The sequence below is a fragment of the Mus caroli genome, unplaced genomic scaffold (assembly GCF_978045245.1).
Source record: "Mus caroli unplaced genomic scaffold, Mus_caroli_1 scaffold_5, whole genome shotgun sequence".
Taxonomy (NCBI): Eukaryota; Metazoa; Chordata; class Mammalia; order Rodentia; family Muridae; genus Mus; species Mus caroli.
In genome coordinates this window covers 121308982-121580155 of record NW_028227260.1, presented here as the reverse complement: position 1 = coordinate 121580155, position 271174 = coordinate 121308982, and the positions used below count along the sequence as shown (strand labels likewise).

Sequence of the window (271174 nt, the reverse complement as noted above, 5' to 3'; positions counted from 1 at the left end):
GGGAAATTTAATATAACATGAATGCAGTAGGGGAACTATTTTGAGGGAGGAAAAGAGGCTTAGGAGTAGGAAGGGGACCAGTGGGGACAGATATTTGAGGGTAATGAGCAAATATGAGCAAAGTATGATGAGACATATATATGAAAATATCACAAAGAAACTCATTTTGTATGCTTATGAAAATTAATTTTTTAAAAATAAAATGGATAAAAAGGAAAACAAAATTGAAAACTGTACCTTGAACCCTATGGAATGCAAAGACTAGGATCTCTCAATCATTGCTCCCTAGCTGACCTGGGCTTCTATATTACTCCACAGTGACTTCAGTGGGAATCTTGTAGCTTGCCAGAAAGGCTTTTAATAAATAGTGAGTAACAGGCCCTTGAACAAGTGCATTCAAAGTAAAATCAGCTCAGAGTTTTTTCAACATACATGGTTTCAGTGTGTTGATTAGATAGTTCCTGGCCAGTGTGCACTATATTCAAGCCACAGAAAAGCATGGTTTCCTCTCTCTAAACCAAGATGGCTACACTTCAAATTACATCCTTAGATTTTTTGGATCTTTTGTGTAGCACGAGTAGATGTGTAGGAATGTGTGCAAGCAAGTGTGCTTGTGTATAAGCCTAGGGGCCAGAGACTGATAATCAGAAAGTTTCCTCGATTACTCTCTACATATTATTTGAGAGTGTCTCTCTTACTGATTCTAGAGTCCACCAAATAGGCTCTCTGGCCAGCAAGTCCCAAGGATCCATTTGTCTCTACCTTCATGGTGCTGGCAAGTATTGCCATACCTAGCTTTTTATGTGGGTATCTGAATCCAAATTTAGGTTCTCAGGCTTGCATAGCAAGGTCTTTACTATGAATATGCATTTTAGGGCCTCAGTAAATGCTGAAGTTGTAGCTGCCTGTGGCCACATGAACTGGGTTCCCACCGGAGTTGTAAAGGAGGGAACAGCAAAAAAAAAAAAAAGGAGACCAAGACAAACTGCTGATCAAGGCCCAATGTTTACTAGCAGTCTGTGCTTATAAAGGGCGAAAGTCCATCTCCTGCCGATCCACTCTTTTTTTTTTTTTTTTTTTTTTTGGTTTTTCGAGACAGGGTTTCTCTGTGTAGTCCTGGCTGACCTGGAACTCACTTTGTAGACCAGGCTGGCCTCGAACTCAGAAATCTGCCTGCCTCTGCCTCCCGAGTGCTGGGATTAAAGGCATGTGCCACCACTCCCGGCTCCACCTATCCATTCTTGATGCCTGTCTGCCAGCCTGTAAGCAATTAGGCTGACAGCACTAGTTTGGCAGTAAGGTGTCAGTCGCCAGTTTCTGGCTGTCTCAGGAATTTCACAGGAAGGCAGGTTCAGCCTCTCAGCAGGTAACAGCAGTCTTGGAGAAAAGCAGCAGCAGGTGACAGAACAATAGAACCATCTAGGTCAGAAGGCTCCACCCCAGATGGTCTCATTCACAGTGGCAGCAAGGTCTGAATCAGCCTGCTCAAGGCTGTCGGAGGCTACACTGAAGTTTTGGATTTTTCTTTAAAAAAAAAAAACTTCTAAAAATGTATACCTTTATTGTATGTATATTGTTGTATGCCTGGGTGAGACTGTCAGATCTTGCAGTTAGAGACAGTTGTGAACTGCCATGTAGGTGCTGGGATTTGAACTCAGGTCTTCTGAAAGAACAGTCAGTGCCTTTAACCAGCGAGCAATCTCTCCAGCTCCTCCCTTCTTTTAAGTAGTTTATTTATTTATTTATTTATTTATTTTATGTGCATTGGTGTTTTGGCTGCATGTATGTGTGAAGGTGTCAAATCTTGGAGTTACATGTAGGCATGTATGTATGTTGCCACATGGCAGTTGGGAGCTGCCATGTGGGTATTGAGATTTAAACTTTTTTATTAGATATTTTCTTTATTTACATTTCAAATGTTATCCTCTTTCCTAGTTTCCCCTCTGAAAATCCCCCAATCCCCTCCTACCTCCCCCTGCTCCCCAACCCACCCACTCCCATTCATGTTCCTGCCATTCCCCTATACTTAGGCATGGAACCTTAGCAGGACCTAGGGCCTCTCCTCCCATTGATGACCAACTAGGCCATCCTCTGCTACATATATAGCTAGAGCCACAAGTTCCACCATGTGTTTCTTTGGTTGGTGGTTTCGTCCTAGGGAGCTCTGGGGGTACTGGTTAGTTCATATTGTTGTTCCTCCTATAGGGTTGTAGACCACTTCAGTTCTTTGGGTGCTTTCTCTAGCTCCGCCATTGGGGACCCTGTGTTCCATCCAATAGATGACTGTGAACATCCACTTCTGTATTTGTCAGGCACTGGCAGAGTCTCTCTGGAGACAGTTAAATCAGGCTCTGGTCAGCAGGCTCTTGTTGGCATCTGCCATAGTGTCTGGATTTGGTGGTTGTTTATGTGATGGATCCCCAAGTGGGGCAGTCTCTGGGTGATTATTCCTTCAGTCTCAGCTTCAAACTTTGTCTCTGTAACTCTTTCCATGGATACTTTGTTTCCCCTTCGAGTCAGTGCTCTTAACTACTGAGCCATCTCTTCCAGTCTAGGATTTTCTTTTTTTTAAAAGGCTGTTGACAATCCCTAAATGTCAGATGTTTTGTTTGTGTACATGATGTTCAATTCAAAATGCCACTGTTATTTTCTTTTTGACCCTATTTTACATTTGAAGTCAGCATACAAAATAATGAGTTTCAACATCCATTGTGGTATGTGTGTGTGTGCGTGCGTGCGTGTGTGTATATGATTATACTTTATTTTCATTCATTTCTCTTCTCTCTTGTCCTTTCCAGCCATCCATCTCACTCCAGCTATTCCTCCACTGCTGTTTTCTTTTTTAAATTGTATATAATTTATTTTTTATTATTTTAAAAAATTTTTATTGGTTATTTTATTTATTTACATTTCAAATGTTATCTCCCTTCCCGGTTTCCCCTCTGCAATTCCCCTATACTATCCCCCCCCCTGCTTCTCTGAGGGTGCTTCCCCACCCACCCACCCACTCCTGCCTCACAGCCCTAGCATTCCCCTGTACTGGGGCATAGAACTTCCATAGGACCAAGGGCCTCTCCTCCCATTGATGACTGACAAGGCCATCCTCTGCTACATATGCAACTAGAGCCAGTGTGTACTCTTCTGTTTGTGGTTTAGTCCCTGGGAGCTCTGGTGGGTCTTATCACATCGGTTCAGTTATAGTCTCTTATTTCCCAACTGTTGTGTGGCAAAACTTTTCCTAGGGAGACACAACACACATCTACTCACCCAAGTTAGAGAAAACATACCAGACCAAAGTATGCATACCACCACCAAAGTCTAATTTGGTGAACCAATAAGCTTTGAGGGGTTACGTGCTGGAGCAGAAATGACTCAAGACAGCTGCATTGCCAAAGTCCACCCCGCAGGCATGCATAACAACTCAAAGCTCAGAACCTGGAGCTCACTGCCTGCAGGCAGCCCAACAAGTTACAGAGTGTCCTGTCCAGGTGTCTCATTTGATCTGAATCTCTTCCAGGAAGTTCAACTGTTTTCTGCTTTTCCAGTCAGCTAGTCTGGTCTCAGAGATTTCTTTGCAATGCAGCTTGTCTTGAGTCTTTTTGGCAGTTTGGTTCTGAGGCATCTGAGGAGGGATCTCTCAGTTTTTATTGCTTCCTTTGTCACAGAGGGGCTTAGAGAAGAATCTGGTCAGTTTCAGGACTTCCTGAAGCTCTTTTTTTACATTGTTTACCTTGCTGCTTAAAAAGTTTCCCTATAGAGTGGAATGTTTCAATTTTGAGGAAATGCTGCTGTCCTGGAACCCACTCTGTAGACCAGGCTGGTCTTGTGAGACCCCCGACTTAGAGCGTTTCACCCTGGAAGGTAAAGCCCCTGGATGTTCCCCAAGCTTGTTTTCCCTGATCTCTAAAAATACAGCCAGAAAGAAGCTCTTTGTTTTCTATAGCCAGCAAAAAGCCTTTTTGTTTCTATACTTTACAACCAGAGATGCCTGCCTTCCTGTGCCAAGGACACAGAGATAAAAATTCAGAAAGAACTCATCTCCCCACTTCTGCCTTGTAAATTTCACCAAGGACACCCAGAAAAAGAACTCTCCTCCCAACTCCTCCCAACTCTCCTCCCAACTCCTCCCAACTCTCCTCCCAACTCCTCCCAATTCCTCAGCTAGCTGTTAAAAGCCCCCTGCTGTCACGGCTCAGGGTCGAACTCCCCTGCCCTGCACAGCGGAGGGACTTCGTCCTCAACTAGCTGATAATAAAACCTTTTGCTGTTTGCATCAGGTGTGGTTTTCTCTCAAGTCATTGGGGTGCTGGCCAGCTCATCCTGGGACTTGAGCGGAGGCCCAGCTTGGGGATCTTACAGTCTCAAACTCACAGAAATCCAGCAGCTTCTGCCTCCTGAGTGCTAGGATGAAAGGTGTGAGTCACCACCACACAGCCATCAGAACGAATAATTAAAAAAAAATTACAGCTGGTTATGGTGGCACATGCCTTTAAACAGAAGCAGGCAGATTTCTGTGAGTTCAGGGCTGGCCTGGTCTCCAGAGTGAATTGCAGTTCAACCCCGTCTGCAGAGTGAAATCTTGTATGTTTCTAGAAGCCATGTGTCTAAGTTAGGGTTTCATTGCTGTGAACAGACAACATGATCAAGGCAACTCTTATAAGGACATTTATTTAGGGGTAGCTTACATGTTCAGTCCATTATCATCAAGGCAGGAACATGGCAGTATCCAGGCAGGCATGGTTCAGGGGGAGCTGAGAGTTCTACATCTTTATCTGAAGGCTGCTAGGAGCAGACTAGCTTCCAGGCAGCTAGGACTTAAAGCCCATGTCCACGGTGATACACCTACTCCAACAAGGCCACACCTCCTAATAGTGCCACTGCCTGGACCTAGCATATAAAACCCATCACACCATGAAATATCATTTAGCTGAGTTATATTAGCTGGAAGCAGTTTTGAGCAATTTATTAACATGTGCTCCAGAGTTGTCCAAACTTAAAGGCAGGTCACGAATTCTGGTAGCCAGTGTTTAGATTTTCTGTCAGATGGATAGCAGCTTGGTTTGTATCAACTTCATTAAAGACCTGCGTCCTAGATAGTTTGGTATTAACTTGACTCAAGCTAGATTCATCTGGAAAGAGTGGCTTTAATTGTGAAACTGCCTCCATGAGATTTGCCCATAGATCTGAGTGTGGTGACACACATCCTGCTATCAGGTATGTGACTCTCAGGTGGCATAATTAGAGACACCTTTCTATTGATACACCCCAGCCTGCCACACGTTGGGTATTACTTTATTTTTTTTTTTAAGTTTTATTTAAGTACTCTATAGCTGTCTTCAGACACACCAGAGGAGGGTGTCAAATCTCATTACGGATGATTGTGAGCCACCATGTGGTTGCTGGGATTTGAACTCAGGACCTTCTCCAACCCCTGGGTCTTACTTTCTAATTTCAATTGGGCTTTGATTTCCAAAACCAATCGTAGATTCTGATCCTGGTTAGTGCTCATATACATTTTTTTGTTGTTGTTTAATTTTTTTTATTTTATTTTTATGTACATTGGTGTTTTGCCTACATGTCTCTATGAGGGAGTCAGATCCACTGGAACTGGAGTTACAGACAGCTATGAGCTGCCATGTGGGTGCTGGGACCTGAACTCAGGTCCTCTGGAAGAGCAGCCTATGCACTTAACTGCTGAGCCATCTCTGTAGCACCCCCCCCCCCCGGTGCCCACACACTTAATTTCCCTGCTAGGGATGCTAGCTTCTGTTACCTTTGAGAAGCTGTGGCATTGCCTGATTTTTGTGAACTGGTTTATCCAGTAGGGCCTCTAAGTTGTCATTTGCTTTGTCTGTCAGTAAGTCACGAATTTGTTTTTTTGACTTTAGTATCTTGTAAATTCACCAGGAATGACCTCAGGATAGTCTGACCTGTGTAGACTGTAACTCTTCAACCTGATTCCTCCATGTTTGAATTTCAAGTCCAAGTTGCCAAGAGATTCAAGCATCTTTCAGAAGGAGTTAAACATTTACCTTGGGGGGAGGGGGGCTCACCTCCTCTGGGACTCTCCCGGATCACCTTTAACACCACATCTCGTGAACTTTTTGAAGTGTTTTTCTCTGAGAACATCCTGAAAAGAGATTTTTGCCTCTAGAAGAACAGTGAAAAGGCTGACCAATTTTTTAAAACAAGGTTTCTGAGTTGTAGAATTCAGTTTTGGTGGCTCCCTGAACCCACCTCTACTGCTATGTGGAGTTTGAACTCTTCATCATCTAGCTGTACTTGCAATGTGAACTGACAATCCATAGAGGCTGCATTCATTCCATCCTAGACTCTGCGGCATGCAGCTCACCTCTTATTGGCAGAATCTTGCTAGATCACTGGGCTGACATAGAAGACACCTTCAGTTCTTTTTTGACTATTTGTGAAAAGCTGAAATAAGGGAAGTCCTCGCCTTTGGAGTTACGTAGTTAGTCTGGTTTGGGAGCTGAGTTTACTTTATGCAGTTCATGAAAATCTTCTTGCTCCAAGTCAAACCCACACTGAACCAAGAATCAGCATATTCTTGCTTACGATAAGAAACACTAGAGCTGGGCGTGGTGGCGCACGCCTTTAATCCCAGCACTTGGGAGGCAGAGGCAGAGGCAGGCAGATTTCTGAGTTTGAGGCCAGCCTGGTCTACAAAATGAGTTCCAGGACAGCCAGGGCTATACAGAGAAACCCTGTCTCGAAAAACCAAAACAAAAAAGCAACAAAACAAAACAAAACGAAAAGAAACACTATTTCTTCCTGAAACTGCCAAGTGTGTCTAATACCCATATTTCTGAGAGCCCTACCTCCTGAGACATTGGTGACTCCCTCCACTGCTACCAGAGCAATCACTACCATCCCAGATTTTCACAAACTTTATTTCACAAATCTTGTTTTGTAAAGATTTGATTAATTATTTTTATTTGTTTGTTTGTTTGTTTTTTGAGATAGAGTTTCTCGATATGGTCCTGGTAGTCTTCAGACTCACTATGTAGCTCAGGTTGGCTTGAAACTCACAGAAATCCGGAGTCCAGCAACGAGCCCAGCTTATTTACTTCTTTTAAAATTTTTATGATTTTTGGGTATGAGTGTTTTGCCTACATGGGTATGTGTGCAACAGGTGCATGCTTAGTGCTTACAGAAGCCAGAAGAAGGTGTCAGTCCTTGGTGTCACAGACAGTTGTAAACTACATCATATGGGTACTTGGATTCCCCAACTTGACTCCCCTGGAATAGCAGAGTTAGTTCTCCAGGTAATCTAAAAGTCCTGATAAACATTGGCCCAGTTTGGTATAGGTCATATCAAATACACCTGGCTTTGGAGTGACTAGAGAAATCATCTGGCCAAATGTCTTTCCCAAACACGACATATTCATTTAGGTAAATACATGTCTGTGACAGTTGTTAGATATGATGGGTGTGACCTTTGATAGCAGAGGAACTGAAAGTAGGCAAGTGGCTTAAATTTGGAAAAACAGGCTGGTATGTGTTAATGTTGCCACTCAAGGATCATCAAGATTCATCCCAAATGGAATTTGCGTCTAGGTGACAGTGAATATATCCTGTAAGCCATGGTGCGTATTTTAATGGATCACAGGGATTATCTCTATTCTTCATTATCTCCAAAATGGATGGGAGAAATGATTTCCTCCTGTAACACATAAGTCGAACAATCAATTCTCTGTCAATGATGGTACTTTTCTTCTCTGTTTGTTTATGTAGTATGCAGTTCTTAGGAATCCTTGGAGTTATTCCATTTATAAAGGCCACAGTGTCCTCTGACTGAATATAGATACATCATTTTTGTTTTATTTTATTTTATTTTTTTACATTTATTCATTTACTATTGTTGGTGTGGGTACATATGCCTTGGCAGGTGTGTGGATGTCATGGGTCAGAGGTCAGAGGACAGTTTGCAGGAGTTGATTCTCTGATTTCATCATGTGGGGTCCTGGGATGCAGCTATGCTTGTTAGGCCTGGAGGTAGGCACTTTACCCGCTGAGCCAAAAGGACAACTCCAGTTTTGTTTCAGAAAAAAAAAAAAAAAAGACTTTCTGGCAATTTTCCTTTCAATTGATTTGTTCCTGGTGGGCTGCTGAAAATATAGCCAGGTAAATCAAATCTCCCATTAGCACTAACCTGGGGACTTATTTCTTTGATATCAACTGAACTCCTCTGAACTGTCCGTCCTTACATTTCAACAGTCCAGTGTGGGCATCGCACCATCCTTGGTACTGCTGAAAAGAACAGAAACAATTCTACAAGCAACTTTTGGGATTGCCACGTTCAATACATGTCTGGCAGGATGCAAAGAAAAAAAATAGGTGTCAGGTCCTTCGGGCTGTTTTGGCCGGCAAGGGTGTGTCCAGGACAAGCACTGGCATCTTCATGTATTGCGTCAGCAGACATTCCAAGGGCTCCTTAACTCTTGGCTGGTTCTGTTATGTGTCTCACAAGCATTTCTCTCATTGCCTTCTGTTTCTCTGAACTGCTGAAGGAAAGTATATGAGCTGAGTTGTTCACCAAGGTTGAAAACTAGTCAATTGGCTTGGGCAGACTGAGCCAATCCTAAAAGGGATTCCCAGCACATTATCTTTATAGGAACTAAATAAAACCTTCCAGAGCTACCTCTTGGAACAGGAATGTGGAAACTATGGTTATAATGATGCCCATAAAACAGAGGTAGTGTCCATGCCTGTGAGACAGAAAGATATAGATCTATGTAGTAGCTTGAGCAGCAGTGTGGCCCAGTACCACTGCAGGAAGAATGAATGATGCAGGTGGGCTGTGTGTGGTTCTAGGGATTCCCAGGCCTGAGTGCACTGGAGGCTACAACACAGGCCAGCTCCAGGGCTGCTGGGCTCTCAGGTTGTTGGGGCAGAAGAGGGAAAAAAGGTGCTGCTTCAAGTTTCTCAGTCTTCTAGCTATTTTCTCTTCTGTGTGTATATGAGTGTGTGTGTGTGTGTATGTGTGTGTGAGTGTGTGTGTGTGTGTGTGGTGTTGTTCTAGGGATCTGGGCTTAACACTAGTTAGTTACCCTCCAGCCTCTAGTCTTTATTTTTTTTCTTTTTCCAATTTTTTATTAGGTATTTTCTTCATTTACATTTCAAATGCTATCCTGAAAGTCCCCTATACCCTCCCCCGACCCCTCTCCCCTATCCACCCACTCCCACTTCTTGGCCCTGGTGTTCCCCTGTACTGGGGTATATAAAGTTTGCAAGACCAAGGGGCCTCTCTTCTAAACGATGGCCAACTAGGCCATCTTCTGCTACATATGCAGCTAGAGACACGAGCTCTGGGGGTACTGGTTAGTTCATATTGTTCTGCCTATAGGGTTGCAGTCTTTAATTTAAAACCAATCTTTCGTTGGTCTTAGTATCTGACTGATGTATTATCTCATTATTGTATTTTCAAACTTTTTGTGTCCTTGTGCTATAAAGCTGTCTCCTGCTCTTTCTAAGCGGGCACTCCGTAAGGACGAAGCCATGTTTAGCTCGAGCGCCAAGATTGTGAAGCCCAATGGCGAGAAGCCAGAGGAGTTCGAGTGTGACATCTCTCAGGCACTGCTCAAGCTGGAGATGAACTCAGATCTCAAGGTGCAGCTGGCGGAACTCAGCATCACCGCAGCCAAAGAAATTGAAGTTGGTGGTGGTCGGAAAGCTATCATAATTTTTGTACCAGGTCCTCCTCTCCAAGTCCGGCTAGTTCTCGAATTGGAGAAAAAGTTCAGTGGGAAGCATGAAGTCTTCATTGCTCAGAGAAGGATTCTGTCCAAGCTAACCCGGAAAAGCCGAATGAAAAATAAGCAAAAGCACCCAGAAGCCGTATCCTGACAGTGCACGACGCCATCCTTGAAGACTTGGTTTTCTCAAGTGAACTTGTGGGTAAGAGGATCCGTGTGAAACTGGATGGCAGCCGGCTCACAGAAGCTCATTCAGACAAAGCACAGCAGATCAACGAGGAATACAACGTGGTCGGAACTTTTTCTGGTGTGTACAAGAAGCTCATAGGCAAGGATGTTAATTGGGAATTCCCAGAGTTTCATTTGTTAAGAAAATGACTGAATAAAGTGTCATTCATAGTAAATAAATAAATAAATAAATAAATAAATAAATAAATAAATAAATAAAGCTGTCTCTTAACATTTAGAAATTACTGGGGGCTAGAGATATGGCTCACTGACTGCTCTTCCAGAGGTCCTGAGTTCAATTCCTAGCAACCACATGGTGGCTCACAGCCATCTGTAATGGGATCTGATGCCTTCTTCTGGTGTGTCACTGTCATCAGATCCCTTTAGCTCCTTGGGTACTTTCTCTAGCTCCTCCATTGGGAGCCCTGTGTTCTATCCAATAGCTGACTGTGAGCATCCACTTCTGTGTTTGCTAGGCCCCGGCATAGTCTCACAAGAGACAGCTATATCCCACTATAGTTTGAATGTCACTGGGACAGGAGATTTCAAGATAGCCTAGTATTGACTAAGTTATGTGGTTGTTAGAAGGCACACTTCATGCAGAACAAAGAACATGAAAAGAAACAAGATGAAGAAAGAGAAACACTAAATATACATTTTGAGGAGAAATGGAACACCGGAAACTATAATGGAACTAAGTCCAGTGCTGAAGAAGATTTAAACAAACAAACAAAGAAACAAAAAAAAAAAAAAAAAAAAAAAAACCACGATGAAAAGCCTGATGCAAGATGGAATAAAGTGAGCGGTGACCTCAGGGCAAGACCCCACCCAGCTGAGCTTCCAGCTTGTGAAAAGGAATCAAAGAAAAGTTTAAGTAGCAAGGAAACAAACTATCAGCAACAGGAAGCAGATACAAATGTAACCCAATGGCAGGGCCAAGTTCCAGCCCTACCAAGCAGTAGAACTTGGCAGCTTCCCCCACGGGCTTCTGGCTTTGTAGAATCAAAGCTACATGGATGGGAGTTGTGAAATCTTCCTTCCAGGCTCAGAAAAACCTGCTGAAGCCAGGAGTGTGTAGGGGTGTCCCTGCATGAAGGCCCAGGGAGATCGTTGTCTGAAGCTGCGAAGGTGAAGCCTGAGCTGTTCTGGAGACCACAAGATTTCAGGGATGCCAGAGCCATGGGATGCCTACCAAGGAAAGCTGCAGACCTAGTGTGGAATCAACCAAAGAGAGAGAAGTGTGTTGCAGTTAACAAAGCTGAAAGGAGCTGAAGATTTGAAGAGCTCTTTGACATCAGACATTAATTTGGAGTTTGCCCTGCTTTAAAAAAAAACATTTTTTTTTTTTGTGGTCTTGCTTTGGTCTAGGCTTTCCTCACTGTGCCCCCTTTCTCCATTTTGGAATGGTAATGTGTAGTCTGTGCCATTCTGTATTGGGAGTATGTGATCTGCCTTTTTTACTTTTGCTTTTACTTGAAGTTACAGTTAAGCGATTGCCTTGAGTCTGAAAAGAAACTTTGGACTTGAACCAGTGTAGAGACCGAAAGACCATGGGGTCTTTAGAAGTTGGACTAAATGCATTTTGCATTATGACATGGCTACAAGCCCATGGGGGCCAGGGTGTGGAATTGGCTCTTCACAACAATAGAATAGTGCCTAAGACAAGGAGTGTGAGCCATTTGGCCCCTTCCAGTCCCAATAGATACTTTTAGTCTTAGTTGATAAAGCAAGATATAGAGTCAGAGAGAAAAAAGTATCTGGCCAAGTCTATGATGCCAAGTAGTGAAAAGTGAGTCCATATTCCAATGTTAAGGCTAGGGGATGGGGCTTAGCAAAGGAACACTCACTTGCCTAACATGTATGAGATTCCCTGGTTCCATGTGCACCATCACCAAAAAAACCAAACCCAAACAGAACAACAACAAACTGACAAACAACAACACCACCACCAAGAAAACTGAAACAAACGGTCTTTCCTCTGAGTAATTTATAGTGAAGAAGGTGGGCTCTGTTACCTGACTGAGTTGCAACAAAGTAGAGGAAAATTACATCGAAGGGAGACCAGCAATAAAATATTGACAGGAGATGATACTGTAGTCTGGGTTCTGATAATGCCTGTGAGATACTGAGAGACACGGTAAAGGCAGTTATCACACTGCTTGTTTGACACTGCTGGTGTTGAGAACTTTCTCTTTTAGGATTCTGGGCCAACCTTTGCCCTGCTGTTTCTTTCTTCTCTGTCTCACCTGTGGGACTCAAGTTTCAAACTGAAGTTTTGTTTTTGTTTTTCTAACAGACAATATAAAGATCTTTTTCACACCAAAGAAACAGCTTGGATAGGATGGAGCTAAGGAGACCAACCAGCCTGGCATAAACAGCTCCAACCTAAAATACGGAGGTTGTAAGGAACTTCATTTTGTTTGGTTTTAATGTGTTTTTTTTTTTAATTTATTTATTTTATTTGTATTAGTACACTGTAGCTGTCTTCAGAAACATCAGATCTCTTTACAGATGGTTATGAGTCACCATGTGGTTGCTGGGATTTGAACTCAGGACCTCTGGAAGAGCAGTCAGTGCTCTTAACCACTGAGCCATCTCTCCAGCACCTTAATGTGTTTTTTTTCTTTGATTCTTGCTCCTAAACTCTCATATGCTGTCAAGATTATTTGACCTTACAATTGCCTACAATCTACCTATCACTCCATGTATGAGGTTGTCCACATAGTAAGCACCCAGTTATAGTATTCTTCACAACTTTGTTGGTACCCATGAGTTGCTGAGATCACCAAGGAACAATACAATCCACTGGGACAACAGCCAGATGTTGGTGGCAAAGAGCAAGCCATGATAGCTTTGCAGTCTTGGAGGGCAAGAAGCCAATTAGCTCTGAGAAGTTCCTAAGGGAGTCATCGTATCATATAAAAATAGTTCTGCTGGCTCGATGAAAAGGGAAAAACCAAGGCCCCAAAGGACATCATTGCACTTTAGTCATACTGTACTTGTGACACCCTGAGTTTGAGAGGACACATCACCACAATGTGTGGCAAGGTAAGTAATAATGTAGCAGAAGGGAACAATTTTGCCCTCTAGATGACACTGGTGTGTATGTGTGTGTGTGTGTGTGTGTGTGTTTTACTGGTGTCTAGTAGACTGAGCCTACAGATGTTCAGCATCCTACAGTGCATAGGACCCACCTCCAAAACACACACATACACACAAACACACACACACACACACACACACACACAGAGAGAGAGAGAGAGAGAGAGAGAGAGAGAGAGAGAGAGAGAGAGAATGATAGCACTTAAAATGTAGATGAAGCCCAAAGTTGGAAAGATCTCTAAGTTGGAGAGGAGAACCCTATAACAGACTATACAGAGAAATAACCATAAAAAATTTTTAGCTCTTCCGGTCAGAAAAGCACCAGAGCAGCTAGGGCACAAGGTCGGCTGACACTCGCCAGCTACCCACAACACCCGCCACAGGATCTTAAGACTTCTGGTGAGTGGAACACAGCTTCTGCTCCAATCCAATTGCGCGGGACCTGAGACTGCATTAGTTAGGGAAGCAGAAACCGGCCTGAGTAGGGCCACAGGGTCGGCTGACACTTGCCAGCTACCCACAACACCCGCCACAGGATCTTAAGACTTCTGGAGAGTGGAACACAGCTTCTGCTCCAATCCAATTGCGCGCGGGACCAGAGACTGCATTAGTTAGGGAAGCAGAAAACCGGCCTGAGTAGGACCACAGGCCTCTTCCGGCTGGACCAGCACCGGGGTACCGCCAGCTACCCACAACCCCCGCCACAGGATTTTGAGACTGCTGGTGAGTGGAACACAGCTTCTGCTCCAATCTTTAAACAGTGACAACGACAACAACTAACCCCAGAGATTACCAGATGGCGAAAGGTAAACGTAATAATCTTACTAACAGAAACCAAGACCACTCACCATCATCAGAACCCAGCACTCCCACTTCGCCCAGTCCAGGGCACCCCAACACACCGGAAAAGCTAGACACGGATATAAAAGCATATCTCCTGATGATGGTAGAGGACTTCAAGAAGGACTTTAATAACACACTTAAAGAAATACAAAGGAACACTGGTAAACAGGTAGAAGACATTAAAGAGGAAGCACAAAAATCCCTTAAAGAATTGCAGGAGAACACTGCTAAAGAGTTACAAATCCTTAAAGAAAAACAGGATAACATAATCAAACAGGTAGAAGTCCTTAATGAAAAACAGGAAAACACATCCAAACAGATGATGGAAATGAACAAAACCATACGAGACCTAAAAAGGGAAGTAGACACAATAAAGAAAACCCAAAATGAGGCAACACTGGAGATAGAAACCCTAGGAAAGAAATCTGGAACCATAGATACGAGCATCAGCAACAGAATACAAGAGATGGAAGAGAGAATCTCAGGTGCAGAAGATTCCATAGAGAACATCGGCACAACAATCAAGGAAAATGTAAAATGCAAAAAGATCCTAACTCAAAACATCCAAGAAATACAGGACACAATGAGAAGACCAAACCTACGGATAATAGGAGTGGATGAGAATGAAGATTTTCAACTCAAAGGACCAGCAAACATCTTCAACAAAATTATAGAAGAAAACTTCCCAAATCTAAAGAAAGAGATGCCCATGAACATACAAGAAGCCTACAGAACTCCAAATAGACTGGACCAGAAAGGAAATACCTCCCGACACATAATAATCAGAACAACAAATGCTCTAAATAAAGATAGAATACTAAAAGCAGTAAGAGAAAAAGGCCAAGTAACATATAAAGGCAAGCCTATCAGAATTACACCAGATTTTTCACCAGAGACTATGAAAGCCAGAAGATCCTGGACGGATGTTATACAGACACTAAAAGAACACAAATTCCAGCCCAGGCTACTATACCCAGCCAAACTCTCAATTAACATAGATGGAGAAACCAAAGTATTCCACGACAAAACCAAATTCACACATTATCTCTCCACGAATCCAGCCCTTCAAAGGATAATAACAGAAAAAAACCAATACAAGGACAGGAACCACACCCTAGAAACAACAAGAAGGTAATCCCTCAACAAACCTAAAAGAAGACAGCCACAAGAACAGAATGCCAACTTTAACAACAAAAATAACAGGAAACAACAATTACTTTTCCTTAATATCTCTTAATATCAATGGACTCAACTCCCCGATAAAAAGACATAGACTAACAAACTGGCTACACAAACAAGACCCAAAATTTTGCTGCTTACAGGAAACTCATCTCAGAGAAAAAGATAGACACTACCTCAGAATGAAAGGCTGGAAAACAATTTTCCAAGCAAATGGTATGAAGAAACAAGCTGGAGTAGCCATTCTAATATCTGATAAGATTGTCTTCCAACCCAAAGTCATTAAAAAAGACAGGGAGGGACACTTCATACTCATCAAAGGTAAAATCCTCCAAGAGGAACTATCAATCCTGAATATCTATGCTCCAAATACAAAGGCAGCCACATTCATTAAAGAAACTTTAGTAAATCTCAAAGCACACATTGCACCTCATACAATTATAGTGGGAGACTTCAACACACCACTTTCACCAATGGACAGATCATGGAAACAGATACTAAACAGGGACACAGAGAAACTAAGAGAAATTATGAATCAAATGGATCTGGCAGATATCTACAGAACATTCTATCCTAAAACAAAAGGATATACCTTCTTCTCAGCACCTCATGGTACCTTCTCCAAAATTGACCACATAATTGGTCACAAAACAGGCCTCAACAGATACAAAAATATTGAAATTGTCCCATGCATCCTATCAGATCACCATGGACTAAGGCTGATCTTCAATAACAAAATAAATAATAGAAAGCCAACCTTCACGTGGAAATTGAACAACACTCTTCTCAATGATACCTTGGTCAAGGAAGGAATAAAGAAAGAAATTAAGGACTTTTTAGAGTTCAATGAAAATGAAGCCACAACATACCCAAACTTATGGGACGCAATGAAAGCATTTCTAAGAGGAAAACTCATAGCTCTGAGTGCCTCCAAAAGGAAACTAGAGAGAGCACACATTAGCAGCTTGACAACATACCTAAAAGCACTAGAACAAAAGGAAGCAAATTCACCCAAGAGGAGTAGACGGCAGGAAATAATCAAACTCAGGGGCGAAATCAACCAAGTGGAAACAAGAAAAACTATTCAAAGAATCAACCAATCAAGGAGCTGGTTCTTTGAGAAAATCAACAAGATAGATAAACCCTTAGCCAGACTCACTAGAGGGCACAGGGAAAGCATCCTAATTAACAAAATCAGAAATGAAAAAGGAGACATAACAACAGATCCTGAAGACATCCAAAACACCATCAGATCCTTCTACCAAAGGCTATACTCAACAAAACTGGAGAACCTGGAGGAAATGGAGAAGTTCCTAGACAGATACCAGGTACCAAAGTTGAATCAAGATCAGGTTAATGATCTAAACAGCCCTATATCCCCCAAAGAAATAGAAGCAGTCATTAATAGTCTCCCAACTAAAAAAAGCCCAGGACCAGATGGGTTTAGTGCAGAGTTCTATCAGACCTTCAAAGAAGATCTAATCCCAGTTCTTCACAAACTATTCCACAAAATAGAAACAGAAGGTACTCTACCCAACTCATTCTATGAAGCCACAATTACTCTGATACCTAAACCACAAAAAGACCCAACAAAGATAGAAAACTTCAGACCAATATCCCTTATGAATATTGATGCAAAAATCCTCAATAAAGTTCTTGCTAACCGAATCCAAGAACACATCAAAACAATCATCCATCCTGACCAAGTAGGTTTCATCCCAGGGATGCAGGGATGGTTCACTATACGGAAATCCATCAACGTAATCCAGTATATAAACAAACTCAAAGACAAAAACCACATGGTCATCTCGTTAGATGCGGAAAAAGCATTTGACAAGATCCAACACCCATTCATGATAAAAGTCTTGGAAAGATCAGGAATTCAAGGCCCATACCTAAACATGATAAAAGCAATCTACAGCAAACCAGTAGCCAACATCAAAGTAAATGGTGAGAAGCTTGAAGCAATCCCTCTAAAATCAGGGACTAGACAAGGCTGTCCACTTTCTCCATACCTATTCAACATTGTACTTGAAGTCCTAGCCAGAGCAATTCGACAACAAAAGGAGATCAAAGGGATACAAATTGGAAAAGATGAAGTCAAAATATCACTTTTTGCAGATGATATGATAGTATATATAAGTGACCCTAAAAATTCCACCAGAGAACTCCTAAGCCTGATAAACAGCTTCGGTGAAGTAGCTGGATATAAAATTAACTCAAACAAATCAATGGCCTTTCTCTACATAAAGAATAAACAGGCTGAGAAAGAAATTAGGGAAACAACACCCTTCTCAATAGTCACAAATAATATAAAATATCTTGGCGTGACTCTAACTAAGGAAGTGAAAGATCTGTATAATAAAAACTTCAAGTCTCTGAAGAAAGAAATTATAGAAGATCTCAGAAGATGGAAAGATCTCCCATGCTCATGGATTGGCAGGATCAACATTGTAAAAATGGCTATCTTGCCAAAAGCAATCTACAGATTCAATGCAATCCCCATCAAAATTCCAAATCAATTCTTCAACGAATTAGAAAGTGCAATCTGCAAATTCATCTGGAATAACAAAAAACCTAGGATAGCAAAAACTCTTCTCAAGGATAAAAGAACCTCTGGTGGAATCACCATGCCGGACCTAAAGCTCTACTACAGAGCAATTGTGATAAAAACTGCATGGTACTGGTATAGTGAAAGACAAATAGACCAATGGAATAGAATTGAAGACCCAGAAATGAACCCACACACCTACGGTCACTTGATCTTCAACAAGGGAGCTAAAAACATCCAGTGGAAGAAGGACAGCATTTTCAACAAATGGTGCTGGCACAACTGGTTGTTAACATGTAGAAGAATGCGAATCGATCCATTCCTATCTCCTTGTACTAAGGTCAAGTCTAAGTGGATCAAGGAACTTCACATAAAACCAGAGACACTGAAACTTATAGAGGAGAAAGTGGGGAAAAGCCTTGAAGATATGGGCACAGGGGAAAAATTCCTGAATAGAACAGTAATGGCTTGTGCTGTAAGATCGAGAATTGACAAGTGGGACCTCATGAAACTACAAAGCTTCTGCAAGGCTAAAGACACCATCAATAAGACAAAAAAACCACCAACAGATTGGGAAAGGATCTTCACCTATCCTAAATCAGATAAGGGACTAATATCCAATATATATAAAGAACTCAAGAAGGTGGACTCCAGAAAGTCAAATAACCCCATTAAAAAATGGGGCTCAGAACTGAACAAAGAATTCTCGCCTGAGGAATACCGAATGGCAGAGAAACACCTGAAAAAATGTTCAACATCCTTAATCATCAGGGAAATGCAAATCAAAACAACCCTGAGATTCCACCTCACACCAGTCAGAATGGCTAAGATCAAAAATTCAGGTGACAGCAGATGCTGGCGAGGATGTGGAGAAAGAGGAACACTCCTCCATTGTTGGTGGGATTGCAAGCTTGTACAACCACTCTGGAAATCAGTCTGGCGGTTCCTCAGAAAATTGGACATAGTACTACCGGAGGATCCAGCAATACCTCTCCTGGGCATATATCCAGAAGATGTCCCAACAGGTAAAAAGACACATGCTCCACTATGTTCATAGCAGCCCTATTTATAATAGCCAGAAGCTGGAAAGAACCCAGATGTCCCTCAACAGAGAATGGATACAGAAATTATGGTACATTTACACAATGGAGTACTACTCAGCTATTAAAAAGAATGAATTTATGAAATTCCTAGCCAAATGGATGGACCTGGAGGGCATCATCTTGAGTGAAGTAACACAATCACAAAAGAACTCACACAATATGTATTCACTGATAAGTGGATATTAGCCCAAAACTTAGGATACCCAAGATATAAGATACAATTTGCTAAACGCATGAAACTCAAGAAGAATGAAGACCAAAGTGTGGACACTGTGCAACTTCTTAGAATTGGGAACAAAACACCCAGGGAAGGAGTTACAGAGACAAAGTTCGTAGCTGTGATGAAAGGATGGACCATTTAGAGACTGCCGTATCCAGGGATCCATCCCATAATCAGCTTCTAAACGCTGACACCATTGCATACACTAGCAAGATTTTGCTTAAAGGACCCAAATTTAGCTGTCTCTTGTGAGACGATGCTGGGGCCTAGCAAACACAGGAGTGGATGTTCACAGTCAGCTATTGGATGTATCACAGGGCTCCCAATGGAGAAGCTAGAGTAAGTACCCAAGGAGCTAAAGGGATCTGCAACCCTATTGTTGGAACAACATGATGTACTAACCAGAACCCCGGAGCTCTTGTCTCTAGCTGCATATGTATCAAAAGATGGCCTAGTCGGCCATCAATGGAAAGAGAGGCCCATTGGACTTGCAAACTTTATATGCCCCAATATAGGGGAATGCCAGGGCCAAAAGAATGGGAATGGGTGGGTAGGGAAGTGGGGGGCGCTATGGGGGACTTTTGGGATAGCATTGGAAATGTAATTGAGGAAAATATGTAATAAAAATATTAAAAATCAAAAAAAATTTTAGTGCTTCCTGTTACATACAAACTACTCCATAATAATGGCTTCAAAAAATTTACAAGGAGAATAGTGATACACGAACATTCACAACCTCACAACCTTTTTAACTCTGTGTATATTTAGGGTTTTTTTTTTTCATGAAAATGAAATCTGAAGAGAGCCAAGGGTATTCATACTTGGCTCTCTTTGAAACGTAGAATTTTTTTCTTCTAATGAGCCCAAGTTATGAAATTCAATGCTATATAGCTTTCTATTGAGCAGCTTTCAAACGTTTGAGTCCGATAAGACAGTAAGAGATTAGTTGCAGGTATAATCTAAAACTAGATAATCGTCTGAAATCTTTCCTCTTCTATTAAAGTTCATTGCTCTCTAAAAAGATATAGCTAGTGGAAAAGAATAATACATATTTTGATTTTCTTCAGACACACTTTGAATGCAGTCTGTTCTTCAGCTTATTAGCACTAATAAATATGGATCATTGAATACAACTTGCTAAATTTAGAAGAAACTACTTGTTGTACATTTCCTATGTCAGAGGCTGGTGATATAGCACAGCAGCCATGTGGTGGTTGGAGGGAACTGAACACATTGTCCTCTGACTTCCACATATGCACCCATGTACACATAATAAAACTATGTATAAAATAAGTCCAGCTATTAATATATCTAGTAAAATTTATTTTCTTCTGTGTATTAATCTTTCTGTCAAATGTGTGCTTTTTTTAACATCTTTATTTATGAACAGGTTATCAGTCTACCTCCCTGACCCCAAATATGTGTTTTTAAAGCCCTCTATATTTTAAAAAGTTTCACAAACAGAAAGGTATCTCTGTATGTTTTTTATCCTAAATAAGATGACTATCTTGTTAGTGTTCCTAATTGAACTGATAAAATCAAATTCAATGATTCAACTAAGGATGATCTGGAACCTTATATGCCCTCTTTATAAATTATTATTACTATTCGAACTGGGGCTATGCCCTTCCCCTACACCCCGCAGCCATGTAAAAAGCCAGCTGTGGTAGTACACCTTTGTAACCTAATTGCTGATGAAGTGAAGACAGGTGGATTCAAGGGCTGCTGGTGAGCCAGTCTAGCAAATGGGTGAGCTCAAGGTTTGGTGAGAGACCAGTTTTTAAAAATGAAGTGAGGAGGGAATGGGATGAAGAAGTGTGGGAGGGAGGATGAGGGGAAAGAATGGCTAAAAGGTAAATAAATAAAATAATTAATAAAAGAGGAAGTAGAAGAGGATAGTGACACCTACTAAGTACCTACCTCTGATCTTTACCCCTAGGGCGCGAGCGCGCACATACACACTCACACACACACACACACACACACACCCTCATTGGATAGGCAAGATGGCTCAGTAGGTAAAGCCCTTGCCTTGCAAGTCTGAAAACCTAAAGGGGGTGGTGGAGAACAGACTCCCAGAAGTTGCCCTCTGACTTCTACATGCCTGAATTCACACCCACAGGTCAAACACAGGATAATGATTTTTTTTTTTTTTGAGACATGGTTCCTCCACATAGCCCTGGGGCTCCTGGAGCTCCCGATGTAGACCAGGCTGGCCTTGAAGTCACAGAGATTCACCTGCTCCTGTTTCCCAAATGCTAAAATTAATGGCATGTGCTACCACACCTGGGTAAATTTATAATTTTGATTAATGTTTTAGCATATAAAAGAATGTTTCCTTGTGGCATTTTCATAATATACACATTGTAGTTTGGTAATATTTACTCTCATTAGTGTCCCTGGTATACCCTATTCCTACAGTCTCCTTTCTGCTTTCATGCTAAATATACATATGTGTGTGCATATAGATTCTCAGTGAGAGAAAAAACATACAAGATCTGTCTTGTTTTTTTTTTACATCTTATGTTTATTCATGTATTTGTCAACTGAAATCACAATGCTATTCTTCTCAGATAACGCCTAATGAGTCTGATGACTAGAATGGAGAAGTCTGTGATTTGCTCCTGATTATCGAGAAGGTGAGCACCATTGGAGCCATTACTGTTTTAATTCTGAAATGTGCATTTGGTTGGACAGAAGGAGGCGTGAGAGCTTTGAGTGACGCAGCAGAGGCTAGGCTGCATTCTCAGGTAGAACATATGCTTTTAGACATGTTATTTTTGTCCGTCGCTTTGTTGATTATTTACATCCGTTTCTGCAAAAATCTGAGGCAGGTCATTCATTTTCTGTAATTTTCCTTGTCTGTGTCCCGTGTTCCTTCACACCATTACAGTGATTCACATCCTTTGCGTGGTTTACTTGAGCCTTTCTCTGACTGGTATTTCATCAGTACTTTGTGAGACTTTTCCCATATATTTGGTCCTTTTCCTACAGTGACATTTTCTAGGACCGATTTTCTTTGCTTCTTTGCCTTGAACAAGTTTTTTTTTTTTTTTTTTTTTTTCTACAAAGTGAGATCAGAAAATGAATACTTTCAGCCAGGACCAAAGTGTTTGATGCTATTATGAACCGGCTAATGGAGATAGCAGAGAGGGGGTAATATCTGTGTGCTATCTTCAGCAATGTGAAGGAAGTAGGCACTAACTTTGGTGTTGAGGTCGGATTCCTGCCTCTCACTTGTGTAGTGGCAATAGAGGAGCCCAATTAGGTCCTGCACCATGGCTGGCACTCATCATAGGAGTCTTTGGCAGTCTGTTCTGACTCAAATGTAGTGGGTAGATGTCTATTTTCTTGCTTGCAGGTGTTCTCAGTAACCCTTGCCATTAAATTTAGAATACCCATTAAACACATTGTTCAGCTACAGAGGGCACTGCTCCTGGCATACAGATAATATAGACTGCTTTTGAGAATTTTCTTGAAGGTTCCCCCTCCCCCTTTAAACATGCTTAATAAACTTAGTTTTTCTTATGTGAATAGCCTGTATGGTAACTCCAGATAAAGCCTGGATTCCCTGCACAGGGAATCTGATGGTTAAAGACTTCCTGATAGGGAGATTTGATGAATTTGGTCTCTTTCCTGAGGTCAAGGGTCAGATTGCTGTAGGTCTTGGAGATGGCCTTGGTGAAATTATCTAGGGTAGCAGTGAAGCCATGGTGACATGTGGAAGTCATAAATACTAGCCATGAGCAGTAGTTTCTTGGGCACTGGAGCAGAGACAATGCTAGTGTGTCTAGGGGTAGAGATGAGACTCACCAGCACAGAGCCATTACAGCCTGTCACCTTACATGGAATAGTGTGGGGCTTGCCAATCTTGTTTTGTCTCTAGCCTCTCTGCACAGGGACAATGATGAGCTTGGCTAATGATGATGGCCCCTGGAATGCCAGTGGCAACCTTCTTGGGGCTGTTAATACTCAGACAAACATGACATTGTAGTCCCCAGTGTTGAATCTGATTTGCTGGCTAGCCTGAGTCTGCTTCTGCACTGGCATGACCCGATCTTTTGACCCTCATCCTTAAGGGATTTGTCCAGAAAAAAAGTTAATAATCTCAACTCTTTGATGGGCAGGGGCAATAGGTAGATCTCATTCATGGACTTGATTCTTATGTTCTTGACTAGGCTGCCCAGCTTTAATGACAGAAATCCACTTCTCTCTGTCTTTGTCTCCATGAGCACTGTGGCCTTAGCCTGATCCTAGAAGAAAGTCCTTGGCTTCCCCAGCCTGGGTTACACAGGTCCTGAACTGGCATCACCCACTATTTGGTGTTTTCCTTGAGAAGCAAGGGAATTTAAACAAACACCCTCCCCCCAAACCAGGGTCTTGTTGTAGCTCTAGCTAGCTTCGAACCCTGTGTTTTGTGCTGAGAATTGCAGGTTATGTGACTCCACACTCATCACAACTGGTTCTATCCCTCATCCTCATAAATTGATTTGTTTTAAATTCCTGAGTTGATAACTTGTTATTCATTCCACTGAATACTTTCTGTTTTAAATCTGTCTTTGTCCGTTGGTTTTTTTTTGTTTTTGTTTTTTGTTTTTTTTTTTTTAGAGTTGTTGTCTACCAACTTCTCAAGTTGATGTGATAGCAACTGGGTGTATATATAGTCCTGAGTCTCACGACTGCATCCCTGAATTTCTAAACCACTGTCTTCAGGCCTGTGAGGAGGTTAGTCTTCTCTAGGTTAACATCATGATCATTGAGAACCATCTTGCACATTTTCCTATCAGTTTTGGTTACTTGGGACAGATCTTTTAAATAGTGGTATGGGCCGCTTCATACACCCAGATCCTTGCCTCTAACTACTCTCTTGGATTCTAAGGAACCAGTGTTCCTCTTGTCCAGATCCACTTAGTTTTCTTTTTCCAGACTCACCCTTGTACTCATTCCTGGCTGCTCTCTGCCTTTTGCTTTGTGATGTGACCTATAAGCAGATAAACCTGGTAAAGGCACCCAGGTGTACCGGAAGTCCCCTGCTGGGAAGGTGCCATTTTATCTACCTGCTGTATCGCCCTCATTCTTTTGTCTCCTCCTGTTCTATACCCCTAGAAACCCTCACACAGTTTCCCATCTATTTTCATGTTTTCTATCTATCTATCTATCTATCTATCTATCTATCTATCTATCTATCCCACTGTATTTACACATGTACATAAATGTTTGACTAAAGCTTCTTCTTCTATGCTAATAGAGGTATGTATTTTTGTTGTTGACTTACTTGGTTAATGAGTTTTCCATGGAGATGATCCTTGACAATTGAACAATTGACAGTTTTTTTTTTTTTCAGCCAGGGTTATTCAAAGAGGGCTCCTCTCTGTTATAATTTCTTAAGCAGGGATAGTCTTCAGGGCCTGTGAACCCAGTGCTCAGGAGACTGAGGCAGGCTACTCATTGATGGTCTAGCTATTATGAAGTAACCTGAATATTAAAAGTACATATCTTGCCGGGCAGTGGTGGTACACGCCTAAAGCACTTGGGAGGCAGAGGCAGGCTGATTTCTGAGTTCGAGGCCAGCCTGGTCTACAGAGTGAGTTCCAGGACAGCCAGGGCTACACAGAGAAACTCTGTCTCAAAAACAAACAAATAAATAAAAGTACATATCTTAGGGGTAATATTTTCTAAATGCCTTCAATTAACATTCCTAAAGTAATGACTTTACATTTGCTTAGTCAAATTGAAATCTCCTTTAACCCCCTTCCCTCCAAGAAACATGTTTGAGAATAAGTTGAAAAATGTGTTATTATTTCAGAGAGATTTTTTTTTTTGGGGGGGAGGTTGGTTGCAGTTTTCTAGTAACTGTGGTCAAAGAAGAAACTACAGGGAAGAAATTAGATTTCAGTAATGTCTTTCTCCTTTTTCTTCCTCCCCTATTGTCTTAGTTAGGGTTTTACTGCTGTGAACAGACACCATGACCAAGGCAAGTCTTATAAAAAAAAAACATTTAATTGGGGCTGGCTTACAGGTTCAGAGGTTCAGTCCACTATCATCAAAGAGGGAGCATGGCAGTATTCAGACAGGCATGGCACAGGAGGAGCTGAGAGTTCTATGTCTTCATCCAAAGGCTGCTAGTGGAAGACTGACTTCCAGGCAACTAGGGTGAGGATCTTATACCCATACCCACAGTGACACACCCATTCCAACCAGGTCACACCTATTCCAACAAGGCCACACCTTCAGATGGTGCCACTCCCTGGTCCAAGGATATACAAACCATCACACCTATTTACTGTTAGGGTGAAAGGGGGGTAAAGAATGGGAAAAAGGAGAACCCACAAAGTTGCAAAGACCAGCTATACATAGCCCTAAGATGGCTTCAGTTTGGGGAGCCTTCTGGCCCCGCCTCTGAGTACTGGAATTACCAGCTTCTGCCACCATGCTAGGCTGAGTCTTCTTTTTCATTTTTTTAAAATGTTTTTTAAATGTCTCCCTTCCATGAAGCCCCAACTCCATTCCCCTCTCCTTTGCTTCTAAAAGGGTGCTCCCCTACTCACCCACTCCCAACCTCACCCCTCTAGCATTAATAGATGGAAGTAGAAAATATCATCCTGAGTGAGGTCTTGCTTCTTTTTTTTTTTTTTTTTTTGGTTTTTTGGTTTTTGGTTTTTCGAGACAGGGTTTCCCTGTGTAGCCCTGGCTGTCCTGGAACTCACTTTGTAGACCAGGCTGGCCTCGAACTCAGAAATCCGCCTGCCTCTGCCTCCCGAGTGCTGGGATTAAAGGCGTGCGCCACCACGCCCGGCTGTCTTGCTTCTTTTAAAAGATTTCTTTTTTTAAAACATTTTTTTGTGTGTGTATGGATGCTTCATTCACATGTATGTCTTATACCATATATGTGCACTGTCATCAGGGGTCAGAAGAGGGTATCAGATCCTTTGGGGTTGGAGTTACATGTCGTTTCAAATCACCACTTGGGTGCTGGAATCCAACCTGTGTCCTCTGGAAGAGCAACCAATGCTTGTAACTGCTGAGTCATTGCTCCAGCCAAGTCTTGTTTCTTAAAACAGAATTGATCTGTAATACAGTATACATATTTCTGTAATAAGTAAGAACTCAGGAATATTGGAGGGGAGTGTGTTATGCACGTGAAGGTTTAGAAGTGACCCAATCATTGAGCTGTAAGGCCATATTAAAATAGGAGGCTTCACTTGTGTGTGAACAGAACATTGGGGGTTTGGGACGGGGCGGGTAGCAAGTGCTGCTGCTGCTACCACTGGGGCGATTTGAGTAGAGTTATTTGGATTCAGTAACATGATACAATATTATTATTTAATTACAGATACCCTAATGAAGTCAATTGTGCCAGTAATACTCTTTATAGCAAAATAAAAATATGCTTTTTGGAGGGGAGAAAATCCCTTGTATTTCTTGTTTCCATTAATCTTTTTTTAAAAGTCTGTATGTAATCTTTTGGCGGGCTTGGAGCTTGCTATGTAGATAATACTGGCCTCTGACTCACAGAGATCCTTCTGCCTCTGCTTCCAGTCTTCAAAAATCTGCAAGAATTACTATCTTCTAAGAGCTTGACAACTTTGAAAAGTACAGGGTAGTAATTTTGTAGATTCTCTCTCAATAATGGTTATGTCTGCTGCCCTACAATATTGAATTAATATATAAAATTTGGGTATTAACAATTTTTAAAAATTGAGTAGTGTTTCTTCTAGCACTTCACAGGCATTTCATGGGCAGTCCCATGGTGTCCGTTTCTTTTTACTTGCTTGTCTACATTGCATTAATTACTTTCAGGCCAATGGGAAGTTGCTATGCTCCTGCCTCAGGTTCCCAAGTGTTGGAATTATATCTGTGGAACCCTGTGCCTGGTTCACTTGTTCTGTTTCTGAGATAATTTAGCTCTCCCCCCCCCCCCCCCAGTAGTGAAGTACCAAACCAGAGCCTGGTTCAAGGTAAGCAAGTGCTCTAGACCAAAGCTACATTTTTTTTTTTTCGAGACAGGGTTTCTCTGTGTAGCCCTGGCTGTCCTGGAACTCACTCTGTAGACCAGGCTGGCCTCGAACTCAGAAATCAGCCTGCCTCTGCCTCCCAAGTGCTGGGATCAAAGGTGTGCGCCACCACTGAAGCTATAGTTCTAACCCTGGTGGAATTTATTTTCACCAACACAGGGTGATATCTTCCATATTTTCCTACAGTAACGTTTTCTCTTTGTAATAAGAAATATTTTTGTAGAGAGATTATAACACCTTAAACATCGTTTCTCGCCATAGTAATACTCCCTAGATAGACAGCTAAAGTAAGGAGTTAGGATTTGGGGGAGCATGCGGATCCCAGCTTTTATCCATTATGTGTGCCCTGTCCGTATTAATTTTCTATTTAGCCGTTAGTTGAGATATTTCTTATCTCATGTTCCTCTTTTCCCGAAGCTCATGTCATGGCTTACAGTTCCAGCATCCACCAATGCCTAACAGACCGAGTGCTTGAAAAATTACGAGTTGGAATTAGTGGCTTGGGGTAGAGATTACGGGAGATCATAAAGGCCACAGCGGCCTGGCGTTTTTGTTTTTTGTTTAATGTGTATATGTTCTAAAGGGAAGTAGGGGTGAGAGCTGTGGCACCCCCCCACCTCTTTGTTGGCCTGGCCCGGGACTTCCGTTTGGTGGGGAAGTAGGTGGGGCGGGAAATCTAAACCCGAGTTCGCAGCTTCCGTCACTCCCCGTGGGCGGCGCTCCCCTTTGACCCCGCGCTCGGGAGCTACACATCCGGGCCACTGTTACTAGCGAGGGGAAGATGGCGGCCGCGGCTGTGGTGGTTCCCGCAGAGTGGATAAAGAACTGGGAGAAATCAGGGAGAGGCGAATTGTGAGTGTTTCTGACCGAGGGAAGGCGCCGGGCCGCCCTGAGGTCGGGGCGCTGGGCTCAGTCGGAAGTGGGGTTCAGGGGCCGGGGGGCAGCGGCGCCCCCTCCCCCACCCGCACCCGGGCGGCGGTTGAGGATGGTTGGTTGGTCCGGAGTTTCCACTTGACTGAGGAGCGGAGCCGGGAGCCGCCACTATCGCCGCCGTGAGCGTCTGCCTTCCCCCCGACCTCCTCGAAAGCCCCGTGGTCCCCGGGAGCCCCGCTTCCTTTAGGTCTCTCCGCAGAACTTCCGTCTCGTCCCCCCAGGTCCCCCTGGGCTCCTGCCCTGTCGCTTTTTTGTCTGTCTCGCTTGTCGTCTTAACTCAGCTCGCTTGGCTCGGCTCCTTTTCTCCCCGTGGCTTCGCAGCCGGAGCTGTGTGGGTCCACCACTTGCCATGTCTCTCACTGTCCCGTTTTATTTTCTTATTTTTTATTTGCACCCCCCCCCACCCCGATCTAAGGCGACTCCCGCACTTTGGCTCCGGGCCTCTCCTGTGCCCGAAGTCTTAGGAGGGCGAACTGTCCTGAACTCTCTGCTCCTCGCCGCTGGTGGCAGAGGAGCCCGGGGCGTCGGGGACAGCCAGGCTTGGCACCTCTGCTTTCTCAGGGAGCGGCAGCTTGCGCTGCCCTGGCCCTGCGGTCCTCGGGAAAGTGTGGCAGGGATTGCCGCTTCTTTTTGCCAAGTCCCTGCCGTCGTGTCACCTCGCCGTGGTTTCGGGATGGGATTCAACTTTTCCTGGTAGAAGGTTTAGGGAACCCCATTTTGGCCTGGGACTGCAGCGAGTGCTCGCCCTCCTCGAGGCTTTTCTAGCACTTTAGGATGGTCTCTGTATCCTTTAAGTCGTAAACTTACTTTGTACCCCTCTCCGGTAATTTCCCATAGTAGCGGCTTTCGCGCCTCCCAATAGCCACCTCACCCCCCCCCCCCCGACTCCCCGTTTAAGTGGACAGAATTAACCACTGATTAAAAAAAAGAAGTTGTAATTTCTTCTTCTGAGTAGCTCTGGAAGCTTAGCAGTCAATCCTGTGTGAGATTAACTCTCTCTGGCTGCTTGAGTTGTCTCCCTCCACACTCCCACACTCATCCAGTATCAGATTCCCAGTTGCTCGCGGGAAGATAGGAATCTTTAAAACTTTGTTACTTCAAAGAAACCCGGTACACCAAGCTCTTGTGACTTGACTTACTCCCACATCCTTTTGCTGTTCTGTGAAACGTTAACTGCGTGAGTCCTAGAATTGGATTGTCTGAGTAAGTGGCTAGCTTAGCCCACTTAACCAGCTGAGTGACCTTGGATAAATTCGTAACCATTTGGGGCCATTTCCCCTTGAGTAAATTGGGAATAAGAAGCGTTCTACTCGAAGGATTGTTGTGAAGAGTTAATGTCTGTAAAGCCCTTGGGTTATAGTAAGTGCCCAAGTGATAGCTATTAAAATATTATTCCAGCTTTTAGAAATTTAAAGTTCTCGGGACAGCTCTTGTGCATGCAGGCTCCACCTCTTTGCTTGGCGATTAGTTGGCCTCAGACATCCTGCATATTTACTTTTGTATGCTAATGAGTTGAGAGGCCCGTGGAGAAAAGGGATGGCATCTCATTTCTTTTTGGTAGGACTTGTCCTCCAGTATATACTTCCAGTTCCTTCGAGTTTTGTTAACTCAGAGGTCTGTCTCACATCTAAGAGAAGCATTCGTGTTTACTTTCTATGTGCTGTTTAACCAGCTACCTGTCTGTCCGGTGCCCCGAGTGCTGAGAAGGCAGGATGGGAAGCAGCTCGAGGGAACCGGGCCAGATTGGAGGGAGAGCCTCCGCAGACAGTTCAGTGCGTCCTTATTTAGCATCTAAAGCGGATTCATTTGTGAACTGTCCTGTTTGTGGGTTTCTCAGCTCCCTACTTCTGGATGTATTTCACTGTGTGTGTGTGGAGGGGTAGCATGTGCTCCATCAGTGAGCTACATCCACAGGCCTAGCTGTTTTTGTTTTTTAACAGTTTAATGTTTTTACTTCCACTTTAGAATAGGAGGAGGAGCCCTGCCTAACTTCTGACTGGCAATAGGTGGAGAAAAACTAAGTGGTGTATGAAGCCAAGAATATAAAGTGGGATTTTGAGTTCATATGTGTTTACATGATCCATGCTACCTAGTGTTAAAAGAGCTACTTAAAAACTGTACTTAGGATTTTCATGTATTTATTGTATAGCTTGTGGATTGTGGGTTTGAAGTACAGTAGATTCAAATTAGTGTGACAGCTTAATGATTATATAAATATAATTTCTGTAAGAGAACTTATCTTAAAAAAAAAAAAGCCGGGCGAGGTGGTGCACACCTTTAATCCCAGCACTCGGGAGGCAGAGGCAGGCGGATTTCTGAGTTCGAGGCCAGCCTGGTCTACAGAGTGAGTTCCAGGACAGGCAGGGCTATACAGAGAAACACTGTTTCGAAAAAGAAAGAGAGAGAACTTATCTTTTTTTTTTTTTTTTTGAGACAATGACCTTGTAGCTCATACTGACCTTGAATTTATTATCATCTGGGTGCTAAGATTATACGCATGTCCCACTACATTAGCTGAGAATTTAAAGTTGGATGGCACAGCTTGGTGTGGTGGTTCACACCTGTAATCCTAGCACTTGGGAGGATAAGGAAGGAGTCCCAGGAGTTTGAGGTCAGCAGAGGCTACACAGTTAACTTTGTTGGAAACAAAACAATAAAAGGCAAAAGAAACAAGACTTGAGAGCTGTCTGGGGTAAGGAGTTAAGAGCCTTTACTTACTTCAGTTCTTAGGACCCACATCTGATGGCTTATGGTCTCCTGTAACTCTAGCTCCAAGGGATCTAAAACCTCTGGTCTCACAGGCACCTGTACACATACACACACACCAAACACATACATACACATAGCTATACAACTAAAACATATCTCAAAAATCCAAAAACTGAAGCTGTTTAATATAACGAAATATTCTAAGGCTTGCCTTACTGGTGAATGAATCTAGAGGCTTTGTACATACTAAGCAGCTACTACTACGAAACTATATCTTCAGCCCTTTACAAAATTATTATATTAGCATACAGAGTAATAACACTTTATTATGACATTTTCATACATGTGTCATAGTTTTAGTTTGCTGGTTTCCTCCCTACTGCTTTCCTCTACCCACTTCTTGATGGCCCTTTTTTTCCTAACTAGACCTGCCATTGTCTTTTTGTCTTTTCTCTTATTTGTCTTTTTTTCTTCTCTTGTCTCCTCTCTTCTCTGACTCTGTAGCCATGGCTGGCCTGGAACTCACTTTGTAGAGCAGGCTGGAAAATGCTGTGATTAAAGGCATACATACACACACACCACCATGGCTGACCTTCATTACCTACTCTTTGTTAATTAATTTATTTATTTTGTTTTTTGAGACAGGGTTTTTCTGTGTAGCCCTGGCTGCCCTGGAACTCACTCTAGACCAGGCTGGCCTCACACTCAGAAATCCGCCTGCCTCTGCCTCCCAAGTGCAGGGATTAAAGGCGTATGCCACCATTGCCACCTATTTTTAATCTACCCTTTTCTTTCACTTGAATTCTCTCCTCCTCTCTCATTGTACCTTTCTATTTTCATGGCTTACACATACGTATATGTACACTTAGAAATGTGGTTTTTGGCATGCTTAAAATAATAATTTCCTGTTTTATCTGTAAATATATTGATTTTGTTTTCCTTTATGCCCCGTCCATTTTGCTGTCACCTTCTCCTCTTTTTTTTTTTTTTTTGGTTTTTTCGAGACAGGGTTTCTCTGTGTAGCCTTGACTGTCCTGGAACTCACTTTGTAGACCAGGCTGGCCTCGAACTCAGAAATCCGCCTGCCTCTGCCTCCCGAGTGCTGGGCCTTCTCCTCTTCCTCGTCGTCGTCTTCTTCCTCCTCCTCCTCTTCTTCCTTCCCCTCCTTTTCCTCTTCTTTTATTCTTTTGGGTTTTCAAGTCAGGGTTTTCTCTGTGTAGCTCTAGCTGTCCTGGTCTGCCTCCCAAGTGCTGGGATTAAAGGTATGTCCCCACCACAGGCAGGCTTCCTTTTTTAAAGACAGTGTCTCATGTATCCTAAGCTGGCTTTGAACAGTTGTATAACTGAGAATGACCTTAAATTTGTGATCTTCCCTCTATTTCCCAAGTGCTGGAAAGTTCTAGAAAGGCGAACCACACCCGGTTTATTCAGTCAGGAGAATTGAACCCAGGGCATAAGATATGCTAAGACAAGCACTGTACCAACAGAATTACATCCTCAGACCTTTAATTTTCTGTTTTGAGACAGGGTCTTGTTCAGTTGTCCAGGCCAGCACTGAACATGAAATCATCCCATCCCATTCCATTCTCTCAAGTTGCTGGGATTGCAGGACTGCACTGTCAGGTCTTGCCATAATGAAATATTTTTAACAATCACTATTTAGATATTGTAAACACATCATCATCCTCTACTCTGTTTTTATTCATTTGTCTTCTTTTCCTTATGTATAAACTTTGTTTCATAGAGCTTAATTTTAGAGGTTTTAAAAATCATGTTACATACATTAGCATTTTCATCTTGTTAAAACAAATAATATTGTAAATATATTACAAAAATTCTTTGGAAAAATGTCTTAAATATGAAGTAGCAACTGGAAATGCTAAAAGTGAGGGTAGAGTGAATACATTTGATTTTTCGAGTATGCCATATGTAAAGTTATTTCTTAGGATTTTTCCTTTTCATTTAATAATTTTAAATGTTTTTGGTTTTTAGAGATAAGGTCTTATGTAGCCCACTCAGGCTGATCTGGAACTTGCTCTGTACTCCAGGGTGACCTTGAATTCATTATCTTCCTGCTTTAGCCTCCTCACTATTGGGATCTCAGTGGCTAGCTGATTATTCCTTGATAAAACAGCAACAAGTGCTTTCCAGCCCTGAATTTTTTTAAAGTATGTGTTGTGTTCCGTGAGATTCCCAAGTTTGTATTGTTTGTAGCATCGTAGCAGTATATAGCTATTGTGAGAGTTACAGGGTCTGTAGTGATAGAGAAGCAACATGATGGTGAGAATAAGCTCAGAGATAAAGCAATTTGCATAGTGTAGCTGGTCTTTGCTATTTTTTGGCTTCTTCTTTTTCTTACCCTTTAACCCCATGGTTTCACCCCCTAACACTAGTTAGTCGAGAATCAAGGAGAGATGGGAAGGGAGAGAGGAGGAGGAAGAGGAGGTGAAAAGAGGAGATGGAAGAGGAGGTGGAAGAGGAGGTGGAAGAGGAGGTGGAAGAGGAGATGGAAGAGGAGGTGGAAGAGGAGGAGGAGGAGAGAAGAGATCCCTGAATCCAGTTTCTTTGACCATAGAGCTACTAACAAACTGCAACAAACCCCCATCGAACTTCTGGGTGGGGGTGTCCCTTGAATTTATGTACCCTTTGTAAAGTTCCCAGAATTCCAAATGTCACACAATGGCAGAAATTATCTGCAGCTGCCAAAACTGTGTTTCTTCTAGAGCACAAGGCAAATCATGGTCACCTGCTGCAGACAGTCTGAAGCAGCCCCACATCCCTTCATGTGGGGTTAAGCTAAAAGCACATTCCTATAAAAGAAACCAAAAGTCCAGAATTCTCAAAAATGTCGCTATAGCATGCTCTGAGTTCCCTGTCTTCAGCACCATAAAAAAAAAAAAAAAAAAAAAGACAAAACCACAAACTGTATAGGGCATTTTCATAATTTTCAAGCAAGTAATTTTTTTTTAGTGAAATATTCCTTAATTTTTTTATTCCTGGTACTACTACCACAATTTTCAGGGCAGTATATCTGATGTAATGAAAAGATAGTGCTAAGGCAGAGACATTAGGAATAAACATCTAATTAACATTCTACTGCATTAATCAATATTAATTAACAGTTGCTTTTCCCCCTAAACTGTGCCTCTGGCAGTCTAAGCAAGAAAGGTTTCCTATTTAAGCTGCTACTAGGAACTTTTGGCTATAGATCATGATTGCTTCTGTCTCAGACTTTTACTTCCTGTCTCAAAGTAACCTGCAGTTCCCCTGACAACTCCTCATCAGCTAATAATTGTAGGCCTTTTCCTAGTGTCTTTAAAAAGAACAAAACAAAACAAAACAAAAATAACCCCCCAAAACCTTCTTTTACTGTGTCCACCACAACAAGGACTTTAAAAATATGTTTCCTTTATTTTTTGAAATTATAATATTACATCATTATCCCTTCCCTTTTTCCCTTCAAACCCTTCCATATATCCTCTTGCCTTCTTTTAAATTTATGACTAACAGAGCTTTTAACCACAACTATGTACTGTGCTCCATGAAAACCAGTTGTCTATTATCAGATCATCTTAACTTTGAGGAATAAGCTTTGTTAGGTAATATTTTACCTATCAAAACAGTCCATCCCTCATATACCTATACACTATTGGTTTCTAGAGTATATGTATAAATGTCACTTATGTTTTTAACATTTAAATGTGTGTGTGTACTTATGCATGCTAGGATGCTGGACAGAAGACAGTTCTTGGTAATTGTTTTTTTTTTTTTTTTCTCCTTCCACCATGTGAAACCAGGGGATTGAATTTAGGTCATCAGGCCCAATTGGCAGCAAGCATCTTTACCCACTAATACACTTCTCTGGCCCACCAAATATAGTTTTAGATGATAAATTATGGAAGTGGTAGGGCTGGAGAAATGGCTCAGGGTAAGAACATGTACTGCTTTTCCTTAGGAACAGAGTTTTATTCCCATTGTCTATGGTGGGGTGACTCCTAACCAGCTACAAAAAGTAACTCTTAACTGCACAGGAATCCATCCCCTCTGGCATCCCCAGACACCTATACATGACATGGACACACTCAAAGACAGACAAACACATAATTAAAGCTAATCAAAGTAAATCTTTACGTGCTGAAGAGCTAGCTTAGCAGTTAAGAACGCGTACTGCTCTTAGACCTGGGTTTAACTGCCCCAAACTAGTTCTAGGAGATAAGTCTCCCACCCTCTTTTTAATTTTGTGTTCACCTGGTGCATATACATACACTTTAAACACACATACATGTACCAAAAAATTGAACAAATCTTTAAAAGGTTGTAAAAATTGTATCATGAGTTTTTTCCACAAGAGGTATAAAAACAATAGAGGGCTCCTGAAGGTTTTAATTGTTTTATTGATTTATTCAATAATTTGTAAGTATTGTTCAACTTGGCCTAGAATGTCTGGTAATTCTCCTACTTCAGTGTGCTTGGTGTCCAGCCCTGAATCTTTTTTTTTTCTTTTCTTTTCTTTTCTTTTTTTTTTTTTTTTTGAGACAAGATGTCTGTCCAAGCTGGTCTTGAACTGGCTGTGTAGCTGAGGATGATCTTGAATTTCTAATCTCACGCCTCCACTTCGCAAGGACAAGGCTTCTATACAGACTGATGGTATCACACCTAGTTTATGTGCCACTGGGGATCAAACATAAGGCACAGAATACTCTACCCACTGAACTACATCTCTGGTCCTGAAGCCTTGCTTAATTTGATTTCATATTTTAACTTGTATTCATGAGTTAAGTGCAAATCTTGGTCTGTTTTTCTGTTAAGAGAAATTCATTCTTCAGATCATGTTGATGCAACGTTAGGAAGTTATTAAGTTACTACTTTGTTTGCTAAGTTATTTTATAATGCCGAAATAGAGACTTTGCCATTAATGAAACTGCTTTTTCCTACTTACAAGGGTAAAGCTTTTGTTATTTTGTTTTCTAGGACATTTCTTGTTTTCTTCATAAGTTCATGTTTCTACAAGATAAAATGGTTTTGTCCTCGTATTTATTTACTTATTCTTTTTGGTTTTCTGAGACAGGGTTTCTCTGTGTAGTCCTGGCTGTCCTGGAACTCACTCTGTAGACCAGGCTGGCCTCGAACTCAGAAATCTGCCTGCCTCTGCCTCCTGAGTGCTGGGATTAAAGGTGTGCGCCACCACACCCGGCTCCCTCGTATTTATTTTTAAGGGTAGTATTTTTGTTATAATATTGAGAAAAGAGACAAGTACTTTGCTTAAACTATTTAACCTTTCTTGCTGTTTTGTTTTTAAAGACTAGTTGAAGCACAGGTGAATATCAGTCTTTTACATGTGAAACAAGCTTGCAAGCTGTGAGCACAAGTACTTCGGTCTTGTTTGTGTTTCCTTTTTGCTGAAAATAGGGATAAGTAAGATGGAAAGCTAAATATTCATGTTAAAAATATTCATAACATCCTTCTGAAATCATTAAAAGAACATAACTCATTCATTCACATTTTCACAGATCTTTGATACTAGATTTCTGTGTTCTCAGGGAGTTGAGGCAGCATTTCCATAATAGCACAAAACTATTTGACAAGAGGAAAAACTGGTCAACTTTTTAAATATTGAGGGCATAAATTAATACTGATGTTTGGGCTGAGACAGAATATTTAAATATTTTTAAGGCCATATTATAATGGGCAAGTATTTTGTCTGTTATCTTTCTGTAATGTAGGTTAGTTTATCAGAAGTGTTTGACAGATTGGATAGTGACCAATTACTTTTAAGGATACTTGTGGGCCTACTATTTGTGGACATAGTTAAACTGATACTTTTTAAAAAAACAACTTTTTGAGACAGGGTACTCCTATATCCAGGTCTGCCTTAATATTTCCATCTTCCTGCCTCAGGTTGTAAGTGCTTGTTTTTGTTTTAAGTACACATATCTATTATGCAAGTGACTTGCCTGAATATGATAACCCATTAATGATTTTGTACACAATTTTAGCAAATCTTTGAGATGATGACAATATTATCTACAGGCTAATAAGTGTGCTTGTGGCTAAGTGACTGACAATATAAACTGACATTTCAGTTAATTCTTAGTTATGTAATGATGACTATACCATAGGTAGGAGTTCGGAACACTGACGCAGCCTCTCTTCAGTCATTGGAAGGCTTATTGAAAAAGACATGTGTTACCATTGCTGAAAGTAGTGGAAGATGAAGCTGGCGGAAATGCAAGGGAACAAAGGCATTTGTAATAATGAAGAATAAAAAAAAAAAAATTCTACACTCTCTCCCTTTGAGACAGGATTTTATTCTGTATTCCATGTTGGTTTAGAACTTGTGGTATCCCTGCCTCAGTATTTCAAGAGTTTGGGATTTCAATTGCATGAATTTCTACAGCTCCTTCCAATTTCATTCTTTTTCTCCCTCCTTGCTACCCTTCCTTCAAGGTATCATACATTCCAGGTACAAAGCTTGATATAGTTAAGGTTGATCTTGATTTCTGATCTTTCTGCTAACTATATCCCAAGCTTTGGAATTACAGTGTATGCCACCATACCAGGTTTGTGTGCTCCTAGGAATCAAATCCAAGGCTTATGTATGCTCGGTGATCACTGAGCCATATCCTGAACCCACAGTGAGTATTTAGTACATGTATGCAAAGCTAAGTACACCCAATATACGGAAGGTGGAGGCGGCAGGATCAGTTCAGTGCCAGCTTGAACTGCATAGTGAGTTTGAGGTCATCTTTGGTTATGTGAACAATAATACATGTATACAGTGTGTAATCACCAGACCAGGGTAATTGCCATATCTATTACCTCACATCAGCCATGCTCAACCTTTCTAATGCTGTGACCCTTTAATGCAGTTCCTCATGCTGTGACCCCTAGCCATAACATTGTTTCATTACTACTTCATAACTAATTTTCCTGTTGTTATGAATTATAATATAAATATCTGATATGCAGGATATCTAATATACTACCCCCAAAGGGGTTTCAGCCCACAGGTTAAGAATTGCTGCATCAAATATTTATCTTTTGTGCTGAGAATACTTAAATCCTCTCTATTGGCAACTTTTTTGAGACAGGTCTTTTTCTACTGAACCATCTTGCTCCCCCTGTCTAGTAGAATACATTTTTTAATAGGTGGTGGGTGGTTAATAGTTTATAATGGAGATTTTTCAATTTTTATATAGATTTAGTAACTGTTTTACATTGGCCTTTTATTCTTAATTTTGAACATAATTGTGTAACTTGGTTAGGTGTAACTTGAGATAGTTTGTGGTTTGCCTGGGCTACAGAGTGAGTTCAAGGCTAGATTGATGAACTTGTCTAGACTGTCCAAAGGAAAACAATAGAAGAGGGATAAGGGTCTATCTTATTGATAGAGTGTTTGCCTAGCATGTGCAAGGCTATGGGTTAAACTGCAGGAGCAAAACAGCAAAGAAAATAATTATAAATGAATTATGGACCAGAAGATGTTTATTGTTTTTTTTTTTTTTTTTTTTTTTGCGCCAACAAATGGAGTTTCAAAATATAATATACAGAGGCAAGGTGTAGGGATGTGGGTAACCTTTAGCATAGATACTCTGTAACTGGTGATATTGTGGCATCATATTAGCATAAGATAGAATAGATAAACAGAATCTATAAGCTTTTTTCCTCCAGTGCTGAGGATTGAACTCTAGGCTTTGTTCAACCCACTCAAAAGTTGGACAGGAGTGAAAGAGGTGCTGGCAGGAGTTGGAGGTGAGAAAGGGTAGAGTGGAATTGATGTAAATACAGTACTCATGAAATTGTCACCACGCCCAGCTTTTTTTTTAAATTGTTATTTTGGTTTTAAGATTTTTTTTGTTTGTTCTTTGTTTTTTTTTTTTTTTTGAGACAGGGTTTCTCTGTATAGCCCTGGCTGTCCTCCCAAGTGCTGGGATTAAAGGCGTGCACCACCACGCCCAGCTTCCACAGTTGTTTTACAACATATAGTGGCCATTTAGAAAAAGTCTTTCACTGAATTATACAACTCTTCCAAATATTGACAAACTTCATTGTATGGTATCAGATACACTTTCCTTAGTGTCACCACCAAAGATGATCAGGTAAACCTCTATGACAGTAGTCATCCCCATAGTGGCAGAAACGAATTTTTCAAAATTATTTTATCAAATATGTTCCTTCTATAAATTTCAAGGAACCGAACTGATCTTGTTGGCTGGGCAACAAAATACTGTTTTCCTTGAAGTGACAAACTTGGTTCATTGTAGTCATAACTTGTTAGTTGTTTCTCAAGTGGAAAAAATGATGTTCTATAAAAACAAGATAGTTCAGTCTACAGTTAAAAAACACTGTTATAGGCTTGTTGGTGACTACTTATAATCCCAGCACTTTGGATGGTTGAGGTAACAGAATTACATTGAATTAGAGGCTAGTCAAAGCTACAGAGTATATTCCAACCATAAATAAGAAGACCCTGTTTAAAAAATACAGATTTACAGGTAGTTTTCATGTAGGCAACTGTTAATAATTAAATATTGGGTAGGGATTGTTTATTCAAATTTCTCATTTTATGGGGCATTTAAATGACATTTTAAAAAAATGACAGCACTGGATATGGTGTTGCATGCTTCGAATCTCAGTGCTTGTGGCACCGAGGTAGGAGGATCAAGTGTGCCAGGCTAGCCTGGGCTGCACGGTAAGATTCTGTGTCTGCCAAACCAAAAAGCCAGGCCAGTACTCTAGAGGCAGAATCTCTGGGATGTATAGTAAGACTGTGTCTCAAAAAACCAAACCAAACCAAACCAAACCAAATGACAACAAAACCCCCAACCAGCTACCCCCCAAACCCCAAATATTTCAGAGCTCAGACATTTTTTTTTTTTTTTTGGTTCTGGAGATTGAACCCAGGGCCTTATGCATGCTAAGAAGTGGGTTACCACTGGACTATACCCCAGCCCTGTGTTCTGGATTTACATAAATTAATAATTAATACATTTTTTGGTGCTAGGGATTTTATTCATAAACAATATTTTTTAGACTCTGTTGCAAATGTGCTGAAAGATGATAACCTAGATATTAGGGTTGATTTTTTTTTTTTTTGTCTCGCATGACTACTAAGGATCTGAGTGAGAAAATACAGTAGCAGTTGTAAATACGTTTGGTGTACAGGTAAAATTGGAGGTAGATAGACTTAGAAGTGGGTAAGATCACCCAGTGTGTATGGGGAGAAAGTGGTGCTGCTAAGAGCAAAAGCAATCACATATAAGGACAAATGCACTTGCAAGCATAAGAGATGATTCCACTGAAAAGGAAAGGGAGGGAGAGAAGAGGATTTGGACATCCTTAAGCTGAAACTGGAAATGCTCCAATGTCTGAAACTTCTTGAGTACTGAGATACCACTAGTAGAGACTTCCATTACTGATATAGGCTGAAAGAACACAGCTTAGGAACATGGTTTATTTAGTTTTAGTGTGTCCAAGGAAAACAAGGTCCTGTTAGTCCCTTTCAGCTACAATAACACTTTTTCTGAGCATGTCCAGTTGCAAGTCCACTTGCAAGTCTGCTTACTAAGTAATAGAATGTATTGTCACTGTACAGTAAACTGTTGAGTGCATAAAGTTAAAAATATATAAGATTATAGGTAGGGGGTTGTAGAAATGGCTCAGCAGTTGATAGCACTTAACTGCTCTTTCAGAGGATCTGAGTTCAGGTCCTGGGACCTATGTTTGGCAGCTCACAGCTGCCTGCCTGTAAATCCAGCTCTAGGGAATCTGACACCTTGTGCCCTTCACAGACACCTGAACATGGTATACACTAATACAAATATACACATATACATGAAAACAAATCTTATTATGTGTAAGGTATATGTGAAACAAAATACATTTTGTGTTACATTTTAGTCCTCAGACATCTTAGGTACATACAAATATTTTGAACAGAAATACGAAAAAATTAAATTCTGGAGTAGTTTTCATTCTAAGCATTGTAGATAAGGGACACTCTTCCCTACCGTGTATTAATTTGCATCCTGTGGGCTGCCCCTTTTGGTATTTTGATTGTTTTGTTTTTATTTTGGGTTGCACAAACATTTTCTAGTTTGCAGTTTAGTAGTCACCAATTCTTTACCAATCTTGTTTCAACTATATTTCCCTTTAATTATTTCATTGTTTTGTATTACTTTGTAGCAGGTAGCATGTTATCTATAGTGTTATATTGAAGATGAGAATGTAGTATTTCTTTGACATTCTGATTTTTTCTCTGGGTGGTGTATTATTTCATCAGTAGCTGGGACATAATGCTTTTAGTCTATTTCCATGGTGTGAAAAGCCACTGACAGATGGTGGATTTTTTTTTTTTAATTAGGGATCTTAAAATGAAGATGTTCTAATTCTATCATTTTATTGGCATATATTATTGTACAAAATAATGGGTCTCATTATGATCTTTTCATTTCTGTGTACAATTTACTGTGGTCATATCCAACCCTATTCATTCCCTCTTCTCTTTGCCTGCCCTCGCAGTGCTCCATTTATATTTCAGCCATTGTCAAAAAAAAAAAAAAAAGGAGAAATCTTAGATTTTTCATCCACCATTCCCTCTGTTGGTTGAAATAGTTCAAAATGGAGACATTTTATTTTATACAGGGTATCAAATTTACTATGGTAGCAGAGGCTGCTGATTCTCCATTCTTTACCTCTTAAATCCTAGGATTACAATCATTCATCACTATGTCAAGTAGAGACATTTCTTCTTTACTATTGAGTTACTCAATGTTTATAATGAGAGGCAGAAAAATTTTATGTAAGAAATGAATTGCCAATATTTAGAAAGATGGGTTGATTGATCTCGTTCTTATGTGTTAGAAGGTTTTGTGTCATGATCATAGGTATTTAAATACATCTGGGGCATTTCTATATACTTTTTAGGAGATAAAACTTGTTCCTTAGGAATCAACTGTTTTTAGGATTGAGAATTGATAGTGTTTTTGTTTTTGTTTTAAATTCTAGTTTGCATTTATGCCGGATTCTCAGTGAAAATAAAAGCCATGACAGTTCGACCTACAGAGGTATGATTTTTTTTTTAAGTATCATTGCTAACATTTTTGGTTTGTTTATAAGTTTTATAAATCTTTATTTGATTTTATATAAGAGTGCATGTAATTAAGACCTTATAGTCAGTAGTAAAATTGTAGTTACTTACAGTAAGACATCTAGGATACACACATTATTTTGTCTGTTTGACTTTTATAATTGTTGTATATTTGTTTAAATTTCTATAGTTAGCTGTACCAATCATAAATGAGAGAGAAAGCTATCCTGGAGAAAAACTATTTTGGTCATAGTTGCACTAGAAAATTTCTACCAACCAAGTTCAGTGTTTTTGCTCAAGCTGGTTGTGTTCAGGTGGTATCTGGGGAACTTGTTAAAGGCAGTTGTCATGGAAAATATAAGCAAAGGAGTGTTTGCTGAATACACAGATAGGATATATTAAGTAAAAATGCTCCACAATTAAGCAGGATATAGATTTTACTTCTTTAGGATTTTACCGTTTAACTTTCATTAATTTAAAACTAGGAACATGGATTTGGTAAAAGACAAGCCAGAAAGCAATTGTGTCTTGATTTATAGTGTTTTTAACTTATAGCTTTCATTGGAGATAATCCTGTACGTTTTGGCATGAAATAAGTATTTTTATAATTAATAGTTTATTTTAACAAAATAAATATATAACAATTATTGTAGTGACATGGCATTGTGAATAGATGATTAAGAACAGTGTTTTTCCAGCCAGGTGTGGTGGCGCAGGCCTTTAATCCCAGCACTCGGGAGGCAGAGGCAGGCAGATTTCCGAGTTTGAGCTTCTGAGTTCGAGGCCAGCCTGGTCTACAAAGTGAGTTCCAGGACAGCCAGAGCTACACAGAGAAACCCTGACTTGAAAAACCAAAAAAAAAAAAAAAAAAAAAGTGTTTTTCCTATAGAAAAACTTACTTTTGGTTTTACCAAAAGTTGAGTATTACCTTAATTTAAGAGAATGTATTTATTAGATGGAACATTGGAGGGTTGAGGGGAAAGTATTTTTAACAAATGAAATACCAAGTTTTGGTTTCTGTTATTTTAGGAAGCTCTGTTTTAAGACTTAACATCTCAGCTGGGTTTGGTGGCACATTCCTATAATCCTAGAACTTTGGATGCTGAGATGAGGATTGTGATTTCAAAGCCAGCCTGGGCTACGAAGCGAGTTCTAGGCCAATCTGAGCTGTATAGTAGAACCCTGTCTCAAAAACAACCAACCAAATAGCAAACAAAAAAATTAAAATGTCTTAATATGTCTATCATGACACCCACAAATACTAGATTTTTACCTTGTTTATAAAGTAATATAATTGGGCTGTATAAATGTATAGCTCAGCAGTAGAGCACTGGCCAGGCAAATTGGAAGCCCTATTTTTTTGTTTATAGTATTCTAGTAAAATCTGTATGATCACTCATAATGACTTTCAAGTGTGTGTGTGTATGTCACAAACACATATTTGTTTTGTTTTGCCTAAGTAAAGTTGACTGCTGGAAATTTAGGAAAGTATAAAAGTGTATATGTGTATAAAATTCTTCTCTCATATTGTTATGTTCCTCTGCCTCCGTTCCTCCCAATTCACTCTCCTACCTTCCCTCTCCTCTAAATCTACTCCTCCTCTGTCTCCTTTCAAGAAAAAAAAAAAGAAACAAAACAAAACAAAACTATCAGATTCCCAGGGATATCTACTGAACATGAACATGGCCTAACAAGTTACAGTAGGATTCTGTATAATGTATAAACCTTCATATCATAGTTGGAAGTGGCAGTCCAGTAGGAGGAAAAGGATCCTAAGCACAGGCAAAAGAGTCAGAGACATATTCTACTCCCACTGTTGGGAGTCCCATAAGAATACCAAGATACGTAACCATAATGTATATGCAGAGGACCTAGCTGTGTTGTTGCTTCAGTCTTTCTGTGAGCCCCTATGAGCCCTGCTTAGGTGATTCTGTGGGTTGTGTTCTTGTATCCTCATTTCCTCTGGTTCCTACAATCCTTCTTCTGCAGGATTTCCTGAGCTCTGCCTAATATTTGGCTGGGGGTCTTTGTTTCTGTTCCCATCAGTTGCTGGATGACAGTTGGGCTAGGCATCAATCTATGAGTATAGCAAAATACCATTAGGAATCATTTCATTGATTTTTCTTTTTCTGTTTCTTGCCAGTTGTGCCAGTATCCCTCTGTCTAGTTGCTATCCTTAAAACTGCTTTTCCTAAAATGTTAGCACTAATGTGAAGTATTTACTAAAATTTCTTCATGTATGAAGGTTGTATGTTTCCCTGCACATTGTGAATGTAAGTGTAAAGTTTTCCGACTCTAGCTGGCTTGGTAGTTTTAAAGCACCATTTTCTTAGGGTTTCTGTTGCTGTAACAAAACTCCATGACTAAAAGTAATTTGGGGGAGGAAAAGATTTATTTCATTTTATAGCTTGCAGTCTATCATTGATGGAAGTCAGAACAGGAACTCCAGACAGGAAGATGGAAGCAGAAGCTGATGTTGAAGTCCTGTATGAGTGCTGCTTAGCTAGGCCTACCCCTCCCTCCCTGCATACCTGGGATCACCAGCTCAAGGGTCACAGTGCCCACATCGAACTGGGCCCTTCTATAGCAGCCATCAAAAATCAGTCATGAAAATGTACCACAGGTTTGCCCACAGGCCAGTCTGTTAGGGGACTTTTTCTCAGTTGAGGTTTGGTCTTCACAAGTGATTCTAGTTTTTGTCAAATTAGCATAAAACTAGCTAGCACAATTGACCCCTTGTCAGGTTGATACACAAATGTTAGACCCTAATATTTCTTTTTGTTCATCCTCATATTAATGTTAATATTACAATATAAAATATTCCAACTTTAAAAGTCTCAGTCTTTAAAGATTCAAACACTTTAAAAGTTCAGTCTCTTTAAAACAGCTAAAGTCTCAGAGTTTAAGCATCTGTAAAATATTCAAATTCTCCAAAATATCCAGTCTCCAAAATATCAAGTCCTTCTAAAAATTCCAGTAACTTTAAAAATCCAGTCTCTCAACTATGTGTTCCTGTTAAAACAAAAAAGTTCCATAGTTTTTTACTCCAAGAGGAAATAACCAGGGCACAGTCAAAGCAAGCAAAACCAAAGTTCAGCAGTGAACAGTGTTCAGTGGTTGATGTCCGGGGACCTACTCTTTATCATCTGGGCATCAAAGGGTTAGAATTAGCATTCCTTGCTCTGCCAGCCACAGCTCATCCAGCTAGGCTCTGGATGGCTCCGCTCCATAGCTTCGCTGTCCTTGGCATTCATTGGCTTCTCCAAAATGCTGGGGTCTCCTGCTATAACTAGGTTCCATCTTCACCACTGTCCTTTCTTGAGTTCTCTTCAGGGACTCCAATTCTGCCACAAGGCATGAAGCCTTCTTGTCTCCATGACTGCTTCATTCCTGGGGCTTCTGTTTAAGTTGAGGCTATACATTCACCCATGGCCTGTCTTGGTCTCACATAATGTCAAGCCTCAGCTGCTCTCCATGTCCTCTTCAGTCCTGGGATTTACACTGCTGCGGAGGCCAGACTTTTACCAATGGCTTCTCCTGGCCTCTTGAGTGTTGCTCTTCATAATTCTCTAATGCAGCGGTTCTCAATCTGTGGGTCACCACCTCTTGGTGGCCCAAACAATCCTTTCACATGGGTCACATATTGGGTATCCTACATATCAGATATTTTACATTATGATTCATAATAGTAGCAAAACTACAGTTATGAAGTAGCAATAAAAATAATGTTCTGATTGGGTCACCACAACATGAAGAACTGTTTTAAGGGGACTTAGTTTTAGCATTAGGAAGGTTGAGAACCACTACTCTAATGCCTATAAAATCATTAGTAAACTCTTCAAAATTACTTAGTTCTTCTGCCAGCATGAGGTATAATCTTGGCCCTCCCTGGACCACAGCTTTTGTTTGCTAACTCCAAGGAAATATTTCCCAGATTTTGCCTCACTGATGCTGGTCTCTTCCTCCTCTTCTTTTGAGGCTGCAACATTTTTTTCCATTTTTTGTTAATTTTTAAAAATTATTTGTTTCACTTTTATTTAATGTGCATTGGTGTTTGAATATGTGTGAAGGTGTCAGATCTTCTGGAACTGAAGTTATAGACAGTTGTGAACTGTCATGTGGGTGCCAGGAATTGAATCTGGGGCCTTTCTGCCTTTTCTCACTTCTCCAGCTGCTGTGACAGTTTTCATTGAGAGCAATCAGGCTTTTTATACCTTTATCAGAAAGACTATAATGCAGTTGCCAGGATCAATACAGTTGTAGTTGCCAGGATATAATGTGTGCAAGCTATTCAGAGTACACAAGATTGTCTAAGACCAATTGTCCTGTCAAGCTTACATACTTCCTTGACTTCTGAGGGAATATACAGAGAAGCATAAAGTGGCCTGAACCCTTCACTGTCTGAGGGAGTGCATTAGTCGAGGGAATGCATTAGTCTTTCGGGAACCGCACGACATACTGTGCTCTATGAGCCATGGACTCTAACCTGAAAATCTGTGAGGCATATGCCTCAGGGCAGCTAGGCCAGTCCAAGTCTATGGTTCCCCTCCCTGCAAGTTAGCCCAATTAGAGTGGATAACAGTGGATCTTTGCTTTATTAAAGGAGTTGCAGAAAAGAAAAATGTCCATGACTCCCACATCCTACTTGAAACCACTCAAGCCAGACAGTATTATGTGCAGGAAGGAAGGGAGTCTCATGTCTCACATATTCTTATCTTCAAGAGTAATTGATAATATGAAAATAGTAGGCATCATAGAATTCTTAGATGTGGGTACTTATTTTTCTGTTGAAAGAGGAAATATATAAGAAGATAGGGCTAACTAATTCAACACTTTCTCAGCCCACAACAATCAATAAATCCATTTTTTTGTTTCAATTCCATTCATGTCTTCTGTTCCTTACTTTTACTTTGCCTTTCTTACATTTAAAAAAAATTGTTGATTCTTTGTGAATTACACATTGTATACCCTAATCCTGTTCATCTCCCAGTCCCTCCATATCTGGCCTCTACCCTTGCAACCTCCCCCTCAAAACAAAGCAAAAACTAAAAAATAAAAATTAAATGAACAAACTCCCAACATCTTAGTGTGAAAGGTGTGGTATGTCACACTGTGTCACAGAGCATACCTTTTTGCCCAAACGGCTTTACTTGTAAATGTTCTTTGCAATGATTCATTTGTCTAGTTCGAGGCCTCTGGCTTCTACTACCCCATCAATACTGAATTCTCACCAGGATTGTTGCCCTGAGTCATGCAGATTTTGTAGCTTTGCTTCTGTAGGACTGGCTCCTTCACATACTCCAGCAGCTCATAGATGGGATAGATGGTGGGGTGAGCCAACTCAAGGCTCTGGATCTGGGTCTGGCTGGTAGCTGAGTTGGTCAGCCCACTAGCTCTCATGTCCAAGCCACCAGACCAGCTCTCCCGTGTTTGCCTAGATGAGGGGCGGAACTAGCTTTCCTGTACTGGTCTCCTCCTCCTCCCCCTTTCCCTCCCCCCTCCCCTTCCCTCCGTCCCTCCCTTCCTCTCCTCCCTCTCTTCCTCCTCCTCCTCCTCCTCCTCCTCCTCCTCCTCCTCCTCCTCCTCCTCCTCCTCCTCCTCCCCCTTCTTCTTTTTCTTTTGTGGCTTTTCGAGACAGGGTTTCTCTGTGTAGCCCTGACTGTCCTGGAACTCACTCTGTAGACCAGGCTGGCCTCGAACTCAGAAATCCACCTGCTTCTGCCTCCCGAGTGCTGGGATTAAAGGCGTGTGCCACCACCGTCCAGCTTACTGGTCTCTTTTTAATCACCACATATTTCTCTGCTCTAGCCAACAAGCATCAATTGCCGTGGGCTCTGGGCTCTTGTTAATTACCAGTTATCTCTTCCACTCTAGCTGACCTACAGATGATTAACACAAAATATTACACAAATGGCTCTGGTCGAGTCTTTGCTTCCCTTTGAAACATCAAACACCCAACCACTATTACCTGCATTGCTTTCAGCATTCTTATCATCTAAGCCCCCGATCTCTGAGCTCTAAGTGTCTTTTTCAGCTCAGATTGTAAATGTCAAAACACATGGTCAAGTCTGTCATAGTAATACCTCATGATCTGATAACAATTTCTGTCTTAATTAGGGTTTCTATTAATAAAATACCATGAAACCAAAGCAACTTGTCTTTACCATTTCCTTCTTGATATGCACTCACTGATAGTGGATATTAGCCCAGAAACCAAGAATACCCAAGATATAACTTCTAAAATACAATAAAATCAAGAAGGAAGACCAACGCGTGGATACTTCTTTCCTCCCTAGAATAGGGAATAAAATATCCATGGAAGGAGTTGAAGAGACAAAGTTTAGAGCTAAGATGAAAGGATGGACTATCCAGAGACTGTTCCACCCGGGGATCCATCCCATAATCGGCAACAAATGCAGACACTATTGCATACACCAGCAAGATTTTGCTGAAAGGACCCTGATATAGCTGTCTCCAGTGAGGATTTTTTTTTTTTTAAAAGAATTTCTTTTTTCACTTGCTTTTTTTTTTTTTTGTCCTGAAATCTTTTTTTTAAATTTTATTTTCCATAAAAGGGGATTATAACTAGGCTTTATTTTAGTTTCTTTGAGGATGAAATGGTGTGGGGCAGGATCTCATGTAGTCAGGTTGGCCTGCAACTTGCTGTGTAGATGAGATGGCTTTAAACTCCTGCTCTTCCTGCGCCTGTTTTCTGAATTCATGCTGGGACTATGGACTGGTTGTACGCCACCGTACCTGGTATTTCTATGTTTTAGGGGAAGTTTCCTTTGAGTACTTTTCTATTTCATCATCCTGGGGATTGAACTCAGGATCTCAGCAATGCTAGGGAATCACTCTATGTTGAGCTACATTTCTCTAGCTTCTAGGCTTTATTTTATATTTGTGTTTTAGGTTTTTTTTGAGAATGTGTCATGTAGCCCATGCTGATCTGGAACTTGATATCTGGAACTTGAGATTGACTGGAGATCTGTCTACCTCTATCTCCTAAGTGCTTGGATCACAGGCTACTATGCCCAGTTTTATGAAATGTAGGAAATAGAATACAGAGCTTTTTGCATGGTAGGCAAGACCTTGACAAACTGATTCATGTCAGTAACCCTCTATTAATGGTTTTTAGCACTCCTTGTTTTTCAACTTTAGTGATTGGAAGGAGAAAAGTTATTATACAGAAATAAAGAAAAAAAAAACGACTCGAAGGTGTTCAGTCAACTTCTAACTCCCCAGTCAATAAAAGACTTTTTGTTGAGGAAATGAGGTGGTGATAATAGCATGGTTACTTGTAGTTGACAATTCTTATAAAATAGCAATTTTTGTTTGTGTGTATGTGTATGTATGTGTGTGTGTGTATTGTACATATGTCTTTATTTTTTTGAATTCTGATATAAATTGAAGAGAAAAAGTTTAGATTTTGGGAGAAATTTCCTATCATGTTTAACTCTACTCCTTAGGTCTTATTGTAGCCTCAAGATTGAATTGAGTGAACTCTGAATACATTTAGACAAATCTGTGAAGGTGGCTAGTGGGGAGATGGTTAATTTTGTTTATATCTTGTTGGGTACAGTGTACTCATTTAAAATATTTCTGAAGACAGTGGCAAAATGCCCTAAAATGTGTTAGTGGGTCAGGTGTGCTAGTACATGTCTGTAAATTCAGTACCTGGGATCTTGAGGCAGGATTGTCCTTTACAACTTAATGAGACATTGTCTAACATTAAAGTGGCTGGTGATGTAGCTTACTGATAGAGCACTTGCTTAGCACACATTAAGCTCCAGGACTACCAGAAGAAAAGGAAGTATTGAAGAGGAATCAAAATATTAAATGATGTACGTAGCAAATGTGTGAATATGTGAAATTTGTAGCCATGGAAAAAAGAGAAGGGAATGCTTAACCTCTAGTTGTATTACAGTGGAGAACGAATGGTTAACTTTTCCCAAACCCATTAATGTTGTTTTTGTAGAAGTAAAAAGATATTGCTCCTACAGTAAACTTTTATTAGATATATATATCTTGTTATTGATGTTTTATAATTATGAGAAATAAAGAATAGATTTTTTCAGAGTTTGCCTTTCTTGTTAAAGATACTATCTTTACACTATGTCTTTTATGTTCAACAGATTTTCAACAAGCTCTCTATGAGTTGTCATACCATGTCATTAAAGGAAATTTAAAACATGAACAGGCATCTAGTGTTCTTAATGACATTAGCGTAAGTATATCTATTTAAAACAGTAATTGTTCCATATCTCTTCACTTTTGCTACAAAGCTCTTTGAAGTGTATAACATGTACTTTGTCAAAATAATAGTTTTAAAGGTAATATTGGTAAGTCATTTTTGCTCTACAAAAATTGACATTTTAGTCTTTCCTTCTGTTTGTAAGGAAGAAAAGGTTATAAAAACTGGCTTGAGCAAAACAAAAGTACTGGAATGATGTCAAAGCCTTAACTAATATTTTGACTCTAGAAATAAAGTATTTTCTTCAAATAATGATACTTTTTGATAATTATGACTATAATTTTATTTTACGAATTAAATTATTTTAAATTGCAGTTGCATAATCCTGACATTCATTTGTTTGTATCTACTTCCTACTTACTTTTAGAAAATAACAGCTAGATTTTTTTTAAAAAAAACCTTTAAGTGGCCAGTTCGGTTTTACTTACATTTATTGGAGGATTTAGGCTAGATTCAGAGCAAATACTTTCGAATGTAGATTCACTGTAGATTGCTAATGACTCATGCTGTTTGATAATTTGAACTGGAAGAGGGACTGTTGATTGTTAGGGTGTTTATTGTAAACTTAAAATTTCAAGTGGTGTGCTAGTCTGTTGTGAGACTGGTCTTTAGATTTGTGTAAATTATTTGTCCAACTTTTCTAATAACTATTGAGATGGTATTCGGGAATTTATGTGAATTTTCTGTATGTTTTATGTTTCTGTAGTTCTTTCCGGTGGGAGTTTGGAATCTGCTTCATATGATTTTTGTGCTTTTCTTGGGTAGTTTTAATGGAAGTTTTAAGTTTAGCTGTGGTGATACTCCCCACCCCTCCCTAAGTACATTTGAACAGGACGAATTTTAATATATATTTCTCTTCCTTCCTGAAACTGTCTCCAGTTAACATAGTTATAAAGTGGTATATTTCTTTGGAAAAACCCTTGCATCTTTCTACTTCTGTTCTTTAATTAATCTGAATATTTGCATTCATAGCCCTTGAACAACTGACAGACCACTAAGATAATTTCATTCTGTAAATTGAGAGTTTGTATAATTTTAGTCTGTATGCAGAATTGACTATAATTATTTTTCCATTTATAAAATTAGTCTAAATAAACATTACCTATACTGTGTTTTTAGAAGTTAGTGTGTCCTATATTTTGAATATTTCATTGTATGTATATGCTTCTACCCTGCATTGCCTTTGTCATGGCTTTTCCATACTAATATATATTTGTCCAGTATCTTAATCACACATATGGATTTATATGACTCCTAGCAGCTGCCAGCTTTTTTCTTTGAATTTCTCTCTTATAGTCTCTGAAAATAGATGAATTTTAGGGTTGCTGTAGTGCCAGAAAACTACTAATTACAGTAACTGAACTGTGATCCTTACTAATGGGAAATGGCTCTAAAATTGATCATGGAAGTAACAAGCCAAGAAATAATTGTGGACTAATGCTGGTGCTTTCATCCAGAAACAAGATTTTGGGTCAGTCCCCTCCCCCCAAAAGCTATAAACAAAGAGTGAATAAAGAAAATAAAAAGAAAAATTGATAATTATTTCATCTTCACAGAATCTTGAATTATAGAATAATTGCTTTTAATTGATATAATTTTTAGATTTCTGATCTTCTGACACTATGATTTTTTTTGAGATAGGGTCTTACTATGTATATGTAGCCCTGGTTAACAAGGGGTTTGCAGACACACTGACTTTGAAATCACAGAAGCCTGCCTGCCTGCCTGCCTCTGTCTGTCTGTACTGGGATTAAAGGCCTGTACACATGCAGCCCAAGTCCTTTCTTCTAACCAATCGATGTTCTTATACTTATGAACCTTACCTCGGAGAATTCTAATGTAGACATGCTGGACTTCAGTTGACTTCTACTTGATTGATGAGAATTGTTTTGAAATAATAACACTTTTTCCGTGCTATTCTGGAACTGATTGTAAATCTTTTATCGTAGGAATTCCGTGAGGATATGCCTTCTATTCTTGCTGATGTGTTCTGCATATTAGGTAGGTGGGAAATGTTTATTTTGCATGTAACAATTTTGTGTAAGATCATGAGATCGTGTTAAATGCTTTTTTTTTTTACAAACATGCAGATTTTCTGCAAATCTTCAATCATTTTTAACTTTACACAGAATATAGTTTTGTAAATCAAATATAATTACTTTATAAATTTTATAATTTAATTTAACAGTATACTTTTTTGATTGATAATATATATTTATGTAAGTTTGAGCTAAATGGGCTAATTTCAAGTAAAAAAAAGTCAAGTTTTCTCACATTTGCCTGCATTTCTGCAATTATAGTAACTACATCGTGTCATTCAATGAAATTTCTCTGAATCTCAAAGTTCCCTTTTAAGTCTTATTTTAAAATGAGTAAGATTAGTCAAAATCATTAAAAGTACATTTGTTTTGAGGGTAAAAAAATTTGTGTTGTATTTATCCAGAATTCATATAAGAATTCATATAGACTTTTTTCTCAATAAATGAATAATTCTTTGATTTCCAATTAAAGGTAGTGTCTCTGAGGAAAACATGGATTTACAAATAATATGTTTTGAAAATTTATTTGTCTAATTTTAGCTATTGATTAAATAACTGAGCATGGCTTCCCCATCAGTTATGTTCTTTCTGTAATTTTGAGTCCAAACACATTGCTAGACATATATTATTACCTTTAAAGCAAGCCTTATCTTCTAAGGGTTTGCCAAGTTGGAGTTACTTTAGTTTATTACTTTTAATTCCCAGGATTTGGTGAGTTAATTAAATGGCTCACTGAGTATTTAGAGTTTGTTCTTAGCTAATATGAATTCCTTTGGTTTTTGAGAATGTTTCAAGTTTCAGAACAGTGGCAATTTTAGGAACAGGTTAAAATATATTTGAGTGAGTGATAAATGTGAAAGAAAGATCACTAATGAGTCGGCCATGTGTTCTGTTGTTTCCCCTCCTGGCAAAATCATTAATAGATAAATAAAATTAATAATGAAATTAATAGATAAATAAAATCAGTAATAATCTTTTATACCAAACTGTCCTGGTTTGAATGATAAAGTACATCTTCACTGTATTTAATTGATTGGTTTATACAAAATTAAAAAAGATACTTAATATTTGAAAATGATACTAACAAATATTTAATACAAAACACATTCCAATGTAAACACAATTGTCTTTTTCCACAAATTTTATATTTAGGAAACCAGTTTCTAGGAGCTATTTTTGAAAGATGTCCTTAGTAGTGTTGTCTGTCTTTAGTACTCAGCAGTTACTACCCTTTTCGCTCTTTTCGATTCTTCAATTCTAGTAGTTTTTAAAAAATTGACTTATTAAAATAATAGCTTTCCTTCATTTTTTTAAGCCAAGTGACTCTTTCTACAGATCATTTCTACTGTAACATGGATTCATGATGGTGATATATAGTTACTTTGGGGGAAATTTCTTCCATACTACCCAACCGATTTTTACAAGCATGATTAGAATCCCATACTTGGTTAAGAATATCCTTCATCTGCCCCCTCGTGCACACTCACTCTAGGCAGGAAAAAAATCATACAAGGATGACTCCAGAACAAGTAGAGAAATTAGGATTAAGAATGTGATCTAGGGCTCTAGAGATGGCCTAGAGCTTAAAAGAGTAGAGGCTGCTCTTTCAGAGTTCTAAGTTCAAATTCCCAGCAACCAAATGGTGGTTTGCAATCATCTACAATGAGATCTGATGCCCTCTTCTGATGTGCAGGCATACCTGCAGACAGAACACTGTAGACATAATAAAGAAATAAATCCTAAAAAAACAAAGAGGAATGTGAACTAGCTGGCTGGGAAGATGGCTCAGTAGTTAGTAACACTTGTTGCTCTTACAGAGAACAGAGATTTAGTTCCCAGCACCCACATGGCAGCTCCTCATCCTTAGGTCCAATTGTAGAGGATCTTACCTCCATAGGTACCATGCTTAACTGTGTATATGTACATATACATACACACAGTTAAAACTTATGCATATAAAGTTTGCAAGACCAATGGGCCTCTCTCCAATGATGGCCGACTAGGCCATCTTCTGATTCATATGCAGCTAGAGACACGAGCTGGGGGGGTGGGGTACTGGTTAGTTCATATTGTTGTTCCACCTATAGGATTGCAGATCCCTTTAGCTCCTTGGGTACTTTCTCTAGCTCCTCCATTGGGGGCCCTGTGATCCATTCACTAGCTGACTGTGAGCATCCACTTCTGTGTTTGCCAGGCCCGGGCATAGCCTCACAAGAGACAGGTATATCTGGGTCCTTTCAGCAAAATCTTGCTAGTGTATGCAATGGTGTCAGCGTTTGGAAGCTGATTATGGGATGGATCTCCGGGTATGGCAGTCTCTAGATGGTCCATCCTTTCGTCTCAGCTCCAGACTTTGTCTCTGTAACTCCTTCCATGGGTGTTTTGTTCCCAATTCTAAGAAGGGGCAAAGTGTCCACACTTTGGTCTTCGTTCTTCTTGAGTTTCATGTGTTTTGCAAATTGTATCTTGTATCTTGGGTATTCTAAGTTTCTGGGCTAATATCCACTTATCAGTGAGTACATATCGAAGGGGAACTCCAGGGCCAAGAAGTGGGAGTAGGTGGGTAGGGGATTGGGGGGAGGGTATGAAGGATTTTTAGAATAGCATTGGAAATGTAAATGAAGAAAATACCTAATAAAAACAATTTGGAATCTATAAAAAAAAAACCTCATGCACATAAAATTAATCTTTAAAAAGAATGAGAGTTATGTGTAATAATGATGATGATACTAATAATATTATGGCATAGGTGCTATTTTTGGAACAGCTTTCATACTTTAGGCATCATGTTAAAAATTTTCATCTTATAACATCTTATATCTTAACCTTATAACAACTATATGGTAGGTATGCAGATAGGCAAAATGAGGTTTAGTGAGAGGGAGCCTGAGTAACTTGAGAGGCTGATTCTGAAGTAACACGATGCACTGATGAGACCTTGGAGGTGGGCCAGTTGGCTGATAATATAGAAGACAGGAGGAGGAGGAAGCTGAGGGCTTTTTAGATAATCATAGGGGAAATTAAAAAAGAACGCACTAAGTGCTAATTAAGGATACTGGATGGAATAAGGTATGATGAAACATTTATTTGAATGCTGTTTTGAGTTAGAAGGAAAATAATAATGAAAATAGAGGAAGTATAATTGGGATAACTACTAAACTGTGTGTTGAGACAGGTTAACTAACAGATTTCTTGAGGTCCTGTTCAGTATTACTACCATAATCACAAGCTGAGAGAATAGTACCTTAATCAGGTCAAGTAGCTACGAGGACTTGAGCACCATGTGCCTGAACTAAAGGACCTTAGTGATGTCATCTTAACAACTTTAGGACTCAGAGATAACTGGGAACCTCTGGAAAAAATTAATGAGATCAGTTAAGTCTTTGAGAAAACACCGCTAAAAGTAGAGATTAACTGGGCTTGGTGGGTATCTGCTTCTAGTCCCAGCACTCTGGAGACAGATGTAGGTGGATCTTTATGAACTTGAGGTCATCGGCCTGGTCCACATAGCAAGGTCCAGACTTGCCAGGGATGCATTATGAAGCCCCATGCCAGGAAAAAAAAAAGTTGAGATTGTATTGTAAGTTACATTGCATAAATCATACCGTAAATTTTCTGTTTTATTTTTTTCCTGTGTGCTGTAGTGTATAGAGCCCATGATCTCACAGATTCTAAGCAAGTACCACTAAGCCACACCCTTAACCCCTAAAATTTTCTTAATGTACTTGTGCTAACTTTGTGGTACAGTTGCTAGGATATGGGTAAATGGCAGTTGTCAAAAAGGAATAGTGAAGGGTCAGGAAAACATTTGATGCTATAAATCTCCTTCTCTTTTGATTTTTCATGTTGACAGTAGAATGTAACCTAAAGTAAAACTGTGGTTAAGTTGTATTATTTCGGAAGATCTACTTAGAGGTACTAGTTATTACTTCAGTAAGACTAATGACATTTATTGTACAGTCTAAATTACCAGTTGACTTTAAAAATAAGTAATTCTAAGCACTTGGTAAGTAGAAGCAAGAGGATCAGAAATTTAAGGTCATCTTGGCTATTTAGTGATTTGTCTGCAAGAGACTGTCTCATAGGGAAAAAAAATCAGTTAAAGCAACAATCTGAGGTCAACCTTTGTGTAATTCTGCTAATCTTATTTGAAAATTTTGATGTTTGGCATTTTGCATTAATTGTTTTATTTTATCCACACCTCAGATCTAAGCTTGGATAAGTTTTCTGAACAATTTTCTAAAACTGAGGGAAGTCTGTATTTTTACACATTTCAGTAGGAATAAAATGCCAGTGTTGAGTATTTTTATTTAGTGACTAGAATTAGTCAAAATAGGATTTTAAATATACCTTTTAATACTGACTTTTCATAGACTTGGTGACATTAGGTTTCTCAACTTCATTGATAAGTGACTCTTAAGGTTAGGAAGCATTTTTTTTTTTGTGCCAGCCCTGGGGAAACTGAGAAAAGAGAATTGCTGTTGATTTAAAGGTCAGCCTGAAGTTCATAGCAGGTTGAAGACAAGCCTGTGCTACATAATGAGACCTTTTTTGTTAAAAACAACAACAACAACCCTCCCCAACAACAACAACAACAACAACAACACCAACACCACCAACAATACCCCCCGACCCCCAAGACTGAGAAGCTGACTAAGTGGATAAAGCCTTTGCTAAGGCGTGAGGATCAGAGCAAATCCCTAGCACACACAAGAAAGCAGAGTAAGGGCCATGTGGTTGTACACATACAGCTCTAGTCCTAGCACTAGGGAGAGGTAGAGGTAGGTGGATCTTTGAGTTTGAGGTCATCTGTATTACGTAGTGAGACTTTGTCTTAAAAGGGGGAAGGGGTCACTATGGTGGCTTGCCTGTGTGAGAGACATAGACAGGATATCTTTGGCAAGCTGGCTAGTTATGTTAGCTAAATTGGCAAACTTTGAGTTCAGTGAGAGAGACTCTACCTCAATAAAGTGGAGAAAAATTGAGGAAGACACTCGACATCAATCATCCTCTGGCCTCCATACACAGCAATGTTAATACCACACTCCTGAGTATGCACAGTGCACATATATACCCACTCAAAAAGGGATTGGGAGACAAAACAACCAACCACCAAAATGGCCTTTTTTGCTGTTGTTGTTACAATACAGAATCTTCCTATTTAGTCCAGGCTGGTCTTGAACTCATGATCCTTCTGCTTCAGCCGTCTGAGGGCTGTGATTACATTTGTGTACCACAAAGCCCAACTAATGTGGAAGAGATTTTTTTCTTGTTTCCTAGTTCAACTTGGCCATTATGGAATGAGTCTCTATTTTGGCACCTCTGACGAGTGGTCATTTAAACTTCCTTAGAATTTTTCCTTTTTGAAAATAGTATTTTTATTTCTGAAATTTTGTTTTCAGTGTTTCTTGTGATACAAACTTATTTATGGATGCATGCTATAGGTTACAGGGTCCGTCATCAGTATTAAGAGAAATTAAGGTTTTATGAGTTTATGAAAGATATTATTACAGTTTATATTTTTTCCAGATTCAGTAAGAGTTATTTTTAATCAATTATATTTATTTTTGAGACAAGGTATTTCTTTGTTCCTGGTCTGACCTGGAGCTCATACTGTAGACTAGGTTGGTCTTTAGCTTCTGAGCCTTATGCCCCCTGCTCCTGGGTGCTGAGATTACTTACAGGTGTGTACTACCATACCTGACACAGAAAGAGGCATTTTAAACTAAGTTTTAAAGAAGATGACTCTTTTAGTAGGGGAGAGTATAGAAAAATGAAATTTGTATCCCTTTTCTTCCCATTCTAGATATTGAGACAAATTGTTTAGAAGAAAAAAGCAAGAGAGACTATTTTACACAATTGGTATTAGCATGTTTGGTAAGTTTTCAGATATATTTCCCCTTCTCAAATTTGCATTGAATAAGTATAATCAAAGTTGATAATTTTAAATGAAGGATGATACTGACATTCATTTGACTTAATGATAAGGTGAGATTTAGATCTTGAAATGGAATATTTTGTGAAATTAGGTATGCAATTTCTGTAAAATAATCATAATTTTAAATTATTTAATCTATTACCTATAAAAACCCTTAGTGATATTTCTGACCCAGTCAGTTCCTAATGTAGAAATTTTAAGCAACTATGAAGTAAGTAGAATTTATTGTAGATTGTTCTTAAACTGATTTTTTAATAAACTTTATTTGTTAGGGATAAAATGATGGAGGCAGTTTAAGAAGAATAAATATAAGTTGTGCTGTGGTTGCGGTTTAGTTGATAAAGTGCTTGCCTTGCATACACGAAACCCTGGGTTCTACCCCTAGTACCATATAAACCCGGCATGGTGACACTTGCTTGTAACCTCAGCACGTTGGAGATGGAGACAGGATCAGAAGTTCAAGATCATTCTTAACTACAATGAGTTCAAAGACAGCCTGGGATACATGAGACACTGTCTTTAAGCAAACAGCAACAACCCTTCTCCACAAAAATAGAAGTCACAATTGTCTAGTAAGCCACTTCATGCTCATAAAATTAGAGCCAAGGAAAAATGTCATTACTAGGATGTAGAAGAATGTCCTTGCCTTTGTTATATTACAGTTTGCTTTACTGTAGAAAATGTAGAATGCTGAAGTACTATGTTAAGTGAAAATTGAGTTAAGATAGGCTCAATATAAGGAAATTTAATCTGTAGTTTTTCTCTAAGCTGTGTACAGCAAACATGTAATTTTAAAGTAATTTTTGAAAGAGCTATATAATTTACTTTTCAGTATTTGGAAGGTCATTTTTTTGAATTGAAATTTTAGGCTTATAAAGAGATACAATTTTATATTCTTACATTGGAAAGATTATTTTGAATATATTTAAGAGTGTGTGTACATAGTTGGAATGCTAAAGAATAAATGGTCTTTAATATTTTTTAATGCAGTATTTAGTTTCAGACACAGTTTTGAAGGAACGATTGGATCCAGAAACTTTGGAATCATTAGGGCTTATCAAACAGTCACAGCAGTTCAACCAAAAGTCAGTTAAAATCAAGACAAAACTCTTGTAAGTATATGTGGCTTATGTTACAGATCAAGTAGCTGAATGTATATTTCTCATTTTAAATAGTAGCAGTTTCTAAAGGCTCCTTGAAGGCTATTTTTTTTTGTTTGTTTGTTTGTTTGTGGTTAGCTTTTTTTTTTTAAGAACATTTAAATTATTGAGTTTTCAATGACCTATCTTTCTGTTAACTTTGTCCATGTTTGAGTTTGAGATAACATTCTTTTTAAGAAGACTTATTTTAAATGATGTGTTTGTGTGTGATCATGTGCACATGAGTGTGCGAGTGTGGGGTGTGGTAATGTGAAGATGCCTTCAGAGACCAGAGGTATTGGATTCTCCCTGGAGCTAGAGTTACAGGGAAGTATATAAATGCTGGGAACTGAACTTGAATCCTCTGGAAGAACAGCAAGTGTGTTTAAACTACTTATCTGCATCTCCAGACCTATATTAAGTGTTTAATAACCATAGCTATATTCAGAGCATATTCACAATGGTGGAAATATTGGTATGTTTGTGTATGTTCTTGTTAACTAATAATGCTTTTTATGCTAACAGATACACAAAAGGGTAAACTAATAGCCATTCTCATTGTTTTAAGTTAGTGATATTCAGTGAGAGTACACTACATTGTGCAAGCTTGATAATTGAAATTAATTTTATCCTTTTAATGATATTTCTGATTTCAGTTATAAGCAGCAAAAATTCAATTTATTAAGAGAAGAAAATGAAGGTTATGCCAAGCTGATTGCTGAACTGGGACAAGATTTATCTGGAAATATTACTAGTGATTTAATATTAGAAAATATCAAATCTTTAATCGGTAAGCCATACCTGTGTCTATATAATATGCGTTATTAAGACAAGCTTTATTTTTAACTTTTAGAAGATATCCATAAAGAAAAAATGAATCACCCTTAGTTGTATGGTGGGTTTGTGGACAACAGGAAACAAAACAAAGAACTCCACACCTGGGATTATATAACTTTTAATTTGGGTATTTTATAAGTATTTATAAAATTTATCATGATCTTTATGAAAAATGGTTTTGTCATTGTTGCCTGTATGATTATTCTAATGTTCTCTCTAATTCTTCTGTCTGTAAATTTTAACTATTATCTCAGACATTTTCATAGAGGGTAAAAATAAAACTTTAATAAATGTTTACAGAAACTTGATATATAGTTTTTTAGAACTTGATTTTATAAATACAGTTTGTGACTTTGATAACACATTTTACCTTTATTTCTGAAAGTAGCAGAAGTTGCAAAAATATAGCAGAAAAAATTTTCTCTTTAGTTTTAAAATTGCATTTCTGTCATATTACTTTTGCCTTGAGCATTTGAAGAGAGTAGCTGACATGGACAGGAGGAATGAATAGGGCAAGCCTGGTTTTCTAAGATTGGCAAAAATTCCTGGTATTATATAGTAGGTAGTGTTCTAATGAGGGAATATTTTGGAGTTGTGTAAAATCATAGTTTTTGTGATTTCCAGGAGGAATGTTATTTCCTACCTCATTGATTACAATGTAGCTGCCATTTACCCTCAACTGCTTCTTGTTGTTTTTCTTTCTTAATCATTCCATTCGTTTACATCTCAAATGATATCAGGGGATATCCCTTCCTGGTTACTTTATTTGAATGCCTACACAAAGTATTAGGAGAGGAGAATAAGAATTCAGCCAAACTTAAGTTCCTTAGTCATAACTTAGAACATAAGTTTGGCTGAATCCTTATTCCCTTCTCCTAATGCTTTGTGTAGGCATTCAAATAAAGCTGTGTTTACTTCAGTCTTCCTTATTCTTTGGCTTGGCATTTGGTGACTCCAAGTGCACAAGCTAAGGCTACGTTCAGTTTAAATTTACCTTTTTCTTTGAAGTCAGGTTTTGGTAGCTGATCTAGTTTCTTTTGTTCCTTTGTCCTATGGTGATGGAACATCAGATGAGTGAGCCTCTAGCCCTGAAGGAGTCTTGCTGTCTTCTATGGCCTTGACTATGTCAGTGACCTGTTTTTAAAACTCCTCTAGTACAGATTTCTTTTCTTTCCAGAACAGGCTGTGCATTTTTTCCTACAGATTTTACCCTCTTTTATCTAGCTTGTGAAGCTTGTCAGTACTGCCATAGTGTACTGTTTTTTCTTCCTTGTACTGTGTCATGTCCTTACTTAAGATAGTGTTCTCTTGCTCTTAAGATCTCATGTTATGGAGAGCCTCCCAGCATTTGCTTTCATTTTATCTCCTTTTATGTGCACAACTCCTTTTCCTCTTTTTCTTTTCTTTTTTTTTAATTCCTTTCTGGATTCTTACCTTTTTTATGCCTTTGTTATTTTAGGAGCATTACAAAGACTTTCCTTAAAGCTATGCTTTTATGTAACAGGAAATTGTATACTCCTCTCTCCTTCAACTTTGCTCTCCTAGAGAAGTTTATTATCTCTGTTGACTACCGTGATGGCATCTTCACTTTAGGCTCATGATCCACGTGGATAATCTATAATTAAAACAACTTGATTTCTTGGTCTGTGTTTATTTTAACCCATCTGGCATCCTGTAGAGTGTGGTAGACCAGATAGACTCAGATTGCATCTTCTTAAGGCTTTCCTGGCTATCACTTTCCCCACTCCTTAGTTTTCTCAGGTTATTTTTCTTGTTAACACTTAATGGTGTATTGAGTATAGTTGATTCTCTGTTTCTACAAGGTTGAAAATATTCATGGAAGAATCTGTTATGAGTATGTTGTATTAGTTATTATAACTAATCTTTTTGTGATATGAAGTATATAAGATCATATATATCAATTATATGCACATCTTGTTCCATTTTATATAAGAGACTGTAGCATCTGTTGATTTTGGCATCCTTAAGGCAGTCTTGGAACAAACTTAGACACTGAGTTTTATATCTCTACCATCAGCTCTGTGAGGACAATGTTTTTTGTTTGCTTTGTTTAGTACCTAATTCTTAGGGGTTGGTTGGTGCTAAATAAATAATTAAATGGAAAGTTAATGAATATTCTGCCCATTTCTAGTGTCTGTAGTGATTTTTAGTCTCTATTTTCTGACATTGAGACATTTGGAAAGCTTAACTTCCTGACTCTGTTTCTTTCTGGCTAGGTAACCTTTTGTCCCCCCTGGTTGGTTGAGAAAGGAACATTTTATGTTGAAATTGAGGATAAGAATTTAATTTCATTTAATGTTTTTCAACATTCAAATTAATTGTGTGCACTATGAGTACAACTCCATTTAGGTCTGACCAAATGCTTCAGCTTTACAGCATCCTGGTTTTTATGACATCTTTGGATAGGTTTCTTCATGTTCATTTCCACTGTTGTTTCTTAATGTATAATCTAGAGAGGTAATACTTCATATAAAACTATCTTAGCTCTGATGTTCATTAGCCATCGTGAGAAACTGATACGTAGTTTGGAAGGTTTGCAGGCTGGGTGGTTATATTGAGATGCAGTGATCTGGAGAAATCCTTGCTTATTTATCACCCTTTAAGATTCTGGCAGATGGAAGTATATGTAACTGTTTAGCCTGGGTTGTGTATTAGTGTGCAAGTAAGTACAGAAGCAGGGTTGCTAGGGTTATGTGCTGATGATTGCTAGCTAAAGTGTGACAGTAAAGCTGAACAACTTACTAAGTAGCAATGAAAAATGATGACTAGACTACTAATAAATAGGCCCTTTCAAGGGAATTTTAAATCAAGGTGGCAGATATAATGTATATTTTATAAATCAAAGAAAAATAGAGGTGGGCTTGTTTTTCTGAACTAAACTATTAACATATACCTATCTGTCCTAAAAAAACAAAACAAAACATTATTTTCAATACCTTAAATATATATATAATAAAATATGATTGCAATAGTTTCATCTAAGTTAGTATTCAACAACATTTCTTCTTTCATTTTTGTTTCTGTTTTGTTTTGTCTTTGAGACAGGGTCTTGCACATCACTCAATCTTGCCTGAAACCTTGATTCTCTTGCCTCAAATTCTTGATTTCTTTCTGCCGTCTTTTTAATTGTTGTAGTTCGTACATATTTTACTTTACTAATCTCTCATTTGATACTTAGTTGGCAAAGTGTCCTCCCCCCCCCCCCCCCGTCCCTGTTCTGTAGACTGTCTTTTTTACTCTGGTGATCATTTAATTTGCTGTGCAGAATCTTCTAAATTTCATGTAATTTCATCTGTCTGTAAATTCTAGGAATCATTTCCTGTTCCATTGGAGTCCTTTACAGAAAGTCCTTGTTTATGCCTAAATCATGAGGTATTTTCCTGTAGCATTTCAAGTTTCAGGCCTTATGTTAAAGTTATTGATCTATTGGAATTATTTTTGTGGAGGAGAGAGATGTGGGTCTATATTCTTCTCCACATTGATATATACTGTTTCCCAGGCACTATTTGTTGGAAAGTCTCTCTCTTTTTCAATATATGTTTCTGGCTACCTTGTCAAAAATTACATAGCTGTTTTTTTATTTCTGGATCATCTAGTTTATTTGTGTGTATACAGTATTTGTCAATGTGGTTCTATGGTGTAATTTGAGATCAGGTACTATGTTGGCACCAGCATTAGTTTTTATGCTAAGGATTGCTTTGTATTTGAGACCTTTTGTGCTTCTATAATGAAGTTTTAATTTTGTTGTGAGACAGAGTCTTCCTATATCTTCCTGCTGCTTATTACTTGCTCTGTAGATCAGGCCAGCCTCAGTCTCAAAGAGATTGGCTTGCCTCTGCCTCCTGTGTGCTGGGATTAATGGTGTGTATCACTATGCCTGGTCGTGTGTGGTCTTACTCTAGTGTGTTCTTGAATTTGGTTTGTATGTGTATCTTTTTGGACAGATTTTCCACCTATGTTTTTCAGGGAAATTGATCTGTTCTTTTCATTTGTAGTGATCTGATCTAGCATTTTATTAGGTTAGTGTTGATTTTGCAGGATGAGTTGGCTATCTTTTCTTCTCTTTAGGTTTTGTGGAACAGTTTCAGGACTATCAGTATATGTCTGGGAGTTATTTTTTTTCAGTTGTGGCTTTTCTTTTCTGGGAGGTGTTCTTTTGTTTCTTGCTCATTGCTGTTACAGATCTATTTAAATTGTTTTTAGCTTTTTGATTTAATTTTGATGGATCTTATGTGTTTAGGAATTTTTCTTTTAGAATTTCAAGTGTTAAATATAAGTTTTGAGAGTATTCCATAATGCTCATCTGAATTTTACTGGAATTTGCTGTAAAATTCTCTTTTTTCCTTTCTATTTTACTGATCTGGGCCTTTTCTTTCTTTGGTTTGTTTGTTTATTAGGGTGTTAACATCCTCATTTCAAAACACTATTTTCTTGTTTTGTTGATTCTGTATTTATCTCCATTTGATTAATTTCTGCCCCCATCTTTAGTTTTTTTTTTTTTTTTTTGGCCACCTACTGTGTTTGGGGGTTGTCTTGTTCTTGTTTTTTTTTTTTTTTTTTTTTTTTCCCCTTACAGCATTGGGAGTATATCATAAGGGTATTTATTTGAAAGCTCACTGATTTAAAAAATGTAAATATCTAGTTATAATCTTTTCTCTTAAATCTACTTGAGGTATAGCTCATAGCTTCTGATAAAGTTGTGCTTCTACTTTTCACTTTGAAATTTTTATTGAACTTTTTATTTTTTTCTTATTTCTTCAGCGGCTCATTTTAGTTATACAAGAGTATATTGTTCATTTTCCAATCCAAGTATTTGTGATTTGTGTAATTTCTTTTGCTATCAGGTGCTTGTTTTGTTCCACTATGATCTGATAAAAGAACTTACTTCAGTTCTTTTGTGTGTGTGAAGACTTGTTTTATGTTGTATTTCTAGCAGGCTTAATTGATCGCTTATAAGAATGTGTATTCGGAATCTGTTTGATAGAATATTCTGCAGATACCTGCTAACTCCACTTGATCTATGGTGTAGTTTAACTGACATATTTCTATTAGAGAAAACAGAACAAAAAGAAGCAATCAAACAATGGCACCTGCCTTATTTGTTTATTGCTCTAGTTCTGTGGCACCTAGCATTTGCATTCCCATTCTTGTGGTCCCTTATTTTCAGGCACCCAGTATAGCCCAGTTTTAAGCAAAGGATAAATTCTGAAGATGATGCTGGGTCACTGCACTCTGAGTCACAAACTGTCAAAATGAGACTTCTGCCTATTGCTGTGGAGGAATCACTTTTGCCTGTTGCTGTGGAGGAATCTGCTATTTTGCGGAGGAATCACTTTCTTCAAAATCTGCATCCAGATTTGAGGCTTTTGAAGTCTGTAGGCTTGTCTCAAAGTATGCCTGCCAGTCTCTTTTGAGCAGGGTGGCCGATCTCACCTTTTGAATGGGGCTTCTGCTTTCCCTAACTTCACCAGGGAACCATGTGGCTCTGTATCTGTGTGTGTTTGACTTGGCTTCTTTTCAATGTGTTACCTGTTTTTTCCTTGATAGTTTGTAGCTGTTTAGTGAGAGCTGTTGAATTTCCAAAGCTTTCTATTTTGTTGTTTTGGAACAGTGTATTCTTTTTACACTGTCTTATCTCTTTACCTGGGCCATCCAGATGCTGTTTTCAGTCTGGTGTCTTACCACAGTTTCGTTTGTTGTTATCTAAGCTTGAAGATTTGGTGTGGAAAAGTAGGAATTGAGAGTCTTTTCTCTTCCAATTTCATGGGTTCTTTTAGTCCCATTACAATGTGACCAGAGAAATACTAAAAAGAAAATTAAGTGTCAAGCCAAACAATTCTTTGAAAGATTTGAGGACATTCAACTCCTTTGACTACATTATTTTGAGAGTGCTTAGTATAATCTGAATATAAAATTTATTCACTCCAGATTCATATTGTCACTATATCAGCTTTTTAGAAAATCTCTTTAAAAAGGAAGTCTGTTGGCTTTTTTCTGTCCCCTAAACCTTTTCTTACTATAGTCACAGTACTACAAACCACCACCACCACCACCACTAATTAACAACAATAACAACAACAACAACAATGAATGTTTTCTCTGTGTATCCCTGACTGTCCTGGAACTAGCTCTGTAGACCAGGCTGGCCTTGAACTTAGAGATCCACCTGCCTCTGCCTCCCAAGTGATGGGATTAAAAGTGTGTGCAACATTATCCTAGACACAGGTTTTTTCTTCCTTTTATTAATTCATTGGTTCGTTCATTCATTCATTCATTCATTTTTTTCACACAAAGCATCCCATATCTATCCATTTATCCAACCATTATTTCAGGAAATATATACTATTTGGAGCCTCCCCTCCCCCAACTCCTCCCAGTCCCCATACTACCCCCGCTCTCTCCCAGATCCACTGCTCATTTGTTTCCCTTCTGAAAAGAGCAGGCTTCCCAATGGCATCAACTAAACATGGCATAATAAGTTGAAAGAAGACTAGTTAAAATCCACATACCAAGGCTGAACTCAGAGACATATGCAGTTGACTATAATTTGAAGTTTCCACCCCCTACTATGCAAAAGAAGATAGGTATTAGTGTTCTCAAGCATACCTTTTACATTTTTTCAGAATAATCATACTTTTAAGTATATTTTCTGAATCTTGATCCAGTGATTCTTGCTTCAAGATATGCTTTATCATGTTTTTTTCTTTTTATAAATGATATTTCTGAGAAATTGTCTACTGTAGATTATTTAGCTTGTTTCTTTGTCAGTATTTTGGAGAGGTGTGTGCATGTGTGTGTACCTTCATGTGTTTTCATTTCTAGAGGTTGAACTCAGGACCTTATGCATCCTAATTAGACACTGTTTCTATTAAACTGTGTCTACAGCCTTACTAACCTTTTTAAAAAGTAATTCTTCCTAGTTTTTATTTTTAAGTTAAAAACACAATTTCCTCTGTCTTTAAGGTCTAGCCTACAGCAACATGATTATTGAATCTGTAATCTTGTTTACACATGGACACCTCTCCTAGTATTCATTACAGTATTACCTTGGTTTGTTATTTCCATGGTAAGAATTTCAGTTTGGGCTCTAGAGAGATGGCTCAGCGGTTAAGACTGACTGATCTTCTAGAGGTCCTGCGTTTAATTCCCAGCTCATTACTATCTGTAATGGGATTTGATGCCCTCTTATGGTGTACCTGAAGACAGCGACAGTGCACTCATATATAAATGAATGAATAAATCTTAAAAAAAAATGTTTGGTTTCATTTTTACAACAATCATTGTAAACTTAATCATATTTTTGCTTGTATCTGGTTGCATTTGCTGTACTATACTATCTGTCCATCTTTGGATAGACTCCAGTTACTTTCAGTACAATTTCTTCAATGAAAGGCATGGACTCTCTTTAAGGATAGAAGAGGTAGTGTCTTAATTGTGTATCACAGGTCATGACATTCAGTGCATTGGATAGCTATGTACACGTTAGATGGAGGAATAAGTTCATGGCTATTTCAGGTCTGTCACATGCTTTTCCACATCCTATTCCAGAATGATTTTCTCTTTCTCCAAAGGCATAAAGATCTCTCTCTCTCCCTCTTCCTCTCTCCCTTTCTTTCTCCTTTTCCCTCTCTCTCTCCTCCCTCTCTCCATCTCTATTTCTTGCTTGCTTAATTTTACTGGTAGTTGAGAGCTAGGATAAACAAAAGCATTTCAGGATACTTAAACACAAGAGTGCCTAAGTTCCACCACAGCAATCATTTGGAAAAAAAATAACTTTGAAAATTGAAGCTTGCTGATTGTTTTACTATTATATAGAAATCTAAAGTTAAAATGTTTCAACTCTTCAGTGTGACTTCTTTAAACTATTACAGATACTAAAGGTACTTTCTTTCTCTGGTTATTTCTATTTTCATCTATAAAGTTATGTAGCTTTAAAAAAAAGGTTCTTGAGAAGATTTTCCTCTGAAGCAGAGGATATAAACTTTGAAAATAAGTTATTAAAATATTTTTATTTTGCCATATATTATCATTGTTGATGACTTTATCAGAGATGATGTAATTTCTTTTGAACTTATATGTAACTCTTCTGTTCCAGGATGCTTTAATCTGGATCCTAATAGAGTTTTGGATGTCATTTTAGAAGTGTTTGAATGCAGGCCAGAACATGATGACTTCTTTATATCTTTATTAGAATCTTACATGAGTATGTGTGAACCACAAACACTGTGTCATATTCTTGGATTCAAATTCAAGTTTTACCAGGTAAAAAAAAAATGTATATATATATATGTTTTTGTAGATCAGTGTCATAATTTTGTATGTATAGTTTGTTTTAATTTGTGTTGTATTATTTGCTAGTTTCATCTGATGAGATAGAGAAATGAAAAGTTAATGATATGTTGTGATGAGTTAAAAGTATAAATGATTTGATGAGGCCGGGCGTGGTGGCGCACGCCTTTAATCCCAGCACTCGGGAGGCAGAGGCAGGCGGATTTCTGAGTTCGAGGCCAGCCTGGTCTACAAAGTGAGTGCCAGGACAGCCAGGGCTACACAGAGAAACCCTGTCTCGAAAAACCAAAAAAAAAAAAAAAAAAAAAATGATTTGATGAGACAGTCTAGAGGAAATCAGAATTAAATTTTGCCTCAGGAGACAGGGTCTAGTAATACTTGGAGGAGTAGGGATGTGTTGAAAATTTTCTATGCAGAAATAAACTGCAAGACTAAAGATTGGTGGTGTGGGAATATATAACTGATTGAAGAAATAGCTGGTTGTCACTTGCCTGTTTTGTAATGTGAGAAAGGAGGGGTAGAAAATTGTCTCTAGATGGAGAGATGCTTATTAGATTGCCACAGACCTTTGACTGCATGCTATTTTAGGATTTGATTGTACATATGAAGGGCATTAGAATGTTTTTGGGATGTTAAGTACTTCAAGAATATTTTACTATTAAATCAGTATAGTAGCTGAAGATACCCTATTTCTGTGGTTCTCTTCCAGTCTGCCATATTGCTACTGTTGTTTTCTAAAAGATTTGGTGGAGATGCCTAACTACTGAAAAGTCATTTCTGGTGGTGTTAAGCTTTTATTAAAACATTAGCCACAGCTGCTTCTCATTTTCCTACCAGAAGCCTGTAGACCCCATTCTTATTATAGGGAAGTAGGTCAAAGTGTCTTATCAGGTTTTAAAGGCATCAAGAAACCAATGGCTGAAATGGAAAAGTAGAGAAAATTTAACTTGGTCCAAGATTAATACTTTCAGATCAGATCACAGTGACAATTGATGACATTTTGAGTAACATTAAGTTAATTGTTAGTTTTAGAATTAAAAGTAGTTTTACACGAACATACAGTTAGTGGTATAACCAGTGTAAATTTGGGACTATCTTATAATATTTGAATAATACTTTTTGGATATTTTAAAATATATATCTAATATATATTTTTGGATTTTTTTAAGTATAAGAAATACTTAAGTGTTAGAAACAACTTGTTCTTGTAAGAAATATCTTTATACTGCTCTGTGTGACAATATTTCTTTTTTACTCTTGCCAAAGCTATCTAGTTATTGTGAGAGTGTAGTCTTATGACTGCTGAAAGAAAGAGAAGAAATTGTCAGAGATTTTAAATAATTTGTGGTCATGTGAGGGAAAGTAAGGAAAGCTGTGTAAACCAAGTCTTATTTAGGAGATGTAACCGTGGGTGTAGGCTCCTAGGAATGTGTAGGCAGCATGTATATTGGTCTCTTCCCTAATGCTTCTGTTCTCTCCAACCACTACCTGAAAATGCTAACTCCCTCTTTTTATAACTCACATATGACAAAACCACTTAAAGGGGAAGGACACAAATGTGTAGGTACAAGACAGTTTTATTCTATTGTAGCTAAGCTGTTAATTAAATCAAACTAACTTTTTCCTAAGTCTAAAATATTAATTGTAATGCTGAAAGTACTCACTAAGAAACAGAAAAGGACAAGAAAGAAATCCAAATGGCACACAGACCAAAGAAGCTATAGGGAATGAGGAGCAAAAATCACATAGCAAAATACCCAGGAAGTCTATCCTTAATATTAATTCTTTTAACTGTAAAATTGATCTCTCTAATTAAAAGTCAGGTTTTGGCAGAGTACACTCAACACAAAACACAAACAACAAATAGAAACATGATCCAGTATTATGCTAGGTAAAAGAAAACAATATTCAAAGGTACAAATAATTAGAAAATAACAATATAGAAGCCGGTATTATATTTGCATGTGGTAGAAAGCTCTGGTGCCCATATCAACAGCAGATAGGGTAGAATTCAGGTCAGAAATTGTTATGAAATGATGATAAATGGTCTGTAAAGACTGACAGTCCATGTAATGATTTTTAAATAGCGTATACTAGTTATAAACACAAGTCAGCTAAGCAGCATAGCCTCTAAATTTATGAAGTAGAGGGAGCAGTTTATGTTTGACCCGAGAGTATAAAGTTGTTGAGATGAACTGTTTAGAATAGGATTAAGGGAACAGTGCAAGTGGTCATACTATATTCTATTCAGGAATATCAGAAGAGATTAGAAGTTAAATAAGCTTTTGTATATTTGCTCTTTAACCAACTATTGCCAATAGACTAGACTGATATGAAATTTATCCTGTGATAATTATTCACCTTTTGTGTACCCTGATCTTAATCAATGATCAAATTAACTAGACATGTTAGAAATGATGAGTTTTACCTGTAATCCAAGTACTTGGGAGGCTGATGCAAAAACAATGAGTTCCACTCTTACTTGGGCTACATATTGAGACCTCTCAAAATACAACAAAACATTAAAGTGAATTGGATCTAATACACACATGTGGAAAACTCCACCCAACAATACCAATATATTCTTCTTTATACACCTGGAACATTCTCCAGCATAGGCCATATATTTAGAATTTAGACCACAGAACATCTTGAATTACAAAATACCTTGTGATCATATGCCATGGTATTTGATTATAGCTATAGTGATGGACAATGATGTGAAAACTTTTGACATTAGTTATCTAAATTAAGTTATGAGACTAATAAATGTGGTACATTCAAGTCATGTATCTCAGGACAGATTATCAATAAGTTCAGTAAGCTTTGTTTTGGTATCAAACTTGGACCAATATTTGTTTTTATTGAAAATACTTTAATACAAAATAACCATTTATGTGCAAATGTTTAGAATCAAGAAACTATTACTAAGTTGAAGACTTATCTATTGTTAAAAAATACAACAAAACAGTATCTTCTTTAAACAACACGAAGTAGTTTGGTTATGGTTATATTACACATACCAAGTGTGGCTACCTGTACTTACAGACGTTTTATTTCAGTGTTGTAGGAAATCTGTACCTTTTTTTTTTTTCTCTGATATCCACTCATCAGTGAGTACATACCATGCATGTCCTTTTGGGTCAGAGTTACCTCACTCAGGATGGTATTTTCTAGTTCCATCCATTTGCCCGTAAAACTCAGGATATCATCCCAGGGATGCAAGGTTGGTTTAATATATGAAAATCCATTAACATTTTCATATATTTTCATATAGTGGATATAATCCACTATATAAACAAACTAAAAAAAATCACATGATCATCTCCTTAAATGCAGAAAAAGCATTTGACAAAATACAACACCCCTTGAAATTAAAAGTGTTGGAGAGATCAGGAATTCAAGGCCCATACCTAAACATAATAAAAGCAATTTACTGCAAACCAATAGCCAATATCAAATTAAATGGAGGCATACTTGAAGCAATCCCACTGAGATCAGGGACAAAACAAGAATGTCCACTCTCCCTATATCTATTCAGTATAGTACTCGAAGTGCTACTAGTACAATATCACAACAAAAAGATGAAGGGGATATAAATGGAATATTCTTATGCATTGTAAAAGATGCTTAGTCTCAAAACCGTTTTCTTGATACTTATCTGAAGATGTTTTGGGATGCTTTGTCCCACTGTTCAGATGTTTGATTTTATAATGAAGAATATTGAGGTGTATTACTTACTTTTATTGATGTATGGTAGAGGAAAGATAAGATTTTAATTTTACTCTATACCTTAAGGAATTCTTCTTCTTTTAGGAACCAAGTGGTGAGACGCCATCATCTTTATACAGAGTTGCAGCAGTCCTTCTGCAATTTAATCTCATTGATCTAGATGATCTTTATGTGCATGTAAGTCAAGTGCATTGTTAAGAATTTTTCTTATGCATCCAAGGGGTAAGGAAGAGGGGTAAGCACCTCACTGCTGGCTCTAGACTTCCAGGTATTATTTTTTGAAGCCATTATACATTATTGCTTTGTCTAATTCAAAAACAGAGTAGATTTTCTTCTTTGATCAGCAGCGGAAGGTAACTTCCTCCTAGTCACTCTTACAGGTTTCAAGATTGGATATATAGCTCTTTTTTTAATCATTACCAGTGCTTAGCTCATGGGGAGAAAGGTCAAGCACTAAACAATATCGTTTTAGGCTTTTTTATTTTTATATGTAACTTGTAGGAAATAGGGGACTGTCTAGAAACTTCTAGGTAATCATTGCTATACAGTATCTTAAGCTTTTACCTCTAATGTTTACTGGTTGTTTATATTAGCCTTAGCTATTGAAATAGATTGTGGATTTTACAGGGGTTAAAACATTCCTATTATAGCTCACTGTGGTGCCTAAGTCACTTAAAAATCTTTTTGGCTGTGTTTTTGTTTGTATCAGGTTTATTATTCTGAAATGCTTATAGTAACAATCCTCCACTTGTACAAGGTTGCTAGATCTGAGATAATCAACCCTCAACAATGGAATTGATACTGATTTAGAAACTAGTTTGTGATTTATGAGATACCAAGTTATTAATAGTTTTTATAATTGAAAATTAGAACATTTAAATCTATCCTTTTGACATATATGCAGTACTTTGTTTTGTTTGAAGTTTGGTTTTTAAAGGCAAAATATGTACTTTTTATTTTGGTGGTATTGGAGGTCAAATATGGGGTGTAGTTTGCTGGACAAACTTTGCTCTACCGCAGAGCACCCCTGCTCCTGGTGTTTTCAATGGAGCAGGTATATATTTTAGGTATATTTATAAATTCAATGGTAAACAACTCTGTAGTATGAACTTAGAGCTTTTAAAATACTAAAGATAAAAATATTTGTTGCTATGTGACTTTAAAATGTACGTAAAACTCAGGTATTCGCCTTTTAAAATTATTGGGCAATAAGGCAAACTTATTTGGAAAGAATTCATATATATGAATAAACTAGCCTTCTTATTTATAGATGTACTAATTGAACAATATTCTGCATTTTATATGTGCAAGCTTCTTGTATTAACTTATGAAATTTTAATGATTTATTTTTAGCTCCTTCCTGCTGATAATTGTATTATGGATGAATACAAACGAGAAATTGTGGAAGCTAAGCAAATTGTAAGAAAACTCACAATGGTTGTGCTGTCTTCTGAAAAACTTGATGAACGAGACAAAGAAAAGGACAAAGATGATGAGAAAGTTGAGAAGGTATATCCCTCAGGCCAGCAAGACTTACCTTGTTTAGAATCATTTCTCATTGTTAATCACCTTATGGAGTATGTTCTCTTAATTTTGATTATGTGCAATTTGATTTAGGTATTACTCATTTGGACTTTAATATGAATGATACCTTCACAAAGAAAACTCTTTTTCTTATAAATTTCAAAATAAAAGAAAAAAATCACAAAATATTGATTTTATTTTTTCTGTTTATATATTCTTTTTTTTTTTTTTTAAGATTTATTTATTTATTATATGTAAGTACACTGTAGCTGTCTTCAGACATTCCAGAAGAGGGCGCCAGATCTTGTTACGGATGGTTGTGAGCCACCATGTGGTTGCTGGGATTTGAACTCTGGACCTGTGGAAGAGCAGTCGGGTGCTCTTACCCACTGAGCCATCTCACCAGCCCTATATATTCTTTTTTAATCCTAAAGGGATTCTCAAAGATGAATTCTAGTGTCTCTTGTATGGTATAGCATTAAGTCCAACTTAATTTCAAATTTATAAATTATAATGTGTATGTGTGTTCTAAATGGGAAAATACAACAACAACAACAACAACAACAACAAAAGAATAATAAAAAAAAAAAAGCCCAAAAGATCATTTTTTTTTTCAAGTCACTGAAATTTCAGGCAATTACTGTTAAATTTCCTAACTTTTTTTTGATGTACATTATTATGATATTTAGGTCAAATTTTAAAGAGAAATATCTGTATTCCAAACATCATTGTCATGTTTGTTCATTTTTAGCCACCGGACAACCAAAAACTTGGTTTGTTGGAAGCTTTGTTAAAAGTTGGTGATTGGCAGCATGCACAGAACATCATGGATCAGATGCCTCCATACTATGCAGCTTCACATAAACTAATAGCTCTTGCTATTTGCAAGCTCATTCACATAACTGTTGAGCCTCTCTACCGAAGGTTGGTTATTCCATACTAAGCATTAAGATACAAAGAGTTTCAGGAGAGTTGTGTATTACTATCTTTGATCTTTAAATCTAGTATCTGTTACTATATTTTTTCAAAACATAAGAACTATTCACAGGGTATGTCAGTCATGTGTGCATGACTTCTGTCCTAATTTCCCAGTCTTCTAGAATGTGTGCTGCAAAATATGAAAACTCCAAGTTAAGTTTCTGGAGCCTGTTTGCATTATTGAGAGTGAAAATACCTTTCTTCTGATTTTGCCTTTCTTCTTGGGAAGCAGAAAGTTTCCCTTTTAAAAATTAGCCTTAGTTCTCTATTCCCATTTTTCTATTCTGGTGTTAATGGTTCTGACTGAAGACATTACCATTCTGACAGGCTGCTGTTTGGGGGAAATTACTAGTTTAATTCCTTTTATCCTGAATGTGTCAACTAGTTCTGTTGACATCAGCCTATTTGTAGAGTGCTTAGGAGCGGTATTAGCAGCAGCTCTGGCTTGAGCTTCATAGATTAGAGCCTGCTTCAAAAGCCACAACCTTCTTGACTTGTGTGTAGCTGCTGCTTTCATTGTAACCTGGGGTGTAGACAGTGCAGGTCTCTTCTCAAAGATAGAGCCCTGAGACTTAAAGTAAGACCTCTACTTACTCTACACGAGAAACCTCTGGGCAAGCTGTCCTTTCTACTAGGACAACTTGGATTGGATGGTTAGCTTGCCTGCTCCTGCTTCCTCATACTCAGTATAGGAAAACAGTAGATCCTAGATTGAGACATGTTTGATTTCATCTTGTCATACATCTGATGTCCATGCCGTATTCTCCATTCCTATAACCACAGTCTCTGTGTTGGTCAAGCTTAACTTAAACTCATATTCAATGTTACTTGAGATCTACACCAAGAGTTCCTTTATTTATGTTGCTAGTTTGAACCATTGTCTTTTTGAGGTTTGCTTTCATGCTTACTGAATTTATTTTTGTGTTTTGCCAGCTGAGAATTATTTGCTGTAATAAAGTGAGTGATGATTAGAATAGTTAAAGCAAATATGAACAAGAAAATGATTGTGTCTTATATTGGAGACATATATATATATATATATATATATATATATATATATATATATATATATACACATATACATATAGTACATAGATTTCTAAATCTTGCTTTTTTTTTTTTTTTTTAAATAGAGTTGGTGTTCCTAAAGGTGCTAAGGGCTCACCGGTTAGCGCTTTGCAAAACAAGAGAGCACCGAAGCAAGTAGAGAGCTTTGAAGATTTGAGGAGGGATGTATTCAATATGTTCTGTTACCTTGGTCCTCACCTCTCACATGATCCCATTTTATTTGCAAAAGTCGTGCGCATAGGCAAGTCATTTATGAAGGAGGTCAGTAAGGTTTTTCTTCCTAGTTGAAAATTAAAATTTGAAATGAAATGTTGTGAATGTGTTTTCCTGAGTATTTCTAGAAACAAACAAACAAAAAGTAAACATGAGTTAAGGAAAGTTGTGTTGAGTAAACTCAGTGTATGGAAAGCCCATTGTGTCCCAATGGTGATTATGTCTATGTGTTAAAACCCCAGATCTAGGTATACGATTCAAGTACCTCCCTTGAGAAACTCTTTGCTTGATTTCCATTGTAACTTGCACTTGTGCTTACTCTTCTTTTCCCTCACCTGTCTTCTATGGATTTTCTTTCATGCAGTTTTGAGTCATTATTAAATGTTTGGATGCTTTCCTATTTCAAACAGTGTAGGATTATTATTGTATTCTTTACTTATTTTGGGGGATAAGGATTGAGCTTGGGGCATTGTGTGTTTTAAGTATGTGCTCTACTTTGAAGCTATGCTTCCAGCTCATTTTTCTTTATCAGTAAAGTTTTTATTGAAATTAATTATGTGACAGAAAAATATATAAATGCTGAATATACAGTTCAGTGACCTTTTTAAAACTAAACACTCGTGCCTACCACCTAAATTAAACCAAGAAATTGAATGGTACCAGTAGTGGTGCTACCTCATTTGTAAACACTTAGACTATTTAAAAAAATCTGTGGTGTAGAATGTTCATTTGATAGAACATCTCCAGCCTTAGATGCTTAATTTTCAACTTCTGATAAATTGGCTGTCTGTCTGTCTGTATCTATTTATCTATCTATCTATCTTATCTATCTATCTAGTTTATACCCATGCCATAATCACCACAAATAATTAGTAGACTATTTTCATCATACTTGCTGTTAACTTCTGCCACTTCTGTCACTTTCCCCTGTGTTGCTTCTTTCTGTCACTATAGTTTTGCTTTTTCTATGATCTCATATAAATAGAATTATATGTTCACTCTTCTGATTTCTTTCACTTCATGGTTTTAGAGTCATTCAAGTTATTGCATGTGTTAGTAGTCCTTTTGCTGAGTAATAATATCACATTATATGGAAACATAGAGTCATTGATATATTTGTCAGGTGATGAATATTTAGGTTATTTCTGTGAGTAGATAGCTATACTTTTGGGAGGCATGTTTTTGTGTTGCCAGAAGTGGGATTGATTAGTGAAATACATAAGTATAACTGCAAAATTGTTGGATGTTGTGATACATACTTTTAAGCTCAGGACTCAGGAGGCAGATGCAGTCAGATGAGTTACGAGTTTGTGGTCAGGCCAGCCAAGACTACATAGTTAAACACTCTCTTAAAACAGAAAAAAAAGATTGCAAAAACTGTTTGACAGTGTTAGCAATGTTTATAGTATTTTATATTTTTGAGAACAATGATTTGAGACTTCTAGATGCTCTACACCCTCACTGACACATGGTATTGTAATACTTAAATTTTTGTCATCTTAATGAGTTGTGGTATCTTATTGTGGTTCTTTCTTGTCATGCTATTGACTAATGATGTTGAATATCTTTTCATACATTTATTTGCTACTTATAATTATTTTTAGTGACATTTGTTCATATCTTGTCCATTTTTTATATGACTTATCTTTTTAAAAATTTTTTATTAGGTATTTTCCTCATTTACATTTCCAATGTTATCCCAAAAGTCCCCTATATCTCCCCCCCCACTCCCCTACCCTCCCACTCCCACTTCTTGGCCCTGGCGTTCCCCTGTACTGAGGCATATAAAGTCTGCACGACCAATGGGCCTCTCTTTCCACTGATGGCCAACTATCTTTTTTCTATGTCTTTATATATTGTTATTTCTAAGGCCTTGAACATATAGGTAGTTTTTGAAAAAGTCTTTCAGTCTGGTTTGATGTCTCAGTTTTAAACTGTCTTTTAAAAAATTACGTGTATATGTGTGTGGGGTGGTAGGAGGTTTGTGCAAGTGGGTACAGGTGCCAGGAGAGATCCCTTGGAGCTGTAGTTACAGGTGGTTGTGAACCAAACTCCTCTCCTCTGGAAGAGTAGACTCTATTGAATTATCTCTCTGACACCTTAAACATCCCTTATATGCACATACCCACACACAGACTCATACAACTAAAGATAATAAATAAACACCTTTTTAAAAGGAAAAATTACATCTTAATAATTTCAGTTTATTAATATTTACTTTGAAATTTTCCATTTTGTACTCCCATGAAAATTTTCCTTTCAGCTTTCAAGCTGCAAAGAACTCATAATTTCTTTTTTAGTTATAAAATAGAACTACAAAACAATATTTAGAACCATGTTTGAGCATATATATGCATATATTGTTTGGTGATTGCATTTTTAATCTTAGACAATACTAGCTGTATGGAAAAACTAAAAACAGCTCTTGTTATGAATCCTATATGATACCTGAAATATTTGACTTGGCTTTCAATACTTATTAGTTGGTAGATTATTTTATTTTTTTCAATTTTTTATTAGATATTTTCTTCATCTACATTTCAAATGCTATCCCAAAAGCCCCCTATACCCCCCCCCCCAACCCTGCTCCCCTACCCACCCACTCCCACTTCTTGGCCCTGGCTTTCTCCCCTGTACTGGGGTATATAAAGTTTGCAAGACCTAGGGGCCTCTCTTCCCAATGATGGCCGACTAGACCATCTTCTTCTACATATGCAGCTAGAGACACAAGCTCTGGGGCTACTGGTTAGTTCATATTGTTGTTCCACCTATAGGGTTGCAGGCCCCTTCAGCTCCTTGGGTACTTTCTCTAGCTCCTCCATTGGGGGCCCTGTGTTCCATCCAATAGCTGACAATGAGCATCCACTTCTGTATTTGCCAGTCAGGGTCCTTTCATCAAAATCTTGCTGGCATATGCAATAGTGTCTGCGTTTGGTAGCTGATTATGGGATGGATCCCTGAGTGGGGCAGTCTCTGGATGGTCCATCCTTTCGTCTCAGCTCCAAACTTTGTCTCTGTAACTTATTCCATGGGTATTTTGTTCGCTGTTCTAAGGAGGAATGAAATATCTACATGTTGGTCTTCCTTCTTGATTTTCTTGTGTTTTGCAAATTGTATCTTGGGTATTCTAAGTTTCTGGGCTAATATCCACTTATCAGTGAGTGCATATCATGTTACTTCTTTTGTGATTGGATTACCTACTCAAGATGATATCCTCCAGATCCATCCATTTGCCTAAGAATTTCATAAATCCATTGTTTTTAATAGCTGAGTAGTACTCCATTGTGTACATGTACCACATTTTCTGTATCCATTCTTCTGTTGAGGGGACATCTGTTTTTTTCCCAACTTCTGGCTATTATAAATAAGGCTGCTATGAACATAGTGGAGCATGCGTCCTTATTATCAGTTGGGGGCTTACTAAAATGCAGATTGTGACCCCTAACTTCAGTTTCTGATGAATTGACCTGGGCTAGAAGGTGAAAATTTGCATTTCTAACATGTTCCCTGGTAATATTGATGCTGCTGGTCCAAAGACCAGATTGTTATTCTAATATAGTAAGTATATTTGATCCTCCTTTTGTGCTTAGAGGGGGTGGCAGTGACTATTAATCTAAAATCTGTACCAACAGTCACTACTATCGTTTCTGCTCCAGCATCCTGGGCATTTCTGTCCTTAGCATCCTGTGTGAAGACAAAACCTCTATGAACAGAGAAACCCCCAAATGTACTGTACTTCATGAAAGGTTCCTCAGTATCAGGCTTCTTGACTGAGAATGCTGAGATTCCCAAAGAATACACGACAGCTCATGGAGTGCTCATGGGTCTTTTCTTGTTAGTAGCATATGTTTCTATTGCCTTTGATGATAAGCTTCCTCAGGAAGCCAAAAAAAAAAAAAATGCTGAAAAACACCTGTAGCACACATATCCACTTGGTCTTGTTTATTTCCAAAATTCAAGGCAGAAAATAGTTCTAATTGGACATTGCGTGTGAACCAGTCAGAGGAGTTATTCATATAGAAGCAAATATTTATGTATTTATTTTTATTAGCATACAAAGAAGGAGGTTTATTATAGTATTTTAAAAGCAATTTGTTTTTGTTTTTTTCCTGTTTATTGAAATTATAGATTTTTTTCCTGTCACATATATATCCTGATTGGAGTTTCCCTCATTCTACTCCTAATCTCTCCTCACCTCCCCTCCCATTCACATCTGCCCCCTTTCTCTCATTAGAAAACAAAAGGCTTCTAAGGGATAATAATAATACAAAATAAAATGTGATAAAACAAAAACTAACACATAAGTATTAGACAAAACAAACAGAAGGAAAGAGCCCAAGAGAAGGCACATGAAAGAGACACACTCACTTGTACTCTCAGGAATCCCATAAAAACACTAAAGTAGAACTGATAATATATCTGCAAAGGACTTGGAGTAGACCCATACATGCTGTTTCAGTCTCTCCGAGTTCATATGAGCATTAATATGTTGATTTAGAGGGCCTTGTTTTCATGGCTGCCAGCAAGTAGTTCAGCTCTTCTTCCTTTCTCTTGGTGCAGATGTGCTAGCCCACCCTTTTCTTGATGAACTTGAGGTAGTGCTTGTTCTTGAACACCTTGAGCATCTCCTTGAGCCACTTGTCAGTTGTGAAGCCGTACACTTCCTGGATCATGTCCCACATGAACTTGGTGTGCTTGGTGAAGTGCCAGCAGTGCTGACTGTACCTCGATTTGCTGATGTTCTTCAGTATGTTGTGGCCGTTGTTGAAACAATGGGCTTGCTAGAGAGATGGGATGGGGAATGGGTTGGGGGGATGGCTTTGGCTGCTCTCTGATGACAACCATGATAGGAAGCTTATGTAGCAGGTTTTTTTTTTTTTTTGATCCATTAATTTTTTATTAGGTATTTCATCACTTACATTTCAAATTCTATCCCAAAAGTCCCCTATACCCTCACCCCCACTCCCCTACCCACCCACTCCCACTTCTTGGTCCTGGCGTTCCCCTGTACTGAGGCATATAAAGTTTGCAAGACCAAGGGGCCTCTCTTCCCAATGATGGCCGAGTAGGCCATCTTCTGCTATTATATAGCAGTTTTAACCTTAGCTGTACTTCCTAGGTTCAGATACCAAGTACCAATAGGCAAATGGCAATTCTATATGAATGGTGTGTGACTTAGTTTTTAGGAGACTTGTTTTACTAAGAGTGGGACTTCAGGTAAAGTCAATTATATCCTTCCTAAAAGTACATTTCCATATAAGAAAAAGGTAGATAATTTTTTTAACCCTTGCTACATCTTCCAATAAGTAAGTTTTTAGATTTGAGTATGTGTGCTTGTGTGTGTGTGCATGTGTGCCTGTGTATGTGCATATTTGCTTGCACTGCGTGTGCTCAGGTGCCCGAGAAGCCAGAGATGATATCAGATCCCCTGGAACTGGAGTTATAACGAATTGTGAGCCACTGTGTAGATGCTGGAAATTGAACCTAGACCCTCTGCCAGAGCAGCAAGTGCTCTTAACTGCTGAGCCATTGCTCCAGCCTTCAAGTACTTGTTTTGGGACAACAATCCTTGAAGTTAATTTCAAGAAAGAACAATTCCAAATGTAAAGAACTGAAGTAACACTTGAAAATATTTGTGATACTGCTGACCTGTGAGAAGCTGCGTTTTTGTTTGTTTGTTTGTTTTTGTTCTTTTTTAAAGTTCAGGACATAGCAAACGCTGTCATATACTATTTTGTTCCATCAAGTAGTTAGCATGATATCTGATTTCCTCACTGATTATTCCTGGGATCAAGTGCTACACACATAAGTAAGTAGGAATCGCCAGGGAACTATTATAGTCCATTTCCTCAGCTTTTTAAAAAATATACTTATGCTGTGTGTATGCCCGTGCATGTATGTATACATTTACATACCACAGAGCACATGTGTAGATCAGAGAATACCTGATTTCTGGGTCTGTTCTTTCCTTCCACTCTGCGGGTTCTGGGGAATCAATCTCAAGTCATTAGCTCTGTTTGCAGGTGTTTTCACAATATGCCATCTCATAGGACCTCTGCTCAGATTTCAACCAATGAAAGACAAGAATCGATTGTCTTAAACACATTTCTAGAGACTTGGAACCTGTTGTGGTATTGAACCTTTTTAATCCACATGGCCAGTTTTCTATTGGTGCTTCTTAGGATTACATGTCTACTTCTGGGCAAATCCAAACTAAAATATAAGAATGCATTTCTTTAAATAGATTTAATATTTAAGCCATAATTTGTTCAAAAGTTATATGCACATGTTATTTTTTTGTTTTATGATGGAAACTATTTAAATGTAGTCATATCTAGTGCTGGAAAAATGTGAAAGAATTTCCTGGTGTAATCACCATTCCTGTAACTCTCTTTCTATATGAGTTAGATTTTTTTGTCCCCCCCCCCCTCGAGTTAGGTATATATATATTTTTTTTTCACAAGCAAAACCAATTTAATAAAAAAATCCACTAATAATGTGTGTAAATGTGGCCAAAATCTTAAAACCAATTAGGTCTCTCCTTTTCACCCTCTTTTTTACTTCCTTTCTCTCCTCTTGACCTTGTCTGGTCTTGACTGATTTCTTTTTTATATATATATTTATATTTTTATTAGGTATTTTTCTCATTTACATTTCCAATGCTATCCCAAAAGTCCCCCATACCCCCCCCCCCACTCCCCTACCCACCCACTCCCAGTTTTTGGCCTTGGCATTCCCCTGTACTGGGGCATGTAAAGTTTGCAAGTCCAATGGGCCTCTCTTTCCAGTGATGGCCTACTAGGCCATCTTTTGATACATATGCAGCTAGAGTCAAAGCTCAGGGGTACTGGTTAGTTCATAATGTTGTTCTACCTATAGGGTTGCAGATCCCTTTAGCTCCTTGGGTACTTTCTCTAGCTCCTCCATTGGGAGCCCTGTGATCCATCCAATAGCTGACTGTGAGCATCCACTTCTGTGTTTGCTGGGCCCCTGCATAGTCTCACAAGAGACAGGTATATCTGGGTCCTTTCAGCAAAATCTTGCTAGTGTATGCAATGGTGTCAGCATTTGGAAGCTGATTATGGGGTGGATCCCTGGATATGGAAGTCTCTAGATGGTCCATCCTTTCGTTACAGCTCCAAACCTTGTCTCTGTAACTCCTTCCATGGGTGTTCTGTTCCCAATTCTAAGGAGGGGCATAGTGTCCACACTTAAGTCTTCATTCTTCTTGAGTTTCATGTGTTTAGCAAATTGTATCTTATATCTTGGGTATCCTAAGTTTTGGGTTAATATCCACTTATCAGTGAATACATATTGTGTGAGTTCCTTTGTGATTGTGTTACCTCGTCAAGATGATGCCCTCCAGGTCCATCCATTTGGCTAGGAATTTCACATATTCATTCTTTTTAATAGCTGAGTAGTACTCCATTGTGTAAATGTACCATAATTTCTATATCCATTCCTCTGTTGAGGGGCATCTGGGTTCTTTCCAGCTTCTGGCTATTATAAATAGGGCTGCTATGAACATAGTGGAGCACGTATCCTTCTTACCAGTTGGGACATCTTCTGGATATATGCCCAGGAGAGGTATTGCAGGATCCTCTGGTATTACTATGTCCAATTTTCTGAGGAACCGCCAGACTGATTTTCCAGAGTGGTTGTACAAGCTTGCAATCCCACCAACAATGGAGGAGTGTTCCTCTTTCTCCACATCCTCGCCAGCAACTGCTGTCACCTGAATTTTTGATCTTAGCCATTCTGACTGGTGTGAGGTGGAATCTCAGGGTTGTTTTGATTTGCATTTCCCTGATGATTAAGGATGTTGAACATTTTTTCAGGTGCTTCTCTGCCATTCGGTATTCCTTAGGTGAGAATTCTTTGTTCAGCTCTGAGCCCCATTTTTTAATGGGGTTATTTGATTTTCTGGAGTCCACCTTCTCGAGTTCTTTATATATATTGGATATTAGTCCCCTATCTGATTTAGGATAGGTAAAGATCCTTTCCCAATCTGTTGGTGGTCTTTTTGTCTTGTTAACAGTGTCTTTTGCCTTGCAGAAGCTTTGCAACTTTATGAGGTCCCATTTATCGATTCTCGATCTTACTGCAGAAGCCATTGCTGTTCTATTCAGGAACTTTTCCCCTGTACCCATTTTTTAGTATAGAATAGAATTTATTTAGGGGCATGGGAAGGGGCGTTGAGAAGGGAGTAGAGGCAAGAAAGAGAAGGGACAGTGAAGGATATGGGTCGGGGCAGGGGGGAAGAGGAGGGGCCCGCCAGGAACATATGGAGTGGGTGAGAGGATGTGGAGGAGGGAGAAAGTGCTCAGGGAGAGAAGAGAGTCAGAGAGATGGGGAAGGGACAGAGCAAGTTAGATTTTTAAACTCCAAATTATTCTTATTTTATCTTGATAATTAGCCTGGGCTTGCTTTGAACTTAAAATTCTCATTCCTCTAGATCACTGGATTCTAGACATAATGCCACTTCCCTCAGAAGTTCTAAAGTATTTTATTTTACTTTTACTTGATTATTTTAAAAAATCTGGATTTATGTGTGTGGGTGTTTTGGCTCTATGTAGCATATGTGTGCAATGTCTGCAGAGCCCAGAAGTAGGCAATGGATTCCCTGGAATTGAAGTTATAGATAGTAACTGTAACAGGAGTTGTAGCTAGCTGCCTCATGGATGCTGGGAATCAGACCTGGGGTCCTCTAGAAGAACAGTCAGTACTTTTTTAACTGCTATACCATCTCTCTAGGTCAGTGCAGAAGGATTTTAATGGGACCTGTTTTGGGTCCTCTCTAGCAAAAATGTTTTTTATAGAATAGTTTTGAGGCATATTTGAGGTAGTGTTAAATCTAATATACCATACCTACTAAATACTTAATAATTTGGTACTTAGTATAAAGAATATGCAAGTAAAAATAGTACCATAATTTTTTACAGACGTTTTAGTCAAAAATCTTGTGTTTTTTTCCTCAGAGGTACTGTATAGTCTTAAGCAGCATTTGAAATATTCATGGGTTAAAGGCACTGAATTAGGTCATTAGTCATAAGAAGCTATTTGTTAGTATTGTCTATAATACCTTCTTTATTTCTCAACTCTCTCAAGACTGTCTTGATGAAATACCTATCACTATTATTTTTTTGTGCTGAATATTGTTGTATAGTGCCATCATCCGCACTGCCTTTCTAGAGTGATATTGGAAACTCTTAGTTCATTTTGATGATGGCCTTTCTAAATATAGCTGAGTGCTGTTTTACTTAAATTTAAAATTCAAATGCTGAAAGTACTTCAGAGTTGTCACCTCAAAGATGGGAACTGTGTCTTCTTTCTGTTCAAAAGCTCAGTGCATGGCACTTGGTAAACAACGGCCCCTTGGACCTACTTCCATGTGTCTCTCTCCTGTTTGAGTGTGGTGTTCATGGTGGCATTGAGCAGTCTGTGTTACCCCTGACCTAAAAGTGAAGTAAACTAAAAGAAAAAGAAGATATAAATGCTGCAGAATGTGTTTTTCTTTAAAAAATTTGCTTTTTGATTGGCATGTCCCCCCTGATTATTTCTGTTTAATCCTTGTTGTAATCAGTTTTTGATAGGAAGGTTTAGTGTTCTTCTAGGTAGCTTTGTTTTCTTTTCCATATTAAAACAAATTTCTTTTGCTTATGAAATATAAAGAATCAACATGAACATTCACAACTCACTTGAGTTACTCAGGAAAGCAAATAGCTAAGTAAGTTGCTGTGAAAATTTGGCTCGTTTAAATCATGGTGTAGTAGGAAAAGGGGTGGCCTAACTGCCTTAAATGGTAATACACAACAAAGCCTAGTTTCTCCCATTTCTGCCCCCTGTTATACGTTATATGTTACCTGAATTACCAGTTCTTTATCACAAAGAAAGCAGCAACAAACAATAGCTGTTTCATTTTTTTCTGCCAGGCCACTCTTTTATAATTGAATTCCTTATTTGCTGTCAGAATACATGTTAACTCAGCTGTAGCTGTAAAAGAGAACCATATTTTCTTGAACTTGCCAATTAGAAAAAGAAAATATGTTGTTACGCATCTTGAATTATTGTTAGGTAAAATGAAGCACTTAGATGCCTTAATAACATACTCAGAAGCATACAGAATGTGTGTGGTTGCGTCCTAGCTTTCTCCTTCCCATGCATGAGTGTTGAACTAGACCTTTCCTTCATGTCTAGATTGTCCTTAGATATCAGTTCTTTATTTGTACCTTGGGTTTTCTACCTTTATACACATATACACATATAGGCACCACTAACTTTTGTTTGTTTGTTTGTTTGAGACAAAGATCCACTGTGTAGCTCTAGCTGCCTTGGAACTCACTATGTATAGACAAGGCTGATGTCAGTCTATCAGAGGTCTGCCTTCCAAGGGCTGAGATTAAAGGAGTGAGCCACTCTGCTTACCTATTGTTGTTAAGTGACTACACAGTGTTGTCAAACAAGTCACTTCAAGGTTCAGTCTGCATTGGGATAGTATAGACCCAGGATGTGATTTTTGTTGTTGTTGTTGTTGTTTTTGTTTTTTTGTCAGCAGTGTCCTGAATATTTTGGACTTACTTTTTGTTGAGTGCTTTGGTAAGGGTGAATTATAATGCAACTAAAGTTCATTTCCATAGTTTTGACTTTTGGTTACATTAGTATTTTATTTTATTTTATTGATTTTTTTTTTTTTTTTTTGCAAAGCATTAGTTATCTGGGCCATGGCCATTGGAAAATACATATTTCCAATGGTCTTAGGAACTTTGATACCGCTTAGTAGCAAAATTACAGTTATGGAGTAGCAACAAAAATCATTTTATGGTTGGGGGTCACTACAATCCAAGGAAGAGTTGCAGTATTAGGGAGGACCTGGTCTGAAAATACATTAGAACTAAATGATCGGGATGGTTACAGTTTCATTAAGTTTAGTTACTAATAGGAGTTTTAGGAAGTTATTAATAGGAGTTTTAGGAAGCTTTGGTTTATAAGGAGAAAAGAATTGGTACTTAAAATTGATAACTTAGGGTTAGAGATGTAGATCAGCTGACAGAATGCTTGCCTAGTGAATCAAGCCCTGGGCTTGATTTTCAGTACTACATAACAATGTGGTGGCACACATTTGTAATCTAAGACTAAGTTCAAGGTCAACCTGGACTAGATTTGGAAACCAGCCAGGATTACATGAGACACCCCCCCCCCCCGTGTCTCTCTCTCTCTCTCTCTCTCTCTCTCCTCCCTTCCCTCTCCTTCCCCCCTCTCTTTCTCAAACACACACACACACACACACAAGCACACACGCAGGAATAACACCTCTCCCCTGATTTATACTTGAAATTTATGGAATTTTAAATTTAGAGGTTAAAAATATACATGGAAATTTGAAATATTTATATTTAGTGATAAGTTATTTCAAATATACATGTCTATAAAAGGCAAACAACTAAGTAATATATAACTTTTTTCAGATTATAAACTAAGGCAATGATCGACTTTCTAACATATTATTGTTTTAAATTTTAGTTTCAGTCTGATGGAAGCAAACAGGAAGATAAAGAGAAAACGGTAAGAGACTGAAAAATTAAATAATGGGTGTGTTTGTCAGGATATAGCATGCCAAATATTTTACTGTGAACAAGACTTAGCTACCCTTAGAAATAGTTATTTTATACTTTACATGCTCAGTACCGCATTTGGCAACTCATTGAACATTTTCTTTGAAGATTAATATTCTCTTTTTGAAGATTCTATACTGTAAAAAGGTTAAGCCTCTCATTGCCTAATTACCTTTTCTGCTTCTTTTACTTCATTTGCTATCTTAGGTAAAGAAAAGGCAATGATAGGGTGAGGAGGAGTGTGTGTGTGTGTGTGTGTGTGTGTGTGTGTGTGTGTGTGTGTATGTATGTATGATTTATAAATGATAATTCTTTTAAGACATCCCTATCTTGGGTGTATTGAAATAAACCTAATGAAATAATTTCTTTTTTTCTTTTTAGGAAGTTATCCTTAGCTGTTTGCTTAGCATTACTGACCAGGTATTACTTCCATCTCTTTCTTTGATGGACTGCAATGCTTGCATGTCTGAGGAGCTGTGGGGAATGTTTAAGACATTTCCCTATCAGCATAGGTAAATACTTATTCAGATTGGTCACTCCAATTAATTCTAGTATATTAATTTCTAAGCATTTAATATTTTCTAAATTTTTATCTTATTTTCTTAAAGATATCGTCTATATGGACAGTGGAAGAATGAAACTTATAATGGTCACCCACTTTTAGTAAAAGTTAAAGCTCAAACAATAGACAGAGCCAAGTATATCATGAAGTAAGTTTATTTTTTTTCATATTTACCTCAAATATGTCTGGATATAATTTACTTTGTTTCAGCTATTTTGTTTAGAGTGTCAGTTTTGAGAAAGATTATAAATACTTCTTAGAGGTATAGCTGATTACATATTGCAGTTAGAATGAGTTTGTTTTTTTATGTTAGCTCATTTAAATTATAAGTTAATGTTTTATTTTTATATTTTTTAGATTTATATATGTGTATGGGGGATAGGAGTAGGTGTATGCATGCTATGGTATGCACATGGAGGTCAGAGTGGTGGGAATGGGTTCTCTCTTTACTTCATGTTTGTCCCAGGAATCAAACTCTGTTCATATCAATTCATGTAAGTTATTTGAAGCTTATGAAAATTGTGTATTTCATGCAAGTAGTAGTCTAGATACTAAAAACTCTTCTATTTGTTTTCAATAAGGCTTTTGTCAGTTGTCCAACATTTTATAAATCCATCTATAGTTATTCTAATTAAAGTTATATTTTCTTTGGTTTCACTAAGTATAATAGTTTGAAGTGATACTGTGTTTGCCCAGTGGCATTGTCTTTGGACATTGGCTATTGGGAAAACAGGCATGAACATAGTCATAGTTTGGCTTATAATGAGGTATGACAATAGACAGAATGAAATATCTAATTAAGTTAATAGGGGAAGAAATTATTGCTGGAGAGGTTATTCAGTTTGATGAACCCAAGAAAGTTTTAGCTTCAGAAGCCTATAGATAACAGTATCATTTTTTTTTTTTAAAGCACACTGGACGATCATGGTTAGCACTTGGCAGACTTATTTATTTATTTATTTATTTATTTATTTAGATTTATTTATTAATTTTATGTTATGTGAGTAAACTGTTGCTTTCTTCAGACACACCAGAAGAGGGCATCATATCCCAGATGGTTGTGAGCCACCATGTGGTTGCTGGGATTTGAACTCAGGACCTCTGGAAGAGCAGTCAGTGCTTGTAACTGCTGAACCATCTCTCCAGCCCTGAATTTACACCTATCCCTCTGACTTGTGGAAGTCAGATCAGGTTTTGTCTATATATTTGTATATACATATGATCAGGTCATTCATATATGCACACATACACTATTTGTGCTAGGCACTGAGTTGAATGCTTTTTAAAAATAATACTTAATACTAATTTTCTTGATTCTCTTTACTCTGGAAGCACAGCCTTAATTCTTTTATCTGGAATAGTATAGTAACTTGAATTATTTTCTTATTTCAAAGTCCCCCCCCCCTTTTTTGTTTTTGTTTTTGTTTTTGTTTTTTTTTTCAAGACAAGGTTTCTCTGTGTAGCCCTGGCTGGCCTCGAACTCAGAAATCTGCCTGCCTCTGCCTCCCAAGTGCAGGGATCAAAATCCTTGGATGATTTGATAATACTTGGCAGATCGTATGTCAAGCTTTATGGCATGGTGATGTGAGAGATACTCCTTGATCTTTCCTGCTGTATAGCCTACCTCATTTCCTAATGATGACACTTTAAGGTGTACTGAACTTACTTGTTTTCCTAAATGCACCATGGTCTCCTTAGCCTTACTTCCTTTGTGTGTATTTTTTGCTTCCTTTATTTGTACAAATTTTCCCTTAGCTTGCCTTTCCCTCTCCATCTGGTGATTCATCTTAGAAAGTGTGCATGAGTGCCAGCTCTCCGAAGCCTCCACAGCACATACTGACAAACAAAGTTGATTTGTGCCACCAGTACATTTTAGGCAAATTATGCTAGCATTCCACTTGTGCACATTACCATGATAGTGTTCCTTTTTGTAAGTATATAAAATCAGCAGATGAATGAATATACTGATTCTACAAATAAATGTTATTATATAGCAATTCTTTCTATTCCCAGTTTAGTTCAGGTACCACGGCGTTCTCCAGTTTTGTCCATGTTGTGAATGACAGAATTTCCTTTTTTGTTTGATTGTTTTATTTTTATTTTTTTGGTTTTTCGAGACAGGGTTTCTCTGTATATCCCTGGTTGTCCTGGAACTCACTCTGTAGACCAGGTTGGCCTAATTTCCTTTTTTTAAAGTGAAAAAGGACACTAGTAGGAGAATTACTGGGGAAAAGAGGGATTTGAAGGAAAGGAGAAATGCTGATCAAAGGATACAAGATTTTACTTAGATTTAAGAAATAAAATTTTAGTTACATATTATACTTTGTGGTGACCATAGTCAACAATAATAATGCCTATTGCAAAATTTCCTGAAGACTACCCTTTAAAGATTCATATTACAGTAAAAAGTAAGTTTTGCGATGAAAAAGTCATAATTTGCTTGACAGATTTATTCTATAATGTCTATATAGATTAAAAAACATCACGTTGTGCCCTTATAAAATATACACGTTTTTAAAAAGGTGTATGTCCTGTTCTTCACACACTCAGTTCTCTCCCAGAGAAGAAAAGTAAAGTAACCAGTATTTACATTCTTATTTATCCTTCTAAGGGTGTATATAAGGCAATGTAGATATATTTATACTTTTTTAAAAGATTTATTTATTATTATGCATAAATTCACTGTAGCTGACTTCAGATGCACCAGAAGAGGGCTTCAGATCTCATTATGGGTGGTTGTGAGCCACCATGTGGTTGCTGGGATTTGAACTCAGGACCTTTGGAAGAGCAGTCAGTGCTCTTAACCACTGAGCCATCTCTCCAGCTCTGTTTATACTTTTAATGTTATTGATTGAATATAAGTGCTGTTCTCAAATTTGTTACCTTTTTAAAAAGAAAATTTGTCAGGAATAATAGCATACTTCTGTAGTTCTTGTACTTGGGAATCTGAGGCAGGAGTATAATGACTTTGATCCCTGTCTTTACTACCTGAGATGAGACTGTGTCAGAAAAATCAACAAACAAACAAAAAAGTTAAAAACAGAAATTTTAAAAATATGGTTTTAAATTTGTATCTTTAGTTAGGCCAGGCTTGAGAGCAAGAACTGCTCTTCATTTTTATGTTCTTAATGCCTAGTGTTTTGTCATAGTAAGCATTAATATGAATTAATGCATATATGAATTCATATTTTTATTTAGTGTAGAACAATATGTGTAGAATTTTTTAATATACTTGGGTTTTTGTTACATTTTAGCTGTAGCTCAGCTGTTGCACCAAACTTCATGAATTTGCTACAACTTTTTACATTGACAATGGAATATTTTAGGATATTATTTGTATAATTTTATAATTTTTCAAGTCATTCATTCTTCATATTGTGTTTTATATGTCTGACATTCTGGTAGCTTGAAGGTAGGACTCTGTCTAGAGAATATTTGTTTAATTTTGCTTATTTTCTCTTCAGGGTAGTGAAGACAAATGGAATAGAATAAAAAGTGTACAGTTTTATGTGAGTGAGGCGAGTAGGAGTACCACCTGGTGCAGGGTTCGATATAGGGAAGGGTGGTGCTAAGTTAAAGGCCGAGGTGGATATGGTTTCAGATTTAAAACCAATGGTCTCTTTTCTCCATTGGCAGGGAACAGGAGAAACTGAGCTATAGGAAACAAGAAGGGGAAGCAGCTGATGATTACATCATTTTAATTATTGGATTGCTTTTATCACAAGAAGCTTCCTAACATAATTATATTATTACTTTAAAAATGGTTACATTCCTTGAATTACAAATTGAACTTCATTATTATTTTTAATGTTTAGTGGTGTTAGATATATATTCCTTTTAGAAAGGTTCTTTCATTTGTTCACTTGTTGCTGTTTAGAGTTTCTGTGTTTATTATGTAACCAACTCCAAAACACTTATGTTAATCCTTAGCATTTCACTGTTACAGAGTTTTAGAATCTTAGAAAAGATATGCTGATCACAGAAGAAATAAAAATGAAAGGAATATAATTTATTGATTTTAAAATTGTGTATCTTGAAATAAGAAAATGAGAGAACTAATTTCTGAACTGATAAATGAATCTTTTTAAAAAGTTTTCATGTATTTATACAGTAAAATAAGTTTTACCCTTAGTAGATAACTAGCATTTAAACTCTGAAATTCCCTAAGAGAGTCCATCTTTTGCTACAGAGTGGATGAAAATGCAGTTTGTTTGCATGGATCCATTTGATGTATTTGAGTTTTCCACATAGTACAGGAAAGCTTATCAGCATCCTGAGTAATTGTACTTAGTACTGAGCCTTGGCATTTCTCTCCCTTTGTAGGCGTCTAACCAAGGAAAATGTGAAGCCTTCAGGAAGACAAATTGGCAAGCTGAGCCACAGCAATCCAACAATTTTGTTTGACTATGTACGTTTTGAAGTTAATATTATTTTAAGAGATTTCCCTTTTGATTGTCTTTATATCAGTACAAGTAGAAATGAAGTAAAATTTAAAATGTTAGAAAACAGCAGATGAAATTCCACTTTAGAGTAAAAACAAAACTTCATATACAGTATTTAACAAATTGATCTGTTTTCTAGTAATGTACAACAGAACTATTGTTAGGTTTTAGGAACATTTGAATAACATTTCACTTTGATTCCGTTTTAGAAGTGTTACCTTCTTTTTAACATTATCATTGTTGAAATTTTCCATATAGTATATTTTGATCATATTTCCCCTCCCACAAGTCTTCCCATATCCTCCCTACTTTCCTAGTTAATCAAACCCCATGCTTTCTCTTTCACTTGGAAAAACAAACAACAAAGACAGAAATTAGGTATTCAGGGGCAGGGGTGTGGTGGGGGTGGGGGAAAGCACAGAGTCCATTTTAGAAAGACTCTAAATAACATTTAAAACAGGACTAGCCATTACTATTACAAAGTACAAGTTTAGACCTCTTGGAATGTTTCCTAGGTAGAAATGTAGCCTTAGGAAAATACTCTATATAGCAATGATAATGTAATTTTTTTTTTTGTAAAATGTTTTATATAGATGCAAAACAGAGAAACTTTGTTTTTAAGACAGGGTTTCTCTGTATATCCCTGGTTGTTCTTGAACTCTGTAGACCAGGCTGGCCTCAAACCCACAGAGATCCTCCTGCTTCTGCTTCCCAAGTGCTGGAGCTGAAGTCTGCCTGGCTAGAACCACTTTAATTGTATTATTTCTAATTTTAGAGAAGTGTGAACCTTACTTAGCATAAAATTTTTTTATTTAGTTAATGTAACTCACTCTTTCTTGATCTTCCAGATCTTGTCACAAATCCAGAAATACGATAACTTAATAACACCTGTAGTAGATTCATTGAAATACCTCACATCATTGAATTATGATGTCCTGGCCTGTATCCTTTCATGTGGAGCAAAATATAGATTTCATGTGTCCCTTTATTTAAATGCTGAATGATTAATTTTTCTTTGACTTTCTTTAGTAATGATCTAAAGTTGGTCTAATTGGCTGATCTGTTGTCAGCCCAAAGTATTGAAAAGGAAATTGTGTATGTGTGCATGTGTATGCATGCACATACGTTAGTGCTTTGTGTTGTATAAAGGGAGAAACACTCATTTTATCAAGCATGCTGTTACAGGTGGTATGTTACTTGTTAGGAGATGGGAAAGAGGGTTGATAAATAATGAGTATATGGTAGCTATTTTCATTCCTCTCTGAAGATGTGGGGGTTTAAGGGTCTTTATTACTGATGTTCTGGTGTTTTTTTCTTAATGTATGAAAGATTGTATCATTGAAGCTTTAGCTAATCCAGAAAAGGAAAGAATGAAACATGATGACACAACCATCTCAAGCTGGCTTCAGAGTAAGTGCTTTCACTTTTCTCAGGATGGTAGTACTATCCATGACACTAAGCAGGTGGCAACTGCCATGCTTTCTTTACCTGCCTATGCTTTCAGGCTTTTAAGTGCTTATTTCTCAAGAGCTCTTGACAGTATCTAGCCACTAAGCTTGTTCTGCAAAGTGTCAGAGACCTTTGGGCTGTATGGAGATTTTATTAAGTACTTACTAATTTTCTTTACTTGAGACTATTTTATTTTACTATGATAGAATTTGAGGAAGTTGTTTCTGGCCATACCACACTTGTTGAGTGTCATCTGATCTGGGAAGTTTAATGCAATTGGTCTGGGTTAGTATGTAAATAGGAGAATTTGGGGAAACATTTGGAAGCTGACATTCACTTTCTTTCTAACTTTTATTTAGAAATTACACTCTTTCCTTGTCTAATGTATATGAATCTGAATTTCCCACTGTACTCTAAGGTCCTTAAGTCAGAACTTAAAGTTTGGTCTAATTATTTACATAATTAGCAAATAACTTAAATATTATAGATTATTAGATAATCTTCCTCTTGTCTTCACTTCCTTTCAGGAAATAATAGGGACTATTGGTTAAAATTGGTCTTCTAAGGTTGGCAAGAGGGCTCAACATTTAAAAGCGTGACTGGTCTTCTAGAGGACTCTGGTTCTAGTCCCAGAACTGATGTGGTCACTCATAACCCTTTTTGACCCCAGATCTGGGGAATCTGACACCCTTTCCTGATGTTTGTGGGTACTAGGCATACACAAGCTACATAAATTTTCATATAGGCAAGACACCCATACATACTACAAAAAAGCATTCTGCTTCTAGCAAAATTACCTGTTTCTTTTGCTTTGTACAACTGTAGTATGTTCCTAGATATAAATAATAAGTTACGACTCAAAACTTTTTAGGGGTGGGCATTTAGTTGTTTGAGTTTACTTGGTATTCTGTGTGGTTGAGTCCTAATTGGTCAGGGTGCATAGTTTGAATCACTGCTTTAGTTCATATTGTGCCTTGGAGCAAGTCATGTGACCCTTTTTCCCAATTTACTTCATTAGGTTTATACTAACCTAAGACAACTATTGATATAATTAATCAATATAATGTGCTTGCTTATGTATGCTTAATAAGTATCAGCTATTACTGTGGTAAAACTCCATTCAATTGTACAGTCAAAATGTACAGGGCTGGAGAGATGGCTCTGGTTAAGAGCACTGGCTGCTCTTCAAGAAGACCCAGTTTCCCAGCACTCACATGGCAGTTCATGGTCATGCACAGCACCTGTTCAGGGGATCTAACACCCTTTTCTAGCTCTTCCTTAGGCACCTGGTAATGAACATGGTACACATATGTTCATGTAGGCAAAAATGTATGCACATGAAATAAAAATAAAAATGTTTTAAGAAATTCATACCTCATTTTGCTTTAGAAATTGAATTTAATGAAATTGTACTTACTATATTTTTTGTCTGATGAACTAGTTTTGTTTTTTATTTCACGTAGGTCTGGCTAGTTTCTGTGGTGCAGTATTCCGTAAATACCCGATTGATCTTGCTGGTCTTCTTCAGTATGTAGCCAATCAATTAAAGGCAGGCAAAAGGTAAATTATATGGAAATGAACTTCAATAACTCAAGCACTTCTTGTGGTTTTGAAATGTTGAGATTACTGTTATTTTGAAAGACACATAGATTCAACTGGAATAGTTATTTATAGAATATATATTTTTAAGGTAGAGTCTCATTATGCAGTCCAGGTTATCCTCAGAATTGAAATCTTCACTAAATATTTCAAATGTTAGAATTGCATACACATACATACACACACACACACACACATACACACACACACACAGAGAGAGAGAGAGAGAGAGAGAGAGAGCTTTTCTTTTCTTTTGACACGCAGTCTCATCATGTAACTCTGGCCATCTTGGAACTCACAATGAGATCCAGGCTGGCCTTGAACTCAAAGAAACCCACCTGCCTGCCTCTGTCTCCTGAGTGCTTAGATAAAGGCATGTGCCACCATGCCTAGTTATTGAATATTTAAGAGAAACTAGAAGTCAATACAGAGAGATAGTTTCTTTAGTACTATAAAATTTAGCCACATGTATACATCATTAAAATGACAGTTAACTTATTTTACTATTAAGCTTTTTCTGTAAGGGAGTATACAGGAAAAATACTTTTTGAATATGAATTTGATATGTAAGACTTACGTGCATCTTTGTAAATACTGAAGTTTATTCTGGGCCAGTGGCAGTGCTTAGGTTTTAAATAAATAGATTTGTTAAACATTAGTACTAGTAGATTGATTATAATCAAATATTTCAGGTGTGCTGTGATTTTTCAGCAAGAAACGAAGAGACTGTCTGCCTGCCTTCCCCCCCCCCAATCTGTGTGTTTGTCTGTGTTTGTGTGAGATACAGGTGCGGGAAGGAGGGTGTGGAGGGAGTGATGAGAGAGGAAGCAAAAGAGACCCAGAGACAGACAGACAATATTCTGTGACCTGCCTCCTTCAGTTAGACTTCACCTAAAGTTTCAAGAACCTTCCAAAATAGTGCCATCAAATTGTGATCAAGTCCTTAACTCATGAACTCTTAGAGAACATTTCATACTTACTGACAATCAAAACAGGAGAGAGGTAGAGGTTGGGTGTGTGGAGGAAGTGAAGGGAAGTACAAATGAAAACTGAGGAAAAATACATGAAGCTTGGGTAAGGGAGAAGGGAGATGTTTTCAACAATTTTTATTCTTGTATCTTATTCCAAGCTTCAAATTAATCCAGGTAAAAATAAATCAAAGAGAAACATGAAATATTTTTATTGTAGGACTAGAATTGATGTAACATTTATTTTGAAAATAAGATTTAAAAAATAAGCCTTGCTGTTGTCTCTCATTCCTTCATCTAAGTAAAGATTCTCAGGAGACTACTTATTATGTATTATTATTTCCATACTTAAAGTTTTAACTTCAAATACTTTTCTTTTGATTTTTATAGTTTAATTTTTGTATTTCTTTAAAATTTTGTATTAGTTTTGACCTACTAATATTGAAAGAAGTGGTACAAAAAATGGCAGGAATTGAAATTACAGAGGAGATGACGATGGAGCAGTTAGAAGCCATGACTGGTGGGGAGCAGCTAAAGGCTGAAGTAAGTAAGGACTTAATATTTGCAGCTTTGTCTTTCAAGGTGTCAATTACTCATGCTTAGCCACAATTCAAAATTAAAGAGAAACATATCCATAAGTAGATAAATTATAATATTTTACTTTGAGACTCATTTTATATAGAATCATAAAAATTTTTGCCCTCCTTCTTGCTCACTTTTGGCACATAAATTATCTTTTTGGCCATCGTATCCACACTGTATAAGCTACACTTTAGTCATAGAATAGCCATCTTTGTTTTCATATTGGCTATGTGAATATTAGTCCTGGTTCTCAGTTGGCTATATTGCAAAATGTTTATATTAAAGTAACCTTTGCTTAAATTTCCCAATTCTTCATCATTCTGCCTGTGTTGTTTCATAACATGTTATCATTAAGAATGTCAATGCAGTGCAGTAACATATTTGGAGAGTGACCATATTTATGTAACTTTTATTGTATCATTGAGATTGTTGTATTAATTGCTGTTGCTAATTTTTTTCTTTTACTATTTTTTATTGGTTATTTTATTTATTTACGTTTCAAATGTTATCCCCCTCCCCAATTTCCCCTCCACAAGCCTCTCACCCCACCCCACCTGCCGTTGCTTTTATGAGGGTGTTCCTCTACTTTCCAACCTATTCCTGCCTCCCTGCCCTAGCATTCTCCTACACTGGGGCATTGAGCCTCCCCTCCCGTTGATGCTTGACAAGGCCATCCTCTGCTATATATGTGGCTGGAGCCATGGGTCCCTCCATATGTATTCTTTGGTTGGTGGTTTAGTCCCTGGGAGCTCTGGGGGTGAGGTCTAGTTGGTTGCTAATTTCTTACTGTGCTTAATTAAGCTTTGTCATGGATCTACAAAATATCGTTTGTGTAGAGTTTTGTTCTGTCTACAGTTTTCATTTATCCACTGTGAGTTGTAGAACATACCTGCCCCAGATAAGTGTGTGTGATGATAGTATAGAATCTAAACAGTATCTAATTACCCAAAGCTTAATGTCAAAGCCATCCATGTTCTCCCCTTAAAACCACTGCTACCTTCTTTTTTAAGATCTGTGAAACACTAGTAATTGGAACTTTAAAACACGCGAAAGTATAAAAGACAACAACTTATATTTGTACTGAAAAGATTTTCCTTGATATTTCCACTGGAATAAATCTCTATCACAGTCTACTAAATCTTTTCACTGAATAAAAAAATAATCCTTTGTGTGATTTTACCAAGTAGAAAATGGAAACAATGAGTTGCACAATTGAGCTACCATTACCATTAGGTAATTAGATACTGTTTAGATTCTATACTATCATCACACACACTTATCTGGGGCAGGTATGTTCTACAACTCACAGTGGATAAATGAAAACTGTAGACAGAACGAAACTCTACACAAACGATATTTTGTAGATCCATGACAAAGCTTAATTAAGCACAGTAAGAAATTAGCAACCAACTAGACCTCACCCCCAGAGCTCCCAGGGACTAAACCACCAACCAAAGAATACATATGGAGGGACCCATGGCTCCAGCCACATATATAGCAGAGGATGGCCTTGTCAAGCATCAACGGGAGGGGAGGCTCAATGCCCCAGTGTAGGAGAATGCTAGGGCAGGGAGGCAGGAATAGGTTGGAAAGTAGAGGAACACCCTCATAAAAGCAACGGCAGGTGGGGTGGGGTGAGAGGCTTGTGGAGGGGAAATTGGGGAGGGGGATAACATTTGAAACGTAAATAAATAAAATAACCAATTATACCAATATATCTGCTACCATTAGATACCAGATTATAATAAACAATAGTATCATTAAAACAAATTTGTTGAGGAGAATGTTTATAGGTTATAGAAATGCTTTATTTTATTTGGTGTTGCTTTATATTAAGCCAGGCATGTCTTCTTATTCTGTTTTTTTAAGACAGAGTCCTTTGTAGTCACCTCAAGCTGGACTCAAACATGTGTAGTTGAGGATGGTCCTGAATATCCAATCACCTTGACTCTCTTGCCCATGTGAACGGATTATAACTTCTAGCTCGGAAATATTTTAAAGATTATGCCTCAGCTTTCTTGTGTGTCTTTTCCCAGTGAGACAGCATGGAATACATTGCATATAGCAGTAATTTTTGTCTTCTTTTATACAGGGTGGTTATTTCGGCCAGATCAGAAACACTAAAAAATCTTCTCAGAGATTAAAGGATGCACTACTGGACCATGATCTTGCTCTTCCTCTCTGTTTGCTTATGGCACAACAGAGAAATGGGGTAATTTTTCAGGAGGGTGGAGAGAAACACTTGAAACTTGTGGGGAAACTCTATGACCAGGTAAGTGAAAGAAGCTTGGGTGTTGAGGAAAACTTTTTAAATCTCAATAAAATAGAAATTGTGATGTCAATTTAAACATACCATTTGTACACATAATGTGAATGTCTGACACCTCTAATGTCAAATAGGCTTTCCTTAAATAGAGCCTCTATTTCTATGCATACTATTCTATTTACAAGATGGGTGTAGGGGATGTTATATATAAGGTTTTCAGTTAATGAGACATTCCATCATGAAAGGCCATCAGATTGTTTGCCTTCTTTTTGATCTTTGGAAATTTGTAATTTTCATTGTACCACAGTAGATACTATGTCTTATTTCTTAGTAATAATATTGTTAATATGTAAACCCATTTTGTTGGCTAGTAATGTTTTTGTGGTTAATATTTTTTATCCTTTAAACAATGACAGTCACTGACTTCTCATTGCATGTATACACACACACACACACGTGTGTGTGTGTGTGTGTGTGTGTGTTTGTAGGTGGCTTTTCAACCTAGTGTTAAGTTTCTGTTTGATAATCTATGGCTTTTAGAAGACTCTTACCAACTCAGAGGGGAAATTTTCATTTACACTATGTTTTAAGCACTGACATGTATTAAGAGCATCTTTATGTAAATAATTGATAGTGTGATTCCTTGACTCTTTTGACATCTTCACTGTTATTTTACCTTCCTCCCCTCTTCTGTATTTCCCTTCCTCCCCACTCCTGTAATAAAGATTCCCTTGTTTTCTCCATTGTCCCATTCAAGTCAGCTGTCTCCTGTTATTTCCCTTTCCATTGTCTCCCCCACCATAGTGTTCCCTTTGCACTTTTCTGGTTTCTATAGTTACTACAGTTTTTATACTCACAGCTGAAGATGTAGTGGTAGGTTATAGATATATATCACTGTGCTTAGAGCTCACATGTTCTCTCTCTTCTTTTGGAGTCCATAAAGAAAAATATATTTGTCCGATTACAACTGTAAATATATAATCTTTGTTTTAATTTAGAATTTTTATTCAATACCTAGTAATTGTGTGTTTATAGGGTACATTGTCATAATTCAGTGCATGTATATAATGTGTAAATTATAAAATTGATAATTCCTATTTTCATCTTTTGAAAGATTTATTATTCCTGTTGACACAAAATGCTTTAAGCCGTAGGCAGTCTATGTTGGCTGTCTTATCACTTGAGCTTATGTCTCCTATAGAAATGCACTGTGCTACCCCAGCTCCCGCATCTCTCTGCCCTTTCCAGCGGCGCTCGTCGCCTCTCAGAACTACTCTTCTTTTTACTTTTGTGATGACAACATTTTTTTAGACTTTATGTACAAGTGGGAATATGTGAAAATTATCTTTCTACCCTTGTTTATTTCACTGAACATAGTGTTCTTCATTTCTGTCCCTGCCTAAACTATTGAAATTTGGATTTTTAATTGTCATTTAAGATTCTGTTAAAATAACATATATCTTAATCATTTGAGATAGGTTTATGTTGGTTTTGGAAAATGTTAACATCTGTTTTTTGTGTTTGTTTGTTTGTTTTTGTCTTATTTTTACTTTAGTGTCATGACACCCTAGTACAGTTTGGTGGGTTTTTAGCATCAAATCTAAGTACAGAAGATTATATAAAACGAGTGCCTTCAATTGATGTGCTCTGTAATGAATTTCATACACCACACGATGCAGCATTTTTTCTGTCTAGGCCAATGTATGCACATCATATTTCGGTAAGTATGAATGTCTTCATTGGTGTTCAAGAGTAATTCTGAATGATTTACACAAATATTTGATTTTTAAATACATGCTAATTTGATAAATACAGATTACTCTAATTTTCTATTACTGTTCTTTTTCTCAGCAGTAAACAGCGAAATGCTGTTTTACAGGACAGGTCTTCCTATTACTTTCCCTGTAGTCAGTTCATAGAGACCCAGTATATTCTCCATTTTGTTAATTTGGAATCTAGCCCTTCAGTTCTTCTTTTTCTTTTTCTTTTTCTTTTTTATTTTATACTGTTTGTGGGTTCCAGTCCAATTTGTGGAGTGAAATCATTTAATTCTATACTGTGTGTGGTATTTACTCCAGTCATTGGTCCCTTCTCTTAAACTAAGTTTTCCTCTTTATTTCCTATAAAATTTCTGTTATATAGTTTGTAGCAGAAGTATATAGAAAGACACTAGGGAGAAATTTGACATTCATTTGATCATGTAACTAAGAATACTGTTAATGTTTACATATGAACAACTGCTTCAGTCTTACTTGATTTAATGACCACTTCACTGGCATTATGCAGCAATTCCTTTCCTGAATATTCTAGAGGGTCAATAGGAACAAAAATGGATTTTAAAGTCTCCCATTCAGAGAATTCACTGCTGTATGTAGTTAATGTTTTACATTCTCACCCTAACCACATCAAAAATTCTCATCCATAGAAACATAGGACCTGATTTTTTCAAGAACCTAGGTAGAAGAAATGCTTTATCTAAGGAATTTCATATCATATTTTAGTAATTTGGAACTGGACACCCTAATCAGTAATGAGTCCTAGCAAATGAATACCTGGTTGTCTGAAATATTCTTGGTCAAAAAAATGACATATTTTTTGTGGGATGAAAGTGTTTTCTTTTAAGAGATATACAATCTAATCAAAGAAATGGCATTTTCTTCTCAGGGTTTAAGAATAAAGAAATATATTGTGGCATTTATATACTCCAGGCAACAATAAAGTGCTCCCAACCCACTTCATATAGGGTACATGCCTCTTTGGAAAGGGAATTCCTCAGCAGCCTAGGATGCAGTTGAATGGGCATCCACACTGCTCTAACTTTGCTGCTTAGGTGAGGTCTTTAGTGAACCTTTGATGAATGAGAGAGAATGTATAAGAAAGTGATGAGAGAGGAAATGGGGTAACTGCAGATTCCCCTCAGGAAATTGGCTACTACAGTCCCTCAATCAAATACTGCTCAGATTCTTGGCCTGACAAAAAGCTTTTTGGACATAAATCAGTGGTACTATACTATTCTCTGTTTGTTGGAAGATGTAAACTTAAGGGCTGGAGAGATAGTTCAGAGGTTAAGAGCACTGACTGCTCTTCCAGAAGTCCTGAGTTCAGTTCCCAGCAACTGCATGGTAGCTCACAATCATCTTTAATGGGATCTGATGCCCTCTTCTGGTGTGTCTGAAGATAGCTACAGTGTATTCACATAAAATAAATAAATAAATCTTTTTAAAAACTTTTAAAAAAGATATAAACTTAGGTATTAGTTTAATTTAAGAGAAGGAAAATTAGCATTGTAGATGAAGTATAACCATTCTTTTGATTAAGCTTAGTTTTCTGACTAGATACTAGTAGCAGGCCTACAAACTAGATTCATAGATTCAAGACTAGAGAGTTGGGAAGATTGGTATTATTGGTGCTATTCAGTTTTCTCATAACTATAAGGTAATTTTCACTGTTAATTATTGATACTCAAACCTTGAAACATATCTAAAAGGAAGGTTTTCCTTGCTCTAGCTATTCTAGGCTTTTCCCATTCAGAAGCCAGCTTGTCATATGCAGGTAATTCCAGCAGTGTTTTATCTCATGCCTGGTAGAGCGTTAGCAGATGTCATTTCACTGATCTAGATTCATATTAGTTACCTTCAGCAAAATCTATTTTTAAGTTTAAAATCTTTTTTCACCCTCATTCTTAGTCTCTGATAGAATTGTTATACTTTCCTGTAGCTAACGTTTTTGTAGCTTTATCAATTATATAGTTTGAGTAGTTATCAGCCTGCTCTCTAGCATGGCTATCAAAATAAATAAAGAGTTCTACTTCTAGAATAATTGCAAGATTCCTGGATTTTGCTTGACATAACATTGAATGTAGTAGATTGTACACTTTCAGTTTAGTCTGCTTGGATGAAGCCCAGTCAGTCTCAAGGCAGCTGAGACTATTACCAATCAGTGTAGAACTCAGAACCTTTGACTGATGATCATCTTGTTATATACTTAGGATAAACTGAATTATTTCAATGCTTTTTCTAATACAAAGAAGCAGCTGGTTGCAAGAATTTTCTTAGATTCAACTTAAGGATCATGCCTGTTTTCTTGGCAAGAGGTCTTTCATCATAAAATGGCAGAAAGATGTGAGATAGTGTATTAATTTTCTTTGTTGCATTTGGAAATAATTATGTCAATATTTTGGTACTAATAGATTCATTTTTACCTTATGTAACTGAAAATATAGTCCCCCCCCCCAATTCTCTTTCTAATTAGGACAAGGCAGTCAGGACAAAGAAACTGTAGCATCAGTTCTCACATGCTTTTAATTTAATTTCCTGCAGGTACTTATGGAAAATTTCATTTGGCGTGGCAGTAGGCTAAAATAGCTGATTGCTCTGTCTGGAATGTTGTCATTTTCAGCATTGAAGTATTGCATTCTGGGACCTCTAAGTCTGTGGCAAAACTGTACACTTAGTTTCTGAGGTAGTCATCTCAGCGCCTTTTTATAACCTTTCTTAGTGTCAGTCCAACTTACTGACTGACACATGCCCTATTAGAGATAGTAGGTCAACTTTTATTGACAAAAACTAGTTAAGAACATGAAATTAAGGATTGGAACAGATTTCAAAGGTAATTTATCTTACAATAAGTGCTTCTGGTAAGAAAGTAGAATTGCCATGATCATTTTGTACAAATATATATGATATGTTTTAACTTTTTATCTGCAGTCAAAATACGATGAACTTAAAAAATCAGAAAAGGGAAGTAAACAGCAACATAAAGTCCATAAATACATTACATCATGTGAGATGGTGATGGCGCCTGTCCATGAAGCAGTGGTCTCCTTACATGTTTCCAAAGTCTGGGATGACATCAGCCCTCAGTTCTATGCTACATTTTGGTCATTGACAATGTATGACCTTGCAGTTCCACATACCAGCTATGAAAGAGAAGTCAATAAACTTAAAGTTCAGATGAAAGCGATTGATGACAATCAGGAAATGGTAGGTTTTGATGTAGCAATGCAAGTATAGTTGCGTCATTTATGCAGTATTATCCATATTTTGTAATTATTTTAGTTTAAGAGTCTTCCATCTTGTTCCTCTATAATATTTTAAGGTTATTTAATGGTAACATCTCAATGGTTGGGGCAGGATCTTAGGAAATGGTTAGAAATCATGATAAGGAATAAAAGACATGCATGTCTTTTCTACTGAATACTGCCATAGCAGCCTAATGTTACTTGTGTGGCTTCTGTTTCAAGAGGAGTAGGAATTCCCAAACGATTATTATTATCATCCATAATATGTATGTATGTATGTGTGTGTGTGTGTGTGTGTGTGTGTGTATGCATAATCCAGCAAACACAGGGAGTAGTATGGGGTTTAAGGAGACTTCCTTTACTCTACTTGATATATTTAAAAAGTCAGGTTGGTAAAAACTTAGGCAGGTACTGAAAGTTGGGTAGAATAATAAATATGATATAATTAAAGAACGAATTTAGATACCTTACTGTGAAATAACAGGTGTAAAAATGGAACTTTAAAAAGATTATGAGAGTAATATGAAGAGTGATTTTGATAAGGGGGGTGTTATTTAGTCTGAGGTTAGAGACCAGCTAGCTGCGTGTCATTTAGAGTACTTTGGTATGAGGTACTGAGAATATAGGCTATGCTAGAGACAGTGGCAGTCCATATGGCTTTTAAACAAGTAGGCTGTAGGAATGAAGGAAAGCTAAAGATAACTTCATTTTTGCCTCAGGTGTATACTACCAGGGTTAGGAAGGTAACCTGTTCAGAAGGTGTGTGAGGACTCTGTGATACTGATTTGGATGTGCTGAATGCGAATAAAAGTAATACATTCAGGCATATCTACTGTACAATCACGCCTCAATAATCCTAGAGTATAAGCACTTTTCTCTTGACAATTTTATACATGAAAGGAGACAATACAGTTAGAAAACTATCTGACTTTACTTTGTAGCCTCCAAATAAAAAGAAAAAAGAAAAGGAGCGTTGCACTGCCCTTCAGGACAAGCTCCTTGAAGAAGAAAAGAAGCAGATGGAACATGTTCAAAGAGTACTTCAGAGACTGAAACTAGAAAAAGACAACTGGCTTTTAGCAAGTAAGTTCTTGGGATTGACTATTCCTGCTGCTGCTAAATTGAAAAGCAAACATTTCTAACTTTGGCAGTGTTCAAGTGATTATGCACATATTCTGCTTTAGTTACTCATTACCACAGAATCAACCTCATGTATTCACTGAAGTGACTGATGACAGTTTGCTAGTGAAATAAAATTAGTTTGTGTAAAGATAATACTAATAGCTTAGGATTTAAATTTTCTGTACAGGATCATAGTATAGATGTTATATATCTATAATATGAACATTATAGATAAATGTCCACAGAGTAGTAATAGGAATCTTTATCACCTCATTGTGGTTTTATAACATTGTGTACACTACAGTTAAAATGTTGTCATGTTTGGTAGCCTTCAGGCACTTTAGGGAGAAGATAACTGCTTAATATGTTCTTTTATTTTTAGAGTCTACCAAAAATGAGACCATCACAAAATTTTTACAGCTGTGTATATTTCCTCGATGCATTTTTTCAGCAATTGATGCTGTTTATTGTGCTCGTTTTGTTGAATTGGTACATCAACAGAAAACTCCAAATTTTTCCACACTTCTTTGCTATGATCGAGTAAGTTCTTATCACAACATTAAAAAAATCCACATAAACACAGCTAAGTACTATAAACTCTAGAGGCGTTATGTGTACAGTGAATAACATGATCTTAAAAGCCAAGTTTGTGACCTTGAATCCTAACTCTACTTCTTTGTTTTGTTTTGTTTTTCAAGACAGGGTTTCCCTGTATAGCCCTGGCTGTCCTGAAACTCACTCTGTAGACCAGGCTGGCCTCGAACTCAGAAATCTGCCTGCCTCTGCCTCCTGAGTGCTGGGATTAAAGGCATGTGCCACCACTGCCTGGCCTAATTCTACTTCTTTAAAACTATATGTCTTAGGGTTCTCATTGCTGTAAAGAGACACCATGATCAAGACAACTCTTATGAGGACAACATTTCACTGGTGCTGGCTTAGAGGTTCAGAGGTTCAGTCCATTATCATCATGGCAGGAACATGGCAGCATCCAGGCAGTCATGGTATAGGGGCTAGGGAGAACTGAGTTCTATATCTTGATCTGAAGACTCCTAGGGGAAGACTGACTTCCAGGAAGCTAGGAGGAGGGTCTCAAAGCCCACTCCCACAGTAACACACCTACTCCAACAGGGTGACACCTCCTATTAGTACCACTTCCTGGGCCAAACATATTCAAACCACCACACTATATCTTTCACAAGGTATTTAACTTCTCTGTGCTTCAGTTTTCTTATCTATAGAAAGGGACTTGCTTTGTAAGATTGATCTGAGGGTTAAATGCGTTACTACATATAAGAACTCCCTGAAATGGTATCTGTTGCACTCAAGGTTAACCTATTCACTCAGGCTTTGAATTTAATAAACTTGTAACTTCGTTAGTGGGGCCTTTCTATATTCCTTAATTTTTACTCCTCAAAATAAAACTAAAACAATCTTCTACCCAAATAAAAGCCTTTTACACCACATGAAAGCAGGGAAATTCTTTAGTTTCATATTCATGAATTTTCCATCTTGCATTTTTTCTTATATTACCATTATTTGTGGGTTTAAAATGTGTATTATAGTTTGTTTGCTGCATATTTCTAAATTTTATCACCTTTATCTTTGCCTACTGTTTATTCAGTCTCAGTCATGAATGACTAAGTCTCCAAGAAGCATTATGTAATAAAATGATAATAATAGCATTTTCTTTTATTATTATAAATTAGTTCTTCAAAAAATACATGTGGATTCTTTATGATTGCTATTTTTATTTTTACACAATCTAGAGTTGCCACAAAAAAATAAAATCTCAGCAGGTGTGAATATAATAGGAGAAAGTACTTTTTTTTTTTTACTAAATTTATCTGTATATTGTGATATGCTTTAATATAGTTTTTAATATTTTCAGTTAGTTTGATTTTTTTCGAACATTTTTCCTCTAGGTTTTTTCTGACATAATTTACACAGTTGCAAGCTGCACTGAAAACGAAGCTAGTCGGTATGGGAGATTTCTTTGCTGTATGTTAGAGACGGTGACCAGGTGGCATAGTGATAGAGCCACATATGAAAAGGTATATAATTAATAAATATGTTTATATTTTACTTGTGTATATAATTATTGCTTCAGATTGATCAGTTTTAAAAGAATTTAAGATTCAGCTATAAAGTGATACTTAAAATCATAATATATTATAAAAAGTATGTTTTTTTATTCTATTTCAACTTGATATTTCAAGTTATTATCATTGGGTAAGCTGAAACATTCTTTTACATAAGAGTCACTGATCTGGTTTTATTCTCCTATTTTGTGGGATGAATTTTACCTCTAAAAATGAGAAACCTATTTTTCTTAGGAATGTGGAAACTATCCAGGATTCCTTACCATATTACGGGCAACTGGATTTGATGGTGGAAATAAAGCTGATCAGTTAGATTATGAAAATTTTCGACACGTTGTCCACAAATGGCATTACAAACTAACCAAGGTAAAATATAGTGGATATTTTTCAAAGATTTTTTTTCTCTTTAAACCTGTATTTTATGATAATCGTTCTTTCAACATCTGTTATAGGCATCAGTACATTGCCTTGAGACGGGCGAATACACTCACATCAGGAATATATTGATTGTACTAACAAAAATACTTCCTTGGTACCCAAAAGTTTTGAATCTGGGTCAGGCTTTGGAGAGAAGAGTGAATAAAATATGCCAAGAAGAAAAAGAGAAGAGGCCAGATCTTTATGCATTGGCTATGGGGTAACACAATTATATTTTAATGTAACTTATGACACTAGATTACAGAAGGATTCTGAAGATGTGAAAATGTTTTACAATGTTGAAGTCTTATCTTCTGCTTTACTTCAGGAGATTATGGGAGATTATGCGATCATGTTCCCACAGGCTGGTGAGAGTTGTCACTTCTGATTATCAACTTCCGGTCTATACTGGATGATAGTTTCAAAGAAATATATTTCTTGAAGGGGGGAGATATAATTTTTAATAGTTCTCACATCTTGAGTAACAAAAAGAAAAAGGCTCTCTAGTTAAAGAATTAGTTTAATTTGAAGGAATGACTAAGTTTTTAGAACACTCTAAAGATCTTGAGGAATATACTGAAAATTGGTACTTCATTTTCTAGAACCAAGTAGCAGAGTGAATAATTTGTAAAATTTTATTTGATTAAACTCCATATTTATGGTTTTTTTTGATTTGTGTATGTGTATTTAAACACTTTGTGCGACTTTCAGCTACTCGGGGCAGTTGAAAAGTAGAAAGTCACACATGATACCTGAAAATGAATTTCATCATAAGGATCCTCCTCCAAGGAATGCTGTTGCCAGTGTACAAAATGGGCCTGGTGGTGGGACTTCTTCATCATCTATAGGAAATGCATCTAAATCAGATGAAAGTGGTGCTGAGGAGACTGGTACGCTTGTTTGTAGACACTTCTAAATAATGTATTGAAATATTTTATTACATGATAATTACAATACTAACCCCATATTGCATTTTATTCCCTAGTTATGAGTATGTAACTATTAAGAATTAATCAGCCTCCTGGGCCTTCCTAATTATCCACAAATCATTTTGCTGTGAAGTCAGAATTTGTATTTCGAGTTAGCTAACAAAAACCTTGTTTTTATTTCAGATAAATCAAGGGAGAGATCTCAGTGTGGTACAAAAGCTGTTAATAAGGCTTCTAGTACCACACCAAAAGGGAATTCAAGCAATGGAAATAGTGGCTCTAACAGGTATGAACACTGTGCCATATGTTATAATTCTAAACCCTCTCGTGTGTGTGTGTGTGTGTATGTGTGTGTACCATGGGTGTGTATACCATTCATGTATATGTAAGTAATTGTGCATGGTTGCCACAATGTGTGTGGAGGTCTAACATCAGATGTTACTCCACACCTTGTACCTTGTTTGAAATTGGATCCCCTTTGCTGCATATACTAGGCTAGCTAGCCTGTAGACTTTCAAAGGTTCTCTTTTCTCTGCCTTCCATTCTACCATAGGAGCACTGGGATTACAGATGAGGTCTATTGTGCTTGTTTTTTTTTTTTTTTTATTTATTTATTTTTTTTATTACATATTTTCCTCAATTACATTTCCAATACTATCCCAAAAGTCCCCCATAGCGCCCCCCACTTCCCTACCCACCCATTCCCATTCTTTTGGCCCTGGCATTCCCCTATATTGGGGCATATAAAGTTTGCAAGTCCAATGGGCCTCTCTTTCCATTGATGGCCGACTAGGCCATCTTTCGATACATATGCAGCTAGAGACAAGAGCTCCAGGGTTCTGGTTAGTACATTATGTTGTTCCAACAATAGGGTTGCAGATCCCTTTAGCTCCTTGGGTACTTTCTCTAGCTTCTCCATTGGGAGCCCTGTGATACATCCAATAGCTGACTGTGAACATCCACTCCTGTGTTTGCTGGGCCCCGGCATCATCTCACAAGAGACAGCTATATTTGGGTCCTTTCAGCAAAATCTTGCTAGTGTATGCAATGGTGTCAGCGTTTAGAAGCTGATTATGGGACGGATCCCTGGATACAGCAGTCTCTAAATGGTCCATCCTTTCATCACAGCTACGAACTTTGTCTCTGTAACTCCTTCCCTGGGTGTTTTGTTCCCAATTCTAAGAAGGTGCACAGTGTCCACACTTTGGTCTTCATTCTTCTTGAGTTTCATGCGTTTATCAAATTGTATCTTATATCTTGGGTATCCTAAGTTTTGGGCTAATATCCACTTATCAATGAATACATATTGTGTGAGTTCTTTTGTGATTGTGTTACTTCACTCAAGATGATGCCCTCCAGGTCCATCCATTTGGCTAGGAATTTCATAAATTCATTCTTTTTAATAGCTGAGTAGTACTCCATTGTGTAAATGTACCATAATTTCTGTATCCATTCCTCTGTTGAGGGACATCTGGGTTCTTTCCAGCTTCTGGCTATTATAAATAGGGCTGCTATGAACATAGTGGAGCATGTGTCCTTTTTACCGGTTGGGACATCTTCTGGATATATGCCCAGGAGAGGTATTGCTGGATCCTCCGGTAGTACTATGTCCAATTTTCTGAGGAACCGCCAGACTGATTTCCAGAGTGGTTGTACAAGCTTGCAATCCCACCAACAATGGAGGAGTGTTCCTCTTTCTCCACATCCTCGCCAGCATCTGCTGTCACCTGAATTTTTGATCTTAGCCATTCTGACTGGTGTGAGGTGGAATCTCAGGGTTATTGTGCTTGTTTTTATGTGGGCTCTGAAGAGTTGAGCTTGCTTTATTATACTTGCATGGCAAGTACTTTACAAACATAGCCATCTTCCTAACTCCAGAGTTCTCTCCTTTAAAAAATTATCTTGTAAGTGAGCATACAGAGTAATTGTGGCATTTCTATATGTATGACTCATTATACTTCATTCTGATTTGCCCTTACCCCCGTGACCTCCCTTGCTCCCATTGTCTCTTGCTAGTCTCGGTCTTCTTTCCAAATAATCTTCCTTTCTGTTCTTAAATAACACATGTATTCTATTATCTTCCTTTCTGCCTCTTGTTCCTCTTTTATGAGAACTGTTTTTCTTTCTTGGTTCCTTTTCTACTTTCATAATGTATATGGTATTTACATACTTACATATAGGTTCTGCACATGGTATTTTCCTTTTTGAGCCTTTCTAATTTCAAGTACTGTAAAGATTTCCCAGTGACTCCATTTCCATCAAATGCCATCATTTCAGTTTTCAGTTTGGTTGCATTTCATTTTGTATGAATCCCATACTTTCTTTATCCATGAATCTGTCAATAGATAAGTAGGATGGCCCCATTTCTTGTGAATAGTGTAACAATTAACAAAAATGTGAGTATCTCTATGTTATGTTGAATTAGAGACCTTTGGGTGTACCCCCAGGAGTGGAACAGCTGAGATATTATTCTATTAGTTTTTGAGACACTTGTATATATACTGACTTCTATAGTGGTTATATGAGTTAACATTTCCACTAGCAAGTTATAAGTATAACGTTTTACCCACATTCTCACCAACTTTTTTTCTTGTTTATTCTCTTGATGAGAGCCATTCTGACTGGTTAGAAGCAGTTTTATTTTTTATTTCTCAGATGGCTAAGATGTTGAACACTTTTAAAAGTATTTATTGGGCATTTATATTAATTTTATGAGCTGTTTATGAGTTCATTACTAGCCTGTTTATTAGGTGAATTTTGGAGAATTATTTGCAATTCTTTTTTAAATTTTTTTTAATTAGATATTTTCTTCATTTACATTTCAAATGCTATCCCAAAAGTCACCTATACCCTTCCCCCGCCTTGCTCCCCTACCCACCCACTCACACTTCTTGGCCCTGGCTTTCCCCTGTACTGGGGCATATAACGTTTGCAAGACCAAGGGGCCTCTCTTCCCAGTGATGGCTGACTAGGCCATCTTTTGATACATATGCAGCTAGAGACAAGAGCTCTGGGGGTACAGGTTAGTTCATATTGTTGTTCCACCTATAGGGTTGCAGACCCCTTCAGCTCCTTGGGTATTTTCTCTAGCTTCTCCATTGAGGGCCCTGTGTTCCATCCTATAGATGACTGTGAGCATCCACTTCTGTATTTGCCAGGCACTGGCATAGCCTCACATGAGACAGCTATATCAGGGTCCCTTCAGCAAAATCTTGCTGGCATATGCAATAGTGTCTGCATTTGGTGGCTGATTATGGGATGGATCCCTGAGTGGGGCAGTCTCTGGATGGTCTATCCTTTTGTAAGTCTTTGGGCTAATATCCGCCTATCAGTGAGTGCATATCATGTGAGTTCTTTTGTGATTGGGTTACCTCACTCAGGATGATATCCTCCAGATTCATCCATTTGCCTAAGAATTTCATAAATTCATTGTTTTTAATAGCTGAGTAGTACTCCATTGTGTAAATGTACCACATTTTCTGTATCCATTCTTCTGTTGAGGGACATCTGGGTTCTTTCCAGCTTCTAGCTATTATAAATAAGGCTGCTTTGAACATAGTGGAGCATGTGTCCTTATTACATGTTAGAGCATCTTCTGGATATATGCCCAGGAGAGGGATTGCTTGAATTTTGGAGAATTATTTGCAATCCTTATCACTCTCCTGTCTGAGACATAATTTGCCAAGCTTTCCCTCTCAGTTTGCATGCTGTCTATTCACTCTGATGATTGTTTCCTTAGTTGTGTAGAAACTTAATTTCAGCTCTAACATCGAGGTGTTTGATCTTTGAATTGATTTTGAGCAGAATGAGTACTAGAGATCTAGTTTCATTCTTTTACATAGCAGTATTCAGGTTTCCCAATGCTGTCTGTTGTATATACTGCCCTTTTTCCAATCTATGTTTTGATACTTCTGTTGAAAATTAGGTGAGTGTAGCTGTCCACATTTATTTCTTGCTTCTATATTCTATTCCAATGATCTCCACTTATCCATGTTTGTTCCTGTTCCACTACCATGCTGTCTTTGTCCCTGTGAATTGCTAGTATAATTTGGGATCAGTTATTGAGATACCTCCCAGCTTTACCTTTTCTGCTGAGTATTGCTTTGGCCATTCCAGGTCTTTTGTATTTTTTTTTTTTCAGTTTTAGGTGTGTGCATGTGTACTTGTTTGTGTGTGTACATGCATGGCCCCCTCTCTTTCTGTGTGTGTGTGTGTGTGTGTGTGTGTGTGTGTGTGTGTATGTAGTTCTGTAATGAAGAATTTCCTTTGAATATTATAGGGATTATGTTGAGTATATAGATTACATTGGGTAATAGAGCCATTTTCACAGTAATGATTCTCCTAACTCATAAGCTTGGGATTTCATTATTTTTTTTAATTTTATTTTCATGGTTCAGTCAGTTTTGCTGTTTAAAATTTGGTTATTATTAAAAATATTTTTCCATAAAGTATATTCTGATTTTGATTCCCCCTCCCCATTTCCTCCTAGTTCCTCTTCACCTCCTTGCTCACCCACATCTATGTCCTTTCTTACTCTTTAGAAAACAAATAGGCATCTAAAAAATTAATAATGCTGAAATAAGATAAAATTAAAGCAATATAAGTTGAATAGGACAGTATCTTCTTCAATTAGTCTCTTGTTAATTCTCATTTTATTAGTCTTTTATTTCCTCAGGACAATTCCTAAGTATTTTGCTTTTTGTAAAGTTATTGTAGATGATTTCTTCCTCAACAATTTAATCTTTAGTAAATAGAGCTTTCAATTTTCATGTTACTTTGTAGCCTGTTAATTTGTTTAATGTGTTTATTAGAAATAAGGATTTTCTGGTGTAGTCTTCTGGGTCTTTTAAGGATAGGCTCATGTTACATTTTAAATAGTTTGAAGATTTTCTTTGCTATTATCTCTTTCAGTTCATTTTCTTGTTTACTGCTCTAGCTAAGATTTTGAGCACTATAATAAATGGGTTGAGTCTGATTTTGCCTTTGAAGTGCTTTTGAAGGTTTGTTATATGGTCCCTGTATTTCTAGTTCTCTTAGGTTTTTTTTTTTTTTTTTTTAATTCATGGAAGGATGTTTTTATCAGTGCTTCTCTGCAGTTATTGGCATAAAATTGTGATTTCTAATCCTGAGTCTATCTACTGTGTTATATTTCTTGAACCATTTTTTCATGCCTGGGATGAATTGAGTTTGGTTATGGTGCATGATTTTAATGTGTTCTTGAGTTCTGTTTACAAGATTTTAAGAATTTTTGCATCTTGAACTAGAGAGACAGCTCCGCAAGGTTAAGAACACTGACTGCTTTTGCACAGGACCCGGGTACAGTTCCCAGAACCCATGTGGCAGCTAACAGTCATTTGCAACTCTAGTTTTAGGGGATCTGATACCTTCTTCTGGTCTCTGTGGGCATTAGGCATTTATGTCATACACAGACATACATACATGCAGGGAAACATGCATTCGCATAAAATAAATGAAACATGAAAGGTTTTTTTGAAGATTTATTTATTTATTTTATGTATAGGAATGCACCATTGCTCTCTTCAGACACACCAGAAGAGGGCATCAAATCCCATTACAGATGGCTGTGAGCCTCCATGTGGTTGTTGGGAATTGAATTCAGGACCTCTTGAAGAGCACTGGGTACTCTTAACTGCTGAGCCATCTCTTCTTTTTCTTTTTTTAGTTTATTAGGTGAATTGTCCATAGTTTTGTTCTTTTACTGTGTATTTATTCAATTTGGATGTATGGGTAATATTGACTTTGTAGAATGAGTTTGGTAGCTATCCTAGTTAGGGTTTTACTGCCATGAACGGACACCATGACCAAGGCAAGTCTTATAAGGACAACATTTAATTGGGGCTTGCTTACAGATTCAGAGGTTCAGTCCATCATCATCAAGGGGGAAACAGGGCAGCATCCAGGCAGGCACAGTGCAGGAGGAGCTGAGAGTTCTACATCTTCATTTGAAGGCTGCTTGTGGAATACTCTTTTCCAGGCAGCTAAGATGAGGATCTTAAAGCCCATGCCCACAGGTGACACACTTTTTCCAACAAGGCCACACCTCCAAATAGTTTCACTCCCTGGGCTGAGCATGTTCAAACTACTGCAGTAGTGTTCCTTTACTTTCTATTTTATGGAACATTGAGGATCTTTGGCATTGGCACTTTTAGTAGATCTGAATGGTTCTGGCTTTCTCTTCTGTCTTGTTGCTTGTTATGGATCTATTTAAGGTGCTTGTATTCTCTTGACTTAATTCTGATCGTGTGTGTGAGTGTGTGTGGAAAATTTTTACTCATTTTTTTCTAGATTTTCGAGTTTTCTTCCTTGATGATACTGGATATCATTGGAATTGACAGTAAATTCACCCTTTTCATCTCTAATGTGTATTAGCCTGAGTCTTCTGTTTTGACTAGTTTGCTTAGACCGTTACAATTTTTTTATTTATTTTTTTCAAGGAAGTAAGTCTCTGATTGGTTGATTTTCAATATTGTTCTTTTAGTCTCTGTTTCAGTAATTTCTTCCCTAACCTCAATTATTTCTTGTTATTAGTTGCTTTGTGATTTGCTTTTTTCTTGTTTTTGTAAGACATCATTAGACTATTTCAGACTTCTGATTTTTTTTTTTATGTAAGCTTTTATAGTTAGAATTGCCTTAGTTGTATTTGAAGTAGTATAGTATGTTGTGCTTTAATTTTCATTTGATTCTTGGAATTTTACAAGCTTCCCCTTGATTTCAACTACCCAGTGGTCAGTCATGAGTGTATTTTTCAGTCTCTGAGTACTTGTGAAATGTCTCTTGCTATTGATTTCTCTTAGTCTACTATGATTTAATGAGATAGAAAAATTCATTTCAGTTCTGCATTTCTTAAGACGTACTTGTAGTCAGAATAAAGTCTCTTAGAAAGCAGCCTATGGGCTGCTGGGAAGAATGTGCATTCAGTTTCAGATGGGTAAAATATTCTCCAGATTATCTGTAAAGTCCATTTGCTCTTTGGTGTAGTTTAACTTGGCAGTTTCTTTGTTGATTTTTTAGTCTGAATGTATATCTAAAGTTGACATTGGAATGTCAAAATGATTCACTGTTACTATATCAACACCTGTGTGACTCTTTATGAACATTAATGTTTGTTTTTATGAAATTCACAGGTCTAACATTCAGTGCATATGTTTTTTGATTGTTACATATTTTTTAAGATTAATTTTATTTTATGTATATGAGTACACTATAGTTGACTTCAGACACATCAAAAGAGGGCATCGGATTCTAATACAGATGGTTGGGAGCCACCATGCGGTTGCTGGGACTTGAACTCAGGACCTCCAGAAGAGCAGTCAGTGCTCTTAACTGCTGAGCCAATTCTCCAGCCCAACTATTACATATTTTTAAAGCATTCATATATAGCTATATTATTTAACTGTTATCAAAAAGTTGGATTCTACTTTGTTAGCTACTGGAAGAGCTATGGCGGCTTGATTTTGGCTGATATTCACTTGGTAGATTGACCTCTATCTTTTGAGGCTCACTCTGTAGGTATCTCTAGCAGTGATATATATTTCTTGGAAACAACAAAATAATTGTATCTAATCCAGTCAGCCACATTGCCTTTCCTTTTTGGTAAGTTGAGGTCCCTACTTCTAAGGCCACATCTCCCTCATTTAGTCATACAGAGTGACAGAATGGGATGCCTGTCTATTGTTCACCCACCTGCTATTGGTGTCATTTTTTTTTTCATTGAAATCTGTTAGTAGATTTGAGGGTAATGAGTGTTATCACTGTAGTAAAACTCATTCCCCTTCCCTTTTTCTATCCCTCCCCCATCTCTCTCTCTCTCTCTCTCTCTCTCTCTCTCTCTCTCTCTCTCTCTCTCTCTCTCTCTCTCTCTCTCTCTCTCTGTGTGTGTGTTAAACTCTGAATGAAGTTTACTTTTTCCTCGGGCTCATCACCTACCATTTTACCTGGAAGTTCCCTGGATTCTTCTTTGTTTATCCATGAGTGGGATGGTAAATGGTAGTAATTTAGCAGTACAATAGTCATGTATGCTAGACTTTGAAGTTTTGCTTACTTCCATTTTTATTTATCTATAACTAATTATAGTTTACATAATTATGCTTTGTTTAACAGCCTTATTTGTCCTGCAGAGATATTGGATATTCAGGGAGATATAAATGGTGAAGTTTTTGGAAGTTTTAGGATACAGTCCTTGTTGTAGGCAATTTGAGTAAGGCTTGTTAATATAAGAAAAGCTCATAGTAATTTTGAAAGTAGTCAATACAGCTGAATAGTCTGTTTACTGATAGAGCCTTTAATTGGTTTGCACCATTATTTTGTTATCCTCAAAGTTTATATATAAAATAATCTAAAATTACTTATTATTAATCATTGTTTTAATTACATATTTATGAATTTGTGTTGTTTGTTTCACATGAAGAATTACCGACTTATCCTAAAGCCCTTATTTATCTTCCTGAGGATTCCTCTTAGTTTCATGGAATTTTTTAAGTTGTTAGAAGCCCTTTCTGATATTTTATTTGCTAATTTGTTTGTCTGACTGTTTGCCTGCTTGCATGTCAACATAGGATTTCTCTGTGTATAGGCCTGGCTGTCCTGGAGCTTACTCTGTAGACCAGGCTGCCTTCAAATTCACAGAGGTCTACCTGCTTCTACTTCCCAAGTGCTGGGATTAAAGGCATGCACCACTACTCTTGGCTCACTTATGATTTTAGATATGGGATATATTTGATGATTAGTTTTTAAAAAAATATTTTTTTTTATTCTTAAGCAACAAAGCTGTTAAGGAAAATGACAAAGAAAAAGTAAAAGAGAAAGAAAAAGAGAAAAAGGAGAAGACTCCAGCTACAACTCCAGAGGCCAGGGCACTTGGTAAAGATAGTAAAGAAAAACCGAAGGAAGAGCGGCCAAATAAAGAAGACAAAGCAAGAGAGACAAAGGAAAGAACACCTAAATCTGACAAAGAGAAAGAGAAGTTCAAGAAGGAAGAAAAAGCTAAGGATGAGAAATTCAAGACCACCGTCCCCATCGTAGAATCAAAATCGACTCAAGAAAGGGAAAGAGAGAAGGAGCCATCCAGAGAAAGAGATGTAGCAAAGGAAATGAAGTCAAAGGAAAATGTTAAAGGAGGAGAAAAAACACCAGTTTCAGGGTCCTTGAAGTCACCTGTTCCCCGATCAGATATCTCGGAGTCTGACAGGGGCAAGTGTACCTTTTTATATTTATTTACTTTTTGGACCTAATTATGCTTGTTGGTTATATCTGTGTCTTGTTATGGTAGTGATTTTGTTACTGCAACAAATATTTGGTCTTAAAAGTTGTTAATTTTTTGAAGTGTTTGGAATGACTAGACATATACCTTATTGTGACTATTTCTTTTTGTCCAAACAGAACAAAAACGCCGCAAAATTGATACTCATCCTTCTCCATCACATTCCTCCACAGTAAAGGTTAGTATAGCCTGAGGAAGGCAGCATCCGTATTAGGCTCACCTGTTTGGAATACCAATGTCCTGACTTCCTTCAAGTCTTGTGCCAAGTATTCACTGGAGCCACTGGAGGTTTTATATTGCATTAGAAAATGAAATTTTTCTGTATTGGTGGACTGATTTTTCCTATTGAATATTTTTCTTATAAAAATGTTAAAACTTCAAGGACCTAGCACTAATTTTATTGTGTTTCAAAGTGCAAGAGAAATTTTACCCAGAAGTGCCTCACTGCTTTAAGCAGTCCTTTTTGGAGTGCAATGGTAGCTACAAGCAAATGAATCTTTTCAGCAGAATGAAGCTATTTTTCGGCATAAATGTTGAAGATTATATAGCACTGAAGACTTCCTGAATGATACAGGATAAACAAGATACCTCTGAATTTATCAAGCTTCTTGATGAGCATCATACCGATGTGCCTTCTAAGAAGGAGTCTTGAAAGGAGTTCCATTTTAAAGTCTCCTTGGTGATCAGTTCTCCTGTAGTTGTGTTTATTCAGTGAGCATGCAGCTTCTGTTGTATCTTCCCTTGGAGGTTTGTTTATACCCATTGGGTTCCCAACAAGTTGAACCTTTCGTTACGATAAGAGCAGATGTGGCATCCAGTCCTACCACCCAGCAAAGAGAAACCCCAGGCATTCAACTGCAGCACAATATCGTGGGTGTAGCCTTCTTGAAGACTCAGGGTAGCCATTCCTTGCTCCATATTTAATTTTAATTCTAAAGTCATCTAATTTCATGGAATCTTTGAATTTGCAGTACGTTGAACTTTTAAAACTGTAAGTTAATTAATTCTTCATCCAGAGCACTGTGGTGGAATACTATAATTGGTTTCTTTTTCTTTTAATTTTTTTTTCCTTGTGAGAGGCATAAGATTGAATAATCATGGTACTTTTGCAACAAAATATTGATTACTGTTTTATAGAATATTTTTTCTTCTAATGCCACTGAATTTTCTAGCCAGAATAAAATGTTTATATTTATTGGAGTTGTAAATGAATAAAATCTGAACTCTTTTAATTAGAGGATAACTATAAAAATATTAGTTATTTTTTTCCCATGGTGACCTCTACTGTTCTCAACTTTTGGTAGAGAAAAATGTTTTGCCTTTTTATAGCCTCTTAATTATTTAAAGCATAATATGAAATATGTGGCATCAACTTTTATTTTTTTTAAATTTTCAATCAGAACAAAATTTTAATTTTTTTAATATTTAATACTTGTTTTTAACTTTACAATTCCATTATATGGTTTTGATTTTTGTTTTGATTGCTGATATTCATATTGATAGTGATTTCCTGGAATTTATCCTCACAAGAAATAGCTGGTTTGTTTCCAGGTTACAGATATACTTCCCAAAGTTCCTCTGGGTTCTGAGAACTATGCCAGCTCACCTGTCATCTCCATTCATTTTCTACAGGACAGTCTCATCGATCTCAAGGACTCTTCAGCAAAGGTTTGAGTCTTTTAAAATCATGCCTAAGTACACCAGAAATTGCTAAGTTCCTTTATTTAGTAGGGGCCACCACCCTAGTAAACTTTGCATGCTAGGATTGGTGAGAGAAAGCACTCAGTTTATATAGAATTACCTTTAAAGATTTTGACCACAAACAAACACAGATGACAATCGGCCATAGAGACACATTGTTATATTTGTGATATGGCAGTATTTTTATATATTTTTCTTGCTGTATGATGTATTTTTCTTTTATGATTTAGATTTAGGAAAAGGAGAGTTTTGCTGGTTTATTTGGGATGGGTTGTAGATAGACTTTCATAGTTTCACAGAGCAGCCTTTCCAATTTTATTGCTTTGTTTATAGATAACTCAGAAGAACAAAAAAGTAATTTGCTGCATTCATAGAACTTTTAAAAACTCAATCCATAAATTTCTTTATATCTCCCTCTGCTGAAGTATCCTTTAGTAGCTATTGCATAATACCAAGAGATAGAGTAAATATAGAATAATCATTCTCCTGGAAGGAAGTACTCAACTTGTTGGTTATGTTTATATATCAGTAATAATTCTCACCTTTTTACACTATTCTCCTGGGTATTCCGATTCTTAAAAACAGTGTGCAGTTTGTGTATTTTCTTATGGAGTTCATTTCAGTATTATACTTGAATTGTCTATTGACATTTTGTCTTACTATGAAATCTGTACCCTCTTTACTTTGGTTTTTCTACTTTATGTTTTCTACTTAAGCTAATTATGATTCTTATAGATTAAATGGAATTTTGAAATGTCTGGATTCTGGGCAAACATTTACTAATTATTAGTGGTTAAAATAGCCTTAGTGCCTGTGTCTTAAAAATATAGCATTGTTTTTAAGATAAACTCTTATCTAAAAGTTTATATACTTTAAAAAATTGTACTTTTTTTCTTTTTACTATGTTAAACTACTAGTAGTTTATTTTAAAAAGTAAAACCTTTTTATTGGCTATCATAAAGATGTACTGCAGTATAGTAGGTCTTTGCAGCCAGTTTGGGATTGCATTTGGTAGTCTTAACCAGTAGCTTGTGTGGGTTATTTTTTATCCATGGGCTTGTAATAGTTTTAATTTGTTAGTATTTATTTATTAAGGCATGTGTTGAAATGGTTTGAAACCTGATGTTAAGGTTAACTAGATTTTCTTGTTAGTGATGAAGATTACGATTTCTTGCATTTGTTGTGAAGATTGTTTTGTCAGTTTTCCATGTCTAGATGATATATATTTGTCTCACCTCATGCTTATAACAGTATTATGAATTAAATAGCGCAGATGATAGTGTCTTTTTGACAAATGAAAGACTGAGCTATTCCCAGTGGCTTTATTCCCAGTGGCATACAATTTGTCATTATTGAAAATGTGAGTTAAATCTTGCTGGCATATGCAATAGTGTCTGGGTTTGGATATAGCTGTCTCGAGTGAGGCTAGGACAGTGGCTGGCAAATACAGAAGTGGATGCTCACAGTCATCTATAGGATGGAACACAGGGCCCCCAATAGAGGATCTAGAGAAAGTACCCAAGGAGCTAAAGGGGTCTCCAACCCTATAGGTGGAACAACAATATGAACTAACCAGTACCCCCAGAGCTCTTCTCTAGCTGCATATGTAGCAGAAGATGGCCTAGTTGGCCATCATTGGGAAGAGAGGCCCCTTGGTACTGCAAACTTTATATGCCCCAGTACAGGGGAACACCAGGGCCAAGAAGTGGGAGTGGGTGGGTAGGGGAGTTGGGGGGAGGGTATGGGGGACTTTTGGGATAGCATTTGAAATGTAAATAAAATACCTAATAAAGAGAAAGAAAACACCTCCATAAAAATCTGGCTATAAGGCATTTTTTAAAATTAGTGATTAGGCCCAGCCCATCGTGGGTAGGGCCATAAAAAGAAAGAAAAAGAGAGAGAGAGAGACAGAGACAGAGAGACAGAGAGAGAGAGAGGAAGGAAGGAAGGAAGAAGGAAGGAAGGAAGAAAGAAAGAAAGAAAGAGAAAAGTAAAAAGAAAATGTGAGTTAAAATTAAGGTTTCTTGGTTCTTAACATTCAATTTAATAATAGATGCTAAAATTTTCTTAGTTCCTTTAGTGTGTTTATATTACTTTTTAAATGTGATGTTTCAGGTCAATTTTCCAACATTTTTGTACAAGTTTTTTTGTGGGCACTTGAAATTCAATAGATTAATCTACATGGAATCAGAAAGTTTAAAAGTTTCTCTTCTCTTCTCTTCTCTTCTCTTCTCTTCTCTTCTCTTCTCTTCTCTTCTCTTCTCTTCTCTTCTCTTCTCTTCTCTCTCATACATACACACACAATTAAAGACTTTGAGATTCATTTCATTTTTCAGTTCCTTACCTTGGCATGGGATCTTAGAGTAAGGTTTAGCCACTCAAATACCTTTAATGATCCAAAGTAGTATTTTTCTATAGTAGCTGATTTTATAATTTTAAGTATATAGAAAATCTACTAGCATTTGAATGACTTGGGATAAAGTTTCTTGGACTTTGAGCAAGTTATATAGCCTGTTTCTGGGGCAGCTTTTACTTCCTAGAGGTTTTATTGTAAGATATGTGTCTGTCTGTCTTTTATGTTACCTTGTTTCTTATACATACAAAATTGTTTCCTTGATTTTAGTTTGATTTAAAAAAAAAGTTATGCTTTGCTCCCCAAATTTTCTTTCTTAATAATTCTTGGATATATTTTACTTTCCAATTCATAGTAAAGTAATACATAGATTTAATTTTTAATGAGATTAAAAGATGACTAACCTAACATAGGATTCATATATTTTGTCAGTTCCCTTTCCACACCCATTTCTGCCTCACATAGTTCTACTTCTGGTCAGTTGTGTTTGGGATAGCAGTACTAGCAGCTATATATGATGAAGAGAGTACTAAAGACATGCTACTATGCCAACGGAGGCTTGATTTGGAGAGTTAGCTAGATTCCTTTATTAGATATTAATGGTCTCAATCTAAAGAAATAAAATCAAGCCAGTAACAAAAATCCTACAGTGTTATATATAGATTGTCCTGTCATATTATTAACCTTATTTGGACAATAATGTGTTAAACATTTTTTTATAGACATATATAAAAATGGAAAAGGCATCTAGTTGGAGATGTACTAGAAATGATTGTGGGAAGAAATAAATAGGTTGAGATTACTAGCAAACCCCGTTAAGGAGTGGCATATGAATAACAATAATAATAGAATTGGAGTATACTGGAAAGTGAATCGCAGAGCTGAGAGATCGTTTAGGGTGCTGATGGCTCTCAGGCTATTTTTTTAAACCTGAGAATTTTAAGATAAAAATAATTATTCTAGTAAGGTAAAAAGGATGAAAGTTAGGGACTACTGGTGGCCACAGAACTTTAGGTTGCTGTATGCTAGGATATAATTGTGACGATTATGCAGCATGCCTAGAATGCCTAAACAAAGAAGTATGAATTCTACTCAGTAGGTGATGTAGTAAAAGGTGTTGTCACAATTATTAGAAAGACAGGGAGGAGGAAATAAATTGCTTTATTTATAAACCTAGAATTGGATTGTGTATCAGTTAACTATTTGACTTTGAATGCCAATAGTGAAATATTTCAGTATTAATGGCAGAAATCCTAGAGAAGTTTCTTAATTCCTTACAGTACAGAATTCAAGTAGGCATGGAAAAATGTCTTTTTTGGTGTGTGTGTGGGGGTACTCTAGTAATAGGAGAAGTGAAACAGTACTTTAAGGATATTGTTGAATGTTAAATAAATTATTGAATTTATCTTATCTAGTCCATAAATAATATTAAAATATGGGAAAATATGTAATAAATTTCACAATTAGAAAAAGTTTAAGTCATTTAAGGCACACCCAGTAAAAGTATCTTTTAGTTAGTACTTAGACTATAGATTATTCTCTTAATCTTTGTTATCGATAAACACGTCGACTGTTTCAGTCATTCTTCAGCTTCTTTTGTTTGTTTGTTTTCGAGACAGGGTTTCTCTGTATAGCCCTGGTTGTCCTGGAACTTACTCTGTAGACCAAGCTGGCCTCGAACTCAGAAATCCGCCTGTGTCTGCCTCCGGAGTACTAGGATTAAAGGCGTGTGCCACCACGCCCCGCTCATTCTTCAGCTTTTAAGCATAGATTTTTTTAAAGCCCCCCTCCCCCAAAAAAGAATCCACTCTGTTGCTTTGATAACATTTCTTTTTTTTTTTTTTTTTTTTTTTTTTTTTTTTGGTTTTTCGAGACAGGGTTTCTCTGTGTAGTCCTGGCTGTCCTGGAACTCACTCTGTAGACCAGGCTGGCCTCGAACTCAGAAATCCGCCTGCCTCTGCCTCCCAAGTGCTGGGATTAAAGGCGTGCACCACCACGCCCGGCTTGATAACATTTCTTAAGCAATTGAATTGAAAATGTTTGGTGGTATCTAAAAATAAGTGTTTAAACTTCAAATTGATGGTTCTTTTTCTTCCATTTCTTAGATTATCATAGGATTCCTTACTATAAGCTTACTTTACCTTGTATTCACTGTTCTGTTTCTTCCTAGGGTATATCTAGAATTAGGTAGCTACATAATGAATTCTATCCATTATTCTTTTAATGTATCAAATGAAACATAGACTTACTTGTATCACAGTTCTAAATGCCATAAAGTTAGGCATCTGATTATTTTCTGACTACTTCCTAAACATTCTCTTTTATAGTGGATTTCTATATTTCCAACTTTCAGAAGCAGGATTTTTCTCTCATATGGAATTAGAATAGCCTTAATGTTTGGCTCTTTTATCACTCTAATAGACCTTCTTACAGAGAGTATTTGTTCTGTCACTTTTCAGTCTTCCAAGTCTAGTCACCATCAGGTGATGGTATCCTGGGCTGTTTAGAACCAGTGAGATAGAATTCATAGTTGTGATTATTTGATAGAACTATGAAAGTAGAGAGTATGCATCAGTCTTTATATTTCCAAACTATTTGAGATAATCACTGCCTGGTTTATACCTATGCAAAATGGATGTAGTAGCAAAATCATGTCTAGGTTTTATTTATAACTTTTTTTGTCCATTGTCACTGACTGCTTGTGAGACTTTTCAATATCTTGAGTGCATAGGATTTGTCTTTTTCAGCAGAGACAGTGTAGTCTTTTACATATGAACTCCTATATACTGGAGTGACAAGGAGAATGATAGTTTGTCAATTTCCTGAGTTAAAACGGGAGTCCTTATAAGGCCTAGGATTAATGCCTTTGTAAATGTGTTCTATTCTTTTACTTTAGCTCTTATAAAACAAGTAGATAACTAGTTTTGACTTTATATATAATTACCTGTTATCTTTTGTTTAGTAAACAAAAATACCAAAGGCTGTCAATACTGGAAAACTAATAATCTTTAGTAATATTGCCTTAATTTTAACAGCTCTACATTAACCATAACCCTCCACCACTGTCCAAGAGTAAGGAGAGAGAAATGGACAAGAAAGATTTGGACAAGTCAAGGGAAAGATCCAGAGAAAGAGAGAAAAAAGATGAAAAGGACAGGAAAGAACGGAAAAGGGTTTGTAATTTTTAAAAATTAGCTTGGAAAGCTTTATTTTGTGTATAGTAATATGTTTTTCTGCTTTTAGAAAATACTGCTTTATTCCACAGCAGTCTGTTTCAAGTTTTAGCTGGTATTTTCTTCTTAAAGTGTATTCGTATGTTCTACAGTAAATAAAGAACTTCAGTTTAGTAATCATGCCTTTTTACCAAGTATGTGGTACTGCAAATATCCTCCAGTGCTACTTAGTGATGTCTTTCTTATATAACAGTAATACTTCAAAACAAAATCAAAACTATAACCCTTGATCAATGTAGTTCACAATTCTTGGTTCTAGGATCATTCAAACAATGACCGCGAAGTGCCACCGGACATAACAAAGAGGCGGAAAGAGGAGAATGGAACAAGTAGGTAGACTTACTAATACCTTGGAAACAGTCATCAGAGTGAACTGGAAAAGCCTTTCATTATTCTCTTTTGTAATTTTAGTGGGGGTTTCAAAACACAAAAGTGAGAGTCCATGTGAGTCTCAATATCCAAATGAGAAAGACAAAGAGAAAAATAAGTCAAAATCTTCAGGAAAAGAAAAAAGCAGTAGTGATTCGTTTAAATCTGAGAAGATGGATAAAATCTCATCTGGTGGCAAAAAGGTAAATTAGGAATGCAAAGAAACTGTATAGTTTTCAGAAAACATGTATTTTATTATTCTTTGAGACTGTCATAGATGAGTACTTTATTTACATCATTTCCATCCCAAACTCTGGATTCTGTTTTCCTGTGTCTTCCCCCAACTTCCTCTAAACTTCATGACCTCGTTATGATTATTACTATTACACCTATCTATGTGTCTGGAAGTATCACCTGCTGAGTCCATTTAGTGCTGCTCATGTGTATATGTGTTAGGACTGACAATTTGGGATTGGAGAACTATTCAGAGGCTTGTCCTTAGAGAAGGCTGGCCCTCTTCCTTTCAAAGCAGCTATTAATTGCATGTGGCTCCTCATCTTGGGGTAGGGCCTTGTGAGGAAAATACTTACCCCTATAAATTTAGTGCTTCATTGTGTATGTATGTTTATTCTTGTCAGATAATGGTTTGTTAATTTTGGAATGGCAACAGGAGGATTGGGAAGGAACAGGTTCTCTGCTTAGAACATTTGAGGTAGATGTGCTCTAAATTACTGTGAAGTTAGAATTAGTATACTTTTGAAAGTCCGTTTCTCTCCTTTTCACTCATCACTTCAGTTCCTTTTTCTCTCCTTTTCACTCATAGCACTTAAGTTCCTTTTTTTGGGGGGGGTTGTGGGGATGTTGTTTCTCAGTGTAGCCTTGGCTGTCCTGGAACTCTCTTTGTAGACCAGGCTGGCCTTGAACTCAGAGATCCTCCTAGCTCTGCCTCCCAAGTGCTGGGATTAAAGGCATGCACCACCACCACCACCACCACCACCACCACCACCCGGCTCACCACTTTAGTTCTTTAAGTTTACCTCTATCCACAGTTCTTTGTTTTTAGTTTCTTTGATTCTTGAAGTATATCTATATATGTACAAAGTTCATTCTGTTATATACTTATGATTGATACTTAAACCTCACGCATGCTCCATTAAAATAATTGATAAGCCACTAAGTTGTGAACTGTTTATAAAGCATTATTATAAATGTTACAAATGTGTAGTGTATTCATAAGTTTTAAAAAGCAGTTTTAGAAAAGTAAATGGTAGATAATTTAATTCTGTATGCTTCCAAAGATAGGCTGTTCCTTTTTCAGTTGAGTTAAGTTTACATAGGATAACAGAATCATGCAATTTGCAGAGGCCCTTTTGCAAACCCTTATCTCCAAAAATATGTAATTTTTAAAGATTTACTTATTTATTTTATGTATATGAGTACACTGTAGTTGTCTTCAGACACCCCAGAAGAAGGCATCAGATCAGATGGCTGCAAGCCACCATGTGGTTACTGGGAATTGACCTCAGGACCTCTGGAAGAGCAATCAGTGCTCTTAACTGCTGAGCCATCTCTCCTGCCCATCCAAAAATATTTATATTACTACTTATAATAGTAGCAAAGTTATAATTATAAAATAACAAAAATCATCTTATAGTTGGGGTCACAACATTAGGAAGGTTGACAACCACTGAATTAAGTGGTATGCATATTTGCAATATTGTACATTTTGTGTTTGCTTCCAAAACAATTTAATTGTCCCAAAGGGGAAGTATAGTCTCATGATACATTTATTCCTTACTTTGCCTTCCCCAGTCCTTGGCAACCACTAATCTTTCTGTCTCTGTGGATTTACCTATTTTTAATGTTTCATATAAGTAGAATTATAAAATAATACAGTCTTTTGTTTCTGCCTTCTTAGAATGATTTTGAGACTGTTCTTTCATATTGTAGTATCTACCATTACTTAATCTTATGACCAAAGAATACTCCATTATATGAAGCTATCACATTTGTTTAATCATTTGCTAGTTGGTGGATTTTTTGTTATGTTTTGAGACAGCACCTCCCTTAGTAGACTTAGTAGGCTTGGGAGCTTCCTCAGTACTTTAGCCTACCCTCAAACTTGCAGTCTGTCTTCCTGCCCCAGCTTCTCTAGTGCTAAGATTACAGGGGTAAGCCACCACAACCAGACAATTGTTGGATTTTTAGATTGTTTCTGATTTTTGGTTATTATGAATAATATTATGACAGTTAGTGTACTGATATGAAGTAATTCCTTTGACTACCTTCAATTTTCTTGGATATACCTAGGAATAGAATTTTTAGGTTATTAGATAATTTTGTTTAGTCTTTTTGAATTGCTGCTAAACTTTTCACAGTGGCTATATAGTTTGTATTTCCACTAGCAATACATCAGGGTGCAATTTCTATACATCATTGTCAACACTGGCTCCTTTACATGTTAGTATATTCATAGCTATCCTAGTGGATGTACGTGGTAACTCATTGTGGTTTTAATTTGTATTTTCTCAGTGACTAATGGTACCAGATGTCTGTTGTTCCATGTTTTTATATATCTTCTTTGGAGAAATCTCTTCACATGGTTTTCAAAATGAGTCTTTTATGACATTCACTTTTAAGATTTCTTTAGATATTTTGGATATGTGACTGCTATACTTTTTTTGCAAATATCATTTCCTGTTTTATAAACTGTCACACTTGGTTTATGGATGTTTTCACTTTTGGAGGAGTGAGTTCAATATTCCTTTCTTTTTTTTTTTTTTTTTTTGTTCCATGTGGTTTTGAAGTCATTAAGTTTTTGAAGAAAAATTATAGCTGGTAGATGATACAAGGGAATTTCAAGCTGCTGTTTAAAAATGTATTTGATTTTTCCTTTCCCAACTAATTTCATCATTCCTCATAGGAATCCAGGCATGATAAAGAAAAGATAGAAAAGAAAGAAAAACGGGATAGTTCAGGAGGAAAGGAAGAGAAGAAACAATATCCTTTTCATCTTTATATTTCACTCGCTGTAGTAGAAGAATTTGGTACTATTCATGTTTAGAATGAAACCTTTCTTCTGTGTGATCTAAATATGCAGGGGCTTACTAGCTTTAGAGTGGTATATGTAGTTAACTGTCAGTTTATAATCTGAAAACAGGAGGTTTGATCTTCATGATTTAAAAAAAAATGATTCTGTAGTGATCGAGATGTTTTATGACAAAAGTTGTATAGGCTCCCTTTTGTATTGTTACCAAGAGGAAAAAAAGAAACAGAGAATCCCTTGGTTGGGGGAGGATGGTGAGAAGTGCAGAATGATGGGGCACAGCAGAGCTCTCAGTTCTTGAGCTTAGTAGTTGATCAGAGCCAATTAGGCTTAGAAACCTAAGGGGTCGTAGCAAAAGAGAGGACACTATTCTTCCTGCCCCAAGCTTGTTTTCCCTTAATTTGTTATCTACTCATAAGTCCTCTGACAAGCACAGATAATGATCAATTTCAACCAAGGTGAGTATATTCTCCCCTCCTTTTCATTTAGACATACACCTAAAGGAGATCTGGAAATGGTAAAGGGACGAGATCCATTTTGCAGGATACAGCTACTCCAATTTTTACCTTACTATAACACACTGACGTTTTGTGTATAGATACAAAATTTGCAGTTATTTTAAAGCTCTTTTCACTCTAAGCTTGCTAATTAGTTAAACCATCAAGATGTATTTAAGAACACCTGGCTTTCTCGTTGCCACCTAGTCCCATCGTTTCTGGAAAATTAATTATGTTTTAAAAGCACCTGTAGCCCAAGAAGTGGTGGTGGTATTTATACTTTACAGGTAAAGAAAGGAAAATTCTCAAAGGTTGAAGCAGGTCACAGAGGCATTAAAAAACAGAGTTGACACTAAGGGCAGAACTTCAATGTTTTCTGTTCTTTGTGCCTTTCTGCCACTGCTCACATTTATTTATAAAGTTAGAAATTACGGTCTGTACTTTTAGCTAGATTTTAAATAGGCAAACTTGTTTTCAAGGTAATGTATTTGTTTGTTTTCTATGATGCATAAAATGCTTTAAATATCTTACATAAATCATATGACCACCATAGTGGACAGACTATGCATATTCTAATATAGCCTCTTCTTTTTGAGGACTTAATGCCAGCATCTGAATAGTTACTTTTGGATGGTTTAGAATTATTGAAGTATATAGGATGATTTTTTTCCCTCTATTAATGATTCCAGGTAGACATATTTGAAGTTGACTTTCCTTTATTGCTCATTTTTTTTTTTTTTTTGCTTTCATTGCAATTGTTACTTCTTAATACTAATACAGAGACACCCACTATTTATACTTTATCTCCAACCTGAGCTGCTTCTAATAATTTATGGAACCTGATACATAGCAAACTCTACTTAGTGCTACTTAAGGGTGAATAATGTCTGGGAGCTATTTCAGTATATGGTTTAAGATGTTGGTTATGTCATCTTTAGTTTGGTTGCAATGCAGGAATTTGAGGTTGGCAGATAGGTGACTTACTGAAAGGTGTGCTTGGATCAATGTTTCTCCCTGCGGATTTCTGAATAGTAGAGTGGGATAAGCAAGAATATTAAGAAACATTTATCATTTAATATTTAATTTTTTTTCTTCTTATTTTGAGACAGTCTCACTATATAGCCCTGACTGGTCTTGAGCTTGCTATGTAGATCAGACTAGCCTTGAACTCACAGAAATTTCCCTGCCTCTGACCTCTGAGTGATAGGATTAAAGGTATGGACTACCTCGCCTGACTAAGTCTTTTTTTTTTATTTCTTAAGAAGGAAAATTATAAAAGAAATAGTATTATTCAGTCTTCTAGGCATCCTTCCAGTTGTCTTCCCTGGGGAACCATTTTATATATATACTGCGTACTATGCATACTATATGTTGTTTTTTATTCTAATCCTAGCCTTTTAATTTGTTTTTATTTAACATCCTTTCTATCAAATTTTCATTTGGAACATATCAACCATGGTCACTGACAACTTTCACTATGATCTTATACATCTCTGTTCTCTCAGAGCCCAAATTTGCTTTTTTACACATGAAGGTTTTGATACAGATTTCTATGAGTTATATTTACATTGGACATGGAGTATCCATTGGGAACAAAAGGTGAGGGGCAGTAGGATTGGAAAGGACTAGCTGTTTGGCTGCTGGTCTTATAGTAAATCTAGAAGCAGATGAGTTTTTACATGTATATTTAGCCTGCTGACAGTTAAATGTGTCCCATTTACTTCCTTCTGGAACAGATTCTTACTCTTGCAAGGCTATGATTTATTTTCTTCTGGTTATTTTCTGGTTGCCTCTATATTTGAGCTCATTCTGTGGTTGGGGAAGCATTTCCATTTTTCTTTCTTTTCATAAAAAACCTTACCATTTCCTATGGTACCATTGTCTGTCTCCAGGGTGTATCAAAATCTACTTCTCTTGTTCCCCTATTAACTTGTTTCCTAATCTGTAGAAAGAAGAGCTGCTAACATATTACATTGCCATGATTTTGTGTGCTCACTAATTTTAAGTTAGTTTAGGGAGTCAGCAGAGAAATTACATTGAGGTGTTGTACCTGTCACCCAAGTGCAGACATACTAAAGTGGGTACATTAGGATCAAGAGAATACCATACTTAAATGTGATTTAGATTACTTTCCTTTTAGAGTCTTTTGTCCTTTCTCCTATTTGTTAGTTCCCAAACTCCTGTGCTTTATTTTTACCTGCAAAATCTTTGTCCAAATTTTACCTCTCCTTGAACATCACTAGCTGCTTTTGCCTTTAACATTTCCTTTTACTTTAATCTTTAAAAAACCCATGCCTGAAGTCAAGATGTAGCTCAGTGGTAGATTGCACAAGACCCCGAGTTCAATCCCCAACACCAAAGGGGGAAAACAAACAAACAAACAAACAAAAACTCATGCTAATTAAATCATTATCTAACAACCATTCTGTGACTTATTTCTTATCACCTGGTATATGTGGCCCACAACTCATACCCTATTCTGTCCATACTTTTAGTTCATTGTATTTCTAGCCTGCCATTCCCACAAGCCCCAGTTTCTTTTTTTACTTTTAGTCTCATATATGTAACCTAATTCTTTTATCCTGTAAGTCTGATACCAAAAGTATCTAGTCCTTGAAAAGAAATTGCCTTGTTAGGAAAGGCCTTAGTCTTATCCAAGGTTTATATCTAGAAAGCATTGTTTTATTTATTTGTTGGTTGGTTTGAAGTAGATTCTTGTATTCCAAGCTGGTCCATAATTCACTGTGTAGCCTAGGTTGATATCAAATCAATGCCACCCTCAGCACACATACCAGTTCAGCCTCAGTTGTGCTGGGATTATATAAATGTACCATTCTGCAAAAATACTATATCTTAATATCCTTTAGCAATTCAGAAGAATTGACTACTCAAAATTTTAGTTTCATTTGATGAATTGAAACATTTGACATTGTGTTTTGATTTCTGCATGGTAGCAGTCAAACTTTGACCTACATGCTTTCCCCACAGAACAAAGTTTTTGCGGAGAAAGTGGTAGGTGAGGAAGAGGCAGGCTGTTTACTCCAGAATTTCATACATGGTTAACTTTGTTTGTTTCCATTTTATCTTAACCCTTGTAGACACTGATTTTATAATTCTTATTCTAGCCTTTTCCCCCTCCTGTTTTATACTTGGGAACATGGCCTCCTAAGTTCTCACACATTCCTAACTTGAGGAATGCATTGGCATTCCAAGGATTGTCTGAATATGGTAGTAACTCCTCTTAGGAAATAGAGTATTTGATGAATTTACTCTCCAGAACTAGTTATTGCTCACATGTGAGCTTGTCTTAGTTCCTGGTTCCCACATTTGTATGAGTGTGCTTCATAGCCACATGCTTTGCTTGTGATTTGTGTTGAACAAATGATCTTACCCATTCTTTTAATCAAATAAGCAATTGTTTTTTATTATCTGTGATGTTTAGGTAGTATGTTAACTGTACATGGAAATCTGTATACAGAAGTAATCTGTATACAGAACTGTAATGTGAAATGATTTAATCAATAAAAACTTTGGTGAGGAACAATACTAGAAGAAAAAAGGTTTTTTCCCCCTGCTATCAAACAAGCTTGGTCTACTTATACTGTTTGATAGATGGGAAACCATACTAACTAACCATTGTTTTATATCCTTGAGGATATTTATTGTGTTTTATTTTGGTTTACATATAGCAATCATGTAATATCTATAAAGCTTTTGTTAGGAGATTGAGGTGATAGTCACAACTAGTTTTTCTTCATTACCATTTATACTCATTGGAGTACTAGTTGTGGGTTCTGTAAACCAATAGTCATAGGCACTAAATAGTTGAAGCTAGAAAGAATTCTGTGCTTTCTTGCTTTTCCTCTTCAGGTAGACACATTCACTAAAGTGCTATTTTCTTTTGCAGTTTCAAGGTCTTGATATTGGGATAGGACTTACAAAAGTTTCTCTCACAGTTGCCCATGTGTGTGACTATCCTCGTTGTACATTTTTCATTCTGACAGGCAACCCTGTATGCAATTAAGTTTCAGCTTAAAAGATTCTCAACTTTAACTTTGTGTTACATTTCACTGACACAGAACATCCCAGAGACTGTGTTTGCTGTAAAAGTTTGTAAGGGTGCCTGCAGATGGAATGTTAGATAAGGATGCCTGTCCCTATGTTTTTCTCCTTGTAACTTCTTCCTTGTGAATGTTCCTTTGATATTCTAAATGTCAACTTCACCCTTATGTGCTTCAGCTTTGGAGAGGGAGAGGGATAAACATTGAAGGGGTGAGTCATGAAATCTTCAAATGACACTTAACCAGGAGTTAGCTACTTTTGGGGCAGGTTTGTATTTTAAAGTTTCTCTTAATTTTTTTTAAAAATATCATCAAAAAGGCTATTTTTAGAGACATCTGAACTATTCAGTCAGATAAAAAGAATTGAGAACATTGAGATAGTTACTAATATAATATAAAATGATGTTTATACATGTAATCTTCTCAGCAGAATAGAAGGACCCCCCTTTGTTTGACTCTTCTATGTGACATTAAGAATACAGTTGATAGCTTCAAAAGAGTATATGTATGTGAGAGACAACAGACTGAACTGAGCAATATCAACAAAATCCTAACTGGGAAAAAGATAGGGTTCTGTGACACCTTAGATTTATAAGTTAATCTTGCTTATTTATGATTGTTAACATGATGTACATTTTAAAAATAGCATTTAAAATAAAATTTAAAAGAATATTGCATATGATTGGTATAAGTTCAGTGTTAATAACAATAAAATTGTAAATGTATGGAGGACAAAATTCAAACTGTGAGTTCCGTACTGTTTTGTTACTATGCCTTCTTAGTGTTTTGGGGATTTTACAGACAGGGACTCACTTTGGAGCTGTCCTGGAATTCTATATAGTACAGGATGGTATCTAACAGTGCAATCCTCCTGTCTCATACTCTCAAATTTCTAGGGTTATAAGTATGTTTGGTAGCAATTACCTCTTCTCGAAGTTCATTGAGCTTTGGAATGGATTTCTAGTTGTAACCCCCAAACCTCAGCATTATTGAATAAGACTGTGTGGACACTATTGAGATGGCGTGGATAACACTGAGTATCTTTCCACTTGCTCTTGTACTTGCTGATTTGTCATTCCAGGGTGTGGACAGACCCCTAAGCTGAACGTTTCCCCGAGGAGGATGCCAAAGCTCCATGAGTCACTCTCAGAATGACATCTCCCATATTTAAGAGCTTCTGGTGCTGTCCATTTTATGGGAATCTGCTTTAAGTAAGAAGATGCATACATACCACCATCCTTTTGACAAGACATTCCAAAGTCACTGATTTTCAGAACATTATTTTCACCTGCAGGCAGTTTCTTGGAACAAGGTCCCCGTGCATACAATTTTTTTGTGGGACACAACATCCAGAAGCAGCATCTAAAGGAAAATTCACTAACTGACTTTTAGTTCATCTTTCTTTCTCAGAAAGGAGAGGAAATTGCCTCCTGGAAGCAATTCCTTAATGATGTAGATAGGTTGCCTTTGTGTGTGAATTCTATAAGTGTGAAAGCATTGGGGTGATTATGTTGCTTGGAGGGTTTTGGCTTATAAAATTTTAATTCCAATTCATGGGAAAGATCTTTGTGTTTTAACAGCAAAAACATTTTTATTATTTAATATGTACCCTTAAATATGTCATCAAAAGTTTTCTTGTCCTTAAGGAATTCTCATAGTGTGACATGATTATAATCGAGACCCCATTTCTTATTCTGGTTATTGTCATATAGATACCATGATGTTCTTTTTCTTTCCCATTTCTTATTTTCATCAGCATGGTCGTGTGAATACCATGAAGTTCTTTATTGAAACATCATTCATTCATTTTCAGTCTAAAATCCTGAGATACAGTCAACATTTTAAAGTGGATAATTCAGTGGTCTTTAGTACATTGACTGTGTGGTGCAGTCTAATCTATCACAGAACGTGCAGGTTAGCAGTCATTCTTATTTCTCTTCTTTCTTCAGCCACTGGAAGCTACTGACACATTTTCTGCCTATGAATTTGCCTGTTTTGGGACATTTCATATAAATGGAATTGTGCAATATCATGTCCTGGGGGCCAGGGTTCTTTCAACTACCATCTTGTTATCAAGAGTCATCCATGGTATAGCATGTGTCAATAATCCATTCCTTCTTAAAGGTTAACTATTCCATAGAATGAATGTGTATCATATTTTGTTTACCCATTTATTCATTGAGGGACAGAAACAATTACACTTTTTAAGTAATAAAATTAGAAGGTCAACATCGGTGTATCCAAAATTATAATTGATGACGTCAAGATTATACATGGTATGCACAGAATGCTGTGTAGAAATGATGTGTAAATTATTTGTCAGCATTTCATGCAAGTGTAATTATTTTCTAAGGCCCTTCTAGCTATGTTTTTTTTTTTTGGAACTGTGTGAATGTAGTATATTCATTAGTAAAGTTTAATGCATTAAGCATTAATTTAAAATTTGAGAACAATGTTAGGCAGATAAATTATTTGCCACATGCTGTAATGGTCATGTTTTGAATTTATTTCGTTATGCAGTATTTGAAAAATGTCTACATAAAGGAAAGGAAATGAGTATAATTGAGTCAATATATTTTTAAAGCAATTTTTATAATTTAGCAGACATTGCATCTTAATATAATTCACTATTAAAATATGTCCTTGTGAAAATATCGATGTCATTTTCTCTCTATTTCTTTTGATTGATCTTGTAAAATAGGTTCCTTTCCTTTGTTAAATGTTCTGTTTATTTTTGATACATTATTCTTTGCGCCTGTAGAATGTACCTGTTACTCTTTAATCTTTTTCTCTACCCCAGAATCCTTCCATCCTCTCACACATAGAAAATGTTTCAATGTTTCTTAAAATTCATAGTGTCTGAATGGTTTCTAAGAATAGACAGAGACACAGAAATATTTCCTCATTTTCTGGGAACATCCTCCAGGTCTTTGTTATTGATAGAATTCACTGAAGTTTCTTCCCCCTTTCTTTCCCCTCCATCACTCCCTGCCTTTTCTCTCTGGCCTGTTCTTGCCTTGCTTTGGCCTTCCTCCTCATTCCCCCTCAGCCACTCCTTCTTTTGTCTACCTGTATAACCAGTTTGTTTCTTTTAGGTGGAAAAAATGAAATGAAATCATACAGCTGTGACCAGAATTGTATTTTCCTGAGTAGATTTCTGAGAATTGTGAATGAAGCGGGCCCATTTTCAGTTACCTGCTTTGTTGCTCCATGCAGAAAACCTGAAACTGTTGTGTTGTATGTTATTGTACTTTAACTTGTTGCTTAATTTCTACATGTTTATTTTCAGTAATGGCTGAAAGTGTTAATTATTCCATATTTTAGCACAATGTGCTGCATATACTTCCCAATAAGCAAATAAGGTTACATTTGTACAGAATTTCACTTTTGATTAAATACTGCCTGGGTTTCAAGTCCCTTCCCCCATTTGAAATGCTTCCTTTTTAATGTTGAAACTGAAAATAAACAGTTACTGAATGATTTTGAATTTACCTCATCTTAGAACTCAGTTTTAATTTATTTGGCCTGTTTTTAATATTAGTCTCTAAAAATAAAGTGGAGCACTGTCTTATGCAACGCCTAAGAATCGTTTTATATAGTATGTGTACAACATTAAAATATGTTCTACAAAGAAAAATATACCAGCGCTCACTTGTCCCTTGCCATTTTTTTCTTGTAATTAGGAAATCTTGGGGGTAGAAGGGAATAAAAAATTAATTGTGTTTTAATTTTACAGCTACCAGAGCTTTGTATTGCTAAACTTACATCTGGAAAAGTTTCACGTGACATTTTTAAGAGAATTTTTTATCTACTGAATTCTACCAGTGTAACCATTTTTTCTAAATAAACAATAGTTTTCTCAAATGACTATATCATTGTGTATAGTGTTACTTATTTAGCATAACTTATAAGTTAATTATCTTTTGGCTCTCATTTTTTTTCTGCATGGGCTATGTTGTCAAATAATACCTAGTTATATGCCTCCATTGTTAATTTTTGTACTTGGGGTAACCTCTAGACTGAAAACACACCTAATATCTATTTTCCTAATGTCTTGAAGACTATATCTATACAAGTCAGAATTTTCAGAGTTGGAAAAGGATATAGTTTTTAAAAAGAGGATTATGAAATGATGGCCCTATCTTAGAATTGACAAAAGAATATATGTTCCAATGTTCCTTTTTGGGTAATTGTAATTTTCAGAAGATGAGCAGAACAGTTATTTGTGGGAGTGGAGTTTGCATATTGGCTTTTGAATGCCTATAACATCCCCCCCAAAAAATATTTCAAGGGAAAACATCTTGAGTAAAGTGATTTGTGACTGGGAGAAAATAACTATGATTTACTTTAAAATCATGTGTGAAATGTGTTAAAGAAGAGCTGTTTCTTTTTCTTTTCTTTTTTTTTAATCTAGCATCAAGGGTTTATTTTTTATTTTTTTAAAAAATACTTTATTTACATCCCAAATGTTGCCCCGCTCCCAGTCACCTCTTGCAGAGTTCTTCCCCCCACCATCCCTTTCACCTCTGAGAGGGCGCCACCACCCCCTTGTATCTTCCACCTTGGTCCATTAAGTCTCTGCAAGCTTAGGTGCATCTTCTCTCACTGAAGCCAGACAAGCAGACAAAGCAACCCTCTGCTAAATAGGTGTCTTGGGGGGGGGGGTGGCTGGGACCCTTGTATGTTCTATGGTTGGTGGTTCAGTCTCTGGGAGCTCCCAGCAGTTCAGGTTAGTTAACACTGTTGGTCTTTCTGTGGACTTGCAGTCTCCTTGAGGGCCTTCTGTCCTCCCTGTAACTCTTCCATAGGCATCCCCAACCTCTTGTCCAAAGTTTGTCTGCGGGTATCGGCAACTGTCTTAGTCAGCTGCTGGGTAGAGCCTCTCAGATGGCTGCTGTGCTAGGCTCCTGTTTGCAAGCACAACATGGCATCATTTGGTGTGCAGGCTCTAGTTATCTCAGGAGTGATCTAGAGTATTTCTCCATTTGGAGATTCCTTCAGGATGTTTTAAGTGCCTCTTCTAGAAGTAGAACGGAAGTTTCTGTCCTTATGAACCATCCCATTTTCATTAGCAGAGTCAAACAACAATTCATAAGTAGAGGAAAATGTTCTGAGGAGGCTCAGTGAGGCAGGGCTCACTCCTTACTACCTTTCATACAGCATAATTATCAAGCGAAGGTGAATAAAACAGGACATTTTGTGGTAGTTAGCATGATTGAGTATTTTTCTGAGGCTGGCCTCACACCATTTAGCTGAGGGAGGCCTAATATTTCTGACTCACCTGCCCAGTGCTGACATTTTATGTGTGTGTCACCACTCCTGGTCATAAAACGATCTTTATGCTCTGCTGCCCTTTGTATACTTTTGATAGCCTTCCTGCATTGTCCTTTCTAGCCTTGACAAACCTGCCTGCCTCTGCCTCCTGAGCACCGAGATTACAGTGTGTGTCACCACACTCAGTTTGAATTGATTATTTACAAGTGATGTAGGATGACATACTAGTGATATCTACGAAAGTCATGCAATATGCAGAATCTGAGTTTTAATGAGTGGCTTTTGAGGTTTGTCACTTATATGTAAAGGTCTTAATCAGGCTTGGGTATATTTATATTACAGATAAGGTTCCTTCTTGTCACTGAAGGTAGAAAGAAATTTATTTGCATTCACCAAAAAGTCAAGTTTGTTTTTTTTTTTTTTTTTTCCAGGAAATAAAACAGTAGGAAGTACCAGGCTTGGTGCAACACTTGGGAGACAGAGACAAGTGGATCTCTGTGAGTTTAAAGTCTTGATCTACTTATTCCAGGTCAGCCAGAACTATGTAGTGTAACATCTCAAAAGCAAAACAAAATGGAAGTAAGTTTGAATGTCCCCAAATGTTAGTGGCTGGGCGATTATGATTGCCCTTCCCCCAACTCATTTCATAGAAAAAGTGGTCCAGACAGAGATTTTTGATGATTTTATTTGGTCTAGGAAAACAATTCTGAAGATTTGCAAGACGGTATGTAACCTGAGATTTATGATAGCATTTCTTTCCTTTTTTTGTTACTGAAATTAGCTTTTTTCATATGTGATTATGATTGCCCTCCCTCAACTCTTCCCAGATCCTCACCCACCCAGATCTGCATCCTTTCTTGCACATTTTCATTAGAAAACAAACAGGCATTTAATAATAATAATAATAAAATATGATAAAAAAATTTTAAAAAGGACAAAATGGATGAACAGAAAACCAAAGAGCTGAGGTAAAAGTTTGAGAAACAAATATAGATGCACATAAACGGACACATACACACTGACATCAACTTAAATCCCTTGAAAACACAAAATTGGAAGCCATAATATGTAAATAAAAGGCCTGCAAGGTAATGAAGAGAGGAGGCAGAGTGGGGAATGCCCAGACAAAACACTATGATGTTAAAACAAAGACCCAAGACACCTCAAAAAATACTGAATTCTTTTTGTGTTATCCATGTCCTTCTGGACACAGGCCTGGGCTTAAGAGAGTGGTTTATATCCCCAATGAAACTGTTGGAGAAAACTAACTTTTCATTGGTGAGTGGTTATCATTTGGAGATCACTTTGGGGTTAGGGATGAGTCATTTGTGTCCACTTCTTGCAGTGCTGAAAGCACATCTGGTACAGACCAGTGCAGGTCCCATGAATGCTGCCAGTCTCTTTGAGTTCTTATGGCCATCAGTCCTGCTGTATTTAGAAGACCTTGTTTCCTAGATGGGGTAGGATAGTGGATTGATGGAGACATCCCATTTAAGACCAAGTATTTCAATATCTCTCATTTTCAGCACCTTGTCCAGCTGTCTCTGTTCTTACCTACTGCAGAAGGAAGTTTCTCTGATGATTGCTGAGCAAGACATTCAACTATGAGTATAGCAGAATGTCATTACAAGTCATTTTGCTATTACATTTCTTTAGCAGAACGGTAGTAGTTGGTTTTTCCTTAGGTCCCTGGCCTACCTACTGAGTCACCCAACCAGTGTCAGGCATAGTAACGGTTTGGATAGGTTTGGCCCCTATAGATCCATTTGCTTGAATGCTTGACCCATGGGGATTGGCCTTGTTGGAGTGTCACTGTGGGGGTGGGCTTTGAGGTCTCTGTGCTCAAGCTCTGAGCAGTGTGGAATATTGGAACCACCTCCTGGCTGCCTTCAGACCAAGATGTAGAACTCTCATCTACTCCAGCACCATGTCTACCTCTTGCTGCCTTGCTTCTTGTAATGATGATAACAAACTGAATCTCAGAACCAATAAGCCAGCCTCAATGAAATGATGTCCTTTAGAAGAGTTACCTTGGTCATGGTGTCCACATCTCATGGAATGATGAAGAAAACCATGAAGTTGGTCTGACTTAACTGCCCGAGAGGCATATGTCTGGGTTTTCAAGTTAGAGTCCACAGCTCATGGAGCACACTGGGTTTCTCCACTTCCTGAGAGACTGATACACTCCCTCAGGCAGTGAAGCATCTAGGCTGCTTTTTCACTCAGAAGTCAAGGAAGCATGGAAACTTGACAGGACATTTAGTCTTATGTACCCTGAATAGTTTGCAAAACGTCATTGTATCCTGGCAAGTACAACTATATTGAATCTGGCAATTGCCATTATATTCTGTTTCTGATAAAGGTATAAAAAGTCTGATTTCTTTCAATAAAATTGTCCCAGACTCAGTCTTGCTGTGGTCCTTCTAACAAGAGCCTGGCTTCATTCCTTGGGGTTATATCAGATGACCTTGGCTCTGTAAGTAAGTTTACAGGTGGCGCCAGGAGGGAGGACCTAATCTGGGCATTTAAGAAAAAGTTAAGTGGTGAGGATCTCCTGGGAATACTGTGCACACAAGTCTAATAGGTCAGGAGCACTCACTAGAGGTAATGAGATGGGACAGACAGAGTCAAAGGAGCAACATTTGGTTGCAGAAGTTCTGCAAGCTTTGTTGCTGGAGGAAGAAGTGAAAACGGGACGCACCAGTTGATGAAGGTCCTGGCATTCACTAGCAAACATTAACCTTACCCTGAACAGGGATCTCTGGATCCCAGAACTTGATCTCGGTTAGGAAGAGCAATTTAGGGGGAATTTGATGTAAGAAAACCAGAAACAATTCCTAGTGATACCTTTCAGTTTTGGAAAGAAGTAAAAACAATAGATAAAAATGACACAATTTAAACTAAAAATGAAAGTGATCAGAAAAAGGCTTAACTAGTGTTGGAAATAGAAGGAAAATTAGACCTTGAAAATATATTATCTAATGTCCCTGTCTTGAGGCTGCTCTCGTGCTTTCATAAGAGAACTGCTTCCTTTTAAGTCATGGTAAGGGTGTCCCAGATAAGTGACTGTATTGAGCCCTGGAGATGGGAAAAGGCATAGAAGGATTTTCTCTTGCCCTAGTGTATGAAATGCCCAATCCCTGTAACCCAGGGCAAAGAGGTAGAGACTATATACCCATTCCATTTAAGACATTTAATGATCTTAAGCAGGCTTGTGCTCAATATGGACCAATTGCTCCTTTTGAATTGTCTCTCCTCGTTCCTATTTCTGGGCAAACTTACCTTTTTTTTTTTGTGACTGGCAGATCTTAACAAAAGCTTGTCTTACTAGGAGTAAATATTTACTGTGAAGGACTGTTTATTCAAAAGGATGTCAGGACCAAGCTACTAGAAATCAAAATAATGTGCCATAAATTTTGAAATGTTAACAGAAGAAGGCATGTATAATAATGCTCAAGGACAGGTTACATATCTACATATCTATAGGTTACATAACTATATATGAGGCTTATGGACAAATCAGTGCTTTGTCTTTACAGACACAGCCTAAGTTACCAGAGTCTGGAAAAGAAAAAAGACAGAAGAACTTGCTAAAATTGAACTGGGGTCTGATTTTGTCTTTTGCAGGTAGTCAATTGCCTGGTGGTTGATGGGGAGGCAGAAATGATTATTGCTAAACAACTGGCATATTAGGATCCTAATACTGCAAGCCAAACTGCCATCTGTCCCTTTCAAAAGAAAGGCAATATTAATTGATTACATCTGCCTCTATGCTGATACATTCAAATGCCTTCATATACTCTTAGAGTCAACTGTGGCTGTAGCCCTCAACTGTAGGCAGTCATTCAACAAGGGAAAAAGGAATAAAAAATGACAACCCAAGTTTATGCCAAAAGTTTGATGCTACTGCTGTAAAGAGAGCTAAAGAATTGTTTCCTCTTGTTTTTCTAATACATTGCATGAATGATATTCTGCTTTCTATACAAAATAATAAAAAGTTACAAAATAAAATTTGGGTTAATCTTTTACATTTGTATTCCTCATTAAAAAAAATAAAAATTTTGTTGAACACTTGCTATTTTATGCCCCTGTAAAATATTAAAAACTAACAATGTTCCTGTATACAGTGCCAAGCCTTTTCAGGAATATTGTCAACAGTTTGGTATAACCCACATCACAGGCATTCCATATGACACTCATCAGGGTCAATATTTTATAGAAAGAGCAAATAGACAACTTAAACGTTATTTAAAAATAAAGGAGGGGGAGTAGTGTAACAATGGATCCTCATTTTATTTTATCTTATCTTTTATATACTTTAATTTTTAAAAAATTGGGCCAATTGAATGGCCTGGATCCACTAATTCATCGGAGCTGAGGCTATTCCTCCCCCCACCCCCAGCTTACCCCTCCCCCGACCGCCCCAAAGGGGCAAAAGGGGCAAACAGAGAGGAAGGGGAAAAGAGAAGAGAGAGCGAAGGGCAAGAGGGTCTGCCTTTTATTTAGGCTGTGATGTAACTGCTTGTAGTTAAAGGTGGAAGGTAAGCCAGGTGAACTATGGGAATGTATGGCAGTTGCCATGGCAACAGATGCGTGGATCTCTGCATTTTAGTGTCTCCATTGAGAAGTCAGGTGTAATTCTAATAGGTCTGCCTTTATATGTTACATGCTAAAAAGCTGTTGTGGATACCTGAAAGACAGACTTGACCTGTGGAAGATGGAGAAAGAGCTTCCAAAGTGTCTGCAGAGGCTTCACCTGAAGAAAATTTCCTTTGCTGACTATGTAGTTTCTTTTCCTATTTTCTTCAGATTAGTTTTACTTTGAAATCTATTTTGTGTGTGTGTGTGTGTGCATTTAAAATGTTTACACTGGCTTTCTTGTTGGATCCTAATTGCTTGCAATATCTTTTTCCATATTTTACCCTGAGGTGATGTCTATCCTTGATGTTAAAGTGTATTTCTTGGATGCAGTAGAAGGATGAATGTTGTTCTTGAACCCAATCTGTTAGTCTGTGTCTTTTTACTGGGGCACTTGAGAACATTAATGTTAAGATTTATCAGTGAGCCGTTTTTGTTGATTTCCATTTGTTGTCTTAGAAACGTGGCTTGTGTCCGGACAGACTACACCAGGCCAGTACAGTTCCATGTGAGAGAGGTTTATTGCAGGAGAAAGGGGCAAAGGGCACAACAGAGAGGAAGGGGGAAAAGAGAGAGAGAGAGAAGGGCAAGAGGGTCTGCCTTTTATTTAGGCTGTGAGGTAACTGTGGCAACAGATGTGTGGATCCCTGCGTTTTAGTGTCTCCATTGAGAAGTCAGGTGTAATTCTAATAGGTCTGCCTTTATATGTTACATGGCCTTTTCTCATGAAGCTTTTAATAGTCTTTCTTTGTTCTGTGTGTTTAGTGTTTTTATTATTATTTGTCATAGAGAATTTGTTTCCAGGCCTGGTCTATTTGGTATTCTGTCTGCTTCTTGTACCTTGATAGGCATGTCCTTCTTTAGTTTAAGGTAATTTTCTTGTATATTTTCTGCATGTTTGACCTAGATTTCTTCTTCTTTCTCTATTCCTATTATTCATAGATTTGATCTTTTCTTTAAAAAAAAAAAGATTTATTTATTATTATATGTAAGTACACTGTAGCTATCTTCAGACATACCAGACAAGGGTGTCAGATCTCATTATGGATGGTTGTGAGCCACAATGTGGTTGCTGGGATTTGAACTCAGGACCTTCGGAAGAGCAGTCAGTGCTCTTACCTGCTGATCCATCTCACCAGCCCTTGGTCTTTTCATAGTATTCAAGATTTCCTGGATATTTTGCACCTTTTTTTAAAAATTAAGTTTTCTTTGACAGTGTTATCCATTTCTTCTATCGTGGTGTCTTCAATGCCTGTGATCCTTCCATCTCTTGTATTCTGTTGAGGCTTACCTCTGAGTTTCCTGTTTGACTTCTTAAAACTTTCATTTGGTGTTTTCCCTCAGTTTGGCTTTTCTTTTATTGATTATATTGCCACTTTCAGGTCTTGAAAAGTTTTCTTCATTTCATTCCTCTGTCTGTATTTTCATTAATGGATTTATCTATATCCTCTTTAAGGACCTCTAACATAATGATAGAGTATTTTTAAGTTCTTATCCTTCAGCTATGTTGCAGTTCTGTGTCTATTGTAGTAGGATTTGTAGCTCTGTGTCTATTGTAGTGGAGACTTATTGTCCTGCGTGTTTGTGTTTTTATGCTGTCCTAGGTATCTGGGTTTGGAATGATTATAATTCTAGGTGTTGATATATGATCATGCCTTTGTTGGGTGGGGGTTCTGTCCCTTGGTTTCTTTTGCACTGCCTGGATCCTAGGAGTGTGTGGTGGTGCCTGTAGTTGCCTGTTAGGCAGTGCTTCTGAGTCTCTGTTAGGTGTGACCACTGGGGATCCCAGGTAAATTGGTTTCTAGGTATAAGATAAGGATGGACTGGAAGGGCAGGGGCCTCAGAGGGTCCAGAGAAGGGAGGAAAGCCAAGTCTGCCAGGAGGATCTGATTCCCTGGCCTTTGTGTCCTCTCCGTTTCCGGGGAAGTGTATCTTAGGTGTTGGTGGGTCCAAGAGGTGGAGTGAGGAAGGAAGGCTGTAGGAGAGAAGCTACTTAATTTCCTGAGTTTGGGAGTAGAGAGGAAGGAGAGATCATAGAGAGTGGTCTGCTACCAAGCTGGGGATAAGAGCGGTGAACTGGGGTTGGAAGGACAGAAGGAGAATGAAAATTGCCTATCTGATTCCATGGCCAGCTTTGCTAGTGGGTTTCCAGGGTGAGACAAAGGGATGGAGTGTGGAAGAAAGGCTGGAGAAGGGGATCTGCTTAGTAAGTTTCCTGACATTTCTCTTTTGTATAGACATATTTATAAAGACCAGAGACTCCATACAGTCATTGGTACCATGGTGCAAACACTATGAAAAGGACCCGTGTTTTAAAAGCTGTGTCTGGCCTTGAGTATTTATTTTTCATTTTTTGTGGATGTAGATTTCTTAGGTTGCTTATATAGAAGCTGTAATACACTAGCTTGCTATTTTGTGTCGTTACATAGAAGAATGAATTAATTTTTAAGAAGGGGTTTATTTTTAATTATGTGAATATGTCTCGGAAGCCAGAAAAGGGTGCCAGTTCCTTGTGGAATTGCAACGACGGGTGGTTATAAGGTACCTACCTGTGAGCTCTGATCCTGAAAGAGCCCCCCCCCCTTTTTTTTTCAAGATATTCCTTAGAAGGCTTGGGTTTTTAGGATCTAATATACTTATTACACACAGAGATAAGAAGTTTATAAATGAGATTTATCCAAATAAGAACAGAAATGCTGGGTGGGATTTCATGCTGGTTAAATTCTGTCATTTCCAAATGTTCGAATTACCTGAGTTCTAAAATCACTCCAATAACTCACCCAAAGGGCTTCTGATTCAATATACTTAAGTGGGGGGGGGGGGCGGCGCTTCTTTCTGATGATTTCTAGTTTATACACTTGTACTTATATTACAAATAATAATAATTAAAACTAATGCCATTTATTGAGTACCTACTATAGAGTAGTCCCTGTTTTAGGTGTATTGCATGTACTGTGAAGATTTAATTTATTAGAAGAAGAAGAAAAAAAAAAAAAAACAAAAAACCACTGTGCACACCAGGCAAGGAAATGTAATTTAGTAGAGTTCATCAGAGAAGTAGAGGTGCACAAGACAATATATACAGGCAACAGCTTTTTGTCTATGGAGATACTGGAAATAAGATTACTATTGATTGATGTAATAAAAAGATTAGTGATATTGCATGCATATTTTTTCAAGGTGAATAAAAAGACTCCCTCCACAGAATTTCTTAAGGCAGCATAGAATCAGGTCAAAATAGAATTTACCTCCTGAATCTCATTTAGAAATGGACTAGTGTGGTTAATTGCTTCATCATTGGTCTGGAATCCAAGTGACATTTTCGGTCATGAGCACTCACAGTTCACCATGCCATATGAGTACTTGTGGTGTCTCATTGTAAACCCTTCATAGCACCTTCCTAGATCAATCTGTGGAAAACAGTATGTCTTTCATCACACTTAGTCCTAGGTGATTCTCAGGTCGACAGTCCTCTGGATGGGTACCTGTTTTCTAGATGCATATGCTGTTTAACACCTGGTTTCCTGCGTATCATAAAGAAATAATCATAAATTAAAAAAATTATAAGCCTGATTTTATCTTTATTATTGATGCCTTGGATCAATTATCCCAGAAAGTGTAAAATGTACAAAGATGGTAGTGCCTAGCTGGGGCATGGCCAATAACAGTCCATAAATGTTATTTGTTAATAATGGGATATGCAACCCGAGATAGGTAGTATTTCATAGTACATAAAATTAGGGTCATAAAATCCATAAACATAATTCAGTATCACTGAGGTTCTGATACAGACAACTTGTGGGTACAGAGAAATTAGTAGCATTTTAGTCAGTCAGATACTTAAGTAAATGACATCTTGCTATCATCTGACAAAAAGAAGGTCAGCCTAAAACTAGGGGGTAAGTAACGGGCCATTTTCTAGCTCGTATCCATGAAATAGCGGCTATGTCTGATTTACAACTGCATACTTATCCAGGTTATGTGCACCATGTCCTATCTGCACCTTCTCCTTTCCTTCTGCTCCCTCCATTAAGCACCTCCATTTAGCAACATATCAAAGAAATAAAGCTTTAAAAGCCTGACCCAGGTATGAATGGCCATTACAGTGTTAAAAAGTATCTAAGAATCAGGGCAGGGGGTGGGTGAAGCAGTTGTTCATACATCAAGGTTGTCACACTTTTAGTTGAGACTTCTAATATCTCCTCTCTTGTTATTTTCACTATATCTAGTTGTATCTGTAAACACAACAAAGCGTATATTGGATTGGCAAGAATTAACATCCTTGAAGTTCTTTTATTGAATATGCATATCTAGGTTTTGCTTGTATGTATGTCTATACACTATGTGCATGCCTGGTACCTACCCACAGAGGCCAGAAGAGGCCATTGGATCTCCTGGAGTTACTGACAGTTGTGAACCACTGTGTGGGTCCTGGAAATCAAACCCAGGTCCTCTGAAAGAGCAGCTGAGCTATCTCTCCAGCCCCAAGTAGTGTTTCCTTTTATACCCAACTCTACATGCAAGAAAAACCTGGTTGGCCCTGTCCATCATCCTGGCCAGTATTTAATAAAGCTTGCTTCAAATTTGTCTCAAAATGGTGGTACTTGTCTTATTTCTCACCTGGTGGGGTTAACACTGCTGGTTCTGCTGTAAGCTCGAGGAAACATTTTGTTAAAAGAATTTTTTTATTGGCCCTATGGCAAACCGTATATGTATACACGTTTGATAAGCAATCCTTGATCTGTATCTCAGTTTGTCTAGAGTTGATGTCCATGTTTTACAAAGAATATATCATGACTGTATTTCTAATACCTGTTGCCCAGCTGTCTGTCCCTTTGCACATACCTATAAGTAAAGATTATAAACTTCAGGCTCTTAGGAAGCATTAAACACTTAGAGAGGACAATTAAAAGAGAATCGGTCAGCCCCCATGGACTTCTGGGAGCCTCCCCCATCCAAGGTCTCTGGCATATCCTAAAGATGTCCCACCCACCCATAGCAGTGGGGATATGGAACTTGAAGAGGCTGCCTCCTGTAGCCAGGCAGGACCCACAGTGGAGGGATAAGAATACCACACACCCACAAAACTTTCCACCCAAAATTGTCCTGTCTACAAGAAATGTAGGAAGGATAAAGATGAAACAGAGATTGAGGGAATGGTCAACCAATAACTGGCCCAACTTGGAACCCATCCCATGGGAAAGCACCAATACCTGACACTATTAATGGTACTCTACTATGCTTGTAGACAGGAGACTAGCATAATTGTCCTTTGAGAGACTCTACCCAGCAGCTGACTCAGACAGATACAGAACACCCACAGCCAAACATTGGATGGAGATTGGGGACTCTTATGGGAGAGTTGGGGGAAGGATTAAAGGCCCTGAAGGGGATAGGAACTCCACAAGAAGATCAACAGAGTCAACTAACTTGGAACCTTGGGAACTCTCAGAGACTGAACTACCAACCAAAGAGCATACACAGGCTGGATCTACCCCCCTCCCCAACATACGTAGCAGATGTGCAGCTTGGTCTTTATGAGGGTTCCCCCAAACTAACTCTAGAGCTGTTGCCTGTCTGTGGAATCCATTCCTCTAACTGGGCCGCCTTTTCTGGCCTCAGTGGGAGATGATGCACCTAGCCCTACAGAGTCTTGATGTACCAGGGTTGGGGGGGGATACCCAGGGAGCCTCCACCCTCTCAGAGGAGGAAGAAAGGGAGTAGGAGGAGGGACTTTGTGAGGGAGAAGACTGGGAAGGGGGCATCAATCAGGGTATAAAGTAAATAAATAAATAAATGAGATAAAAAAAAAGAGCAGAGGTGTCATACCTAGGTTTGGTCTTTAGATCGTAAAGTAGTCTGTAACTAGAAGGAAAATGAGGGCACCTTTGTCTTGTTTTCTGTGTTACAGCTTATTTCTTTCAAGACCTGGAATACAGAATACTAGTAGCAGTCAAGTAGTTTCAGTCAGTTTAAAATAGTATTTGAGGATCTGGTCTGAGGTCCCAATCACTTTTTTTGTTCTTATAGAAAAATATATTCTAAGTTTCAAATAGTTGACATACTGATTGAGATTGTAGTGTTACTCATTGAAAAAGAAGATGGCTGGTAATCAGACATGTTGTCTCCAGTAAGGAGCCTTACTAAATGAATTTCCAGGTGGCTCATTGTACCATAACGACTGTAACTCCATTTTTTCTAATTCTAGAACAATTATTACAGAAGGTTTTTCTTTTCTCAAGATTGTTATAATTACTTTTAATTAAAGGTGAATGTCTACTCATCCCAGAGAGGACACGGGACAAGGGACCAAATTGGCAACTCCATCCCAATTCTAGCTTGTTGACTAATGACTTTATTGGGCTTTCTTACAAAAGATGGGTGAAAGGATCCTTATTGGAGCATGAGTGACCTGCAAATAGCTGCTTTATCAAACAGCCTCATCCCAGCATGAATGATAATGTCTCCATAGCTATATAGATGGAGTTCCCCCTTGAGCTAGTCATCCATCTTCTATATGATAGTACTTTATGAGACTACATGCCTCTGAGTCACAATTATATATAGCTGCAAGGGAGGCTCAACAGGGAGAGGCTGGAATCTCAGGTGACTCGCTACCTTCTCCTATGAGAAGGCATCAATAGGCTGGATCTTGAGAAGGTCTCCGAGGTAAGCACAGTGCTCTGATTAAGATGGCAATAATGAACATAAGACAGGTTGGAAGTGGTGGGTGACACATAGGCTCTCTGGCAAACAAACCATGGTATATTGGAAAAGAGGTTTGTAATGGCTGAAAATCTAGTTTCAGTAGCAAAGTAGAACAGGAAATTTGCAAAGCCAAATAGGGAAGCAGGTCCTTAACCTATCTGAGAGACTAACTCTGCTTGGTGAGCTCTTTTCTCCCAGAGAGGGTGAGGGCAGCACAGTGGCTTGGAGCCATGGCTTAAGTCAGAGACTCACAGAAAATTGGCACTGTGCTTTTAGTGACACACACACACACACACACACACACACACACACACACACACACACACATATATATATATATATATATATATATATATATATATATATATATATATCACCTTTACCTCTAAGAGTGTGCTCCCCCACCCACCCACTCACTCCCACCTCACCCCTCTAGTATCCCCTTTCTCTGAGGCATCAAGCCTCCACAGGACCAAATGCATTTCTTCCCACTGAGGCCAGATATTTATTTTTTGGCTGTTAAGTGTTTATTGGAACTCCACTGGTGTATACAGTCTTGTATAGAGAAAGCTTGGCCTCCTCTACATGCAACACTTCACACCTCTGCTATCACAGAGGGACTACACTGTCATGTACATCGGCCAACCAAGGTGGCAGGACACACTCACTTTTGAAGCAGCTGGGTTTACTAGTCTCTGCTGATGTCAAGCTGAGTTGAAATGAGGCCAGACATTTTTTAAGAACAGCAAAGTGGAGTGGGGGTGGGGCAAAGGGGAGAGGCCAAGAGAATCCTCTCTTTTCAGCACACAACCAGTAAAGGTACTATTTTGTTTTATTTTTATGTTTTGTTTATTTATGGATGGAGGGCAGGCAGTGCACTCACGTGCACATGCATGGAGGTCACACGCACATGCACATTTTAAACTTGGTTCTTGCCCCTTCCACGCCATGAGTTCTGGGTTTGAACTCAGGTCGTCAGGTTTGACTGCAAGTGCCCTTACCCATGATGTCATCTTGCACACCTTCCAGAAATCCCATTTTAAAAATACATTGGGTCCCTTCCGGTCAGCACCAGCACCGGGTCACCTTGGGTGCGGAGTCCGCGGACATCCCCAAGGCCCCCTAGAGGACTCTCCACACGATCTTAGGACCACCTGTGAGTGGAACACAACTTCTGTTCCAATCCAATCGCACAGGACCTTACACAGCATTAGAGAAGCAGAAAAGCTGGTCTGACCAGAGTCACAAGTCCCTTCTGGTTGGCGCCAGCACTTGGTCATCTGGGCACAGAGTCAGCGGACACCCCCAAGGTCCCTAGAGACAGCTTCTGAGACAGACCCCGTTTCGGGCTCCAGACATCCGGGCATCTTCCCTGCCAGAGGAGAGGTGTCCGCCCCACCCAGAAGGGTTTTGCCTGAGCACCTGGGGGCGCCTTCTTGGTTCCAGGATCCCTCTGAGACTAGTCTGTGCAGGTGAGAGTGTGGACTACAGAAGCTAACAGCTTCTGTGACAGGCCGAAACAACAGAGCTTCTGGGACAGGTCCTGTTTCGGGCCTTCATCTTCTGCCAGGAGGGAGGTCCAAATGCCAGGTATCTGTGCACCTTCCCTATAAAAGGAGAGCTTGCCTGCAGAGAGTGCTCTGACCACTGAAACTCAGAGGAGGGAGCTAGTCTCCCAGGTCTGCTGATAGAGGCTAACAGAATCACGAGAGGAACAATTTCTAACCAGAGACAACTACAACTAACTTCAGAGATTACCAGATGGCAAAAGGCAAACATAAGAATCTAACAGAAATCAAGACCACTCACCATCATCAGAACGCAGCACTCCCCCGTTGCCCAGTCCTGGGAACCCCAACACACCCAAAAAGCTAGACCTGGATTTAAAAGCATATCTCATGATGATGGAAGAGGATATCAAGAAGGACTTTAATAACTCACGTAAAGAAATACAGGAGAACACTACTAAAGAGTTACAAGTCCTTATAGAAAAACAGCAAAACAAATCCAAACAGGTGATGGAAATGAACAAAACAGTACTAGACCTAAAAAGGGAAGTAGACACAATAAAGAAAACTCAAAGTGAGGCAACGCTGGAGATAGAAACACTAGGAAAGAAATCTGGAACCATAGATACGAGCATCAGAAACAGAATACAAGAGATGGAAGAGAGAATCTCAGGTGCAGAAGATTCCATAGAGAACATCGGAACAACAGTCAAAGAAAACGCAAAATGCAAAAAGATCCTAACTCAAAACATCCAGGAAATCCAGGACACAATGAGAAAACCAAACCTACGGATAATAGGAGTAGATGAGAATGAAGATTTTCAACTTAAGGGGCCAGAAAATATCTTCAACAAAATTATAGAAGAAAACTCCCCAAACCTAAAGAAAGAGATGCCCATGAACATACAAGAAGCCTACAGAACTCCAAATAGACTGGACCAGAAAAGAAATTCCTCCTGACACATAATAATCAGAACTGCAAATGCACTAAATAAAGATGGAATATTAAAAGCAGTAAGGGAAAAAGGTCAAGTAACATATAAAGGCAGGCCTATCAGGATTACACCAGACTTTTCACCAGAGACTATGAAAGCCAGAAGATCCTGGACAGATGTTATACAGTCACTAAGAGAGCACAAATGCCAGCCCAGGCTACTATACCCAGCCAAACTTTCAATTATCATAGATGGAGAAACCAAAGTATTCCACGACAAAACCAAATTCACACATTATCTTTCCACGAATCCAGCCCTTCAAAGGATAATAACAGAAAAAAACCAATACAAGGATGGAAACCATGCCCTAGAAAAAGCAAGAAAGTAATCCAGCAAACCTAAAAGAAGACAGCCACAAGAACAGAAAGCCAACTCTAACAACAAAAATAATAGGAAGCAACAATTACTTTTCCTTAATTTCTCTGAATATCAATGGACTATATCCCCATTAAAAAGACATAGACTAATGGACTTGCTACACAAACAAGACCCAACATTTCGCTGCATACAGGAAACCCATCTCAGGGAAAAAGACAGACACTACCTCAGAAAGAAAGGCTGGAAAACAATTTTGCAAGCAAATGGTGTGAAGAAACAAGCTGGAGTAGCCATTCGAATATTGAATAAAATCGACTTCCAACACAAAGTTATCAAAAAGACAAGGAGGGACACTTCATTCTCATCAAAGGTAAAATTCTCCAAGAAGAACTCTCAATTCTGAATATCTATGCTCAAAATGCAAAGGCAGCCACATTCATTAAAGACACTTTAGTAAAGATCAAAGCACACATTGCACCTCACACAATAATAGTGGGAGACTTCAACACACCACTCTCATCAATGGACAGATCATGGAAACAGAAACTAAACAGGGACACAGTGAAACTAACAGAAGTTATGAAACAAATGGATTTAACAGATATCTACAGAACATTTTATCCTAAAACAGAAGGATATACCTTCTTCTCAGCACCTCATGGTACCTTCTCCAAAATTGACCATATAATTGGTCACAAAACAGGCCTCAACAGATACAAAAATATTGAAATTGTCCCATGCATCCTATCAGATCACCATGGACTAAGGCTGGTCTTCAATAACAAAATAAATAATAGAAAGCCAACATTCATGAGGAAACAGAACAACACTCTTCTCAATGATACCTTGGTCAAGGAAGGAATAAAGAAAGAAATTAAAGACTTTAGTGTTTAATGAAAATGAAACCACAACATACCCAAACTTATGGGACACAATGAAAGCATTTCTAAGAGGAAAACTCATAGCTCTGAGTGCCTCCAAAAAGAAATTAGAGAGAGCACACACAAGCAGCTTGATAACAGACCTAAAAGCTCTAGAACAAAAGGAAGCAAATTCACCCAAGAGGAGTAGACTGCAGGAAATAATCAATCTCAGGGGTGAAATCAACCAAGTGGAAACAAGAAAAACTATTCAAAGAATCAACCAAACAAGGAGCTGGTTCTTTGAGAAAATCAACAAGATAGATAAACCCTTAACCAGACCCACTAGAGGGCACAGGGACAGCATCCTAATTAACAAAATCAGAAATGAAAAGGGACATAACAATAGATCCTGAAGAAATCCAAAACACCATCAGATCCTTCTACAAAAGGCTATACTCAACAAAACTGGAAAACCTGGATGAAATGAACAAATTTCTAGACAGATACCAGGTACTAAAGTTAAATCAGGATCAGGTTAATGATCTAAACAGTCCTATATCCCCTAAAGAAATAAAAAACAGTCATTAATAGTCTCCCAAACAAAAAAACCATAGGACCAGATGGGTTTAGTGCAGAGTTCTATCAGACCTTCAAAGAAGATCTAATTCCAGTTCATCACAAACTATTCCATAAAATATAAGCAGAAGGTACCCCACCCAATTCATTCTATGAAGCCTGAATTACTCTGATACCTAAACCACAGAAAGACCCAACAAAGATAGAGAACTTCAGACAAATTTCCCTTGTGAATATTGATGCAAAAATCCTCAATAAAATTCTTGCTAACCGAATCCAAGAACACATCAAAACAATCATCCATCCTGACCAAGTAGGTTTCATTCCAGGGATGCAGGGATGGTTTAATATATGGAAATCCATCAACGTAATCCACTATAGAAACAAACTCAAAGACAAAAACCACATGATCATCTCGTTAGATGCTGAGAAAGCATTTGACAAAATCCAACATCCATTTATGATAAAAGTCTTGGAAAGATCAGGAATTCAAGGCCCATACCTAAACATGATAAAAGCAATCTACAGCAAACCAGTAGCCAACATCAAAGTAAATGGTGAGAAGCTGGAAGCATTCCCACTAAAATCAGGGACTAGACAAGGCTGCCCACTTTCTCCATACCTATTCAACATTGTACTTGAAGTCCTAGCCAGAGCAACTAGACAACAAAAGGATATCAAGGGAATACAAATTTGAAAGGAAGAAGTCAAAATATCACTTTTTGCAGATGATATGATAGTATATATAAGTGACCCTAAAACATTCCACCAGAGAGCTCCTAAACCTGATAAACAGCTTCAGTGAAGTATGTGGATATAAAATTAACTCAAACAAGTCAATGGCTTTTCTGTACAGAAAGGATAAACAGGCTGAGAAAGAAATTAGGGAAACAACACCCTTCTCAATAGTCACAAATAATATAAAATACCTTGGTGTGACTCTAACTAAGGAAGTGAAAGATCTGTATGATATGATCTTCAAGTCTCTGAAGAAAGAAATTAAAGAAGATCTCAGAAGATGGAAAGATCTCCCATGCTCATGGATTGGCAGGATCAACATTATAAAAATGGCTATCTTGCCAAAAGCAATCTACAGATTCAATGCAATCCCCATCAAAATTCCAACTCAATTCTTCAACGAATTAGAAAGGGCAATCTGCAAATTCATCTGAAATAACTAGAAACCTAGGATAGCAAAAACTCTTCTCAAGGATAAAAGAACCTCTGGTGGAATCACCATGCCTGACCTAAAGCTGTACTACAGCGCAATTGTGATAAAAACTGCATGGTACTGGTATAGAGACAGACAAGTAGACCAATGGAATAGAATTGAAGACCCAGAAATGAACCCACACACCTATGGTCACTTGATCTTTGACAAGGGGGCTAAAACCATCCAGTGGAAGTAAGACAGCATTTTCAACAAATGGTGCTGGCACAACTGGCGGTTATCATGTAGAAGAATGCGAATTGATCCATTCCTATCTCCTTGTACTAAGGTCAAATCTAAGTGGATCAAGGAACTTCACATAAAACCAGAGACACTGAAACTTATAGAGGAGAAAGTGGGGAAAAGCCTGGAAGACTTGGGCACAGGGGAAAAATTCCTGAATAGAACAACAATGGCTTGTGCTGTAAGATGGAGAATCAACAAATGGGACCTCATAAAATTGCAAAGCTTCTTTCTGTAACGCAAAAGACATCATCAATAAGACAAAAAGGCCACCAACAGATTGGGAAAAGATCTTTACCAATCTTAAATCAGATAGGGGAGTAATATCCAATATATATAAAGAACTCAAGAAGGTGGACTCCAAAAAATCAAATAACCCCATTAAAAATGGGGTGCAGAGCTAAACAAAGACTTCTCACCTGAGGAATACCAAATGGCTGAGAAAAACCTGAAAAAATGTTCAACATCCTTAATTATCAGGGAAATGGAAATCAAAACAACCCTGAGATTCCATCTCACACCAGTCAGAATGGCTAAGTTCAAAAACTCAGGTGACAGCAGATGCTGGTGAGGATGTGGAGAAAGAGGAACACTCCTCCATTGTTGGTTGGATTGCAAGCTTGTACAACCATTCTGGAAATCAGTCTGGAGGTTCCTCAGAAAATTGGACATAGTACTACTGGAGGATCCCGAGATACCTCTCCTGGGCATATATCCAGAAGATATTCCAACTGGTAAGAAGGACACATGCTCCACTATGTTCATAGCAGCCTTATTTATAATAGCCAGAAGCTGGAAAGAACCCAGATGGCCCTCAACAGAGGAATGGATATAGAAAATGTGGTACATTTACAGAATGGAGTACTACTCAGCTATTAAAAATAATGAATTTATGAAATTCCTAGGCAAATGGTTGGACCTGGAGGGCATCATCCTGAGTGAGGTAACCCAATCACAAAAGAACTCACATGATATGTACTCACTGATAAGTGGATATTAGCCCAGATACTTAGAATACCCAAGATATACAATTTGTGAAACTCATGAAACTCAAGAAGAAGGAAGACCAAAGTGTGGACACTGTGCACCTTCTTAGAATTGGGAACAAAACACCCATGGAAGGAGTTACAGAGACAAAGTTTGTAGCTGAAACGAAAGGAGGGACCATCTAGAGACTGCCATATACGGGGATCCATCCCATAATCATCCTCCAAATGCTGACACCATTGCATACACTAGCAAGATTTTGCTGAAAGGACCCTGATATAGCTGTCTCTTGTGAGACTATGCCGGGACCTAGCAAACACAGAAGTGGATGCTCACAGTCAGCTATTGGATGGATCACAGGGCCCCCAATGGAGGATCTAGAGAAAGTATCCAAGGAGCTAAAGGGATCTGCAACCCTATTGTTGGAACAACATGATGTCCTAACCAGAACCCCGGAGCTCTTGTCTCTAGCTGCATATGTATCAAAAGATGGCCTAGTCGGCCATCACTGGAAAGAGAGGCCCATTGGTCACACAAACTTTATATGCCCCAGTACAGGGGAACGCCGGGGCTAAAAAGTGGGAGTGGGTGGGTAGGGGAGTTGGTGGGGAGGGTATGGGGGACTTTTGGGATAGTATTGGAAATGTAAAGGAGGAAAATAGCTATTCAAAATTATTAAAAAAAAAGTAAACCGCCACAATAGATTTCATATCAGGGACATTGATGGTGTTTTGGATATATTAGGTTAAATGTACTCTATAAATAAAATTAAAAAAAAAAAACAAAAAACCTTGGTTTAGGTATGAGGATGTATGTTTTTAACACCAATGTTTGGGTTGCAGAGGTGGGCACATCTCTTGAGCTCAAGGCCGACCTGGTCTATATAATGAATTCCAGGCAAGTCAAGGCCACAGAGTAAAATGCTATCTCTGAATATAAGAAGGAGGAGGAAGAACCGAGGAGGAGGAGCAGAAGAAGAGAAGAGAGGAGCACTTCAACCCCCCCCTCACCCCCCACGAACCCACAGTCTTTGGAAACCAAAATCAAAACACATGAAACTGACTATATGCCAAAACCTGGCTTCTAGACTGTGTGAAGTAATAGTACATCAGAAACATGCAACAGTCAATGAAGTAGAAACCTGGTTAGAGCCACAGTCTGCAGGGGGGTATAGACAAAGGTTTAAGGTGCCATGTAAGAACTCAGGCTCACAGTCAAAACCTGACCAATGAAAAGTAGCCCAGCCACTGTGACATCACAAAAGACCACTCAGGTCTGAGACCACTCAGCCTTCACAACTTGAGCCTTAGAGACAGGACCAGCATGGGATCTAACTTTATGAAGAGCTGCCAAGAGCTGTGACTGACAGCTGGGAGCCCTGAAGGATTGGCTAGAGTTGAGGCTTGAACAAGGAAACGGGCAGGGAATGCTATTCATATTGTAGACTACCCAATGCCTGCTCTTCCCTGCTGTGTTCTCATTCTCTCTTGTCTCCCCTTTCACCTCTGGTTTAAGATGTGATTATTTCTTAGTTGACTATTACTGTTAGGGGGTATCCTTTCATAGTGTTTTTGCAGTTTGCAGACAATATTCTAATCTTAGAGTAGTACTAATGATTGAGGCTGGTCCCTAGAACAAAACATACACAGAAAGATGTGTAAGTTAAAGGGCATAATTTTTCAAATGGACCTATTTGACATTCTACAGATGTTTCCAGGCAAACACTGACTAATACACATTATTTTTGGCATCTCATAGAACTTTAACATAGATTATGTAATAGGACATAAAGCAAATAGGAACAAATATAGGAAAAGTGAAATAAATACTTGTAATACAAAAAAAAATAATAATTTTCTCTAACCACAGTGGGATAAAGCTAGCCATCCACAGCCTGCGCAAAACAGAACATTCACAAGTTCATGGAGTCTGACAACATATGATTGAACAATGAACGCATCAGTAAAAAAACAAAACAAAAACCAAACAAACAAAACCAAGAAGGAATCTGAGGATTAAATACAAAGGAAACCACAAAATACAAAAACCTATGGGATATAAGGAAAGTCATCCTAACAGACAAATTCGCAGCCTATATGGGTCTTCATCAAAAATGAGATCTTAAATAAATAAATGATGATCTGCAACCCTATAGATGGAACAACATTATGAACTAACCAGTACCCCGGAGCTCTTGACTCTAGCTGCATATGTATCAAAAGATGGCCTAGTCTGCCATCACTGGAAAGAGAGGCCCATTGGACATGCAAACTTTATATGCCCCAGTACAGGGGAACGCCAGGGCCAAAAAGGGGGAGTGGGTGGGTAGGGGAGTTGGGGGGTAGGGTATGGGGGACTTTTGGGATAGCATTGGAAATGTAAATGAGGAAAATACCTAATTAAAAAAAAAAGAAAAAAAATGATGTACTTTAGGGCTTTGGAAAAACAAGAACAAGTCAAACTCTTAACTAGGAGATCAAAAGAAATAAGACCAGGCCAGAAATATATGAAATGGACATGAGAAACAGTATCAAAACCCAAGAATCAATGAAAGCCGGATTAGAGCTCAGTTGGCCGAGTGTTTGCCCAAGACGATACAACCAGCTTTGATTCTCAGAAGAGCATAAAAGAAGGTGTGATAGTAATTGCATCATTTGGAAGATGGAGGCAGAATGACTAGAAATGGAAGGACATCCTCAGCTACCTAGGAAGTTTGAGGCCCTCATAGGCTGGGGGACCATTTGTTTCTCAAAAGCAAATAAATGAAAAACACCAATATAAAGCACACGTATGCAAAATGAAATGAAACAAAACAAAAACCTAGAATCTATGAAATAAAGAGCTAGCTGATTCTTTGGAAAGTTTATTTTATTTTGAACATTAAGACAAGAAAAAGAAGTAAAAGGGATTCTAACAGGAAAAGAAGTCAAGATATTTTTTATGTGCATCTCATATGATTCTTTATGACTAAACCAGAAGACTCAACCAGAAAACTCTTAGATCTGATAAGCATTTTGAATAAAGTGCCAGGATGCATCAGTAACATAAACAAAGAAACAAACAAAAACTGAGAAAACAACTCCATTCAAGACTTGCCTTCACAGTTGCTGAGAGATAAGAAGGTACATTGTTAAAAGACTTATTTTGAATATGACGTGACCTTTGTGCTTGTGAACCCACTGCAGCACAGAACCTACATATGGATGGACTGGGTTTATCCATCCATCACATTGCTAAACTGCCTTTTCCCATTGTCCTTTCCCTAGGTCTTTTGTTTCCTCTGTTGCTAAGAGCTACTAATGGCACCATCAGCTTACCTCAGCCAGCTTGGATGCACTCTTCCAACACCTGTGACTCTAGAACTTTCCCATTTTACGTCAAGGTGTCCAGTGTGGCTGCTTTCTTTAATCAATGGATAATTGAACACTTATAAGGCATTATACCCAAAGACATACACATGAATTTTTACCACTCCTCCTGGCTCCCACCTACTGGAGAAGCTTTTTGGTTTATTTCCAATTTGCAGATTCAATGCAATCACAACTAAATTTCCAAAACAATTCTTCACAGAAATACCAAAAAATAAAATAAAACAAAACAAAAAAAAACCCAATGATAAAATACACATGGAGTCACAATAGACTCAGAATAGACAAAACAACCTTTAGCAAATACGTAATGCTGACAGTTGAAACATGCCTGGTTTCAAGTTACCTTTCAGAGCTCTGGTAACAAAATCATCCCGGTTCTGGAACATAAATAGACACAGATCAATAGAATAAAATATAGGATCCAAATATAAGCCTGTGCCAATACAGCCACCTGTTTTTGGTAAAGATGTCCAAAACTATACATTGGCGAAAACACAATGTATCCAGTAAATGGTGCTGGAAAAATCAGGTAAACATATATCAAATAATGAAGCTAGATCCCTAGTTCTAATGTTGTATAAAAATCAACTCCAAATATAAAAAAGTCTTTAATGTAAAGATCCCAAATTCTAAAACTAATGGACATAAACATAGGCAAGATTATGTTAAGATACAGGTACACGCAAATCCTTCCTAAAAAGGATTGCTTGTTCAGGAATTAGCACCAACAACTGATAGCTGGGACCTCATGAAACTGAAAAACTTTTGAACAGCAAAAGAAACACTTAAGTATATGAATGGAATGCCTACAGAATTAGAAAATCTCTGCTAAGGACATCCGGAGTGGTTTAAATAGATTGTCAACTGGACAGGGTCTAATCACCTTGGAGACAACTCTCTTGCATGACTGTGAGGGATTGTCTAGATTAGGTTAAATGACGTGGGAAGACCCACTTTAAATGTGAGTGGTAGCATCTCCTGGGCTGGGATCCTGGGCTGTATAAAAAGGAGAAAGCGATCTGAGCACCCGTATTTTCACGTTCCATGCAATGTTAACAGCTGCCTGAATCTCCTGCTGCCATGATTTCCCTGACACGGTGGACTGCATCCTAAATCCGTGAGCCATAACAAATCTCTTATCCCTTAAGTTGATTTTTGTTAGTTTTTTCAAAACCACAGAAACAGGAAAAGTAACTGTTATAACATTTGGCAGAAATTTTTATATAGAGAGCAGTTGCTCTCAACCTTCGTAATGCCGGAACCCTTTAATACAGTTCCTCATGTTGAGGTGACCCCCCAACCATAACATTATTTTCATTGCTACTTCATAAGTGTAATTTTGCTACTGCTATGTAAATATCTGTGTTTTCTCAAGGTCTTAGGCAACCCCTGTGAAAGCATTGTTTGGCCCCCAAAGGGGTTGAGAATCTCTGATATAGAGAACACAGGGAACTAGAAAAAAAACAAAAACAAAAACAAACAAACAAACAAACAGGAAGAGATTAAAAAGAAGATCAATTAAGGGACTAAGTAAATGAACAGACAATTCTTAAATGACAGAGCCCAAATGGGAATAAACATCTCTATGAAATGTGTCCAGGTGAATTTGGACTGCTTACTGGCCCGAATAAACTATAAACTCTTCGTCTCCATAGCAAGTAGATGTGCAACATGTAAGTTTTAAAAATTATTAGATGGAGAGGAATTCAGAAGATGTCAATAGAAACCCAAAGGCATTTGGTAATGTCACATTTGAATAAAAAATGCTCTTACTTTTTTGGGGGATGAGGGGTTGTTCTAGAGACCTTTTTAGGTATGGTGAGACTTACAAATGGCAGAGGAGAAATCTTTCACTTTGAACAAATTTGGTGGCACTCATGAAGGTGTCACAAAACCAGTTCTGTTCTTGGCCCTGGACCCTTAATTGAGAAGACTGGGAGCACAAGAAATGGCTCTTGGGTGTTATGCAGTGTGGGAGGGTGTCATTTTGTCCTTTGACAGGCTGACTCCAAGGCTCTGTGTTTTCAGTCCTCTCTTGTCCCTATAACTGTCTTTACTTTTTTTTTTTGAATTTTTTTATTACATATTTTCCCCAATTACATTTCCAATGCTATCCCAAAAGTCCCCCATACCCTCCCACCCCCACTTCCCTACCCACCCATTCCCATTTTTTGGCCCTGACGTTCCCCTGTACTGGGGCATGTAAAGTTTGCATGTCCAATGGGCCTCTCTTTCCAGTGATGGCCTACTAGGCCATCTTTTGATACATATGCAGCTAGAGTCAAGAGCTCCGGGGTACTGGTTAGTTCATAATGTTGTTGCACCTACAGGGTTGCAGATCTCCATGGCTCCTTGGATACTTTCTCTAGCTCCTCCATTGGGGGCCCTGTGATCAATCCAATAGCTGACTGTGAGCATCCACTTCTGTGTTTGCTAGGCCCCGGCCTAGTCTCACAAGAGACAGCTATATCAGGGCCCTTTAAGTAAAATCTTGCTAGTGTATGCAGTGGTGTCATCGTTTGGAGGCTAATTATGGGATGGATCCCTGGATATGGCAGTCTCTAGATGGTCCATCCTTTTGTCTCAGCTCCAAATTTTGTCTCTGTAACTCCTTCCATGGGTGATTGTTTCCAATTCTAAGAAGGGGCAAAGTGTCCACACTTTGGTCTTCGTTCTTCTTCAGTTTCATGTGTTTTACAAATTGTATCTTATATCTTGGGTATCCTAAGTTTCTGGGCTAATATCCACTTATCAGTGAGTACATATTGTATGAGTTCCTTTGTGATTGGGTTACCTCACTCAAGATGATGCCCTCCAGGTCCAACCATTTGCCTAGGAATTTCATAAATTCATTATTTTTAATAGCTGAGTAGTACACCATTGTGTAAATGTACCACATTTTCTGTATCCATTCCTCTGTTGAGGGCCATCTGGGTTCTTTCCAGCTTCTGGCTATTATAAATAAGGCTGCTATGAACATAGTGGAGCATGTGTCCTTCTTACCAGTTGGAATATCTTCTGGATATATGCCCAGGAGAGGTATTGCGGGATCCTCCAGTAGTACTATGTCCAATTTTCTGAGGAACCGCCAGACTGATTTCCAGAGTGGCTGTACAAGCTTGCAATCCCACCAACAATGGAGGAGTGTTCCTCTTTCTCCACATCCTCGCCAGCATCTGCTGTCATCTGAGTTTTTGAACTTAGCCATTCTGACTGGTGTGAGATGGAATCTCAGGGTTGTTTTGATTTGCATTTCCCTGATGATTAAGGATGTTGAACATTTTTTCAGGTGTTTCTCTGCCATTCGGTATTCCTCAGGTGAGAATTCTTTGTTCAGTTCTGAGCCCCATTTTTTAATGGGGTTATTTGACGTTCTGGAGTCCACCTTCTTGAGTTCTTTATATATATTGGATATTAGTCCCTTATCTGATTTAGGATAGGTAAAGATCCTTTCCCAATCTGTTGGTGTTTTTTTTTTTGTCTTATTGATGGTGTCTTTAGCCCTGCAGAAGCTTTGTAGTTTCATGAGGTCCCACTTGTCAATTCTCGATCTTACAGCACAAGCCATTACTGTTCTATTCAGGAATTTTTCCCCTGTGCCCATATCTTCAAGGCTTTTCCCCACTTTCTCCTCTATAAGTTTCAGTGTCTCTGGTTTTATGTGAAGTTCCTTGATCCACTTAGACTTGACCATAGTACAAGGAGATAGGAATGGATCGGTTCGCATTCTTCTACATGTTAACAACCAGTTGTGCCAGCACCATTTGTTGAAAATGCTGTTTTTCTTCCACTGGATGTTTTTAGCTCCCTTGTCAAAGATCAAGTGACCGTAGGTGTGTGGGTTCATTTCTGGGTCTTCAATTCTATTCCATTGGTCTATTTGTCTGTCACTATACCAGTACCATGCAGTTTTTATCACAATTGCTCTGTAGTAGAGCTTTAGGTCTGGCATGGTGATTCCACCAGAGGTTCTTTTATCCTTGTGAAGAGTTTTTGCTATCCTAGGTTTTTTGTTATTCCAGATGAATTTGCAGATTGCACTTTCTAATTCGTTGAAGAATTGATTTGGAATTTTGATGGGGATTGCATTGAATCTGTAGATTGCTTTTGGCAAGATAGCCATTTTTACAATGTTGATCCTGCCAATCCATGAGCATGGGAGATCTTTCCATCTTCTGAGATCTTCTATAATTTCTTTCTTCAGAGACTTGAAGTTTTTATTATACAGATCTTTCACTTCCTTAGTTAGAGTCACGCCAAGATATTTTATATTATTTGTGACTATTGAGAAGGGTGTTGTTTCCCTAATTTCTTTCTCAGCCTGTTTATTCTTTGTGTAGAGAAAGGCCATTGATTTGTTTGAGTTAATTTTATATCCAGCTACTTCACCGAAGCTGTTTATCAGGCTTAGGAGTTCTCTGGTGGAATTTTTAGGGTCACTTATATATACTATCATATCATCTGCAAAAAGTGATATTTTGACTTCATCTTTTCCAATTTGTATCCCTTTGATCTCCTTTTGTTGTCGAATTGCTCTGGCTAGGACTTCAAGTACAATGTTGAATAGGTATGGAGAAAGTGGACAGCCTTGTCTAGTCCCTGATTTTAGAGGGATTGCTTCAAGCTTCTCACCATTTACTTTGATGTTGGCTACTGGTTTGCTGTAGATTGCTTTTATCATGTTTAGGTATGGGCCTTGAATTCCTGATCTTTCCAAGACTTTTATCATGAATGGGTGTTGGATCTTGTCAAATGCTTTTTCCGCATCTAACGAGATGACCATGTGGTTTTTGTCTTTGAGTTTGTTTATATACTGGATTACGTTGATGGATTTCCGTATATTGAACCATCCCTGCATCCCTGGGATGAAACCTACTTGGTCAGGATGGATGATTGTTTTGATGTGTTCTTGGATTCGGTTAGCAAGAACTTTATGGAGTATTTTTGCATCAATATTCATAAGGGATATTGGTCTGAAGTTTTCTATCTTTGTTGGGTCTTTTTGTGGTTTAGGTATCAGAGTAATTGTGGCTTCATAGAATGAGTTGGGTAGAGTACCTTCTGTTTCTATTTTGTGGAATAGTTTGTGAAGAACTGGGATTAGATCTTCTTTGAAGGTCTGATAGAACTCTGCACTAAACCCCTCTGGTCCTGGGCTTTTTTTAGTTGGGAGACTATTAATGACTGCTTCTATTTCTTTGGGGGATATAGGGCTGTTTAGATCATTAACCTGATCTTGATTCAACTTTAGTACCTGGTATCTGTCTAGGAACTTCTCCATTTCATCCAGGTTCTCCAGTTTTGTTGAGTATAGCCTTTGGTAGAAGGATCTGATGGTGTTTTGGATGTCTTCAGGATCTGTTGTTATGTCTCCTTTTTCATTTCTGATTTTGTTAATTAGGATGCTTTCCCTGTGCCCTCTAGTGAGTCTGGCTAAGGGTTTATCTATCTTGTTGATTTCTCAAAGAACCAGCTCCTTGATTGGTTGATTCTTTGAATAGTTTTTCATGTTTCCACTTGGTTGATTTCACCCCTGAGTTTGATTATTTCCTGCCGTCTACTCCTCTTGGGTGAATTTGCTTCCTTTTGTTCTAGTGCTTTTAGGTATGTTGTCAAGCTGCTAATGTGTGCTCTCTCTAGTTTCCTTTTGGAGGCACTCAGAGCTATGAGTTTTCCTCTTAGAAATGCTTTCATTGCGTCCCATAAGTTTGGGTATGTTGTGGCTTCATTTTCATTGAACTCTAAAAAGTCCTTAATTTCTTTCTTTATTCCTTCCTTGACCAAGGTATCATTGAGAAGAGTGTTGTTCAGTTTCCACGTGAAGGTTGGCTTTCTATTATTTATTTTGTTATTGAAGATCAGCTTTAGTCCATGGTGATCTGATAGGATGCATGGGACAATTTCAATATTTTTGTATCTGTTGAGGCCTGTTTTGTGACCAATTATGTGGTCAATTTTGGAGAAGGTACCATGAGGTGCTGAGAAGAAGGTATATCCTTTTGTTTTAGGATAGAATGTTCTGTAGATATCTGCCAGATCCATTTGATTCATAATTTCTCTTAGTTTCTCTGTGTCCCTGTTTAGTTCTGTTTCCATGATCTGTCCATTGGTGAAAGTGGTGTGTTGAAGTCTCCCACTATTATTGTATGAGGTGCAATGTGTGCTTTGAGATTTACTAAAGTTTCTTTAATGAATGTGGCTGCCTTTGTATTTGGAGCATAGATATTCAGAATTGATAGTTCCTCTTGGAGGATTTTACCTTTGATGAGTATGAAGTGTCCCTCCCTCTCTTTTTTTAATGACTTTGGGTTGGAAGTCAATCTTATCAGATATTAGAATGGCTACTCCAGCTTGTTTCTTCATACCATTTGCTTGGAAAATTGTTTTCCAGCCTTTCATTCTGAGGTAGTGTCTATCTTTTTCTCTGAGATGAGTTTCCTGTAAGCAGCAAAATGTTGGGTCTTGTTTGTGTAGCCAGTTTGCTAGTCTATGTCTTTTTATCGGGGAGTTGAGTCCATTGATATTAAGAGATATTAAGGAAAAGTAATTGTTGTTTCCTGTTATTTTTGTTGTTAAAGTTGGCATTCTGTTCTTGTGGCTGTCTTCTTTTAGGTTTGTTGAGGGATTACCTTCTTGTTGTTTCTAGGGCGTGGTTCCTGTCCTTGTATTGGTTTTTTTCTGTTATTATCCTTTGAAGGGCTGGATTCGTGGAGAGATAATGTGTGAATTTGGTTTTGTCGTGGAATACTTTGGTTTCTCCATCTATGTTAATTGAGAGTTTGGCTGGGTATAGTAGCCTGGGCTGGACTTTGTGTTCTTTTAGTGTCTGTATAACATCCGTCCAGGATCTTCTGGCTTTCATAGTCTCTGGTGAAAAATCTGGTGTAATTCTGATAGGCTTGCCTTTATATGTTACTTGGCCTTTTTCTCTTACTGCTTTTAGTATTCTATCTTTATTTAGAGCATTTGTTGTTCTGATTATTATGTGACGGGAGGTATTTCTTTTCTGGTCCAGTCTATTTGGAGTTCTGTAGGCTTCTTGTATGTTCATGGGCATCTCTTTCTTTAGATTTGGGAAGTTTTCTTCTATAATTTTGTTGAAGATGTTTGCTGGTCCTTTGAGTTGAAAATCTTCATTCTCATCCACTCCTATTATCCGTAGGTTTGGTCTTCTCATTGTGTCCTGTATTTCTTGGATGTTTTGAGTTAGGATCTTTTTGCATTTTACATTTTCCTTGATTGTTGTGTCGATGTTCTCTATGGAATCTTCTGCACCTGAGATTCTCTCTTCCATCTCTTGTATTCTGTTGCTGATGCTCGTATCTATGGTTCCAGATTTCTTTCCTAGGGTTTCTATCTCCAGTGTTGCCTCATTTTGGGTTTTCTTTATTGTGTCTACTTCCCTTTTTAGGTAGTATGGTTTTGTTCATTTCCATCATCTGTTTGGATGTGTTTTCCTGTTTTTCATTAAGGACTTCTACCTGTTTGATTATGTTATCCTGTTTTTCTTTAAAGATTTGTAACTCTTTAGCAGTGTTCTCCTGCAATTCTTTAAGGGATTTTTGTGCTTCCTCTTTAATGTCTTCTACCTGTTTACCAGTGTTCCTTTGTATTCCTTTAAGTGTGTTATTAAAGTCCTTCTTGAAGTCCTCTACCATCATCAGGAGATATGCTTTTAGATCCGTGTCTAGCTTTTCCGGTGTGTTGGGGAAATGATGATGGTGAGTGGTCTTGGTTTCTGTTAGTAAGATTATTACGTTTACCTTTCGCCATCTGGTAATCTCTGGGGTTAGTTGTTATCGTTGTCACTGTTTAAAGATTGGAGCAGAAGCTGTGTTCCACTCACCAGCAGTCTCAAAATCCTGTGGCGGGGGTCGTGGGTAGCTGGTGGTACCCTGGTGCTGGTCCAGCCGGAAGAGGCCTGTGGTCCTACTCAGGCCGGTTTTCTGCTTCCCTAACTAATGCAGTCTCTGGTCCCGCGCGCAATTGGATTGGAGCAGAAGCTGTGTTCCACTCTCCAGAATCTTAAGATCCTGTGGCGGGTGTTGTGGGTAGCTGGCGAGTGTCAGCCGACCCTGTGCCCTAGCTACCCCGGTGCTTTTCTGAACGGAAGAGGCTTGTGTCCCTATGTAGGCCGGAATTCTCCCTCCCCAACCAAAGCAGTCTCAGTTCCCGCGTGATTGGACTGGAGCAGAAGCTGTGTTCCACTCACCAGCAGTCTCAAAATCCTGTGGCGGGGGTCGTGGGTAGCTGGCGGGTGTCAGGCGACCCTGCACTCTAGCTACCCTGGTGCTGATCCGGCCGGATGAGGCCTGTGGCCCTACTCAGGCCGGTTTCTGCTTCCCTAACTAATGCAGTCTCAGGTCCAGCGCGCAATTGGATTGGAGCAGAAGCTGTGTTCTACTCACCAGAAGTCTTAAGATCCTGTGGCGGGTGTTGTGGGTAGCTGGCGAGTGTCAGCCGACCCTGCGCCCTAGCTGCCCCGGTGCTTTTCTGACTGGAAGAGGCTTGTGGCCCTATGTCGGCCGGATTTCTCTCTCCCCAACCAGAGCAGTCTCAGGTCCCCCTCCTTGTCTTTTTTTTTTTGATAACTTTGGGTTGGAAGTCGATTTTATTCGATATTCGAATGGCTACTCCAGCTTGTTTCTTCAGACCATTTGCTTGGAAAATTGTTTTCCAGCCTTTCACTCTGAGGTAGTGTCTTAGTTAGGGTTTTACTGCTGTGAACAGACACCATGACCAAGGCAAGTCTTATAAAAAACAACATTTAATTGGGACTGGCTTACAGGTTCAGGGGTTCAGTCCATTATCATCAAGGTGGGAGCATGGCAGTATCCAGGCAGGCATGGCACAGCAGGAGCTGAGAGTTCTATGTCTTCATCCAAAGGCTGCTAGTGGAAGACTGACTTCTAGGCAACGAGGGTGAGGATCTTATACCCACACCCACAGTGACACACCCATTCCAACCAGGTCACACCTATTCCAACAAGGCCACACCTTCAGATGGTGCCACTCCCTGGTCCAAGGATATACAAACCATCACAGGTAGTGTCTGTCTTTTTCCTTGAAATGGGTTTCCTGTAAGCAGCAGAATGTTGGGTCCTGTTTGTGTAGCCAGTCTGTTAGTCTATGTCTTTTTATTGGGGAATTGAGTCCATTGATATTAAGAGATATTAAGGAAAAGTAATTGTTGCTTCCTTTTATTTTTGTTGTTAGAGTTGGCATTCTGTTCTTGTGGCTGTCTTCTTTTTGGTTTGTTGAGGGATTACTTTCTTGCTTTTTCTAGGGTGTGATTTCCATTCTTGTATTGCTTTTTTTTTTCTGTTATTAACCTTTGAAGGGCTGGATTCGTGGAAAGATAATGTGTGAATTTGGTTTTGTCGTGGAATACTTTGGTTTCTCCATCTATGGTAATTGAGAGTTTGGCTGGGTATATTAGCCTGGGCTGGCATTTGTGTTCTCTTAGTGTCTGTATAACATCTGTCCAGGCTCTTCTGGCTTTCATAGTCTCTGGTGAAAAGTCTGGTGTAATTCTGATAGGCCTGCCTTTATATGTTTCTTGACCTTTCTCCCTTACTGCTTTTAATATTCTATCTTTATTTAGTGCATTAGTTGTTCTGATTATTATATGACGGGAGGAATTTCTTTTCTGGTCCAGTCTATTTGGAGTTCTGTAGGCTTCTTGTATGTTCATGGGCATCTCTTTCTTTAGGTTTGGGAAGTTTTCTTCTATAATTTTTTGAAGATATTCGCTGGCCCTTTAAGTTGAAAATCTTCATTCTCATCAACTCCTATTATCCGTAGGTTTGGTCTTCTCATTGTGTCCTGTATTTCCTGGATGTTTTGAGTTAGGATCCTTTTGCATTTTGTATTTTCTTTGATTGTTGTGCCGATGTTCTCTATGGAATCTTCTGCACCTGAAATTCTCTCTTCCATCCCTTGTATTCTGTTGCTGATGCTCGCGTTTATGGTTCCAGATTTCTTTCCTAGGGTTTCTATTTCCAGTGTTGCCTCATTTTGGGTTTTCTTTATTGTGTCTACTTCCCTTTTTAGGTTTAGTATGGTTTTGTTCATTTCCATCACCTGTTTGGATGTGTTTTCCTGTTTTTCTTTAAGGACTTCTGTTTGGTTGTGTTTTCCTGTTTTTCTTTAAGGACTTGTAACTCTTTAGCAGTGTTCTCCTGTATTTCTTTAAGTGAGTTATTAAAGTCCTTCTTGATGTCCTCTACCATCATCATGAGATATGCTTTTAAATCCAGGTCTAGCTTTTCGGTTGTGTTGGGGTGCCCAGGACTAGGTGGGGTGGGAGTGCTGCGTTCTGATGATGGTGAGTGGTCTTGATTTCTGTTAGTAGGATTCTTATGTTTGCCTTTTGCCATCTGGTAATCTCTGGAGTTAGTTGTTATAGTTGTCTCTGGTTAGAGCTTGTTCCTCAGGTGATTATGTTAGCCTCTATCAGCAGAACTGGGAGACTAGCTCTATCCTTAGTTTCAGTGGTCAGAGTACTCTCTGCAGGCAAGCTCTCCTCTTGCAGGGAAGGTGCCCAGATATCTGGTGTTCGAATCTGCCTCCTGGCAGAAGTTGTATTCCACTCACCAGAGGTCTTAAGATCCCGTGAAGGGCCCTGTGAGAAACTTGGGGGTGTCCAGAAACTCCGCACACAAGGAACCCCGGTGCTGGAGTGGACCGGAACGGACTTGTGCCCCTAATCAGGCCGGGATATCTGCTTCCCTAGTTAATGCAGTCTCAGGTCCTGCGCGATTGGATTGGAGCAGATGCTGTGTTCCACTCACCAGAGGTCTTAGGATCCCGTGGGGGATCCTGTGTGGGTCCTTGCGGGTGTCCGGAGACTCCCTGGGCCAGGAACCCTGGTGCTGCAGTGGACCGGAAGGTGGTTGGATGTCCGGAGCCCCAAAAGGGCGCTGCCTCAGAAGCTCTGTGGCTCCCACCTGTCCCAGAAGCTGTCCGCTTCTGTGTGCACACTCTCACCTGTGCAGACTACTTTTCGGTGGAGTCCCGGGACCAAGATGGCTCCCGCCATTCCTGAGGTCCTGTTTTTACTTTATTTTTTTTTTAAAGCAAGTGTCTCACTATGTAGCCCAGGTTAGCCTTAAACTGGAAATCTTTCACCATACCGGGCCTCACACTTTTATTCAGTTAATGAAAAAAAAAACCCTCTAGATAAACAAGAATGCTGCAAAGAACATTTGAGGAATACAAACTGATGTCATCAGTTTGGGGGCAGGGGAAGCAACCAAACTAAGAGTACTAATTTACATTCAATTCTGGCTAATGTTTTATTCTGCAATACACTGAGGCTTTTTGAGCTGACTGCAAGCCAAAGCAAATCAGTAGTATCTGGAAGTTAACATTTAATTTTATGAGACTAACATCTTCTGGATTCAAATTAGTTGTCGATAGTGAAAATTAAAAACACTGAGTCAGTCTGCTGGCTGACAATGAAGCTTGAAGACAATGTGCTGCCATTATACTTACCAAGTCACGTGGCCATCATGTTCCCTTCCTTTCAAATTCTGGGTGTTTTCTCAGGGGCAATCTTCTCTGTAACCCTGGACAACTTCTAAAGAATGATCTCATCTTGAGCACAAAGAAATCTGGTCTTAAAGTATTTTTATATTAATATATTTAATTGAACTTGTTGTTAAGATTTTTCCACACTTCTTAGAAGTAGTAGAAATTAGAAGTCATGGGATTGATTAAATTTGCTCCCCACCTTTCCTAAATCATAACTCTATGAGACTGAGGCCTGAGGATCTTGAGTTTTTGATGAGCCAGGGTTGCCTAGTAAGACCTTGTCCCAGAAACAAACACAAAGGTGGTGGTATATGACTGGTCATTCTTAGAGGACTTGCTGGGCCTCTTGTGATAGGAATTGAGGCAGATATCTTATTGGTTTTAATTTCTTCAAGATAGGAAAATCCAGGCACTTGATTATCAGAGCCATAAACTCAGACTGCACCCACTTCAGGTAGCTTCTTGCCACTGTAATGGAAAAATGATGAAAGGAACCTTCCAGTGCTTCTGTGTTATAGAGATTCCAGTTCCAGGTCTGGTTAGACTGGGGAACCTATATGACAGATGGTACATCTGAGTAGAAATTTTATACGAGTATGTGGGTTGTTTGGATATTTTTCTTGGTTTATTTTCTTGTTTTTTGAAGATTTGTTTTTATTTTATATGTATGGGCATTTTGCCTGTCTGCATGTCTGTGCAACACATGCATGCAGTGCCCATGGAGCCAAGAGACAATGTTGGATATCCTAGAGCTGGAGTTACAGATGATTGTGAGCCACCATGTGGGTTCTGGGAATCAAATTCTCAACCTCTGCCAAAGCAGAAATTACTCTTACCTGCTGAGCCATCTCTACGGCACCTGTTATTTTTTAATGTTTTACAGTTTATGATTTTATTAGTGTGTATTCATTTTACAAAATGAGTTTCACTGTGATATTTTTATATGCATATAATATATTGATCATATTTTCCCCTATTACCTTACTTCATCACGACTTCTCCCCCTGTTCTTTTCCTTTTTTATAATAATAATAAAAAGATATATAAGAAAACATATGGTATTTGTCTTTCCATGTTTGTTTTATTTCTTTTAGCATGATAACCTCATGTTCCATTTTCTTGAAAGCGACATAATTTTTTTCTTTATGGCAGAATAATATTCCATGGTGTATATATGACAGAGTTTCTATGTATTTTCAATATGTGACTTCTTGTTTTTGATATCTACCAAGAGAGTAGGACATTCCAGCTAAAGTAAAGCTTCCTATTTGGTCCTAAAGGGAGAAAAGATCCACGTCTATAGTGTGAAGTGAAGAAGGAATAAGCATAGCTACAATTGATATAGTTATATGTAGTTTCCATGTGACATGAGCGACTATAAAAACCATAAACAACTGAGATTTCCCACAAAGCACAGGAATGCTACCATCATCTCTTTAGTTTTATTTATATGTATGGGTGTTTTGCCTGCATGGATGTCACTGCATCATGGGTGCAGTGTCCAGGGAGGCTAGAAGAGAGTCTTAGATCCACTGGGACCAGAGTTACAGATACTTGTGTGTAAACATAGGGATGCTGGGAATTGAACCTGGGTCCTCTGCAATAGCACCCAGTGCTCTTAACCACTGAGTAATGTCCCTAGCCCCATTACTACCGTTTCCATTTTGACTACTTCTAGGTGATCATGCATTGAAGTTCAACATAGGGTAGAAGACAAAACAGTGAGGTATAAGACATCTAAAAAGTAAAGAAAGAAGAAAAACTGCAGATCATATGATTTTGTATGCAGAAAATTTGAAGGAATATACTAAGATTTATTGGGATAATTCTTAATAAATGAAGTAAGAGGATACATGAAGCAGTGTTAGAAGTTCTGGGATTAACATGCAGAAGGAAATCTTATTTCTGTACAGTGAAAGTAAGAAAATAATTCAACAACATCAAAAATTATGGAAGGATTTAGGAGTAAACTTATCAAAAGAAACACAAAACCAGAAAAAGGGCAGTTAAAGATGGTAGAACTTACTAGCTTCCACTGATTAGACGAGAAGCAAATCAGTTGGAGAGCAGCTATCTACCATGTGAGGTGAGTGACTTTGGGAATGTGTTGAAGTTTTGGTTGCCTACAGTCTTAAAAGAATCTTCTGTGAGTCTCTGAGAAACAACACCTCAACAACATGGTTGTAAAAACAAGCATTGGGCAAGACAACATCAATACACATGTTAACCTGGAAGAGGGAAATAGACAGAGAACTATAGGCAACCAAGAAAAACTGAGAACAGGTGAAATAATCTCTAGGGATAAGGCACCCTTCCAATTGGTTATCAGTACTCACTTGATTCGTTATCAGCACCCATTGGTCAGCCCTGAAATCATATGCACACAAGTAACAGTAAATGGACCCAGCAGGCTGTAGTTATATATTTATGCATTTAATGTTCTGTGACAATAACAATGAGAAAAGAGCTCATGAATTCAAGAGGAAGTGAATGGGGGTATGGGAGAGACTAAAGGGTACTTTATAGCTGTGTGCTGGTGAACCTCAATGTTTTTGTCTATGATATAATAATGTGAGGAGGTTGGTGTGATTAAGGTTAAGGGTAATCAAATACATCACCTATGAAATTTGGTGAGTGGAACAGAGGGTGAGAGAGAAGTTTTCCTGACTGAGTGGAGAGGTTCAATAATAGAGGACAGAAGATGAGAAAGAATGTGATATTCTCCCTCATTACCTCCTCCCCTTCTCCGGTCCCCCTTGGGTACCACCCTGCCCTGGGACATCCAGTTGCAGCAGGGTGGAACACATTCTCTCCCACTGAGGCCCAGGCGGGCAGTCCAGTTAGGGGAAGGGGTCCAAGGGTAGACATCAGAGTTAGAGACAGACTCCACTGTAATTTAGGGGATCCACTTGAAGACCAAGCTGCAAATCTGCTACAAAATGTAAGGGTGGGCCTGGAAGGAGGAGGGGGCTGCAATCAGGATGTAAAGTAAATGAATGAATTAATGAATGATTAATAGACAAACAAATAAATAAATAAACAGAAGAAATTATTAACCCCCCAAAAAACCCCAAATCAAAGTAAAACAAAACAAAACAAAACAAAACACCACCACCACCACCAACAACAACAAAAAGAGAGACTCAGAAAACAACCAAGATAGACCATAGCAACTGTGCAGAAGAGCAGCCTAAGTAGACAGGACCTGGGCTCTGCAGAGCTCATTGGTACAGCAAATGGTCTCTTCCCGGTCAGCATTTGCTTTAGGTGCAGTGACTGGACACCATCTTCCGTGAGTCCTGTCTGCTCATATGGCTTTGGAAGTCAAAAGTCTTTGCGTTTTTCCATAGCAAGGGTTATTAGAGGCTCCAGCCCCGTTGTTAGTCTAGAAAAGCAGTTTAGCTACAAGGCGAGGGCTTTGAATCAGAGCCTCTGAGAGCTCCGTGGAGTAAGAATGTGGTAAGAAGGTGCCCTGGAGAACAAAAGATAGAAGCCACTTCCTGTTCTGATCCCCATCACCACCCCTTCAGCAAGCAGGAGCTCTGGGAGTGGGAGGAGCACTTGCCTGTGATTTTGTGTGGGATCCAGATTGCAGAAAATCTGAGACTGAGGAAAAAGTGCAAAAGTTGCACCAATGCCTGCCTTGCAACATGTATTGCTTCAGTTCCCCAGTGTTTGCCTGTCTCATGAACTCTGGATGCCATTAATGCTCAGATTATACAGCAGCAATCTTGCTTTCCACCCTACACTGTTCTGAGGAGAGCAGCCAAGCATAACTTCCGTCAGCTCTGTCCACAAGCTATGCCCTCTGGTTGCTAGGCAAGCAGCCCAAGTGGGAGAACAGGCTAAGCACCACCTGGGATGGATTTTTCTTAATTAGATAACTTAAAGTGGGAAGATCCTCCCTAAATCTGGATCTTTTGAGGTGGAAAGATTCACATTTAATCTGGACCATGCCTTCTGGTGCCATTTGAGAAGATTCCTGCACTTTGCCTGCTTGCTCTCAATCTTATTGGCAAATGCATTTCTTCACTGGTATTAATACATACAGAATGTGAAAGAAACACCACCGGCTGTACATCAGATAGGTGGTTGATATCTAGAATATATAAAGCTTCTACAAAACTAAACACAAAAATCAATCAGAGTATTCAAATAATAGATAAATGATCTGAATAGATTGTTCTCAAAGGGAGAAACACAAGTGACCATTTAACCTTGAAAAAGTGTTTAAGATCGTAGCCATCATAGAAGTGAAATTTAAGATTATACTGAAATTCTATGTCATCCCAGTCAGGATGGATTGTATCAAGAAAATAAAGGATAAATGTGGATGAGAGTGTAGGAAAACAGAAGTCTTAAACATTACTGATGGGGATATAGTTTAGTGTAGTGGTTTCCATAACATTTTCTGGAAAAAGAAAGGACCGAGTAGAACAAGCCAGACTCAGAAAACTATATCATGTATTTTAAATTCATTATATATGGTGTGTCTGCGTCCGTGCATGTGTGCATGCATGTTTGTGTGTGTGTTTGTGTGTGTTTATCCAAGTATATCAAAGGAGAAGTGAGACCATGAGACAGAGGACTAGATCTTGAGCAGGGCTAGAGTGAGCAATGGGATTCAGGTATGGTGGCAGCAGAGGAGTACTCGGCTGGTTCATTTTAAATGTCAACTTGACACAACCTAGAATCACCCAGGAAGAGAGATTTAATGAGGGATTGTCTACATCAGGTTGGCCTGTGGGATGTCTGTGGGAGGTTGTCTTCATTGCCTTAACTGATGTGGGAAGACCTACCCTTCATGTGAGTGGCACCTTCTGTCGGTGGCCCAGATGTAAGGCTATGGAAGAAAGAAAGTGCACTGCTTGTTTTCTGGCTTGGGGTTTGCTGTGCCTGCTGAGTTCATCTACTCTTTGGCTGCCACTGGTGATCCTTCAATAATATTAGAACCAGCTTCTTCAGGTACTAAGGAGTGGTGGTTCTCAACCTTCCTAAGGCTGTGACCTTTTTTTTTTAATTTTTAATATTTTTATTACATATTTTCCTCAATTACATTTCCAATGCTATCCCAAAAGTCCCCCATAGCGCCCCCCACTTCCCTACCCTCCCATTCCCATTCTTTTGGCCCTGGCATTCCCCTATATTGGGGCATATAAAGTTTGCAAGTCCAATGGGCCTCTCTTTCCATTGATGGCCGACTAGGCCATCTTTCGATACATATGCAGCTAGAGACAAGAGCTCCGGGGTTCTGGTTAGTACATCATGTTGTTCCAACAATAGGGTTGCAGATCCCTTTAGCTCCTTGGGTACTTTCTCTAGCTTCTCCATTGAGAGCCCTGTGATACATCCAATAGCTGACTGTGAACATCCACTCCTGTGTTTGCTAGGCCCCGGCATCGTCTCACAAGAGACAGCTATATTTGGGTCCTTTCAGCAAAATCTTGCTAGTGTATGCAATGGTGTCAGCGTTTAGAAGCTGATTATGGGATGGATCCCTGGATACGGCAGTCTCTAAATGGTCCATCCTTTCATCACAGCTACGAACTTTGTCTCTGTAACTCCTTCCCTGGGTGTTTTGTTCCCAATTCTAAGAAGGGGCACAGTGTCCACACTTTGGTCTTCTTTCTTCTTGAGTTTCATGCGTTTAGCAAATTGTATCTTATATCTTGGGTATCCTAAGTTTTGGGCTAATATCCACTTATCAGTGAATACATATTGTGTGAGTTCTTTTGTGATTGTGTTACTTCACTCAAGATGATGCCCTCCAGGTCCATCCATTTGGCTAGGAATTTCATAAATTCATTCTTTTTAATAGCTGAGTAGTACTCCATTGTGTAAATGTACCATAATTTCTGTATCCATTCCTCTGTTGAGGGACATCTGGGTTCTTTCCAGCTTCTGGCTATTATAAATAGGGCTGCTATGAACATAGTGGAGCATGTGTCCTTTTTACCGGTTGGGACATCTTCTGGATATATGCCCAGGAGAGGTATTGCTGGATCCTCCGGTAGTACTATGTCCAATTTTCTGAGGAACCGCCAGACTGAATTCCAGAGTGGTTGTACAAGCTTGCAATCCCACCAACAATGGAGGAGTGTTCCTCTTTCTCCACATCCTTGCCAGCATCTGCTGAAGGCTGTGACCTTTTAATACCTCATGTTGTAGTGACCTCCCCCCAACCAACAAAATTTATGGGCAGTGCTATTTCATAAGTGTAATTATGTTAATGTCATGAATTATAATGTAACTATTTGTCTTTTCCTATGGTCTTAGGTGACCCCCGTGAAAGGGTAGTTCGACCCCGAAAGGAACTGAGACCCACAGGTTAAGAACCACTGCTCTACGGGAATCTTCCAGACCAGGACTCTTCCAGATCAGGACTATGGAGACACACAGCCCTGTAGATCCAGCAACTAGCATATTTTCAGCCTGTCTGATGTGACATCGGCTACTTAGACCATACTACATGAGTCAATCTAATAAATCCTATTTGAATAGATATTCATCATGTCAGCTCTGTTCTTCCAGACACCCTGTCTTTTTTAAAAAAAAATTATTAGATATTTTCTTTATTTACATTTTGAATGCTATCCCCTTTCCTGGTCTCCCTCTGAAACTCCCATCCCCTTATCCCCTCCCCTCTTCCCTTGCTCACCAACCCACCCACTCCCACTTCCTGACCCTGGCATTCCCCTACACTGGGGCATAGAGCCTTCACATGACCAAGGGACTCTCCTCCCATTGATGTCTAACTATGCCATCCTCTGCTGCACATCTAGCTGGAGTCATGAGTCCCACCATGTGTACTCTTTGATTTGTGGTTTAGTCCATGAGAGCACTGGGGGTACTGGTTAGTTCATATTGTTGTTCTTCCTATGGAACTGCAAACCCCTTCAACTCCTTTGGTCCTTTCTCTAGGTCCTTCATTGGGGACTCTGCTCAGTTCAATGGATGGCTGTGAGTATCCACTTCTGTATTTGTCAGGCACTGGCAGAGCCTCTCAGGGGACAGCTATATCAGGCTCCTGCCAGCAAGCACTTGTTGGCATTCACAATAGTGTCTGGGATTGGTGATTGTATATGGGATGGATCCCCAGGTGGAGTGGTCTCTGGATGGTCATTCCCTCAGTCTCTGCTCCACACTTTATCTCTGTAACTCCTTCCATGAGTATTTTTCCCCATTCTAGGAAGGATCAAAGTATCCACACTTTGGTCTTCCTTCTTCTTGAGTTTCATATGGTTTGTGAATAGTATCTTGGGTATTCCAAGCTTCTGGGTTAATATACACTTATCAGTGAGTACATATCATGTGTGTCCTTTTGTGATTGGGTTATCTCACTCAGGATGATATTCTTCAGATTATCCATTTGCCTAAGAATTTCATAAATTCATTGTTTTTTATAGCTGAGTAGTACTCCATTGTGTAAATGTACCACATTTTTTTTTATCCATTCCTCTGTTGAGGGACATCTGGGTTCTTTCCAGCTCTGGCTATTATAAATAAGGCTGCTATGAACATCTTGGAGCATGTGTCCTTATTACAAGTTGGGACATCTTCTGAGTATATGCCCAGGAGAGGTATTGCTGGGTCCTCTGGTAGTACTATGTCCTTGTACAAAGCTCAAGTCCAAGTGGATAAAGAACCTCCACATAAAACCAGAGACACTGAAACATATAGAGGAGAAAGTGGAGAAGAGTCTCAAAGATTTGGGCACAGGGGAAAATATTCCTGAACAGAACACCAATGGTTTGTGCTGTAAGATCAAGAATCAACAAATGGGACCTCATAAAATTGCAAAGCTTCTGTAAAGCAAAGGACACTGCCAAGAAGACAAAAAGGTAACCAACAGATTGGGAAAAGATATTTACCAATCCTAAATCAAATAGAGGGCTAATATTCAATATATACAAAGAACTCAAGAAGCTGGACTCCAGAAAATCAAATAACCTTGCTCAAAATGGCATACAGAGCTAAACAAAGAATTTTCAACTGAGGAATACTGAATGGCTGAGAAGCACCTGAAAAAGCGTTCAACATCCTTAATCATCAGGGAAATACAAATCAAAACAACCCTGAGATTCCACCTCACACCAGTCAGAATGGCTAAGATCAAAAATTCAGGTGACAGCAGATGTTGACCAGGATGTGGAGAAAGAGGAACACTCACTCCTCCATTGTTGGTGGAATTGCAAGCTGGTACAACCACTCTGGAAATCAGTTTGGTGGTTCCTCAGAAGATTGGACTAAATCTTATATGGTGAGAAGATAGAGACAAGCAGAAGAAGAGCAGAGGAGATGGGGACAGAATGTGGGCAAGGGAAACAAGTAAGACAAAACTCTGCCTTTTCCAGCACCCCTAGCCTCACCTCTGTCTCAAGTGTGAAGCCTTCAGAACAAGCTCCTCAGCCATGGAGGAGCCTTCAGATTTCTGAATGGAAATCTTTGCTGGAAGTGGAGTATGTCACAGTGGCCTGGTGCAGGAATGGTGCCTAAGCAGCAACATCTAGGAATTAGAAAGAGTGCAACTCTGGTCTCCACCCCATATGCACTTGGTTTCCAGAATTCTGAGTTGTGGCAACTAACACAGATGACTGTGACACTATGGCCCATTTCTTTGGGGGGAAGGAGACTGGGGAAGTCCACATGAACTGAGAAACTTCCTCACAATCAGTGGAGAATCATCCTCCATGCTGTTCAGAGTTCATATGTTGTGCTCAAAGGTTATCGAAGAATCTCCAAGAAACAGACCCTAGAGTCTACCAAAGGAGAGAGAAGTCCAGGTTGCTGTGGGCAAGCACAGAGCTGAGTTAACTCCCATACTAACTGTGAGAATGACGGGATGGTATCTTTCCAGGAACAGAGACTAGAATAACTTCTCAGTATGGCAATAAGGTCAGGTACAGGCTAGGGAAAGACAAACTGGAGAAATCCCAGTGAAGGAGGATTTTTGAGTTCTCTGGATCTTACAGATACTGTACAAAGGATTACTTTGGGAGCAGGGGATGCAGGGTGAATCCAGGTCAAAGTGGTGCTAACAATCTGCACACTTACTTGTCTGCTTCTGACCACTCTCCAAGTTGGAAAGAGATGATTCCAGTAGGTCCTCCATCTATGACAGCCAGGGGATAGCTTCCATAGATGTGCAGAGAAGGAGTAAGAGAGTGTAGTGGGGTAGGAGAGGGAGGGCAGAGAGAGGGAGAACAAGAGAGAATGGGAGAGAGAGGGGGGAGGGAGAGGGAGGGGGAGGGGGAGGGGGAGGGAGAGGGAGAGGAAGGGGGAGGGGGAGGGGGAGAGGGAGAGAGATCCAGAAAGTGAAGAAAACCAGGAAGATATTATTATCTAAGGCTTTGGAGGTGAACAGATTTGCCAGAGAGGCAGATAGCATGAGGAGTTCAAGTGAAAAGTAGATGACTGAAAAAGGTGAGCGAGGTCTACTCTGGAAAGCAGTTCTCCACAAGGGAATTTAGTTTTATTCCAATATCTTTTAATAATAATCTTGCCCCATAAGGATGTTATATCCAAATTGCTATTTAGTGTATGTGTGTATGTGTGTGTGAAAAGCAGAAGCATGAATAGCAGTGCTTTATCTATTTATTTTTATCTTTTTTTTTCTCCTCTGTGTAGGACCTCCTCAGCCATAATTGGCTAATACCATAAGCTATAGGGCTGCCACTCAGAATAACTCCTATAATCCCAATTACACAGGAAGGGACAAAAACTGTTTAGAAAAGCAGCCAGTACTTTAGAAGGCAATAAAGATTCTTCTCGGGTTCAATAAAATCAGAAATATAGGTCGTATTGATATATATATATATATATATATATATATATATATATACACATACATATATGAAACAATGTGTTTGTATGCAACTTCAAAATTAAGTTTAAATGGTATAAAGAAAATAATGTCCAAAACAAAAGGACATTGACTCATGTTATCCTAAATCTCTTTGATTTTTAACGTAATAGGCAGGAGTTCAACTGTTTTGTCTGCTTTGGTGTCACTGAGCTGCAAAATTATGATTGAAGGACAGAAACATTTCAGTAACCTGCTTAGGAAACTGGGGATATTCTTTCATAACATTCCCAAATTGGACAAGTGGTATTTCTTTGAAGCTAGTTCCAATGTAGAGCCTGACACTGTATAATAAACATTTTGAATCCTCACACAGGAAAAAAAACAATCCTCTAGTTAATCCTTATTTAAAATGCAGTTTTTATTCATGCATGATTTTGTAACATTATGGATCAATATTTTTAAAAATGTTACTTCACTGTGCCTTCTTACTTGGGCCTTCCAAATATTGACATATGTTTATAATATAGAATAAGCATCATACTTGTTACTAGATATGATCAGAAAGATACTTGTGTTATGAAAGCTATAAAGGTAATAGTGGTAATTGTGGCGATACGACTTTTCCAAAATTCTAATTTTAATTTGGATGCTCAAAAAAAAATTGTTAATCCCATTAATTTACCTTTTTGAAGTGACAGGTTTATTTTGTTAACTTTAAAGATTTATTTATTTATTTTTATGCATATGAGTACACTGTAGCTGTACAGATGGTTGTGAGCCTTCATGTGGTTGTTGGGAATTGTATTTAGGACCTCTGCTTGCTCCAGTCGGCCCCGCTCACTCAGTCCCTGCTTGATCCGGCCCAAAGATTTATTTACTATACATAAGTACACTGTAGCTGTCTTCAGATGCACCAGAAGAGGGCATCAGATCTTATTACAGGTGACTGTGAGCTACCATGTGGTTGCTGGGATTTGAACTCAGGACCTTCAGAAGAGCAGTCAGTGCTCTTACCCGCTGAGCCATCTTGGCAGCCCATTTTGTTAACTTTAAAGAAATGTCTGCTTAAACCCCCAAACGGAATAACCCAAATTTGTTATTGATTTCATTTAAGATAAGGTATGGTGCTTTGAATGAGAATGGCTCCCATAAGCTCAGTATTTCAATGTTTAGTTCCCAGTTGGTAGATTATTCAGGAAGGAGTAGGAGATGTGCCACTGGTGGGCTTTGAGATGTCAACAAACCCTTACCCAGGTCCAGTGTCTCTCTATCTTAGCCTTCTGTCTGCAGAGCAGGATGTGAGCGCTCAGCTACTGCTCCAGCGCCATACCTGCTTGCATACCACCACACTCCCTGCCATGATGACCGTGGACTCAAGCTCAAATTGTAAAAAAGCCCCCAGTTAAAGGCTTTCTTTCTAAGCTGCTATCTTGGTCATGCTGTCTCTTCATGGCAATAGAAAGGTAACTAAGACACATTGCACCTCCAAGCTTGCATAGGACTCATATTCTTCCCACCTCAAGCTTCTGAGTGATGGAATTACACACATGCTTCCATACCTGGCAGGGTAGCAATTCTTTTATCTAAGATGGTGTTTTGTGAAAAGGCTAGTTTTTAATGGCACAAATGTTTGTCCCTGAGGTAATTGTAGCTTAGGGGCAGTAAAAGTGCTTCTCATTTTGTCTTGTGACAGACAAAGCATCTCCACCTTGATTCTCAAGGGTCAATATTTACAATACGAACCATTTCCCTACTTCATGTAATCTATTCTTTTTTTTTTTCTGAAACACATTTTTTTTAATTAGGTATTTTCTTCATTTACATTTCCAATGCTATCCCAAAAGTCCCCCATGCCCCCCTCACTCCCCTACCCACCCACTCCCACTTCTTGGCTCTGGCGTTCCCCTGTACTAAGGCATATAAAGTTTGCAAGACCATGTAATCTATTCTTAAAGACAAATTAGAATAGGATAACTGGCATTTGTGATGAAAAGTCTATACTGTCGACAGGACACTGGTTTCAGCAGCATTGGCTACTACTGTATCAATCTGTGCTGAGGGACCGGTGGTCTCATCTTACCCAGGATCAATTTCTCAGGCTGCTGTCACAAATCTGTCTAAGGTTAATGATTTTTAAACCACACACATCATTGCCACACTGTTCTTCAGGTCAGAAGTCTGAAATCCCTTTCATGGTGCTTAAATGAAGGCATCAGAAGGGCCACTCTCCCTCTAGAGGTGTTAGGAGAGAATCTGTTGCTTTACCCTTGGGGGCTTCTGTAGTTGTATGTGGCTTATAGTTCCTTTTTCCATCTCTCCAAGCACAGCATCTTCCTTTTACCCCAGCAGCCATCCTTGCCTTCCTCTGCTCTGCCAGGACTGTTCATCCCGAAGAAACAGAATGAATGCCCACCTGCAAATTATTTTAGATGTCAAGACTTCTGACTACACACTCATCCACCCAGGAGGTGTGAAAATGTGTGTGCTCGGTGTGGTGGCCACACACCTTTAAGCACCACACTAGATGTAAAGACAGGGGAATCTTTATGAGTTCCAGGCCAGCCCACTGTTGTGTAATAGTTTTTTCTGAGATTGTATAACAGGGCTCCAGACCTTAGTAGGCCACCAGAAATTAGCACAACTGACTCCATAGTGGAAGTACCATCCAGGCTGTAAAACTCAGCATATGTAGACAGTACCACCTGCCAAAATGAAAACAAAGACTTAATCCATCAAAGTCTATAGTTCTGGGAAAGTCTCTAATGTGCTAATCTTGGTTTTTGTTTTTGTTTTTGTTTTTTGGCTTCTATAGTTCTGCTTCTGGCTAACTGTTCTTATTAATGAAGTATGTCAACACAGAACATTTGTGTGTGTGTGTGTGTGTTTGTGTGTGTGTGTGCGTGCACGCACACTTAAAAGTTCTCCCCGAGAAAGGCTGAATACCCAGTGTAGTTGCCAACCAGCTAATAAAGATTTTCTATTGGCTTAAACCCATGTCCCATCAGTCTTCTATGATGAAATAGAAACATTTCATCCTAAGGAATTTCTTAAACAGGGAGGTAAAAAACATTAAATATTTTCAGGAAGTCTCTGAAACCGACTAGACCACACCAGCTGCCTAGAAGAAGTACAAACCAGTAGAGCTGCTCAGAAGAGGCTTGGACTGGGTCACTAGGAAAGGACGTGCTCCAACCCGATGAGCTGCCTGCAGGCTGTGCAGTGTGCTCCATGTTCTCAGCTTTGTGAGCTGCCACCCATCCTTAGGTGGGCTTTGGTGATGCAGCTGATTTGAGTTATCTCTGTTTCTGTAAGAAACATCCGCCCATCCTCCTGTAACCCCAGGAAAAACTTACTGGTACAACAAGTTGGACTTTGGTGGTATCTGTACTTTGTTCTGTTGTGGCCTCCCAATCTGGGGTGAATAGATGTATGTGTTGTGTCACTCTAAGAGAATTTTTGTCACACAACAGTTTACATAGTGAGTTCTGTGTCAGTCAAGACTATCCTGAGATAGTCAGCAAGATTATCTCAAAAAAATAACGAACAAACAAACAGAAATAGTATATATGTGTGTATGCTTGTTTGTATGTTTGTGTGTGCATGTGTACACAGATTTGAGAGGTCCACTAGAGTGTTTGCCTCTTTTGTCTTCCACCATAGTTCTTCTCTTTCTTTTTATTGGATATTTTCTTAATTTACATTTCAAATGCTATCCCAAAAGTCCCCTATACCCTCCCCCGCCCCCCAACCTGCTCCACCATAGTTTTTAAGTCAAGTTTTCTCACTGAACATGAAGCTCATCAATTTGGCTAGGCTGGCTGGCCAATAAGCTCTGGGGATCTACCTATGCCTGTCTGAAGGTATAAACACAATTTCCTGCCCCCATTTCATGTGGGTGAACAAGCTTTATAACTAAGATATCTCCTTGGCACCTGAAATGTTTTTTTTCTAACATTATTGAATATTTTTAGGGTAGAGCACTACAATCCTTCCAAGCCTGTCTGAAGTGTGAGCCAGGGAAGGAGGGTGATAGGAATGCTTGGTTAACTTTTTTCGTTTTGCTCATCCCTGGACCACAGCACATTGGTTGGTGCTACTCACATTCAGAGTGTGTTTTCCATCTTTATTTAAAACTTCCTGAAAAAAAAACTTTTATACTTACACACAGATGTATGTCTACATGTGATTCTATTTTTTTTTTCTTTCTGAGACATGGTCTTACTATGTAGCCTTGGCAATCCTGGAACTCATTATGTAGACAAGACTGACTTCAAACTCACAGAGATCGTCTTGCCTTTGTCTTGACTGATGGTTCTAAATCTAGTCAAGTTGTTGGTGAAGATTCATCATCATAATTACACAATCTTTTACAATTTTGACATATTTAGTTATTTTCCTCTTCTGTTGCCTTGTCTATGACCTTCAGTATAATAATGTGTGATGTGGCAAGATGATATATTCTTGGCAAATTTATTTTTGCCTTCTTCCTAACTGATGGAAATGCCTCTAAAATTTCCCAATAATCTTAAGTACTGATGGTTTGGGAATCCCTTTTCATTTTTAACCCCATTTCTATTCCTGATTCTAGTTCTTACATTTGAATTCTATTTAGTTCTACTAGTCTTTTTTAAAAATACCTTGGGTCTGGGAAAATCTTGCTTGAGAAAAAGGGGAGGAGCTGGAGAGATGGTTCTGTAATTAAGAGCACTAGCTGCTCTTCCAGAGAATGTGGGTTCCTTTCCCAGCACCCACAGGGCAGCTCACACCCCTCTGTGATTTCAGTTCCAGAGTATCTGATGCCCTCTTCTGGTCTTCACATGCATCAGACATGCTCGTGGTGCACATATATACATACAGGCAAAATACTCATATGTGTAACATTTAAAAACTGAATAAAAATTTTAAAATCTATCATGTTGCATATTTTAGGGTTTTAAAAGTTGTAGGTCCACATAGTTAAAAAATAATAGATATGAATCTAAAGTTAAGTTTCAAAAATATAGTCTCCTATGCCAATCCCTTTCCAGAGACAGCAACATCTTGTACAGTGCCAGCCTCCTCCCTGAGACATTAGGGTGAAAGTCAGAGTGAACAAATTTGAATGTATTGGCTACCTGGTTGCCAGGGCTGCCTTCAAGTCTGGCAAAGTAGATATTTTTGCTGCCAATGACCCTTTCATTACTGCCAACTCCATGGTCTACGTGTTCCAGTATGACTCTTCCCATGGCAAGTTCCATGGCACAGTAAAGGATGAGAATAGGAAACTGGAAACATCATCAATGGGAAAGCCTTCTCCATATTTCAGCCTCAAGATATTTCCGATATCAAATGGGGGTGATGCTGGTGCTGAGTGTATTGTGGAGTCCACTGGTGTTCTCACGACCATGGAGAAGGCTGGAGCTCACTTGAAATGGTGGGGGTGTGTAAAAGGATTTATCTTCCCCTTCTTCTGCTGCTTCCATGTTTGTGATAGGTGTGAACTATGAAAAGTATGACAACTCACTCAATATCATCCACAATGCCTACTACACTTTAGTGGTTTGAATAAGAATGGCCTCCATAGGCTCATATATTTGAATGTTTGGTCATTGGGGAGTGGCATTACTTGAGAGGGATTAGGAAGTATGGTCTTACTAGAGGAAGTATATTACTGGGGGTTGGCTTTGGGTTTTCAAAAGCTGAATCCAGGCCTAGTGTCTGTCTCTTTCCTGCTGTCTGCAGATCCAGATGTAGAGCTCTCAGCTACCATGTCTGCCTGTGTGCTATCATGCTCCCTGGCATGAGGATAATGGACTAAATAAAGCTTAGAAACCCTAAGCAAACCCCAATCAAATGCTTATTTGATGAGAGATGGCTCATCGGTTAAGAGCACTGACTGTTCTTCCATAGGTCCTGAGTTCAATTTCCAGCAACCACATGGTGGCTCACAACCATCTGTAATGGAATCTGATGCCCTCTTTTTGTGTGTCTGAAGACGGCTTTAGTGCACTTACATACATGAAATAAATAGATAAATGTTTTTTTTTTGAAAATGCTTTATTTCATAAAAGTTGTCATAGTCGTAGTGTCTCTTCAGAGCAATAGAACATTGACTAAGACATACAGTACCAACTGTGTAGCCCCCTCTGGCCAAGGTCATCCATGACAACTTCAGCATTGTGACCATAATTACTGCTATCTAGAAGACTGTGGATGGCTTCCTCTGGGAAGCTGTGGTGAGATGGTTGTGAAGTTGCTCAGAACATCATCCTTGCATCCGCTGGCACTGCCAAGGCTGTGGGCAAGCTCATCCTAGAGCTGAACGGGAAGCTTACTGGCATGGCCTTCCATGTTCCTACCCCTAGTATGTCTATTATAGATCTGACATGCCACCTGGAATTGAACCCTCATTCTCTTCAACAGCAGCAAGTGCTCTTAACCACAGGTAGTAAGTAGTTGCCTCCCCTCCACTAGTAGTCAGTAAATTCAGGTGTGGTTTCACTAGCCATTCCTAATGCATAGCTGGTTGATGATAGGCCTAGTCTTGTGTGGGTTCAGTAGCTCATAATTTTGGGGGTGGAAAATTCAAATAACATATGGTGAGGGGGGCCCCTGTGTGACATTATGGTAGATGATATGTGTCATTATGAAAATATGTGACATACTTAACCAGGAAGCTAGAGGACATGGAGAAAGGATCTAGACTTGTAACCTCTCAACTAGGTTTCCCTCTTAAAGTTTCTATCGCTTCTCAATATCATCATGCTGGGCACAAAGCCTCTAAGACATGGATTCTTGGAGAAATATTCGAGCTGTATTCAAACCATTGCATATAAATACAAAACTTGAATTTAACCTAAGTTTCATGAAATTACCTTTCCCACAGATTATACAAAAATAGGTAAACTGCTGGCCACAGTTTTACACGCCCAGGAGAAGTATTTCACAGTAGATGGGAGAAATCATACCATACTACCTTTACTTTCAGACATATTTCCTTGATATTGAGAACAATTTATGAATCAGATATTCTCATCATCCCCATTTTAGAGCTGAGACTATCGAGGCTCAATGATCTCTATAAAGTAGTGACTTTTAACCTTGGTTGTAAGTTGAATTTTTTAAAAGAATGTTGTGCTGTACTCAGAGTAGTTCTAACTTAATTGGTTTAGAATCACAGCTCTCAACACTGGATGGTTTTGTTTACCTTCCCCTAGGGAGCTATTTGGCAATGTCAAGAGATATTTTTGGTTGTACTGATGTAACATTGGCACATAGAGGGTAGACTCCAGCTATGCTTCTAAACAGACAGAAAACACAGCATAGCCCTGTCACAAAAAAGACTTAGCCAGCTTCAAAGGTTAATAGTGCCAGAGTTCAGAATCACAAATGTACCAGAGGGGATGAAATACACCAAGAAAACTGCTTTCCAGATACAGAAGGACTGATGCACATAGCAACTAAAAGACAAGTCCAAGTCACATGGAGTCCCTGTGCTGAGAAGTGAAGTAGGCAGGATTCTCCATCCTTAAACCAGAAGTGATACCCAATTGACAATCCCTCAAAAAAACAAAATTAGTCTTTTCCAATGGAGTCTCACTGAGTGTTCAAACCACACTTAGGGCAGGTCCCATGTCCAGCAGAATGGAGAAGCAATACAGAACTAACTTGAAGGCATTTTTGAAGTTTTTCTCTTATAATGCTTTGTTTGGCCATTTTAAAAATATTACAGGTCGTTGCTTATATATTATGGTTTCCAATTTTGCGTTCTTATGGTGTGTGTGTGTGTGTATGTTCCTTGTGCTTTTCTGTTTTTTTCCTGCTTGTTTTGTTTTATTCTGGTTTCTTTGTTTACCTATTTGTTTTCTAGAGAGGCAGCATTGAGTTGGATGGGTGCAGAGGTATGGAGGGCTTGGGAGGAGATGAGGGAGGAGAGGCCATGGTGAGACTATGTTGCATGAGAAGAGTTATTTAAAAAAAAACAGGGAGGGGAACATTTGAAATGTCAATAAATAAAGTAACCAATAAAAAAAATGCAGAATCAGGTGGGACCCAGGCACTGATAGGAAAGGCTCTCCCAGCGAATTCCCACTTGATAGTTTTCTCAGTGAGTGAGCAAGGCCTGGAATGTGAGAACTAGCAGAAGCTTTCTGAGAGGACTACACGCAGAACATTTATTAGGGACTTAGGGACAGAAGCATGTATTGGTGCCAGACAGAGAGGAAGAGACCCACACACCAAGATAAGGAGGAAGAGGCTTATAGGCTAATATAGACTATGAACCATTGCCAATCAAAATGTAGCATGGCTTCCTTTAAATCAAAAATACCAGTACTGTGTAAAAAAAAATGTTAAGACTGAAACCTGGTGTTTCCTGGTGGTGCGTTCCTGTCTTCCCAGCCATCAGGATGCACTCGTCAGGATTTCAGTGTGAGGTTTGACTAGGATATGTAGTGAAACAGTCATAGAGGGGGTTGGGAGGGGGAGAAAAAAAAGGAGAAGAGAGGAGAAGGAAGGTGAGGGAGAGAGGGAGGGAGGGAAGAAAGGAGGGGGGAAGAAGGAAGGAATCAGAACATCAGTGGCTGGCACCAAAGGGTTGGATGATTTATCTTAATGACTTTGTTTATTCCGTGGAGTTCGGAATGCATGCCAAGGTTATTTGGCAGGATTATGGGAGACCACAGTCAAGATGGCTATAGTTATCTTAGTGATAGCTTGCATAGTTCCTGTCAGCAGACAACTGAAATTTCAAGGGAAGACAACTGCACCTTTTCATTGGCATCTTTTTTTTCCTTGTCTACTCTGCAGAGTAATATTGAGGGCACCAAAGGTTTTGCTAATGCTGTCCTTGGTAGGTGGGAGGTTTGAGTACATTTACTTGAGTGGTTCCTGGTCCCAAATATTTGGGAAACTGCTTGAGGGTAGGATGGCTGAGAGCTCCGAGAAAAGGTAGAGTTTCTGGTGCTTTCCAAAGAAAATGCGTGTGTGAAGATGCCAGAGGTAGAAATATGGAGAAAGAGTCAGAACTATATGCTATTTTCTAGTTTAGGCTAATGAGATGGGGTTAAGCCAGAGAGCATGAGTGGAGGTTAAATAGAGCGTGCAGAAAGCACTCCAGAGAGATGCTGGGAAGATTCATAATGCAAGGATTCCAGATAATGTAATGCCAAGGTAGAAGGAAAACACTATGTGGAAATGTTTCCAAAGGTTCATTGCCTAACTCCTATGTTGAAAACCTACCTACTGTATTTGTTACAAATACAGATTTTTGGGTCTTGCTGAGGTGTGTGTGTGTGTGTGTGTGTGTGTATACACTTGTATGTGAAGGCCAGAGGTTATCTGTGGGGGTTGCCATTGGAAGTCTTTCTTAATTCCTTTCTACCTTATTTAAAACTTTTATTTATGTTTGTGTGTAGGTAAGTGTAGTCTTTGTGTACACAGAGAGGCCCAAATAGGGCTTCAGATCCTTTGAAGGTTGAGTTACAGTCAGTGGCCCAACATGGGTACTGGGTACTCTGGAAAAGCAGCAAGTGCTAAGCTATGTGTAACCTCTTCTTGATCTGACAATTTCATACACATATAGACTAATTTTGGACACCCAGCCCCGTTTTAGATTCTTATCCATCCCCCTTTCCTGTTGAACCCCCCTTTTTTCCTAATAAGCCCGCTCCTAATTTAATGTTATTGGCTTTCAATGAATTTAATTATGTTTGCCTGAATGAGCATGACAGATTTGTGTGTGTGTGACCCCCAGTGGTGTAGCCACTGATTTGTCCACATTACTTTTTGAGACAAACTCTCAGTTAATGTGAAAGATGTTGATTTGTCTACACTGACTGTTCAGAAAGCCCAAGGGATCCTCTAGTCTCCGTCTTTCTAGTGCTGGGATTATAAGCTATCAGAGCATCAATGGTCAACCCCACACACATGGAACCTGGAGAAAGGGAACTTCAATCTCCATCCAATTGACTCATGGTAGTATCTGCTGGGCATTTTCTTTATTAATAATTGATGTAGGAGGGTTCGGCCCACTGAAGGTGGTTCTGCCCCTGGCAAGGTGATTGCTGTCTATAAAAGATAGCTGCATAAGCCAGAGAAAGAGAGACAGTAGGCAGTATTGCTCTGATTTCTACTACAAGCTCCTGCCTTGAGTTCCTGCCTTGACTTCCTGCAATCATTGACTCTAACTTGTAAGCCAAAAGGATCCTTTCCTCCTTGAAGTTCTTTTGGTTGTGGTGTCTAACACAGCAACAGAAGAGCAAATGAGGACACAGGCAAACTTTGCCTTACCTGGCGTTTAATGTGGCTCCTAGGGATCCAAACTCCAGCTCTCATGCATAAATAGTAGGCACTTGACCTACTGAGCCCTCACTCCAGTCCCAACTTAGAATTTTTTTGAGTGAAGCATGTAGTAAGACCTCAGGATATGTCTATTTAACAGGTTTTGCAAATGTTTCTGATCTATACTGAAGTTTGAGAAACACTGGTATAGGCAGAACATTGGCTATGCCTGGAAGATGATCAAGTTGTCAGTGTAATATGAAATACAGGCATCCCTTGCCTTAGGAAAGAATGTCTTCCCCAGAAGTGTCAGTTAATAGAGGATTTTCAATTTTATTCTTTTCTTGTAATTGTGCCAGTGGGAATTATCACTTACTAGAAGCCAAAGTTTAAAGCTTGTATAGAGAGAATGTTCACACTCTACTAATCTCTTAAAATTGTTTCCGTGGGTAGCTAGCTCTTTCATCTAACCTAACCAAACCACAGAGGTTCACAATTCATTGTTGTACCTACTTCTGCAGTTCTTCAGCATGTTTGCTTTTTGCAAAGATACTTTATGTCAAATTTAAGTTTATAAAACAGAGTGAATTAGGTTAAATTAATTTTGACAACCATGATGACATGCTTGTTATGATTATATAAATGAGATTTTTTTGTGGCTTCCATATCGGCTGTATCTCATAATTAAAACAAAGATTTCACATTGGGGCAGGAATATGCTGGTTAGATGAGTAACATTAAGTACAAAATTATGTTGAGCTGGATGCATTTGCATTTTATACAAAGAACAGACTCGGAGTTTAATTATTCAAGTCTCTGATTGCTTTGTCATTCACAGTTTTGATAAATGGTTTAAACATGTAATGAATTAATAATTTGCTATTGAGTCAATGAATTGCCACATTGTAAACTTTACTTCTGAAAATCTGAAGATTAGTTGGATTCTCATTCTTTGCATTATTTAACAGTGTATGTATAATTGTTCTATTTTTTAAAACTGCCCTTAATCACTTCCACTTGATTTGATAAGGCCTTTGCCTGCTCTCTGGAAGATTTTCATTTTGACAGGATGATAACAGTACATGGCATAATGAAATTACCACAATTCCAGTAGAGGAGAATAATGCCTTTATAGTGTGGAGATGTAGAGTCTCTATTTAGAAAATTCAGTCAGAGGGCAAATGAAATGCCTTCCCAGCTTGTTGCCAAATTATCCATTCATGAAGGCCCATGTCAATCCACAATGTTTTCAGTGTAAGGGAATATAGGAGTATAAGAATTGAATTTTAAGATGGTTAGAGCTAGGAGGAATTTGGAAGTTCTCAAACTCAAATGTCTCAAAGCAGCAGGTAATTATCATAAATGAGTGACAAGCAAGAGATTGCAATTAAAGAGGGATTCTTCCCGTGTTGCTCAGTGGGGAAACATGATCTTGGTGTTCGCAAGTATTCTGACTTTGAAAGTGATGTCTCTGAGGGATGTTGTGCATGGATACCTGGCAGTTGACTCTCATGACCAGTCTTGAAAGTGAGCACTGACAGGTTATTTCCTTCGAAAGTTTCAAGAGAGAATGGAATTTGCATGTTGGTAGTAGGACAGAAAGAGGTCGACCCAGATATGGAGCCAACTTATGCAAATCACAGTTTAATGAGAGCTTGTCTTCTACAATAGAGGTCCCCCAGAGTGGTTAGAGTTAAGACGCTGTCTGAATCCCCAATGATAGGCAAACAGTTTTGTTTAAAATCGCTATCAAAATCCAGCTGAAATGGACACTGTATTTCCAGGAATCTGTGTGTGTAGTGTTAACTGGGGATAAGTGTTCTTACCTTCTAAAGCTGTCCTAAAAATTACACAAGGCAGGACATTTGGGGAATACAAGAGTCATACATAGGAAGGAGGTTGAAGTTCGAGGCCATCCTAGGCCATGTAGTAATTCCAGGTCAACCTCTATTACAGAGTGAGACCCTGTCTCAAGTAAAACAAGCAACCAACCAAATAACAGGGAGAACATGCGCAAGTGCCCAGTGACCTTATACACAGAAGGCACTTAGTGCGCCCTCCCTGAGTACTTTCTAATTGTTCTTTCGCCTGCCTGTGTATATATAGTAGTATTGGCCTCAACCAAGGTCAGGGTGTCGGTGTCTTCTGCTCAAGTAGGCTCAAGCTTTGCTTTCCTATTAGCTAGCTATTACCTGAAGTGTCTCTGTCCATCCACATAGTTTCCCACACTCAGATCTTCAGGGGAATTGATGAAAGATTCTATATCTGACTCTTGCTGTTAGTATGCAGGACTGGAAGCCATGTTAGTATGCAGGACTGGAAGCCATTGCACTTTGTAGTTAAGGTAGAAGTTGATTTATTGAGGGGATTTAATAAGGGAAATTAGGGCATCCTTTTGCCACCAGTCTCCTTGTCCTCTGGTTCTTACATTCTCTTTGGTCTCTCTTCTATGATGTTCTCTGAACCCTGGAGGGGTTGATATAAGCGACACTTCAGTCCCAGCACTTCACTGTCACTTGTTCTTGGGACTTCACCCAGCTCTAAGCCTGCATCAGTTGCTATTTGTCAGAAACTTCTTTGATGTAGACTGGTCATGACATTAATCTCTGGATAAAACAGGAATGTTTAGAAGGCAGTGTAACCCTCCAATTTTTTTTTTAATTTTTGGTTTGTTCCTTGGTGAGGACAAGTAGTCTGTTTGATGGCAGCCTTGGCTTAGGTCCAACCTGTCCCTTATTAGCTCTTGGGTCACATTTCCATAAGCAATAGTCAGAGACACTTTTATTGAAGAAGCTGGAATAAGAAAGTTCTTGGAAAAAATTACTTCATGTCTCTCTGGAGCATCAATACAAGTGCTTTCTCTGCCTCTTGTTTTCAGCCTTCACTGGCCACTGAATGTCACTGTGGTTCCAAAGAAATGCAATAAAGGTAAGACTCCTTTGGTCTTAGCAGTTACTCTGGAGCCTGGGACAACAACAACAAAAATGTACAAGTTAAATTGGCTCCAATATTCTCTAGATGCTTGTACAATGGTTATGATGTACGTATATATGTTCTCTGTTTTGTAATGCATTTGTGTGGTAAATCAATGATCGGAACAAAAGGTTTGTGTCAAAATTTCCAAGTCTTTAAGTCCTATATGGTAAAAACCAAAAAGCCCCAGGTTGTGACTCTGGTTGTGCCTAACCCTGGTTAGATTCCTTCAATAGACAGATGGAGAAGCTGAGCTAAAGAGAGAGGGCACACTTGGGGCCAGGAAGGAGTTACCTACTAGCAGCCTCAGCACCTGCTGGGGCTACCAGCAAAGTGAAATCACCAGCTAGTGATGCTCCCCTTGGAGTAAGAGCCTTCATAGGATTTGTTTCGGTACCACAGAGGTCCTGTACATTATCTGCCATATAGAAGGAGTTCATAAAATGCTTGAATGACTTTAGCCTCCTTTATAGTATGGCTCTGTGCTTCCATCCTACCACTTATGCCAGTGAGGTTTGATGATCCGTTTAAATTTTGGTTGGATAATGGAGGCTAGGTTGTCTTTTGATAGAGTTCTTCATACAAAAGCGTTTTCACATCTTCCCTGTGTTTCAGATCTACCAACTACCCAAGGGGGTCCTAGTAATAAGAAGAATCATGACTGACTTACAATGTGGAAAAGTTAGAGTGGGTTAGGGACAGGAATGAAAGGAATGGGGTAGTCATTCCTCTTCACACAATAGAAAGGGGTAGGGAAAGTAGACACAGAAAGATTTACTCTAAACTTTGAAATGATTATTTCTAGTGGAATGCTGTCCTCCTGTCATAACGAGACAGGATCTCCCCCCCCCGCCCCTGTGTGTGTGTGTTTGTGTTATAAATGTATTTTAATCAGATCCTACCTCTTCACCCACCCAGAGGAGGTGCAAAAGTTCTAAGAGCTCTGGAGATGGATGACTCTAAGGAATGGTCTCCAAGGAAGCTGTCTTCCAGACATAACAGGACTGATGGACATATGAATTCATAGAGAGCATGGCAGACTTCCTTCCTTCCTTCCTTCCTTCCTTCCTTCCTTCCTTCCTTCCTTCCTTCCTTCCTTCCTTCCTCTTCTTTCTTTCTTTCTTTCTTTCTTTCTTTCTTTCTTTCTTTCTTTCTTTCTTTCTTTCTTTCTTTCTTTCTTTCTTTCTTGTTTGTTCAAGACAGGGCCTCACTAGATAGGCCAGGCTGTCTTGAACTCACAGTCACACAGATCTACCTGCTCCTGCCTCCGAGTGCTGGGACTAAAGCCAAGAGCCATTATGCCTGGCTAGCCATTTTATCTTTTTAATCCAAGCAGCAGAGACTACTCCCAAGAGACTCTCAGCAAGGTCAGGTCTATTGATAGTTCATCACAGAAGGAGGTGGAGGGAGGAAAGAGTCAATTAGATACTCATGTGAGATTCCAACTAGTCCCTTCTTTCCATGCCCCTTCCCAGCTGCATGTAATTCTGTCCCAGATACATGTGATTCCAGAAAGTGGTAGAGAATGTAGGAGGAGAAGAGTTAGCTTAAGGGAGGGACTCCATTTTGCAGATATGGGGAAGTTTTCATTTATGCTGGGGTGGAATTCTCTAGCAACTCAGCTATGTGGGGCTCATCCATACTCTTGTAAACCATCTTCTACTTACATGCTTGTAAGTAAGCTCAGTAAACTCATCTATTTACCAAGCCATACTTGAAGAGAATAATTTCTTGATTTATTGCTGATGCCATTTTTTGGTGTAATTAGACATTTTTTTCTTATCTCTCTAGGAAACTAATGCAATACCAATCTTCTCTGGACTTTCTTGCCTGTCCTTCACATCATCCATTTCTCCCCTGAACTGGTTACATTCATTTTTGTTCCCTATTCCTTCACAGACTTACTTTCTCCTGTTAGGTCTCTAGAACAACTCGCTTCATGGGCTTCAGACTTGCAGAGCCAAGATCCCTTTTAGTATTCCCATTGGGATGTTCAGTTAGTAATCTAAAAGTTTAATGTCCAAACTTCAAGCTTAAGATTCTTGCTGCAAACATGATCCTTTTGCACTCCTTTGTATTTCATATAATGGACTGTTTAATCCTTTCAATGCTCAGCCATTGGGCTTTGTAGATATCCTTGGTTCTTCTCTTTCTCTTATAGCCCTCACCAAATTTTTTAGCAATTTCTTTAGTTATGCATCAAAATAATCCAGAAGTGGATTTGTTCTTAACACCTTGACAGACACCACTCTGATTTAAGACATTATTTTCTCTTTCAGCTAGACTCAATTATCTTCTAAATGCCCTTCTTGTGCCTACCTTTGTCTTCTCTAGTTTTGTCCTCAACATAACAGCCAGATGGCCCTCTCAAAACTTGAGTCAAATTATATCATTCTCGTATAGAGAGCTCCAATAGATTTTCCTTTATCTCCGAGAAAATCCCTCTCATCCTGGTGATCTATAAGTGTCTCCATGGCCTCACTGACTTATTTGATATTACTCTCTCTCTCTTCTTGTGGCTGCACTACAGCAAGACAGTGTCGCGCTGACTCCAGTTAAACCTGCTTGAATCTTGTATGAAACTACTCACCATTGCTATGGCTGAAATAAAGAACAAATCCAAGGGAATTCTGAAGTGTTGCAGCAGAGGAGTCTAATGAACATTGTCATGCTTTATGCTTTTTCCTATCTTAATTATCTTTATAGCATTTATTTCCTAGGTACTTACCTACTTTTCTACTAGAATATAAACTATGCAAGACAGGAGCTATATTTTATTTTGGCCATTTCACCTAGAACTCTCCCTGGGTCATAATGGGTACTGGTTCAATTTCTGTTGAATGAATGAATGAATGAATGAATAATATATAAGAACCTGGCTTCTGAAGCCAAATGGCATACCTTGAATGACCACGCTAATGTATACTGATGGGTGTCAAGGCCTCTTTCTTTGTGACTCTACTGTATTTGTATGAGAAGTTGGTTGAATTGAGTACCAATGGTGTTGATAGGTGTTCCATTTGTTCTCAAACATTTTTTAAAACATGAGTGATGTTATGTAGCTTTACAGATGAGACTTAGTAAACAAGGAAGGATATCCTTAAAGTAGACTAACTGTTGAATTGCAGGTGAGTGCTAGAAAAGGGTGAGTCATTTATTTTGCATTTTTATTACTGTGCTAGTCTAGAATAATTACATGGGTGCACTTGTGGTCTGGCCATCCATAACCTGGTGGGTCTGGGATGTATTCCAAAGCTGGCTGAGCATAAGCCAGAGATGAATGACAGCAAATGACACTTCTCCATGCTTTCTGCATTAGTTCTTGCTTGAGTTCCTCTCCTTACTTCCCTCAGTGAATTGTTACCTGGAACTTTAAGGTAAATAAATCCCTTTCTCCAAACATTGATCTTGGTCAGAGTGTTTTGTCACAGCAACAGAAAGCAAACTTGAACCTGATCCGATGTTTGTAGGACTCTAAGTTGGCTGAATCACATATAGGTGAACATATAAATACAAAGTTAAGATGCCTTGGTTATGTGCTTTTAACCTCACTTGAACTTGCTGCAAACAGGTAAAAAACAGTAGTAGAGTAGAAATGCCAGGGTTGCAGTCCAAACAATAATTAACATGGTGAGAGAGCTTTCAGACTTAACCCAGAAAACATACAATGTATTTTACCTCTGTTACAGAGGTCAGTCACATTTCAATTAATTTCAGAGTTTTTCTGGAGAGAGATTTGGGAAGGGGAAGACTGTTGCCAGTGGCAGAAGTTTATAATTTAATGGTGAGAGGTCAGAGGAAGAATTTGATGGTGTTAACTAATTTTTTTCTTTACTAATTTTAAAAATCTTTCCCCCTCTATTCAAAAGAACTAGGAAATAGTGCAATACTCCTTAGAACCATTTGTATATGCATGTGATCATGGGATTAATATGTTAGGGGTGTGTGATACAGTTGTTCATTCCTATTTTTCTATTTCCTATTATTTTGTCCAAATTGTCAACATTGTTTTTGGTAGTTTGTGGGTTTTCTCTGGGTGGTAGATGTAGATGTGAAAAGATATAGGCCACTCTAGAACTTATGTTGGGGTCACTTCCTCTTTTCAGAAAGACTTAAGTATGGACATAGCAAATAAGGATGGGTCTTAGTTTTCATTGGCATCAAGGATCACTGGTTGACCGACAAAAGAACACAGTGAGTAGCTTATCCTCCAGTTACTTGTTCAGAGACTGATTTAGCCACTGAATAGATTCTATCAAGTTGAAAGTGAATGCAAGTGATATATCCCATCTCTAGACCCTCACAGAGTAAATATGTCCTTTTGCACTACAACCCATGAAAACCTGGAAGTAAGCAGGTGACATCTTATAGGCTGAAAAATAGGAAGGTATCAATGAACTGAAGTCAGATTTTGAGATGAGAATGGAGAAGAGCTGTTCAGTTTACTGTGATGGTTTGTATATGTTTGGCCCAGGGAGTAGCACTGTTGGGAGGTGTGGCCTTGTTGGAGTAGGTGTGGCCTTGTGGGTGTGGGCTTTAAGACCCTTATCCTAGCTTCCTGGGAGCAGTAGTCTGCTAGCAGCCTTCAGATGAAGATGTAGAACTCTCAGCTCCTCCTGCACCATGCCTGCCTGGATGTTGCCATGTTCCTTCCTTGACGATACTGGATTGAACCTCTGAACCTGTACGCCAGCTCCAATTAAATGTTGTCCTTTATAAGACTTGCCTTGGTCATGGTGTCTGTTCACAGCAGTAAAACCCTAACTAAAACATTTACCTTAATCATATATATATATATATATTTTTTTTTTTTTTGGTTTTTCGAGACAGGGTTTCTCTGTGTAGCCCTGGCTGTCCTGGCACTCACTTTGTAGACCAGGCTGGCCTCGAACTCAGAAATCCGCCTGCCTCTGCCTCCCAAGTGCTGGGATTAAAGGCGTGCGCCACCACGCCCGGCTTACCTTAATCATATTGATATTTTATTAATATTATGAGATATATACGTGTATTTAAACTATATTTAACTTTCATAGATACATTGTAAATATGTATGTATAGACACACACACACACACACATACACACACATACACATTGATGTGGCATTTCCATACATGTATAGAATTTACAATGACCAGGTCAGAATAATGGTCATATTACCTCCAACACATGTCATTAACTTATGTATGTATGTATGTATGTATGTATGTATGTATGTATGTATGTGTAAGGGTATATGTTGCCTGCACATATATCTATGAACCACATGCACAACTGCTTCCTACAGGGGCCAAACAATACCATTGGAGCTACTGAAACTTTGATTCACCTTTTAGTTGCTGAGAGACTTAAGTCTTCTGGGAGAGCAGGCAGTGCTCTTAAAGGCTGAACCCATGCCATTCATTTGTGTTGGGAACATTCAAAATAGTAAATTTGTGATATCATACATGTGCAGATCAGTCTATTCCGTATTCCAGAGCAAACTCATGGTCAGTCCTGTACTATCAATAATAGCTCAGAAATTGAAATAGCCTAGATGCCCACCAGTAGTTGGATGTATAAAGAAAATGTGGTACAAATACATGATGGAGTTTTAATCAGCTTCAGACAAAAGTGAAATCATGACATTTGTAGAAAATGATCCAATTAGAGATTATTATAGAAAGAAAAATGCCAGACTCTGAAAGACAAATATTTCATGGCTTCTTTCTTTTGTATGTATATTCTAGGTTTCTAGGTTTTAGGAGAGAGAGAGAGAGAGAGAGAGAGAGAGAGAGAGAGAGAGAGAGAGAGAGAGAGAGAGAGAGAGAGAGAGAGACTACACATTGTCCAGTTGCAGGTTTCTGTGTTATTTCCCATCAACAGCAAGAAGAGGCTTCTCTTATGCCCTGATCTATAGGTATAGCCATATGTCATTAGGAATCCTTTACTGCTGTGTTCCTTTAACAGAATAACAGTAGTAGGAACAGACAAAGTGACTGGAAGCATATTTAAAGAAATAATGACAGGAAACTCCCCAAATCTGTGTGTCCAGTGACCAAATATCCCTAATAACAGAGTACAGCAAGCCTCAAATTAGACTGATATACAAAAGCACTTACCATGATACATTAGAAATATATTTAAAATGTTAAGGGAAAAAGAGGTTTTGAAATAAGAGGAGTAGCACGTACAACATACAAAAGACTCTACATAAGGATAATTGCAAACCAAGAGGAAGGGAATGGATCTATTAAAAACAAAAATAAATGAAAGACACCCTAGTAACCAAGAATTCATTGTCTTGTGAAACTGCCCTTAAGTTATAAAAGAGAGATCAAGATACTCACAGGCAAAACATATCTTAGGAATTAATCACTAGACCTGCCTTAAAAGAAATGACTTTTTAAGTAGGAAAGAAGTGATGGTAAGTGGCAGCCTGGAAATATCATGACCAAACTAATTGGTCATGATAAAAATTTAGTCAGTCTAGAATACTCTAGTAATATAATGATGGTACATAAATCACCTAGTATAAAGGATAAAAGACAGCAGGTTATGTTTTCAGTGATTGTGCCATGCACTGAAGATAGAACTTCACAGTGCTTGCCCTATCTCCTGGCCCTGTAGATACTCCTGGTTAAACTCAGGAAAAACAAAACAAAACAAAAGGTCTGGACTGTGGGATCAGAAGCTGAAGGAAGGAGGGCAGATGGCAGGGCTGGGAAGGGGATAAGAGAGGATAGGGGTGAGAATGACAGTGTATATAAGACAGTGTGTTTTATACATCTATGAAATTGTCCAGGTACAATGGAATTAGGAGAAATGAAGAGGACTGCACTGAACCTATGGATCACTTTCAGCAAAGGAACCATTTTCACAATATTATTTCTGCCAACCCAAGTCTGAGAGTCCTTTCATGTTCCAGTACCTTCTTCACTTTCTTTCTTCAGTATTTCAAATTTTAATGGTCTGTAAATTTAGTGCGATTCCATCCAAATTTCAATGACATTCTTCACAGAACTAGAAACACTGTATACTCAAAGATACACAGAAGCAAAAGGACCATAAAAAAGCAATACAACTCTAAGTAAAAAGATGAGTCTTTGAGATAACACACCGGGTCTTAAGTTAGATTACAGAGCCATAGTACCAAAGTTAGCACAACACTGTCACAGAAATAAACTTACAAACCAATGAAATAGACTTTAGCACCCAGAAATAAGCCCACACAATTACAGCCACCTAATTTTAGACAAAGGTGTCAAAAACACACACCAGAGAAAGGTCAGCTTATTTGATAAATGGTGCTAAGAAAACTGAGTATACACATATAGAATGAGCCCAGATTTTTAAAAAATGTCTTACCCCTCTGTCTTAGTCAGGGTTTCTATTCCTGCACAAACATCATGACCAAGAAGCAAGTTGGGGAGGAAAGGGTTTATTCGGCTTACACTTCCATGCTGCTGTTCATCACCAAAGGAAGTCAGGACTGGAACTCAGACAGGTCAGGGAGCAGGAGCTGATACAGAGGCCATGGAGGGATGTTCTTTACTGGCTTGCCTCCCCTGGCTTGCTCAGCCTACTCTCTTATAGAACCCAAGACTACCAGCCCAGGGATGGTCCCACCCACAAGGGGCCTTTCCCCCTTGATCACTAATTGAGAAAATGCCTTACAGTTGGATCTCATGGAGGCATTTCCTCAACTGAAGCTCCTTTCTCTGTGATAACTCCAGCTGTGTCAAGTTGACACAAAAATAGCCAGTACACCCTCCAAAACAAAGAAGACAAAACAAAAAAACAAAAAGCAAAAAACCCCCAAACAAACCTAAAAAATAACAACAACAACAAATACAACAACAAAAAAAAACCCCAAACCAAAACCATTTCAATTCAACATGGATATAAGAAGTTGATGTAAGATCTGAAACTACTAAAGAAGAGCATGGGCAAGACAAGATATGGGTATTGGCAAGAACTTTCTGAAAATATTTACTAGAACAGCAAATTATCTTAAGACTAGATAAGTGAGATGGCATGAAACTAAAATACTTCTGCCCAGCAAAAGGAAACAATCCATGGTGAGAAAGGAACCTAGAGAATGGGAGAAAGATCCTTGCCAGCTTCATGTATAGCCAGGGTTTAATGTCCAGATTATATAAAAACTTAGATATTAAACACCCTCTCCCACGAAATCATCCCGTCAGTGGAAAAATGAATTGTTAAAACAGTCCTCAGAAGAAGAAATATGAGTGGTCAACAAATAGTTAAAAAATATATAATACCCTGTGTTATCAGACAGTCACAAATTAAAACTGTCAGTGTGGCTAACATGAAGAAAACGAAAGTCAGTAAATTCTGGTGGGGGTGTGGGACAAAGAAACTTCTAATCACTGTTGGTGTTCATGTAAACTAGTACAGTCACCATGGATATCAGGGCGGAGGTTTTGAACAAACATTAAAAAGTAGAGCTACTGTGGGATATAGCTATCCCACATCAGAGTATATGCTCACACAACTCTAAGTCAACACTCCACAGCCAAGCTTAACTTCCATGCTTGCTGCTATACTAGTCATAGCACCAAGGAGATGGATCCAGCCTAGATATTCATCAACAGATAAATGGATAAAAACGTATTAACAGGCTGGAGAGATGGCTCAGCCTTTAAGAGCACTGACTGCTCTTCCAGAGGTCCTGAGTTCAAGTCCCAGCAAACCCATGGTGGCTCACAACCATCTGCAATGGGGTCCGATGCTCTCTTCTGGTGTGTCTGAAGGGCGTGACAGTGTATTAAAATAAAATAAATAACTAAATCTGTTTAAAAAAGTGTTAACAATAAACAATGGAATCTATGTAGTTATGATGAAAATGAAGTAATAATTACATTTGTAGAATAAAATAGATGCAACTAGAAATCATCTTGAAATAAGCCAGACTCAGAAAGACAACTACATGTTTTACACGTAGAACACAGTTTTGAAAATTATAGATAGGATGTATAATTTTAAAATAATCTTATAATCATTTAAAAAACTAGAAAGGGGATCATCATGAGAGGGGAAGAAGTAATCCTGAGAGATGGGAAATAAGCAGCATAAAGGATTGCATTTGATAAGAGAGCAGAAGTTTGGACAAACTGGGGGAAGGGTAGGAACCAGCTGGATGGGAGAGGAGGCATGTAGGGCAGTGGCAGAGGGATACCATGATGAAAACACATTACTTTGTATGCTAACCTATAAAGTTAATAAAAGAAGTAGTGGACATTTAAAAAATCACTGAAAATAGGTTTCAAATATTTTTTACCTCTCTGCAAACAGTTTTGACAAGATGGATGCTGATTAGCTTGCTTTATTTATTCTGTATCATATTAAGAAATCATGGCATTACTTTTTGCCCCATAGATATATGCAAGTATAAATTTTCAATTGAGAATAAAAACTTAGAAAGGGATCTGAAAAGTTATATATTTTTTTCAAAGATGACAAATGCCTAACATGTACAGGAAAAGGGAAATCTAAATAAAAAATGAAAATTAGATATCACCATGTATCTTTTAGGATGTCCATCATCAAAAAACATAACATACATTTGAGAGGATTTTGATAAAGGGAACTCTAGAACATTGTTGACAAAACTGTTAATTGGTACTCAGCCATTATGAAAAAACATGGAGTTTCTTTAAAATTAAAAACACAATACCATATGACCCAGTACTTTCATTTCTGAGCATTTACCCAAATGAATTGAAATCAATACATTGGAGAAATGCTTGTATTCTTAATTTCATTGCAACATTATTCACACTATCCAAAATTAATTAGCAACCTAAATAACCCCTGATAAATAAACTGATAACAAAACTGTAGTATGTACACACAATGGAATATTATTCAACCTTACAAGAGCAAACGAAACTCTGACATTTGTTACAATAAATGGTCTGGAGAATATTTACTAGGTGAAATAACTTAAGCATACTATGGGATCTTACCAATATAAAGAAGCTAGAATTGTTAAATTCATAGAAGCAGAGAGTAGAATGGTGATTGACAGTTGTTGGGTAGAAGGGGACATTGGGAGGAATGGTTAAAGAACATTGTGATGGCTATTCTTGGTTGTCAACTTGACAAATTCTGTAACGAACTACAACCCAGAAATGGAAGCCACACTGAATCCATATCTTGAGGCATAGTGGTCATGAAAAGCATAGGCCCAGGCAAGGTAGTACATGCATTTAATTCCAGGAGACAGAGGAAAGCAGATTGCTGACTTCAAGGCCAGCCTGGGACAGAGCAAGATCCAAATCCAGGTGTGGTGGTACACAGTTTTAATCTGGGCTACACCTTCTGCATACATAAAGACAATGGAAAAAGGGAGGGTTTGTTCTTTGTCTGATTGCATGTATTTGCCAGCACATCTGTTGGAACCTACTTCAGAATTCCAGTTTATACAGAAGACCAGCTGAAACACCTAGCCTCGTGGGACTGAGCAACTACTAAATTCTTGGACTTCCCATTCACAGCTGCCCATTATTAGGTTAGCTGGACTGCAGACTGCAAGTCATTCCAGTGATTTCTCTTAATATATAAAGAGACATACTATAAGTTCTGTGACTCTAGAGAACCCTAATACAAATATAAAATAGCAGTTATTCGAGATAATGAGTTTGAATAGTCACTGTATTAGATTGTACATATAAATAATAATACTGCATGCTATTAAAAACTTCTTAGAGCTTATTTCCATAACACAGAGAGAAAGAGAGAGAGAGAGAGACAGAGACAGAGACAGACATAGACACAGACACAGGCCTAGACAGATACACTCACACAATGTCAGGGGAGGGAAGGATTTTTGGAATGTGACAGATATATTTTTATGATGGTGATTTTTTTCATGCATGTATATGTGTGTACTAACTTTCTGAGTTGTATATACTAAATAACTATGGCTTTTTACTTGTCAATAATATCGAAAGTATTTTTTTCCTTATGTAGTATATTAGTAGAACTGGATTACATCCAACCAAAGAGAGACATTTTTTGAGACCTACAGGGACACATACATGAGGTAGGTATGCTAATTGTTTTAGGCTGCCAGGCACACATGCATGGCATTCCTGGGTTCAGGATCATGCCTGAGCATCACTTATTATGAGGACTGGAGCAGATGTTTCATATCTCATCCTGGATGACAATCGAAAGTATTTTTATAAAGAAAGAGCACCATAAAGAAAATACAAACCATCATCTTTGGTGTGTTTTTGTAGCCACTCATTATTTTCTTCTAAAACACTGTGCATGTGGGCTCATTCCAGGTCCCAAGTTTGTTTCCTCTTCAGTCAAACTTTGTGCAGGTGCAGCAGCCATAATTCCCACACAAGACCCATCAATCAACATTCTGTTATGGAAGGAGGAGGGCTTCACAAGGTCCTACTCAGTCCTTAGGATATGGAGGCAGTTGATGATTGGGTAGGGGAGGGGGAGACATTTTCTTCACTGATGAAGCCAATGGAATGTTGCTCATGCTTCTCTGTAAATACCTTTTTACCCATGCTCCTGTAACCTGAATTAAACTCAGTTCGGTCACCAAAAACACGGGAATAGAGCTAGCAAGACAAAGGGGATTATTGGGACTGGGAGAAGAAAATAACGGAGAGTAATGGGGGGGGAGAGTATGAACAAAACATACAATTTATTTATGCCTGAAAGTGCCATAATAAAATTTATCATGAATAATTAATATGTGCTAATAAAACATTTGTAAAGGTGGTGAAAAATTATGCCTGTAATCAAGGATTGGCTTCTTCCCACAGTGGGAATGTTAGCACTGATGTAGCCCTTCCTGAGGCCAAGGTCAGGTGGCATTAGTGCTGGAGTCAAATGTGCAGACCATGCCTATGGAGAGCCACCTGGAACACATTGGGATTGAATCCATCCAGATCTCAGCCTCATGAACAAGTACAAATACACATGAATAATGATACTCAGCATGTCCTAACCTCCCCCAAACCCTGAGAGCATGACAAAATGTTTTGTAAAAAAAAAATAGGTACACTAAAATCATTTCCATTCTAATAAAAGATCCCAGGCACAGAAAAAAAAAGGGCACATTTCTGTCATGTGAACTCAATTCTATGGTCTCTAAACATTGTCTTCCATGGGAAATTTCACTTGGCTGGTTTATTAGAGCTTCCGATTTTCTTGAGTAAAGAAAAGTAAAACTGTCAAGAATAGCCAAACCTCAAAGACACATGGTTCAAGGAATTTAAAAATTTTATAGAACGGCAAAGCTATCTTTCCTTTAGGGGGCTAGAAATGGAATCTTTTGTCTTCATAGAAATCCACAGAAGGCCTTTGTTGGTGCCATGAAAGCAGAAATGTGGGTTTGGGAAACATTGGCCAGAGCCGCTCCTTGAAGACACTGAGAAATGCGTCCCCTTTAAACATGAAAGAAGTAGACTGGGAATTACCTTAGCTGGAAGATTAAAAGGAGATCTTAGAGACATAATTCTTTAACAAGTAAGATTTACTCCTCTTGTATAATTAGGGGGAAAAGAGGTGAAACTCTGAGGCGAATTACGCCCACGTAAGTATTACATATTCATTTGCCTTCTAAATGAGGATGAAACAATAAATCACTAGGTAAAAATTTTTGGAAATTTCTCATTGCTCTCAAGGGAGGAAAATCTACCTCCCAGGTAGCACCCAGTGTTATCTGTAGTTGACAAAGTTTTCTCAAAAAAGCCGAGTGTATTTTAAATTAACTGGCAGTCATGTATGTTCATTTTTTCCTAAAAGTAAAAGGTATGGGATAAACTTATTTGCATGCTGGAAACTTTGTTACCTCACATCTTTGGAATCTATGAGAGTAATTTTGCTCCTTCATATTTAGTGATGTCACAGGTTGGCTTTATAACCAGTCTTACCAAAACCTAGTGGCTTATTGCTATAAGCATATCTAAAATCCTTTTATGTGATAATTTCATACATATAAAAATGAACTATGCCCGTACATTATTTTCCACTCAAATTCCCCAAGATTCCTTATGTCTGCTTTGACATACAAGACTCCCAATTACACGTCTTTCGATTTTAATTTTTATAATCCATTAAGTCCACTTAGTGCTGGCCATATGTACATGGTCATGAGACCATCACTGGAGCATGAGAATCCTACCAGTGTCCACATCCTCAAAAAAAGAGAGATTCTTTGTTCCTAAGTAACTATCAACTGCCAATAGCTCCTCAGTAAAGGGTGGGGGATGGAGATCATTACGCAATAAGAAGATTTTCAACCTTTCTAATGCTTTGCCTCTTTAATACAACCCTTCATGTTGTGGGAACTCCTAAATATAAAATTATTATTATATTTATTATTATTATTATTATTAATCGTTCCATTTGTTTACATCTCAAATGATATCCCATTTCCTGGTTACCCCCTCCATCAACCTCTCTTCCTATGATATCCCACTTCCTGGTTATTCCTCTACCAACCCCCATCCCACATCTGCCCTCTGCCCTCCATTTTGCCTCTATGAGAGTGCTCCCCACCCTCCCACACTCTCCCGCCCCACCGCTATATCAACCCCCTACTCTGGAGCATCCAACCTCTCTGGGACCAAGGGCCTCCCCTCCCATTTGCTGTGGGGCAAGGCCATCCTCTGCCACATATGTATCTGGAGCAAAGATCCCTTTAGGTCCACTTCTTGGTTGGAGGTCTAGTATCTGGGAGAACTGGATAGTCAGGTCAGCCTATGTTGTTCTTCCAATGGGGTTGCAATCCCCCTCTGCTCCTCCAGTCCTTCTGCCAGCTCCCTCATCAGGTTCCCTGAGCTCAGCCTGGGGGTTGGCTCCATGCATCCTGCATTGGTCAGTTGCTGGTTAGACATCCTCAGGAACTGCCACACTTGGTTCCAGTCAGTAAGTGTCTCTTGAACACAGCAACAGAGTTAGTTGGGTTTGGTGTCTGCAGATATGATGGATCCCCAGGTGCGGTGTTTCCTGTTGGCCCGTCCTTTAGTTTCTTTTTCATTTTTTGTCCCTGTTCTTCTTTTGGAGAGGAACATTTCTGGGTTAGAAACCTTTGAAATGGGTGGGTGGCCCCATCCCTTGACCAGGAGCCATGGTCTCCACAGGTTCTATCTCCCCCTTCTCTGTGCATTACAGCTGTCTTAGTCAGGGTTTCTATTCCTGCACAAACATCATGACCAAGAAGCAACTTGGGGAGGAAAGGGTTTATTCAGCTTACACTTCCATGCTGCTGTTCATCACCAAAGGAAGTCAGGACTGGAACTCAAGCAGGTCAGAAAGCAGGAGCTGATGCAGAGGCCATGGAGGGATGTTCTTTACTGGCTTGCCTCCCCTGGCTTGCTCAGCCTGCTCTCTTATAGAACCAAGATTACCAGCCCAGAGATGGTTCCACCCCCAAGGGGCCTTTCCCCCTTGATCACTAATTGAGAAAATGCCTTACAGTTGGATCTCATGGAGGCATTTCCCCAACTGAAGCTCCTTTTTCTGTGATAACTTCAGCTGTGTCAAGTTGACACAAAACTAGCCAGTACAACAGCTAAAGTCAAAATCCCTTTGTGTTCTGGGAGCCTCGTGTTTCTCTGGTGCTTGGGACCCTCCAGTGGCTATCCCCAGTTCCTCATCACCCCTGCTACTTATTTTTGTTTGATTTCCGGACCCTCTATACCGTCTCATATCTCCTCAAGTTTCTGATACTGTCACTCTTATTCCCTTTTCCTCCTTTCTCTCTCTCTTGTCCTCCTCTCCTTCCACCTCCAATAATCGCCCTGTTCCCCCCTCAATGCAGGTCTGAAACATCCACCCCCTGATCTTCCTTCCTTCTACACTCCATATAGTCTGTGAATTGTGTCTTTGGTATTCTGAGCTTTTGGGCTAATATCCACTTATCAGTGAGTGCATACCATGTGTGTTCTTTTGTGATTGGGTTACCTCACTCAGAATGATATTTTCTAGTTCCATCCATTTGCCTGTGAATTTCATGAAGTCATTGTTTTTATTGCTGCATAGTACTCCATTGTGTAAATGTACCACATTTTCTGTATCCATTCTTCATTTAAGTGACATATGGATTGTTTCCAGCTTCTGGCTATTATAAGTAAGGCTGCTATGAACATAGAGGAGCATGTGTCCTTGTTATATGATAGAACATCTTTTGGGTATATGCCCAGGAACAGTATAGGTGGGTATTCAGGTAGAATTATTTTCAATTTTCTCAGGAATTGCCAGACTTATTTCCAAAGTGGTTTTACTAGCTTGCAGTCCCACCAGCAATGGAGGAATGTTCCTCTTTCTACACATCCTCGCCAATGTCTGCTGTCACCTGAGTTTTTGATCTTAGCTATTCTGACCGATGTGAGGTGGAATCTCAGGGTCGTTTTGATTTGCATTTCCCTGATGACTAAGGATGTTGAACACTTCTTTAAATGTTTCTCAGCTAATCGAGATTCCTCAGTTGAGAATTCTCTATTTAGCTCTGTACTCCACTTTCTTTTTTTAAAAATAGGGTTATTTGGTTCTCTGGGGTCTACCTTCTTGAATTCTTTGTATATTTTGGATATTAGCCCTCTACTGGATATAGGATTAGTAAAGATCTTTTCCCAATCTGTTGGTTGCTGTTTTGTCCTATTGACAGTGTCCTTTGAGGTCCCATTTGTCGATTCTTGATCTTAAAGCATAAATCATTGGTGTTCTGTTCGGGAAGTTTCCACCTATGCCCAAATATTTGAGGCTTTTCCTCACTTTCTCTTCTATTAGTTTCAGTGTATCTGGTTTTATGCCCTTGATCCACTTGGACTTGAGCTTTGTGCAAGGAGATAAGAATGGATCAATTTGCATTCTTCTACATGCAGACCTCCAGTTGAACCAGCACCATTTGTTGGACATACTGTCTTTTTTCCACTGAATGGTTTTAGCTTCTTTGTCAAAGATCAAGTGACCATAGTAGGTGTGTGGGTTCATTTCTGGGTCTTCAATTCTGTTCCATTGATCTACCTGTCTGTCACAGTACCATGCAGTTTTTATCACTATTGATCTATAGTATAGCTTGAGGTCAGGGATGTTGATTCCCCCCAGATGGTTTTTTTTTTTTTTTTAATTGTTGAGAATAGTTTTCACTATCCTGGGATTTATGTTATTCCAAATGAATTTGAGAATTGCTCCTTCTAACTCTATGAAGAATTGAGTTCGAATTTTGATGGGATGGTACTGAATCTGCAGATTGTTTTTGGTAGATGGCCATTTTTACTATATTAATCCTGCCAATCCATGAGCATAGGATAGCGGGAGGGGAAGGATCAGGTATGGGAGGAGATGGAGGAGACGTACAGAGGGTCAGGAAATTGAATAGATGTGTGTAGCAATGGGGGATAAAGAACTGGTGGTAGCCACCAGAAAGTCCCAGATTCCAGGAAAGCAAGAGCCTCCCAGTACCCCATGGGGATGACATTAGCTGAAATACTGCACAAAGGGAAGAAAGAACCTGTGGAGACCATACCCAGAGGTTAGGCATGGCCCCCCAGTTGAGGGATGGGTGCACCCATCTCCAAAATTTTAACCCAGAATTACTCCTATCTAAAGGAAATATGGGGACAAAGAGTGGAACAGAGCCTAAAGGAAAGGCTATCCAGACACTGCCTCACCTGGGGATCCATCCAATATACAGATACCTAACCCAGACACTACTGTGGATGGTAAGAAGTGCTTACTGACAGGACCCTGTTACAGCTGTCTCCTGAGAGGCTCTGCCAGAACCTGACAAATACAGAGGCAGATGCTCACAGCCAATCATTGGACTGAGCATGGGCTCCCCAATGGAGGAGTTAGAGAAAGGACTGAAGGAGCGGAAGGGGTTTGCAACCCCTTAGGGAGAACAATATCAACCAACCAGACCTCCCACCCAAGGACTAAACCACCAACCAAAGAGTGCACATGGAGGGACCCATGACTCCAGCCTCATATATAGAAGAGGATGGCCTTGTCAGACATCAATGGGAGGAGAGGCCCTTGGTCCTGTGAAGGCTCTATGCCTCAGTTTAGGGGAATGCTAGGGCAGGGAGGTGGGAGTCGGTGGGTTGTAGGGGAGGCACCCTCATAGAAGCAGGGGAAGGGGGATGGAATAGGGGGTTTCCAGAGGGGAAACTGGGAAAGGGGGATAACATTTGAAATGTAAACAAATAAAATATCAAAAAAATGCTTTTATCCTTTGTCTCTTCACACAGAGCAAATATATGCTTAGTGATTCTGCGGTAGATGACTGCCCACTGTTGTTACAGTATTTTATGGACCAACGGAGCACATGAAGCAGAAAGGAACTGCATTACCTGGGAACAATTATAATAAAGTTTCCCTCATCACAAAAAAAAGAAAGAAAAAGAAAAATCAGTACTCCCCCAATATACAAATAACAGAGTGAGAAACAAATCAGAGAAACAACACCCTTCATAATAACCTCTACTAATATAAAATATTTTGGAGTAACTAACTAAGCAAGTGAAAGACTTATATGACAAGAACTTCAAGTATTTGAAGAAAGAAACTGAAGAAGATATCAGAAAATAGAAAGATCTACCATGAGTATTAATTGGTAGGATTAAAATAGTAAAACTGTCAATCTTACCAAAAGCAATCTATAGATTCAACACAATTCTTTATATACCTTGAAGGAACAATTCTCAACATCATATGGAAAACCAAAAAATACAGGATAACTAAAACCATCCTGAATGATAAAAGAACTTCTTGAGGTATCATCATCCTTGACCTCAAGCTGTACTACAAAGCAATATTCATAAAAATTGCATGGTATTGGTATAGGAACAGATTGGTCAATGGAATCTGATTGAAGATCCAGAAATAAACCCACACTCCTATGGACACTTTATTTTTGACAAAGAAGGCAAAAGCATACAATGGAAAAAATGAAAGCATCTTCAATAAATGGTGCTGATCTAACTGGATGTCTACAGGTAGAAAATACAAGTAGATCTTATCTACCACCCTGCATAGAACTCAAGTCTAGATGGTTGAACGACCTCAACATAAAACTGGATACACTAAATCTAGTAGAAGAGAGTGGGGAATAAACTTGAACTCATTAGTTCAGGAAACAGTTTCCTGAATAGAACACCAAAGGCTCAAACCCTCAGGCAAAATAAGGTAAGACTCAGAGCATGGAGCATGATCTGAAGTGGCCAGTCAAAATGCTTTCCCTTTCCACTGGAAGACATGAAGGGCTGTGGCTATGCTCTAAGCCTGAGTGTGATGTTGGCGCTGGCAACAGTAGCTGTCTCCACTCTCATGTGGAGAAGATCTGCAGTAGGAAAGAGTGAATACAAGTAAGGCTGCTATCAAAGATGGAAGAGAAATTCTTTTTTTTTTTTTTTTTGGTTTTTCAAGACAGGGTTTCTCTGTGTAGCCCTGGCTGTCCTGGAACTCACTTTGTAGACCAGGCTGGCCGCGAACTCAGAAATCTGCCTGCCTCTGCCTCCCGAGTGCGGAAGAGAAATTCTTTTTTTTTTTTGATTTTTAATATTTTTATTACATATTTTCCTCAATTACATTTCCAATGCTATCCCAAAAGTCCCCCATAGCGCCCCCCACTTCCCTACCCACCCATTCCCATTCTTTTGGCACTGGCATTCCCCTATATTGGGGCATATAAAGTTTGCAAGTCCAATGGGCCTCTCTTTCCATTGATGGCCGACTAGGCCATCTTTCGATACATATGCAGCTAGAGACAAGAGCTCCGGGGTTCTGGTTAGTACATCATGTTGTTCCAACAATAGGGTTGCAGATCCCTTTAGCTCCTTGGGTACTTTCTCTAGCTTCTCCATTGGGAGCCCTGTGATACATCCAATAGCTGACTGTGAACATCCACTCCTGTGTTTGCTAGGCCCCGGCATCCTCTCACAAGAGACAGCTATATTTGGGTTCTTTCAGCAAAATCTTGCTAGTGTATGCAATGGTGTCAGTGTTTAGAAGCTGATTATGGGATGGGTCCCTGGATACGGCAGTCTCTAAATGGTCCATCCTTTCATCACAGCTACGAACTTTGTCTCTGTAACTCCTTCCCTAGGTGTTTTGTTCCCAATTCTAAGAAGGGGCACAGTGTCCACACTTTGGTCTTCATTCTTCTTGAGTTTCATGCGTTTATCAAATTGTATCTTATATCTTGGGTATCCTAAGTTTTGGGCTAATATCCACTTATCAGTGAATACATATTGTGTGAGTTCTTTTGTGATTGTGTTACTTCACTCAAGATGATGTCCTCCAGGTCCATCCATTTGGCTAGGAATTTCATAAATTCATTCTTTTTAATAGCTGAGTAGTACTCCATTGTGTAAATGTACCATAATTTCTGTATCCATTCCTCTGTTGAGGGCCATCTGGGTTCTTTCCAGCTTCTGGCTATTATAAATAGGGCTGCTATGAACATAGTGGAGCATGTGTCCTTTTTACCGGTTGGGACATCTTCTGGATATATGCCCAGGAGAGGTATTGCTGGATCCTCCGGTAGTACTATGTCCAATTTTCTGAGGAACCGCCAGACTGATTTCCAGAGTGGTTGTACAAGCTTGCAATCCCACCAACAATGGAGGAGTGTTCCTCTTTCTCCACATCCTCGCCAGCATCTGCTGTCACCTGAATTTTTGATCTTAGCCATTCTGACTGGTGTGAGGTGGAATCTCAGGGTTGTTTTGATTTGCATTTCCCTGATGATTAAGGATGTTGAACATTTTTTCAGGTGTTTCTCTGCCATTCGGTATTCCTCAAGTGAGAATTCTTTGTTCAGTTCTGAGCCCCATTTTTTAATGGGGTTATTTGACTTTCTGGAGTCCACCTTCTTGAGTTCTTTATATATATTGGATATTAGTCCCTTATCTGATTTAGGATAGGTGAAGATCCTTTCCCAATCTGTTGGTGGTTTTTTTGTCTTATTGATGGTGTCTTTAGCCTTGCAGAAGCTTTGTAGTTTCATGAGGTCCCACTTGTCAATTATCGATCTTACATCACAAGCCATTACTGTTCTATTCAGGAATTTTTCCCCTGTGCCCATATCTTCAAGGCTTTTCCCCACTTTCTCCTCTATAAGTTTCAGTGTCTCTGGTTTTATGTGAAGTTCCTTGATCCACTTAGACTTGACCTTAGTACAAGGAGATAGGAATGGATCGATTCGCATTCTTCTACTTGTTAACAACCAGTTGTGCCAGCACCATTTGTTGAAAATGCTGTCTTTCTTCCACTGGATGTTTTTAGATCCCTTGTCGAAGATCAAGTGACCGTAGGTGTGTGGGTTCATTTCTGGGTCTTCAATTCTATTCCATTGGTCTATTTGTCTGTCACTATACCAGTACCATGCAGTTTTTATCACAATTGCTCTGTAGTAGAGCTTTAGGTCCAGCATGGTGATTCCACCAGAGGTTCTTTTATCCTTGAGAAGAGTTTTTGCTATCCTAGGTTTTTTGTTATTCCAGATGAATTTGCAGATTGCACTTTCTAATTCGTTGAAGAATTGATTTGGAATTTTGATGGGGATTGCATTGAATCTGTAGATTGCTTTTGGCAAGATAGCCATTTTTACAATGTTGATCCTGCCAATCCATGAGCATGAGAGATCTTTCCATCTTCTGAGATCTTCTATAATTTCTTTCTTCAGAGACTTGAAGTTTTTATTATACAGATCTTTCACTTCCTTAGTTAGAGTCACGCCAAGATATTTTATATTATTTGTGACTATTGAGAAGGGTGTTGTTTCCCTAATTTCTTTCTCAGCCTGTTTATTCTTTGTGTAGAGAAAGGCCATTGATTTGTTTGAGTTAATTTTATATCCAGCTACTTCACCGAAGCTGTTTATCAGGCTTAGGAGTTCTCTGGTGGAATTTTTAGGGTCACTTATATATACTATCATATCATCTGCAAAAAGTGATATTTTGACTTCATCTTTTCCAATTTGTATCCCTTTGATCTCCTTTTGTTGTCGAATTGCTCTGGCTAGGACTTCAAGTACAATGTTGAATAGGTATGAAGAAAGTGGACAGCCTTGTCTAGTTCCTGATTTTAGAGGGATTGCTTCAAGCTTCTGACCATTTACTTTGATGTTGGCTAGTGGTTTGCTGTAGATTGCTTTTATCATGTTTAGGTATGGGCCTTGAATTCCTGATCTTTCCAAGACTTTTATCATGAATGGGTGTTGGATCTTGTCAAATGCTTTTTCCGCATCTAACGAGATGACCATGTGGTTTTTGTCTTTGAGTTTGTTTATATACTGGATTACGTTGATGGATTTCCGTATATTGAACCATCCCTGCATCCCTGGGATGAAACCTACTTGGTCAGGATGGATGATTGTTTTGATGTGTTCTTGGATTCGGTTAGAAAGAACTTTATTGAGGATTTTTGCATCCATATTCATAAGGGATATTGGTCTGAAGTTTTCTATCTTTGTTGGGTCTTTTTGTGGTTTAGGTATCAGAGTAATTGTGGCTTCATAGAATGAGTTGGGTAGAGTACCTTCTGTTTCTATTTTGTGGAATAGTTTGTGAAGAACTGGGATTAGATCTTCTTTGAAGGTCTGATAGAATTCTGCACTAAACCCATCTGGTCCTGGGCTTTTTTTAGTTGGGAGACTATTAATGACTGCTTCTATTTCTTTGGGGGATATAGGGCTGTTTAGATCATTAACCTGATCTTGATTCAACTTTGGTACCTGGTATCTGTCTAGGAACTTCTCCATTTCATCCAGGTTCTCCAGTTTTGTTGAGTATAGCCTTTGGTAGAAGGATCTGATGGTGTTTTGGATGTCTTCAGGATCTGTTGTTATGTCTCCTTTTTCATTTCTGATTTTGTTAATTAGGATGCTTTCCCTGTGCCCTCTAGTGAGTCTGGCTAAGGGTTTATCTATCTTGTTGATTTTCTCAAAGAACCAGCTCCTTGATTGGTTGATTCTTTGAATAGTTTTTCTTGTTTCCACTTGGTTGATTTCACCCCTGAGTTTGATTATTTCCTGCTGTCTACTCCTCTTGGGTGAATTTGCTTCCTTTTGTTCTAGTGCTTTTAGGTGTGTTGTCAAGCTGCTAATGTGTGCTCTCTCTAGTTTCCTTTTGGAGGCACTCAGAGCTATGAGTTTTCCTCTTAGAAATGCTTTCATTGCGTCCCATAAGTTTGGGTATGTTGTGGCTTCATTTTCATTGAACTCTAAAAAGTCCTTAATTTCTTTCTTTATTCCTTCCTTGACCAAGGTATCATTGAGAAGAGTGTTGTTCAGTTTCCACGTGAAGGTTGGCTTTCTATTATTTATTTTGTTATTGAAGATCAGCCTTAGTCCATGGTGATCTGATAGGATGCATGGGACAATTTCAATATTTTTGTATCTGTTGAGGCCTGCTTTGTGACCAATTATATGTTCAATTTTGGAGAAGGTACCATGAGGTGCTGAGAAGAAGGTATATCCTTTTGTTTTAGGATAGAATGTTCTGTAGATATCTGCCAGATCCATTTGATTCATAATTTCTCTTAGTTTCACTGTGTCCCTGTTTAGTTTCTGTTTCCATGATCTGTCCATTGGTGAAAGTGGTGTGTTGAAGTCTCCCACTATTATTGTATGAGGTGCAATGTGTGCTTTGAGATTTACTAAAGTTTCTTTAATGAATGTGGCTGCCTTTGTATTTGGAGCATAGATATTCAGGATTGATAGTTCCTCTTGGAGGATTTTACCTTTGATGAGTATGAAGTGTCCCTCCCTGTCTTTTTTAATGACTTTGGGTTGGAAGTCAATCTTATCAGATATTAGAATGGCTACTCCAGCTTGTTTCTTCATGCTATTTGCTTGGAAAATTGTTTTCCAGCCTTTCATTCTGAGGTAATGTCTATCCTTTTCTCTGAGATGAGTTTCCTGTAAGCAGCAAAATGTTGGGTCTTGTTTGTGTAGCCAGTTTGTTAGTCTATGTCTTTTTATCGGGGAGTTGAGTCCATTGATATTAAGAGATATTAAGGAAAAGTAATTGTTGTTTCCTGTTATTTTTGTTGTTAAAGTTGGCATTTTGTTCTTGTGGCTGTCTTCTTTTAGGTTTGTTGAGGGATTACCTTCTTGTTGTTTCTAGGGCGTGGTTCCTGTCCTTGTATTGGTTTTTTTCTGTTATTATCCTTTGAAGGGCTGGATTCGTGGAGAGATAATGTGTGAATTTGGTTTTGTCGTGGAATACTTTGGTTTCTCCATCTATGTTAATTGAGAGTTTGGCTGGGTATAGTAGCCTGGGCTGGACTTTGTGTTCTTTTAGTGTCTGTATAACATCCGTCCAGGATCTTCTGGCTTTCATAGTCTCTGGTGAAAAATCTGGTGTAATTCTGATAGGCTTGCCTTTATATGTTACTTGGCCTTTTTCTCTTACTGCTTTTAGTATTCTATCTTTATTTAGAGCATTTGTTGTTCTGATTATTATGTGACGGGAGGTATTTCTTTTCTGGTCCAGTCTATTTGGAGTTCTGTAGGCTTCTTGTATGTTCATGGGCATCTCTTTCTTTAGATTTGGGAAGTTTTCTTCTATAATTTTGTTGAAGATGTTTGCTGGTCCTTTGAGTTGAAAATCTTCATTCTCATCCACTCCTATTATCCGTAGGTTTGGTCTTCTCATTGTGTCCTGTATTTCTTGGATGTTTTGAGTTAGGATCTTTTTGCATTTTACATTTTCCTTGATTGTTGTGCCGATGATCTCTATGGAATCTTCTGCACCTGAGATTCTCTCTTCCATCTCTTGTATTCTGTTGCTGATGCTCGTATCTATGGTTCCAGATTTCTTTCCTAGGGTTTCTATCTCCAGTGTTGCCTCATTTTGGGTTTTCTTTATTGTGTCTACTTCCCTTTTTAGGTCTAGTATGGTTTTGTTCATTTCCATCATCTGTTTGGATGTGTTTTCCTGTTTCTCTTTAAGGACTTCTACCTGTTTGATTATGTTATCCTGTTTTTCTTTAAGGATTTGTAACTCTTTAGCAGTGTTCTCCTGCAATTCTTTAAGGGATTTTTGTGCTTCCTCTTTAGTGTCTTCTGCCTGTTTAGCAGTGTTCTCCTGTATTTCTTTAAGTGTGTTATTAAAGTCCTTCTTGAAGTCCTCTACCATCATCAGGAGATATGCTTTTAAATCCGTGTCTAGCTTTTCCGGTGTGTTGGGGTGCCCTGGACTGGGCGAAGTGGGGGTGCTGGGTTCTGATGATGGTGAGTGGTCTTGGGTTCTGTTAGTAAGATTATTACGTTTACCTTTCGCCATCTGGTAATCTCTGGGGTTAGTTGTTATCGTTGTCACTGTTTAAAGATTGGAGCAGAAGCTGTGTTCCACTCACCAGCAGTCTCTAAATCCTGCGGCGGGGGTTGTGGGTAGCTGACAGTACCCCGGTGCTGGTCCAGCCGGAAGAGGCCTGTGGTCCTACTCAGGCCGGTTTTCTGCTTCCCTAACTAATGCAGTCTCTGGTCCCGCGTGCAATTGGATTGGAGCAGAAGCTGTGTTCCACTCACCAGCAGTCCCAAAATCCTGCGGCGGGGGTCGTGGGTAGCTGGCGGGTGTCAGGCAACCCTGCTCTCCCACTACCCAGGCGCTGCTCGGGCCGGATGAGGCCTGTGGCCCTACTCAGGCTGGTTTTTGCTTCCCTAACTAATGCAGTCTCAGGTCCTGCGCGCAATTGGATTGGAGCAGAAGCTGTGTTCCACTCTCCAGAAGTCTTAAGATCCTGTGGCGGGTGTTGTGGGTAGCTGGCGAGTGTCAGCCGACCCTGCGCCCCAGCTGCCCCGGTGCTTTTCTGACCGGAAGAGGGTTGTGGCCCTATGTAGGCCGGATTTCTCTCTCCCCAACCAGAGCAGTCTCAGGTCCCGCGTGATTGGACTGGAGCAGAAGCTGTGTTCCACTCACCAGCAGTCCCAAAATCCTGCGGCGGGGGTCGTGGGTAGCTGGCGGGTGTCAGGCAACCCTGTGCTCCTGCTACCCCGGCGCTGATCTGGCCGGATGAGGCCTGTGGCCCTACTCAGGCCGGTTTCTGCTTCCCTAACTAATGCAGTCTCAGGTCCCGCACGCAATTGGATTGGAGCAGAAGCTGTGTTCCACTCACCAGAAGTCTTAAGATCCTGTGGCGGGTGTTGTGGGTAGCTGGCGAGTGTTAGCCGACCCTGCGCCCCAGCTGCCCCGGTGCTTTTCTGACCGGAAGAGGGTTGTGGCCCTATGGAAGAGAAATTCTTGATGGTGCTGAGTTTCATTCCTCCATGCCTCTGGTTCTGCATCACTTTCTTCAAGTCTCTGCTATAAACATACATATTTCTTTACCAAATCACTATATTTCTCCCTAAGCTATTTGGAGGCAGATCTCTAATATATTTTAGAGTCTTAAATTGAAAGATATGAAACTCCCCAATTAGAGATTTCCAGAAATTTTCAAGTGGTTGTGGACATCTTGGGGATTCAGGAAAAAGGAAGGAAGATGAAAGGTTGGATTTGTGAGGTAATAGACGTTCCTGTGAATTCATCTTCATCTAGAAAGTGGGTTAAGACAGGGATATTTATATTACATTATATCTGAAATTGGATTATGACAGCACCTATCATAAATGATTTTTGAAAAAGATTGCTGTAATGTTTTCTTCTATTGAAGAAATCCCAGAAATCACAAGGTTTATAGCAGATGGAGATTTAATATAGGAAGTGGATTACAAAAGTTTTAGAAGGGCTAGAGGTGCAGAAGTAGGAGGTTGCTATTTTGGGTAACTCCTGGAAGGTATAAGTCTCCAAGTCTAGAGGAGCAAAAGTAAGGAGAGTTGATATGCTTAGTCTGTGAACATGCATAGACGTTGTTGTTGGAGTTCCTGAACTTAACCGTGACACCTAGGATACTCCTGGAGTCATAAACACATGAAGCTACCTGCTGCCACTGCAGAAGTCAAGCACAGAATGGCTGGCTTCCTTATCTTGTACTTATTTATTATCTTACTTATATATTATCTTGTACCTATTGGTTAAAGTTAGAAAGTAGTGTGGATGAGAGACCAGAGCCATGAGATTTCTAGCTTCCAACTCCAGCAATGCAGGGACAATCACAGAAGGTCACATATACCCCTAAGCATCCAAGACAACTTCTACAAGCTCATTTAAAGGGAAGTTGAAGGATTAATGATATGATGCATCCAAATTGCATAATGTGGTTCGTAGCTCCTAGCAAAATCTCAAAAGGTTGCTTACAGTGTTGAGTATGTTTCTGACTCTGAATGCACTTATTTATCAGTTATAGTAAAGTTTCTCAGCTGTGATCATGTTTTCCTCTTCCTTTTTTCACCACCTTCTCTAATATCAGGAGCAACATGTAGAAAATTTTTTTGCTTATTTATTTATTGAAAAGTATTTTACAGTCCCAAGTAAATTTTGAAACTCTGGTGCCACAAGTAAATAAATGTCAGTGTAGCCATCTGTAGGGAGCAGAGGAAGACCCAAGTGAAGTCCCATGTGGATGTGTGCCTGGGCATGGCCATGTCAAGGCTCTAGAGCTTCAGACCCATGAAGAAAATAACAAAGATTTTCACAAGGGCAGGATATCTGGGCGAGGCTCAGAGGGAAATGACAAAGCCTTCCTTGGGTCTGAACATGAATGTTGATGGTGTGCAGAAAATATCTACCTTAACTTTCTTCTCCGGAATATTTACAGCCTGAAAACTGTTACCTCACAGAGACTGATTGAAAGAGATTAGCTAAGTATGTCTCCTTGACCCTGTATTCTTGTTTATCCCTTTGTAATGCCCCTATCTCCTTGTCCATCTATGTGCAGTAACCCTGCTTCCTTGTTCAGGTCTATATAATAAACATATCAAGCTTCCAGTGTGCTCCATTTTCTCCAGCTGAGAGAGTAAACCCCTCAGCTTTCTGTCACTGTGTTTGTTAGTCTGTCTTTTCCTCATCTCCTCAGCATCCTATTGAGGTCTACCTTTCTTGAGGCATGCTGGATAAGGCATCCATTGAAATCAGCCTCCAGTTCTCTGAAAGTGCACAGTTCTCCCACTAAGGCTGGATTTGGAAGTCAACCCACAAAGGCAGTTTCTGATTTGTAGTTACTTCTTTAAATTTGGTTATGGTTAATGGTAGAATAATGCAGCTAAGTAGGAGGAAGTGAATCAGAACAGTAAAAGTGGAATGTGAAAATGGAAAATAAAACTCTGAGAAACCAGAGAGTATCCCAGATTGACTTTATTTAACCAGTTGTGAAATGTCAAAAAAAAATCACAAATTATGTCAATGGAATTTTTATTTTATTAAACGTTATAGATTAACTATCCCTCTGCTCTTGTTTTTCATAAAATATAGACACATATTGGTTGGTCAGCTGCCTTTAGAAAACATGGTTTTCTCAGTTTGTACTTGTCCATGTGCTTGAAGCATCACCTGGAAGATATTTAAATTAACTATAGGGTAGGGATTGTAGTTCATTTGGTAGAGTGTTTACCAAGCATGCACAAAGCCCTGGGATCTCCATCTCTAATACCACGTAACATGTAGTATGAAGGAGGTAGAAGTGAGCAGATCACAAGTTCAAGATTATCCTAAGCTACATAGCAACTTTGGGAACAGCTTTGACTAAATGAGACCCTGTTGCAAAAAAAATGGTTTCTATTACCTTTATGATTCTGGCTAAAATTGTACAACTCCCTACCCTATCTGTTACTGAATTTCAGCATGCAAACTGTGGTGGTTTGAATATGCTTGGCCCATGGGAAGCAGCACTACTAGGAGGTGTGGCCTTGTTAGAGTAGGCATGGCCTTGTTGTGGCCTTGTTGGAGGAAGTGCATCACTGTGGGGGTGGTCTTTGTGGTTCTAATCTCAAGGTCTGCCCAGTGCAAAAGAGAGTTTCTTGCCATTGGATCTAGATGTAGAACTTTCAGCTTCTCCAGCACCATGGTTGCCTACATGCTTCCCACCATGATGATAATAGACAGAACCTCTAAAACTATAAACCAACCTGAACTAAGTATTTCCTTTTATAAGCTCTGCCTTGGTCATGGTGTCTTTTCACAGCGATGAAAACCCTAAGGCATACCTACCACTTACTATCCTTCACTAACCATCAACAATCAATATCCAATGACTAAACTCAGTTGCCAGTGCTGCTTAAGCAGGAAAGTCCACAGCCCTTCTGTGTCCTCAGCCTCACCCTGGTAGCTCAGGGTTCCATCACAATTCCAGCCCATTGCCTATGTGTGATTGCAGCAGCTCTCCTTACTAGTACTCGGACTTTTACAACATGCTGATTTAATCTGTTTGATTCTCCTTAACTATTTCTTCTTTAAGTTACTTTATCTCTAACTAATGATCACCTCTTTTCCAGAATATTGTTTCAGTTTGACCAGGTGTTCTTTCTTCTTCCAGAAAGGCCCCTCCTTGTTCAGTCTATCCTATTGTGATGGTTTGTATATCCTTGGACCAGGGAGTGGCACCATCTGAAGGTGTGGCCTTGTTGGAATAGGTGTGACCTGGTTGGAATGGGTGTGTCACTGTGGGTGTGGGTATAAGATCCTCACCCTAGTTGCCTGGAAGTCAGTCTTCCACTAGAAGCCTTTGGATGAAGACATACAACTCTCAGCTCTGCCTGCACCATGCCTGCCTGGATACTGCCATTTTCCCACCTTGAAGATAATGGACTGAACCTCTGAACCTGTAAGGCAGCCCCAATTAAATGTTGTTTTTTATAAGACTTGCCTTGGTCATGGTGTCTGTTCACAGCAGTAAAACCCTAACTAAGACAGAAGTTGGTACTGGGAGTGGGGTATTGCTGTGATAGGCCTGACCATGCTTTTATTTGAAAGAATGTGGATTTTGGGACTTTGGATTTGGAAAGCAGTGGAATGCTTTAAATGGGGCTTAATGGGTCATCCTAGTAGGAATATGGAAGATTTTGTTGCTGGGAGTGATTTGAACTGTGTTGACTTGGCCCAAGAGATTTCAAAGGAGAAGAATTTCAGAATGTGGCATAAAGACTGGTTTTGTGGTATTTTGGTGAAGAATGTGGCTACTTTTTGCCCTTGTCTGAAAAGTTTGCCTGAGGCTAAGGTGAAGAGACTTGGATTAATTGCATTGACAAAGGAAGTTTCAAAAAAGCCCAGCAGAGACTCTGTTCTCTGGTTAAGTCTCACAAAGAGAAGTTTGAACAAGCATAGCAAGCTTAGAAAGGCCAAATTTAAAATATATGGTTCGAGTATTAAAGGCATACCAGGAAGTGAAATGGAGCAAAATCCTGTGTTCTAGGAGATAACAGATTAAGGGAGTGGGACCTTGGGGCAAGATCCTACCCAGCTAAATTAAATCCAGGCATGGTGGTACACACCTTTAATCTCAGGAGACAGGCATGCTGATCTCTGCATTCAAGGTCAATCTACAGAGCAAGATCCAGGATAGCCAAGCTTAGGCAGTGAAGGATTTGGAAAACAGAAAGCCAGTGACAATGTAGTAGTACAAGTGGGTCATGTTCTAGTTCCTGCAAGCAGCAGAACTCGGCAGCTTCAGCCATGTGGCTCTGGCTCTAGAGTTAAGAATGGAAGGAACTACTGGGACAATTGAAGCTGGTTAGCTGGAGCTAAGGAATTAGCAGTGATTAAGAAGAGACCAGCATTACTGAGGTGAAATCTTATGGGAATTGTTTTCTGGGAGCACAAAGAAGCTGTCTTCCAGAGATAGCCAAGGTTGTACCACTTGCTGCGGCTGGACTTGGTATTGTGTAAGAGTCACTCAGGTGGTACTGCTTGTGAAGGAATGAAGGGATCATGGAGAGAAGCTGAGGCTTAGCACTGTGAGAGGCTAGGGAAGGCCATTGGAGAAGGTGAAGCCTCAGCTGTAGTTGATGGCCCAGGACTGAAGGGGTCATGCAAAGGATTTGAGGCTTGGCACCCTGAAGAGAGCCTATGAGAGGCTATTGGTGAAGCCTAGTTGGAGTGGAATACCCCAGTGTATTAGAGATGTCAGTACCATGGAGTGATCACCAAGAACAGAAGCCATAGTGGAGTGGATCAACCTGAGCTTAGAGTGCTACAGAGGGCAGAGCTGGAAAAGTGATGCCAGCCCTTAGGAGGAGTCCAAAAGATCAAGTGGAATCCCAGACACTGAAACAAGAAGCTGTAACATTGAAATTGCCTTGGAGACTCAAAGATGTTAAAGATGCCAGAGCCATGGGACACATGCTGAGGAAAGCTGCTAACAGGGAGTGGAACCAGCCCAGGAGAAAGCAGTTTGTTGCAGTCAACAAAGATGAAAAAGGAGTGGAGATCTGAAGACCGCTTTGACATCAGCCATGGAGATGCAGAGTTTGGAGTTTGCCCAGCTGGTTTCCTGCCTTGCTTTGGAGATTACAGTTAATTAAGTTGGATGAATCTCAGAAGAGACCTTGAACTTTGTACTTTTAACATTGTTTGTTGTGACTGCTATAGACTATGAGGACTTTGAAAGTTGGACTAAATGCATTTTGCATTATGATATGTTTAAGTGTGGCCCCCATAGACTCATGTTTTTGAACAAGTCTATGGGGACCAGGGAGTGGAATGTGATGGTTTGTATATCCTTGGACCAGGGAGTGGCACCATCTGAAGGTGTGGCCTTGTTGGAATAGGTGTGACCTGGTTGGAATGGGTGTGTCACTGTGGGTGTGGGTATAAGATCCTCACCCTAGTTGCCTGGAAGTCAGTCTTCCACTAGAAGCCTTTGGATGAAGACATACAACTCTCAGCTCTGCCTGCACCATGCCTGCCTGGATACTGCCATTCTCCCACCTTGAAGATAATGGACTGAACCTCTGAACCTGTAAGGCAGCCCCAATTAAATGTTTTTTATAAGACTTGCCTTGGTCATGGTGTCTGTTCACAGCAGTAAAACCCTAACTAAGACACCTATGTAGACCGCTAAGGTGATCCTTCTGAAATTTATATGTGAGCATACATATTGTTTTCCTGGAGGGTCTGGTAGTCACCAGTATGGTCTATTAAATTATATACACATATATGCATGCATACAGTAATAATGAAAAAGATCATTAATTTGAAGAAAATTGGACAGGGGTATATGGAAATGTGAGAAGGAAGGGAAGAAAGGGAAGGGATTATAATTATATTATAATTTCAAAAATATACACATATGTGGTTCTCTACTCTTTTAGGAATATGATAGAATCATATTTCTCTCCTAATTGAAGAAGTTAGGTGTGATCATATGACATGCTATAGCCAGTGAACTGTAGACAGAAGGGATATGTGATTCTTGAGATAGAGCAGTGGTTCTCCACCTGTGGGGTTTCAACCCTGGGGTTGAACATCTTTTTCACAAAGATCACCTAAGATCATCAGAAAACACAGGTATTGACATCATCATTAATCACAGTAGAAAAATTACAGTTATAAAGTAGCATCAAAAATAATTCAATGATTGGGGGTCACCACAACACGATAAAAGGTTATAGCATTAGGAAGGTTGAGAACCACTGAGATAAACTTTATAGATTAATGTAAAAATTTCCACAGTATCTGTCTCTCAGCTCTAGATGGTGACCACTTTGTTGGTCAGGGTCAAAGAATAAGGGATTCCCAAACTATTCAACCATGATGCTATAACATGAATGTATCTTGCTTCGAGCTACTTATTTTGCAAATTTTATTGCAGAATATTCTGGGCACAGTTTGCACAATTCAGTGATGAAGGTAAAACTCAAACTCCTAAGCAAAATGCTGATAACCTTTTATGTGACCTGTACTTTTCCACTTCATTTTAAATTATTCCTCTTCCCACACCCACCTGCTATTCCTAGTAGGTGTGCTTGTGCTTTTCCACTTTGATTGTTTGCTCCTGTACCTCAAATACTCTGAGTGGGAAGGAGTCCCTCCCTCTGTAATCTATTGTAGCTTTTCTTTGGCACCACTGTTCTATTTGTATCAGAGTTTTTTATATGCTGTGGGCTAGGAGTTGCTCCACAAGCCACACAAACACCAATATCAGTCAGACAGGGATGGTTTATCACACACCCTGATTCTGAACATACCAGGGACATAGTTCAGATTGAGAGCTGAAACTATGACAATGGACATCTTTATCTGTCAGCTTATAAATAAAGGAAAAAAAATCCACAAAGACCACAATGAACTCGTACTCAGGTTCAGGAAGTGCTGCCTGGTGGTTGGTTCTGACTCAAGATGTTTAGACATAACAGTTCATATTGACCTTTGATTTGATGGGTCCTATGTAAGTAAAGCTTTGTGAAATTTCTTAAGATTAACAAACCTCAGAACATACCGAGCATCACAGGGGATGTGGTCAACATGACCCTGCTGTTAGTTAAATCACTTCTTTGTGTCAATGACTGGCAGGCATATTACAGCAACAATATGAAATAGCTGGCATATAACAAAATTGCTATAACTATTCTCAGGGAGGGGGGATAAGGATAGTGTCATATCATAACATTATATATCTATATCTATATCTAATCTATATATATGTATCTAATTTAATTTTCTTGTCTAGAACCTCCCTTAAGTAAGGATTTGCTTTAGAAATAATTTTTCTATGTGCTCACAAAATTTAATGTCTCTCATATTCATGTTCAAATATCTGTCAAATGACTACACTCCATTCCAGAAATTCTGTATACTTGAATGAACTGTCAATTTTTCTGACAGAGTTTGTTTTCTTTGACTGTGTAGCTGATAGAGGTGGTATGGATAGTTTAGAGAGAGTTTAGAGAGAGTGTAGTGTAACTCTGTCAAGGTGTAGGGAGAAGAAAACATAGGAAGCAGCTACAAAGCTAACAAACTGTTAGGTACCATAACACATGCTCTAGACCTAACACTGTGCTAGGTATTGTGAGAAATTTATGCAAAGTAGATACGTTTAAGACCTCAGCTTTCTTACTGTCCAGTTTGGGGAAAAAAGTGTCACATGCATGAAGCATGGAATTTGTCTGTGGACTCAAGCTCCTAGAAACGTGTTACACAAGACAATTCTCCAATTATTTTTGAAGTAAATATTTTTTTACATACTTTTTATTGGAAATATTTTTTTTTCAAGATAGGGTTTTTCTGTGTAGTCTTGGCTTTCCTGGAATTCACTCCACAGACCAGGCTGGTCTTGAACTCAGAGATTCACCTGTCTCTGACTCCCAGGTGATGGAATCAAAAACTTGTACCACCATCTTTTAGCTGGAAATAGTTTTTTCATGCAATGTATTCTAATTAGAGTTTACCTTCAACTCCTCCTGGATATTCTCCATCACCCCACTTGCTCAACTCTATGTCTCTGAAGAAAACAGTCAAACAAAAAGAAAACGAAATCAAACCAGAGTTTAAAAAAAAGTTAAAAAATAATGAAGAGAACAATATACCTTTCAAAACTTTTAGGTTAACTTTTTGAGACATTAATACATATGTAAAATAAAATAGAATCTTCCTCTTATCCACTCCTCCTAACTCCTCCCAAGTGCTTCTACAGTGACGTAGAAACTAGATGTAGAAAAAGATGAGGACTTACACTCAGACTTTTTTCTGTCGTCTGACTCCCACAGAGGCCCTATGGCTTATATATACCCACATGTGTGCACATACATATATACAAATGCCCACAAGACTAAAAAAACAAACAAACAAAATGACCCAAACTAAAACCTGAAAATCCTGAGTGCTGGGATCAAAGGAGTGTGTTGCCACACTTGTCTCGACGGAATACTTTTACTGTGGCATCCTTTGAGTGTCATTGCTTATATATTTAGGGAGGAATGTAAACTATGGGTTCTCAAAAAGCGCTGTAAACAGGCTTTAGCTCATAGTTTGGTGTGAGAGACAGCATCTGGGGAAGCCAAATAAGGTATGAGGGAGAATAGTAAGTCAAAGAGAGTCCAGGAACTCTGAAGGAAGCAGGTTCAGGCATTTGGATAGTTTATAAAGGATTGACTTCTTTTATTTTTTGTTCACTTTCTTAGTTATACTTATATGTATGTGTGCCTATGTGAGTTTATGAGCACTGCTTGCATGCAGGTGTCCCAGGAGGCTAGAGGACATTGCATCCCATGGAGCTGGAGTTACAGATAGATATGATCTACCCAAAGTGGGTACTAGGAAGCAAACCTAGGTCCTCTACCAGACAGGCAAGTGGTTGTAAGAACTAAGTCATCTCTCCAACTTTGGCCAAGGTTTGATGACATAATTAGCCTCTTGAAAAATGGGATGCTATTATTTTTACACCTCACTATTAGGACTGCCTGTGTTTTGACTGAGAAGGTTTTAGCATTACTGACAAATCACTCCAATTCTCAATTTAGGGGCTTTCAAAGCACTGATTTACATGGAAAATATTGGCTTATTTTAAAGCTAATTGGTGGGAATAAAAATCAGAAGAGTGGGTCCCTTCTGCATGTGGATGGGAAAATTTCTGGCTGGCAGAAACTTCATGCATTGATATGGATGGTGATTATGTGTGTGCTCATTTACATCTCTACAAGAAATAATTTAAAAAATAGGTTGCTCATTTTGGACTTCCTTCCTCCACCTGTGACATACTTCCTCCAGGTGTATATTAAATTAAAAGTAATAGGGAGGAGATAGGGTCAGGGAAGAAATACAAATAATCTGATTAGGCACATACATATGAATAAGTAGTGTTTTTGCATGGTGTACATTTCACACAGTGCATTATTCATCATGTACCTGGTGGTGGTATTAGCTGGGAAATTGGGTTCAGGTAAATAACACCAGGGAATAATGACTGTTGGCATTACATGTAGTAATCTGTTTTCCCGGAATAAACTGCAAATGTATTCTGTTTGGAATTAATACAGTATTTTATATTGTATCCATAAAGATGACTTATGAGATTGCATCCATTAGCTTAATGGAATATCACAATCATTATTCCAAACTTATTTATATTGCAATCAGTGGAATGGGATGCCTCTTCCAAATAAGAAAGTGAATGTGAATGCCCAAGATTTTGTCTTATTTAATTTTAATAATTGTAAATCACCATATGTGATATGTATTTTTCATATTTACGCCTGAGGTATAATTCCCACCAAAGAAAAGAGAAGAGGGAAAAGTCACATTAAAACTTGCAAACTGAGATGGGTGTCATAGTGCTTATTTTTATACAGCATTTGGGAGATAGAAGAAGGAGGATCTGGAGTTCAAAGTCAACTTGTACTGCAAGAGATGTCTCAAAAGCATAAAGAAGGATTTTCATATTGCTTCCCTGATATAATTTTGGAATCTTGTATTTGTATAATGAAAACCAGGAGTTTTGAGCAGGAGAAAGCCCATGGGCTGTCCTTAGTTCTTAATCTGAGGACCCTTGCTTTTCACTAAAATCACTGTCAATTTTAGAGTTTAGTAAAGAACCTTCAAAAATACGGAGTGTTCTGCTGTTGGCTGTGTCGCCTCTGGAAGTGAGCCTGTTAACAGGTTCAGGGAGTTGCTATTAGTCGTGAGTCCCTGTCATTTGTAGTATGACCTCAGCAAGATGGCCATACTAAAGTACCCTGATACTTATGAGTTGCTCTTAGAAAATTTCTTCACTTGTCTGTGCCTCGGTTTCTTAATTTGGAAGAGTATCACGGGCTTGTGATAATTCCATTTGTAAGTTGACTTAAATGAAGGCACGGCTTGCTTATCCATCACATCAAATCTCTTCCTTATAGACTATTAAAAGAAGCAGGTGTTAGGACTTGCCAAGTTTAGATGAAGGGAAATTCTGTAGTAGGCATAATCATTTTTCTTTCTAAGATGTATTAATGCACTTTTGCCTTTTACCTTTCCAGATATATGACCCTCTTTCTAGTGGATTCAAGTTATCTGTGCACCCAAGGGTGGTGAGAGGAAGGTAGTATTAGGATTTACAGGACTTTAGCTAGCCCCGGAAGGGAAAGAAATAGTACTGCATTTCTGGTTTCTAAAATAGGATTTTTAAGTTCAAAGCAAGAAAATAAGTCTGAAAGGCTGACTTTATTAAGACAGAAAGAGATTTTCTAAATTCCTTTATCCTGTCCTTTATCTTATAAAGAAGGCCTGGCCTAAGCTAATCATGGAGTTTAACCTAAGGACCCTTTGCACTGAAAAGGAGATGCAGAGGGATTATAAAGGCTTCTGCTATGGATCTTCTGTGTGGTAGGAAGAGTGTAGTGAAAAAAGGGATAGGAGATATGGTCAATGATATAGCAAATGCTCTTTTTTGGGACTAAAAGTTCTGGAATAAAATGGTAATTTTTGTTTTTGTTTGTTTCTTTGTTTTTATTTATTTCTTTATTACAATTAGGGTTCCAGAAGGAAAATGAAATGAGAACTACAAAAACCAGATGGGTAAACAAGAATGGTTTGAGAGAGAGAGAGAGAGAGAGAGAGAGAGAGAGAGAGAGAGAGAGAGAGAGAGAGAGTTAATTTAGCTCTTTACCCTTGGCTTTTGTGCATTATGGATTCATGGGCCTGGATTCTCAGGCTCCTTAGATAGCAAGATTCTGGATGCAGAAACTGCAAGAGTGACTCACCATGGCAGAGGCAAAATAACCCTGTTCCTGGAGCAAAACCAGAGGTTTACAGGAAACTGTTAGGGAGTGGGGTCATAGTCCCTGTAAGAGTCTACTGAGATAGAATCACCATGGAAAGAGGCCAGGTTGTGAGCCAACTGAAAGGTACAATGGTCTGCCAGCAATCCCAGTTGTAGGCTCCATCTCTAGACACCAGCAAAATGCCCAGAAGTAGGAGGAGTGTGCTTTAGGAGCTGCTACTGGAGTTAGCAGTGGTCCGGAGGTATCCTAATTGATGAAGCTTGGCCAGCTGTCCCAGATGAACAAAGGAGCTTTGTTCTCAGTGAGGCTGTAGCAGAAGGATTAGAGGTCTAGAGATTAGATTAGACTGATTTCCATACCAAAGGCTGCAACTGTTTTTCCAGGACTTTAAACCTATTGAGTACTCCCATAGAAGTGCCCTGACCTTTGCCTGGGCTTTTTCTTCTTGTTCACACATATACATCGGGTTCTCATTTTTCTGGCTTGGTATCCTCTGAACAACCCACTCCTTTAAAAGCTCCTCAGAAACTCATTTAGAATGCTACATCCCCTGATAGGTTAGTGCACAGAGGTCTATGCTAGCCTGTTACCAAGGAGCATATCAACAGGTAGAGATGAGGTGAACTGTCAAGCCCAAATGTGACTCTGTGGCCTCTCCAGGTTCTTTTTCAAGCTGCTTAATGGGAAATCAGCCTATTTTAATGTATTTATTTATTTTCTTATTTTACTTATTGAGAAAGGTTCTCACTGTGTAGCCCAGGCTGAATACCCCAGGCTAATGTCAAACTTGTGATTCCTCCTACTTAGTCTTCTGAGTACTGTTATTCCAAACATGTACCACTATTGTCAAGAACTGTATTTTAGAGATTTCTTTATTTATTTTATGTAAGTACACTGTAGCTTTCTTCAGACACATTTTCTTCTTTCTCCAACCCCGCTTGATCCAGCTCCACTCTCTCCAACCCAAAGATTTCTTTATTTATTATATGTAAGGACACTGTAGCTGTCTTTAGACACCCCAGAAGAGGGCATCAGATCTCATTATGGATGGTTGTGAGCCACCATGTGGTTGCTGGGATTTGAACGCAGGACGAAAGAGTAGTCAGTGCTCTTAACTGCTGAGCCATCTCTTCAGTCCTAGAACTGTATTTTAAAAGTGGATACTTTAGGGGCTGGAACAAGGCTTACTTGGTAAAAGCCTTGCTGTTGCAAATCTAATGACTGAGTTCACATCATCAGAATCTACACAAAGCTGAACAGGTAGGATATGTCACTGTGCTCCTACAGTGAGATGAGGGGTAAACACAAGAGCATCCCTAGATACTCACGGTCCAACTTGAAGCTAACAGGAAGAGAACTTGTCTCAAGCAAAGAGGAAAGCAAAGACTTATACCCAAGGTTGTCCCTTTACCTTTATATGTGTTGTGGCATGTGTACATGTGTAGATAGGCCCCCAAAGCAAAAGTGAATTTGAGGCTATATCAGAAGGATGAGGTATCAGAGGATACCTCCATGAGGTTTATTGATTTATTGGGGGAAGGGTGACGCCGTGGCACAGAATGAACTAAGAGTGAGCAGGGAGAGAGACCTCAGTCTTTACATAGACCTGAAGCATTTCTTCCATTTCTTTTTTCTCTCTTCTCTTCTCTTCTCTTCTCTTCTCTTCTCTTCTCTTCTCTTCTCTTCTCTTCTCTTCTCTTCTCTTCTCTTCTCTTCTCTTCTCTTCTCTTCTCTTCTCTTCTCTTCTCTTCTCTTCTCTTCTCTTCTCTTCTCTTCTCTCTCTCTCTCTCTCTCTCTCTCTCTCTCTCTCTCTCTCTCTCTCTTTTTTTTTTTTTTTGTTGAGACAGGGTTTCTCTGTATAGCCCTGGCTGTCCTGGAACTCACTCTGTAGACCAGGCTGGCTTCGAACTCAGAAATCCTCCTGCCTCTGCCTCCCAAATGCTGGGATTAAAGGCGTGCGCCACCACCCCCCGGCCATTTCTTCCATTTCAATAAGGAATTCTAGAGAAGATTCTTACAGGGAAATTCCCACACAAGTTGGACACAGTTTGACACTTAACCTTTACAGGTGTTGGCTAGGAACTTCTTCTAGAAGGGAGCTTTGCCTTAAGATCCAATTTTAAAGGTGGTGTTCTGTTAATTATCCCTCCTTAACTCGGGGACTAAGTCCTTTCTTGAAGAGGGATGGAAATGTATATTGTAGATCTAACAGTTCATGCCTTGTGTTGTAATGCTTAACTTCTCTGTACATATTCTGGGAGAAGATCATCTGGGGCTTTCTCTCTCTCTCTGATGAAAGTCATTAGTAGGCTAAAACGATGCCTATAAAGCATATCTCATCTGGTCTATTCTTAATACCCAGAGATTGTGTCTCTAGTTGCATATGTAGCAGAGGATGGTCTAGTTGGCCATCAGTGGGAGGAGAGGCCCTTGGTCTTGCAAAGATTCTATGCCCCAATACAGGGAAATGCCATGGCCAGGAAGAGGGAGTTGGGGAGCAGGGAGTTGGGTTAGGTTGAGTTGGGTTGGGGAGCAGGGAGGAGGGTGGGATATGGGGGACTTTCGGAGAGGAAACTAGGAAAGGGGATAGCATTTGAAATGTAAATGAAGAAATATCTAATAAAAAAATAAAAAAAAATACTTACTCATCCCTCTTCCATTCTTCCACGATCCCATTCTAACTGGAGCCATTCTCACTCTTGACTCAATATTGGTAGGTATCTTAGTTACTATTCCTGTTGCCAAGATAGACTAGCCTGGCAAAGGAACTTAGGAGAGTCAGAGTTGATTTGACTCACAGTTCTGGTTACAGTTCACCATGGTGGGGAAGTCCTAGGAGTAAGAGCTTGAGGCAGCTGATCACATTGCAGTTTGCCAAGGACAAGCCTCAGCAGGGAGGGTTTCTGAGACAAGGGGTGTCTGGGAGCAGTGTTGTGGGTCCAAACTGGCAGCCTAGATTCTGCTGAGATGGCCTGCCCTCTTCCCTCTTGCTCTGCTCTAGAGATAGCTCTCTCTGCTAGAAAAAAATTCTAAAAGCTATCTGGATAGCTCATCTGACCAAAGTCAGAAAAGCTGCTATAAAAAAATTATTGGATCATCTGACCAAGTCAGAAATCCTGTTAAGAAAAAATTCTTGAAGAGCTGTGTTCACTTTCCAGAGATCTCCAGACAGCTCAGCTCTCACTAGAGAGAATTCTAAAGAACTGCTATGGCTTTCTGCTAGCTCACCTCATGTAGACCAAAAGCCCAGGTTTTTAAATTTTTTTTCTAACATATCAATTCAGTAATTTATTGCAGGTTCCCTTTTGATTATCCTAAGAATCAGCCTATGACTCCCCAACCCTTTGTATCTTAGGAGACAGCAAGCACATATTTTCTTTTAACTTTGCAAAAGAAGTCAGAGATCTGCCTGCCTCGGTTACACACAGACAGCAAGGTAGCTGGGTGGGACCCCGGCCTGAAATTACCATTTCTACCACACCTGGGCCTAACCTGGCTGGGTCCCAGGCTGACCTGGGAATCTGCCTGCCTTTGTATTTTTCTGACAAGCTGGCTTATTAATGCAGCTGCCTCTGTTCCTTTACATTCATGATATCCCTCAGAGGGAAATATATATATATATATATATATATATATATATATATATATATATATATAATTATAAATATATTAATATATATTTCATGTGTTTAGAGCTCTTTTTCATAGTTTTAAGGGTTGTCCTGAAGGTCCCATCATTTGCCATTTTGTAGAGACATAGGCACACCTGGATTCGGGCTGTTTCTAATTCTCCAAGAGTCATTAAAGTTAACTGGGAAGGCATTCCTTGGAGGAATGTGAAATATGTACATTATTATACAAACAAGCCGTCCACACTCCTGGAGTCTCACACTTGTGCAGGGGCAGGAACCAAGTCACTCCATGCTCACCAGGGCCACGCCCCTGGTTCAGGAGCAGCCAAAGTTAGGAATCAGGGAACTAGTTGGTAATGAAGGCAGTACTCAGCTTGCTTCTTCCTTTTTTGTTTAGTCTTGGACCTTAGCCAGAGGAATGGTGCCATTTGCCTTGGGTGAGTCTTCCTACAGGTCCCCCCCTCTCACAGTCCCTCCCTCTCCCTTCCTTCTCTGAGAGGATAGAGCCCCACCCCACCCCAGCAACCCAGGAATTTCAATATCAATTAGAGTTGGCCACTGGCTTCACACAGGGATAGGAGGCACCCTAGCATTGAGTTACACTGGTCTTTGAGGTTTCTGCTGAAGTAAGTACTGTGTCTCTCTATGATAAAGCTCACCTTTTGCAAATACCTTCAGAACCTTGTCTCACAAATGCATCTGTGACTCCTGCTGGACTATTTCTCTAAGACTGTCTAGTTCCTTGGGGGTTTTAATGCATGTTTTTGGAAAGATTTATAGTGGTTATAGGCATTGTTGCTTTGTAGGAGAAGAATCTTTGCTCTATCTCCTTATATGGAAGAAGTACTGGCTCATACAGGAGGAAGTGCTGGCCACCATTTTTTTAAATATATTTTATTACGTATTTTCCTCAATTACATTTCCAATGCTATCCCAAAAGTCCCCCATACCCTCCCCCCTCTCCCCCATTTCCCTACCCACCCATTCCCATTTTTTTTTTTTTTTTTTTGGCCCTGGCGTTCCCCTATACTGGGGCATATAAAGTTTGTGTGTCCAATGGGCCTCTATTTCCAGTGATGGCCGACTAGGCCATCTTTTGATACATATGCAGCTAGAGTCAAGAGCTCCGGAGTACTGGTTAGTTCATAATGTTGTACCACCTTTAGGGTTGCAGACCCCTTTAGCTCCTTGGGTACTTTCTCCAGCTCCTCCATTGGGAGCCCTGTGATCCATCCAATAGCTGACTGTGAGCATCCACTTCTGTGTTTGCTAGGCCCCGGCATAGTCTCACAAGAGACAGCTATATCTGGGTCCTTTCAGCAAAATCTTGCTAGTGTATGCAATGGTGTCAGTGTTTGGAAGCTGATTATGGGATGGATCCCTGGGTATGGCAGTCTCTAGATGGTCCATCCTTTCGTCACAGCTCCTATCTTTATTTCTGTAACTCCTTCCATGGATGTTTTGTTCCCAATTCTAAGAAGGGGTACAGTGACCCCACTTTGGTCTTCATTCTTCTTGAGTTTCATGTGCTTAGCAGATTGTATTATATATCTTGGGTATCCTAAGTTTTGGGCTAATATCCACTTATCAGTGAGTACATATTGTGTGAGTTCCTTTGTGATTGTGTTACCTCACTCAGGATGATGCTGGCCACCATTTTTATAGGTCCAGAAGTTTTATAGAAGAGAAAGGAGTCAGAATTTGGGGAGTATGTGTCACCATCACACATGCCAGGATCTTGTAGGTGTTTTCATATTTTTATAGTAGGACCTCAGCTTTGGGGTATTTACCTCCTTCAGTTGGGCATTGAGGTTTAGTCACTCTAATAATCCAATCTTATATTTGATCTTCAGCTTTTTATGGTCACCCATTGCATTAAATGCAGGCTTCTTTGTGAGCTATTAAAGAGACTTTTATGTTTTATATTTTTTCCAAGATAGGGTTTCTCTGTGTAATAGCTCTAACTGTCCTCGACTTGCTTTGAAGACCAGGCTGGCCTCCAACTCACAGAGATCTGCCTGCCTTTGCGTCCTGAGCACTGGGATCAAAGGCATGTGCCACCATGCCTGGCTATACTTGGTTTTCAGTTGCTATTTATATTCTATTTTTAATTTTCTCTATGGTGTCAGCATAATTGGATAAAATTACAAATATGAAATTCAATTATCTTTATATTTATAATGTCTTTTATACGGACTTAAAATATTTGAATCATCCTATCATAATGTACATCTCCCTACTACAATATTTTATCTGAAACATGATATACATAGGGATTCCCTAAGCATACACAACCATCCGATGGGAGCCGGGTCATCATTCCCAGCTGTATGTAGATGAATCAAGTCTTGAAGCCCCACCTTATTCTCTCCTTTCTTGGGCTGTTTCTCATCCCAATTGTCATTCTGAGAAAGAGGTACAAGGAGAGAAAAAGGATTACTAGGGACAAAACATGAATACATAAAGAAGGGCAAGCAGGATGGAGCAGGGGAAGGCACAGGATTGTGATATAGACCTGCCAAAATCTCTCCTAAGTGAAGTAGAGCTTGCTCATTAGAGAAGTCTCATGTTGAATGGAAAGGCCCAGGATCGTGAACTACTGCTTTGTTAAGCCATTAGCTGGGATTAACCTACCTACAAAGCACCTCGGAGAGTGTGACTTTGATCACTGCAGTTTTTCTCAGTGGGCTGACTCATGAAATGTGACCTGGGTTCAAAATTTGAAGCAGATTATGAAGGTGCTAACTAATGGATGGAGTCTGTCAGCTACTACACTCTTTATATCTGAATGATAATTCCTTTCTAGAAGAGGGTTATGAAGGGGGTGAAACTATGTCCCTTCTATGGACCGAGAACCTAGTTACCACTCTGCAAGAGCTTAATTTATTTGCTTAAAATGGAACTTATATTTCTCACTCATGGTGCTGTAGATCAATTCTCCAAATGAGTTTGGGTTTTCAAATCTGAGTGTTGTGTGAATCAGTTTGTAAGTGAGATACAGCGCAGTAGCTTGGGCCATCATTTAGGGAGGGTGCTCATAGAGTGGTAACTGTGACTGTTGCCAAGAGAGATGCCACTTGTGCCACAAGAGACATCCATGCAAAGGAAGCTTGTACTATGAAAAGACGTAAGCACTACTGCAAAGGAGAGCAGGAAGAGAGTACTCCTAATCTAGTCCGTGGCAAGGAGGATGGATGCACAGGAAAGGCTACCCATAGGAATTGACGCCATGTCAGTCTCCAAGCATGGGTGAGGCATAAAGAGGGGGAATGGGATGACTACTATATAATTCAATATATACGGGAATGATTAGCTTGGCTTACAGGGTGTAGCCTGAGTACTCCAGCCATGGTACAGTCTCACAAGGGGAAGGCCAAGAATCTGGTAGTTGTTAAGTGTACAAGGCTGGATGTCTCAGTGGTATGAATTGCTGCTGTAGTCCTAGACAACTTTTAGAGAACTGCTGGCCTTCAGTCTGCATCAGAATCCTCACGAGATTGAATTTAATACTGGTCACAGTAAACAAGACAGACAAACTTGCCACCAAGAGACACTTGATCTGGGTTGCTACCAGGAAGTGTGGCCCAGATTGAGAGTGGGTCTTCCTACTTCAAATAATCTGATTAAGAAAATAAGTGGATATTAACCAAAATGTACAGAATACCCATGACTGTAAGAAGATTAACAAGAAAGAAGGCCCAAATGAGGATGCTTCGATCCCACTTAGAAGGGGAAACAAAATAACCATAGGAGGCAGTTGAAGGGAGGAATGTAGGTGGGAGAGGAGAGGGGTAAGGCAGGGCAGGATTATGTATGGGGTGCGGGAGACAGGAGAGAAGCCCAGAGGGCCAGAAGAATGAATGAAAATATGCAGCTGCTGGGTGTAGGGGCTACATAAGGACCTCTAGAAATCCCCAGAGACCTGGGATATGAGAGGTTCCCAGGACTCAGTGGGGGTGACCTTAGCCAAAATGCTCAACATTGGGGAGCTGAAACCTGGAGAGACCACCATCCCCAGTGGAGGGATGGTGTCACCAACCTAGCTTCAAATTTTTTGACCCAGAAAACATGGGTTGGTCTGAGGCCCCTGGCACATATGTAGCAAAGGACTGCCTGGTCTGGCCTCAGTAGGAGAGTTCGAACCTAATCCTGTAGAGACACAAGCTCCAGGGAAAGGGGCTGTCCAGCGTGGGAGAGGGGAAGTTCCCTCTCAGAGGAGAAGGGGAGGTGGAATGGGGTGAAGAACTGTGGAAACGGGGAGCAGGGACAGGGGAGGCAATATTTGGGATGTAATTAAATAAAATAATTAATTATATATATATAAAAAAGAAAATACATCACAAAAGAATCCAGCAGCTCTGGGTTTAGTTGATTCCGAATACAGTCGACAAGCAAAATTAACAGCTGCAACAGGTGAATAGAGAGACATGGTGCACAACCAAGGAAGCATGAAAAACCCAAAACAAATATTAGGATGCTACTATTTTCCTTTCTGCTGGGTGATGACTGCTTGCTGTCAAAACAGGCAAATTGAAGAAACCCGGGAAAGTGGTTCTGATCCTGGTTGGACGCTACTTCAGACATAAAGCTGTCATCATGAAGAACATTGATGATGGCACCTCAGACCGCCCTTCTAGCCATTCCCTGGTGGCTGGCATTGACTGCTATCCCTGAAAGGTGACATCTGCCACAAGCAAGAAGAAAATCGCCATGAGAGCAGAGATCAACAACCACCTCACGCCCACAAGGTACTCTGTGCATATCTCCTTGGACAGAGCTGTTGTCAACAAGAATGTGTTTAGAGACCTAGCTTTGCAATGTAATGCAAGACTGGAGGCCAAGGTCACGTTCGAGGAGCCATTCAAGGCAGGGAAGAACAAATGGTTTTTCCAGAAGCTTTGCTTTTAGGTATATTTTTGTTCTCATCATTAAAAATTAAAGGAAAAACAGAAAAAAACCTTGGGATGCCATAAAATATTAGAGACTCAGGGCTTAAACAACAGAAATGCATTTTCTTACTGGACTGGACCTGTTTGCCAGCATGGCCTTGTAAGGTCTCTTTTTTGGCCTATAGATGGCTATGTCCCCAGTGTGTTTTTGGCCTTTCTTCCATGCATACATACAGACACACCAAATTAGATTACAACCTCAGCATTACGACTTCATTCAACTTTTTTTTTGATTTTTAATATTTTTATTACATATTTTCCTCAATTACATTTCCAATGCTATCCCAAAAGCCCCCCATAGCGCCCCCCACTTCCCTACCCACCCATTCCCATTCTATTGGCCCTGGCATTCCCCTATATTGGGGCATATAAAGTTTGCAAGTCAAATGGGCCTCTCTTTCCATTGATGGCCAACTAGGCCATCTTTCGATACATATGCAGCTAGAGACAAGAGCTCCGGGGTTCTGGTTAGTACATCATGTTGTTCCAACAATAGGGTTGCAGATCCCTTTAGCTCCTTGGGTACTTTCTCTAGCTTCTCCATTGGGAGCCCTGTGATACATCCAATAGCTGACTGTGAACATCCACTCCTGTGTTTGCTAGGCCCCGGTATCGTCTCACAAGAGACAGCTATATTTGGGTCCTTTCAGCAAAATCTTGCTAGTGTATGCGATGGTGTCAGTGTTTAGAAGCTGCTTATGGGAAGGATCCCTGGATACGGCAGTCTCTAAATGGTCCATCCTTTCATCACAGCTACGAACTTTGTCTCTGTAACTCCTTCCATGGGTGTTTTGTTCCCAATTCTAAGAAGGGGCACAGTGTCCACATTTTGGTCTTCATTCTTCTTGAGTTTCATGCGTTTAGCAAATTGTATCTTATATCTTGGGTATCCTAAGTTTTGGGCTAATATCCACTTATCAATGAATACATATTGTGTGAGTTCTTTTGTGATTGTGTTACTTCACTCAAGATGATGCCCTCCAGGTCCATCCATTTGGCTAGGAATTTCATAAATTCATTCTTTTTAATAGCTGAGTAGTACTCCATTGTGTAAATGTACCATAATTTCTGTATCCATTCCTCTGTTGAGGGACATCTGGGTTCTTTCCAGCTTCTGGCTATTATAAATAGGGCTGCTATGAACATAGTGGAGCATGTGTCCTTTTTACCGGTTGGGACATCTTCTGGATATATGCCCAGGAGAGGTATTGCTGGATCCTCCGGTAGTACTATGTCCAATTTTCTGAGGAACCGCCAGACTGATTTCCAGAGTGGTTGTACAAGCTTGCAATCCCACCAACAATGGAGGAGTGTTCCTCTTTCTCCACATCCTCGCCAGCATCTGCTGTCACCTGAATTTTTGATCTTAGCCATTCTGACTGGTGTGAGGTGGAATCTCAGGGTTGTTTTGATTTGCATTTCCCTGATGATTAAGGATGTTGAACATTTTTTCAGGTGTTTCTCTGCCATTCGGTATTCCTCAAGTGAGAATTCTTTGTTCAGTTCTGAGCCCCATTTTTTAATGGGGTTATTTGACTTTCTGGAGTCCACCTTCTTGAGTTCTTTATATATATTGGATATTAGTCCCTTATCTGATTTAGGATAGGTGAAGATCCTTTCCCAATCTGTTGGTGGTTTTTTTGTCTTATTGATGGTGTCTTTAGCCTTGCAGAAGCTTTGTAGTTTCATGAGGTCCCAATTGTCAATTCTCGATCTTACAGCACAAGCCATTACTGTTCTATTCAGGAATTTTTCCCCTGTGCCCATATCTTCAAGGCTTTTCCCCACTTTCTCCTCTATAAGTTTCAGTGTCTCTGGTGTTATGTGAAGTTCCTTGATCCACTTAGACTTGACCTTAGTACAAGGAGATAGGAATGGATCGATTCACATTCTTCTACATGTTAACAAGTTGTGCCAGCACCATTTGTTGAAAATGCTGTCTTTCTTCCACTGGATGTTTTTAGCTCCCTTGTCGAAGATCAAGTGACCATAGGTGTGTGGGTTCATTTCTGGGTCTTCAATTCTATTCCATTGGTCTATTTGTCTGTCACTATACCAGTACCATGCAGTTTTTATCACAATTGCTCTGTAGTAGAGCTTTAGGTCCGGCATGGTGATTCCACCAGAGGTTCTTTTATCCTTGAGAAGAGTTTTTGCTATCCTAGGTTTTTTGTTATTCCAGATGAATTTGCAGATTGCACTTTCTAATTCGTTGAAGAATTGATTTGGAATTTTGATGGGGATTGCATTGAATCTGTAGATTGCTTTTGGCAAGATAGCCATTTTTACAATGTTGATCCTGCCAATCCATGAGCATGGGAGATCTTTCCATCTTCTGAGATCTTCTATAATTTCTTTCTTCAGAGACTTGAAGTTTTTATTATTTTTTTGTTTTTGTTTTTCATGTTTTTATTAGATATTTTCTTCATCTACATTTCAAATGTTATCCCAAAAGTCCCATATACCCTCCCCCCAACCTGCTCCCCAGCCCACCCACTTCTGCTTCCTGGCCTGGGCATTCCTCTGTACTGGGACATATGATCTTCACAAGACCAAGGGCCTCTCCTCCCATTGATGGCCAGCTAGGCCATCCTCTGCTACATATGCAGCTAGAGACACAGTTCTGTGGGGTACTGATTAGTTCACATTGTTGATCCTCCTATAGGGATGCCAACCCCTTTAGCTCCTTGGTTACTTTCTCCAGTTCCTTCTTTAGGGGCCCTATGTTCCATCCAATAGATGACTGTGAGCATCCACTTCTGTATTTGCCAGGCACTGGCATAACATCACAAGAGACAGCTATGTCAGGGTCCTGTCAGCAAAATCTTGCTGGCATATGCAATAAGGTCTGGGTTTGGTGGTTGTATATGGGATGGATCCCCAAGAGGGGAAGTCTTTGGATGGTCCTATCATCTCTCTCAGCTCCGAACTTTGTCTCTGTAACTCCTTTCATGGGTATTTTGTTCCCCATTCTAAGAAGGAACGAAGTATCCACATTTTGGTATTCCTTCTTCTTGAGTTTCATGTGTTTTGCAAATTGTATCATGGGTAGTCTAAGTTTCTGGGCTAATATCCTCTGATCATATCATGTGTGTTCTTTTTTTTTAATATTTTTATTACATATTTTCCTCAATTACATTTCCAATGCTATCCCAAAAGTCCCCCATAGCGCCCCCCACTTCCCTACCCACCCATTCCCATTCTTTTGGCCCTGGCATTCCCCTATATTGGGGCATATAAAGTTTGCAAGTCCAATGGGCCTCTCTTTCCATTGATGGCTGACTAGGCCATCTTTCGATACATATGCAGCTAGAGACAAGAGCTCCGGGGTTCTGGTTAGTACATCATGTTGTTCCAACAATAGGGTTGCAGATCCCTTTAGCTCCTTGGGTACTTTCTCTAGCTTCTCCATTGGGAGCCCTGTGATACATCCAATAGCTGACTGTGAACATCCACTCCTGTGTTTGCTAGGCCCCGGCATCGTCTCACAAGAGACAGCTATATTTGGGTTCTTTCAGCAAAATCTTGCTAGTGTATGCAATGGTGTCAGTGTTTAGAAGCTGATTATGGGATGGGTCCCTGGATACGGCAGTCTCTAAATGGTCCATCCTTTCATCACAGCTACGAACTTTGTCTCTGTAACTCCTTCCCTAGGTGTTTTGTTCCCAATTCTAAGAAGGGGCACAGTGTCCACACTTTGGTCTTCATTCTTCTTGAGTTTCATGCGTTTAGCAAATTGTATCTTATATCTTGGGTATCCTAAGTTTTGGGCTAATATCCACTTATCAGTGAATACATATTGTGTGAGTTCTTTTGTGATTGTGTTACTTCACTCAAGATGATGCCCTCCAGGTCCATCCATTTGGCTAGGAATTTCATAAATTCATTCTTTTTAATAGCTGAGTAGTACTCCATTGTGTAAATGTACCATAATTTCTGTATCCATTCCTCTGTTGAGGGACATCTGGGTTCTTTCCAGCTTCTGGCTATTATAAATAGGGCTGCTATGAACATAGTGGAGCATGTGTCCTTTTTACCGGTTGGGACATCTTCTGGATATATGCCCAGGAGAGGTATTGCTGGATCCTCCGGTAGTACTATGTCCAATTTTCTGAGGAACCACCAGACTGATTTCCAGAGTGGTTGTACAAGCTTGCAATCCCACCAACAATGGAGGAGTGTTCCTCTTTCTCCACATCCTCGCCAGCATCTGCTGTCACCTGAATTTTTGATCTTAGCCATTCTGACTGGTGTGAGGTGGAATCTCAGGGTTGTTTTGATTTGCATTTCCCTGATGATTAAGGATGTTGAACATTTTTTCAGGTGTTTCTCTGCCATTCGGTATTCCTCAAGTGAGAATTCTTTGTTCAGTTCTGAGCCCCATTTTTTAATGGGGTTATTTGACTTTCTGGAGTCCACCTTCTTGAGTTCTTTATATATATTGGATATTAGTCCCTTATCTGATTTAGGATAGGTGGAGATCCTTTCCCAATCGGTTGGTGGTTTTTTTGTCTTATTGATTGTGTCTTTAGCCTTGCAGAAGCTTTGTAGTTTCATGAGGTCCCACTTGTCAATTCTCGATCATGCAGCACAAGCCATTACTGTTCTATTCAGGAATTTTTCCCCTGTGCCCATATCTTCAAGGCTTTTCCCCACTTTCTCCTCTATAAGTTTCAGTGTCTCTGGTTTTATGTGAAGTTCCTTGATCCACTTAGACTTGACCTTAGTACAAGGAGATAGGAATGGATCGATTCGCATTCTTCTACTTGTTAACAACCAGTTGTGCCAGCACCATTTGTTGAAAATGCTGTCTTTCTTCCAAAGGATGTTTTTAGCTCCCTTGTCGAAGATCAAGTGACCGTAGGTGTGTGGGTTCATTTCTGGGTCTTCAATTCTATTCCATTGGTCTATTTGTCTGTCACTATACCAGTACCATGCAGTTTTTATCACAATTGCTCTGTAGTAGAGCTTTAGGTCCGGCATGGTGATTCCACCAGAGGTTCTTTTATCCTTGAGAAGAGTTTTTGCTATCCTAGGTTTTTTGTTATTCCAGATGAATTTGCAGATTGCACTTTCTAATTCGTTGAAGAATTGATTTGGAATTTTGATGGGGATTGCATTGAATCTGTAGATTGCTTTTGGCAAGATAGCCATTTTTACAATGTTGATCCTGCCAATCCATGAGCATGAGAGATCTTTCCACCTTCTGAGATCTTCTATAATTTCTTTCTTCAGAGACTTGAAGTTTTTATTATACAGATCTTTCACTTCCTTAGTTAGAGTCACGCCAAGATATTTTATATTATTTGTGACTATTGAGAAGGGTGTTGTTTCCCTAATTTCTTTCTCAGCCTGTTTATTCTTTGTGTAGAGAAAGGCCATTGATTTGCTTGAGTTAATTTTATATCCAGCTACTTCACCGAAGCTGTTTATCAGGCTTAGGAGTTCTCTGGTGGAATTTTTAGGGTCACTTATATATACTATCATATCATCTGCAAAAAGTGATATTTTGACTTCATCTTTTCCAATTTGTATCCCTTTGATCTCCTTTTGTTGTCGAATTGCTCTGGCTAGGACTTCAAGTACAATGTTGAATAGGTATGAAGAAAGTGGACAGCCTTGTCTAGTTCCTGATTTTAGAGGGATTGCTTCAAGCTTCTGACCATTTACTTTGATGTTGGCTAGTGGTTTGCTGTAGATTGCTTTTATCATGTTTAGGTATGGGCCTTGAATTCCTGATCTTTCCAAGACTTTTATCATGAATGGGTGTTGGATCTTGTCAAATGCTTTTTCCGCATCTAACGAGATGACCATGTGGTTTTTGTCTTTGAGTTTGTTTATATACTGGATTACGTTGATGGATTTCCGTATATTGAACCATCCCTGCATCCCTGGGATGAAACCTACTTGGTCAGGATGGATGATTGTTTTGATGTTCTTGGATTCGGTTAGCAAGAACTTTATTGAGGATTTTTGCATCAATATTCATAAGGGATATTGGTCTGAAGTTTTCTATCTTTGTTGGGTCTTTTTGTGGTTTAGGTATCAGAGTAATTGTGGCTTCATAGAATGAGTTGGGTAGAGTACCTTCTGTTTCTATTTTGTGGAATAGTTTGTGAAGAACTGGGATTAGATCTTCTTTGAAGGTCTGATAGAACTCTGCACTAAACCCATCTGGTCCTGGGCTTTTTTTAGTTGGGAGACTATTAATGACTGCTTCTATTTCTTTGGGGGATATAGGGCTGTTTAGATCATTAACCTGATCTTGATTCAACTTTGGTACCTGGTATCTGTCTAGGAACTTCTCCATTTCATCCAGGTTCTCCAGTTTTGTTGAGTATAGCCTTTGGTAGAAGGATCTGATGGTGTTTTGGATGTCTTCAGGATCTGTTGTTATGTCTCCTTTTTCATTTCTGATTTTGTTAATTAGGATGCTTTCCCTGTGCCCTCTAGTGAGTCTGGCTAAGGGTTTATCTATCTTGTTGATTTTCTCAAAGAACCAGCTCCTTGATTGGTTGATTCTTTGAATAGTTTTTCTTGTTTCCACTTGGTTGATTTCACCCCTGAGTTTGATTATTTCCTGCCGTCTACTCCTCTTGGGTGAATTTGCTTCCTTTTGTTCTAGTGCTTTTAGGTGTGTTGTCAAGCTGCTAATGTGTGCTCTCTCTAGTTTCCTTTTGGAGGCACTCAGAGCTATGAGTTTTCCTCTTAGAAATGCTTTCATTGCGTCCCATAAGTTTGGGTATGTTGTGGCTTCATTTTCATTGAACTCTAAAAAGTCCTTAATTTCTTTCTTTATTCCTTCCTTGACCAAGGTATCATTGAGAAGAGTGTTGTTCAGTTTCCACGTGAAGGTTGGCTTTCTATTATTTATTTTGTTATTGAAGATCAGCCTTAGTCCATGGTGATCTGATAGGATGCATGGGACAATTTCAATATTTTTGTATCTGCTGAGGCCTGTTTTGTGACCAATTATGTGGTCAATTTTGGAGAAGGTACCATGAGGTGCTGAGAAGAAGGTATATCCTTTTGTTTTAGGATAGAATGTTCTGTAGATATCTGCCAGATCCATTTGATTCATAATTTCTCTTAGTTTCTCTGTGTCCCTGTTTAGTTTCTGTTTCCATGATCTGTCCATTGGTGAAAGTGGTGTGTTGAAGTCTCCCACTATTATTGTATGAGGTGCAATGTGTGCTTTGAGATTTACTAAAGTTTCTTTAATGAATGTGGCTGCCTTTGTATTTGGAGCATAGATATTCAGGATTGATAGTTCCTCTTGGAGGATTTTACCTTTGATGAGTATGAAGTGTCCCTTCCTGTCTCTTTTAATGACTTTGGGTTGGAAGTCAATCTTATCAGATATTAGAATGGCTACTCCAGCTTGTTTCTTCATGCCATTTGCTTGGAAAATTGTTTTCCAGCCTTTCATTCTGAGGTAGTGTCTATCCTTTTCTCTGAGATGAGTTTCCTGTAAGCAGCAAAATGTTGGGTCTGTTTGTGTAGCCAGTTTGTTAGTCTATGTCTTTTTATCGGGGAGTTGAGTCCATTGATATTAAGAGATATTAAGGAAAAGTAATTGTTGTTTCCTGTTATTTTTGTTGTTAAAGTTGGCATTTTGTTCTTGTGGCTGTCTTCTTTTAGGTTTGTTGAGGGATTACCTTCTTTTTGTTTCTAGGGAGTGGTTCCTGTCCTTGTATTGGTTTTTTTCTGTTATTATCCTTTGAAGGGCTGGATTCGTGGAGAGATAATGTGTGAATTTGGTTTTGTCGTGGAATACTTTGGTTTCTCCATCTATGTTAATTGAGAGTTTGGCTGGGCATAGTAGCCTGGGCTGGAATTTGTGTTCTTTTAGTGTCTGTATAACATCCGTCCAGGATCTTCTGGCTTTCATAGTCTCTGGTGAAAAATCTGGTGTAAATCTGATAGGCTTGCCTTTATATGTTACTTGGCCTTTTTCTCTTACTGCTTTTAGTATTCTATCTTTATTTAGAGCATTTGTTGTTCTGATTATTATGTGTCGGGAGGTATTTCTTTTCTGGTCCAGTCTATTTGGAGTTCTGTAGGCTTCTTGTATGTTCATGGGCATCTCTTTCTTTAGATTTGGGAAGTTTTCTTCTATAATTTTGTTGAAGATGTTTGCTGGTCCTTTGAGTTGAAAATCTTCATTCTCATCCACTCCTATTATCCGTAGGTTTGGTCTTCTCATTGTGTCCTGTATTTATTGGATGTTTTGAGTTAGGATCTTTTTGCATTTTACATTTTCCTTGATTGTTGTGCCGATGTTCTCTATGGAATCTTCTGCACCTGAGATTCTCTCTTCCATCTCTTGTATTCTGTTGCTGATGCTCGTATCTATGGTTCCAGATTTCTTTCCTAGGGTTTCTATCTCCAGTGTTGCCTCATTTTGGGTTTTCTTTATTGTGTCTACTTCCCTTTTTAGGTCTAGTATGGTTTTGTTCATTTCCATCATCTGTTTGGATGTGTTTTCCTGTTTTTCTGTAAGGACTTCTACCTGTTTGATTATGTTATCCTGTTTTTCTTTAAGGATTTGTCACTCTTTAGCAGTGTTCTCCTGCAATTCTTTAAGGGATTTTTGTGCTTCCTCTTTAGTGTCTTCTGCCTGTTTAGCAGTGTTCTCCTGTATTTCTTTAAGTGTGTTATTAAAGTCCTTCTTGAAGTCCTCTACCATCATCAGGAGATATGCTTTTAGATCCGTGTCTAGCTTTTCCGGTGTGTTGGGGTGCCCTGGACTGGGCGAAGTGGGGGTGTTGGGTTCTGATGATGGTGAGTGGTCTTGGTTTCTGTTAGTAAGATTATTACGTTTACCTTTCGCCATCTGGTAATCTCTGGGGTTAGTTGTTATCGTTGTCACTGTTTAAAGATTGGAGCAGAAGCTGTGTTCCACTCACCAGCAGTCTCTAAATCCTGCGGTGGGGGTCGTGGGTAGCTGACGGTACCCCGGTGCTGGTCCGGCCGGAAGAGGCCTGTGGTCCTACTCAGGCCGGTTTTCTGCTTCCCAAACTAATGCAGTCTCTGGTCCCGCGTGCAATTGGATTGGAGCAGAAGCTGTGTTCCACTCTCCAGAAGTCTTAAGATCCTGTGGCGGGTGTTGTGGGTAGCTGGCGAGTGTCAGCCGACCCTGCACCCCAGCTGCCCTGGTGCTTTTCTGACCGGAAGAGGCTTGTGGCCCTATGTAGGCCGGATTTCTCTCTCCCCAACCAGAGCAGTCTCAGGTCCCGCGTGATTGGACTGGAGCAGAAGCTGTGTTCCACTCACCAGCAGTCCCAAAATCCTGCGGTGGGGGTCGTGGGTAGCTGGCGGGTGTCAGGCAACCCTGTGCTCCAGCTTCCCCGGCGCTGATCCGGCCGGATGTGGCCTGTGGCCCTACTCAGGCCGGTTTTTGCTTCCCTAACTAATGCAGTCTCCGACTTCATTCAACTTTGCTTTCTGTGGTGGTTTGAATATTCTTAGCACTTGGGAAGTGGCACTATTTAGAAGGTATGATCTTGTTGGAATAGGTGTGGCCAAGCTGGAGGAAGTGTGTCATTGTGGGGGTGGGCTTTGAGGCCTGATGCTCCAGCTCCACCCAGTTCAGAAGGAAGCCTCCTCCTAGCTGCCTGTGGAACAGTCTCCTGGCTGCCTTTGAATCAAGATGTAGAACACTCAGCTCCTTTTAGAGAATCATGTTTCCCTGGATGCTGCCGTGCTTCTTACCAGGATGATAACACCCCAGAAACTGTAAGCCAGCCTTAACTAAGTGTCCCTTATAAGAGTTTCCTTGGTCATGATGTCTTTTCATAGCAATGAAACCCTAACTAAGACATTTCCTAAAGTGGAACCTCAAAATCCAGTTACAATAGAGGTTAGAGATTAACATTTGAATTTTGGACAGTACACAAATAGCAAAGTATCAGAAGAGATTTGTCAAGAAAGGGTTGTGTAAAGTCACTCTGAACATTTATACCAAGTACACATACTTAAGTTACCTATACAATGAATGCAGATAAAATAACTCTCCTTACCTACTATTTCTTGTTTTGTGATTTTATTCCCTTTTAATCTAACATCTCCCTGAAAAGGCACAATATTTAAGAATTACTATGTTTCCATTAATAGTTTGGAGCCCTTGTTAGAATGGTTTGTGGTTCTTGTTTCTTGGGGATTGCACATCTTTCCTTTATGGTAACCCTCCTTAGTTTTGGTCTACATGAATGCAACCATCTTGTACTAGTTGCTTGTTGCTCTGACAATATACCTGAATGAAGAAGCTTAAAGAAAGAAGTTTTCTTTTTCCTCCCACAGTTGGAAGGTATGCTCCCTCATGGTTGGAAAGTCATGGTGTTAGAAATTTGAGACAGGTGGTCATATATGTCTGCCGTCAGAAGGTGGGGCGTGATGAACACATACACTCCGCTCATTTGCTTCTGGTTTTTGTTTTTATTTTGGAGTTTAGGGTGCTTCTTTCAACCTCAGTCAACCTAACCTAGATGATCCCTCACAGGCCTGCCTCGAGGCTTGTCCCCTAGCTAACTGCAGATCCTGTCCCACTGACAATCAATGTTAACCGTCTTTCACATTATGGATCTGGAATTCAAAAGATTCAAAAATCATGCTTACTTTTCACCCCACATTCTAGCTATCCACGTTGTTAAACTGACCCATTTGGGTTCTCTTGTCATTATCCTGTGGGTTCTGCTTTTGGGTGAAAGGTTGTTTCCTTCAGATTGTCACATCTACCAATTTTAAAGTTCCTTAGATTTTCTTTCCTTGTATTTAAGCTCCCATGAACAGTCAAGATAGACACTTTTAGAAGGATCTCCAATCACAATGGGGTATGGATGCCAACATACAATAGTTCCTGCGTTGGCATTATTGAGTTTGATAAGTTTATGGGATAATTCAAGTAATGGGGTCTTGGACATTTGTATAGGCTGGGTTAGAGCTTTAGACTTAAAGATTTGTGAGGCTTCATAAGATAGATGGATATAGAAACTGTGCAGTATTTCCCAGAAAGAATGTTCAGAGTAGGAAGGAGGATTGTTGTGAAGTCCCAAGAACACTGACATTTAGAGCTAGAAGAACAGAGCTGGGTAGATAGCTTGGTGGATAAAGTGCTTGTTTTGCAAAAATGAGGAACTCAGTTAGGTTCTATATGGCCCATGTAAATGCCAGGCACAGCAACCCACAATAATCTCAGCATTCAGTCCAGTAGGCAAAGCCAGAATACCCCTAGGGCAAGCTGGCCAGGTGAGTCACTGAACTCTGAATTCAAGTGAGCAACTCTGCCTTAGAATAGAAAGCAATTGAGGAAGATATCTGGCGTCAACCTCTGACTTCCATATATGTGCACCTATATGTGAACATCTTGCATGCATGTATATGAACACACACAAGCCAAAATAATAAATAAAAATAAAAGAAGAGATAGTAGACCTAGTAGCAAATTAGCAGCAGCCAGGTAGGAGGGAAAGCAGGCAAAGAGTATTGTCCTATAAGTGAAGAGATAGGAGAGGGTACGAAATGCCAAATCATTTAAAGTTTTTATTGGATACACATGACATTGAATCCCAGCTTCACCTCTTATTTCGTTAGTGTAATAATAGGTGAGAACAGTGGGAGACATCTGGATTATAAGCCCAGCAATTTGACGCTGAATAGAAAATGTCTTAAAAGACATCAATTACAGATGCTTTCTTTTTCTTTTCTCGAGACAGGTCTCACCAAGACTTCCAGGCTGACCTTGAATTTGAGGTTTTACACCACAGCTACCAAGTGCTATAATTTTGTCTCCATGCCCAGTTTCTTTCTTTTTTTAAAATTAGATATTTTCTTCATTTAGATTTCAAATGCTATCCCCAAAGTCCCGTATTCCCCCCTCCCTGCTCCCCAACCCACTTACTCCCACTTCCTGGCCCTGACATTCCCCTGTACTGGGGCATATGATCTTTGCAAGACCAAGGGCCTCTTCTCCCATTGATGGCCAGCTAGGCCATCTTCTACTACATATGCAGCTAGAGACACAGTTCTGTGGGGTACTGGTTAGTTCATATTGTTGACCCTCCTATAAGGTTGATGACTCACTCCTTTAACTCCTTGGGTACTTTCTCTAGCTCCTTCTTTAGGGGCCCTGTGTTCCATCCAATAGTGGACTGTGAGCATCCACTTCTGTATTTGCCAGGTACTGGCATAGCCTCACAAGAGATAGCTATATCAGGGTCCTGTCAGCAAAATCTTGCTGGCATATCCATGCCCAGTTTCTAAGAACTGAATTCCGAAAGGAGATCCAATCAGATAATGGCCATCAAATGAACCAAGTAGGCACTGGGAGACTTCTTCTATAAATGCGCTAGTAAGTATTTTAGATTTTGTGAAAAGTAGTGCTGCATGTAATTGTCTCTGTCTTGTATGATGATAAAAGCTGTCATAGGCAACACATCCATGAGTGTGTTCAGTATAACTTTGTTAACCAAAACAGGCAGAGACCTGGATTTAACTCATCGACGAACGTTCACCATGTCTTGTTATTTAATTCAGACAGTTTATTGATGACCTTGGTGAGGGACATTTCTATAGAACTGGGAGGCAGAAATCATACAAACATAGTTGAGGAAATAGAACTGGAGGGTGGAACAAGCTTTTGTGAAGTTATGCAGTAAGTGTGGACACATGTAAAACCTGGAAGGCTGTCCCAGATTTGGAGAGGGATTGAGGTCTCTCAGGGAAATTCTTGCATGGTCAAGAAAGAAGGCTGCAATATTGCCTATATTTAAGCTTTTTGTGAGCTGCCGCTAAAGTTTAACTGACTTATTCAGGTTTAATGAGTATTTATTAAGAACATTATAAATCAACAGTTTGACTACAGGAGTGAAGCTCAATGGAAGACTGCGGGGTTCATTGTGCCAAAGCTGTTGGCATAGGGTGAGGATTGTTTCTTAGGCTGTCATTACAGGTTCTTTTACACTTCTGTGGCTAGAATAACATGCTCAACAGATAGGCAAACCCCTTTTGCTCAGTGGGTGGGCAGACTGGCAGGAAAGTGGTCTTTCTGAGGTTCTCAGGAGCTGGATGCTTACAGGTGCTTGGTGCTAAGTAAGACTTGGCCTCCCAGAAACAAAAGAGTGTTTACTTTTACTCCTTCGACTGTCTTAGGAAGAGCAAGTGTAAAGGAAAGGGCAAAAAAGAGGTCTTTATTCTTTTTTTTTTTTTTAATGACATTTTCTGTGAGCAGAGAATTGGACAGGAATTGATGAGGATTCTTTTTGATCATCTACTTTGTCACCAAGACTACAGACCTTGAGGGTAAGAATCAAGTTTCCCTCCCCACTCCTCATCAGAAAAAAGACAGCTTATCTCTTCTCATCACCCTACTGGTGATGTTGATTGTAATGACAATGGCTATCAGAAAGCTTGGGACTCTTCTCTCTTTTAAATAAGCCCTGAAATCCTCCAGTACGGGGTGGGGTGGGGGTGGGGGCATGAGGGAGATGTTTCAGGATGTGGCAGTAGGTTTGGGACACTGACTGATCCTTTATTGCCTCCCTCCGTCTTCACCTGACAATGCTTTTGGAGAGTTCTAAGTGACCGCTCCCTTTGCTGAGGGTAAATGGACTTGCCTATAATGGTAAGTCTTAGATAGGCAAGGTGTGTCCTTGCACTTTTAGATCTGGAGGCAGGTGTCACGAATATTTACTGTCACCCACTATTCTAACCCAAGAATGAACCCTTTCTTCCTTCGGGATGAAATGAAAGAGGTGAAATATATAATTTTTTCTAGTGCCTTGAGGGTCAGGAAAGAGTACCTGATACAATGCTATATTCTGTTTCCCTGGAATTGTATGCAGGTGGATGACTGTTGGGCTTCATGTCTCCTGGATGATATGTAACTGAACTCTTGCCCCCAAAGCTCAGTCCAACAGGGTAAGGACAAGATAGAAGAATAACTCAATGCAGCTGAAAAGTTGGCTCTAGTTTTGAGATTAACTTCTATTAGTAATAGATTTTGGCTGTACCTGGGTTTCATACAGTCCTTGTGAAATAGCATGTTAATGTGTCTTCTGATTGAATTTGAGTTCTGAGGAATGTTGGCTTCTTGCTTCTTAGTTCATTCTTCATGTCCATCTCTGTGGGTAATGGACAACTCTTTGCCCTGTCCAGTGGCTGGCAGTTAATACTATCTTTTGCCCATGATTTCACCAAGAGCTCCTTTAAAGAATTTACCTCTTCGTTTGAAGATTATTCTGTTGATAGAGTATGACTGGACGTCAGTCATTTAAAAAAAAAAAACAACCTTATTTTGTTTTATGTGTGTTTTGTCTATGCATACCTGGTGCGTGGAGTGACCAGAAGAGGGCATTGGATCCCCTGGGACTGAACTTATGGCCATGAGTTACCATGTTGGTACTGGGAATCAAACCCAGGTACTCTGGAAGAGCAACCTCTGAGCCATCTCTTCTGCCCCTATATGTAGGTCTTAATACGACATGGGAACTGAAGCAGAGCTCAAGAGTCATCTTACATTTGTGTTCAGGGGAAAAGAGGCACTTGAAGCTCAGTGTCTTTTTGATAGACATGGATGGTAAGTGTAAGCATAATTTTGAGCTACATAGGGTCCAATTTGAGAATCACAAAAAGTAAGGGCTTTTGCCTCCCTCTTCCCCCATCCCAGAAAATGATGCATCACTCTTATGGGCACGACACCTGAGATTAGCTTCTCCTTAGAGAGAAGTAATTAGAGGTCCTGTTAAAATAGAAATCTATTATTTAAAAAAAAAATTGGGGCCATCATTTAAAACTTGATCTGCTTTTATCAGCACCCAAGGTGACGATCATCTATTCTTGTCACCAAATCTGCTCCCCAAATAGTCAATCTGCTGGTGGGACTGTTACATGTGTTTTAATTAAGAAAAAGAAAGAGAAAGCAGTTGAGGGTTTATTATTGGGCACTGCGGAGGTGGTTCAAGTTGTTCGGAGCACTTGCTGCTTTTTCAGAGGACCCAGATTCAGTTGCCAACACCTACCTGGTGGATCACAATTGTTTATAAACCAGTTCTAGAGGGGAATCCAATGCTTCTTCTGGTCTCTGAGGCATCAGGCATGTGCATGCTGAGCATATGCAGGCGAAAAACCCATTCATATGCATAAAATACAAATAAATAAATCTTTTTAAAAAGCATTAGTCATATGACAGATAATCAGCATTTCAGAGAAAAAGGAAAGCAGCAGTAATTATTCTGGAGCCTATAGGCCAAGTTGTCCACAGTCTGATTAGACCAGCCTTTTTTGAAAGTCTTCTTTTCCTGTTTCTATTTTTCTTCCTTTGCAAGAATTTGTATTACTGGTTTCCTAATTTTCTCTACCTTTATCTCTTTAGCATCCTTCTTGGATTGCTCTCTCTTAAAAAAATACCCCTCTTTTCCTTCTACCCGCAGCCCCTGTTTTCTAGGGTGACAACCGGATAGACCTGCTCTATCTTTAACTGGCTTCATTTGTTACATGAAGTTGTAGTCCATGTTCAGAAACTACAAACCAGGCCGGGTGGTGGTGGCACACGCCTTTAATCCTAGCACTTGGGAGGCAGAGGTAGGTGGATTTCTGAGTTCGAGGCCAGCCTGGTCTACAAAGTGAGTTCCAGGACAGCCAGGGCTACACAGGGAAACCCTGTCTTGAAAACAAAACAAAATAAAACAAACAAACAACAACAACAAAAAAAAACCCAAAACCCCAGAAACTACAAACCAGGCTTGACCAGTATAGTCCACTGCATTCTTTCTTTACCCACCAATACTAAATTGGCGACTCTTGATTATTCAATTATATTCAATTCAATTCAAAGGGTTTCCAGTGGGAGAGGGGGAAGAATCCTAAAGGATGCTGGCTGGGGCAAAGAAGGCAAGTCAAACTAATGGAAAATGTGGGAGGATTGCTCAGTGTAGCTGAGGGGCCCTGAGTCTGAGCCCTGACTGATTTGCAGTTGGGATGGGGAGAAACCCAATCCTCTCATAGTGAGGAGGCTGTTAGAGCACTGGCTGGGCTTCAGATGAGAAGTTAATTAGTGAATAATGACTTCTTGGCATCTGAGTCAAGTATACAGCAAGCAGCTAGTCAAAGTGCAGAGACAGAATGCTTTCTTTACAATTTTATTTACAAAATGTATTAAAACTTTGTACATACCTCATGGCAATGAGGTTTGGTAATTATGCCCACACATGCAATTTACACTTTTACGGCCATTAGTTTGCTTGGCAATTTTTCTGTTCACTGAAGTACAGCTTTAACAACAAAAAGAAAAGAATTGGAAAAAAATCCTCAATTGACTACCGCCAAACTCCCATAGCTTGAAGTTAATAGCAGAAATTTGAAGCAATCAACATTTTTTTAAACATGCAAGTTTTTTTTTTTAAATAACAAACCAATTTACCCGCTTCTTCATCTCAGTAAAGTTTCCTCTCTGAAAAACTGATTTGAGTCAATAAACATACATTTCTCTTTATACAGTGCCTATGAAAAATGTTTGTGTATAGGTCAGTTGGTTTGTTTTATACAAGTTGATATTCACACAGCGTTAGCTTCCCGCACTGGGACATTATAGCATTCATAAGTTGAAAAATCACAGTTTCATGAAAACAAAACAAAACACAACAGCTTTCTTTTGTGTTCAATACCATTTAAAATCTGACAGGTGAGTTATTTGCTTATGACACACTTTCTGGAATGAAAGTTTATATTACACCTTTCTAGAAATGTTTCATTGGAATGAGACCTCTTCCTTTCTTTTCTAAAGACGAGAGCAAATATGCGCGAGTCAACTAAGCATCTAAGGTTCACACTTGGGAAATGAAGGTGGGCTCCTAATTTGTACAGTCTGGAAACTTTCCAATGCACATTACTGATGAGAGCATACTACTGAACTACAGAAAGCATACATCGTTATATAGGAGGTAATTAGTGAGCGGAGACTATTTCCTCTGACTGGTCTGATGACGTCAACAGCAGGTTTGCAATTAGTTACTTGAGAGCCCATGGAGCAGTGGGGCGATCTTCAGTTCAGTAGAGAAACTGCTCCAAGCAAGGACCTGGGAGTGATGCTTAGGTCCCTCAGGTTAGCAACAGGTTTAGGAATGCGTCTTAGTCTTTGCAAACTAGAAAAGGACACATGCAGTCTGACGGAGAGCCACAGGCAGGCGGTAACAGGCAACAGCTGGTAAAACAGACCTAGCAAGAGTAAAGTCAGATTGAGAACTGTGGTCTGAACCCACTGGCCTGCCTTGCAACACGGTTCTCCGTGTTGTACACTTAAAAGGCATACTTAGCAGAGAAAGCAGAGCTAAACACAGTGTTGTTTCTGAGAAAGATATTCCAAACACATCTGGGAGAATAGGCAGCACTTCCCTCACCTCAATGCTTACTATTCAACTACTCAGCTATATTGACTTAAAATGCACACTGAATCAAGAAAAACAGATCTGTGAGCTGTAATTCCAGGCTTCTTGGAAAGCTCCGGGATCCGTTTTAGGAAAGCACCGAGAGGTATGCCTGATAGTGCCCTGCCCCATGCTACACACAGATGTCAATTTTAAAGGCTCTATTAATCCCTTCACCTCCACTATGGGGAGTTCTCCAAACATTTTTTTTTTTTTTGTCACAAAACCATTGCGAGAACACTAAGTCACCATTCAGTCTCTTTCCCAAAGCATTTGAATTTTCTTAAGTGTCACATTTACATTCTAAAGATTTACACAATTCAGCAACATCAAAAGGAAATTGGGTGCACAGAACATCACCACCAACAGGAAATACCAAAAACATCTGATCAGCAGATCCTAGAAGAAATGCCAGTCTGTCTGCCCGAACACTGGGAGACAGATTTCTTTTATTTTAAATCAGGAGGAATTACTTCTTTTAGCTAAGATGGGTCTATTTTGCTGAATTAGAATAAATTTGTATGTGTGAATGTGTATACATAAGTGAGTGTGTGTGTGTGTGTGTGTGTGTTAACGAACATGGTTTCGTATACTGTGCAGTGGTATCAAAGAATGGCTTTTGTTGAATTAATGTTTTTAATAAGATTTTTTTTCACATACTGGAATCTTGCATGTCCATTTTTTGTTGGTTTTATTTTAATTTTTTTCAAGCAAAGCAAAAAGATTTCAATGATGGTTTGCATTGTCGCAAGTCTCAGAGTGTTCCATAAGGCACTGAAGGAAAAAAAAAATCAGTTTTTCCTATTGAAAGGTCATTGCACCATCAGCAATATTCGTGTCATGCCCGACACCAAGGAGAGTGAAATCTGGCTCAGGATCCTTGAAGCAGCCACGTTTTCAGTGATTTCCTCTCATTGCATGCTTCCGGTGGGAAGGGATCTGCAAAAGGCAAGGGGACATTGCAGTATGAATGGACTTTTATTGGGAACCAAGACATTTATTAATGGCTCTGTTGACACTGGACAAAAAAAGTGACTGTTTTCTTAAACTGCCATTACTGGGGCCATCTTCCACCCCCAGTTTGGTAGGAAATAGGTCTGGTTAAAATTTTCAACTGGGTGCAGATACTTTGGAATAGATTAATTAGGGTGGTTTTCTAACATATGCATGGATTTTACTAACATGCAGGAAGTCTAACTCAAGACTTTAATCACTCAGGGTGTAGGTATGTTAGAAAGCTTTAATGGCATTTTAATTTAGCCAGGACAAATGCACTGCAGCATATATTCTGATTGCAGATGTGACAAGGATTGTTTACCTAGGACAGAGGCTACACAATGGTCTGGCTTACTGAATTCAAATCCATTTTGACCATAAGGACAAAAATTATTATTTGTTCCTTGACTGGGGACTGCTCATTTCTCTTAATACCTTCAACCTCAGTGTTTAAAGTCTGAAAGTAACACAGGGAGTTTAAAGGGATAGCACATTCTAGAAAACAGGCAAAAGTAGTGATACCCATGAAACAGCTTGGCATCTATAGGTGCTTTGCTGTGAAATTAGGGGCCCGATTGAGAGGATGCTGATAATGCCCTCATTTTCATGGCCTCGACTAGATGCAGGGGATTCTTTTCTCCTGAGTCTGTCTCCTGTTGGCTCACATCCTTTCTCAGCCACCTTTCCCTGTACACTAACAGACCACTCATGTTTTCTCTTGAGTGAACCCTGAAGCTAGGTTGAATGAATGACATCATTATCTACCTCTGGTCCTAGAATTAACATATGTATGAGAATGAGAAGAGCCAAAAGATTAACATGAAAGTAGGAAAAACTCTTCTTTGGTACTCCCCCAGATCCAGAGTCTTTCTCTCTCTTTCTCTCTCCTTTGCCCTCTCCCTCTCTCCCTCTCCCCCTCTCCCCCTCTCTCTCTCCTTCTCTTCCTGTTCTCTTCCTCTCCCCTCCCACCTCTCTTCTTCTCTGTCTCTCTCTCTCCTTCCCTCCATCCTTCCATCCTTTCCTTCCTTGCTTTCTTTCTTCCTTCTTGCCAATGGGATAGCCTTATCTGGCCCCATAACTCTAAGAAAGTGACTTGACTTCTCAGTGACTGTTTCCTGCTCTTAAATGGTAGGAAGGGAAACAGCACTTGGTACTCAGATAAAAGCCCTCTGAGGAAAAAGAACTTCACCCCCTCAGCCATTCAAAAAATTTTCTCGACTTGACATAAAATTAGTTTTTGTTTCTTCTTCAAGATCCCTTAAGCAGGAAAAAACTCTCCAGCAGGAATGTCTATGCAAGCTGGACCTGATGGCTCACATCTGTGATCTCACTATTCAAGCTGAGACAGGGGGATTGCTGTGGGTTTTAGCTCATTCTAGGTTATTATGTAAGCTCCTGTCTTAACCTTTCACCCACTCAAAGAATACCTACATATACTCTGTTTAAGGAATCTTGATACCTTGGAAAATAACAGTATTTCATAGGATGGAATAGTATAGACCTAGAGGAAAAATGGAACTTTCTCAAAATTATAGGCTTGTTGTGTCCTTGCATATGAGATGGATTTCAAATACTGAAGAAGCCAAAGAATCTAACTGTAGTTTTCACTATATATATATATATATATATATATATATATATATATATATACACACACACGCGTGTGTGTGTGCGTGTGTGTGTGTGTGTGTGTGTGTGTCTGTATGGAGTGGAATGCATAAGAAGTATGGCATGGAGGGTCTACAAACTTTTTCAGGTTGGTTTTTAATAATATATGCTAATTATTTTTGTACATGTTTTGTCTGTGTGAATATAAGTGCACCACATATATGCAGTGCTCATGGAGGCAGAAGAGGGCATTGACTCCCCTGCAACTGGAGTTACAGATGGTTGTGAGCTGCCATGTGGGTGCTGGGAACTGAACACTGGTCCTCTGCAAGAGCAACAAGTGCTCTAAACTATTGAGTCATCTGATGGCCTGCATGGACAGCTGTGTCATAAACTAATCATCTCTTGTCAAATTGACAAAATCTAACTAAGGGTTCAAATTTCCTGAAGACTATCAGTCTATAGATGGAGAAATCAGGAAGAGGTGAGTCTGGTTTAGTAAAGAGGAAGAAAGGCTGCACTTTATACCTGAATCTGCCACTACCTAGTTGAATAGCTTTAGACAAGCCACTTGTTGTATCTGAGTTTTAGGTACCAGAGGGGAAATACTGCCTGATCGATTTTTATTACAACCCAGGGAATAGATATGACAGAACATGGAAAACTGCTATATATTCTTAAGGTGTACTAAATAGTTGGACTTAAACTCCTTGGGGTTTGCAGTAATTATGCTAGATTGAAATAGTTCCTGTACTGTCCTACAAAAAAAAAAGCAAATGATATGCCCCCAACTGAATTATATCATCAACTCAAAGCACTAGCACATGAGAACATTAAATGATTTACATGCTAATAGTGCTAATGACAGATGAACTTATGGGTTGAACATTCACTAGTGGAAACAGTTGTTAACAGGTTAGTTCATTGTGCTGAGTGTGTGGTAGCCGAAGGCTGCAGTCTACAGGACAACAGGACAACGAGCAACTTCTTCAAGTAAGATCATGTTTTCCATGGTAATAACAAATGATTTATTTGGATAAAATGTTTAAAAATTGACTAAATTTAGATTTATTAGGTTATATATATGAAGGTCAACATATAGAAATTGGAATATATTGACATTTACTGGTGGGGTTAAAGTTAGCCAGCTAAAATAAGGTATAGGAAGTTGCTAATTGTTATGTTCTACTTTTGATAGGCACATCAGTAAGGCAAATGTACTTGGAAGGTGGTAAGACTTTATCCTTTTGTATACTTGTAGAATGGAAGCATTATTCTAATCCATGCTTGCCTTTAAATTTAGATGTGTTATTGGTAGTCAGGTTTTCCTAAGTATTAATTTTGATTTGGTCAGCAGCAAGTAACCTAGACCCTTACTTACCTGAGCACCATCAGTTCCAAGGAAGGGATAACAAAGGGACTCAAAATTAAGAAATTTGTTTCATGCTTCCACTGCTTAATTAAAAGAACCACTACTTCTTCATGGAAGGACTTCCCTACATGAGGTGGCAGGACCTTGCTTCTTTTTCCTAGTTTAAACCTCAGTTCCAGAATATCTGATTTCTCTAGAATTATACTGTCTAACATGGCAGCCATGGGCACATGTGACTACTAAATATTTGGCATGTTGCTAGTATCACTTGGGTATTCCCTAAGTATAAAAACACCCCAAATTTCAAAGATTAGTATAAATAAAAGAACATAAAATATCTCATTCATTTTCAATATTATTGTGTAAGTGACAAATCGAAATATTTTGGGTATCTTGACCTCAGTGAAATGCATGATTAAGATTAACTGCATTTCTTTTACTTTTAACTCTGTAACTAACAGTTAAATGTTATTCATGTAGGTCACACGTGTTACTCACATATATTTGCATTGAGTAATACTGCTTAAGAATGTTTTTTCCCTTTCATGTCACAGACCATAACTTAATTCCAGTTATGCTTTTAGAAAAGCACCAACCACTGACATGAGAATACAATCATTGTTTAAAGATAACTAACTAGTAGCAAAGAGACAATGCTAGAATCCAACCAAAGTAGGAAACAGGAAAGAATAACAACAAAAAGGTTAACACACACAAACGTAAGGCTGATTAGTTTACTAGACCTTAACCGTACCCCTAGATCTTAACACTTTCTGTTCCATACACGTTGTAGCCTTCTCTGTATGTAGCGTAATTCTGAGTGTTGGTGGCAGGAGCAGGCTTAAAGTTTTGGGTGTTCTTTGTGAGTTTCATGCGTTTGGACTCTGCCCGTGATTTGTAACAGAATTCTATCAAAGCCACCATCATGGCCAGCCCCAGACCTCCGACAAGTATATAGAACACGCCTGCCACATTGCTCAGGCTTAGAGCACTGGTCTTGTCCTAAGAAAAATGAACAAGGCGATTAGTTCTTGAGGAAAACAAAGGCAAGAGGACATCATAACACATCACAACAGCATAGGGCAATTCTAAGTTGTAAAATAACTAAACATTTGTGTAAGTGTTAGGACTCAACTCTGGCAACTGGCTTAGGTTTTGCAATGACCAGCAAGATGGTAGATTGTGCTTCTGTTGACTGTTTTGAATCTCACACCTCAATATCCTTTTTTATTTTTTTCATTCTTAGTATCTTCAAATGTTTAATAGTGTTCAGCCACCAAAATAAGACATCATTTGTCCAGGAGAACAAAGAGTAAACACAAGCAGAATGTATCCCTCTGCCAGCCCAAACACAAACCATTTCCCAGAGTTGAGCTGTGACATAATCTCTACAAATGGAACATTTTTTTCTTTTGGGAACTGAAGCACTCTTTCCCCTCTCTGCCCCACAGTACCCCTTTCTCCCTTGTTTTCCTTGTGACAAACTTTCCTTGTGACAAACTTTCTTAATTCATCTTCAACATACTAGGTGAGGTCTCTTCTATTCTTGTGTGGGGATTTAGCTTGGGGGTGGGGGTTGTGTAAAAAGAGTTAACTCTTCTTTCCTCTCAGTGACTGATAAATTGCCCCTGTGGAGTATTGGTTTCTAAGTTCAAAATCAGGGCAGCAAGTCTTCGTGCTGCTAGAGCAAGAGAACACAAAGACTTGGCTCCACTCCATCTTCCTGAAAGTTTAAGGGAGCCGTTAGGAGGGTCCATGGTGCCCAAAATTGGCTCCACACAAATCAGAAAGATTTTTTAGACCATTGAAGAAAAAAAAATGACAAAAACCAAAAACCAAAATCAAAAAAAAAAAAAAAAAAGAGTTCAGCTTATTTTCAAGTTTTACTCCAGGGAGTATAGGACTAATTTAAAAAATGCTGTACCTATCTTCTTTCTATTTAAGATGGAGGAAAAATTGAGGAAGGCGGTCAGTGACTTTCAGGTCAAACAGCAAACCTGGCTAAGCTATCTGCCTGCATGAAAAAGCAAAAATTGAACTGCTGAACAATGGAAAGAAAAAAATTGGTGTCCTGAGCCCTACCTTGAGGTAGGATACACCAAGGGCCAGGAGTCTTTCTTTGGAAAAAAAAATAAAATAGCATTTTGTAGTCTTTTTAGAGGGAATGTAACCATTTTGCTGCTGAAAGGAGTTGAAGAGAATCCCCAATTTTTGAAGCCTGTGAATTTTGATCATCTTATTTAAATGATGACATGGTAGACAGATGATGGCTATTGCTGACCATTCGTACTGTGGTTCAGCATACTAGTCCTGATATACTGAAATGGCCACATTCTTCTGATTCTATTTTCATAGGAGCCAACCCTATACCTATAACACAAAGGCCAACTTGAATTGTATTTAGGGAGGGATGTGTGGGTGCCTCATGTCCATGACAGCCTTACATATAGTCACTTTTCTAGAATGAATGACAGGTAGGTGACATTAAGAACTTCTTTCACTTATTGGATATTGGTCATTTCAGGTAGCCCACTAGGCTATAAACAAGGGTAGTTAGTTCATAGTCAATCAAGAAATGGGCCAATTTCTGGAACCTTCCTTCTGCCACTCATATATGTGCATGGCACTGAATGGGGCAAAAGGTCCTTTATCATAACCTGTGTGATCTGTAGCAGCAACAGAAGTTTTAAGTTCCGTGTGTTGAAGTTTTCCCGAATTCTCTGATATGGGATGTAGAAACCCAGTAGCAAAATGGTTCATTGCATGGAGAAAATGAGTGGCGTTTCATGAAATGAATTAACTGATACCACAATATTAGTTCAGAAAAAGGAAAAGGCAAAAAATTGAAACTAAAAAGAACTTTCTTAGGGGGTGCGAAGGGGACAGGAAGGAGGAGGGAAGAGTGTTTCATGCTTATCAATGTGATGTTAATCCTGACAGTGTGTACCCCTAAGGAGCATGCGGCTACATTTTCAAAGTATTACATACAGAGATTTTCAAATGACACCTTTATAAGAGAAAAGTGTGACAGACTTAATGAGCTTTGAGATCCAAACCGATGGCTGAATTTACTATGACAGCTGCTGGGAGGGAACTAGTCATTCTGCTTACAGAGACCAGTTTTTGTTGTTTGACAAAGACATAATATATTAATAACCAATGGTATTTACAACGACAGTCTCTGACACTGCAAGAGATTAAGATAAAGTACTGTCACAGCTGGATCATATATATATATATATATATATATATATATATATATATATATATATATATTGAGTTGAGGTTGGTTGTTATATTTTCTCTTTGAACTTTCGAAATGTGAACTACAGTAAAACCCCTTTAGAACACAGCTCATTCTTTTACAGCACTGGAAATGCATCGAGCCAGATTGAGTCCCTAATCGTAATAGATCTCTACCACAATGGGTTGATGTCCCATGACAGGCCTAGGAGGCTGCTGTTTGCCTTAGTCCTGTAGTGCTGGTGTTATGAAGGGGTTCCACTGTGGCAGGGCGTGTGTGTTGGGAAGGAAAGCCGTTTGGGGGTAGAAAATAAACAGTGGGTCAAAATGTGATTGCTAATCAGTACAAAAAGACCTTCAGCGACTGACCTTACTCCCGGAGTCCTTGGCTCCACATTCCCCCTTATCGTACCACCATTTGTTTTTCAGCTTGTCTAAGATGCCTTGTTCACTGAGTTTCAATACTGCAAGGTTTACAGGCGTTCTTCACGTGGGAAATAACATAAATAACATTATATTATGTTATTTTATGTTATTCAAGCTTCAAACTACTTTAAAACTATAGAAAGCGATAAAGCAGGGGGCCCTGGCCACAGAGTAATTTTAGACACTGCAGGCAACCTGAGCATTACCTTATAAAAAGTTAACACTACAGCAACGCTATATTTACCAGGGCCTGCCCATATCGCTTTGAGTAATCGGCACACACTGTTAAATAATGAGGATAGAAAAAAAAGGCACTCCTCAGATAGGCTGTGTGTATAGTCAGGAGGGTTTCCCCTCAAGTGACACTGGTCGGCGGCAGCTTGCAGTAACTTTGTGACGGAGGCGTGTTAGGTTTGATCTAACCGGGTGTCTTGTTGTACTTCCAGACAGAAAGCAAGTTATGGGTGTTGGGGGGGGGGTTGGGAGGAGGATGGGGCCAGAAAGGGAAACATTTGTATTATTGTGGACCAAGACAAATGGATGAATCTGAACAGAAAGCAGGTCCTGTATAAACAGCATGCCTTTGAATTAATTGTCCCCTATTAGACAAATCTGTTGCGCAGCTGAAAATGATCTAAAGGACTGAACTCTACACATAGTCTCATGCGACAGTCATACATTCCAATTCCTACGCACACACTACTCTTAACATTAGAAGTTCAATGTAGACCTTGACATTTTGGTTGAGGAGCATTTTCAACAGCTTACAAACAGGCCAAGGAGATGTTTCTGAGTTGATGACTGCATCTCTCTCTGATGTGTCTGCAATCAAGTCAGATGCTCAGAAAGTAGACTAAAGTGTTTCGAAGTGGAATGTTAGTACAGCATTGTGTAAAATGGCAAACTGACATTGCCATTGTTGAGTAGGACTGGAGAGGAATAGTTTGATAAAATAAAAACTCTTTAAGTAAGTGACTAATACATCTTCAGGAGGCAATGTTACTACTTACTTCTCTGTTGTCTATTACTTACTTAATGTAGACTGATTATATTTGGAGCCATTGGGCACAATGTGTGAAACCCTACTGGTCCTAGGACAAAGATTTTTGTCTTTGAGAGATTTCTTCAGCTGTCAGATAGAAATAGTAACCACTACCCTGTGTTCTTCCTATAGCTACTGAGTTTGAAACAAAGTCTCTTTAATAACTTTGGGCAAAAATGTGTTGTATCAATAGGGTTGCCTAATTTTATGATGAGGCACTAAACTGTTCAATTTTATGCGGAACAGTATTGCCAGTGTGGTGTGCGTTGGTCTAGTGCCACTGGCTTTAAAGGAGGAAGTCACACAACTTTATGTAACTATGGACACACTATAACATTTCTTAGCTTATTTTAGATAAGTTGGATCTGTTAACATATCTGCTTACAGACAAGACTTCCTATAGTCACAATGATCTGACCCCTGTCATACCAGCTCCCAAAACACTTTTCTTTCTTTTTCCATTTGCAGTTTAGGGCAGAGGGACCATCTTTGTTTGAGATGTTCTGAGATATGTATCGTCATTTAAAAATAATATGCAATTTCAGGGTACTCGGGATTTGAAAAGCTATAAACCTTTAGTAGCAAGGAGGTGACACTCTCGTTAGTGTAGATCATAGCATTCAGAATATCTTCATTCTGTGTCTTACAAGGAAATTGAATTCCTTTTATACTTTAAACAAGTTTTTTTTTTTTTCCATCAGCACTCAAAAGCCTAGGCTTCTCAAGTGCTAACCAGAATTGCAACAAAGCATACACAAAATTTCTAGCCTCCTTAATATAGTATTGGCAGTGTAAGTTGTCTTAGATTATTGTAAAGGTCAGCAAGACCATCTATGACCCTGGAAGCAATACGGAGTTGTCTTCTCCTCTAACCCCCCCCCCCCCACCGTCTATCTCTTTCTTTCTCTTCTTCATTATTTGTTATGACATCACCATCACTGCTCTCCCAGGGTTGTGTTTTGAGCCAGGTTCTGGTGTGAGACACAGCGTTGTGGAAGTTGCCTTGAGATGTAGGGAAGATGCTTCCGAATAGCATAAGGATAACCTGGGCTCAATGGGCCTATCCATCCTTTCCACACATCTTCCCTTTTCATTGCAAAAGGTATTGTAGCTTCTCATTGCTCTTTGATTGTGTCCTTACCAGGCCTCATTCTCCTTTAAGGTTCTACATTCTTAAAAATACCTCATTCAATCTGTTCAGAATTGCTGCTTTTATTAGGTCTTAGGAACAGAACAGCCTGGTTAAAATTACCACACTGGGGTTAATAGAAGGTTCCATTCTCTAGAGACCCTGGGTTTAGAAGATCTTCCTAAGCATTTAAGTGACATAGATCGATAAAAGTAAACTGTGTGGGTTTAAAGCAGCATTTCTTAAAGTTTGTTCCTGGGACCCTTGGGGGAAATCACTGAAACCCTTTCATTCGAGGGTCCGTGAAGTCGAAGTTTTTTATAGTGATGGAAGGTAAAAACTGCCCTTTTCACTATTACTCCTTCATCATATACAAATTTTTCAGAGGCTACCTTATTGTGAAATCATAACAAATTGAATGAAGAAGTAGAAATGATAATCCCATCTTTTAATATAAGCTACATATTAAGGCATCTGCAAAAATATAGGCTGGTTTCAATTTTCTTTTTCTTTTTTGGTTTTTTGACACAGGGTTTCTCTGTGCAGCCCTGGCTGTCCTGGAACTCACTTTGTAGACCAGGCTAGCCTCGAGCTCAGAAATCTGCCTGCCTCTGCCTCCCGAGTGCTGGGATTAAAGGTGTGCGCCAGCACGCCCAGCTTGGTTTCAATTTTCTAACTTTTGTTTTGAAAATAGAATTGTTTTCATATAAGTATATTGTTTATCTTAACATGTGCTATGTTAATTTGAAAATAAATCAGTGAATATATTCCCTTAAATTCTATTTCTGGCATGATGAATATAAATAGATATAACAAAACAAATTATTTTTTTTTTTAGATTTTTGCAATAGTTTTTAAGAATATGAAGAGTCCTGCAACAAAACATTGTATAAGCATTGCTTTGGCGAATGAATGAATTTTGTTGTGATATAGATGCTTACTCTGGGCTATCAACCATAGACACTTGCCTAAACCCAGACTTAGTATCTCAGCATCTTAATATTCTCCTTCAGACAAATGGTCTATGTCAGCCTTGGGCCATCCAGTAGCTTTCACAGAACAGCTAGTTCACAGTGCAGGTTATCTCAGTGTAATAGCTTTCGAGCAGGGGGTGGGGGCAGGGCCTTTTGTCCTCTAGAGGACATTTGGCAATGCCTGGGGTCATTTTTGTTATCACAAATGGGCTGGGGAATGATCCAGGCATTCAATGGGCAGAGGCAATGCATGGTGATAAACATCCTATAATTATAGGACAGCCTCCTCAACAATGCAACATCTGGCTCCAGACGCTAATAGTGCTGAGGCTGAGAAAGCTGGCTTTAGAGCATTCAGATGTCCTCTGAGATACTCAGGACAGTAAAGAACTCTGACAGACTACACACCTCTAGAAGGTTAGTTTTTGATTAGAAAGGAAGAAAGGAAGAAAGGAAGGAAGGAAGGAAGAAGGAATGAAGGAAGGAAAGAAGAAAGAAAGAAACAAAGAAAGAGAGGAAGAAAAAGTGTTAATGAAAATTGGGATGGAACCAATGTGCTCTTGGGAACTTCAAAATAGAAACCAGGGGGAAAATGAATATTTCAAGCAGTAACAGACCCAAGGAACATAAAAGTTGTAATCAGAAATCACAGATAATGCCACTCAACAAGGTAAGGATAGGTACTAAGAGAAGAAAGCTCCTGCTATTCTGTGTAGCTGTGAGATGACTATGTTTACAGAATGGTAGATTAAACATGCTTTGATAAAAACAGGTTTTTCCATTCCTCTGTCTTACTAGATGTATTGTGAAGCATAACTCAAGTCAACTAAATGTGTCCACACACATACACACACACACATACATGTCCCCACACATGCATGCATACATGTGTACATGAACACACACAAACATTTACAAATACACACAAACATTGACCCACACACATGCAAACTCACACACACACACACACACACACTCACACACACACACACACACACACACACACACACACACACACACACTGGTGTTTTGAAGAAAGGAGAATTAGTTATTTATTTGGTCATTTTAGATGGTTTTCTCAGGATGGCATTTTTTTCCCACCTAGGTCAGATGTTTTCTTTCTTCCCTCCATCATCCTCCATCTTGCCTTATTTTTGTGTGTGTCTTGTGACTCTTTCTGTGCATCAATCTTCTGCTTTTGTAGCCTCATTTTTGACATTCTCCTCCCTCAGTAAATAACCATTTTAAAGGTAACTCTTAGCTTTTCATTTTCAACCTAGTTCCTTTACATAATTATAGTAGTCAGTTTTATTATTGGTTAAGTTTAGTGGCTACCCCAAGAAGGCAGATTTATGGTCTTCTCTTTATAAATTATGAAACTGCAGCACACGCAGGTCAAGCAATTTGCTTAAACCTCCAGGTATCACAGAGCAGACTGAATGGCAAATGAATATACATTGAACTCTCTACTATGCATTGGCCACTAAAACATAGACAAGAGTAGGTTGCTCTTCTCATTGTTTTCTCTTCTGGCTTAGATGTTCATAATGATTTTTTTCAGGGACCCCAAGTCTCCAAGTAACTATCAATCTACCAAGGGCGTATTCCAGCTGAGGCCTTTTATTCTGATGCAGCAATGCTTCACATGGGAAAAGTCTGGAGCAATTACTGCAGGCCTTTGACTGAGTACCTGAGAGAATTAGAAGTCAGAAATATTTATTGTGCTCACCTCAATAGAGAACAGAAAGAATTGAACAAAGTAGGTCAGATTTCTATCGTGGAAATTAACCAAGCAGTCGCTCTCTGAAGGGCTTGCTATGAGCTTTTTGCTGAGCAGAACCATCATAAGGGGGAGGCATTGGTCAGCAAGCTAAAGGAGAAAACTGGAGGGCTTTCTGGTGAAATTTGATGGGATCTGGGAATTATTCCCAAGCCCCATGTTTTTCCTCCCTATTTCTAAAATTCCATTTTAAAAATTTCACACTGTTAAGTTTGAGCAACATGTTCGTGTTCTTGTTTCATTTTGTCCTTTCTTTTAAAAAAATACTAATCTTCCTGAGACATGGAAATGATGAAATAGAGACTATTTAGAAAGCAACTTGCTATTCTCCATTCTTTTTCTGTTTTTTAAAAAAAAGATTTGGGGCTTGGGGCAAGAATATAAAGTTCTCCAGGGAAGAAAATGTTTTATGGCGTAGAAGTCATAAAAATGATTATCAGGGCAGATTATCAAGCAGATGTGGAGTGCGTGCTTGGGCATATGTGAATTACAGAATCTCTAAAAATACATGAAAATAACGCTGACCTGTATCAGGATGCTCACTCCTGAGTGTGGAGGACAAATAGAAGCTGCCCTTTGTTTATTATCCTTTAATATAGGAGGAATAATGTATAAGGCTTTGATAATTAATTTTTTAAAAAAAGTTTATTCTTGAAAGTGTGTGTGTGTGTGTGTGCCTTGACACACGTGGTCAGTTCTTTTGACTTTCACATGGCTTCTGGAGATTGAACTCTGGTCATTAGACTCCAAAACAAATGCCTGTATATTTAGCTGAGGCTGACGTTGAGTTTGTCATCTTTCTGTTTTACCTCCCAAGAACTGTGACCATAGATATGTGCCAGCAAGCCTGGAATGAATTGTATTTACAAAGGAAATATGATTAGATGATAAAATAAATTTGCTTGTTTCAGTCATCCACACCTGACACTAACTCAGCTACAAAGGACTCACTGTGCACACTGCCCAGCACAGCCCCTCCAGGAAATGGGTGTCAAATTTCAGGGTGTGCCTCATTCAGCCATTTTAAAGAAGCAGTGTTGTCTTCGCAATGGCAAACTTTATACATGGGCACAGTTTAAGGATAAGAATACCATTGTTTATTTTTTCTGTGAATGTAGAATCTCTCTTGTAAGACCCAAATAAATAAGCCTTTTGATTAAAACTACTGCCAAGTTTATTTTAAATGTTTTGATGTCCTCAAGTACTTAGAATAATAAATGAAGCAGCTTGGAGCCATGTTGTGTTCAATGGAGTTAAGTGGGGATGCTGAGGCTCCTTATAGGGCAAAAAAGGAGAATTTGAGTCTAGTAAATTCATTACCAAGATGATGTCCCCAGGTAATCTGGTGACCCTAGTTGGGATAAGAAAGGAGTTTAAATTAGGGATATGACTCTGGATAGGAATCCATGGTGTAGTGTGTTATCTATCTGAGAGACTGGATGATATACTCTGATCTAAAAGAC

General features: G+C 38.9%; 2 protein-coding genes and 2 pseudogenes across 7 annotated transcripts in view; 2 read left to right on the top strand and 2 right to left on the bottom strand.

Moving 5' to 3' along the window:
* The first annotated feature begins 9516 nt into the window (after window positions 1-9516).
* LOC110287125 (small ribosomal subunit protein eS7 pseudogene) lies at window positions 9517-10091 on the top strand (annotated as a pseudogene).
* A 17630-nt stretch (window positions 10092-27721) lies between these two features.
* On the top strand, window positions 27722-136820 carry Thoc2 (THO complex subunit 2). 4 transcript variants are annotated; one of them, XM_029473077.2, is made up of 39 exons: window positions 27722-27806; window positions 41604-41662; window positions 49821-49912; window positions 51889-51940; window positions 57785-57855; window positions 58907-59028; window positions 59712-59845; window positions 68009-68175; window positions 72019-72111; window positions 73288-73443; window positions 74210-74382; window positions 75570-75765; window positions 87238-87279; window positions 87711-87841; window positions 87938-88039; window positions 92215-92299; window positions 93182-93275; window positions 93663-93743; window positions 95246-95342; window positions 96775-96892; window positions 99024-99203; window positions 100753-100917; window positions 103904-104179; window positions 105159-105300; window positions 105722-105879; window positions 107262-107390; window positions 107673-107804; window positions 107891-108075; window positions 108567-108745; window positions 108968-109070; window positions 117564-117994; window positions 118184-118242; window positions 119697-119732; window positions 125154-125291; window positions 125611-125680; window positions 125763-125923; window positions 128644-128720; window positions 129179-129224; window positions 134406-136820. In XM_029473077.2, exons 1-38 carry the CDS (start codon window positions 27736-27738, stop codon window positions 129204-129206), a joined length of 4785 nt encoding a protein of 1594 aa, XP_029328937.1. In that variant the 5' UTR covers window positions 27722-27735; the 3' UTR covers window positions 129207-129224; window positions 134406-136820. The 4 variants fall into 4 exon arrangements, 2 of the variants coding, with proteins under 2 accessions (XP_029328937.1, XP_029328936.1); XM_029473076.2 differs by having other exon boundaries at window positions 119616-119732; XR_015047172.1 differs by lacking the exons at window positions 125611-125680; window positions 125763-125923; window positions 128644-128720; window positions 129179-129224; window positions 134406-136820 and having other exon boundaries at window positions 118184-119055; window positions 125154-125260.
* On the bottom strand, window positions 134201-146556 carry LOC110287123 (tyrosine-protein kinase Fer-like; annotated as a pseudogene).
* Window positions 146557-255848: 109292 nt separating this feature from the next.
* Window positions 255849-271174, bottom strand: part of Gria3 (glutamate ionotropic receptor AMPA type subunit 3) — a 265112-nt gene continuing 249786 nt past the window's right edge. For 2 of the 3 annotated variants that reach the window (XM_029473262.2, XM_021152661.3), the window contains 3 exons: window positions 264730-264844; window positions 261872-262119; window positions 255849-258080 (listed from right to left, as the gene is read on the bottom strand). In XM_029473262.2, the coding sequence (XP_029329122.1) occupies window positions 261874-262119; window positions 264730-264844 (361 nt within the window). In that variant the 3' untranslated portion in view covers window positions 255849-258080; window positions 261872-261873. The remainder of the gene's footprint in view (window positions 258081-261871; window positions 262120-264729; window positions 264845-271174) is intronic. The other variant, XM_021152663.3, reaches the window with a different exon arrangement.

Excerpts from the sequence above, each read along its gene's own strand:
- Thoc2 (XM_029473076.2), top strand. The coding sequence starts at position 27,736 with ATGGCGGCCGCGGCTGTGGTGGTTCCCGCAGAGTGGATAAAGAACTGG. Across the intron at positions 109,071-117,563 it reads GGAAATAGTGGCTCTAACAG|CAACAAAGCTGTTAAGGAAA; the intron begins GTATGAACACTG and ends TTTATTCTTAAG. Across the intron at positions 125,292-125,610 it reads ACAGGAAAGAACGGAAAAGG|GATCATTCAAACAATGACCG; the intron begins GTTTGTAATTTT and ends TCTTGGTTCTAG.